At 56.4% G+C, this 225,928-nt stretch overlaps 12 protein-coding genes and 1 long non-coding RNA gene across 22 annotated transcripts; 6 read left to right on the top strand and 7 right to left on the bottom strand.

The window, feature by feature from the left end:
* Positions 1–21,031: 21,031 nt before the first annotated feature.
* On the bottom strand, positions 21,032–23,885 carry EBI3 (Epstein-Barr virus induced 3). The gene is made up of 7 exons (XM_064396474.1): positions 23,747–23,885; positions 23,072–23,202; positions 22,496–22,711; positions 22,271–22,388; positions 22,042–22,202; positions 21,372–21,535; positions 21,032–21,295 (listed from the first exon to the last, which is right to left on the bottom strand). Exons 2-7 carry the CDS (start codon positions 23,169–23,171, stop codon positions 21,143–21,145), a joined length of 912 nt encoding a protein of 303 aa, XP_064252544.1. The 5' UTR covers positions 23,172–23,202; positions 23,747–23,885; the 3' UTR covers positions 21,032–21,142.
* A 180-nt stretch (positions 23,886–24,065) lies between these two features.
* On the bottom strand, positions 24,066–31,384 carry ANKRD24 (ankyrin repeat domain 24). Its single transcript, XM_064396473.1, has 19 exons — positions 31,196–31,384; positions 30,096–30,226; positions 29,931–30,019; positions 29,575–29,639; positions 29,186–29,243; positions 28,377–28,447; positions 27,858–27,964; positions 27,597–27,784; positions 27,355–27,383; positions 27,166–27,258; positions 26,886–26,990; positions 26,729–26,773; positions 26,511–26,609; positions 26,364–26,436; positions 26,161–26,282; positions 24,939–26,081; positions 24,566–24,703; positions 24,428–24,493; positions 24,066–24,275 (listed from the first exon to the last, which is right to left on the bottom strand). The coding sequence occupies exons 1-19, from the start codon at positions 31,265–31,267 to the stop codon at positions 24,198–24,200; spliced, it is 2,772 nt and encodes a 923-aa protein (XP_064252543.1). The 5' UTR covers positions 31,268–31,384; the 3' UTR covers positions 24,066–24,197.
* Positions 31,385–34,442: 3,058 nt separating this feature from the next.
* Positions 34,443–39,558, top strand: SIRT6 (sirtuin 6). Of its 2 annotated transcripts, XM_064396469.1 has the most exons (9): positions 34,443–34,601; positions 35,629–35,756; positions 36,007–36,189; positions 37,391–37,450; positions 37,872–37,967; positions 38,193–38,273; positions 38,352–38,475; positions 38,574–38,661; positions 38,738–39,143. In XM_064396469.1, exons 1-9 carry the CDS (start codon positions 34,536–34,538, stop codon positions 38,809–38,811), a joined length of 900 nt encoding a protein of 299 aa, XP_064252539.1. In that variant the 5' UTR covers positions 34,443–34,535; the 3' UTR covers positions 38,812–39,143. The 2 variants fall into 2 exon arrangements, with proteins under 2 accessions (XP_064252539.1, XP_064252538.1); XM_064396468.1 differs by lacking the exons at positions 38,574–38,661; positions 38,738–39,143 and adding an exon at positions 39,157–39,558.
* A 487-nt stretch (positions 39,559–40,045) lies between these two features.
* CREB3L3 (cAMP responsive element binding protein 3 like 3) lies at positions 40,046–46,068 on the bottom strand. Of its 5 annotated transcripts, none has more exons than XM_064396466.1 (11): positions 45,663–46,068; positions 44,917–45,026; positions 43,939–44,063; positions 43,581–43,836; positions 43,096–43,211; positions 42,723–42,854; positions 42,537–42,643; positions 42,369–42,437; positions 42,202–42,286; positions 41,057–41,153; positions 40,046–40,768 (listed from the first exon to the last, which is right to left on the bottom strand). In XM_064396466.1, exons 2-11 carry the CDS (start codon positions 44,930–44,932, stop codon positions 40,422–40,424), a joined length of 1,350 nt encoding a protein of 449 aa, XP_064252536.1. In that variant the 5' UTR covers positions 44,933–45,026; positions 45,663–46,068; the 3' UTR covers positions 40,046–40,421. The 5 variants fall into 5 exon arrangements, with proteins under 5 accessions (XP_064252536.1, XP_064252537.1, XP_064252535.1 ...); XM_064396467.1 differs by having other exon boundaries at positions 45,675–46,068; XM_064396465.1 differs by lacking the exon at positions 45,663–46,068 and adding an exon at positions 45,303–45,620.
* A 307-nt stretch (positions 46,069–46,375) lies between these two features.
* On the top strand, positions 46,376–58,282 carry MAP2K2 (mitogen-activated protein kinase kinase 2). The gene is made up of 11 exons (XM_064396407.1): positions 46,376–46,527; positions 47,653–47,863; positions 49,134–49,280; positions 49,777–49,854; positions 50,429–50,480; positions 50,568–50,692; positions 52,431–52,644; positions 53,367–53,431; positions 54,112–54,173; positions 54,710–54,755; positions 56,388–58,282. The coding sequence occupies exons 1-11, from the start codon at positions 46,442–46,444 to the stop codon at positions 56,496–56,498; spliced, it is 1,197 nt and encodes a 398-aa protein (XP_064252477.1). The 5' UTR covers positions 46,376–46,441; the 3' UTR covers positions 56,499–58,282.
* Positions 58,283–61,169: 2,887 nt separating this feature from the next.
* On the top strand, positions 61,170–82,340 carry ZBTB7A (zinc finger and BTB domain containing 7A). Its single transcript, XM_064396178.1, has 3 exons — positions 61,170–61,328; positions 74,501–75,708; positions 80,275–82,340. The coding sequence occupies exons 2-3, from the start codon at positions 74,516–74,518 to the stop codon at positions 80,717–80,719; spliced, it is 1,638 nt and encodes a 545-aa protein (XP_064252248.1). The 5' UTR covers positions 61,170–61,328; positions 74,501–74,515; the 3' UTR covers positions 80,720–82,340.
* An 8,550-nt stretch (positions 82,341–90,890) lies between these two features.
* Positions 90,891–108,900, bottom strand: PIAS4 (protein inhibitor of activated STAT 4). The gene is made up of 11 exons (XM_064396324.1): positions 108,794–108,900; positions 105,295–105,718; positions 101,742–101,826; positions 100,598–100,639; positions 100,225–100,315; positions 99,797–99,925; positions 99,612–99,717; positions 97,158–97,231; positions 96,360–96,520; positions 94,610–94,740; positions 90,891–94,171 (listed from the first exon to the last, which is right to left on the bottom strand). Exons 1-11 carry the CDS (start codon positions 108,818–108,820, stop codon positions 93,966–93,968), a joined length of 1,476 nt encoding a protein of 491 aa, XP_064252394.1. The 5' UTR covers positions 108,821–108,900; the 3' UTR covers positions 90,891–93,965.
* Positions 108,901–111,943: 3,043 nt separating this feature from the next.
* Positions 111,944–120,407, top strand: EEF2 (eukaryotic translation elongation factor 2). Of its 2 annotated transcripts, XM_064396327.1 has the most exons (15): positions 111,944–112,073; positions 112,679–112,893; positions 113,551–113,732; positions 113,816–114,027; positions 114,663–114,841; positions 115,117–115,222; positions 115,483–115,596; positions 115,744–115,882; positions 116,506–116,701; positions 116,832–117,090; positions 117,311–117,418; positions 117,498–117,851; positions 118,723–118,905; positions 118,981–119,113; positions 119,758–120,407. In XM_064396327.1, the coding sequence occupies exons 1-15, from the start codon at positions 112,071–112,073 to the stop codon at positions 119,949–119,951; spliced, it is 2,577 nt and encodes an 858-aa protein (XP_064252397.1). In that variant the 5' UTR covers positions 111,944–112,070; the 3' UTR covers positions 119,952–120,407. The 2 variants fall into 2 exon arrangements, with proteins under 2 accessions (XP_064252397.1, XP_064252398.1); XM_064396328.1 differs by lacking the exons at positions 118,723–118,905; positions 118,981–119,113; positions 119,758–120,407 and adding an exon at positions 118,519–118,686.
* Positions 120,408–120,709: 302 nt separating this feature from the next.
* Positions 120,710–129,128, top strand: DAPK3 (death associated protein kinase 3). The gene is made up of 9 exons (XM_064396344.1): positions 120,710–120,865; positions 122,016–122,160; positions 123,363–123,723; positions 124,074–124,203; positions 124,356–124,404; positions 124,527–124,553; positions 124,653–124,805; positions 125,229–125,274; positions 125,415–129,128. Exons 1-9 carry the CDS (start codon positions 120,799–120,801, stop codon positions 125,955–125,957), a joined length of 1,521 nt encoding a protein of 506 aa, XP_064252414.1. The 5' UTR covers positions 120,710–120,798; the 3' UTR covers positions 125,958–129,128.
* NMRK2 (nicotinamide riboside kinase 2) lies at positions 128,337–134,662 on the bottom strand. The gene is made up of 8 exons (XM_064396346.1): positions 134,454–134,662; positions 132,426–132,516; positions 131,250–131,298; positions 130,874–131,045; positions 129,954–130,025; positions 129,345–129,451; positions 128,851–128,936; positions 128,337–128,765 (listed from the first exon to the last, which is right to left on the bottom strand). The coding sequence occupies exons 1-7, from the start codon at positions 134,645–134,647 to the stop codon at positions 128,854–128,856; spliced, it is 768 nt and encodes a 255-aa protein (XP_064252416.1). The 5' UTR covers positions 134,648–134,662; the 3' UTR covers positions 128,337–128,765; positions 128,851–128,853.
* Positions 134,663–134,949: 287 nt separating this feature from the next.
* Positions 134,950–137,274, top strand: LOC135284779 (uncharacterized). The gene is made up of 2 exons (XR_010349932.1): positions 134,950–136,590; positions 137,193–137,274. It is a non-coding gene; the product is annotated as an uncharacterized LOC135284779 (long non-coding RNA).
* Positions 137,275–146,321: 9,047 nt separating this feature from the next.
* On the bottom strand, positions 146,322–163,285 carry ATCAY (ATCAY kinesin light chain interacting caytaxin). 2 transcript variants are annotated; one of them, XM_064396310.1, is made up of 13 exons: positions 162,932–163,285; positions 160,521–160,647; positions 156,418–156,482; positions 155,466–155,687; positions 154,847–155,032; positions 154,170–154,272; positions 152,933–153,064; positions 152,411–152,497; positions 151,441–151,539; positions 151,194–151,229; positions 151,044–151,079; positions 150,371–150,406; positions 146,322–150,113 (listed from the first exon to the last, which is right to left on the bottom strand). In XM_064396310.1, the coding sequence occupies exons 2-13, from the start codon at positions 160,595–160,597 to the stop codon at positions 150,104–150,106; spliced, it is 1,089 nt and encodes a 362-aa protein (XP_064252380.1). In that variant the 5' UTR covers positions 160,598–160,647; positions 162,932–163,285; the 3' UTR covers positions 146,322–150,103. The 2 variants fall into 2 exon arrangements, with proteins under 2 accessions (XP_064252380.1, XP_064252381.1); XM_064396311.1 differs by lacking the exons at positions 160,521–160,647; positions 162,932–163,285 and adding an exon at positions 158,130–160,464.
* Positions 163,286–178,402: 15,117 nt separating this feature from the next.
* NRTN (neurturin) lies at positions 178,403–197,943 on the bottom strand. Of its 3 annotated transcripts, none has more exons than XM_064396180.1 (3): positions 197,638–197,943; positions 184,814–185,087; positions 178,403–183,395 (listed from the first exon to the last, which is right to left on the bottom strand). In XM_064396180.1, exons 2-3 carry the CDS (start codon positions 185,058–185,060, stop codon positions 182,947–182,949), a joined length of 696 nt encoding a protein of 231 aa, XP_064252250.1. In that variant the 5' UTR covers positions 185,061–185,087; positions 197,638–197,943; the 3' UTR covers positions 178,403–182,946. The 3 variants fall into 3 exon arrangements, with proteins under 3 accessions (XP_064252250.1, XP_064252251.1, XP_064252249.1); XM_064396181.1 differs by having other exon boundaries at positions 184,814–184,996; XM_064396179.1 differs by lacking the exon at positions 197,638–197,943 and adding an exon at positions 190,804–190,930.
* Positions 197,944–225,928: the final 27,985 nt, after the last annotated feature.

Raw genomic sequence — 225,928 nt, 5'->3', positions numbered from 1 at the left:
AACTGGGAAATCAGGAATTGGGATATCAGGAATTGGGAAATCAGGAACTGGGATATCAGGAACTGGGAAATCAGGAATTGGGATATCAGGAATTGGGAAATCAGGAACTGGGAAATCAGGAATTGGGAAATCAGGAATTGGGATATTGGGAATTGGGAAATCAGGAACTGGGATATCAGGAATTGGGAAATCAGGAACTGGGATATCAGGAATTGGGAAATCAGGAATTGGGATATCAGGAACTGGGAAATCAGGAACTGGGATATCAGGAACTGGGATATCAGGAACTGGGATATCAGGAATTGGGAAATCAGGAATTGGGATATCAGGAACTGGGAAATCAGGAACTGGGATATCAGGAACTGGGAATCCCCAGTGGAACTGGGATTTGCCCCTGGCTCCCTGGATGCCCAAGGCCAGGCTGCAGCCCCGGGCACTCTGGGAGGTGTCCCTGCCATGGAAGGGGAGGGTGGGGTGAGATTTAAGCTCCCTTCCAACCCAAATCATTCCAGGATTCTTTGATCTCCCAAGCCTGACGAGAGCTGGGAATTTGGGTGCCAGCCCTGATTCCTTCACCTCCTCCCTTCATTTCTGCATCAAAGCTGAGCTGGTTCAGCCCCGTCAGGGCCTGTCAGGAGCCCCAGCAACGCTGCCTGAGAGCCCCTTGAACTCTTCCATCCCTGCCTTTATTAAAAGTGTCACCTAAAAAACTGCCTGGGCTAAAATTAGCCCGTGCTGCTTCTGCCAGGGTGACACGAGTGCTGTCAGGGCAGCAACAGCTCTGCACCGTGATGTCATCTCAGAAAAAATCAGGGAAAATAAAAGCAAAAAGCAAATGCAGGCTCTTGTGGAGCAGTCCTTGCAGAGAGCGGGGTCAGGGAACGTGGGATGGACGCTGCTGGGCAGCCCATGCTGCTCACAGAGCAGGGAATGAGGGATTTATTCATGGGATGGGCTGAAAGGGGCTGAAAGGGGCTGAAAGGGGCTGAGGGGATGGGGACAGGCTGGACCTGCACTGCTCAGGATTCCCAGAACACCCCCCCCAAATGGAATTTCAGAAGGAATTGGAGATCAAAAGTGGCAGCACATGAGGCACAGAGAGGCACTCAGGAACCAGCCCAGACAAAGCTTTCCTCAGGGAAATTGTTCCACAGCGTTAACTCCTTCCCTGGCTTCCCAGCCCCACACACAGCCAGCAGGGGTTGGCCCCAGATCAGGCTGGTTTCTCCTCATCCCTGGCATGAAATCAGGAATCAGCTTGGAGCACCTTCCTGCCTCACCTCTGGCTCAGCCCCGTGACCCCTGTTTGCCAAAAACACATTTAAAAGGTGCTGTGTGGACACGAGGGCTCCTGAAAACTTCCCAAGCCAGGGAATTCAGAGGATGAGCCCAAGGATGTGAATGATCCCCTCTCCTGGAATACCAGGCAGTGCCTGGGATGATCCACTCAAATCTGCTCCTGCACCTTGTCCAGATGCCCTCAAAATGTAAAAAAAAAAAATCCTGAGCGTAAAAAAACATCCCAAGGGATCCCTGTGGCAGGAATCCATTCCAGCACTCAGTGCCCTCCCAGCGAGGAATTCCTGCCCCTGCATTCCCTGGGCATTCACTGGCATGAGTCTGTGCCCACCCCAAGACGTTGGGTTTGGACAGGACCAGCTCGGACCTCGGGGAGCTCTGAGTGACCTCAAAGAGCCAAGAGAATTCCCTGAATCCCCACGCCCTCCTGCCATTCCCAGGGCTGGAGAAACTCCCGAATTTTCCACACCCCTGGGAGGAATTGGGGATTCCAGGGATGCGGGGCTGGGCCCCAGGTGCCACCAGCCCTGTGTTAACATTTCCAGCCTCCGAGCTTGTGACCAGGCTTGCAACATTCCTTTTGTTTTCTAGGAATTCGACTCCACCAAGGAGGGAAACCACAGGGAAATTGTTTCAGTGTGTGCTCTGGATTTGGGAGAGGAGGGATGGATGGGGCCGAGGGATGATGTATCACACGGGGCTCCACAGCCAAGAGCTTTAGAAAAACACCCTTTGCTTTAAACCCGAGCAAAGGGACTTTTTCCCTCTTTGGCTTGGCAGGGGCTGAGCCCAGGCAAGGGGAGATCAAAGCCAGGCGAGGCTGCTGCGAAAAATCAAGCCCTGGACATTTATTAAGATTTTATTCATAAAAAGCCCTGCTCGGAGTGCAGTGGGATTTCGCTGTGGAACTTTTGACACGGGAGCTGCCTGATTTAGAAGGAAAATTGCCTCTTTCTCCTGCCAGGAGTAAGGCGATCCCTCCATTTCCTGTGAAATTCCAAGCAGGGACACAAACACCTTTCTTGTGGCCCTCAGGTGGGCTGGAGGCACATCCAGCCCTTGTTCCTGGGGTCTGGAGTGTCCCCAGCATCTCCCCAGGCAGATGTGACCCTCCCCACCACATCTGGCTGCTGCAGCCCCACCTCGCTGCCTCTGCCCTCGGTTGAATTCCGAGTTTTCCAACCTTTTTTCGCGGCTCTTTTCTCCCTTTGTGCGATCTGCAGCACAGGAGTTTAGCTTGGCAGCGGGGCTGGAGCAGATGGAGAGCCCTGGCCCAGCTCCCCAGATCCCAGGAACTCCTGCTCGGTGCCGTGGGCAGCATTTGCAGCCACTCACTGCCTGGATCTGCCAAAAAATAAACACTTAGAGCCTAAAAAAACAAACACTTTCAGATAGAGGAGCTGGAATTTTCTTTAGGACAAGTGACCACACGAGCAGCCTCCCCCCGAGGAAGGTGAGAATTCCACACGAGCTGATTTCAAGGGGAAACAAGAGGGTGATTCCAGGGAAAGCTGGAATACTGATATCCCTTGCTACAGCTCCATTTGGAGAAACCCTGGGATGGTGAATCCATTCTGGATTCTCCTGAAGGTGAGCACGGGACAGAGCTCTGCATTTTTCTTCCAAGGCATGAGCAGGCACAGGCTGGAGCCATTCCTCGTGGAAAAGATCCTTCTTTTGTCTCCCAGAACCAAGAGATGAGGAAAAGCCACGTCCAAGCCCAGGAATGTGGTGCCCAATCCTGCCCTGAGCATCAGCTGGCACAAGGAGGAGCAAAGGAATGAATGCACAGGGATTGGAGAGGTCCAGGAGGGGAGCAGAGGGCGAGGATGGCACCCCAGGGCTACTCAGGAGTCTCTCCCCATCGCCCTCAGCTGAGCAGGGCTCCGTGGTGAAGCAAAAATGGGAAAAGAAAGGAAAAGTGTTGGAGAAAAATACCCAAAATATCCTCCCTGTTTGGTGTGTGGAGAGCCCTTCCTTTGAAAGGCAGGTGGGCTCACAGCTCAGGAATTCAGGCAGGAAGGAGAACATGGAAACAGAGAGACAAGAGGTGCTGGATCCTGCACGGAAAAGCTGCTGGGATTTCAGCAGGATGGGAGAACAGCTGTGAGTAAGGCTGAGGAGCTGCTGGCAGGGGAAGATGCAGTGAAAATCTGTGTCCTGCCAGGGTTCCTGAGGCCTGGATCAGCCTGAATCCCCAGCTTTCCTCACAGGAGAGGGGCTCCATCCCTCTGGCCATGGTGGCCACACGGAGCTGAAGGTGTCCCACGGCAGGGATTGCACTGGAGGAGCTTTGATTAAACCCCAAACCCCTTTAATTCCAGCTTAAAGGGGCCATTAAATTCAGGGTTGGTCCTTGGGGGTCGCTTCCAGCCTGGAATATTCTGATTCCCTGGCTCACCAGCCAGGCCGAGCATCGGGCTGGGTGCATCCTTTAACTCCAAGTGTGGATTTGCTCCTGCTCCAAGGACACCCAGAGGGTTTGATCTGCTCCTCGTGCTGCCTCAGCTGGTAAATGCAAACCCTCTGAGCTCTCCTCCTGCTGGGACACCCTCCCTTCCCTCCCTGAGCCGGGATTCTCCCCTCAGAAGGGGCTGCACAGGAGTGGCAGGAGCTCCGGAGCTGCCAGACCACCCAGGCAAGGCTGGAGCTGCCCCAGCTCAGCCCGAGTGGAGCAGCTTGGCCATGGCACAGCTGCAGCCCAGGGCCACAAAAACACTGCAAATCCAGCCCTGTGATCATCCCAAATGCTGGAGCAGAGCCCCACTCTGCCACTCAAAGGAAGAAGGGAGCAAATTTCATCCAAACGGAGCCAAGGACAGCTGTCCTGCCCTGCAAACATCACCCCAGGGGTGATATCCAGGTGCCAAACTCCCCTCCTGCCCCAGGTGGGCCATGGCCTCACTTCTCCTGAGCAGGCCATGGAGAACTGCTCCAAACCTGGCTTCCAGAGGCTTCTATCAGTTTATCCCAAACCTGAGGGTCCGACTGCTCTAGGAAGAATCCAAAACCTTCAGGACACATTTGAAAGGAATTTCTGGAAAACACAGCAAGACCTGAAAGGGATGGGAAGAAATTTGTGTGCATCAAAACCTGGGATCCGCCGGCCGCTTCCTGCACCAGGATGGAGGGGTTGGGTTTGATCCTCGAGGTCCCTTCCAAGCCAAATCGCTCTGGGAGTCTGGGATTCCACGATTCCTGTCATTCCAGGAGCTCTGTGCAGCCTCCTCGCAGGAAGCACACACAGCACAGCCTTTGTGTCTGAGCTGCTTGGCAAAGACCCCTCCACGTCCCCGGGGGAGTTGCATCATTATTTTGTTGCCTTGCAGGCATTATTAATATTCCAAGGTCTGGGGAAGGAGATTTTCCCCTGGAATCCTCTGGCTCTGCCCGTCAGGGTCGTGTGCGAGCTGGACTCAGCCCCTCAGTGATGTCACCCTTGGCCAGGACACCCCAGTGTCCCCAGTCTGTCCTGCAGGGTCCCCTTCCCAGCTCGGGGTAATGAGAACACAAACCCAGAGCCAGCAGAAATTCTGTTTCCTGTGAATATTTACAGATTGGAGGGAACAGTTCAGCTCTGCCTTCCCTGGAGCTGCAAACTCCTTTTCTGCTGCTCCCCCTGCCCGCTGCCAGCCGGGCCCAGCAGCAGGAGCAGCATTCCCGGGGTGCCAGCAGCTCCAGGAGTCATTCCTGGCAAAGGCCACTCCTGGCTGGCAGCTGCCACGAGCAGGAGGTGGATTTGGCCTCTCAGGGCTGGCGGGGAGCAGGAATTCTGCCAGGAAAGGTGCTGGTGTTTGTTGGCTCCGCTCCCACTAATCCTTATTTTTGGGATGTGTTCAAGGCGTTCACCAGGAGAGGAATTAAAAGGCTGAAGGAACAGTGACCACCAAATCCCACTGAGTATCCCACTGTGCTGTTCTGAACTGTCCTGGAGGGACAGGACACAGGGAATGGCTTCACACGGACAGAGGTGGGATTTGGGGAGGAATTGTTCCCTGTGAGGGTGGGGAGGCCCTGGAATGGAATTCCAGAGAAGCTGTGGCTGCCCCAACCCTTGGAACAACACAGCAAAAATTATCCAGGTACTGCTGCGAAGACTTTCAGACCCCAAACTGGAGAGGTTTTCCACAGGGATAAGGACAGGGCCATCAAAGGGAATGAGCTGAGGCCCATGCTGTAAAACAGCTCCAAAAGGGATCAAAGGCCTGCAGAAAGTCCCTGGTCCCAGGGCTGGCAAAGATGAGGGAGCCACTTTATCACTGAAGGAATAATTAGAGGGATAACTTGATTGCCAGGCGTGGATATCACTGGAGCAGGAGAATGTGGGGATAGAGAAAAACCTCTTATCACTGGGGGAAAAAAAATATCATCAGCTGGATGCCAAGGGCAAGGGCTCCAAAAGAGAAATGAGGAGGGAAGTTTTAACAGCACCTGGTCTGTGGAAGGTGTCCCTGTCCAGGGAATGGGAACAGCTTTGGGGGCACTTCCAACCTGAACCAGCCTGGGATTTGCAGCCAGGAATTCATGGGTGCCCAGTCCTTGGTGTCCTGCAGGAGGAGAAGCACTGCTCCGAGGGAGGGAATGGGCTCGGGACCAGGAAAATGGGTGAAATTCCACAATCTCTGGGATCTCTGAGGTCACTCTCCATGATGTCATGTCCCTTCTGCGAAGCTCTGTCACCACACAGGTGTCACCACACCTGCTCACTGGACAGGGGATGATTCCCAGTGTTCACCCACGTGGAAACAACAACCACAGCTCTGCCAATTCCAACTAAAAATATCCCATTACCCATTTCCCCCGGGACTCCTCCTCTGAGCCTTCTTCCCGGGGCATTCCTGCCCAAATCTGAATTCAAACGTCACCACCCAGCTCCCCACGGACCCTGTGGCCTCTCCTGTGCCCAAATGGCTCCAGCCAGGCCAAGGGCTCCTGGCAAATCCCTTCTCCTTTCTTGGGAAGTCTCCACACTCGTTTCCAGGATAATCTCCTCATTTGAGGAGTGCCTGGTGGGTGCTGGAGACCCCAGAAGAGGAGGGGGGTGTTTAAACCCCTCTGAGCCTCCCTGGGTGGGGCAGGATCACTCCAGGCCCTCAGGAACATCCAGGGAATATCCTCAATCCACGCTTTCCACAATGAGCCACGTGGGACAACTTTCTCCTCTTTTTCCACTCTGGAATCTCCCTTTTTCCCTTTTCCTTTCTCCTTTTTTTCCCTGCCTCTCCCCTCCCCAGTCTCCCCGGCCGTTCCCGCAGGGTTTGTGCCTCTCCTCCCGGTGTGTGCAGGTTTCCTGGTGCAGCTCACAGGAGACATGAGTTCATCCAGGCTCCCTCCTAATCATTCCCAGGCATGGAAAAAACCCCCTCACACCCCCGAGGAGAACATAAACATGGACGGGATGTGCACAGCTTATGGAGACGGGACTATGGGAAACACATGGTTCCAGTTTAATAAAACTCTTACATTTCCAGGGCCTTTTTTTTTTTTTTTTTTGCCTTTCTCCCCCCCATTTTATGGCTTGTTACAGAGCTGGGAATAGCAGGGCTTGTTTTGTTGTTCTTGTTGTGTTTTATGAGGACAATGCCTTGTCCAGAGCTCCAGACATCAGATTTTTTTGGGGGGAAGATAAAGCTTCCGGCAAAAGCTCTTGGCTCCCGCCCAGCTCTCCCTTAACTCCTTCTGGGAATGCTCAGGGTCTGACAGCCAGGGATGGGGTGGTCAAGAAGCCCCAGATGCTCGGAAATATTTGATCTAATCTTGCTCCTTAACCGGTTTCAGCCCTCAGTCACATTCTTCCATTCCCTCTTTGTGTTTTTTTGGGGTGCAGGGAAGGAGTTTGCCTGGCTGGGGCAGAGGAAGGGGATGTGGGGCATAAAGGCACATTTGGGTCACAAATCACAGGATGCCAGGATGGTTTGGGTGGGAAGGACCTTAAGGATTATCCAGTCCCACCCTGGAGATTCCTGAGCATCTCTTTCCATGCCTTGCTCACAGCCGGGTGCTGGATTCCAGCTGTTGGTGAAGTGAATGAGAGAAGGAAGGAGGAAAATGCAAGCAAGATCCAATCCCAGGGCTTTGGGACTGCCAGGGCTCTGGAGGGGATCACAAGTTCCTCCCATCAGCAAAGGCTGGATCCACTTTTCCAACCGTTCACTTGGTGTGTGTGATTCCCCAGGGAAAGGAATCAAATCAGGCTCAAAGTCAACACAGCCCCAGGGTCTGAATCCCTCCCAGAGGGAGGGTGGAACCTGCAAAATCCTTGGAGATTTCTGCTCGCTGCCATTCCAGGGAGGCAACTTCTGCAAGACCTTTGGTCCCCACCAAGGGCTGTTTTTTCTGATCCATTTTTTTTTCCTGCTACAAGGAGTGGGGAAGTGACTCTGCTCATGTTTTCCCCATCACTACAAAGAAGAGCCCTGGAACAAACCCCAAACGCTCAGCACTGCCTGGGAAAAGGGAGAGAAATCCCACAAGGAACAATCCTAAGGCTGCAGGAGCTGGAAAAGGACTCAGATCCCATCCCAGCTCTGCTGATTCCCTCAGGATTTTCCTGTCCTGCAGCACCTCCAGCTCTCTGGGATGTACAGTCCTGTGCTCCTTGTCCATCTCAGGCGTGGCTCTCCCCTTTGCCTCTCCCCTCCTGTGCTGGACACTGCAGCGTTTATTTTGTTATTAACCAGAAAATCCCATTTTCTGCTGCCTGCAGGGGAAAGGTTTGGTGGGATGAGAGGGAAGGGGATAAAGGGAGGGAAGAATTGGGGGGAAATGGGGGAGCTCCAAACACCACCCAGACACCGAGGGCTGCCGTGCCCCAGCAGCATCCTGAGAGACCAAAGTGCAGGGAAATGGGGCTGCTGCCCTCCCCACAGCAGGAGCTCCTGCCCAGGGAAATGGGGCTGCTGCTGCTCTCCCCACAGCAGGAGCTCCTGCCCAGGGAAATGGGGCTGCTGCTGCCCACAGCAGGAGCTCCTGCCCAGGGAAATGGGGCTGCTCCTGCCCTCCCCACAGCAGGAGCTCCTGCCCAGGGAAATGGGGCTGCTGCCCTCCCCACAGCAGGACTCCTGCCCAGGGAAATGGGGCTGCCCTCCCCACAGCAGGAGCTCCTGCCCAGGGAAATGGGGCTGCTCCTGCCCAGGGAAATGGGGCTGCTGCTCTCCCCACAGCAGGAGCTCCTGCCCAGGGAAATGGGGCTGCTCCTGCCCAGGGAAATGGGGCTGTTGCTGCCCACAGCAGGAGCTCCTGCCCAGGGAAATGGGGCTGTTGCTGCTCTCCCCACAGCAGGAGCTCCTGCCCAGGGAAATGGGGCTGCTGCCCTCCCCACAGCAGGAGCTCCTGCCCAGGGAAATGGGGCTGCTGCTCTCCCCACACCAGGACTCCTGCCCAGGGAAATGGGGCTCCTGCCCTCCCCACAGCAGGAGCTCCTGCCCAGGGAAATGGGGCTGCTCTCCCCACAGCAGGAGCTCCTGCCCAGGGAAATGGGGCTGCTCTCCCCACAGCAGGAGCTCCTGCCCAGGGAAATGGGGCTGCTCTCCCCACAGCAGGAGCTCCTGCCCACTTCCTAGAACATTCCTGGAACTGAGGAGCGCAGAGGTGCCGCGCTCCGACGCCGTCACGTTCCATGTGCGGAGCTGCCCCGGCGCTGAGCTCAGGCTCTGCTCTGCTCCCAGCCAGGATGGATTCCAGCCTTGGCTGCTTCCCCACCTCTGGAAGGGCTGGAGCCGGGCTCAGCTCTGCTCCCTCCGTGCCTGGGGCTGAGCACAGCAATGCTGCTGCTCTTCCAGCAGGAGAGGCACGGAGGGACTGGGGGCAGGACACAGGGAATGGCTCCACACCGACTGCGGGCAGGGTGGGAGCTTGGGGAGGAATTCCGGGCTGGGAGGGTGGAGAGGGAATGGGAGGGAATTCCCAGAGCAGCTGGGGCTGGCCCTGGATCCCTGGAAGTGTCCAAGGAGCTGGAGCAGCCTGGGACAGTGGAAGGTGTCCTTGCCCATGGCAGGGCTGGCACTGGATGATCCTTCAGGATCCTTCCAACCCAACCCATTCCATGATAAATCGGGAATGTGAAAAATACGACAAATACAAACCACAGCCTGACACAAAGAGATTGTGAAAGGATCACTGGGAGGGAGCTGGGACAACCAAAGTGCTGCAGGGATCAGAGCAGCTCCAGATTTCAGGTTCACAGGCAATAGAGCAATCAAAATCCAGTTGGGTTCAGTGACTGCCTTGGAAACCTCCCAGGAATCTCTGGTTTCAGGCAAGTTGGAAATAAAACAAACTATTCTGATGGTATTCAGCCTCTGTGTTCAGACAAAACTCAGCAGCCAGGGAGCCTGAACTTGCTGGTTTTGCAGCAGTTTTTCACAGCCCAAGGATGCTGTGTTCCTGGTCAAAGCTGATCCCAGTTTTTGAACTATTCTGATATAAATTATCCATGCCAGCTACCGAGGCTGGCATCAGGCTCTGGGGATGGTACTGAGGACACAAACACTGAGGCCCCACTGAGGGCAGCAGGGAAATGGGGGAATCTGGAGGCCAGGAGCACTGGGAAGGTCCTGCCCACTGCCAGGAACAGCCCACGAGGCTGAACCATGCCCTGATGTGCACCCAAGCCCTGACACAGCTCCAGCCCTTCCCTGGGTCCTGCCCTGTCCCACGGGGCAGAGATCAGTGCCTTTCTCAGGAGGAAGGGAATGCTGTTAAACCCCCCTTGGCTGAGGTCCAAGCCACCCCTTCAGCTGCTGCCACTGTCCCTCTGTCCCCAGACAGGACTCTGGGAATGCTCCCAATCCTTTGCCTTTCCCAGCCCAGAGCACTGCCCGAAGTTGCTTTAATTAACCAGAGTTGTGTTTAATTCAGGAACAGCTCAGCACCTGCCAGGGCTGCCCCATGCAACCTCTGGCTCCAGCTCCTCCTCCTCCTCCTCACATTCCAGGGGTCACTTGTCCCCTCAGGAGCCATTCCTGGCCTGAGACAGCCCGGGACAGGGACAGGGTGGTGACGTGTCCAGCCAGTGCAGACAGACGTGGAAATGGTGCTCCCAAGAGGCTCGGAGGAGACACGCCTTGAGAATGTGCCTGAGCAAGGCTGAGGCTGGGATAAATCAGGAAAAATTGGGATAAATTAGGCACCTTAGCAAAAGGCTGATGGAGGGAATTCTTGGCTCACACTTCAGGAGTTTTTTCCACAGTTTGTCGCTGGTACCATCAACACGTGGAGGGTGGAAAATGCGTCCAATATCTAAAACAAATCTGCATTGTTGTTACATGGTTCTGCTGTGGAGGAATCCTTAAATCACCTCCAGTGAGAGAGGCTTGAATTCAGCTTCTTTATCCAGCTTCCCTCATCCATGGAGAGCTCCTCCGAGTGGGGTCCGGATCCGTCAGGAGGAAGAACTCACACTGGAGGAAGTTGTTTGGAAAAAAACATAAGAGCTATAACAGTCCTGGAAATTCTGAAATGCAACCACCACCCACACATGCACAGATGGACACACACTGAGAACCTCCAATGCAGAGGAAAATCGAGATATTTCAGAAATAGCACTGACATTTAGAATCCCAGAATGATTTGGGTTGGAAAGACCTTCAAGATTATCCCATTCTAGCCCCCACCAGGGGCAGGGACACCTTCCACTCTCCCAGGTTGTTCCAAGCCCTGTCCAGCCTTGGACACTTGCAGGATGGGGCAGCCACAGCTTCTCTGAGCAACTTCCTCCAGTGTCTTCAGCAGAACCAGGGTTTTGTTTGAACCTGGTAGAAAAGAAGAGAAGAAATCAAAAGGAGAGGTGTGAAAAGCCAAAGTTACAGGTGGACAAAAGTGATGAGACAGAAATCCACCGAGATCCTCCCACTGATGGGGAACAGATGCCACAGAGAAAGTGCAGTCAGAGGGATGGAAAAGGATGTTTCCCGAGTGCCTCATCCCCTCCAGCTCCAGGAGGAGTTAAATCCATTCATGGACTCTTGGAATGGGTTCCACTCTTCCGTCACAAAATGAGACCCAGCCTCATCCCATGGCCCAGTCATTTTTCACCTCTAAACTGACTGAGATGCCATCAAAAACCACTCCAAAGTTATTTTCCAAGCTCTCAGCTCAGGGATGTTGAGTTTCTCTTCACTAACGATGGAAAGAAACTCCACAGAAATTCCTGACTGGCACCACTCCAAATTCAGCCAGATCCAAACTCGGACATTGAAGGTTATAAACCCCCAAAAAATCCCATCTCCAGGAGATTCTAAATTAAAGAAATTTCAGGATTCCTCCTGCATGTCCCTGCTGCAAGAGGAACATCTGTTTCCTATGGAGTGGGGAGATATCCTCTGATTGAATCAGGCTGGGGAGATTAGAAGGATAATGGGAGCCATTTGCAAATTCCCAGTTCCCTAAAAGTTCTCATTTTCATTTCAGGAAGCCTGAAGGGAAAGGGTTGAGTGTGTGCTGCAGTAAAAGTGGGCTGAACAAAGCTCATTAGGCATGACAGGAAAGCAGGGATAATTTACATATCTCTTATCAGCTGGAAAACACTGCAAAATCCAGGCCTTTGACACCACCCTGAGCTTTGATCCAGAGCTCCTGCACAAGGAGAGGTGAGCTCAGGTGTCACTCCAAGCCTTGGGTGAGCTCTGAGACACGGAGGGAAGAGCCAAAGGTGGGAGACTTGTCCCAGATTTGTGCAACTTCCAGCAGAAACAACCACAGGTTCCAGGAGGAACAACCACAGGTTCCAGCAGGAACATCCACAGCTTCCAGGAGGAACATCCACAGCTTCCAGCAGGAATAATCCACAGCTTCCAGCAGGAACATCCACAGCTTCCAGCAGGAAATATCCACAGCTTCCAGCAGGAACATCCACAGCTTCCAGCAGGAATAATCCACAGCTTCCAGCAGGAAATATCCACAGCTTCCAGCAGGAACATCCACAGCTTCCAGCAGGAACAACCACAGCTTCCAGCAGGAATAATCCACAGCTTCCAGCAGGAAACATCCACAGCTTCCAGCAGGAACATCCACAGCTTCCAGCAGGAACATCCACAGCTTCCAGCAGGAACAACCACAGCTTCCAGCAGGAATAATCCACAGCTTCCAGCAGGAACAACCACAGCTTCCAGCAGGAATAATCCACAGCTTCCAGCAGGAAACATCCACAGCTTCCAGCAGGAACATCCACAGCTTCCAGCAGGAACATCCACAGCTTCCAGCAGGAACATCCACAGCTTCCAGCAGGAAATAACCACAGCTTCCAGCAGGAACATCCACAGCTTCCAGCAGGAATAATCCACAGGTTCCAGCAGGAACATCCACAGCTTCCAGCAGGAACATCCACAGGTTCTAACAGGAAACAACCACAGCTTCCAGCAGGAACAACCACAGCTTCCAGCAGGAATCCAGGCTCCATTTGGAACGATCTGCCCAGACTGGAGCTGGGTGTTGTAAACTCTTTTTCTCCCTTTCCAGAGACCTCCCCGCAGGTGAAGAGGCTCCTGAAGAGTTGTTAGCTCTGGTTATTCCCTGGGGGAACGTTCTGTGTCCTTCCCATCCATCTTCCCTATTTTTCCCTGTCTTCCCAAGTCAGTGAGGTAATTCTGCATGAGAAGGAGAAGCCTGGGTGGAAACCTCTGGGATGTGGCATCACTCCCACTGCTGCTGGACACTGGTGGGATCTCCTGGAGCTGTCCATGTGGTGGGGAAGACAGTGGTTGTGTGTTCTAATTCAGCCTAAATATCCAAACCAGGATAAACCAGACCCGTGGCTCCATAAACCTCATCTGGAGAGTTCTGGTGCCTCAAGCGAGGGGCTCCAGGTGGGACAAGCTGCCCAAAACACCTCAAAATGAACCAAACCCCAAAATACCCATCCCCATTGAGGCTGGGGCAAAGTCCCCTGATGGATCAATGTTCTGGCTTCCATTCCAAAAGGAAAATATGGCCCTAAAGCCACCCAGCCCTTCTGCTCCTCTTGGGCCTGACCCAAATCTGCACCTCCCCTCCCCCTGCATTTCCCCCCGACACACCTTTCCTTCCACTGGAACATAACCCCAAATAAGATGTTGGCCTGACATGAAAGGAAAATGTATAAATATTTTTAAAAAGAGAAGAATTCCTGCCTCTCCACCAGTTTGCTCCAACTAATAGGTTTCAGATGTCTCACATACTTCATTCATTCAGCCCCATTCAGTCTCCTAGGAGCCCCCACTGTATTTATTAAACACAGCAATTGTGGAATGTTCAGCACTTACAGAATCAAACACACCATTTTTTTTTTCTTTTTTTTCCCCCCAAAAAGCATAATTAGAAAGCTTTGTGAGTGACCTAAAACCATCGCCCTGGTTCCAATCCCAGTGCCCACTCCAGCATCCTGCAGCTGTCCCAAACCCCTTGCCATGGTTTAACCCTTCCTGCGTGCCCAAGAACATTTTTTGGGGGGAGTTTTATCCTCAGCAGGATGATTTCCCTGCCGTGCTGGAGCACCTCCTGCTCACTGTGCTGTTCCTGAACGTGTTCTTTTGGACACTTGGCTCTCACATCCAGCTTGTCTCCGCAGTCTCGGCAGCTCTTCCCACTCCTGGAGGCGCGAGGCGAGGCTGGAATCCTGCACGATGCCAGCGCTAATTTCAGCAGCACGGAGCTGGAGAACACGAGCTCTTTCCTAGAGGGATTCGAGTGGAAGCAGACAGAAGAGCAGAGCCATTTCTCATTCCAGAGCTGGCAGGGAGAGCCGAGGAGGATGTCTGGGCTGCAGAGGCAGGACATGGGGTTGGTTCCAGCACCGGTGACCTGCCAGAGCTGGGGGACTGCTCCGAAGGGTTTGCTGGAGTCTGGCACTGGCCCAGGCCTTTTTTTGGGGAGAGACACATGAAAAGCAGAGCTGAGAGGGGACGTGAGGCCCTGAGCCTGGGCTGGGACCATCTGGCAGGAGCCAGCGGCGGAGAAATGGCCTTTGCTTGAGGCCACAACCAGTTCATGCAGCTGCTGAGTTCTGTCCGTCTGGAGTGCTCCAACAGGAGGTCACGGCCCCCAGCCAGCCTCCCTTGGACCAGCAGCTCCATCCCAGCCTCCCTTGGACCAGCAGCTCCATCCCAGCCTCCCCTGTGCTTCAAACTCCATCCCAACCTCCCCTAGGCCAGCAGCTCCATCCCCCGAACCAGCAGCTCCATTCCCTGGGCCAGCAGCTCCATCCCAGCCTCCCATGAACCAGCAGCTCCATCCCTTGGACCAGCAGCTCCATCCCAGCCTCCCTTGGACCTCAAACTCCAACCCAACCTCCCTTGGACCACAAAGTCCACCCCAGCCTCTGCTGGACCAGGAGCTCCATCCCCTGGACCAGCAGCTCCATGCCCTGGGCCAGCAGCTCCATGCCAGGAAGGGAACACAGCCCAGCCCTGCACACCCATCCCATCCTGGGCACACCGAGCTCTTCCCAAAGGTGCAGTGGTTCCTTTTCCCCCCTTTTTGGGCTGCAGAGCCCCTGCCCCCATGGCAGAGCCCTGGCTGGTGGGAACGGTGCTGCTGTCACTGTTTCCACATTACTGCCCACTTCAAAGAGCCCGCGGTGAGCCTTGTCCCAGACATTCCCAGGGGAGCCGTGGGTTTCCAGGCAGGATCCCTGGTTATTGGTCCCACTGCAGGAGGCTGTACGGGAAGGGATGAATCCCCGTGGCTGTAAAACACCAAATGTGCTGAGAGCCACTCCAGAGCCTCCCAAAGGCTCATTACAGCACTGGGTAATTAAAGTCCAGCTGTCACAGCCTGTGCCTGGGCACAAGGGCAGCTCCTTGCTCTGACCACTTCCAGGGGTTCCCAGTTTTCCTTTGCTTTTGCCATCTCATTGTACAAGGAAAAACACCTCTGCAAACTCTGGTTCCTGGAATTTGCAAGTGCTCTGGCCAGGGAATGGTCACGTCCCCAAGGCTGCCAGAGCTCCAGGAGTGTTTGGGCAATGCCTGAGGCACAGGGTGGGATTGTTGGGGTGTCTGTGCAGGGCCAGGAACTGGACTCTGAGCCTTGTGGATCCCTCCCAGCTCAGGACATTCCATGGTTCTACAATTCCGTGACTAATTAGCAATCCAGGTTAATTGTCTGGTGGGGACAGACCCTTCTAGAAGGACCATTTCTACTTGAGCAGTGTCTCCACACCCCCAGGAGCACGGCTGGGACTGGGATATCCCAGGCAGTGCCAGGTATCCCTCTCTTCCATCATCATCCTCACCCCCAGCAGATCCCATCTCTTCAGGGCTTTGCCGACTTGCAGGAACTCCCAGGTGAAACCCAAGGCAACTCCTGCAGCTCTGAGGGAGTGCAGCACCTCACATCCAGCTCATCCCAAGCTTTAGGAAACGCCAGCTACCTCAGGGATCTGAGCCTGGACTCAAGGATCTGGGACAGGAACCCATGGAGCAGCCCGACCTTGCAGCTTCTCATTTCAGAGTTGCTCCATCTCTGGTTGTTCCCGGATATTCCAGTGTCACTCAGCTGTGTGCCGGTGGCACAATTCCAGATTTCTGCAGAGAGATGCCCAAGTCATGAGCACAAACCCCAGTCTGACCATGTATTGGAAAAACCCCTAAGGAAGATTCCTGCCCATTCCTGAAAGTTGGTGCCTCTGGGCCAGCGATTCCTCCCCATTCACCCCGGGTTTCCAGCCTTTTTTGTGAGGTTGGCTGAGCATCTGCTGGTGATTAAGGGTTTTGTCATCTGGAAAGAGCTGACAATTACCTCCAATTATTCCAACTAGGTCAGGTTCTTCAGCACGAGTTTATGTGATGACTCTTGGCTGGAATTGAGGATTTCAAACTCCAGTGGAGAGCAGAATCCACCTCTCCTCTCTCACATTCAGGAAAAAATTCCTTCCATAAATAACAGCTCCCTGTCCCACAGGACCTGACCTGAGTGTCCCCGACCTCCTGTTGTTTCAGGACAACACCCCAGGAACTGCACAACAGGCCTGGTTCTCCAGAAGTGGAAAAGGGAGTGAAGGGAATTTCAGGATGCCCCAGCAATTTCAAGAAGGGATTTCTCATCAAACTTTCCATGTCCAAACTCTCACCTTCCTTGGAAGTGTCCTTTGGGGCCTCAGGTGCCAGGTGAGAGACTGGGGACTGAGGTTTAGACTCGGTGTGGGCAAAGGATGCCTCGTTCCTTTTCCTGGGATCTCCTGTCCTGGACAGACTCTAACTTCCCACTGGGAACTTCTCATTGTGTGAGCAGCGACCACTTAACAGGGGCTGCACTAAATTTCTTTAAAGATTCCTGCCAATCCCAACTATTCCAGGCTTTTTGAACAGTTGAACTTCTCCAGTCCCACAGCAGATTGGGGCTGTCCCCCTTCTCCAGGGAAGGGCTTTTCCAGGCGTCCCTCAAAAGCTCCCAGTTCCCATTCAAGGCTCAACGTGCCTGAAAATCCTCCTCAGGAATCTCCTGCAGAGCAGGAAAAGTGGAGAGAACTGAGCACCCAAAATCCCATTTGTGGCTCTGCCCGTGCCAGGTTGTGTCCTTGTCACCCTGCCACCCTGCCCAGCACAGGTAGCTCGTGTTCTGCAGGTTTCTGGCAGTGCTTCCCACCAAGATTCCCTTGGGGACAGGAGCGTGTCCCACAAACCCCAGCTCGGAGCACACCCCAGGACTGAGATGGTCCAAATGGGACAAACACAACTGGAAAATGTGCTGCACTGCAAGGCCAGGAGATTCCAACTCCTTCTCCCTAATTACATGTGATTGCTTCTTGGCAAGAGCTCAACCTGCCAGAGCAGTGAGGTTTTACAAACATTCACACAGGCATTAGATCATTGTTTGAAGCAGTTATTGGCAGCCCAAATCCGAAGTAAAAACAGAGTTTAAAGCAGACCATATTGACCAGGGTGAAGCTGGCTGCTTTCATGTCTCCTGCTCGTCTCTGGACACCCAGGACCCCATTCATTTCCTGTCACTCCCATCACCATGGCATTCCTGGGGCTGGATGTCACCATCTTGGGGGGTTCTGACTTTGGGGGGTTCTGTCCTTGTTAGGAACACAGGTTTATAGGATCAAGAATCCCAGGATGGTTTGGATTGGGAGGGACCTTAAATCCCATCCGGTGCCACCCCTGCCGTGGACAGGAACACCTTCCCCAGTCCCAGACTCCAAACCTCATCCAGCCTGGCCTTGGGCACTGCCAGGGATCCAGGGCAGCCAGAGCTGCTCTGGGCACCCTGCACCACGGCCTGCCCACCCTCAGAGAGAGGAATTCCACCCCAATATCCCATCCATCCCTGCCCTCTGGCACTGCAAAGCCATTCCCTGTGTCCTGGCACTCCAGGCCCTTGTCCAAAGTCCCTCTCCAATATTTATTTCTCTATATCCGAAAAACACCTTCCCACGTCCACACACACATTGGGAACAAGGCCTTTTCCCTTTGTATTTCAACAGAATCTTTCTGCTCTGCTCTCGTGGATTCATCCTTGTCTGTGCTGGGCCAGTTTGCCATCATGGGATGAGCTCTGGAGAGCTCTGCCATCCTCTCCCAAAACCTTTGGAAAAGCAGGTGGCAGCTCAAGCCCATGGCAAAGGACAAATGGGAATTGCCACAGAATCTTTGTACCAGTCCCTGGGAGAACAAAGGCCAGCTGCAGAGGTGAGTCTGTCCTGCACCAGGCTCAGGTGGGGCCGGGAGCCTCTGGCAGCTTGGATATGGATAAAAATACTCCAGGCTCTGGCAGCCAAGCAGGCTGGAGCTCCTCACGGAGCAGCTCCCAGCCCGGAGCCCTGGAGGACACCCTGGCCTTCCACGTGTTCCTAAATTAGATCTCCTGAGACCAGCACTGGCTTTTAAGAGGGAGGTGAGCTTGTTAGTGCCCAGCATTATCCCTTAAATGGGAATCAGCGGATTTACTGCGCCTGGAGGGGCTGTAAAAGGAAGGAGGGAAGCAGCAGAGCCCCTCTGCCTGGCACGGAGGGGCCACTCAGGAGCTCTGTAATTGTGAATTTACCAGCGCTGAGGTAGAACAAGCCCCAGACTAAACCCAGCAGCCTTGGGAAGGTGCAAGAAGATGCAGAGAAGGTTTTAGGGGCAGTTCCCCAGCAGGCCCCTTCTCCTGAGGCCAAAGCTCCGGGCTGGAAAGGGTCTGAGTGAGGATTGCCAAGCTCTCCACCCATGAAAGCCAGGGTGTGCAGGCTCCTTTCTTCCCAAATCATGGCTTGACTTACACACCCCTGTGCTGCTGGCACAGGAAACCCAGGGAAGTCACATTACAGGAGTAAAAAAAGCTCCAGTGCTGTCAGATTCCCTTCCCAGCCTGCCCAGGGATCAGGGATAGCGGCTGGAAAAGGCTCTCGTGACACTGCTCCAGGGTTGAGAGGATTTGGGGTGTAGTTGTGTCTGTTCCCACCTTCCCAGAGAGCTCCCGTCTTGTCCTGGAGATACAAATTAATAAGGAAATAAATTAATCAAAAGTGGTGTCTTTGGGTTACAGAGACAGCCCCAAAATCTGAACACAAATGATGGAGAAACATCTGTGAGACCTGAGAGCTGCCAGGCACCAGCTAAACCTGTCCTGCCAAGGCCATTTTGGAATCAGAACCCAAAATCAAAAGGACAAAACAAACACGAAGGACACAGGAATAATCCTGGAAAAGCCCTCAGGAATCTGCCATCGTGTTATAGAAAGAATGTGGAATTTCTGCTGCTTTAAACTGATTTTACAGTGCAAACCTGGTGCTGCAGTAGCGGCTTTAGGAAAATCTGAACCAACAAAAAGCTTAAACACCTTTTTTAATATTAACCAGTCCCACTCCCTGGAAGGGTTCAGTGATTATTGTCACCCTAAAATATGGGAATTTTGCAGGAGAGCTGACGTCCTTCCTAAGGTCAGATGTGACGAGATGGAGCCAGGAAAAAAAATAATTGGTCCTGGTTTTAAGTGTTAAGCAATTCTGCCTCCCTGAAATAAGCAGTATAATTTATTGTTTTTTCTTGCTCACACAGCAAAATCCACAAACTACCGAGACAACCAGGAGGGGAAATTTGTCCCCTCACTTAAACCCATTTTTGCCTTGTAAAGCGGCATTCCCGAGCCAGCAGCTGCTCCAAAGGGCTGATCCCAGACCCCCATTCCACTCCAGACACCCCCAGGCTGGAAAGGTCTGTTTGGGTTAGAGGATCACCCCAGGACAGCCCAGGTGTGCCGGCCAGCTGGTTTGGGACCACGGAAAGGACACACCAGAGCCGGCTGCCAGCGTGAGGCCGAAGGCAGCCGCCACTTTCCCAGGGATTCTCCCTTTGCTGTGTGTTTGGAAGGTCACACAGCTGTAAGGCAGGCACAGGAGGAGCTGGAAGCCTGCAGGGATCATTGCCTCCATCCCACATGTCCCATGGAAGGAAGCTCTCCCGTGGACTGACATCCCATTAACTCCTGCTGGTGGGAGCCTATTCCTGGAGCTGGAAATCCTTTGGAAGCTCCAACTGCCAGCTGCTCATCCCGCAGATAACTCCGGTCCCATCCCTGACCTGGTGACTCGTATTTATTTTCTCATTTTATAAGAACCAGGTTCTTCCCTGCTCTCATTCCTGGTGGGAACGAGTGCTCGGGCGTGAGGCTGCTCCGTCTCCGATTCCCGAGATGGAAAACTGGGATCTTGTCCAACAGGCTGTCTGCCTTCCTGGGAAAAACCTCGGCTCCACACGCTCCCAATCCTGCCATCAGCTGGAGCGAGGTGGAACTTCACAGCATGGGACAAACCGGCTCTTTTTCCAAAATGACTGTGAGGACACAAAGTGCTTCCAGAGCCCAGGAGAGCTCGGAGAGGAAAATCTGGAGGGCACAAAGCCTGGCAAAGCTTGGGAAAGGGCTCGGCGCTCTCTGGGAGGTGGCGGATCTCTGCCTAGGTCCCCATTAAATAAAACAGATGCAATACTGGGAAGGAATTCTTCCCTGTGTGGGTGGGCAGGGCCTGGCACAGGGTGCCCACAGCAGCTGTGGCTGCCCCTGGATCCCTGGCAGTGCCCGAGGCCAGGCTGGACGGGGCTTGGAGCAGCCTGGGACAGGGGAAGGAGTCCCTGCCCATGGCAGGGGTGGCCCAGGATGATCTTTAGGGTCTCTTTTCCACCCAAACCCCTCCATATCCGCCCCCGTTTCCCGCCATCGCCCCAGCCCTGAGGGGACTGAGCGCCGGGGTCTCCCGGTCCCGCACGCAGGGGCTGCGAGCGGCGGGACGCGCCGGGACCAGGAGGGGGCGCCACCGCCCGCTAGCCCCGCTGCGCATGCGCACGCGCACGGCTCCCCCTTCCCCCGGGCGGAGCGCGGGAAGGCAGCGACGGGCCGGACCATCAGGGGGCACGGCGCGGGGGGGGGTCTGTAACGGCCACGGGGCTCCGGTGTGAGGTCTGGAACCCTCCGGGGCTCCGGTGTGAGGCCTGTGAGCCCCGGGATCCCGCTCCGCGGCCGCCTCAGCCCGGGGAACGCCGTGCAGGGAGCAGGCGCCCCTCGTTAATCACGGCGCTCCCCCCTCATTCCGTGTCCGACATGGCCGCCCACCCCTCAAGGGTGACAGCCCCGCCCCGGTGGGCGCTGAGGGCCGGGGTGGGGCGCGGGCGAGGGGACGGTCCTGGGGCGGAAAAGGGACCGACCCCAAGGGCGAAAAAGGGTCAAACGCAGGAAAACCACGAGATTGTTCTGGAACAGCAAAGGGACTGCCCCTGAGGGCACTGAAGGGACCGACCCAGGGGCAGCTCAGCCATCACAAACACCCCAGTTAGAACAGGGACGGAGCTCAAGCCCTTTTATTGCCCATTCCTGGTGGCTCTGCGCTGCTGGGGTGGCACAAGGGACGGGAGCAGGCCGGGATGGGGACAGCGGCCCTGCCTGGCTGTCACAGCCCCACCCAGGGTGTCCCCGAGGCCGGCGGGCTCCAGGCGCTGGATTCCCCGGAATCCGTGATGTCCTCGGCGGCCACCTGGATGTGGTGGAGGCTGCCGGGCTCCAGCTCCGTCAGGGTGTGGGATGTCAGCTCGTAGGGCCCCACCTGGGGACAGCGGGGTCAGGGACACGCCGGGCACGGCCACAGCTGTGCCTCAGTTTACCCAGGGGGGTGGCGGTACCGTGGTGGGGACGGAGTCGTTGTCCCGGGAGTAGCGGATGCGGTAGTGGAGAGGGAAATACTCCGGGAATGGCCAGGATGATGGAGGGCTCCACTCCAGCAGCAGCTTCTGGGGCTCCCCAGGGATGGGGGAGACCCGCAGGCCCTCGGGGGGGTCCGGCTTTACTGGGGAGACAAGGAAGGAGAGAATTCCAGGATGGTTTGGGTGGGAAGGGACATTGAGGATCATCTCATCCCACCAGGGACACCTTCCACTATCCCAGGTTGCTCCAAGCCCCATCCAGCCTGGCCTTGGGCAGTCCCAGGGACCCAGAGGCAGCCACAGCTTCTCTGGGAATCCCATTGCAGGGCCTCACCACCTTCACAGCTAAGAATTCTTTCCAATATCCCATTTACATTCTCCTTTAGATTAAAACCAACCCTCTTGTCCCACGACTGCGTGGGAAAAGTCACTTTCCTTCATTTTTAGACGAAGAGAGGATGTCCTGGGTGCGGGATCCAGCATGGGATTGTTGGGGACAGGGCCCTCACGTCCCCCTGTGAGCTGTGCAGGGACAGCCTGAGCCCCAGCAAATCGTTGCACTGATGATCCCAAGCAGGGGAAAGCCCCAAAGGGTGAGGCAGGAGGGTCCTGCAGGGGACCGCGGTGTCCCCCACGCCGCAGCACTCACTGATGTTCTCCAGCAGGAAGGGCAGGGCTCCGGAGGCAGCTCCCAGGGCGTTCCGGGCTGTCACGTTGAGCTCGTAGGGAGTGAGAGAAAACACCTGCAGCTCCCCGAAGGAGCAGCTCCGCGGGCCCGTGGGGGTGCACTCACCCGTGTCCGTGCCGTGCCTGGGGACACAGGGACAGCTGCCACGGGCTGGGTGACACGGCAAGAGGCTTTGGGGACCCCCACTGACCTGTAGGTGGCCATGAAGTCGGTGTCCAGCAGGGGCTCGGGGCTCAGCCCCCAGGAGCAGTTCACAGCCTGGGGGTAGCTGGTGGCCCAGCACTCGATGGCCGGTGGCGGGGGCGGGTCTGGGACAGGGGACAGAGGGACAGGGGGACAGGGGTCACCCCACTGCCAGCACCCCCAGGGACCCCCGGCCAGCAGCGGGGTCACAGCAGGGCTGGGGGGCACTCACAGCCCAGCCGCAGGCAGATGGTGGCCCAGGTCTCGCCGGTGACAGGGTGGTGGCAGCTGTAGTGGCCCTCGTGGGCCAGGCTGGCGTTGGGCAGGGCCAGCCCCGGGGCTGGGGACGTGCCCAGGACCGTGTCCCCCCTGCGCCACTCGGCCTCGCCCCCCGGGCACAGCAGCAGCACCTCAGTGCCCAGGGAGCCGTGCTGAGGGGTGCAGGGGCCTGGGGGACACGGCAGGGGCAGGGACACTGCATCAGGAAGGGTCTTGGCCTCCCTGGGCCACCCAATGCCATTCCCAGTGTCCCCAGACCCCCACCTCTGCCCCTGGTCCCCCCGTGTCCCCAGACCCCCAGGCACCATCCATCCCTCCATGCCCATCCCAATGCCCCCAGTCTCTCCAGTGTCCCCACACTTCTGTCCCTAGAGACCCTGTCATTGTCCCCTGTCCCCTCGCTGTCCCCAATCCCCTCCATCCCTTCTCCCTCCATCTCCAACCCAGTGTTCCCAGTCTGCCCAGTCCTGCTGTATCCAGGATTCCCAGACCCCCCAGCCTCCATCCCAGTCCCCCCAGTCCCCTGTACCTCTGTCCCCATTGTCCCCATCCCCAGTGCTCCCCGCCGTGCCGTTGTAGGGGACAGTGCAGGCGGGTGCCACCAAAGCCACGACCCAAAGCCACCTCATGCCAGGAGACTCAGCAGGGCTGCCCAGGCACCTGTGGGGACAGGCAGGACGGTCAAACCCCAGCACTGGGGACAGCACAGACACCACATGTCCCCTGGGGGCCAGGGACATCACCCTGGAGCCACCCCACACTGCTGTGCCTCAGTTTCCCCCCCGGCCCTGCCACACACCCTGCAGAGGGACGGGTTCCAAAGGGGTCAGACCCTGCAGCCAGGAAAGAGAGGGGGTAAAATTAAATTCCCGCTGTTCCTGCTGTTTCCCAGGGGGACGTGCAGCCACCCCTGCTGTCCCACACCTGGACTTAGGGGTTTGTATCCCTCGGGGGGTCCCCACCTCCATCCCGGGCAGGACTGTCCCTCACAGAGACCCCCAAAGCCCAGCCTGGGGGCCGAGCTGAGCTCCTTGCTTTCCCCAAGCCCAGCACTACAGGGACAGGTCCTGCCCTTGTCACCTCCCGCCACAGCTGGCTCACCCCCAGAGGGGACACGCTCCGCTTTCCCTGGATTTGGGGGTGCCCCAGACCTCCGACACCCCCCGCACTGCCCATGGGGATCCCAGTGCCCCCAAACGCTCACCGCAGCAGGGCCAGCTGGGACCGCAGTGTCCCCGCCGGATCCCGGCGCTTCCCAGCCCATTTCCTCGCAGGAAGTGCCGTTCCCGTGGGGACGGAGCCGCTTCCCAGCCTGCTGCCCCCACACCCCGCGCCCCTGGGAAAGGGATTCCAGCCCTGGCCAAGAGCTCCGACCTCGCCCCGGCCACCACTCCCTTCCTTCACGGTCACCTTTCCCCTCAAGGGACGGCAGGGCTGGAGATGGTGGCACCGATCCCCTGCTGTCCCCATGTCCCCACAGCCCCCCGTGGCCACCCCGGTGCCCCCAGAGAGGAGCCACCCCATTAGTGTGACTATAAATAACTTTATTGCTGCTGTGCTGGGGGTGGGCTGGGTGCCCTGAGAAGCGAAGGGACACACAGGGTGCTGTGACAGACCTGTCCCCCCGTCCCTGTGCCACCCGTGCTGGCAGGGGCTCATCTGCCCTGCTCCTGCAGCCGCTGCATCCTCAGGATCTGGCACAGGAGTCTCTGCACGTCCTCGTCCATGTGGCCCTGGGTGGAGGGGACATTGGTGGGGACATCAGGGAGGCTCCGTGCGTGTCCCTGGGCTGGCACCTGGCTCAGTCCCTCTGTTGCCTCCTGTGGATGGCCTAGTCCCCCCCCCCCGGTGTCCCCAGCTGTCCCCAGCCCTGTCCCCAGCTCACCTGCACAGCATAGAGCAGGTGGCTCCGGTAGAGCGTCACCACCTTGCTGTGCCTCGTCTCTGTCTCCTGCAGCACAGGGAGGGGTTTGGCCACGGGGCTGGGGGCTCGGGGGAGCCCCGAACCCACCAGGTGACCCACCTCCAGCTTCTCCTCCAGCGCCCGGATCCGCGCCTGGAGCGCGGCCGTGTTGGGTGGGGATTGTGGGGGCCCCCCCGACTCGGGGAGGGCGTTCAGGGCTTCCTTCAGCCTGAAAACCTCCTTGGAGAGCTCCGTGATCTGCACAGGGCACAGGGGTTACGGGTGGGGCTGCCCCATCCCTGGTAGTGTCCGAGGCCAGGCTGGGCAGGGCTTGGAGCAGCCTGGGATGGTGCCAGGTGTCCTTGCCCATGGCAGGGGGTGGAATGGGGTGAGCTTTAAGGTCCCTTCCAACCCAAATTCTGTGACTCTACAAATGCGGCTCCAAGGCCACCATTCCCCTCCGAGCAGCCCCTCCTGATTTCCCGTCCCCTACCTTCCTGTCCCTGTCCCTGACCAGCCGTGCTGCATCCTCGGCGTGGCCGTGGAGCTCCCGCAGCCGCCGCGCCTCGTCCTGGGCCTGCTCCAGCTGCTTCTGCGCAGCGCCCAGCCTGTCCTCGGCCGCCTGCCGCTCGCTCTTCATGAACAGCGCCTGCCGCTGCACGCGGAACACCTCCTCGCACGTCTTCTCGTGCCGCCGCTCCAGCTCCTGCAGCCGCTGCGCCAGCGCCGCCGCCTCCGCCCGCAGCCCGGCCTCGGCCGCCTCGTGCTGCGCCCGCGGCACGGCCGCCGCCAGCTCTGCCTGCAGCCGGGCGGCCTCGCGGGCCTTGGCGTCGGCCGCGGCCTCCAGCTGCGCCAGGCGCTCCCGCAGGGCCCGCGCCTGCTCCTGCAGCGCCGCCGTGGCGCGGGCGTGCTCGTCCCGGGGCACCCAGCCCTCGGCCCGCGCCCGCTGCAGCCACGCCGGCGCCTCCTCCTCGTGCTCCCGCAGCCGCTGCCGCAGCACGCCCAGCTCGGCCTCCCTGCGCGCCAGCGCGGCCCGGAGCTCTGCCAGCTGCGCCTCGGCCTCCGCCGGCTGCCGCGCCGGCTCCGCAGCTCTCGGCGCGTCCCGCGGCCTCGCCTCCAGCTCCCGCCGCAGCGCCTCGGCCTCGGCCTCGGCGCGCCCGCAGCGCTCCAGCAGTGCTTCCTTCTCCCGCGACGCCTCCTCCGCAGAGGCTCCCGGCGAGGCCGCGGCCTCCGCAGCCTCCAGCCGGGCCTGCAGCTCCTTCAGCCGCCGCTCCCGCTCCTCCAGCTCGGTCTGTGCCCGCTTCAGGGCCGCCCGCGCCTCCGCCAGCTCCGCGCCCGGCTCCCGCTCGCCGGAGGGTGAGGAGGAGGAGGATGGCTGCACCCCCAGCTCGCCCAGCGCCGCCTTGCACTCAGCCCAGGCCCAGGCCGGCTCCTCGGCGGGACGCGGCCCCGCGGCTCCCTCCGGGATGGGCTCCGAGGCCGCGCGCTGCCCGTCCCCCCCGGCCCGCGCCGCGGCCTCCCTGCCCTGCGCCCGCAGCCGCTCCAGCTCCCGCTGCAGGGCCTGGTACAGACTGGCGGGCACCACGTCCCCCTGGGCAGGGGGGCTGCTCTCGTCCCGCTCGAAGTTCTCCAGCACCTGCCGAGAGACCGTGAGGCCACCATGGGCCAGGGGACAAGGAACAGTGGGACAGACGGACGGACAGAGGGGGGCGTGCCTGGATTTTCTCCCTCAGCTCCTTGTTCTGCACGGTCAGGGATTGCACCTGCCCCTGGAGTGTGGCCAGCAGCTCCTCGGCCGAGGGGCTCAACGTCTTCTTGGATAGCAGCATCTCTGCTCCTGCAGGGCACAGGGACCTGGGGCTGTGCCCACCTGTGCCCCCACTGCCCAGTGCCCCCTTGGGAGGCTGGCAAAACCTACCTGGGAACTCAAGCGGGTCTCCCTCCTCGTCCTGCAGCGTCTCAATGTCATAGCTCGTGTTCTCCTTCTCATTCTGGGGGTGCAGGGTGGAGGTGACACCTCTGTCCCAGCCCTGGGCACTGCCAGCTGTGTCCTGCCCACACCCACCTCCATCGAGGACAGGCGGCTCCGCAGAGCCTCCACCTCCTTGCCCAGCTTCTCCTTCTCCCCGTCCCGTGCCACCAGCCGCTCCTCCAGCTCCTGGATCTGCAGGGCAGGACATGGAAGTTGTGTCCCTTTGGCTCCTGGCAGAGTCCTGGTGGCATTCCCAGCACCAGGACCCCTCGCAGAGCTGAGGTCACCTCCAGGCTCTTCCCTGGCCTCACCCGTTTCTCCATGGAGCGCAGGGAGGCCTCATCCAGCTCCGCCCGCTGGCAGGACCCAGGGAGAGAACAGGGAGGGATGAGTGCTGTCCCCATCTCCCCTGTCCCCTCTGCTCCCCGGGGACACGGTGGCATGTCCCCAGGGCCCTGCAGCCGGTACCTCCTGTCTCTGCTTCTCCTGCTGCTCCAAGCCCCGGATCTTCTGCAGGAACTGGGCCCTCTCCTGCCGCAGCCGCACGATCTCCTCGTAGGCATCCCGGTCCTCCTGCAGGGAACCACGGAAAGTGTTGAGCCCAGCTCCTGGAAACCCCAAAAATCCCACTGTGTGCCCGAGGGGGCTTTTTGGCACTGACCCCCCAGTGAGGGGACCCCTCATCAAGGTGTTTTGGGCTGCTCTGCACCTGCCACGCCAGGTGAGGACCTGGGGACCCATTTCTCACCTGGCTGGGGGTGCCCAGGGGAGGCAGAGGGGCCTTCCTCTTCCTCGGGGTGCTGCTCTTCTCCCTGACAGATGACTGGCTGGGCGAAGATGTCTGTGGACACCCCAGGGCAGAGGGGACGTCACACCCACAGTGCCCTCCCTGTTCCTGGGCCAGGGGACCCTCCAGGGACGGGCAGCAGCCCCTCACCTGCGACGCCTGCTCAGTTGACTCCTCTTCTGTGGGGCAGAGCGGGAGGGAAGAGAAATTGAGGAGATTTAGGGGTTCAGATCTCCGAGCAGAGCCACCTCAGCTGGGGACAGCACAAGCAAAGGCAGCCCCAAACACCCAGGAAAAGGCGACACATCCCCACAGGCTCTGCCAGCCCTGCCCGGCCGGTGACAACCCCCCAGGGATGGTGACAGGGAGCCCGGGGTGCCCCCCAGCCTCACCGCTGGCCCAGGAGCGGCGCTGGGCCGCCTCCTGCAGCAGGTGCTGGATGAGGGCATTGCCCGTGGCCAGCCCGTAGTGCGCGGCGTCGTGGCCGGTGGCGTCCACCACGGCCACGCGGGCACCGGCGCTGACCAGCACCTCCACGGTGTCCACGCTGCCGCTCTCGCAGGCCAGCATCAGGGCTGTCCTGGGCACGGGGAGAGCGCGGGTGAGGGGACAGGCCCCGCGGGCGCTGCCGGCCCCCAGCGCTGCGGCCCCACCTGCCCTGCAGGTCCCGGCAGTTCACGGCGGCGCCGCGGTGCAGCAGGTACCGGCACAGCTCCGAGTGGCTCATCTTGGCAGCCAGGATCAGCGGCGTGGAGCCGTCCTGGGCTCGGCAGGCAGGCAGGAGGGGAGCAGAGGAGGCTCAGATCCCCCCACGGGGCAGCCTGCTCCCGATATCACCCCACTTTCCACATCCCACCTCAATTTCCACGTCCCACCCCAATTTCCATGTCCCATCCCAATTTCCACGTCCCACCCCAATTTCCATGTCCCACCCCAATTTCCACGTCCCATCCCAATTTCCATGTCCCACCCCAATTTCCACGTCCCACCCCAATTTCCACGTCCCATCCCAATTTCCATGTCCCACCCCAATTTCCGTGTTTCACCCCACTTTCCACGTCCCATCCCAATTTCCATGTCCCACCCCAATTTCCATGTCCCACCCCAAGCTGTGCTGTGTTTTGGGACAGCCCCAGGCTGGCAAAGCAGGACCAGGAGCAGATGGACCCCACCTTGTCCTTGCTGTTCAAGGGAGCCTTGAAGTCACAGAGGATCTCGGAGCAGGAGATGCAGCCGCTGGCAGCTGCGGACAAGGACAGAGCTGAGCACTGCCCCACGGGAACAGGAGCAGGACAGAGCTGGCACTGTCCCCACGGGGACAGGAGCAGGACAGGGCTGGCACTGTCCCCACGAGGACAGGAGCAGGACAGGGCTGGCACTGCCCCACAGGGACAGGAGCAGGATGGGGCTGAGCACTGTCCCCACGGGGACAGGAGCAGGACAGAGCTGGCACTGCCCCACGGGGACAGGAGCAGGACAGAGCTGGCACTGCCCCACGGGAACAGGAGCAGGACAGGGCTGGCACTGTCCCCACGGGGACAGGAGCAGGACAGGGCTGGCACTGCCCCACGGGGACAGGAGCAGGACAGGGCTGGCACTGCCCCACAGGGACAGGAGCAGGATGGGGCTGAGCACTGTCCCCACGGGGACAGGAGCAGGACAGAGCTGGCACTGTCCCCACGGGGACAGGAGCAGGACAGGGCTGGCACTGTCCCCACGGGGACAGGAGCAGGACAGGGCTGGCACTGTCCCCGCGGGGACAGGAGCAGGACAGGGCTGGCACTGCCCCACGGGGGGACAGGAGCAGGACAGGGCTGGCACTGCCCCACGGGGACAGGAGCAGGACAGGGCTGGCACTGTCCCCACGGGGACAGGAGCAGGACAGGGCTGGCACTGTCCCCGCGGGGACAGGAGCAGGACAGGGCTGGCACTGACCCCACGGGGACAGGAGCAGGACAGGGCTGGCACTGTCCCCACTCACCCGCCAGGTGCAGCGCGGTCCGGCCACTGCCATCGGCCACGTCCACGGGGCAGGAGGCCTGGGGGGAGAGCCTGGGTCACAGGAGGAGGGGGACAGAGGGACAGACTGCTCGAGTGGCTCTGTGGCACGGTGAGGGACAGGGGACTGACAGACTCTGCGGGGTGGTGAAGGAGGGGGACAGACAGACAAACCCCCTCTGGCCCCACGCTGTGGTGAAGGACAAGGGACTGACCCCTGTGGCTCCCTGGTGCCAGGCAGCAGCACACAGAGCTGGGAGCCACCATGCCAAGGCACTGGTGAGGGAAGGGGGTTCAAGGACAGGGAGGACACTCCGCTGGCACAGCACCTCCCTCCCTCCCCCCCGCTGTCCCTCCTCCCTCTCCCTGTACCTGCAGCAGTTTGCTGACACACTGAGGGTGGCCGTGCTTGGAGGCCAAGTGCAGGGCAGTGTAACCTGGGAAGGGACAAACAGGTCAGAGCACGGCCAGCAGGGCTGTGCCAGAGGGGACAGCTTGGGGACAGAGACAGGAACAAAGGAGGATCTGCTGGAACGGGGCTGAACAGGAAGGGGACAACCCCAGGAGCTCATGAGCCACTGCTTGAGCTCCTTTACGAAACTGGGACAATTTACAGCCCCCAGGTGTGGCCACCACCTCTGTCCCCTGAGCCTCAACACCTGGGGATGACCAGCGGCCCTGCGTGACCCATGGCATTAGGCAGGGCCACGTGGTGGCCATGGCCTCACCCGAGCTGTCCTTGGTCATGGCATCCACGCCGTGGGCCAGCATTGCTTCCAGGCAGTCCACGTTGCCCCGCGTGGCAGCCAGGTGGAACCTGCAGCGAGACCAGGGGCCGTGGGACTCGTGTCCCCTGTCCCCAGCCGTGTCCCCAGGGCAGGGCTGGCACTCACGCGGATTTGCCCTCCGAGTCCAGCTTGGTGGGCACCAGGCCCTTGCGGAGCAGGAGCGACGTGACCCGCCCGGCATCGTTGTAGTCCACGGCCTGCAGCAGCTTCTCGTCGTTCTTGGTCCAGTCCTGGCTCTGCAGCAGAGCCCAGAGGAGGCTGTGACAGCGTCAGCTGTGACAGTGCTGTCCCCAGGGCGGGCAGGGCTGGGCTGGGCTGCCTGTCCTTGTCCCCAGCCCTGTCCCTGGGGGTGGCCGTGTCTCACCCCCAGGTATGGAGAGTTCAGCAGGGATTGGGATGAAAATCCCCTCCAGCCCCCCCAGTTTGCAGCTCACAGAGCAGGGGATTTACAGACACAGCCCCGTTTAGCTGTGCCAGGCTAGGATTTGGGAGCGAGCCCAGCTGCCCCAGGGTTTGCCCCTGCCACCCTGAAATCCCACGACTAAACCCAGGCAGCACCCACGGGAGCCCCAACCCTGCCCGTTCCCCCCGCTGATCCCATTCCCAGCCCTGCTTTGCTCCCGGAGGAGGAAGGATCAAAGCAGGGCGAGCACAGCTGGCAGCGATCCCCGGGGATGCTCCAGCCGCCCGGGATCACGGGGCACAGCGCTGTCCCCCCCAGAACAGGACCGCGCCTGCTTGGGGTTTGCTCTCCCGGTGCTCCCGCACATCCCGGAGGAGCCACCCGCAGCGGGACGGGACCAGGACAGGCACCGCAAGTCCTGGCTTCACCCCGCAGCCCGTGACGACAAAGCGGTGCTGGCTGCGCTGGCGGCGGCAGGAAATGGATGTCACCTTTCGGGAGCCGCTGGCACCTGTCCCAAACCCGCCCGTGCCCGCCGGGTGCCCCCCGAGCCCCCCCAGCCCAGTGCGACCAGGGACAGCGAACAAACCAGTCTCCCGGGGCTCCTGGGCAAACTGGGAGGGTGGTGCCCGCTCCCCCCGCTCCCTGGTCAGGCAAGGACAGAGCAGGGTGGGGAGGACACGGGGGAGCCCCGGGATGGGGATGGGGATGGGGGTGCAGGTGGGGCGGGGGGGACGCGGCTCAGCCCGCAGGACGCGACCGGAGGGGAGCGGGAGGGGAGCGGGAGGGGAGCGGGACGTACCGCGAAGGAGGCGGCGGCACAAAGGCAGATCTGCTTCATGGTGCTGAGCAGGAGGCGGCGGGAGGACGCCATGCGCCCCTCGCCCCCCGCCCCGGCCAGCACGGGCACCCCCGAGCCCGGAGCGCTCCGGCATCGCCGCCCGGGCGGGGGCCGGGGCTGCGGCAGCGGGAGCCGGACCCGCCTCCTCCACCCCCGGCCCTCCCTCCTTCCCTCCCTCCCTCCCTCCCTCCCTCCCTCCCTCCTCAGCGCATCCCTGAATCCCCGCATCCCTGTTCCCAGGCTCCCTGGTCCCAGTTAAAGCGGGAGAGGTTACGGGGGGGCGGCTGTCCCACCTCAAAAGCACCCCCAGACCAGGGCTGAGCGTCCTCCTGGCCCCCGAGGAGGGGGACTGGGAACCCCGCCCCACTCTGGAGCCAAGGGAGGGGGTGGAATCCCCCCAAACACCCCTCAGGGGGGAACCCTGAAACGCAGAGGGTCCCCAGGCGCTGTCCTGGCAGTCCCGGTGGCAGCAGGACATCGGGAGCCTCTCGGGGACGTACCCAGGGCAGCCTGGGGAAACTGAGGCACGGAGCGCCCCGAGCAGGATGGCGTCCCAGACTCCAGGTGCGGGGCCTCAAGCTGTGTCCCCACGTCCCCGGCTGTGTCCCTCCCAGTGCACTGGGGACAGCGCTGTCCCCCTCTGCCCTCTGCGGCCCCGTGCCAGGCTGGCTGCTGAATAATTGAGGAGCATCGACAGGCTGGTTCCACAGGCTGTGGCAGCTGGCAAAGCGGCACTTGTCCCCAGGAAGGGGACAGGGAGGGGACCTGGCACCCGCTTCCCTGCCCTTTGCTCTGCCCCGCTCCCAGCGATGGCTCTGGGACCACCGGGGGTGCCCTGGGGGCTCCATCCCACCAGCCAGGGTGGCAGTGCCAGCCTCCGTGGGGCTGCTGTCCCCGTTGTGAGCGACCACCCCGTGTCCCAGGGCAGGGGTGACACTGCCCCTGTGACGTTGGGGGCATCCTGGGGGAAATCCCCAGCTCCTCACGTCCCAGGGAACATCCCAGAGCAGATCCCAGTGTCCCCACGGACATGCTGGGGCAGATCCCCGTGTCCCCACGGACATCCTGGGGCAGATCTCAGTGTCCCCATGGACATCCTGGGGCAGATCCCCGTGTCCCCAGGGACATGCTGGGGCAGATCCCAGTGTCCCCACGGACATCCTGGGGCAGATCCCAGTGTCCCCATGGACATCCCGGGGCAGATCCCAGTGTCCCCATGGACATCCCAGAGCAGATCCCCGTGTCCCCACGGACATCCTGGGGCAGATCCCCGTGTCCCCACGGACATCCTGGAGCAGATCCCAGTGTCCCCACGGACATCCTGGAGCAGATCCCAGTGTCCCCATGGACATCCTGGGGCAGATCCCCGTGTCCCCATGGACATCCTGGAGCAGATCCCCGTGTCCCCATGGACATCCTGGAGCAGATCCCAGTGTCCCCACGGACATGCTGGGGCAGATCCCCGTGTCCCCACGGACATGCTGGGGCAGGTCCCCGTGTCCCCGTGTCCCCAGGGGTGGCACTCACATCTGCCTTCCTGAACCTGGCCTTCAGGCTCTTCATGGTGGCTCAGCCTCAGCCCTGCGGCAGCTGCTGGGGGGGATGGCCGCGCTCCAGGAGGGTCTGTCCCTGCCTGGGGACAGCTCGGCGTCCCCGCTCCCGCTGCTCCCAGCCCGTCCTGCCGCTCCCAGCGCAGCGCCCGCAGCCGGGAACCGGAGCCGGGGATTGTGTTACGGCCGCGGCTGCGGTTACAGCCCCGGGCAGCCGGGGGGGCCGGGCCGGGCTGTGTTTGGGGACAGGGGACACGGCCGGGGGTGCTGGGGGTGCCTGGGGAGGGCTGGGCCCTGAGGGTTGGCACCCCTTGCCCATCCCAAACACCCCCTGCCCTTGGTGGCACCCCTTGTGCTGAGCAGACATCTGCTTCCCTGCCCTGGCAGCCCCTGGCTCTGCCAGTGCCTCCTGTTCTTGTCAGCATCTCCTGTCCCTCCCTGGCACCCCTGTCCCTCCCTAGCACCCCTGTCCCTTCCTGGTACCCCTGTCCCTTCCTGGCACCCCTGTCCCCGCCCTGGCACCCCTGTCCCTCCCTGGCACCCCTGCCTTTGTCAGCACGCCCTGTCCTTCCCTGGTAGCCACCGCTCTGCCCTTCACCCCCGTCCTTGCCCGCACTCCCTGTCCCTCCCTCCTTCCTTGGCACCCCCTGGTTTTGCCAGCACCCCCTGCTCTCCCTGGCACCCCTTGCCCTTGGTGGCACCTCTTGTCCATCCCTGGCACCCCTGTCCTTGCCGGCACCCCTTGCCCATCTCTGGCACTGCCTGCCCGTCCCTATTCCCGCCTGGACCAGGGGGGCAGTGTCAGGGCAGTGTCGGGGCAGTATTGGGACACTCTCGGGCTCGGGGCAGTGCCAGGGCAGTGCCGGGGCAGTGCCGGGGCAGTGTTGGAGCAGTGTCAGGCTCAGGGCAGTGTCGGGGCAGTGTTGGGGCAGTGTCGGGGCAGTAATGGGACACTCTCGGGCTGCGGGCAGTGTCAGGGCAATGCCGGAGCAGTGTCAGTGCAGTGTCCCGGCGGTGTCGCGTCAGTATTGAGCAGTTTTGGGACACTCTCGGGGCAGTGTCCCGGCGGTGTCGGGGCAGTATCCGGACAGTATCGGGACACTCTCGGGGCAGTGTCGGGGCACTACTGAGCAGTGTTGGGACACTCTCAGGGCAGTGTCGGGGCACTATTGAGCAGTGTCGGTACACTCTCGGGGCAGTGTCAGGGCACTATTGAGCAGTGTCGGGACACTCTCGGGGCAGTGTCAGGGCACTATTGAGCAGTGTCGGGACACTCTCGGGGCAGTGTCAGGGCACTATTGAGCAGTGTCGGGACACTCTCGGGGCAGTGTCAGGGCACTATTGAGCACTGTCGGGACACTCTCGGGGCACTGTCGGGGCAGTATTGAGCAGTGTCGGGACACTCTCGGGGCAGTGTCGGGGCACTATTGAGCAGTGTCGGGACACTCTCGGGGCAGTGTCAGGGCACTACTGAGCAGTTTCGGGACACTCTCGGGGCAGTGTCAGGGCACTACTGAGCAGTGTCGGGACACTCTGGGGCAGTGTCAGGGCACTATTGAGCAGTTTCGGGACACTCTCGGGGCACTGTCAGGGCACTATTGAGCAGTTTCGGTACACTCTGGGGCTCGGGCAGGGCCGGGCCCGGCTGAGGGCAGCCCCGCCTTGCCCGGCTCCAAGATGGCGGCGGCGGCCCCGGGGCGGTCCCGCGGCCCGGCCCCGCCCGGCTCTTCCGCCGCGCCGCGGCCGCGCCGATGGCGGTGAATTACGCGGCCGGGCTGTCCCCGTACTCGGACAAGGGCAAGTGCGGCCTCCCCGAGGTGAGCGCGGCGCCGCCGGGTGAACCCCCGCCCGCCCGGCGGAGCCTCGGCCCGCCCGGGCCTCCCGCGGGCGCTGCCGCGGCCCGGCGCGTTCCCATGGCAACCGCGGCCTCGGCCCCGCGCCCGGAGCCACCGGGCCCTTTGTGTGTCCGCGGCTCCCTCCGTGTCCCCCTTCCGTGGGTGCCTGTCCCCAGACACCCCATGGCTCCCTCGTGCCCCCCCAGGCCGCCCCCGGCTCCCTCCGTGCCCCCTTCCATGGCCTGATCCCTCCTTCTCCCCCCATGGCTCCGGCCGTGTCCCCCCTGAGCCCCAGCAGCTCTTGGGAAGCTTAAAACGGGGTTTGGGGACATTCAGGAGCCTGTCCTGGTGAGGGGACAGGGACACGCAGGCTCCTGTCCCTGTCCCCAGGAGATGGGGCTGGAGAAGTATCTCAGGAATTAAATCTACTCCCCAAACCAGCGTCTGCTGCCCGCACCTCCACGGCTCCCGTGTCCCTCGCTGTCCCTCAGCCCTGCCCTGTCCCCTGAGCTGGTGGCACTGCTGGTGACACTGGGGCTGAGCACACCTGGGGTGGCCCTGGGTCGCTCCTGGAGCCCAGCCTGGGCCAGCTGCCTGTCAGAGCAGCAGCCTCCCTGCTGGTGTTGGGTGTTCCCAGCCCTGTCCCTGCACAGGGATGCTCCAGACAACGCTGAGTCTCTCCTATTTAATGTTTCTATCATTAAGGAATGCAAAATCCTTCATGGATAAGGAAGAATTGTGGGTTACTGGGGCTCTAGAATCATGGAATCCCGGAATGGTTTGGGTTGAAGGGACCTGAAGGATCATTCAGTCCCAACCCTGCCATGGCAGGGACACTTCCACTATTCCAGGCTGCTCCAAGCCCTGTGCAGCCTGGCTTGGACATTCCAGGGATCCAGGGGCAGCTCTGGGAAATCCATTCCAGGGCCTCTCCACCCTCCCAGGGAAGGATTCCTTCCCCATATAACCCCCATCTCTCCACCCCACGCTGGTTTTTGTGTTTGCCCAGATTTTTGACCCTCCGGAGGAGCTGGAGCGGAAGGTGCAGGAGCTGGCAGAGCTGATCCGGAGCTCCTCCCATGTGGTGTTCCACACGGGGGCAGGGATCAGCACGGCCTCGGGCATCCCTGACTTCAGGTGAGTCCAGGGCTGCGAGGGTGGCACCTCCTCCCAGTCCATTTCCTCTGTGGAAGGCTCTGATTTAACCCAGACCTGCTGTCCATCCTGGATCCAGCTGCAAACACCATTTTTCCTCTTGCCCAGCTCATCTGCTGCCACGGAATCCCCACATTGCTTGTATCAGCCCCCAGATTCCTGCTGATCCATGAGCTCTGCTCCCGTGGTTGGGGCACCTGGAGCCTGAGCTCTCCCTTCCTGCCTTTTCCAGGGGCCCCAATGGTGTCTGGACTATGGAAGAGAAAGGGCTCTCCCCAAAATTCGACACCACCTTCGAGAATGCCAGGCCCTCCAAGACCCACATGGCGCTGCTGGGGCTGCAGAGGGTGGGAATCCTGAAATTCCTGGTCAGCCAGAACGTGGACGGCCTGCACGTGCGCTCAGGATTCCCACGGTATTTCCCAGCCCCTCACAGAGGGTTTCATTCCCAGGCAATCTCTGCCCTGTCTGGTACGAGGAGGGGAAGCTGGAAGGGGCTAAGCCAGCTGGAATTTAGAGGGGAGATGTTCTGGTTCTGCTGCAGAGGGTCGTGGAATGAAATGAATTGGTTGTTGCTGTCTAGAAATGCTTCCAGGTGCTGTTTGTGCACAGGAAAAACAGATTATGGAATCATGGAATCCCAGAATGGTTTGGGCTGGGAGGGACCTTAAAGCCCATCTCATTCCCCTGTGCAGGGCCAGGGTTTGAATTCAGTGATCCCTGTGGATCCCTTCCAGCTCAGGATATTCTGTGATCCCTGGGAACAGTCAGGGCCAGGCTGGATGGGGCTTGGAGCAGCCTGGGACAGTGGGAAGTGTCCCTGCCCATGGCAGGGATTTGATCTTTTAAGGTCCTTTCCAGCCCAACCCATTCTGTGATCCCATGAGTCAGGATGTGACTGAGGAGCATCCATGTGTCCTTGGAGAAGGTGCCTCTCTCAAACTCCTTCAGCCAGAGCTGCCTCCAGGGCATTTCCTGTCATTTCCCCAAGTCCTGGGTGCTGCTCCCAGCCCCGTGTTTGTCTGTTCAATCTAAACAACCATGGGAAAAGCAGTAGGGAATGATGACAGAATTCCATGGGGCTCCCACAGCCTGGAGCCACTGGCTCCTGTTCAGTTCAGCCCAGCTCTGCCTCCCAAATGAAGCCTGTGCTTGAGTAAGCTGAACTGGGGCCAAACTGGGGGAAATCAAGTCAGTCCTGTCTCACGCAGCCTGGAGGAAGTTCCCAGTGGGGCTCTGAGGAAAACAGGGAGGGCACGGCCGTGTTTTCCTCTGGCTTCTGCTCTGAGCCTGGGGGGAATTTTAGGAAAAACAGGTGTCAGAGGGCTGGAACAGCACAGGGGCAGACAGGAATGTTGGGTGCTGGAAAAGCAAAGGTCTGGATGCTCCCAGGAGCAGAGATTTGAGTGGATCAGGAGCTGCAATCGGTGCTGCAGATGGAAACATTAACATTAAAAGGCCAGGATCTGCTGTCCCTTCCTCAGTCCCTGTTGGGGGGTGAACCCATCACCTGGCAGGGCTGGAATGCAGGGAAGCCCTTGAGGTTCCTGGGGAGGGGTAGGGTTCCCCCAGGGCTCCCCACCCTTCCCCAGCTCACCTGTGCCTTTCTCCCACAGGGACAAGTTGGCCGAGCTCCACGGGAACATGTTTGTGGAAGAGTGTGTGAAATGTGGGAAGTACGTGAGCCCTGGGGGGGCTGGGCTGAGATCCCCATCCTGGGGGGAACTGGGATCCCAATCCCAGGGGAAACTGGGATCCCCACCCTGGGAAAGGGGGATCCCCATCCCGGGGAAACTGGGATCCCAATCCCAGGGGGAGTCTGGGCTGGGATCCCAATCCCAGGGGGAGTCTGGGCTGAGATCCCCATCCCGGGGGAAACTGGGATCCCCACCCTGGGAAAGGGGGATCCCCATCCCGGGGAAACTGGGATCCCAATCCCAGGGGGAGTCTGGGCTGGGATCCCCAGCCCCGGGGAAGCTGGGCTCCCCATCCCCGGGGGAAGCTGGGCTGGGATCCCCATCCCCAGGGAAGCTGGGATCCCCATCCCAGGCTGTGCTGGGCACGCAGCCCCGGGCTGAGCAGCTCTGTGTCCCACAGGCAGTACGTGCGCGACGCCGTCGTGGGCAGCATGGGGCTCAAGCCCACGGGCCGCCTCTGCAGCGTCACCAAGGCCCGGGGGCTGCGGGCCTGCAGGTAGGGACCCCTCCTGGGCTGTGGGCTGGGGAACGACCCAACAGCCCCTCAGGTTTGGGAGAAGCAGCACAAGGTGATCTCTCTGGGTGCTCTCCATCCCTTCACAGTGTGGGGACAGGGAGGGTGGGACAGGCTCTGGTCATTGTCCCCTTTGCCAGGGCAGCTCTGCTGCCTGTTCTCCTGCCTTTTCCAGGGAAAACCATGGTCCCTGTGTGTGTTTTCCAGAGGGAAGTTACGAGACACTATTCTGGATTGGGAAGATTCCCTGCCTGACCGTGACCTGACGCTGGCAGATGAAGCCTGCAGGTACTGCCTGCTCAGGAGGGGAACAGCCCCTTCCCACCCATCCACGCCCTGAGTCTGGATTTCTGCTCCTCCCTGCAGGAAAGCCGATCTCTCTGTCACCCTGGGGACCTCTCTGCAGATCAAACCCAGTGGGAACCTCCCGCTGATCACCAAGAAGAGAGGAGGGAAGTTGGTCATTGTCAACCTCCAAGCAACCAAACACGTGAGTGAGCATCCTACAGCGCTGCACTGCTCCTCTCCCCTCCTGTCCCCTCCTCCAGGCCCAGCCCATGTTTGTCCCTGCACGTTGTCCCCTCCCAGGTGGCCTCTCTTAGCAGGCAAACAGGCTGGGAGTCCTGGGTTGGAGGGTTTAAACCTGCAGCTCCTGCTAAACACGTAGAGATGGCAGGTAAATATTAGAACCATGGAAAGGGCTGGGTTGGAAGGAGCCTTGAAGCTCATCCTGTTCCCTCTCCCCTGGGCAGGGACACCTTCAGCTATCCCAGGCTGCTCCAAGCCCTGTCCAGCCTTATCCAAGCAAGTCTTAGGAGCAGAGTAAAAGCTCAGCCTGGAGCCTGCTGTGTCCTCTCGGGGTTTACAGCCCGATGGAAGGGTCAGACACACGGAGCCTGTGGAGGGCCTGCTCAGTTCCTGCTCAGGTGTTGGTGCTCCAATTGTCCAAAGTCTTTAATACCCAGAGCTGGGGGTTCCTGGGATGTCACCAGAGCTCCCTTGTGCCTGTCACACTCTGTCCCTGCATCCCCGTCCCCAGACGTGGCTCAGCTCACACCCCAGCAGAGCCCCGGGGCCAGCTCATGTCCCACTGGCAATGACACACAGGGGGGACATGGCCGTGTCCCTGGGAGGGGCCGTTTGTCCCCTGAGCCGTGTCCCCGCCGTCCAGGACCGCCAGGCCGACCTGCGCATCCACGGCTACGTGGACGAGGTGATGACCAAGCTGATGAAGCACCTGGGGCTGGAGGTGCCCGAGTGGACGGGGCCGGTGGTGGTGGAGAGCGCCGAGCTGGCCAAGGGCGAGCAGCTGCCGGGGCGGCTGAAGGAGGAGCCCCTGGGCCAGCACAACGGCACCGGGAACGCGCCGCGCGAGCACCGGGACGCGCTCAGGCAGGAGCGCCCCAGCCCCGACACGGGGCCAACGCCCGCGAAGAAGGTGAAGGTGGAGCCTCTCCTCACCTGACCTGGACTGTCCCTGTCTCACCTGGGCTGCTTTTCCTACCGACTTTTTTTTATTCCCTTAAATATTGTCCCTTTTTTTATGTCAGTATTAAACATTACTTGAATTGTGGCTCGCGGAGCAGATGCACCCACGGGCCTGAGGAGGGCCTTGCATAGAGAAATTCTTCCCTGTGAGGGTGGTGAGGCCCTGGAATGGAATTCCCAGAGAAGCTGTGGCTGCCCTTGGATCCCTGGAAGTGCCCAAGGCCAGGATGGATGGGATTTGGAGCACCTTGGGACAGTGGAAGCTGTCCCTGCCCATGGCAGGGGTGGCACTGGATGAGCTTTAAGGTCCCTTACAACCCAAACCATTCCATGACTCTGTAATTCCACGCCACTTGGTCATGGAGGGAGACTGGTGCTGGCTGGATCCCAGTTGGACTCAGGGCTGGGAGCTGTGGGAGCTGTGGGAGGGTGCCCTGGCCCCAGCTCCAGGTGGGGCATGGCCGTGTGTCCCCCCCATTTCTGGGCCCCTCATGGCAGATGGGCTTGAGGTCCCCCTGGCCCAGGGCTCCTTGAAACCTCTTGCATCACCCTCTCTTAAACTACAGCAGGTGTATTTTTTCCAAAATATCTTATATTTAGAGATGAAAATAAAATTCTAAAACCAAAACCGAAAACAAAACAAAGAGCAAAACCAACCAGTTGCACCATCAGTAGCCAACCAGGCCAGGGCTCCTCCTGCTTCCTCAGCCCCATCCTGAGTGACCTCAGGTCCTTTCCACAACTCCCACTGTGCCAGGGGGGCAGGAGCAGCCCCTTCCTCCCAGTAAGGCCAGTGGGAACCGTTCTCCTCTTCCCAGTTCACAGAATCCAAGCAAAGCCAAGCAGGTCCAGCATCCGGAGGCAGATCCCGGAGGGGTCCCCCGAGGGCGTGTCCTGTAGGGGGTGAGGTGCTGTCACCCCATGGCACCCCCGTGCTCCCTGCTGTGCCTAAAGCTCCTCCACCGGCTCCAGCACCGCGGGCCGGCCGTGCCCAGGCTTGGACCATGCCAGGGATGCCAGCCCCGGGTGTGGCACGGAGCCATCCCCTGGCACAGCATCGCCGTGGTCGCCGTCCTCATGGCTCAGCCCCTCGGTGGCCGATGCCCGTGTGTCGTTCTGGAGGGTGCCTTTGTCTGGAAGTGCTGGGAATGTGCCCTGGAAAGCCTCGTGCAGGGTCTCGGGGGTCTCCTGCAGGGGCTCCGACCACAGCGGCTCCGGGGGCTTCTCCTCCCCGGCCTGGGGCTGGGTGTGAACCACGCGGGAGGCGGCGGCGTTGTGCAGGGACCTGGAGAAAACTGAGCCCCACGGAGGGTCAGGGCCCGAGGGTCTGGCACAGCCCAGCCCAGCCCTGGCACAGCCCAGCACAGCACAGCCCTGGCACAGCCCAGCCCTGGCACAGCCCAGCCCAGCACAGCCCTGGCACAGCCCAGCCCAGCCCAGGCACAGCCCTGGCACAGCCCAGCACAGCCCTGTCACTGCCCAGCACAGCCCTGGCACAGCCCAGCCCAGCACAGCCCTGGCACAGCCCAGCACAGCCCAGCACAGCCCAGCACAGCCCAGCACAGCCCTGGCACAGCCCTCACCTCGCACGGGCCTGAAGTCGCCGTTTGCCTCGGCCTTGCTGGGGGCGAAGGGGCTGATGGAGGGGAAGACAATGAGGGTGAAGGAGAGCAGCAGGACCTGGGGACAGAGGGGACATCACTGAGCACAGCAGGGGAGAGGAACCAGGATCTGGCTCACAGCTGGTGGCAGACCCAGGAGTGCATCTATTCCGCCATCCCTCCCTTCTGGTTCATGTCCTACCAGTGCACCTCCATCCATCATCCATCCATCCATCCATCATCCATCCACCCATCCATCATCCATCCATCATCCATCCATCCATCCATCATCCACCCATCCATCACCCACCCATCCATCATCCACCCATCCATCCATCCATCCATCCATCATCCATCCATCCATCCATCCATCCATCCATCATCCATCCATCATCCATCCATCCATCCACCCATCCATCCATCCATCCATCCACCCATCCATCCTCCATCCACCCATCCATCCATCCATCCACCCATCCATCCTCCATCCACCCATCCATCCATCCATCATCCATCCATCCGTCCATCATCCATCCATCCATCCATCCATCCATCCATCATCCATCCATCCATCCATCCATCATCCATCCATCCATCCATCCATCCATCCATCATCCATCCATCCATCATCCATCCATCCATCCATCCATCCATCCATCCATCATCCATCCATCCGTCCATCATCCATCCATCCATCATCCATCCATCATCCATCCATCATCCATCCATCCGTCCATCATCCATCCATCATCCATCCACCCATCCATCATCCATCCATCATCCATCCATCCATCCATCCATCCATCCATCATCCATCCATCCATCCATCCATCCATCATCCATCCATCCATCATCCATCCATCCATCCATCCATCCATCATCCATCCATCCATCCACCCATCCATCCATCCATCCATCCATCCATCATCCATCCATCCACCATCCACCCATCCATCATCCATCCATCCATCATCCATCCATCCATCATCCATCATCCATCCATCCACCATCCACCCATCCATCATCCATCCATCCATCCATCCATCCATCCATCCATCCATCATCCATCATCCATCCATCCCTCCCTGCCCATCTCCAGGCTCCCAGGCCTTGGAGGCCCCACGCACCGCCAGGCAGGTCCCTGTCTGTGCTGCCTTGTTGCTCGACTGAACCACCATGGCCTGGAGCTTCTTCAGCTGCTCCAGGAGGGATCTGGGAACAGGGAGAGCCCATGAGCCTCCATGCCAACATTTCCCACCCCACCTTGTCCCCATCCCAGCCAAGGAACACCTACGAGTTCTGCTTCTCCAGGTGCAGGACTTTCCTCTGCAGCTCCTGGTTCTGAGCCGTGCACGCCGACATCCTGGGACAGGGAGAGCAGCGTGGGGTCAGGGGACAGGGCTGGCAAGGAGCAGAGTGCCCAGGGTGCCACCGTGCCCAGGGGAGGGGCTGGGCTCTGTACCTGCTCTCCAGCCCATCGATGTATTCCTTCTTCTTCTTGCGGCTCTCCTGAGCCGACTGCTTGTTGCGGATCTTCCTCCGGATCTTCTTCAGCACCCGCTCCTCGTACTGGGGGAGACACGGGGGGTCAGGGCCACCAGGGCTGGGACCCCCCCTCCACACCCCTGCCAGGTGTCCTGGCACCCACCTTGGTGAGGGGCAGCTGCGTGGGCAGGGTCACCCCCTCCTTCAACAGCAGCTTCTTCTCATCTTCCGTCAGCACCAGCTCCTGGAAGTGGCCCTGGCTCGGCCGGAGCAGGGAGCCAGGAGCCTGTGGCTGCTGTGGGGACGTGGAATGGTGACACCATGGAATGGTGACACCTTTGGGTGGGGTCACCCCCCGCCTGGCCCCAGGGACCCTGGCTGGGACCATGGTGAAGGTGCCAGGAAGGGACAGGGATCATAGACAAGGACCAGGAAGGGAAAGGGAAAGGATGGGGAGGGATAGGGATGGGAATGGGGGATGCTCAGGGTCCAGGCTGGGGACAGGGAGTGTTGGGGACACAGGGACAGGGACTCACGTTGTCAGAGCTGCCCGAGAGCAGCAGGTCCTTGACGGTGAGGGCACAGGATGCGGGCGGGGGGACCGCGGGCAGGTCCTGGCTCTCCTCCAGGAAGAACCCAGGGTGCCACATGTCTGGAGGAGGGCAGAGCAGGGCTGTCTACAGAGCTGTGTCCCCACTGTCCCCAGCGTCCCCACTGCAGGACCCTCCCCCTGGGGTGGCCCCAGCACCAGGGTGACTTGTGCCCAGTCCAGTGCCCCTGACTCTGTCCCCCCAGACTGTCCCCCTGGTCCTGCCCTAGTCCCCCCCACAAGTCTGCCCAGTTTCCCCCAGTTCCCAATCTCTCCACACTCTCCCTATCTCCTCCCTAGCCCACCAGACCTCCCAGTTCTTTCCAGTTTCCCCCAGCTCCCTTAATTTCCTCACAGTCCCCCCCTCCCCACTGCTCTCAGCTCCCCAGTCCCCCCAGTGCCCCCAGCTGGTCCTTCCCCAGTGTGGCTCACCCAGGTCGATGGAGACCTCGGGCTGCAGGACCCCAGCCCCCGCCGGGAGGGGCTGGGCCCGGCAGGGCTCGGTGTAGGGGTACAGGACCTCTCGGGGACCCCCGTCACAGCTCCGGGGGGGGCTGTCGTGCTGGTCAGAGGGGGGGTCCTCGGACACCCCGCTGTCACTGGTGGCCGGGGACCAGCTGGGCGAGTCCGACACCGAGTCCCCGGAGCCCAGCACGGAGCTCAGCAAGTCCTTGCTGTCCGGGGCACGCTGTGGGGACACGGCAGCGTCAGCGGGAGCGCCCGTGGCCCGGGCTGTGACACGGCAGGGCTGTCACCCAGCAGGGCCCAGGCGGGGAGGGGCCGGGCTCACCCTGTCCTGGGGCCAGGCGCCCGGCGGCGTCCCCAGCTCCACCTCGCGCAGGATCCCGTCCTGGAGGTCGAAGAGGAGATCCAGCAGGTCCAGGCTCTCGAGGCTGCCCGTGCTGGAGGCCATGGCTGTGGGATGGCAGGGTCACTGCCCAGCCCAGGCCCCTGGTACCCCCCAGAGCCACCCCCACACGAGCTGCACGGCCCCGGGGACACCCCGAGTCCTGGGGCAGCTCAGAGGGGGCAGGAGCATGTTGGGATTCACCTGGAAAAGCCCTACAGGGGTGGGACAGGATGTGGGGGCTCCAGGCATGGCAGTGCCCCCCCCTCCTCCCAGCAGCTGAAGTTCCCAAATCCTCCAGTTTTCCACCCAGAGCTGCCCAGGCAGGGGGTTCCCTCCTGGAGGTGGCCGTGCTGCAAGGGCTGGTTAATCATTCTGGGTGGCAAGTGGAGGGGAGGGCACTGCGGCCACTGGTCACCCCAGGGAGGGGACTCAGTCCCTCCCTGCCACCCCAGGCACTGCTTGAGACCCTGGCCTCAGAGCCACTGGGCCAGCTGACCACAGCCCACCTGGCCAATGAGCCAGCTGACATCCCAGCTGCCCGAGCAGCTGACCCACTGACCAGCTGGTTGACCAGTCAGTGAACTGATCAAGAGACAAACCAAATGGTCAGCCTGTTGGCCAAATGACCAATGGATGGACTGCCCCAACGACCAGCCCACTGACCAATGGACTGACCACTCAACTCTCTGCCTGACTGACCAACCGACCAACCAACCAACCAACCAACCAACCAACCCACCACCCACCCAACTGACTCAAATGTCCTCCAAGCCAGCTGGGGACAGTTGTCATTCCTTGACATTTGGCTGGCCAAGGTGGACACGGGGCTTTATTGCACCCTGTCCTTCACCCTCAGTCCTCTCAGAGCATCCTGACGGCCCCACGGGATCTCGCTGAGCGGTGGCAGCCAGGACATACCTGAGGGAGATGCCATCGCTTGTCCTCTCAGCCCTCTCTGAGCACAGGGAGCGCGGTGGACAACAAGCCCGGCCTTCACCTTCCTCCTCTTCCTCCTCCTTTGTGATTCCCTGAACCGAATGGCAAAGTTTAAACTCCAACTGCACAGAAATAATATCCCAGATTGCAAAATGCCCCAGCCCTGATTGGGGCCGTCAGAGTGAGATGGCAGGGCCACCCCGGGGCTGGACCCGTAACTCATTAGCCAAATGTTTTTGTGCTCCTCTGCCAAGCGGGGCAGGAGGGGCCGGGGCTGCCGGGCGAAGTCCAGGTGCTATAATTGTCCATGAACCTTCACCCACTTTTGGGGACAGTTTCCCTTTTTCAGACGTCTCGGTGTTAATTACATTGTCCGGGGACGTTCGCTTGGCCTGTGCCGCTCACGGCTGATCCAAAACCACCTCGGTGCCCTGTGGTTCCCCCTGGAGAGAGACCGCTGAGAAGGGATGGAGGGACAGCGCACAGGGGATGGCTGTCCAGGGACAGGGGGAGGGATGGATGGGGAATTGGGATGGGGAATTGGGGATTAGGAATTGTTCCTGTGAGGGTGGGCAGTCCAGATCCCAGAGCAGCCGTGGCAGTGCCCAGGCTGGACACTGGGGCTCGGAGCAGCCTGGGACAGCGGGAGGTGTCCCTGTGGAAAGGATTGTTTAAAACCCATCCCAACCCAGCCCGCCGAGTCCCTCAGGGCTGTTTCGGGCTCGTACCCCGTGCCGAACCTTCATCCCCCTGCAGCGAGGGGCACCGGCACAGCCCCAGCCCGCCTCCCCTCGGTGAGTCCCAGCACAGGGAGGGGACACAGCTGACTAAGGCTCCGTGTGGCCCAGGCGTGGCGCGGGGACAAGGCCACGGCCCCTTATCGGCCGCCCCACGGCCTCTGCCCGGCTGCTCCCTGCTTTATGGCCCCGCCGGAGCGGGCAAAGGGCGCCCGCCCGGGGCCGCCACCCGGGGCCGCTCCTCAGGAACCGCGGCGGTCCCGGGGCTTGGCATCGGGCATGGAACGGGGTGAGCGGAGCAGGCAGGGGCTGAGGGGCTGCTGTCGCTAATTAGCGATTATTTAATTTATTTAATTAACGCTCCGTCCGCACAGCCCACGCCCCTCAGGCGGGGAAGCTCCGCCCCCTCCTTCTCCCCCTCAGCGACATCTCGCGAGACTTCGCCCCGCCGCGCGCCCTTAGGCCCCGCCCCCCCGGGGCCGTCTGTCCCCGCCCCCAGGAGCTCCCGGTCCCGCCCCGCCTCCCGGAGCTCCCGGTCCCGCCCCTCGGAGCTCCCGGTCCCGCCCCTCGGAGCTCCCGGTCCCGCCTCCACAGCCCCGGCCGTGGCCCCGCCCCGGTTCCGGCCCCCGCCCCGGTACCGGCGCTAGCCCCGCCCCCAGGCTCGGTCCCGCCCCCGATTGGCCCGCGCTGGCCCCGCCCCGGCCCCGCCCCCGCGCGCCCCCGCGGCCGGCCGCGCCCCCCCGGCCCCGCAGGCGCGGCCCGGCCCGGCCATGCCGGCCAAGAGGAAGCCGGTGCTGCCCGCCCTCAACATCGCCCCCAGCGCCGCCGAGGGGCCCAGCCCCGACGGCTCCGCAGAGTGAGTCAGGCCCGGCCGGGCACCGGGCCTGGGGGGGGACACCGGGCCCGGGCAGAGCGGGCAGCGGGCCTGGGGGGTCGGGGCACGGCGGGCGCGGGGAGGGCCGGGGAAGGCCTGGAGGAGCCGGGACAGGTCTGGGGAGGCCTGGGAAGGTCTGAGGGGGGACCTGGGGCGGGCTCGGGGGGACCGGGGAAGGCCTGGGGGAGCGGGGCCCGGCCCGGGGGAGCGGGGCCCGGCCCGGGGGAGCGGGAACGGGCCCGGGGGCTGGACGGGCCCGGTCTGGGGCTGTGGGGCAGGTGAGGCTCAGGGAGGCAGAGCTGGAGGAGAAGGCCGAGGGCTGGGAGGGCAGGGATGGGCAGGGGGAGGCTGCTCTGGCCCCCCCGGTTTGCAGGGGGCAGCTCAGGCCTGGGGGGTGCCGGGCCAGGCCTGGAGCCCCCGGTTGGAGCTGGGATGGGGGTCTGGGGGGCACCTGGGGCAGCAGGGGGGGCTCAGCAATGGGATATGTGGGGTGGGAGGTGGCGAGGGGGGTACTGGGGTGCTGGGTGAGACCCTCCCGACGTGTCCCAGTGTGGGTGAGGAGGGACAGGGGGGTGGCAGCAGCTGGCATGAGCAGCTGGAGCTGGCGCGGGCGGCGGGGGCTCGGCAGCTGCTGCTGGGGCAGCACAGACCCCCCTTTGTGCTCGGGATTTGGGGTGGGGGTGTCACGGAGCTGCTGGACCCCGTGGAAAGCCCTTCTCGTGTTACACACCACAGCCAAGTGTGGCTCCCCAGGACAGGGAGCAGCGTCTGCTGCTGCCTCTGTGAGGGCCAAAGGATTTTTCCTGTTCCTTGGCCCTCCCAAAACACCTGGCTGCTCCCAAGCTCCTCTCCAGAGGGGCTCTGTGGGTTGGGCAGGGGCTTCTCCAGGTCTCCCTGTCCAGGTGATCCCGTTGTGGCGGGCTCAGGACGTGTCAGGGGATGATTTTTGGGCTCTGTGGGTTGGGCAGGGGCTTCTCCAGGTCTCCCTGTCCCGGTGATCCCGTTGTGGGGGGCTCAGGACGTGTCAGGGGATGATTTTCCATCGTTTCCTGAGGACTGCACCCTCCTTTTTTCCCTGCTGCTGCCCATCTCCTCCTCCCCTCTCAGGGCTAACCTGGTGGACCTGCAGAAGAAGCTGGAGGAGCTGGAGCTGGATGAGCAGCAGAAGAAGCGCCTGGAAGCTTTCCTGACCCAGAAAGCCAAAGTGGGGGAGCTGAAGGACGACGACTTCGAGAGGATCTCCGAGCTGGGCGCTGGCAATGGCGGGGTGGTCACCAAAGTGCAGCACAAACCCTCAGGGCTCGTTATGGCACGGAAGGTAACGAGGGGCTGGGCGTGCTGGGGAGCACCTGGAGCTCTGCCTGCTCAGGGAGGGCTGGGTTTGCCTGGATTCTCTCCATTTGCACCTTCACCAGCTCGCCGTGGCCAGGAGCAGAGCTCCCAGATGGAGCTGTCTCCTCTGGGAGAGGCTGCGCTCCCCGGGACAGATCCCTGGGCTCTGGAAAACAAGAGTTTGATTTTTTTCCCAGTTCTGATGGGCAAAGTGACTGGAATTGGATCTCCTGAGGACTGTAGGTCGTGGCAGTGGGGAGGATGGGTTTGGCACACACATCCCTCAGCCCCATTTAACACATCCCAAGGTCATTCCAAGCAGGGACAGAGGTTCCTCCCAGGCTTGGCTTCACTGGGAACATCTCCTGTGGTGCCACGGAGCAGAAAACCAGGAGCTGCTTCATCTGCCTGCTGGGAGAGGCTGTGCTTGGCAGGAGCAGCACAAGCACTGCTCTGCCTCCTCCAGAGTCCCTCCTCCCTCCTGCTGTTGGGATCAGGGAATCCTGGAGTGGTTTGGGGTGGAAGGGGCCCTGCAGCTCACCCAGCTCCCAGGGCAGGGCCTCTTTCACCAGCCCAGGCTGTTTCTCCCCTGCTCTGCTCTGCCCCACGTGTGCCCCAAAAGCCGCTGCTCGTTCTTGTGCAGAACCTTCACAGGGGCTTTTTCTTTTCTGTGGTTTCCTTGATCTGGGAGCACCTTCTTACAACACCTCCAGAGCTTGTGAAAATGCTCCTGGCTGCTGACTCAGAGGGGCTGAGATCAAGCTCCTGACTCGTCTTTCCACCCGTGTCCGGTGCAATCCCGGCGCCTTCCGTGGCCGAGGCAGCACAGAGCTCTCCCTGTGCCTGCAGCATGGAATTCCCACGGGATGGGGTTGGAGAGACCTTCAGTCCCACCCAGTGCCACCCTTCCCATGGTCGGGACACCTTCCACTGTGCCAGGCTGCTCCAAGCCACGTCCAGCCTGGCCCTGGGCACTGCCAGGGGCAGCCACAGCTGCTCTGGGAATTCCATTGCAGGGCCTCACCTCCCTTCCATGATTTATTCCCAATATCCCACCCATCCCTGCCCTTTGGCAGTGGGAAACCATTCCCTGTGTCCTGGCACTTCATCCTTAATATCAGTCTGAAAATGGGAAAAATTCTGCTCCAGAGCAGCGCCTCCCTTGAAGAGCTGATTTCTTCCCAGCACTCAGGGCTGCTGCCTGTCAGCTCTGTCCCTCCCAGGAGTCACACCTTGCCTGTTTCCTCTCTTGGCAGCTGATCCACTTGGAAATCAAACCAGCCATCAGGAACCAGATCATCCGGGAGCTGCAGGTGCTGCACGAGTGCAACTCCCCCTACATCGTGGGCTTTTATGGAGCCTTCTACAGCGACGGGGAGATCTCCATCTGCATGGAGCACATGGTGAGCCCTGCCCTGCCAGCTCGCTGCCTTGGGGCACTGCAGCTCCTTGCTCTGGCCACTCTGCTCCTGGTGGGAGCCACACATTCCTGCCCAGGCCCCGGGATCAGGGAGACGGCGACTTTTGGGAAGAGGAAGCAGAGGTTTGGGGCTTGGCCAAACGGAAATGTTGCCAACCTGCTGCTCTGCAGAGAGGCTCAGTGAACATATTCTCTTGTTTCTGGTGGAGAACTGTGTTATTTCTGCTCCAAATCAGCACCATCTTGGCATTTCCACTGATGGAAGGAAGCAAAGAACCAACAGCAAGGAGCAGAGCTGCTAAAAAACCAGTTTTCAGTGATGAACCTGAGCTCAGATCACCAGATCTTTTATTTCTTTTGGGCTGAAAAAGGAGTGTGCTCAATGCTGGCCACCCACCATCTGCTCCCCTGTACATCCAGCTGCTCTGTTTTCCTGCTGGGGATTGCTGTGTTGGTCATTCCCATGCTCTTTATTTCAGGATGGTGGCTCTTTGGATCAAGTGCTGAAAGAAGCCAAAAGAATTCCTGAGGAAATCCTGGGCAAAGTCAGTATAGCGGTGAGTGATGGGGCTGCTCAGGCTTCCAGGCAGGATTTGCTGGGCAGGGATTGGGAATAATTCCTGGGATCCCAAGTAGCTGGGAATGCTGCTGAGCTGGGAGTGTGGATTAGATGCTCCAAGTGCTTTTTGTCTGCACATCGTTCTTCTTTTCCATCCCCTTTGCACATGATCCTTCTGGGACTGTCCTTTCCCTGGAGAGCTGCCATGGAGAGGCCTTTGGGATATTACAGAATTCCAGGCAGGGCAGCCCTGGGAATAATCCCTGGGCTGCCCTGGGAATCTTTCTGTGTTTCCCAGTCCTGGGGACTGCACTTTCCTGGGCCAAGAGGCCAGAGCAGAGGGGAATATTCCCAAGCCCTTTCCCCACCTCCAGCCCCTCTGGATAATGTTGCCTTCACTTCGAGGAGGTTTGGGAGAAGCTTTTTTGGGGTGGTTCACCCAAAATCTCTGATGGAATTGGGGACAAATTGCACACCCTGAGGGACATGGGCACCACGGGGCAGCTCTCCCTGGGCTGAGGGCAGAGCTGTTCCCTGAGCTCTGCTCTCATCCAGCCTTGGGTTCCTCCCAGGTTCTGCGGGGCCTGGCCTATCTGCGGGAGAAGCACCAAATCATGCACAGAGGTGAGAGCAGCACCCTGAAAACCCCAGCCTGCAGTGCCAGGTGTCACCCAGAGCCACCTTCTCACTCCCCTCTCTCGCTGTTCCCAGATGTGAAACCCTCCAACATCCTGGTGAATTCCAGAGGGGAGATTAAGCTCTGTGATTTCGGGGTCAGCGGGCAGCTCATTGACTCCATGGCCAACTCCTTTGTGGGAACTCGGTCCTACATGTCTGTAAGTTCCTTCCAGCTGGGGTTTTTGGGTCGTTTGGGTTCATCTCAGCTGTTTCCATCCCCATCCTGTGCACAGGGACTCTCTTTCCACTGTCCCAGCTTGTTCCAAGCCCTGTCCAGCCTGGCCTTGGACACTTCCAGGGATCCAGGGGCAGCCCCAGCTTCTCTGGGATCCTGTGCCAGGGCCTGCCCACCCTCCCAGGGAAGGATCCTGAGGTCTGAGCTGCTCCTGTATTTTGGGAATGGTTATTCAAGTGCAGTTATAGTTAGACAGGGGCTATTTAAAAATCCTGTCCCCTCTGCTCCCAGGCCCTGGCTCCAGGCTGCCTCAGAGCTGCCAGTGGGGATGACTTGCATGGATTGATTTATTTCTAATTTTTTCTTTTAATGGCCATAACCTCAAGTGGATTTTCTGCTCCTCTGGTTCCTCTTGGGTGTTAACAGCAGAGAGCAGGAAAATACATTTTTATGGATAAGTTGAGTTCCTTAGATTTCAGCACACGGAGAAATAGATTCCTGCTGGGTGTTCCAGCTCCCAAACACAAGTAGCTGGGAATGCTGCTCAGCTGGGAGTGTGGATTAGATGCTCCAAGTGCTTTTTGTCTGCACATCATTCTTCTTTTCCATCCCCTTTGCACATGATCCTTCTGGGACTGTCCTTTCCCTGGAGAGCTGCCATGGAGAGGCCTTTGGGATATTACAGAATTCCAGAACGGGTTGGGTTGGGTTGGAAGGACCTTAAAGCCCATCCAGTCCCACTCCTGCCATGGCAGGGACACCTTGCACTGTCCCAGGCTGCTCCAACCTGGCCTTGGACATTCCAGGGATCCAGGGCAGCCCCAGCTGCTCTGGGCACCTGTGCCAGGGCCTGCCCATCCTCCCAGGGCAGAATTCCTTCCCAATATCCCATCTGTCCCTGCCTCTGTCCGTGTGAAGCCATTCCCTGTGTCCTGTCCCTTGTCCAAAGTCCTTCTCCAGTTCCCTTGGAGCCCCTTTAGGCACTGGAGTGAGTCTGATCCCTACAGGATATTTGAGTTTGGTGTCACTGTCCCACGTTACCCCATGTTCCTGTGTCCTGGGGGTCCTTATCCCATGTCACTGGGTGTTCCTGTGCTCTGGGGACCAGCATTCCATGTCACCCCCATTCCCTGTGCCCTGGGTGCCTTTATCCCCATTCCCAGTGCCATTATCCCCATTCCCGGTGCCATTGTCCCCTTTCCCAGTGCCATTATCCCCTCCCACCCCTGAGCCCTGTGCTCTCCCTGTTATCACTGTCCCCATTCCCATTCTCCCCATTCCCATTCTCCCCATTCCCATTCTCCCACTCTGAGGCCGTGCTCTCCCTGTTATCCCCATTCCCATTCCCATTATCCCCATTCCCAGTGCCATTATCCCCATCCCCATTCCCATTCTCCCCATCCCCATTCTCCCACCCTGAGGCCGTGCTCTCCCTGTTACCCCCATTCCCATTCCCATTCTCCCCATTCCCATTCCCATTCTCCCCACTCCCATTCTCCCCATCCCCACTCTCCCAGCTGAGGCCGTGCTCTCCCTGTTACCCCCATTCCCATTCCCATTATCCCCATTCCCATTGTCCCCACTCCCACTCTCCCCGCTGAGGCCGCGCTCTCCCCGTTACCCCCATTCCCATTACCCCCATTCCCATTCCCATTATTCCCATTCCCATTCCCATTCTCCCCACTCCCACTCTCCCCGCTGAGGCCGCGCTCTCCCCGCAGCCCGAGCGCCTGCAGGGCACGCACTACTCGGTGCAGTCGGACATCTGGAGCATGGGGCTGTCCCTAGTGGAGCTGTCGATCGGAAGGTACCCAATCCCCCCGCCAGACTCCAAGGAACTGGAAGCAATTTTTGGCCGTCCTGTGGTGGACGGGGCGGAGGGAGAGTCCCCCAGCATCTCGCCGCGGGCCCGGCCCCCAGGACGCCCCGTCAGTGGTAGGGGCTGTGGTGTGCATGGGCAGCAACGCTTCCATGGGGGATGAGGGGTTGGGATCCGCCTGGGGCGGCCGGGGGAGCTGCCCTGCACCAGGCTCTGCTGGGAATCTTGGCAGGGAAATCAGCATTGGCTCCAGCACGGCCCACCCCGCCTCAGCTTGGTGGAGTCGAGGTGGGAGCGTGGGGAGGATGGATTTGGGAGCTGTCCGTGGGTTCCTGTGTCCCACAAAGATGTGATCCCTGTTCTCAGCCCCTCGCCGTGCTGTGGGTGCAGCTGGAATGTGGCTCCCGTGGAGAGAATGTCCCTCAAACCGTTGTCACAGCCCCTTGTGCTCCTCAGGCCGTGCCAGCAGCTTCTTCTGAGGCGTCGGGCAGCTTTTTGGGGAGAGCTGTGCTGGCAGCTCTCACAGGAGCACCAAACAGCACCAGGATTCCAGGGAGGCTCTGCTGGAGCCGTTTCCTTGGGAGCAGAAGGCTCTGGAAGTGCTGCCAGCCAGCCAGAGTAGATTTTCTGGTGCTGTCCAAACATAAATAAATCTGGGCTGGTCTGGTGAAAGAAATCCAAATTCTGGGAGTGGCCTTGGTCTCTCTTTAACCACGACTCAATTCCCCTGGGAGTTTCCTCAGCCTCTCCCAGCAGAGCTCCCCCAAAGTCGTGTTTTTCACCCCAAACTGAGCCCTGAGCAGCCTCTGAGCACCGTTTGTGTCGTGTCACCCCCCAGGGCACGGGATGGACTCCAGGCCTGCCATGGCCATCTTCGAGCTGCTGGATTACATCGTTAACGAGGTGGGTGTTTGTTTGCCCAGAGGCTCCACAGGGATGTTCTGCTCTGCTGAGTCAGGGTGGCATCTGGAGTGTTTGGTCACTCATGGAATCCCAGGATGGTTTGGCTTGGGAGGAACTTGAAGCTTATCCAGTGCCACCCTTGCCATGGTAGGGACACTTCCCACTGTCCCAGGCTGCTCCAGCCTGGCCTGGGCACTGCCAGGGATCCAGGGGCAGCCCCAGCTGCTCTGGGAAATCCATCCCAGGGCCTCCCCACCCTCACAGGGAGAAATTTCCTTCCCAAAATCCCATCTAAACCTTCCCTTCTTCAGCTTAAGGCCATCCCCCGTGTCCTACCCAACTTGCAAGCACAGCTCTCACAAACAGGGTGGTGGAAAATTCTCATTTTGGGATTGTTTCATCAGCCGTAGGCACGGCCAGAGCTGGGATTTGTGAGGCTGGATTTAGGGTTGGGATGCTTGGTGATTTCCCAGCTTTGGCTGGGGTTCAGTGTGGGGTCCCCCGGGTGCAGGGGGAGCTGGAGCAGCAGGGGAAGGAGTGGCAGGGAAGGGTTTTCCTGGCTGGAAAAGCAGTGAGGATGAGGAGGATGAGAGTGGCTGTAGAGCACAGCTCCCTGACACTGCAGCTGACACTGATTTTTGGCACAGTAACACAGGAACCCCTTTTCCTTCTCTCCACAGCCACCTCCCAAGCTGCCAAGTGGGGTCTTCACGCAAGATTTCCAGGAGTTTGTAAATAAATGGTGAGGATTTAATCTCCTGGCTGAAGGTGGAGGCTTGGACGTGCTCCTTGACAGCTCTGCAGCTCCACCCTCTGTGTTCTGCCTGATCTCTCTCTCCCTGCCTGATCCCACGTTGTGCTGGGAGCTCCTGCCTTGGGAAGGGTTGGAATAAAAGCAGTTTATTTGTGGGGCTGCTGAGCAGGATCCCAGCTCCTTCTAAATCTGAGCCTGGCAAGGGGGGTGGTGGAGCAGATCCCGGGGCTGAGTCACCCCGTGGGCACAGGGACACCTGAAGGTGCTGCCAGAGCTCCCAGTGAAGCAGGGATTGGATATTAAATCCCAGATTGCTGCCAAGCTTTAGGGCCTTTTCTCCATTTGCAGGGCACAATTTGTCCCCACAGTCTGGAAGAGATGGATCCTGCAGCTCTCCCTGGCAGCTGAGCTGGCAGGGATCCCTCTCCTGGGATCCTGAGGGGTTTTGGGGGAAGCTGCAGCTTCTCCAGCCTGATCCCCACAAGGAATCTCACCTTGGCTTCCCTCTCTTGTTCTCATTTCAGCTTAATTAAAAACCCAGCAGAGCGAGCAGACCTGAAGATGCTGATGGTGAGTGGGGAGAGGATTTTTCTGCTGCACTGGGGTGGCACCAGCTCTGCCCCATCCCTCCTGCTCCAAAGGCTGGGGACTGCCAGGCTGGCTCAGGGTGGGGCAGAGGGAGGGACTGACCCCCTGTGTCCAGTGCTGGATCTCTGCTGGGAGCCCTGGGAGGTGCTGGGACAGCCCTGGCTCCTCAGCTGGGCACTGGGGGCTGACACTGAGGTGGCACTGGGGGCTGGCACTGAGGTGGCACTGGGGGCTGGCACTGAGGTGGCACTGAGGTGGCACTGAGGTGGCACGGGGGCTGGACCCCAGCTGTGCTCTGATCCCAGAGCTCCAGCAGAGTCCTGGGCAGCAGGGAAAGGGGGAATTCAGGTGAGACCCCACCTGCAGAGCTGCCTCCAGCTCTGGTCCAGCAGCAGGAGCTGCTGGAGAGAGTCCAGAGGAGACCCCAGAGCTGCTGCAGGGCTGGAGCCCCTCTGGAGCTCCGGGAGAGCTGGGGGTGCTCACCTGGACAGGAGAAGGCTCCAGGGAGAGCTCAGAGCCCTTCCAGGGCCTGAAGGGGCTCCAGGGAGAGCTCAGAGCCCTTCCAGGGCTTGAAGGGGCTCCAGGAGAGCTCAGAGCCCCTTCCAGGGCCTGAAGGGGCTCCAGGGAGAGCTCAGAGCCCTTCCAGGGCCTGAAGGGGCTCCAGGGAGAGCTCAGAGCCCTTCCAGGGGCTGAAGGGGCTCCAGGAGAGCTCAGAGCCCTGCCAGGGCCTGAAGGGGCTCCAGGGAGAGCTCAGAGCCCTTCCAGGGCCTGAAGGGGCTCCAGGAGAGCTCAGAGCCCTTCCAGGGCCTGAAGCGGCTCCAGGGAGAGCTCAGAGCCCTTCCAGGGCCTGAAGGGGCTCCAGGAGAGCTCAGAGCCCTGCCAGGGCCTGAAGGGGCTCCAGGGAGAGCTCAGAGCCCTTCCAGGGCCTGAAGGGGCTCCAGGAGAGCTGCAGAGCCCTTCCAGAGCCTGAAGGGGCTCCAGGGAGAGCTCAGAGCCCTTCCAGGGCCTGAAGGGGCTCCAGGAGAGCTCAGAGCCCTGCCAGGGCCTGAAGGGGCTCCAGGGAGAGCTCAGAGCCCTTCCAGGGCCTGAAGGGGCTCCAGGGAGAGCTCAGAGCCCTTCCAGGGCCTGAAGGGGCTCCAGGCAGAGCTCAGAGCCCTGCCAGGGCCTGAAGGGGCTCCAGGCAGAGCTCAGAGCCCTGCCAGGGCCTGAAGGGGCTCCAGGCAGAGCTCAGAGCCCTGCCAGGGCCTGAAGGGGCTCCAGGAGAGCTCAGAGCCCTGCCAGGGCCTGAAGGGGCTCCAGGGAGAGCTCAGAGCCCTGCCAGGGCCTGAAGGGGCTCCAGGAGAGCTGCAGAGGGACTGGGGACAAGGCTGGAGGGACAGGACCCAGGGAATGGCTCCCAGTGCCAGAGGGCAGCGCTGGGTGGGAGATTGGGAAGGAATTCCTCCGTGTGATGGTGGGAGGAATGTTCTCCCCAAATCCTCTTTCCCTGCCTCAGCTGTGGCACCAGCATCTTCCCCCCTCTGCAGGGCACATCCCACAGCACAGGGCTGGCTTTTTGGGGTCTGGGGTGCTCCTCTGGGCTGTTCCTGAGCGTGTTTTCCCCTGTGCTTGCAGAGCCACACGTTCATCAAGCGCTCCGAGGTGGAGGAGGTGGATTTCGCGGGCTGGCTGTGCCGGACGCTGCGGCTGAACCAGCCCAGCACTCCCACCCGAGCTGCCATGTGAGCCCGGCCTGGCACTCCTGCCTCTGGCACTCCTGCCTCTGGCACTCCTGCCTCTGGCACCGCTTCCTCTCCTCCCTGCAGGGCACAGCTGCCCCTCCTTCCTCCCTCCCAGCGCCAAAGCTCCGGCCCCGGGGCAGCTCCAGGCTCCCCTCGGAGCTGGGGGTGTTCCAGGCCTCTGCTCCAGCTCTGGAGCTCCTGACACTTGGGAATTGTGGTGCTGCTTATGTTGGTTTTTCTTTATTTTGGGTTTATTTTTGGGGTTTTTTTGGGGTTTTTTTGGAAGTGTGTTCACTCGGGTTAGGGGGGATGTGAGGTGGTGCGGGGATGAGGGGCAGCTGCTGCTTCCCCTCAGCCCTGGTTTCCTCTGTGGGATCAGGAATGGAGAAACCCTGCCCGGGGTGGCCCGGAGCACTGTCACTGTCCTGCCTGGGGGCAGAGCACACATCCTCTTTGCTTGGTTTAAAACGGTTCCTTTGAAGCCTGCCTTGTCCCAGCTGGGTGTTCAGGGAGGGGCTGGATCCATGGGGATGGGAGGAATAGGAATGGGAATGGGGATGGGATTGGGATTGGGATGGGGATGGGGATGGCTCCCACTTCTCCATGCCCACCTGAGTGTGGGTTTTGGGTTTTCCTTGCCTGGAGAGGTGCAGGCAGAGCCCGGCTGTGCCCGGGCTTGGGGTCCCTCTCCTGATGCCATCGGCGCTGGCACAGGGAACCCTCCAGGCTGCATTTTCCCCCCGCAGCTGCCTCCAGCCCATCCCAGGGCTGGCCTCAGCCACTGTGGATGTGGCAGAGCTCCAGGATTCCCTGTCAGAGCCCCCCGGCCAGGGATGACCCCACCCCGAGCCCACATTGTCCCTGGATTGTCCCTCCCACCGAGGGACAGCCCCCAGGCCCGACCCCCTCCCTTCCCACCACGTGGATTTTGGGGTGAATTATTCCCCGTGTGGGCTTGACAACCCCTGAGGCCCCCCCAGGAGGATTTGGGAAGTTTAGTGGGAAGTTTTTGGTGTTTTCCTTATTTTTTTTGGCTGTTTTTCACCCAGTCAGGCTGGCAGCTGCCATCCCCCTGCCTGCCCTGGGTCCCCACCATGGCAGCCCCCCCAAAAATTAACTACCAGGGCTGGGTTACCCCAAATCCCTCATCCCTTTTCCTTTCCTATTTTCCAGCACAGCACAGAGGCACCGCCCTGCCTGGGGCCAACCCACAGGGCAACCACGTCCCCAAAGGGGGGAGACCCCAATTTTTTGGGGGGCAACACCCCAATTTTGGGGGGCAACACCCCAATTTTGGGGGGGAACACCCCAGATTTGAGGGGTCTGTGCTTGCTGGCTCAGCTCATGCCCAGCCAAGCCACCCTGGAGCTGTGGGGTGCTCCATGTGGTGGATTTTGCCTCTTACTTAATGTGGGAAGCAGGGAAGATTCCTCGAGTTTTGGGCTGTTTTCCATCGGTTTTGGTGCTGGGTTTTGGAGGAGGAAAAGGAGGAGGAAGAGGAGGAAAAGGAGGAGGAGGAGGAGAGCGTGGATGGAGCAGTTTGGTGGTGCAATTAATTTTTTTTTTTTTAAACTCGATATTTTCATCATGGATGGGGAGGGTGGGGGAAATAATAAATAAACGGCACTTTACATTTGCAGGTGGTTTCTCTCCTCGCTGGGTTTAACCCTTTCGGAGCCGGAATTCCGGCCGGGAGCGCTGCCTCTGGCAGCTCTGGGAGGTGCCGCGGCTCTCCTGGGATGTGCTGCCTCCAGTGGGAGCCGGAGCCACCGATTATCCCGGAGTTATCCCGGCACGGGCTGCATGTGGAATCCAAGGACCTAAATCCCACTGGAAATATTTGGGGGGTGAAAAACATTTAGGAGTGTTCGATATTTGGGGTGAGCAGGAGCTGGGTGAAGCTGAAAAAAAAAAAAGAAAAAAAAAACCAACAAATTGGGCCCCAAAATGGGAAAATATTTTGCAGTTTTTGTGCTGTGAACGATGCTGGGGCTCAGGGGGTGACACCAGCACGGTGCCAGCCCCAGTTCCAGGCTCCTTCTGGGACATTTTTTTAGGGTTCCATGGTGCCAACCCTAATTCCAACCTCCTTCTGGGTCATTTTTGGGGTTCCCTGGTGCCAACCCTCATTCCAGGCTCCTTCTGGGACATTTTTTGGGGTTCCATGGTGCCAACCCCAATTCCAGCCTCCTTCTGGGACATTTTTTGGGGTTCCAGCCCTAATTCCAGGCTCCTTCTGGGACATTTTTTGGGGTTCCAGCCCTAATTCCAGGCTCCTTCTGGGACATTTTTGGGGTCCCATCCTTAATTCCAGGCTCCTTCTGGGACATTTTTGGGATCCCACCCCTAATTCCAGGCTCCTTCTGGGACATTTTTGGGGTGCCATGCAGTGGTCCCTGACTCCAGGCTGTTTTGGGGGGTCCTGCTTTGTTTTTTCCCGGTCCCCCCTGGCTCTGGGGTGCCCTGCAGAGCCTGGCATGGCCCCACTGCCCCCCTGGGAGCCGTGCCAGCTTCTGCTGGTGCCAGCTGGGAATTGGGGGGGGGTCCCCAGGGTGGGGGTGACCACAACCCCCGTGGGGTTTTGGGGGTGCAGGGAGGATTTGGGGGTGCCCAGCCAAGGGGATCCCCACCCCTGTTCATTTTATAGGGGGGGATTTGGGGTTCTGCCCCCACCCAGCCTCACGGGGGGGTTCCCACGGCTGATTTTGGGGGGGGTCTCGCTGCGGGGGAGGGGGGTTCATATTTTTGGGGGGCACCCCGGGCGTGCAGGGGGAAAGTGAAAGCACTCGGGAGCTGCGGCTGCCGGGGCTCGGCGGGGACGGGCCGGGGGTGCAGCCCCCCACCCCAAAACCCCCCCCTCGCTCTGTTTGGGGGCTCAGGGACCCCTCACTCCCCACCCCCAGCCGTGCTTCCCCGTCCTGCCTCAGTTTCCCCACCTGCTCCGTGCGGTTAATGACCCAAAACCGCCCCGAAACCCCCCCGGGGGGCGGGGGGAGGGCGAGGGGCGGGCGAGGAGCCGAGCCGGGGTTATTTAAGGCAAAAAAAAAGGGGAAAAAAGGGAAAATCCCCGCGCTGCAGCGAGGAACGCGACCCCCGAGGGGGGGCTTTGCTCAAAGCTTTGCTTTCCTTGATTAAAAATTCCAAATCCCCCCGAAAATGTGGCTTTTCCACGCGGAATTCCGGCAGCCGGCCGCGTGCCGGGGGTGGCCCTGCCCCGCCCGGGTGGGGACAGCCGTGTCCCCGTGTCCCCAGTGTCCCCAGTGTCCCCGTGTCCCCCCCGGGCCCGCAGCCTCGTGCTGTCCTTGCCGGGCTGGCTCGGAGCCCACCGTGACCTTGGGCTCCGTGTCCCCTTCCCGGAGCGGGGGGGGGGACACGAGTGGCCGCGGGGACATTGGGGACACGGCGGGTGGCACGTGGTGGCCCGGGGAGGTGACCCGGGAGGGTGACGCCGGTGGGGCTGGGGGCGTGGGGAGGTGACACCCGCGTGGGGGGACACGAGTGGGTTTGGGGGGGACAGGGAGGTGACCTGGGGGCACGGGGAGGGGGTGGCACGTGGGGGGGTGGCCCAGAGGAGGCCGGAGAGGTGACACGAGGGGTGACACGAGTGGCTTTGGGGGGGTGGCACGTAAGGGATGACCCAGAGGGCGTGAGGGAGATGCCCCGTGGGGTGACACCCGTGGGTCTGGGGGCACAGAGGGGTGACACGTGGGCAGGGTGACACAGAAGGGACCTGTGGGGTGACACCCGTGGGTCTGGGGGCACAGAGGTGGCCCAGGGGGTGACACATGGGCGGGGTGACCCCGAGGGGCTCAAAGAGACACCAGGGTGGGGACACGAGTGGGTTTGGGGCAGGGGAAGGTGACCCGGGGGGTGACAGCAGGGGGTCTGGGGGACACCGGGGTCACCCGTGGGGTGGCCCGTGGGGAGGGTGGCACAGACGGGAGCTGGGGGCTGCCCAGTGGGGACACGAGTGGGGCTGGGGTCCTGTGACAGTGACAGGGGGAGTGACACTGTGTCACACGCGTGGGTCTGGAGTCTGTGTGTGTGACACTCTGGGGGGGAGATGACACGCGTGGGTCTGGGGTCCATGTGACAATCCCGGGGGGAGGTGACACGCGTGGGTCTGGGGTCCGTGTGACAGTGAGGGGGGCACGGGGACACGCGCGAGTCTGGGGTCCGTGTGACAATCCCGAGAGGGGGGATGACACCGTGTCACACGCGTGAGTCTGGGGTCCGTGTGTGTGACACTCCCGGGGGGGAGGTGACACTCCTGGGTCTGGGGTCCGTGTGACGCTCCCGGGGACACGGGGACACGCGCGGCTCTGGGGTCCGTGTGGCACTGCCGGGGGGGAGGTGACACTCCTGGGTCTGGGGTCCGTGTGACACTCCCGGGGACACGGGGACACGCGCGGCTCTGGGGTCCGTGTGGCACTGCCGGGGAGGTGACACCGTGTCACACGCGCGAGCCTGGGGTCCGTGTGTGTGACACTCCCGGGGGGGAGGCGACACGGTGTCCCACGCGTGTCTCGGGGTCTCCGCGGTCCCTGCCGGGGTCCCCCGGCCGCGCCCCCCCGAGCCCCCCTGCGCCCCCCCCCCGCTGCGCCCCCCCCCGGCCGGAGGCGGCTGCGCCCCGCGGGGGGGTGGGGGGGGCGGCGCGCGGCCCCTTTAAGAGCGGGGCGGCCCCGGCCGGAGCAGGAAGGAGCCGCATACGGGCCTCGGCGAGCAGCTCCCGCGGGGCGGCCAGAGCCTGCTCCGCCCGCCCGCACGGCCCGGCCCGCCCGCCTCGGCACGGCGCGGCCCGCTCCGCTCGCCCGGACCGCTCGGCCCCCGCCCGGTACGGAACTGAGGGGGGGGCGCGGGGTTGGGGGGGGGGGGTCGCGCATGGTGGGGGAGGGGGGGTTGGGGCCTGACCCTCCCCCCCCTCCCCTCAGCGGGGGTGTGGGGGGGGGGAGGGGGGGTGGGGAGGGGTCGGTTGGGTCCGTTGCGGGGGGGGTGGGGGCTGCCCCCCCCCCCTCGCCCCCCCCCCCCCCGTATACGTTGTACTTGGCCGGGCCGTGCTGGGGGGGTCGCGGAGGGGGGGGGGAAGGGTTGGGAGCGGGGAGGAGTGGGGCGGGGGGGGAGCGCGGCGCGGGTGCTGCCGGGAGTTGTAGTCCCTCGGCGGCGCCTCGCCGCAGGTGCCGGGTGGGCGAGCGGACTGCGCTTCCCGGCGCCCCCCGCGCGCGCGGCGAGCGGGAGGCGTGTTGATGGGCAGCGGGCGGGGCCAATCGGGGCGCGCCCTCCGCCCCGCGAGCCCGCCCCGCCCGCCGCCGCCCGGCCCAATGGCGGGCGCCGCGCGGGGTGGCCGGGGACGGGCGCGGCGGGGCCTGCGCGGCCCCCCCCGCCCGAGCCCGCGACCCCCGCCCGGGCCCGGCCCCGCCGCGACCCCCGCCCGCCCCGCCGCCCCCGCGGGGCCGCCACCCGCCCCTCACCCACCCCCCACCACCTCCTCCTCCTCCTCCCCCCGGCGCCCCCCGCCTCCCCCCGGCCTCCATTGCGGCGCCCGCCCGGGGGAAGGGGTGGGGTCGTGGCGCCCGGCCAAGGCTCCCTGTGGGCCCCGCGGGGGGGGCGGCCCGGGCCGGCGGAGGGGGGAGCCCGGTGCTGGGTGGGGTCCCCCGGGGCCGCCCCGCGCGGGGGCGTCGGGCCGGGCCGTCCCCGCGCACCCCAAGGTCGTTGGCGGCCGAGGGGCCGGCGCTGCCCGCCCCGCCGCGGCCCTGCCCGCCCGGCGTTGTTTTTACCCCCCTCGGGCGGCCCTTATCTCCCCCCGGCCGGCTGCGGGCAGGGGGGGGCCGCGGTGATAATCCCCCCGCGGGGCCGGGGCGCTGCTGCCCGCGGCAGCCCGGCGGGATAAGCCGCTCCCCGCGCGGGGTGCGCAGCGGCCGGGGCTCGGCGTGAGGGGCGGCAGGGCCCGGGGCGGCCGGAGCGCTCCCCGCCTGCCCGGGGACCCGCCTGGGGCTCGGGCTGGGACCTGCTGGTTCCGGTCAGGTGCCCCAAAGTGCCGTGCCGTGCCGTGCCGTGCCGTGACACAGGCAAAGGTCCCTGGCCTCGTCCCCTCGGAGCGGTGCTGGAGTCGGGACAGAGTCACGGACACATCGCTGGGAGCCTGGGCAGGCAGCTGGGCGCTGCCAGGCCAAGGGTTCCTTGGCTGTGTTGTTGCAGGAGTGTGGGAAAAGTTGGTCTGTGAAGCTGTGTCAGGAGAGGCTGAGGCTGGGTACCAGGAAAAGGTTCTTTTTCCGGAGCGTGGTGGGGTGCTGGACAGGTTCCCCAGGGCATGGTCCCAGCCCCGAGGCTGCCACAGCTCCAGGAGGGTCTGGCCAGCACTGCCAGGGGTGCTCAGGGTGGGATTATTGTGGTGTCAGCGCTGGGCTGGGCGATCCCTGTGGGTCCCTTCCCGCTGAGGTGATTCCAGGGGAAGCCCTGGGACTCCGGCAGCAGCCCCAGAACGTGTCAGTCCCGGCGTTGCTCCGCCGAAAGCGACAGTTCCTGTTGTGCGAGCCCAGGCGACGTGACTGCCCAGCCCCTGCCTGGCTCTGCGTGTTCCCTGAGCTCCTGCAGACCCCCGGCTGCAGAGCAGGATGGCTTTGGGCAGCCAAAGTTCCTGTGGGCTCAAGGACTCTGGGTAAGAGTTTGCTGCCAGTCCCCGTTCAAGAGCAGCCACGGTCCCAGGGCTGCTCCTTGTCCTGGCTATCAAAACCATAACTTATATAATAACTGGTTTATGGACACGGGGAGAGAAAGGTTCTGCCTGGAAGAATTTACAACCTAATGAGGGTTGAAGTTGTGCTCAGCGTAGCAACGGAGCTAAAAGGTCATCCTGAAGCTTTCCAAAAGTGTTTTGGGGTGGTTGTTGGTGGTGTTTTCCACGGAATTGTGTGATTCCTCAAGGATTCTGCCCGTCCTGGTTGGAAATTGCAGCGTGTGGGCCCTTCTGGAGGCTGAGCAGGAAGAGCTGGGCTGGCTTGAATTCTGATGGTTTTGCTGGAGTTGTTGGATTTCAACTACTTTAAAAAAAAATACAAAAGAGACCGAGAGAAACGGAGGAGTTTATTAGAGAGGAGCCTTTCTTGTTTAATATTCATTCTGGCCCCTGTTTAGGCTTGTTCTGGTGAAAGAGGGAGTGAAGAGGCGCAACCCAAACACGGGTGAGATGGTGGGATTTTTCCACCAAGCCTTAATTGCTTCAGTAACTCCAGGGAGGGTTTTGCAAGGCAGGAGCTCTTCATAAATGTGGTGGTGAATGAAAGTAGTTCCTCACTTTGCTGCTCTGCAACTCTTCCTCTGCGTTTTTTTTGTTTTTTTTAATTATTAATCGTTTTTCACTCGTATTTCATCTCGTGGCCGTGGGTCTGGTGAGGATCTTTAGCTGTGGCTCCATGAGGAGCTCTGCTCTGTGGAGGAGCTGGGTGGAATTAATTTGGCACGGTGAGGGCGGCCGGGTTCCCTTCGTGTTTGGTGACTTTTGGAAGCAGAATTAAAAATTCCAGTTGTTCTCCTGGCGTGGGAATTTGGATGTGGGCACGGGACGCAAATGAGGGGTGAAATTTATGCTGCCATCGAGGCTCTGTGGTGGTTTGGGTGCTCCTGTCTCCCTTCAAGACTTTATTTTGGGATCAGGTGCTGGGGTTTAACTGCAGGATCGAGTCCCATGCAATGGGGAAAACTGAAATCCCGGGTCTGCCTTTGAGACAGAGTCTAAACGCTTGGGAACTGTGGTTTAATCTTGATTAAAACTGACACTTGAGGGTTTCTCCCCATCTCGGGATGCTGAGTTTTTTGGAAGACGAGCTTGTGTGGCGAACAATTAGAACCCGCCTCCTTATCTCTCCTAGTCCAGGCAATAAACAGTTGCTTTAACTACACTCTCAACCAGCCTTAACCTCAAACTTGAGCAGCCCGGTGCCAGTCTGTAATTAAAAGCCTTTTGACGAGCAGAGCTCGGGGAAAGGGAGGAAGCCGGGCAGTGTCTGGGCTGGGGGGAGCGTTCATCCCCAGCCCCTTTGATGGGAGCGGGGCCGTGTCTGTCCCTGTCCCTGTGTCCGCAGCGTCCCGGAGGGGCTCTGCAGGACGTCACGGGAGTAAACGAGGTCAGGCGAGGCTGGGATCCTGTGCCACAGCCGGGGACGATTGTTCCTCGCCCGGCCCTGCCCGTATCGCCTTCCCTGCGCTCAGTTTCAGTTTCCCAGCGGCTCCGGTGGCACAGCCTGCAGTCCGGCTGGGGCTCGTTGTCCCGGAGCCCCGGCAGGCTGAGCGGGCCGGGGATGTCCCGTGCCACTCCCGGGCTGGAAGGGAGCTGTAGGGCTCGGCTTAATGCGACGAGGTGCGAGAAACTGGAAACGGCCGCGAGCTGCCCCGGGGCGGCCGGTGGGAGCCAAGGGCACGGGGTGGGATGAGCCGCAGATCCCCTGGCAGTCAGCGCCTTCCCCGCAGCCTGGCTGCGCCTGGCCCGGGAGAAATGTGTGGCCAGAGAGCCGGGAGCGTGACCTGCCAGCGCTGGCCTGGCTGCCTGCAACGCTGGCATCCTCCTGGGCACGAACTCCCGGCACCCTCGGGGTTGTTCTGCTGCTGCTGCCCACCCTGAGCCCACCCCTGACCCTCTCAGTGCCTGGGCTCTCCACAGCACAGGATGCTCCCAGCGCTGGGGTTTAACTCCCTCCTCCCCACCCTTCACTCCTGCACCCGTTTCCTTCCTGCTCCGTGCACCTCCTTCTTTCCCACCGGCACGCTGGGAACCAGTGAGTAAATAAATGAGTTTTTTCCCCGTTGTTTGCCGGGGCTGGGAAGGTGCCGGAGGTGGGCTTGTAGCTACAGGTTGCTGCTGTGCAGTTGCTGGGAGCCTCCTGCCCCGACAGGCAGGGCAGAGGGATCAGCATTCCCCCCGTGCATCCCAGCAGGGCAGCCAGGAGGGAGCTCCGTGGCAGGGATGAAGCCCGGCTTGCTCCGGGGATTCGCTTTTGCTCGTCATCACCCGGAGCCGGGAATGGCGGGACGAGCTGGCTGTTAATCCACAAACTGGGAATTACATAAGGGTCTGCCCTGCCCTGCTCTCTCACCAAACTCCAGGCTTATTCTTCTCTTTATTTTCCCTTTTTTTTTTTTTTTTTGCCCCCTCCTTTCCCGGTGTGGAAAAGAACAACAGGTCTGTGAGGTGTCATTTGAGGCAATTAGATTAATGCCAGAGCCTCGGGCAGGGAATGTCAGGAGTGGCAGGGGGGACACGGGGCTGCAGAGGGAATCCAGGGACAGGGGACAGGGGTGGGTGCTTGGGGGGCTCCTGCAGCAAAGGGGGGATTTGGGGGTTGAGCAGTTTTTAGCACTCTCTTATTTAGGATTCAGGAGAGATGTGACAGGGCTGGGCAACGTGGAGTGAAGGGTGAATGCTGTCTGGGACCTGTGGGATGGGGGGATTTGGGATTTGAGCAGTTTTTATGGTTCTCTCAGTTCAGGAGGCCACGAGAGCTGTGACAGGAAAGGGGAAATGTGGGGTGAAGGGGCACATGGGCTTGGTTTTTCTCAAGGAAACACTGGAGTAACTTTGGGGGGATTTTGGCTGGAGTGGGGACAGGCTTTGGCCTCTGAAGGGGAGGGGGTGTCCAAGCATGACCTGCTCTGATTTTGCTCCAACCTGGAGCAGCTGGGCCGTGCTGGGGGTTAAAGCTCCGAGTCCTCAATTGCTCCCTTGCAAAGGGGTCCCACGTTGCCTTTTTGGAAAGCAGTTCCTTCTTCCTGCCTGGATCCTGGTGCCTCCAGGCTCCCGGGGCTCCCAGGTTGGGAAAGAACTCTCCTGGGAGAGAGCTGCTCCTGCAGCACCCAGCCTCGAGCTTTGTGCTCTTCTTCCCCTTTTTCTGTGCAACTCCTGAGACTTTCTGAAGTATTTTGGAGAACTGTGGCTGGCTCAGCCACGGCCTGGTGCTGTCCAGAACCTCCCAAAACGGGGGAGCTTTCCCACAGGAGCCACGTGGGAGAGAACCTGTTGGGGGGCCAGGACTGCAGCAGAGTGGGCACGTCTGTCTCAGTGGAAAGGGTTTTTTGAGCAGCAAAACAGAATTTCCTTGAGTTCCAGGGTATCCAGCTTTCCTGGGCTCTAGGCTGAGCTTAGATGGACTCAGCTTAGCCTGAGGATTGAGGGAGTTGCTGGAACAGAGGTGGGTTTGGGGCAGGGATTGAGGGTCTTTGAGCAGCTCTCAGCAGTTTGAGGTTTGTTTTGTGTCAGAGAAGTTCCTGTTGGTGCTGTTGGGGAGATCCCAGCACACAGAGTTGGTGCTGTGGAGTTTTGTGTTGAGGCAGAGTGACAGTGCTGGGGATGGAGGAGCTTCTCTTCTCACCCCAAAATAACCCTCACACAGAGCTCGGGTGGGAGACTCCCCGGGCTCAAACCAAGGCACATTCCTGCCAGATTAAATCCGGCCTCTGATGACAAAGGAGAAAATTGGCCAGGAGGGCTGGGTGGAGGAACCAGTTCAGGCTCACCTTGCAACATGAGAGCAGTTTGGTGCTGTCAGGGCTGAGGCTGGCAGCTCAGGGAGGCTCTGTGCCTCAGCTGCAGCTTTGGGATCCTCTGGAGCAGCACCAGTGTTTGGCCACTTGACCACTGTCCATCGTGGTCCACGTGCTGCCTTTGGCCAGCAGCTGGAAATTGAAGTTTCCCAGGAGCTGTGCTTGCCCTGCAAGGAAATCCCATCCCAGCTACATCCCAGGGAGTGTGCAGGGTGGCATTGGGTCATCCCATCTGCCTGGGCTGTGGAGGTGAATCCCTGGAGGGGGAGCTGTCTCTGGGAGCACCTCCAGCTTTCCTGGGAGATGCAGAGTCCTGCCCAGGCCTTTGGGATGGCTCAGAGTGAGCCTGTTCTTGGTGACACTGGAACAATTCCACAGCTGGCTTGTCTGGGCCAGCATGTGAAAACCACTGCAGTGCAGGCACTTTGGGAAAACCAAGAAGAACACATCCCTTTTTTTCTGGTGGCTCCACAGCAGCATTCCCAACAATTCCCTGTCGGTGATGAGGAATCCCAGACCTCCAGCCCGACCATGATTCCTGCTTTAATGGGTCTTTATTCCATCAAAGTTCCTGGGATGCCCGTGGGGGGTCTGTGGGATGTTCAGATCCAGTGCTCCATCCAGGTTTCAGTGGGAGCAGTTGCTTTTCCTGCCAGAAGCTGCAGGATGTGGGATTCTCCTTTCCTGCCCGAGCCCCCTGGTGTGTCCTGGCTGTTCCTGCCAGCTGCTTTAGGTGCTTCTTCCCTGGGCATCAATGACTCTTGGAGAGCTTTGGCTCTTCCCTTCACAAGGGCCTGGAGTGCCAGGGGAAGGGGAATGGCTTCAAAACGAGGGCAGGGATGGATGGGATATCAGGAAGGAATTCCTCTCTGGGAGGGTGGGGGGACCCTGAGATGGAATTCCCAGAGAAGCTGTGTTTGCCCCATCCCTGGAAGTGTCCAGGGCCAGGCTGGAGCACCCTGGGATACTGCAGGGTGTCCCTGCCCATGGGATGGAGCAGGAGGAGCTTCAAGGTCCCTCCAACCCACGCCAGCCTGGATTCTGGGATTTCAGGGATGTGTCAATCCAGGATCTGCAGGTTTGGGGCAGATTCCCTTTCCTTGGAGCAGCTGCTCGGTGTGAAAGGGCTGTGAGAGGGGGGTGGCTGTGCTGGAGCTTCCTGGGCAGCCCAGGAGCTCTCAGAGCATCCCAGGTGTTCCTCCACTTCACCTTGAGTTTGAGTCTTTGACTCATCACAGAATGGTTTGGGTGGAAGGGACCTTAAAGCCCACCCAGTGCCACCCCTGCCATGGCAGGGTCACCTTCACTGTCCCATGTCCAGCCTGGCCCTGGGCACTGCCAGGGATGGAGCAGCCCCAGCTGCTCTTGGAACTCCATTCCAGTCCCTCCCCACCCTCACAGGGGAGAATTCCTTCCCAACATCCCATGGAAACCTGCTCTGTTTGAATCCATCCCCCTTGTCCTGTCACTCCATGTCCCTCCCCGTCTCTCTTGGAGCCCCTTGAGGCGCTGGAAGCTCTCCAGAGCTCTTGCAGCAGCATTCCAGCATCCAAAGGACCTACAAGGGGTGGGATGCTCTGATCTTTGGAAGGACCAGAACAATGCAACCCCTCTGAGGAGCCCCTGCAGCAGGGTTTGGTCAGGGCTGTGATCTGGAGCCTCTTTGGGATCCAGCTGAACCCTCCTGATGTGGTTCAGTCTCATTCCTCATTCCTCCCATCCCAAATCCAGAGCTGTGGTTGCTTTTCCCTGTTAAGAGCTGGGCAGGGGCTGGAGGGGATGGATGCCCATGCTTGGAGAACAGAGCCAGATTGTCCAAAGCAGCCCACAGATATTTGCAGGGCGCTGGTTCTGCTCCAGTCTCTTCACTTCAAGAGCTGCATGATCTTGGTCATGTTACCCCAGATGGGATGTCCAGGCAGGACAGAAGAAAGCTGGAATTCACTCTTTGCCATTGCCTTCTCAAGACCAAGGATTTCTTCCCACTGCAGCACTGAAAATGTAGTTTTATTTAAGATAAAAGCAGACTGAGGGGTTTTTTTAATCTTGATTTTTCCCACAGTGCAATTCCTTCTGTTGATGTTCAGGGTCTTCCTCTCAGGAACATCCAGCTGGTTCTCCATGTCCAAATAACTGGGATAGCTTGGCCCTAAAGCCCTGGCAGCCCATTTCCTTGTTGGGAGCAGTTGAGTTTCCATGGCTCAGTGGGGTGTTTGGAGCTGACTTCTCCCAGGCAGGCAGAGCAGCTCCTTCCTCCTCGCTGCCTGCCGTGCTCCCCGTGCAAGGTGTGTGTCCCGAGGCCCTGGCGCAGTTTCGGGTGGATCCTGGGCAGAGGGAGACCTGCTGGGGCCTGTCCTGGGCTCTGTCAGCACAGGCACTGCCTGCTGCTCCCCTGGCCACGGAGCTGCCTGCAGCCAGGCTGGCAGAGCTGTCCTGCAGCTGGGACAGGGACAGGGCCACGGGCATGTCTGTCCCTAAATGTGAGCTGGCAGAGCTGTCCTGCAGCTGGGACAGGGCCACGGGCATGTCTGTCCCTAAATGTGAGCTGGCAGAGCTGTCCTGCAGCTGGGACAGGGCCACGGGGATGTCTGTCCCTAAATGTGAGCTGGGAGAGCTGTCCTGCAGCTGGGACAGGGCCACGGGGATGTCTGTCCCTAAATGTGAGCTGGAAGAGCTGTCCTGCAGCTGGGACAGGGCCACGGGCATGTCTGTCCCTAAATGTGAGCTGGGAGAGCTGTCCTGCAGCTGGGACAGGGCCACGGGCATGTCTGTCCCTAAATGTGAGCTGGGAGAGCTGTCCTGCAGCTGGGACAGGGCCACGGGCATGTCTGTCCCTAAATGTGAGCTGGGAGAGCTGTCCTGCAGCTGGGACAGGGCCACGGGCATGTCTGTCCCTAAATGTGAGCAGGGGTGTGAGCTGTTCCGAGGGGAAAGTGCCTCTTTCTGCAGCTGGTGGTGGGGGAGTGCTGGGATCCTGTCTGGGCCTTGGGCAGCAGCCCCTGGGGTGGTTTTTTTTTTTTTGTGTAAAGCACCATTATTTTAATAATTCCTCCCTGGTGCCTTGCCTTGGTTGTGTTTGCTCCAAGAAATCCCAGAGCAGCTTGGGATCCTTGGGCACCTTGAGCAAGGGGCTGAGTATCCCAAATTCCAGAATGGTTTGGGTTGGATGGACCTTAAATATTCCTGCCATGGGCAGGGCCATCCTCCAGGATCCCAGGCTGCTCCAGCCTGGTCTTGGACACTTCCAAGGATCCAGGGGCAGCCACAGCTGCTCTGGGAATTCCTTCCCAATATCCCATCTCACCCTGCCCTGCCAGTTTGAATCCATTCCCTCCTCCCTGTCACTCCATCCTCGTGCCCAAAGTCCCTGTCCATCCTGCAGGCTCGACATGCACAGGCTCAGCTCTTCCCAGGAAATGTTGCTCTGCGGATCACGGAATTCCCTGCAGCCGCTTTGCCTCGTGCTCCATGGGAAGGGTGATGCTGATTTCTCCCTTCCTGCCCCGAGCAGGTGCCAGGTGTTGCTCAAGTTCTCACCTGAGCTGCTGCAGAGGGCGGCACCCCTGCCTTTGGAAAGGTTTTGGGATCTTTTCCGGATTAGAGCACGTAAAGAGCATTGGCTGTTCCCTGTTCCTCAGGGGTGACCAAGCTCTTCCACCTGTGTATTCCTGAGCCCTCCCAAACTGCTCAGCTTCCTCTAAATTTTAAGGCAAAGCAGTGAAGGGAAAAGGAAAAAAAAACCCACTGAGGTTCTGTGGAAAACTGGTAATTAAAGAGATGTTTTGTCAGCACTTTTGGTTGGGATCCCATCTTGATGTGGTCGTCTCATTTGAATGTAAATGTCAAATTCCAGAGCTCCTGGAGGAGAGGGATTGGGTGACATCCTGCTGAGGGAAGCACAAGCTCAGGGGTTCCCGTGAGCTCTGGGTGCTGCTGGGGTCTGGGAGGAGAGAGGTGAGAAACTGAGTTTAAAAAAAGAAAATAAAATCGCAGTGCTGAGGTCAGAGCTCGGGTGCTGTGTCCTGGTCTGGCCCCTCACTGGGAGAAGGACACAGGGGCTGGAGTGAGCCCAGAGAAGGGAATGGAGCTGGGAAGAGTCTGGAAAACATCTGAGGGAGCTGAGGAGGCTCAGGAGTGACCTTCTGGCTCTGCACAGCTCCCTGGCTGGGGGGCAGCCAGGGGGGGTCAGGTTCTGCTCCCAGGGGACAGCAGGACAGGACAGGAGGGAACAGCCTTGAGCTGCACCAGGGCGGGTTCAGGTTGGATATTGGGACAATTTCTGCATGGAAAGAATGATTAAACATTGGCAGGGGCTGCCCAGGGAGTCCCATCCCTGGAGGTGTCCAAGGACAGGCTGGAGGTGGCACTGGGCTGGGGACAAGGCGGGCATTGGGCACGGCTGGGACTCAGTGATCCTGGAGGCTTTTCCAACCTCAGGAATTCCATTTCAGCGTGGAGGAGCAGCATCCCAAGGCGATGGGGAATCGGCTGGATGTGGAACATCAGCTCAGGGAGGTGGAGAGCTTCCCTCACCCCGTTCACCACCCAAGAAATGACATTTTTCCTGCCTGTGTGTGCACACTGACCTGTGGAGCTGGAATAGCCACAGCTCCGTTGTGTTGGGATTTTGGAAGCACTGAGGGGGCCGAGAGCGGGGTTGGGGCTGCACAGGGTGTCCCACCAGGGCTGTCAATAATGTTCCTAAATCACCTGGAGGTTCTGCTGTTGCTCCAACCCCTCTTCCTCACGGGCTGTATTTCACCTCTGTGGTTCCCTCTCAGTTGTCTGCGAGGCCCATTCCCAAACCTCTCCCCCACAGCCACTTTTGGGGTGAAATGTGGCACCTCTGAGCCCTTGGGACAGGGACCTGGAACTCCTGGGCAGGCAGGGAGAGAATGGGAAATTCAAGCTCCCCCTTGGTGGCCCGTTGAGACCTTTCCTTGCCAGGGAGGGACGAGCTGTGCTTGTGCCAGTGCCTTTTGTCACTTGTCACCTGGCTTCAGCACATTCCCAGGTGGATTTTGCCTATTCCACCGTGGCCTTGAGCCCTGGTGCCATGAGCAAGCAGTGGATTTGGGGTGCTTGGAACTTCTTTTGAGTCACCCACTTTACGAAGACTCAAGAAGTTCCCAAAACCCCAAATCCGGACTTCGGAATGCTCCATTTCCCGTTGGCAATTCCTAACTGTCCATCCCTTTGGAAAGGGAATGGGGTGATGCTTTAAGGACTCAGTCTCTGGATGTGGCTGGAGCACCCAGGCCCTGAATGCACTGCTGGGGGGCTCCCTTGCCCCCGCTGGCCCCGGCCACGCGGCCGTGGCGCACAAAGGCCGTGTTGTGTGCGGGGTGGCCGAGTTGGAGCGGCCTCCAGGCCTCCCTCGGCAGTCCCATGACCCTGCAGCCATTCCCACACTGGCGGGAGGATTGTCCCGGCCCCCGGGCTGGGGGGGCACCTTGTCTGGGTGCTCTGGCTGCTCCCCAGAGCTGGGGGTGTGGGGGACACAGGCAGCTCCCTCAGGACGCCTGCCCGGAGCTTCCAAACTCTGCATGCAGCTCCAGTTCATTGGTTTTGGGAGAAAAAAAAACTTGTAAAGCATCTCTGGTAGAGAGGAAGGAGAGGGGGAAGCTGCAGCACTGGTTTTGGGGCTGGCAGGGATGTGGGATCTGCTTTCCTGTGTGTGGTGGCCCCAGTCAGGTTTTGGGGAGCCCTGGAGGGAATGGGACACGCGGTGCTGAGGCAGCAAAGCCTCCCTGGAATCCCAGCTCAGGATTCCCTGGGATCCTCTGGGGATGCTGGCATGGGGTGACCTTGCCCAAGGTCACACCTGGAGCTGGGCAGTGCCACCGAGCAGCCCTTTCCTCCCTGATGTAAAAAACCCATGAAATGAGGGTTTAAAGGTCAAACCCTGGAGCTCAGGAGGTGGCTCTGGAGCTGATCCCGGGTGTCTCAGGAAGCCACCTGGCTTCCCAAAGTCTGGTCTTGGTGGCAGGACTGGTGCCTGCCCTGCTCATCCAGCCCCCCTGGGTCCTCCCTCCTCCTCACCCCCACCTCGTTCCTGCTGGGAGCTGAATGCTGCTGTGCTCCTGCTGTTGGTGATCCAGGGGTTTGCTCCAGATCCCTTTTCCACAGCCTCAGACCTGCCTTCTCCTGCCTTTTCTCTCTATAAAACAGGGAGGTGCCAAAGTTAAACTTATTTTCTGGGCTTAACAAAACTTTTCAAAAATAAGTAAATATGGAAAACTACTGAGGAGGCCGGGGGTGGGTGGGGGAAGCCAGAGTTGTGCAACCTGGGCTCCTGCTCCGTGCTGGGACCCGGGGCTGGGAGTTGCTTCCTGAATAATTATTCCTGTTCTGGATCCATCCTGACTCATCCATCCCCCCATGGCATAGGACAGCCCACGTCCCGCCGTGCCTCAGTTTCCCCGTCTGGAAATGAGGATCTTGGATACCCCAGCCTTGTGCCTGGGTGATTTTTGGACTGGTTTGTGTGTGGATTTCTTGGCTCTGCTGATCCCAGTGCTTTGGGGGGGAATTACATTGATTTTCCAGCAAAGGCATCGCTGCTTCAAGGAGCATGTGGATTTGCTGTGTGAGATGGACAGGAGGGAAATGTTATTCCTAATTTTTGGGATCAGAAAACTGGGATTGTGGGAGAATTAGGGGCTGCTCAGGCTTGCAGTCAGGCCCCAGTGCCCATTTCCCAGCAAAGGCTGGGTTTTTCCAGCCTTTGGAGTCAAGTGGATATGTCAGGAGTGACTTTATTTATTTATCTTGTCCCAAACAAACCCTTGGCATTGGGAAGAGCTGCTGCTTCTGCTGGAACCTGTCCAGGATCCGGGTCTGGTGCTGGCACTTGGTGATCCCAGTGTCCTTTTTCCTCTCTCCTGCTCCCAGGAAGGAGCAGGAGCTGCCTCAGCCTCCAGGGATCAGCTCTGCTCTGTCAAACACCTGCAGCAGCAGCTTGGGGAGGCTGGGGCTCCCCTTCCCTGCCCTTCCCAGAGGATTTTCCCTGCCCACATCTCCCCAGGTGTGCTGGCACCCGGGGATGAGGGATGGCAGTGGTGTTCCCGGGGGTGACCTCAAAGTGTTGGCTGCTCCTGGCGAGCTGGGGACCTTCCCAGCAGGAATGGGAATGGGAGATGCTCCCAGAGGTGGACGGGGAGGCACTGGGGAGGCACTGGGGAGGCTGGGCACAGCCGTGCCCGCTCCAGGTGCTGCCTGGCTGGGTGATGCCAGCTCCCTGCCAAGGCTTGCTGCTCTGGCCCGGATCCGCGCTAATTCAGCTGTTCTCACTCGAGAGCATCTGGGCTCTGCTCCTCCTCCTCCTCCTCCTCCCCAGGTAAGCAGAGGCCGGGCAGGAGGATGGGAGAGGCGCGGGGGACACGCGCGCCGCTGCCGGGCGCGTCCCTCAGGAATTCGGGGATTCTCCCGATGTCTCCGAGCTCTGACTCACGGCCTTCCCCTCCTTCCCCGCAGCCTTCAGCGTGGAAGATGGCGGGTGGCGTGGACGGCCCCATAGGGATCCCGTTCCCGGATCACAGCAGCGACATCCTCAGCAGCCTGAACGAGCAGAGGAACAACGGGCTGCTGTGCGACGTGGTCATCCTGGTGGAAGGCCAGGAGTTCCCCACCCACCGCTCCGTCCTGGCAGCGTGCAGCCAGTACTTCAAGAAGCTCTTCACCTCAGGGTTAGTGGTGGACCAGCAGAACGTGTATGAGATAGACTTTGTGAGTGCGGACGCCCTGTCGGCGCTGCTGGAGTTCGCCTACACCGCGACCCTCACCGTCAGCACTTCCAACGTCAACGACATCCTCAACGCCGCCACGCTGCTGGAGATCCCGGCCGTCAGGGATGTCTGCACGGATCTCCTGGAGAGGAAGATTCTGGCCAAAAATGACCAGATGGATACAGTAGATCAAATTGATCAGAGGAACCATCTCAGAGCAAAAGAGTACCTGGAGTTCTTCCAGAGCAACCCCGTGAACGGCCACCAAGGCAACTTTCCGTGGACCAACCCAGAGTTGAGAGACCTTCAGAGACTGAACTTCCGAGGCCAAGAGGAGGAGGAGGAGTCGAACTGCAATGGCCTGGACTTCTACTCGCAAGCCACCCCAACCGAAAGACCAAAGGCAAGTGACTGTGACCCCGACAGCAACCCGGCCATGTGGCTGGACCGCGAGGACGAGGAGCCGGTCAGCGGCGGGATGTTCTCCCCTTCCCAGAACGGACATTACAGCAGCCGTGGCTTGGCCACCCCGGGAGAAGAGGAGGGGGGCACCCCCAGGGGCCCTCTGGACCCGCAGGAGGCCGGGGACTCGCCCAGCTTCCTGCCCACGGGCACGGAGACGGAGGACGATGCCAGGGAGGTGGATGACCTGGCCGCCAGCGCCCTGCTCCAGCAGATGATCAACTCGGTGGGGCGGCAGCAGCTCGGCGACGACGACCGCAAGGACGAGGACGGGGTCATGGATTATTACTTGAAATATTTCGGCAGTTCCAGCGAGGGCGACGTGTACCCGTCCTGGTCCCAGAAGGTGGAGAAGAAGATCAGGGCGAAAGCATTCCAGAAGTGCCCCATCTGCGAGAAGGTGATCCAGGGCGCCGGGAAGCTGCCGCGCCACATCCGCACCCACACCGGGGAGAAGCCCTACGAGTGCAACATCTGCAACGTCCGATTCACCAGGTACGGGCTGGGCACAGACCTGGGGCTGGGCACAAACCTGGGGCTGTACCAAACCCGGGGGCTGTACCAGACCTGGGGCTGCACACAAACCAGGGCACTGCACACAAACCCGGCCCACCCCTCACCCTGGGAGCCAGCACAGGTCTGCTCCTGGGTGACTTTATCTCTCATTTCCATCCTAACTGGCGAGTTGGGGCTGGAGGCCAGATTTTTCCAGGGAGCAGTTTGGGGATGTGACACTTGAGCTATCTCAAGGGGCCTGGCTCGGTGGCCAGTGCCACCATCCTGCTGTCCTGACTTGCTGAGTGCTGCTGGAGCCCTGACGTGAGGAGGAAACAGAGCTGCAGCTCTTGGTGCAGGAGCAGGGGAACCCTTTGGGCATGGCCCCGTGGCACGGCTGAGGTGGCGGTGCTTGGCTTGGAAGGAGCTTGGAGCCCACTCGTGTCCTTGGCAGAGCGAGCTCTGCAGCCCCGGTGCAGCCCCCGGGGGCGTTTGCCACGGCCCTGTCCCTAATCAGGGCTCCTCTGCTCCTTGCTGGGCCCCGGCAGCACCAAAGAAAGGGGATATTGTTTGGGCTGCTCGGTTCACTCCAGTCCGCGGCCGGGCGCCGCCTCCTCTCCCCGGGCACTGCCAGGGCCGGGCCGGGGGTCCCGGCCTGGAGCATCCCCGGCCCTGCCGAGGGGCAGCGAGGGCTGCCCGGGCCTGGGGGCTGCTCCCCGCCCTTGCCCTGCTCCCTTTCCCTGCTTCTTCCCTTTCCTTTCCTTACCCTGCTCCCCTTCCCTTCTCTTTTCCTTTCCCTGCCTGTTCCCTGCCTGCTTTGTGCTGGGCCTGGGGGCTGCTCCCCTCCCTCGCCCTGCTCCTTTTCCATTCTCTTTCTCTTTCCCTGCTCCCTTTCCTTTTCCCTGCTTGCTCCCTTCCCTTTCCCTGCTCCCTTTCCCTGCTTCTTCCCTACTCCCTTTCCCTGCTCCATTTCACTTCCCTTTCCCTGCTCATTTTCCCTCACCTTTCCCTGCTCTCTTCCCTTTCCCTTACCTTTTCCTTCTCTCTGTTCCTTTTCCCTTCCCTTTCCCCGTTCCTTTTCCCTTTCCCTGCCTGCCCAGATGTTTCCCCTGTGCCACTTCCCACAGCCCAGGCCGGCCCTTCCAGGCCCCTCGTGCTTTGGGGGTTCCATCCCGTGGGGCTGCTCCGTGTGGGCTCCATTTGGGATCCCTGTGGGCTCCATGAGGGCTCCGTGTGGGATCTCTGTGGGCTCTGTGTGGGATTTGAGTGGGATCCATGTAGGATCCCTGTGGGCTCCATTTGGGATCCATGTGGGATTTGAGTGCGCTCCATTTGGGATCCCTGTGGGCTCCGTGTGGGATTTGGGTGGGATCCCTGTGGGCTCCGTGTGGGCTGCCTGGGACAGGGGTGCAGCCGGAGGGGCAGGAGGCCGTGTCCTGCCCCTTCCCCTGGTCCGGGCCGCGCCCAGCCCACGTTGGAGAGCTGAGGAATGCAGATAATGGCAGGGGCAGGGTGCCAGCCCTCCCTCCCTGCTCCCCCGGCCCTGCCACGCGGCACCTCCCTGCTCTGGGGCCGGGGCTGATCCCGCAGGGATCCCACAGGGATCCAATAATGATCCCACAGGGATCCCACAGCGATCCCACAGCGATCCCACAGTGATCCCGCAGGGATCCCACCCCGGTGCACCATCCAGGGCACTGCAGGACCTGGACATGCCACAGGGTCCCCGGCAGCTGCTGGCACTGCCAGATGAGGGGAAGCACAGGGATTTTGGGGAGGGGGAGTTGGTGGGGCAGTGCCACCTCATCCTTTTCCATCCTGCTCCCATTCCCTGGGATGAGGACCCTGCTCCCATTCCTTGGGATGAGAACCTGCTCCCATTCCCTGGGATGAGGACCTGCTTCCTGCTGGCTCCCAGGCCACCTGTAAAAAAGCTGCTTTTCTAAACCACCAGATTCCAGCCAAAATCCATCCTCCTGCTTCTTCCCACAGCAGGTCCGGGCTGGAGCAGCCTGGACAGGGGCAGGGAGCTGTCCCTGCCATCGCTGTTCCCCTGGACAGGGGCAGGGAGCTGTCCCTGCCATCGCTGTTCCCCTGGACAGGGGCAGGGAGCTGTCCTTGCCATCCTGTTCCCCTGGACAGGGGCAGGGAGCTGTCCCTGCCATCGCTGTTCCCCTGGACAGGGGCAGGGAGCTGTCCCTGCCATCGCTGTTCCCCTGGACAGGGGCAGGGAGCTGTCCCTGCCATCGCTGTTCCCATGGACAGGGGCAGGGAGCTGTCCTTGCCATCCTGTTCCCCTGGACAGGGGCAGGGAGCTGTCCCTGCCATCGCTGTTCCCATGCCCTGAGCTGCATTCCCCGGTTTCATTGTTCCTGTTCTTCCCTTCCCCATGCAGGTCCCACGCTGGGAGCAGATCCTTCCCCGTTCTGGGGGCTGGGATGGGCCCAGGGAGGGGGTTTGGGGTGTGGCAGGAGGAGCAGCGGGGCTGTTCCAGCCCGGTGTTCTCCAGCCCAGCCCTGCTCAGGGATTTTTTGCTCCCTGGCGTTTCCTGGTTCCTCTGCGGTCGCAGGGGGAGGAGCAGATAAAAAAAAAAAAAAAAGAAAAGAGAGAATTAGGGGGTTATAAAATGCCAAATATGAATTTCACAAGGCACTTTGTGTGTCACTCAGAGCTGGGCACGACCTTGGGGCTTTGATCCTTCCCTGGAGCTTTAGGATTTCTGGGATCCTGTGGGTATGGGGGGAGTGTTCAGGGCTGGGATCCGAGTGATCCGTGCAGGAATGGGGTGGGGGTGCTCGGGAAGGCTCGGGCAGGAGGGGCTCCCCTGCTCCCCTGCTCCCCTGCCTGGCCCGTGCTCGGGGCTGCCTTTGCCTGCAGGAAGCAGCGATGGCTGCGGCTCACGGGGCCCTGGCCCGGCCTGCACCCCGGCCCCAAAGCGCCACGTGGGACCCCACAGCTGAGCTCAGCCCTGGGCTGGGCAGGGTGGGACCCCACAACCCTGCTCAGACCCCATGTGGGGCACTGTGTGACCCCATAACCCTGCTCAGACCCTGTATGGGGCAATGTGGGACCCCATAACCCTGCTCAGACCCCATGTGGGGCAATGTGTGACCCCACAACCCTGCTCAGACCCCATATGGGGCAATGTGGGACCCCATAACCCTCAATGTGTGACCCCATAACCCTGCTCAGACCCTGTATGGAGGCCATACTGTGGGACCCTATAACACTGCTCAAATCCCATATGGAGCACTGTGTGACCCCACAACCCTGCTCAGACCCTGTATGGGGCAATGTGGGACCCCATAACCCTGCTCAGACCCCATATGGGGCAATGTGGGACCCTATAACCCTCAATGTGTGACCCCATAACCCTGCTCAGACCCCATATGGAGCACTGTGGGACCCCATAACCCTGCTCAGACCCCATGTGGGGCAATGTGGGACCCCATAACCCTGCTCAGACCCTGTATGGGGCACTGTGTGACCCCATAACTCTGCCCAGACCCCACATGTGGCAAACTGGGACCCCACAGCCACACTCAGTCCTCTGTATGAGGCAGTGTGTGACCCCATATGTGCCAGTGTGTGACCCTACCCACACACCCTGCACTGGGTGATGCTCAGCCCCAGACCAGGAGCTGCCCAGCCCCACTCTCAGCCCTGTGCCAGTGTCCATCCCAGGAGCTGCTCATCCCTGTGCCAGTGTCCATCCCCACACCAGGAGCTGCCCAGCCCCACTCTCAGCCCTGTGCCAGTGCTCAGCCCCACACCAGGAGCTGCTCAGCCCCATTCTCATCCCTGTGCCAGTGTCCATCCCCACACCAGGAGCTGCTCCAGCCCTGTGCCAGCTCGGCCCCACACCAGGAGCTGCTCATCCCTGTGCCAGTGCCCATCCCCACACCAGGAGCTGCTCAGCCCCACACCAGGAGCTGCTCATCCCTGTACCAGCTCGGCCCCACACCAGGAGCTGCCCAGCCCTGTGCCAGTGCCCATCCCCACACCAGGAGCTGCCCAGCCCCACTCTCAGCCCTGTGCCAGTGTCCATCCCAGGAGCTGCTCATCCCTGTGCCAGTGTCCATCCCCACACCAGGAGCTGCTCATCCCTGTGCCAGTGCCCATCCCCACACCAGGAGCTGCTCAGCCCCACACCAGGAGCTGCTCATCCCTGTACCAGCTCGGCCCCACACCAGGAGCTGCTCATCCCTGTGCCAGTGCCCATCCCCACACCAGGAGCTGCTCATCCCTGTGCCAGTGCCCATCCCCACACCAGGAGCTGCTCAGCCCCACACCAGGAGCTGCTCATCCCTGTACCAGCTCGGCCCCACACCAGGAGCTGCCCAGCCCTGTGCCAATGCCCATCCCAGGAGATGCTTTGCCCTGTACCAGCTCAGCCCCACACCAGGAGCTGCCCAGCCCTGTGCCAGTGCCCATCCCCACACCAGGAGCTGCCCAGCCCCACTCTCAGCCCTGCACTGCCCCCCATCACCCCTGCCCATCCCCACCCCGGTGCCACCCCACCCTCCTCACACCCCCAGCCCCCTGACGCGCCCCTCTGTCCCGCAGGCAGGACAAGCTGAAGGTGCACATGCGGAAGCACACGGGGGAGAAGCCCTACCTGTGCCAGCAGTGCGGCGCCGCCTTCGCCCACAACTACGACTTGAAGAACCACATGCGGGTGCACACGGGGCTGCGGCCGTACCAGTGCGACAGCTGCTGCAAGACTTTCGTGCGCTCCGACCACCTGCACAGGCACCTTAAAAAGGATGGATGCAACGGGATCCCGTCGCGGAGGGGCCGCAAGCCGCGGGTCCGGGAGGCGGGCGCCATGCCCCCCACGCCCACGGGCAGCGCCGAGGACGGCGGCGGCGCGGCCGAGCCCGAGGACACGGCGCAGGGCGGCGAGGAGCAGCAGCAGGAGCAGCACTTTGAGGAGAATTCCAATAACGAAGCGCCGGGATTGAATGTAGCAGGAGGGTCGGATGAGGGTAACGCGCAAGGACTCTCCTAAACCAAAAAAAAAAAACAAAACAAAGCAAACCCCGACCGATGAAACGATGAAAGAACCACCTGAAAAACAAAGTCACAAAATCTAGTTAGTACTTTTCCTCCGATTTTTCTCTTTAAAAGATGTTTCTCTCCCTTTTTTTTAAGGAAAAAAAAAAAAAAGCGACAAAAAAAAGAAAAAAAAAAAAAAGAGAGATATTATATTAACGTTTTCCAATCTTCCCATCGTAAGCGGGGCTCTCCCCCGAGGATCCCTCATAGCCAAGGACCTTTTCTTGGAAAGGCAAGGACGCTAGGGAAGCACCAGGTGGGGATGGAAAGTGGCTCTGTCGCATGGAAAAGAGCTTCCATGTAAATCCAAAGCTTTATTTTGTGTCCAAACACATGTTTAAAAAAAAAAAAGAAAAGAAAAAAAAACTTATTTCAGAGAGAGATCTATTTAAGAAAAAAAAAAGGAAAAAATAGAAAAAAAAAAAAGGAGTGGTAGGAGTTGGAAGGGCTGTGGCAGGGCGGGGTGTGGGATTTGGGGGCCGGGGGCTCCTTCCCAGGAGATGGGGGTCAGCATTTGGGGTCTGTCCCCCCCAGCCCCTGCGAGGCTCAGTCGGGCAGCGAGGGCTCGGGGTGGGGAAAAAAATTGCTGGAAATTGCTGGAAAAATTGCCTAAAAAAACAAAACAAAAATCATGTGAGAGAGGGCAGCAAGTTCGGCAGGGTTTGTGTCGGGCACCCGGGGCTGGGGACACGAGGTGGGGACACGAGGTGGGACAGCAGGGGTGGATTCTGTGTCCACCCCTCTGTCCACCCCTCTGTCCCTCTGTCCCTCCCCATGTCCCCACATCCGTCCCCACCCCGCGGTGCCCAGGAAGTGCCTGAGTCAGCCCAGCCCCCGCTGCCGGCAGAATTTGGGGCTGGGGGGTCCCAAATCCTCCCCCTCCCCCCCCAGGGAATTTTTCTTTCCCTCCCCCCCACCAGGGAATTTTTTCCCCCCACCCCCCAGGGAGTTTTGCCCTCCCGCTGCCCCAAAAACGCCTCCCAATCCCTCTGGCAGAAATGTTCTTTGGGGTCTCCCCTAAAGGAGCAGGAGGCCTCGGCCCCCCCAGCCCCATTCCCAAAAAGAAAAGAGAAGAAAATCTATATATAAATATATATCTAGAGATGCTCTATGGCTGGAGAGGCGGGTCCCGACCCTCGGGGGGAAAAGGCACCTTTGAGTTGGTCACCTGTTTTCTAAATGCACATTTTTAAATGCTAAAAAAAAGAAAAAAAAAGAAAAAAAAAGAGTAAAAAACCAGAGAGATTTTAAGCCCTTTTATTTTCAAAGCACTTTTTAGATTCTCTTCCTTTTATTTTAATTTTTTTGTTGGTTTTTTTGGGTTTTTTTCCTTTTTTTTTTTTTTTTTTTCTTTTGGTGTTTTTACTTTCAAAAGAAAAAAGCAAAGAGCAGGTTTTGGCCGAATGTATTTTGGAGAGGGAGTGAGAGGGGAGTGTGTGCTGGGGGTGGGGTGAGTGGTGGGGCTGGGGGAAGAGATGGATGTTTATTTAATGCAGAAAAACAAAAAAAAGCAATAAAAAATTCCAAAAAAAAGCTTAAAAATAATAATAAAAAAAAAAAAAGAAAACAAAGAAGTCTTAGCACTTTGCGATGGAACGGGTACTTTGAGCTCACTTTATCTTAATTTAAAAAAAAGCAAGATTCAAGATGTTTACAAGTCAAAAAAAAACTTTAAAAAAAAAGACTTCTACGGAGAAAAAAAATATTATTAAAAAAAAGCCTAAATTTATTTTTGTAAGAAAAAAAATGTGTATATATATATATATATTTAACAAAAAAACCTAGAAAAAAATACAAATAGAGGCAGAATCCAAGTGAGATTGGAGGATGGGAGGAAGATGCTAATTAGGTTCTGTGACATGCCCTGACCCTCGGGAATTTTAAATAGAAAAAAAACCCATGGAAGCTTGAATTTCAGGCAGGAATCCTGGGGGTTGTGGCTCGCTCGCTGCTCCCCACGGCCTTGAGGAGGTTGGTTGTTTGTTTGGGGTTGGTTTTTTTTTTATTATTATTATTTTTTTGTAGAAATAATTTTATTTTTTCGATGTTTTTTTTTTTTAGCCAGTGCCAGCACAGAGGTGTTGGGATCCCTGTGGATTTGGAAAAATCCCACCTGGAGCAGGGGAATTGGGATTGGAGCTTGGAAATTGGGATTTGAGTTGGGAATTGGGATCTGGATAGGGAAATTGGGATTTGAGCTGGGAATTGGGATTGGAGCTTGGAAATTGGGATTTGAGCAGGGAAATTGGGATTTGAGCAGGGAAATTGGGATTTGAGTTGGGAAATTGGGATTGGAGCTTGGAAATTGGGATCTGGATAGGGAAATTGGGATTTGAGCAGGGAAATTGGGATTTGAGCAGGGAAATTGGGATCTGGATAGGGAAATTGGGATTTGAGTTAGCGAATTGGGATCTGGGCTGGGAATTTGGGATTTGAGTTGGGAAATTGGGATTTGAGTTGGGAAATTGGGATCTAGGATGGGAAATTAGGATTTGACCTGGGAAATTGGGATTTGAGCAGGGAATTTGGGATCTGGACAGGGAAATTGGGATTTGAATTAGGAAATTGGGATCTGGATAGGGAAATTGGGATTTGAGTTTGGAAATTGGGATTTGAGCAGAGAAATTGGGATCTGAGCTGGGAATTTGGGGTCTGAGCTGGGGATTTGGGGTCTGGGCAGGGATTTAGGGTCTGGGCAGGGATTTGGGGTCTGGGCAGGGATGGAGCCCCCGGGAAGGAGCTGCAGGGTCCCAGGGCCAGGCTGGGCTGGGGCTCGGGGTCCCTCCAGGGCTGAGGTTTCCCGGGAAGGATCCGGGGGATCCCCAGTCCCAGGGATTTGTGTCCCCCCCGCCCCCCTTGGGCAGGAAATTGGGGATCCCAGCTCCCTGTGCCTCACATCCCCCCTGAGCAGGGATTTGGGGTCTGGGCTGGGAACCCCACCGGGAAGGGGCCAAATCCCAGCTGGAATTGGGGGCTCGGGCAGCGCTGGCTGAGCTTTTTTGGGAATATGCAAAGAAAATTCCGGGGGGATTTGGAAATAGAGACTCGGGGAGGGTCCCTGCTGTGCTCGGGGTGGTGGTGGCTCCTCTTGTCCCGTTTTGTTTTTATTTTTTCCCTTGGGATTTTCCCACCCTCGCTGCTGCTTTTCCTTCCCCAATCCCGAAGGAATTTTCCCCAATCCCAAAGGAATTTTGGGGGTTTTGGGAAAGCAGCACCGGGAGGGGGTGAAGAGGGTGGGATCATCCAGGTGTGCAGGAAAGGGGGGAAAATGTGGGGGAAAAAAAGGGGGAATGATTAAAAAAAAAAGAAGGAAAAAAGGGGGAGAAAAGGAAATTGGAGGGGAGAAATAAAAGAGGGAAAATAAGGGAAAGAAAAGGGGGGGGAAGAAGGAAAAATGAGAAATGAAAGAAGGAAAAAAAAGGGGGAAAATGAGAAAAGAAGGAATAAATTGGGGAGGGGGGCAAGGGGAGAAAAATAGGGAAGGAAAGAAGGAAAAAAGGAAAAAATGCAAAGGAAAAAGAGCACAAAGGAGGAGGAGGAGAGAGGAGCAGACTCAGGATTCCCCCAGCGATGTCCCCGTGTCCCCCCCGTCCCCCCCACTGGCAACACTTTAGCACAAGGTGAAGTTTGCACTAAAAATAAATCAAGAAAAAGCAAAAAAAAATCAAGTTCCAAACCCCCCGGGATTGTCCCTGTCCCGTCGCCTTAAACCCCCACCCCAAAATCCCCCCCGTAGCTCAGCATGGAGATTTTTGGTTTTTATTCTGATTCATTTTAATTTAATTTGAGTTGGTTTTCTTTTTATTTTTTTATTTTTTTGAATCCAGGTTGGGATGAAAGTGTTGCCAAAGAAAGTGCTGAGTTACGGTGGGAAGAGAGAGAGGGAGAGAGAGGAATAATAATACATTTTATTATTAATAATAAATAATAATAATAAATGATGAAATAATAAAATTTGGATCGAAGCCAAGCAGGGGCAAGGGGAAACAGGGAGGGGAGAAAAAACAAAAAAGGATTTTTTATTTTAAAGAGGAAGAAATTTGTGAGTTCCCCCCCCTTTCCTCCCCCCATCCACCTCCCCTTGGGGGCTCAGCCCGGGTTTGGGGGGTTAATCCAGGTTTTGGGGGGCTCAGCCCAATTTTGGGGGATTAATCCAGTTTTGGGGGGGCTCAGCCCAATTTTGGGGGGGCTCAGCCCAGGTTTTGGGGGTTTAATCAAGGTTTTGGGGGTTTAGCCCAATTTTGGGGGATTAATCAAGGTTTTGGGGGGGCTCAGCCCAGTTTTGGGGGGGCTCAGCCCAATTTTGGGGGATTGATCTGGGTTGGGGGGGCTCAGCTCAATTTTTGGGGGTCAATCTGAGTTTTGGGGGGGCTCAGCCCAGGTTTTGGGGGGTTAATTCAGGTTTTGGGGGGCTCAGCCCAATTTTGGGGGGACTCAGCCCAATTTTGAGGGATTAATCCAGGTTTTGAGGGTCTCAGCCCGATTTTGGGGGTTTAATCCAGGTTTGGGGTCTGGGGGTGCCAAGGGAGGGCTGCCCCCCCTGCTGGGTTGGGGAGGGATAAATTTGGGGTTTTTTCCCCCAAAATGGGCTCGGGGGGTCCTGCCCCCCCAGACTGAGCAGGAGGGGTTTCATTTCTCGTTTTTCACCAGGAAAGGGCTGATTCCCCCTCCCCACCCCAAAATTCTCCTTCATCCCCCCCCTTTAGGGCCCCCCAACCCTTCAGAGCCTCCCCAGCCCCAATCCCCCCCCCCAAATTTAACTATTTAATATTTTAATAATCAATCAAGACAAAACCCCCTGAATTTCTCTCTCTAAATTTTCTAAATTTTTTTTTTTTTTTTGGATTCACGACAAGAAAAAAAAAAAAAATTTAATTTCAATCAAGAGAAACAAAAAAGAGCAAAACGGGATGGAAATTTTGGGGCGGGGAGGGGGCAAAATGCTGCATTAAATTGTGTTTTATATAATAAAATTATCTATCTATCTATCTATCTCTATATATATATATATATATATACACAGCAAGAGCTGAAATGTCCCCAGGGACGGGGGGGACACCGAGCTCGGCCCGGGGACCCCAAAGGATGCTCGAGGTGGGGCCACTTTATTATAAATATTAATTTTATTTTCATTTTTTTTCCCTTTTTTTTTGTTTTGGTTTTTTTTTTTTTGGTTTTTTTTTCCTGCGTCTTTCTATATAATCTATTAAAGAGATTCTTTATCTTCAAGCACTCGCAAAGGTTGCAGCGGTTTTTATGTGTTTTTTCCAATTTTTTTTTGTTGTTTTGGTGAGGTTTTTCTCGGGGGTGGGTGGGGGGGAGGAAAAGGAGCGAGGAAAGGAGAGAGAGAGAGAAAAAAAATATAAAGAAATATATTAAAAAAAATAAATAAAGCACAGAAAAGACATTCCATAGATTGTAACTTTGATAGTTCTTTATAAAGTGGGGGGAGATGAGGAAAAAAAAATAAAAACTATGACAAAAAACGACAAAAAAAAAATTTAAAATAATAAAAATTGCACTTTGGGGGGGGGCTTTAAAATAAAATTTAAAAAAAAGAGAGAAATAAACTATATATTAAAAATAGACCCGGAGCCACTGGATTTCTTGGGGAGGAGAGGACGGGGGGCACTGGCTCTTTTTTGGGGTGTTCCCCTCATTTTTTGGGAGGGTTTTGGTTTGGTTTTAATGATTTTGGGGTTTTTTTTTCTGGTTTTGGGGCTGGGGAGCCCCGGTGGGGGCAGCAGGGCAGGGGCTGGAGCTTCCCTGGGGTTTGGGGGGTCCAGGGGCTGGGGGTGGGGGGATTTGGGGGGGATTTCCTCTGTTTTGGGGATGTCCAGGGCTGCATAGGGGATTTTTGGGGAGTTCCCCTGTTTTTGGGGTTTCCAGGGTTGTGGGGGGTTGTTTTGGGGGATTTTCCCTATTTTGGGGACTCCAGAACTGCACAGGGGATTTTTAGGGGGGATTTCCCCCATTTCGGGGGGTCCACGACTGTAGGGTTTTTTTTGGGGGGGGATTTTCCCTATTTTGGGGGCTCCAGAACTGCACAGGGGATCTTTTGGGGGGGTGTTCCCCTCATTTTGGGGTGCTGTGGGGAGGGGGCTCTGTCTCATCCTGTGGCCGTGCCTCAGTTTCCCCCAAGGGAACAAAGCCCCCCCTCCCTTACAGAATCAGAGCAAAAGGGGGGGGTCCCAATTCGGGGGGGGTCCCACCCCTCCCAGTCTGCCCAGCGCCCCCCCAGCACCCCCGGCCCCATTAATCTGCTCAGGGGGGGCTCAGGGGGGGTCAGGGGACCCTAATCGCGTTTGGGGACAGATGGCCGCGGTTTAAGGACACGTTTGGGGTGTCCCCCCCCCTCCCCAAACCCCCCCCAGCCCCATGTGCCCACCTCAAACCCGGGCAGGGCAGGGCACGGGTGACCCCACACCCCAAAAACCCCCTAAAAATGCCCCAAAAATCCCCCAAAATGCCCCAAATCCCGAGGTGGCCGCGGGACAGGAGCCAGCGCGGCCCCCCCAGAGGGCACGGCCGAGGGGGGGGATTAATTTGTGTCATAATCTGCCTTGTTCGGGGCTTTGGGGCTTTATCCCGGGATTTATGGCCGAGCCGCCTTTCTTAGCGAGACGCCCTAATGCCACTTAACACCTGGGAGCCGCGATTTTCATTAGGGGCGTCAGGGACAATTAGTGAAGGAATAATTAGGGCAGGGACAGCCGCCGCAGGGTTTAAGCCCCATATGTGCCTGGGTGTGTGGGGAGGGGGATTGGGGCACCCCCGGTTTGGGGGGGGGATCAGTCCAAATTCGGGCCGTGCCTCAGTTTCCCCCCATGGGAAAGCTCTGTTAGGTGGTGAAGGCGAAGGGTGGGGGTCCCTGGTGTCCCCTCCCAGTGGGGGGACAGCGGGTGCCATCGTGGGGTGACAACACGGGGGGGACACGGGACGGGGACCCCGGGAGTGAGCCCAGTCCTGGTGACACGCACAGGGACAGGGGGGACACCCAGAGCTGCTGTCCCCATTTGGGGTCACAGGAAGGGGCCCCGGGGCAGCGGGAGCCGCCCCCAGCCCCAGCGCGGCCGCTCGGGCAGGGGGCAGCGGGGGGGGGACCCCGGGCAGGGCCAGGGGGGGGCCCGGGGGGGCCCGGGGGGCAGCAGGGGCAGCAGCAGCCCAGGCCGTACAGGGCGTAGGGCTGCAGGTAGCCGACGTTCACCCTGCGAGGGGAAACGGAGCCGGGGTCAGCGCCGAGACACAAACCCGGAGACCCCCGGAGACCCCCAGAGACCCCCGGAGCCCCCTGGGCCCCTCAGAGCCCCTCAGAGCCCCCTTGAGCCACTCAGAGCTGCCCTGAGCCCTTCAGAGCCCCCTGGGCCCCTCAGAGCCCATCAGAGCAGCCCTGAGCTCCCCAGAGTCCCCCGGAGACCCTCAGAGCCCCTCAGAGCCACCCTGAGCCCCCTGGAGCCCCCTGGAGCCCTCAGAGCCCCCCAGAGCCCCTCAGAGCTGCCCTGAGGCCCCCAGAGCCCCTCAGAGCCCCCCAGAGCCCCTCAGAGCCCCCCGGAGACCCCTGGAACCCTTCACAGCCCCCTGGAGCCCCCCAGAGCCCCTCAGAGCCCCCTGGAGCCCTCAGAGCTGTCCTGAGCCCCCCAGAGCCCCTCAGAGCCCCCCAGAGCCCCTCGGAGCCCCTCAGAGCCCCCCAGAGCCCCTCAGAGCCCCCCGGAGCCCCTCGGAGCCCCCCAGAGCCCCTCAGAGCTGCCGTGAGCCCCCCAGAGCCTCCCAGGCCCCTCAGAGCCCCTCAGAGCCCCCCAGAGCCCCTCAGAGCCCCCCGGAGCCCCCGGAGACCCCTGGAGACCCCTGGAACCCTTCACAGCCCCCCTGAGCCCCCCGGAGCCCCTCAGAGCCCCCCAGAGCCCCTCAGAGCTGCCCTGAGCCCCCCAGAGCCCCTCAGAGCCCCCCGGAGCCCCCCAGAGCCCCTCAGAGCCCTCAGAGCCCCCCGGAGCCCCACAGAGCCCCTCAAAACCCCCCAGAGCCCCTCAGAGCCCCCCGGAGCCCCTCAGAGCCCCTCAGAGCTGCCCTGAGCCCCTCAGAGCCCCCCGGAGCCCCTCAGAGCCCCCCGGAGCCCCTCAGAGCCCCTCAGAGCCCCTCAGAGCTGCCCTGAGCCCCTCAGAGCCCTCAGAGCCCCCCGGAGCCCCTCAGAGCTGCCCTGAGCCCCCCGGAGCCCCCGACCTGCGGACGCGGCGCCGGGCCCGCCGCCGGTGGTAGTCGCCCTTGGCGAAGTCCTCCAGGTTGGCGGGGTGGATGGCCCAGAAGTGGCCCTTGCCGTTGTCGCTGCGGCCGGCCTTGACGAAGCACTCGTTAAGGGACAGGTTGTGGCGGACGCTGTTGCGCCAGCTCTTCTCCTGCGGCCAGAGGGGTCACTCAGGCCCACGGGGGTCAGTGAGGCCCAGAGGGGTCACTCAGGCAGGCCCAAAAGGGTCACTCATGTCCAGAGGGGTCACTCAGGCCTGGAGGGGTCACTCAGGCCTGGAGGGGTCACTCAGGCAGGCCCAAAAGGGTCACTCATGTTCAGAGGGGTCACTCAGGCCTGGAGGGGTCACTCAGGTGTCACTGAGGCCCAGAGGGGTTACTCAGGCCCAAAAGGGTCACTCAGTCAGGCCCAGGGGTCATTCATGTCCAGAGGGGTCACTCAGGTGTAACTCAGGCCCACAGGGGTCACTCAAGCCCACAGGAGTCACTCAAGCCCAAAAGGGTCACTCATGTCCAGAGGTGTCACTCAGGTGTAACTCAGGCCCACAGGAATCACTCAGTCAGGTCCAGAGGGGTCACTCATGTCCAGAGGGGTCACTGAGGCCCAAAAGGGTCACTCATGTCCAGAGGGGTCACTCAGGCTGACCCCCGGCCCCACCGTGCCCACCCCAGTCCCTGCCCGGGCTCCGGCCGCCGGCACGGCCGCTCTCCTGGGGGATCGGGGGCACCAGCCGGCTCCGGAACGAGCCCGGCCAGCCCCGAGCTCCGGACACCCCGGCCCGGCCAGCCCTGAACCCCGGACACCCCCGAGCCCGGACACCCCGATGGATTTCCCGACGGATTTCCGAGCCGGGCCAGCTCCCCAGCCCAGTCCCCACCCCACAGCAAAATCCGGAAATCGGGGGAAATTCCCAGGAATCGCCCCCGGCCCCACCACCTGCCACCCCTCACCTTGTTCTTGAAGTAGGGGTAGTTGTCCATGATCCACTGGTAGATGTCGGACAGCAGCAGCTTCTTCTCGGGGGACGAGAGGATGGCGGTGGAGATGAGGGCGATGTAGGACTGGGCGGGTTTGTCCCCGGGCTCGGCCCGGGGGGCTCCCGGGGGGCTGCGGGCGGGGGGCTCGGGGCTGGGGGCTGCCCGGTGCCCCCCGCCCGACAGCAGGTACTCGATGGTGAAGGAGGCTCCGGGCGGGCGCCGGGCTGCGCCTGCTGTGTCCCCGCTGTCCCCGCCGGTGTCCCCCGTGTCCCCCGTGTCCCCCATGGTGCGGGTGCTGCCGGCGAGTGCCGGCGCTCATGGCCCGGTAATTAGTGCAGATTACAGGGTTTGCTAATTGTGTTTTCACAAACGCGCTACCCCCAAAGCGGGCTGTTTATCTGGCAAAGCCCCGGCTTTAACGGGATTTGGGCCCTTAAGCCTCATAAATAAAATGATTAATCCGCTGGAGGTGGAGGAATTCGAAGTGGCACCGAGGAGGTGCCCGTGGGGAGGGGGCCGGGGGGTGCCCGGGGGTCCGGCTGCCCCCCAAAACCCGGGGGGGAACCTGGAGGGGGTGGGGGGTTGCCCCAGAACCTTCCAGGCTCTGTTTGGGGTGAGAGATTTCCCTGGGAAATCCTGGGATTGCCCCAGGACCCTCCTGCCATGCATGAAAAGCCCCAGGTGTCATTTTGGGGTGAGCTGGGAGCGATGCTGGGGACCCTCTGGAGAGCTCAGGAGCCTGGGGGGGATCCTGGGGAAACTCCTGGTGACCCCAGGAAGGCTGGGGAGGCCCTGTGGGAAGATTTTCCCTGGGAAGATCCTTGGGACCCCCTGGAAGAAGATCCTGGGGAATCCTGCAGACCCCAGGGAGACCCCAGGGTGAGAAATCCCAACAAGCCAACACAGAATTAAATGTAAATCTTTCATTTTATTTAACAAACACTATAATTTGAAGAATGTGTACTGAGGGAAAGAAAAATAATTTTCTTTTTTTTTTGTTTGTTTTGTTTTTTTTTTTTTTTTCTCTTCTCTTTACAAAACAAAGAAGAAAAAAAACAGGATATAAGAAAAAAAAATAAAACCAACATATGTACAGGAAGAGCTGGCCAACTCCAACAGAAAGCACTAAAACAAGCATGGTGTTTCCAAACAGTTGCTTGGCCTGGAAAATTTAAAAGCAATTAAATTAGAATAAAAATATTAGGAAAACAACTGGACTCTAAAGCTACTGTGCAGCCAGGGCCGCGAGCACAGAACTTTGTACAGTAAAATCCATTTGGGAGCTCTACCCGGGTTTTTGTCAGTTGTTTTCATCCCCCTTTTCCCACCCCCACCCCCGTTTCAACCTGAAAACATATTGCTTACAGCCAGGAGAGAGAGGGGAGCCAAGGCTGGGAGTGCAGGTGGCCCTGCCGAGGGACCAGGAGAGCCCCCAGACCCGGGGAAAGGGGGGCTCCTCCCCACCCCTTCACACTCCTGCAGGCAGAACCCAGCCAGGCAGGAGGGCAGAATCCCCCTCCCCAGGGGCTCGGGGACCCCCACCCCGCTGGGGGTTTGGGAGAGGAGCCCCCAGGCTGGCAGGGGACCCCTCCTCTCTGGGGAGAGGGGTCTTTGCTTTTGGGCGAGTGGCCAACGAGGATTTAGGGCAGCTCTGGCTGGACCTCGGGGGCTTTTCCCTCCAGGTGGGGTTGGCCACGTGTGGAATTTTCTGGAGCGAGGGGGAAGTGCTGGGAAAGGCACCAAGACCCCCCCCTCTGTGCCCCCCTGGCTGCTGGGGTGAGGGATGGAGGGTTTGGGGTGCCCAGAGCAGGGGAAGGATGGAAGGTTTGGGGTACCCTGAAGGCAGGGATAAAGGGAGGATGGAGGGTTTGGGGTGCCCAGAGTAGGGATAAAAGAAGGATGGAGGGTTTGGGGTACCCTCAAGGGAGGGATAAAGGGAGGATGGAGCGTTTGGGGTGCCCAGAGCAGGGATAAAGGAAGAATAAAAGGTTTGGGGTACCCTGAAGGAAGGGATAAGGGAGGAATAAAGGGTTTGGGGTACCCTGAGGGAAGGGATAAAGGGAGAATAAAAAGTTTGGGGTACCCTGAGGGGAGGGTTAAAAGGAGAATAAAGGGTTTGGGGTACTCTGAAGGGAGGGTTAAAAGGAGAATAAAGGGTTTGGGGTACCCTGAAGGGAGGGTTAAAAGGAGAATAAAGGGTTTGGGGTACCCTGAAGGGAGGGTTAAAAGGAGAATAAAGGGTTTGGGGTACCCTGAGGGAAGGGATAAGGGAGGATGGAGGGTTTGGGGTCCGGCAGTGCCCAGCAACACCAAGACCCTCGGGGGTCTCAGGCCAGCTCCGGGCACAGGGACGTGCCCCCTGCCCCTCACCCAGCCCAGGGGCAGGGCCAGCTCCCTCCCGGGTCGTCCTGAGCTCCAGGGGGAAAAGCCAGCGAGGTGCAGAGCAAAGCAGAGCCCGTGGGAACAGCAGAGCTGACGCAGAGGCCGGGACAGAAACTCTCCAAGACAAAGTCAAAAAGGTGACGCTTGGCAAACTCAAAAGCAACAACGTTTTGCCACCAAAGAGCACAGGAGGAGCTTTGGCTCTGGGGCCAAAGGCTGGGACAGAGAAGTGGAGGGGCCGGGGCGGCCGGGCCCCGCCCTCGCGCCCGCCCGGACGGGCTCGGGGCTCAAAGAAACCTGAATTGGAGTTACCGAGGTAGTTGGCTAAAAACTGAGATTCCCCCACCCGGCATTTTCTGGAAGGACACCCTTGCCCTGCTCCTGCTCGTGGTGCCAGGTGTGCCCAGGTGTGGGGGTGGCCTGCAGGTCACTGTCCCCATCCCCAGGTCAGTGGGGGTGACCTGCAGGTCCCTGTCCCCAGGTCTGGGTATGGGGATGGCCTGCAGATCATTGTCCCCAGGCCTGGGGTGACCTGCACGTCACTGTCCCCATCCCCAGGTCAGTGGGGGTGACCTGCAGGTCACTGTCCCCATCCCTGGGGTGCCTGCAGGTCCCTGTCCCCAGGCCTGGGGTGGCCTGCAGGTCCCTGTCCCCATCCCTGGGATGGCCTGCAGGTCCCTGTCCCCATCCCTGGGGTGCCTGCAGGTCCCTGTCCCCATCCCTGGGGTGCCTGCAGGTCACGGCCGCCTCCAGAACCAACCTCAACGAAAAGGGAATGCGCAGCCCTTGTCAGTCTTCAAAAACACCAAAGTTATTGCACTTCAAAAATACAACAGATCTGTGGTTCGAGCCCTCCCCTCCCACCCCCCAACCCCCCCCATGGCTTCTGCTCAACTAAAACGAGTCACTACTGCACAAATCTCTACACTTCCCTTGGGATTAGGTTAAAATTCCAACCGTGTCTCTTTACATGAGGTGCAGAGCTGCTGGAGCTCTGAGCTAGACCAGTGCCACTTCCAAGAGGACATCTCACCCCCGGCACCCCATGCCCCCAGTCCCACCCCTAGAAACCCCCCTCTATCCTCTCTGGGTCACACAACCCCCCCCAGAGCCCTCCCCGCTCCCCCCTCCCGCCCCGCCCCGGACTCACACGTCCAGCAAAACCTTTAGATTAATTAAGGAATGGTTAATTAACAAGAGGATCGAACTGCACACGGCTTTGGAGATGCAGGGGTGGGTGTCCTGGAGGTGTGCAGGGAGCTCCCCCGATCCCGGATCCAGCTGAGGGAGGATCCTGCCTGGCTTAAGACACTTTCTTTACTTCAGGCTCCAGTTCAGGGTCAGGCTCTGAGTGGGGTCGTTTTCCAACCAAGAAGCAGCTCAATGGTTTTTTGTTTTTTTTTTTTGTTTTGTTTGTGTCGTTTTGTGTTTTTTTTTTTCTTTTCTTTTTTTTCTCTCGTTTTAATGAGTAATTTGGAATAGGAAAGTCACGGGAGATGAGGGAGGGAGGGAGATGAGGTGGGAGAGGACGTTCTCCCCCTCCTCCAGTTTAATAAGCACCAGAGTATTCAAGTCTGTCCGTCGGGAATTGCGAGCTGCAGTCAGCAGGCAGAGACTAAACCTTTCTCGTAAGAGCAGCGTCGTTTGGGCTGGGGTCCCTCATCATCATCATCCTCCTCCTCATCCTCCTCCTCGTCCTCCTCGGAGGATGAGCTGTCCAGTGTTAAATCCACAACGTCCGCCGGGGCTTTGCCGTTCTCGCCGGTGCCGTTGGCAGGGGCCAGGAGCCCGTTCACGTCCGAGGAGCCTGGCAGGGCAGGAGGAGCACGTCAGGCCACCCTGCCAGCTCAGGGACTGAGCAACACTCCTGCCTGGGCAAGGCAGGGCTCCAGGGAGAGCTCAGAGCCACTGCCAGAGCCTAAAGGGGCTCCAGGAGAGCTGGGGAGGGATTTGGGACAAGGGATGGAGGGATGGGACACAGGGAATGGCTCCCACGGCCAGAGGGAATATTGGGGAGAAATATTTCCTTGTGAGGGTGGCAGGCCCTGGCACAGGGTGCCCAGAGCAGCTGTGGCTGCCCCTGGATCCCTGGCAGTGCCCAAGGCCAGGCTGGACAGGGTTTGGAGCAACCTGGGACAGTGGGAGGTGTCCCTGCCATGGCAGGGGTGGCACTGGGTGACCCTGCAGGTCCCTTCCAAGCCAAGCCATTCTGGAATTGTGTGTGATTTCCCCCAGGGAGGCTCACCTAGAACCAGGATTGGACACTGAGGGCTGCAGCTCCGCTCCTTCTCGGCTCGGATGGGGCACCAGGAGCCATCCACCAGGTACTCGATCTCATCTGCATCTTCACATTCTGTCAGGATCTTGGACAGGAGCCTGCAGAGGGGACAGCAGGAGCTGTCACAGCCTGGCAGTCAGCAGGGTGTGTGCAGTGACCCTGCAGCCAGGAGGAACCTGAGCTGAGAGCCCTTGGAGTCACGGACTTTATTCCCCATAAAACCAGCGCGGGTTCTGACAGTGCAACTCCATCCCAGCCCTTCCTGTCCATGCACCCCAATCATCAACTACCAGCTTCATTAGCTGCAATTAAAGACAGTTTTGCCTCCTCACCCAGTTTCCCAGGCACTGCTTCCCATGCCATGGGACATTCCCAGGGACATTCCCACAAGGCTTTAGCAAAAGGTGAGATCTCCTTTGGCATTAGGAACTCAGCAATCCCACAAGCAGCACTTCCCTTCCTTCCTAGTTTTATTTCCCAAATCTCCACAACAGCCACCAGAACAACATTCCCGCATCAGGAACACCATGAAAATACACCTGGAATGAGGCCCTGATTCCAGAGGAACTGGGGACTTGCTTTATTCCCTGTGTCCCACTGTTAGCCTGGGATGTTTATTTGGAAATGCTGCTCTGCCAGGCCTCACTCCCTCCTGCACTTGAGCACTGTTCTTCAGGAGGAAGCAGAACTCCTAGTGGAAAGACTTCCAAGGTCAGGAAAACTTTGTGGAACCCCAGTGGGAGAGTTTCAGCTTTCCCCAGCTCCTGTAGGAACTGTTCCCACAGCCAATCCCATCACCAGCACAGCAAGCACCAAGCTGCAGCTCCCAAAAAGCTGACAAGGCCCTGAGGATCCCAGACCTGACCAACCACCTCCCTCCCTGCCCGGGAGCCTCCGGCTCTTTCCTGACTCCCAGCACCCAGCTGAGTGCCAGCTTCCCTCTCTCACTTCCAGGGAATCTGGGAAGGACTTCACCCAGCAGAACTGGCATCAAACCCAGCCCTGAGCAGGGACAAAAGTCTCCAGGGACATCCTGCTGCTCCTCGTGCAGGACACGGGCATGGCTGACCCGTGTGGGCTCCACAATCCCACCCCTCACAGCTTCCCCTTCATCTCCCCCTGTCAGAGATCTCCAAGGAACTGGATTTTCCTGTCAGGGCTGGCCAGGGGACAAAGCAAACAGGTTATCTGTGCTGGGGCTGCTCCAGGCTGCCTGGAAAGCCACAGCTCCTGGATCTGCCCAGGGCCCACAGAGGCACCCTCGGTGAGGCTGGGAACAGACTGGTCTGCTCACTTCCCTGTGCCAGGGGAGCTGGAGCCACCCCAAACAGCACCCCAAACGCTCCCTGCTCTTGAGGGAACCTGCAGTGGAGGCCAATCACACAGCCAGGAGGGTGGGGATCACTTCCCAGCAGGCAGGAACCACGTGTGCTGTTCCACCAGTCCTTGGCCAGCACCACGAGGATCTCAGTGGTCCCAGTCTACAGAAGGATTCCAGAATTTGGGGGCACAAAACTGCTTCCAAACTCACCCCAAAAATGCTGCACCACAAGCCTGCTCCCTCCCAGCTTGCTCTAACACACCAAAACACTGAAACCAGAATATTCTGCACCAGCAGAACAAACTTCCAACAGTTTCAGAGTGAACTCCAACCAAGAGCTGGGTGCTGCACCCACCCAGTGGGGAAGGGGAAAGGGCAGAGAGGTGCAAAACTCACCCATCAATGATGAGCTGGTCGTAGGGGGCAGGTTTGTCACACACGGGGCACATCCATGTGGGCTTTTTCTCATTCATCTGTAGGTAGAAGACGGCATCAAAGCACTGCAGGTGTGCACAGGTCTCGGCCCGGCACGGCACCGACAGGCGCATCTTCACCAGCTGTGGGAGCAGAGAGCAGAGCATCAGCCTGGACACCTGGCAGGGAGCCCCAATCCCCTCAGAAGGAAAAACATCTGCGAGTTTGCAAAGCTGGTCTGAGAGTATGGCTTGGGTTCTTGGCAAAAACCAGACTAAAACAGACTAAAACCAGACTAAAACAGACATAAACCAGACTAAAACCAGACTAAAACCAGACTAAAACCAGACTAAAACCAGACTAAAACCAGACTAAAACCAGACTAAAACCAGACTAAAACCAGACTAAAACCAGACTAAGACAACAGAGCTCCTTGGTTCTGGATTAGGCTGGGAGAGCTGAGGTTCCAGTGCCTGAAGGGGCTCCAAGGGAGCTGGAAAGGGACTGGGGACAAAAGATGGAGGGACAGGACATAGGGAATGGCTTCCCAGTGCCAGAGGGAATATTGGGAAGGAATTCCTGGCTGGGAGGGTGGGCAGGCCCTGGGATGGAATTCCCAGAGCAGCTGGGGCTGCCCCTGGATCCCTGGCAGTGCCAAGGCCAGGCCGGAGCAGCCTGGGGCAGTGGAGGTGTCCCTGCCATGGCAGGGGTGGCACTGGGTGGCTTTAAGCTCCCTCCCAACCCGAAGTGCAGTTCCACGAGAAGCCTGCAGGGTCTCACCGGACAGATGAGGGACACTCGCACCCCGGTGGTGGCGATTTCACTGTCAGGGTCCAGGCGTAGCTTCTCTTTCACTGCAGGGAGAGCAGAGGACACGACATTTAACAAAACTCAGCCCTTGGCAGCGCTGGGCAGCACAGGGGAAGCAGCTCAGCCCAGCCCTGGGGTGTGTGTGCATCACTTTCCCTGCCGGGGAGGGAATGAACACCTGGATTCAGCTCCAGCCTGGGCACGGTGGGGTTAATTCCCTCCTGAGCTCTGTGGCAGCAGGATGGGGGGAAATGTCTCCCCCCAGCACTTCCAGCTCACAGCAAGTCCCCCCACAAGTGAGCAAACAGACTGGGAAAACACATCCCATCCTTCTGCCATCAGGTTACCAAGCCTCCTCTCAGCACTGCCTTCACTCCCTGGCCTCTCTGCTGGCCACCTCCTTCATTCCAGAACATTCCACAGGAAGCACAGACAGGCCCAGAGGTACCAGGCAGACAGCTCAGAGCAAGGCAGCCATGCAAAACCAGGCACAGCAGCCACCCAGCACAGAGCTGGAAGAATCAGATGTCAGGAAAGGAGGAATCCTGCCCCTGCTGCTGCAGCCTGAAAGGAAAACCCAGAGGAGCAGCAGGGAAATCAAAGCAAGCAGCAGATGGGCAGGTCCCTCGTGTGCAGGTCCCACACCAAGGTGCAAAAATCAACAAAACGAGCTTTGAACTGCTCCCCAAGTCCTGAGGAGGAGCTGCTGCTCCCACTGCTCTCTGCAACTGCCTCTTCCATCACCGGTTTTCTTTGGAGCAAGTCAACCATTTCTTTTGACCTTTTCAGATCATAACAAGATGTCTCCAGACAATGAGGCTACATGCAGCTCTGCAACACCCAGCTTTAATTAGAGAGTGACTTCTCAGATGTGAAATTCCCAGGAGATTACAAGATTTGGGCTTGTTTTCCTCACATTAGGAGCCTTTTCATCCAAGCTTAATTTTTTATGAAGTTCTTTGTAAGATCTTTCTCTGTGCATCAATTGCTGGGAGACCTGGGAAGGAGAATTTTCCAGGATCTCCAGATCAGGATTTTGGATCCAAAGCCATGATCTGTTCTCAGACAATGTTCCTGTATTAAGTTCCACAGAATTTTATGCAAAGCAAGATGAGTCAGCAGTGAGATGTGACTGAAGCCAAAGGGCAGCTTCAGTGACAGGGAATTATTTGCAGAGCAGACCAGAGCTAGAAAAGCAAAGTTGAGGATCTCCTCAGGTCGGCCAGGTCTGGATATCCAAACAACTTCCAAGCACAAAAACAAGAAAGAGCTGAAATTAGACATTGCTCTTATTTGGTTTTATTTCAAGCCACCAAATACAACTGATCCCTGCCCAGGTGTCTGCAGGCTGGATACTCCTGGAATCACCTTCCTGTGAACTACATCCACCTCCAAGACTGGCAGGCTGAGGAAGTTCAGCCTGGAGAAGAGAAGGGTGAGTGGAGACCTCCCAGCAGCATTCCAGTCCCTAAGGGGCTCCAGGGATGCTGGAAGGGGGCTCTTCATTAGGAACTGTAGTGACAGGACAAGGGGGAATGGCTTGAGGAGGGGAAATTTGGGTTAAGATGTGCAGGAGAGTTCCTCCCTGTGGGCAGGCCTGGCACAGGGTGCCCAGAGCAGCTGGGGCTGCCCCTGGATCCCTGAAGTGCCCAAAACCAGGCTGGACAGGGCTTGGAGCAGCCTGGACAGTGGGAGGTGTCCCTGCCATGGCAGGGGTGGCACTGGATGGGCTTTAAGGTCCTTCCAACCCAAACCATCCTGGGCTTCCCTGACAGTTTCTTATCCTTGGGAGCTGTTTTCCAGGATCTGGAGAGTTCTAAAGATCATCAGGATCACGGGGTCAGTTCTCCCACGCCGAATGAAACAGTGAGAAGGTTTTGTCCAGCAACATGAAAAATTGGGCATCTTCCACACTCGTGAGCTCCAAGTCAGAGTCCACCTTGGAAAAGTAATTTCCCCTCATTTCCAGTAATGTTTTACACGAGCCTCATACCAGGAGGATTTACCTGAGTGGTTTGGGATAACATCTCTGGGGACCATCTCTTCTCTGAAGCTCTCAAGGCATATCAAAGTGCTGCTGGTGACATCTCACTGCCACCCCAAGGAGTCCCAGGACATTGTCACCAGGATCCCTCGCTCCAGAAATCTCCTTTGGAAATCCTGAGGGTCAGTGCTGCTCACACTGACTCAGCTGAAGGCATGAAGCCCCTGCAGTCACAACGACACCGGCACAAATCCTACAGCCAACTACAGAGCTGAGCCACCAGAACCACGGCTTTGGGGTGACCTCCCACGGCTCACACACAGCTCAGCAAGTCTGTTCAGATAAAAAGTGGGGTTTACACAGCTGGGGGGGAGCAGAGGTGGGAAAGGTGGTGGTTATTCCCCAGCAGGCTGCACACAGGCCCTCCCTGAGCCACTCACCCAGCGCTTTGCAGAGCTCCGGGTGTTTGATGCCGATGGTTTTCAACCTCTGCAGCAGCTCTGCTGAGGTCATCTGCCGCACCAGGTACAGCCCCACCGAGTAGCTCTGGGGAGAGAGGCAGGAGAGGATGAGGAGGCTGCTCTGCAGGGCTGCCTGGCAGCTCTGGGGGTGCCCGGGCTCTCACCTTGCCGTAGTTGCCCCAGGTGACCGTGATGCGGTTGGTGGCCGCGGACAGGTACATGAGGTGGGTGAGGTTGATGGGCCTGCAGGGCCTCTTGGGTTCCACCCCGGGTTTGTTTGAGGGGTAGTAGCCCTAGAGCAGCAAGATTAAATACAGAGATTTGTTTTTTTACTCGAGGTGCATCTGTTGATCAGCTCCATTCAATTCCACTCAGGCCCAGTCTCAGGGATGGGGGGAAGGAGCTGAATACAGCACAAAGCAAACAGGACTGAGCTTTACACAGAACAGCTCTTTAACAACATGGCTAACCCATTAAAAATTAGCTTTAAACCAAGCAGTGCACTTTTATAATGTGGCATTCATCAGGAAAGCCATTTCCTTGCACAGTCCATAAACTCTCCCCCAGTTCCCCTCCCAGCCCCAGTCCTCACCGGCACGGAGCAGTAGCTGTGGTTCACCTTGACGGCGATGTTGGGAGGGTACTGATCCTCCTGAGGGGAGCTGGTGTCTGTGTAGCAGATTCTGGGCAGAAACAACACATCCCATAATATCCCCACACTCTGCACATCCCCAGCTCCCACAGGCCCCATCCCCATCCCCATCCATGCTCCCTCAGCAGGGCCCATCCAGGTGGGACTCTGCTGTTTCTGCTCGAGGTTCCAAAGTGGAGTTTAAGATGCTGCTGTGAGGCCCAAGAACAAAAAGTTCACTGGAAATTCTCTCTGGAGCCATGAAATCCATGCTGGAACATTCCCTCCTCCCCTGCTCTGCCCCTGATGTTCAATGAGCCCAGCCCAGACCTACCTGAGCACCACCTGAACCGATTTCACACCGGGCTGCAACTCCCTGATAAAAGAAAGAACAGAAAACTTCCAATTAATTATGTAAAGGAAATCTCTATCCCCAAAAAATCACCCAAACCAGCTGCCAGACTCAAGAACTTTAGTTGTTCCTAATTTTTTAAAATAGAACTTCAGAAAATTACCTCCCAGAACTTTATTTAAATTGTACAATTCCCCCTGCAAATATCAATGATCCTGTAATTATTTTTTTTTCCTGATGCACTAATCCACAGCTTTTCTCTGGGTTTTTAAAACTGTTCAGGTGCCTTCTGGTGATTTGTGAGAATTTCTAAAAACTGGGTTTTAAGGTCAGGTTTACCTGACAGTGTTCAAGACTCTCTGTGTTTAATTATTCAGCTGAAGCTGTTCATGCAAACCAAGGGACTGAATATTAAGGCCCCACTGTGAATATTGCAATTTCCATCAGGGCTATTGCTGACAGGATTTTAACTGGAAATTTTAACTGGAATCAGGAAAGAAACAGAAGACACAACAAGGATATTTTATCAGGAGGCAAAACAACCAAACTATTCTTTCTCCAGCTCTTTAATTTATGACAAAGAGAAACATTCAAAGGTTTTATGTTGAATTTTTGGAGGAATTCTTCTGCATGACGGGAGCAGGTCAGCCAAGAGGAAACCTCCCTGCCTGCACTGCCACCTCTGAGGAGAGTCTTTGTTTGACTCAAAAGTTGCAGCTGACAGAGGTCAGGGTAAATCCTAATCCCAGATGTTTCCCCGGGCAGCTCCTGCAGCCTCCTCCCCACCAAGGAAGTTCCTTTCAGATGCAAACAGCCTCACACTCTGCCTTTTGAACCTGCAGACACTCACCCCAGCAGCTCAGCAGAGAATTTAGGTCATCCACGATTCCATCCCCATTTTCCTGCCCCAATGCACCATTCCAGAGGGAGATTAGAGCAGCACAAGTGAAACTTCAGGACCTGCATGGGGGAATTTGCAGCTCCCACCCCCCCAAGCTCTCTGCTGTACACGAGGAGCAGCCTGATGTCCTCACACAAATCCTGCTCCCTTGCAGGGAACAAAAGCTCCCACAGGCAGGGAACTTGGAATGATGGAATTATGCAGCTGCATTTTCTTAAACTGTACCTGGAGTTTCTGATCAGCTCCACTTGTCTTGGTGTTAATGCAAAAATGCACGGACTTTCCTGAAGCTTCTCATTATTCTGTGGAACTGAGGAGGGAAGAAAAGTGTCCATCAAACTGAGCACAGCAGCTCTGAGCACGAGGTGATGGTTATGCTCTGTTTATCTCCAAGTCTTGTTTTCTCCCACACCCCACAATTGCAGTTTTCACCTGTTTTGGTAATTCTGCTTTGATTAGAGTTTTGCTCATTTATTGCTCACTGCTCAATACAACCAGCACAGGCTTTGGAGTTGATTTTTCTCTTTTTAAAATTATTTTTCCTCCCCTCAAATAATTCAAGAGCCATCAGCTCACCACATCAGTGGTGTCACAGTGTGACCACATCCTCAAGAAGCCCAAGAGGAGACCTGAGCCTGACACAAAAGCCCAAAACCAACCAGACTGAGCAGGCAAGTTCTGGAAAAGAAAGAAAACAACCCCAGCAACAAAAAAGATTAGCTCAGATAATAAAAAAGCAACACAAAAAGCAGCTGGAAGAGACAAAACACGATTTCAAACCCCCTGACCTTGAGGGTGGGACAGCAGCTCACCCTCAGAGAGGCTTGAGAGAGCCCAGCATTAACTGGGGGCTTTTGCACACTGAGAATTTTAAGATCAAGTGCATTTAATGTGAGGAAGATGAAGCTTGAGACGTGGGGAACTTTTGTTGCACCCTGTACTTCAATCCAAACACGTTTTATTTTCAGTTTTGTGGCTCTAAGCAAAGTTCAGACCCTGAGCTGCTGAAAGTCACGGGAGGAACACAAAGAGGAAGTGCTAAACCAGCTTTTTAAAAATTATTTAAAACAGCAAGAATTGGGTTCTTGCTTTGCCTCACTTCCATTGCTTGGTTATTCAAAGCCACCAGGATTTCAGAAGGAGGAAAATGCACTTTTGTATGAAGAAGAGGAGATGAAGGAAGGGTAAAACCTCAGCAGCTCTTGGAAGACCTGGTGACAACTTGAGTCCCTGCAGGTGCTTCCCCTCTGGTCCCTTTTCTGCTTTAAAAATGCAAATGGAACTTGCAAAAATAAATTTCAGAAGTAAGAATTAAGATATCTTTGTGGGACTTTGTGTTTAATTCCAGTTTCCGCCCAAATACCTCCTGACAAAAACAACCAGCAGAAAGTAAAGCATTTTATGAGGTATTTTTAGCAAGTGATGATTGACAAGGACAATAACAAAAAAGTAATTTTAATGCTTCAGATTAAGAAACTGCCAATAAACTGAGCCCTGCTGCTTGTTCAGCCACACAAAGACAAAGCAAACCTGATTAGGAAAAATGAGAAGCTGCTCATGGTTTATTTTGCATTTCCACCAGCTCACTCTTATACAAAAATTAAATTGCTGCTGGAATAGAAGCCCAAAATCTGGGAGGTGCAGCCTGGTCAGGTGTGAGACCTGAAACATGAGAAGCTGCTCATGGTTTATTTTGCATTTCCATCAGTTCACTTTTCCTTCATACAAAAATTAAATTGCTGCTGGAATAGAAGCCCAAAATGTGGGAGGTGCAGCCTGCTCAGGTGTGAGACCTGAGCATGCCGAGGTGCCCAGCTGCTGCTGGCTCCACAGCACCTCTGCCCCAGCAGGGAAATCAGGCAGAGCCCTGCAGGGAGCTCTGGCCCAGGGGAGGTGGCACCTGCCAGGGCACAGAATGCATTTAATGAGCCCTGGGCTGGTGCAGGGGACATTTCATGGCAAGCTGGAACAGAACCTGGCAATCCCAGGGAGTGCACCCAGCCTCGCCTGTCTCTGGATGCTTCCACCTCTTGGAAATTTGTTTTCCTTCAGAATCCCATCTTGGAATTGCTGACTAACACACATTTAACACTAACAAACCATTCCCCACACAATTATCATCTTGGAGCTTACTCTGTCACCACTCAGCTGTTTTGTCACAGCATTAACGCCTTCAAATGAAGAAGAAATTACATAAAATCTGACTAATTAGACCTTTATCTTTTTGTTTCTGCACAATCAAATCTTTATTTTTTCCCCCAAGCCACAACAAATGTATTTTCAGCAGAGCCAGACCAGCTCAAGTTGTAGAATCATTTGGTAGAGAATTCTGACATTACCACATGAATTTATGAGACAGTCAGCAGAACTCAACTCTGGACATGCTGAATTTGCTACCAGAATATTCTATTTAACAAAAGTTAACAGCATTCTTTGTTTCTCCAAACGAAAATAATGAAAAATCAGTCTCCACACCCCAGGGAAAAAGCTCTTCTTCCAGTTTTACTGGTTACCCCTCAAAACACACAGCACCACACACAAATAACTGTGACAAGCACAAAAAAAAGTCAAAAATACAGTTTGGGGTGTTGCCACCCTCTTTTATCCCCAGGATGCTTCAGGTCAGGGATTTCCAGTGCTGAAAACCAGCCTTAGTGTAGAATGTGGCTCCACAACCCACAGGAACCAAACCAGGAGGGATTCCAAGTCACATCCCAAAGTGAGAACACTCCAGGTCTGAGGAAAATCCAGGATTTGGACTGGGAAGGACCTGAAGGATCATCCCAGTCCACCCCACAGGCAGGGACACCTTCCACTGTCCCAGGGTGCTCCAACCCGGCCTTGGACACCTCCAGGGCAGCCACAGCTCCTCCTTCCCTGTGCCAGGGCCTCCTCACCCTCAGAGGGAAGAACTGCTCCCCAATGTTCCATCTAAACCTCTCCTCTTTTAGTTTGAAACCACTCCCCCTCCCCAGCACTCTCCCTCTCTGTAAAAAGCTGCTCTCCATCTTTTACCAGCCATGTTTTAGCAATGGCAAGCTAAAGAGATAAATATTGCTCTGTAAATTCTGAGCATGGGGGAAGAGAGAGAGGAAAGAGAGGGGTGGGAAAGAGAGAGAGAAGGGGGGAAAGAGAGAGAGAGAGAAGGGGGGAAAGAGAGAGAGAGAAGGGGGGAAAGAGAGAGAGGGGGAAAGGGGGGAAAAGAGAGAGGGGGAAAGGGGGGAAAAGAGAGAGGGGGAAAGGGGGGAAAAGAGAGAGGGGGAAAGGGGGGAAAAGAGAGAGGGGGAAAGGGGGGAAAAGAGAGAGGGGGAAAGGGGGAAAAGAGAGAGGGGGAAAGGGGGAAAAGAGAGAGGGGGAAAGGGGGAAAAGAGAGAGGGAGAAAGGGGAAAAAGAGAGAGGGAGAAAGGGGAAAAAGAGAGAGAGAGAAAAGAGAGAGAAGGGGAGGGAAAGAGAGACAGAAGGGGGGAAAAGAGAGAGAGAGAAAGGGGGAAAGAGAGAGATGGAAGGGGGGAAAGAGAGAGACAGAAGGGGAGGAAAAGAGAGAGAGACAGAAGGGGGAAAGGAGAGAGGAAAGGGGGGAAAAGAGAGAGAGAGAAAAGAGAGAGGAAAGGGTGGAAAAGAGAGGGGGAAAAGAGAGAGGGGGAGAAAAAAAGAGAGGTGGGGGAAGAAAGCGACCTCAGCACCCCAAGCACCAGCCTCTCCTGCCACACAACTCCAGCAATCCCTCCAAACCACCGCTCCTTCAGCAACACCAACACCCCCCAGGCCCCGACCTCACCTAACTCCGTGGGCTTCAGCAGCTCGTCCAGCGTGGTGTAAAAGGGCAGCTTGACCAAGCGCACCTCGGGCTTGGCCACCTTGGGGGGCAGCCTGCCCAGTCCGTTCAGGTATTTGCCATAGAGGGCAGGGTAGTCGAGGCTGGCGGCGGGCAGGGCGCGGGGCACGGCGCTGCCGCGCTCCAGGGACGGCGAGTGCAGGGCCAGGCCCTCGGCGCGCGCCGGCGCCGCCGGCACCTCCGAGCCCTTCTTGTTGTAGCGAGTCTCGTAGAGCTCCTTGATCTTCTTGAACACCTCGGGGCTGCAGTCAAACTGGACCAGCTGCAAAGCTCGGGTCACTAGTTCGTGTTTTAGTCCGCTTTTACTCCTGCCAACAAAACCCAGCAACATCTGAAGATCTGAGACTCGGAAACTCATCACCATGTTCTGGGGGATAAAAAATTAAAAGATGTTCTCATAGTTATAGAAGGCAAAGGTTTAGTTGTTACTTTATAGCTACAAGGTAAGATATTCAAAATTTCCCCTCAAAGAAAGAGCCCGAACCTGTCCAAACCCGCTGCTGGCACCTGGGTTTGGTTCCCATTTCTTGTGTGAGCAACACGAACGCAGAGATCACCCACTGAAACATCACCTGAAGGGCACAGCCAGCAAACGACTCAAAAAGCACTGGGACAGATGCTGAGCATCCTCAGGACAGCTCAAGTGACCTCAAAGATGTAAAGCAAGAGGCCTCACTTGAGGAAGAGCTCATGGACTCCTTCAGAGCCTGAGGCACCCGGAATTCCCAGAGGAACATGGAAAACTTCATCCCAAATGGTGCCAGTGCAAGGCACAGGAAGAAAAAATGAGTTAGGTGAGGCTGAGGTGAACTGGGGCCACCAATCCTGGATTTCTGGATGGGAAAACCTCTCCAGAATCCTCCCCACATCCACTGGATCTTTTAAAAATCACATTTTTAGAGCATGGAAGGATCCCGGGATTACTGGGGAGAGCAGTGTGCTCCCAGGAGAACAATGCCAACTTCCCTGTGACCCCAGCCAGGAGCTGCCTTGCAGTCACAATTATCAATTTCAGTGTCTGATGAGCAGCAAAACCCAGCTCAGGATTCCAAAATCCCCTCCCTGTGGCAGCTCAGGCCTGTATCTGTCAGCAGAGCCAAAGGCCACAAGGCAACTTCCCATCAAAAACCAGGAATTGTTCCTGTTGAACCCTGGCATTTCAATTCCCCAAACACAAACAGCCTTAAAATGGCAAAAAAGCAGCTTATAAAGTACATGGGTTGGAAAATTCAAGTTGCCCTGGAAATAAACTTGGTAGATATCCACACATGTTCACTCCACATCCTTCCTGGTTTGTGGGGATAGGGAAATTCGAGAAGAAACCCCCCAAAAAAAATCCAGCAGCAAAGATCCAGCAGATCTTCCCCAACCTCTACCCCACTCTTGAATTAATAATTAAAAAGAAAGCATGGAAGATAATCTAACAATCTTACCATTTCCTGGAATAAACCAGCTACAGATTTTTATTTTTTTTTAAATTAAGAAATCTACAACTGTTTCCAGAAACATTTCACAGCCACTTTCGGGTGTGTGGGAATTACATGAGAGAGAAAATGCCATTTGATTTTCTGCTTTTCCCTTGCATATGTCATTTAATCTGAAAACCCAAGAGCTGTTATGTCACTGTCTGCAGTTAGAACTTCTGGGAGTCGTGATGAGTCCCAAAATATCCCTGATGAGGGGAAAAAAAGGACTGATGACTAAAGAGGAGAGAAAAGATGTTTAACTGCCAGAAAGTCAGAATTTCAGAGCCCTGGATTCATGGTGCTGCTCCCCCAGACACCACCTGTGAAATCCTGGGAAAAATCTACTTTGTGCCTCAGTTTTCTACAACTCCAAAACAGAACCAGGATCATTAAGGTTGGAAAAGCCCTCCAAGATCACCAAGCCTGATGAAATCCCACCAGGACCATTAAAGTGTGTTAGGAAATGGGGAGAGCGTTGCTGTCCCCGAGGGATTTGAGGGTAAAAGGTGTATTTGGGAAGACAAATTCATCAAGACACAGCAGCAGGGGCATCCCCGGAGCACAGGAATTCCTCCTGAGGGAATTGCTCCCAGCCAGGACTCCTGGTGTGGAAAGTGGAGCTGGAGCCCGGAGTTTCCATTTTGAAGGAATGATGAGACACTGGAGGACGCTGAGATCCGAGCAACAACACAACAACAAACCCCGGACAAGGCGGAGCGAGGGCTCGAGCAGGGAGAGCACATGGAGCGCCAGCACTCCCGGGGGCTCCTCCTCTCGGGAACCCTCGTGTGGGACGGCTCAGACCCCACCAAAACCCCCTGCGGCCACCGCGGTGCCTGGGGGGCGAGCTGCCCGCTCTGGAGCCCCCCAAAAAGCCTCTGCCTCGGGATGGCTGCGGCCATCCAGCCCCATCCCGGCCGGGGAGCGCTTCCTTGGGAGCCCTTCCTTGGGAGCCCTTCCTTGGGAGCCCCTCCAGGGAGCCCCTCCTTGGGAGCCTTTCCAGGGAGCCCTTCCCGGGACCCCTTCCCGGGAGCCCTTCCAGGGACCCCTTCCCGGGAGCCCTTCCAGGGAGCGCTTCCCGGGGAGCCCTTCCTTGGGAGCCTTTCCTTGGGAGCCCTTCCTTGGGAGCCCTTCCTTGGGAGCCCTTCCCGGGAGCCGTTCCAGGGAGCCCTTCCTTGGGAGCCCTTCCTTGGGAGCCTTTCCAGGGAGCCTTTCCTTGGGAGCCCTTCCTTGGGAGCCTTTCCAGGGAGCCTTTCCTTGGGAGCCCTTCCTTGGGAGCCTTTCCTTGGGAGCCCTTCCAGGGAGCCCTTCCTTGGGAGCCTTTCCTTGGGAGCCCTTCCTTGGGAGCCCTTCCTTGGGAGCCCTTCCTTGGGAGCCTTTCCAGGGAGCCTTTCCTTGGGAGCCCTTCCAGGGAGCCTTTCCTTGGGAGCCCCTCCAGGGAGCGCTCCCCGGCCGCTGCTCCTCAACCGCCCCCAGCACCGGCTGCCACGGGACCGGGATCCCGAGGGGAACGGGAAACGCTCCCGAGGCACAAACCGCCTTGGAAACACAACTCCGAGCACGGATCCGCCTCACGCCGTCCCCGCGGGGCGCTGCGGCCGCCGCTGCCCCCGGCAGAGCCCGTCCCGCCGGCCCCGCGACCCCCGCCCGCCGGACAGCTCCGCTGCGAGCCGCTCCGGGCAGCGGCACCGGGCCGGGGGCGGCACCAGCGCCGCCTAACCCGGCAGCGAGCGGGGCAGCGCAGCCCCGAGCAGAGCGGGCAGCACCGCGGGCCGGCCCGGCGCCGGGAGCTCCGGCGGGGGCTGCGGCCCTCAGGCCGGGGCGGGGCAGTCTCTGAGGGGAAAAAGGCGAGGGGGAGGCCCCGGAGCGCCGCCCCCGCGGCTGGCGGCGCCGCCCTCCCGCCGTGCCGCGGCGCCGGGAGCCGCTCGGTGCCGGCCGGGCCCCGCGGGCGGGGCGGCGGCGCCGCTTCCCCTCACCTTCGCCTCCACCAGCTCCGCCGCCATCTTGGGCCTCCAGCGTCCACCGCGCCGGGCGCCGCCGCCGCCGCGTCACGTGACGCCCTCGCGCCGCGGTGAGGGGTGGGGAGGAGGGGGAGGGAGGGCGGGGCCGCGCGGGGAGCGCCGCCCAATCGGCGCGCGCGCCGCTCGCTGCTCCGGCCACGCCCTCAGGGACACGCCCCGCCAGGCCACGCCCACGGCGGGAGTCTTAAAGGGGCCGCGCGCCGTTAAACCGGGGGAGCGGCGGCGGGGGAAACGGCGGCGGGAGCGGGGAGGGGAGCGGTGGGGGAGGGGATGGGGCGGCCCCGCGGGCGCTGCGGGAGGAGGAGGGGGCGGGCAGGCGGTGGGGGATGCCCCCAAGATGGCGGCAGGTGGGTGCCCCGGGGCAGGGCAGGGCCCGGTGCGCTCGAACCGAGGAGGGGAGGGGATGGGGAAGGGTCCCGGTGCCCGGGGAACGGAGGGTGGGCAGGGGGGTCTCCTGGCCAAAATCTGCAGCATGGCAGCGACGCCCCAGAGACCCCCGAGTGTTCCTTGTGCCCCTTCTGCAACTTCACCCCTCGCTAATTAAAAATACCTTCCTAATAATAATAATAATTTTAAAAAAATAATAAATATAACAATAATAGTAATAATAATAAATATAACAATAATAGTAATAATAATAAATATAACAATAATAGTAGTAGTAGCCATAATTATAATAATTATAATAATGATAATAATAATGATAACAATAATAATAAAGGTAATAATAATAAATAATAATAAATATAACAATAATAGTAACAGTAATAATTAATATAACAATAATAGTAATAATAGCAATAATTATAATAATTATAATAATGATAATAATAATGATGACAATAATAATGGTAATAATGATAATAATAATAATAAAAATAATAAATATAACAATAATAGTAATAATAGCAATAATTATAATAATGATAATAATAATGATAACGATAATAATAATGGTAATAATGATAATAATAATAAAATAAATATAACAATATTAGTAATAATAGCAATAATTATAATAATGATAATAATAATGATAACGATAATAATAATGGTAATAATGATAATAATAATAAAATAAATATAACAATAATAGTAATAAAAATATCAAATATAACAATAATAGTAATAATGGCACTGATTATAATAATGATAATAATAACAACAATAATAATAAATTGTAGTTTGCATCTTTCTCCCGACAGGCAGCTGCGATCTCTGCCCCGGGAGCAGGGGCAGGAGCCAGGGGAGGGCTGGAGCTGGGGCCAGACACCCAGCCCTGGATGATTTCAGGGCACCTCCAGTGTTGGGGTGAAACGCTGCACGGGTGAGGTTTTCCAGCACTGTCCTCTCCTTGCTGCCGACCCCATGTACTAATTAAACAAAAAGGCAATTAACAGTTTATTGGGGAGAGCAGGATGGAAATGAGCTTTGCCAGTTTTCCCTCCTGGGCTGGCAAAAGCCGTGGTTGGTGCCCAGGTGGGAGAGCCGGAAAAAGCCTGTCCTGGGTGTCACTGCAGGGCCTGTCCTGCCTGTCCCGGGTCTGTCCCTGCCTGTCCCGGGCCAAACCTGTCCTGGGTGTCACTGCAGGGCCTGGCCCGGGCCAAACCTGTCCTGGGTGTCACTGCAGGGCCTGGCCCGGCCTGGCATGGGTCTGTCCCGGGCCAAACCTGTCCTGGGTGTCACTGCAGGGCCTGGCCCGGCCTGGCATGGGTCTGTCCCGGGCCAAACCTGTCCTGGGTGTCACTGCAGGGCCTGGCCCGGGCCAAACCCGCCCTGGGTGTCACTGCAGGGCCTGGCCCGGGCCAAACCCGCCCTGGGTGTCACTGCAGGGCCTGTCCCGGGCCAAACCTGTCCTGGGTGTCACTGCAGGGCCTGTCCCGGCCTGGCACGGGTCTGTCCCGGGCCAAACCTGTCCTGGGTGTCACTGTAGGGCCTGGCCCTGCCTGTCCCGGGCCAAACCCGTCCTGGGTGTCACTGCAGGGCCTGGCCCGGGCCAAACCTGCCTTGGGTGTCACTGCATGGCCTGGCATGTGCCAAACCTGTCCCGGGTGTCACTGCAGGGCCTGGCCCAGCCTGGCACGGGCCTGTCTCGGCCTGGCACGGCAGCCTGGGCTCTGCTGGGAATTTGGGAGCTGCCAGGGATGGAACTGGGCCTGCCCAGCCTGGGTGAGCCCACGGTGGCCTTCAGGAGCTGCAGGGACCCAGCGAGGGACACGGAGAGAGATTTTGGATAAGGGTGGAGGGACAGGACACAGGGAAAGGCTGCACTGCCACGGGGCGGGGTGGTGGGGTGGAATCCCTGCCCGGGGTGTTGGAGGGAGTTCCTGCCTGGGATTTTGGGATGAATTCCTGTCCGGGATGCTGGGATGGAGTTCCCAGCGCAGCCGTGGCTGCCCCGGAGCCTGGCAGTGCCCAAGGCCAGGCTGGAGCGGCCTGGGGCGATGGACGGCGTCCCTCCCGTGGCACTGCGTGTTCCTCCACGTCCCGAACCGCTCACTCCATGACTTCTGCCAGCTCCAAGGCGCACGGGGGCGGTTCTGTGACCCCAGGCCCGGCGGTTCCGTGACACCGAGCCCGGCGGTTCCGTGACCCCGAACCCGGCGGTTCCGCGGCCCCGGGCCCGGCCGGTGCTGCCCCCGCGCTCCTCCCCGCCAGCAGGGGGCGCTGCAGCCCCGGCCCGCGCCGAGCATGCGCACTGCGGCCACCCTGCGGGACCGGGGCGGGCCCACCGCTACCCGGGGCCGCTGCCTGACACCGGGCTCGGCCCTACCGCCTGCTCCTAGCGGCCGAGCCCCCGTGCTCGGCTGCCGCTCGGTGATACCGCTCCGAGTTCGGCCTCGCCGACCCCGGTGCAGCGGGTCGGTTCTTACACCGGCAGCAGGAGGGGTGGGCTTTCAACCCGCCGCAGCCCGGGCGGGGCGGGGCTGTCGCTGCCGGTCGCTGTTCCCCCGGTGTGGCCTCGCTGCAGCCCCGGTGCGGCCGCGGTGACACCCACGTGGTGCCGGCGAGGCGGAACAGCCTCCCGACCATAGAGTCCGCGGGATAGAGCGGCGCGGCCGCGCACGCGCTCTGCGCAGGCCCCGCCCCTCGGCGACGCCGCCCTATAAGAGGGCGCCGGCTGACGTCAGCGCTCTCTTCCGCCCGCTCTGCGCTCGCCAGCGAGACAGGGCCGAGCCGCCGCCATTGCCGTGACCCCCCCGCCCCGCAGCATCCGCCGCCATCCGCCACCATGGTGAGCCCCCGCCGCCCGCCGCCGCTCCCGGCGGGACGAGCGCCCACCGCGCTTCCCCTATCGCCGGGGATGGCGGCTCCGCGAGCGCCGCGGGTCGCACGGCGGCGGCTGCGGCCTGTGCCGCCGGGCTGGGCCGCGGCTGCGGGCAGAGGGTGGGGCGGCGAGAGGGGGCCGGTCCGGGCGGCCGTGACAGCCCCGGAGCCGGCAGGAGCCGCCGGTGCCGGGGCTGCCGTTGCCCCCGGGCTCGGGAGCGGCCGCGCTGATGTGGCAGCGCGGTGGCGGCGCCGGGGACGGGGCGCTGCGGTGCCGCTCGTGCCTTATGTAACGCTGCGGTCCGGGCTGGCAGCGGCACCGGTACCGGCCCGGGCTCGGCTTTGGGGGCGTTTTGCGCCCTGCACCCGCTGACACCGCGGCTTGAGGGACGCGGGGCAGGGAGGGGTCGGTGCTGCAGCCCCGCTGCGGTGCCCTGGCTGCGGGTTGTGTTGTCACCCGCGCAGAGGTGGTGCCACCCTGACCATGGCAGCTACTTATGGGAGCTTCGGCTTCCTTGGAGTCACCCGAGCCGGTTTCGTACGCGCTGAGTCCCCCTTGTCCCTTCCCTCAAGGTGAACTTCACAGTAGACCAGATACGGGCCATCATGGACAAAAAGGCCAACATCAGGAACATGTCCGTGATCGCCCACGTGGACCACGGCAAGTCCACGCTGACGGATTCCCTGGTGTGCAAGGCCGGCATCATTGCCTCGGCGCGGGCCGGTGAGACGCGCTTCACCGACACCCGCAAGGACGAGCAGGAGCGGTGCATCACCATCAAATCCACGTGAGTGCCCTCCCTCGGGCTGCTGCTGCTCCCCGCGCTCCTCCAGGAGCTGGAAGGAAATGGTGTCGGGCTTTGGTCGAGTCCAGAAGTTCATCTCGTGCTCTTGAGGGTCTTGAATGGTGGAGCAAGTGTTGGTTGGCTTGTGCTCAGTTGTTGAGCAGAGCTTCATCCTCCCAGCTGAGCACCAGGAGTGTTGGGTGTCCCGTGGATGTGGTGTGGAGACTCCTGGGAGCATCTCTGGGGATGTTCCTGGTGGCTGTGCTGCCACAGGGAGTGTGAGGACTCTGAAGGGCTTGAAAAGGGGTGGAGAACATGGTTTGGATGGGTAGGAAAAGCTTAAATCCATGATTTGGGGATGGAGCCCTTTATGGGTGCAGGGAGTTGGAGGAAGTTCACATGGAGGTTGGCACTCTGGAGGGTGTTGTGGTTTAGGAAGGACAGGTTGTAGCTGTGCTGCTGTTATCTCACACGCTGACCTCCGTGGAGCACACTTGAGGAAATCCTGGAGCCCAGCATTTAGGTTGGAAAGATCTCCAAGGTCACCAGCTCCAACCCAGAGCAGAACACTGGCTGCCACCTCCAGTGGTGGCAAAACATTCCTAAACTTTGGAGAAGAATAACACAGATCATCATTTTAATAGCCTCTCTTTCTTTCAGAGCCATTTCTCTGTTTTATGAGCTCTCTGAGAATGACTTGGCCTTCATCAAGCAGAGCAAGGATGGTTCTGGATTCTTGATCAACCTCATTGACTCCCCTGGGCACGTGGACTTCTCCTCCGAGGTCACTGCAGCTCTGCGCGTCACTGACGGTGCCCTGGTGGTCGTGGACTGTGTCTCTGGTGAGGTTTTCTGCAGCTGGAGGGCATTTTGGGGGGTTTGGAGGTGGGGACAGCTCATGCCTGACTGCTGGAGTGTTTGGCAGGGGTGTGTGTGCAGACAGAGACCGTGCTGCGCCAGGCCATCGCCGAGAGGATCAAGCCCGTGCTGATGATGAACAAGATGGACCGAGCGCTGCTGGAGCTGCAGCTGGAGCCAGAGGAGCTGTACCAGACCTTCCAGCGCATCGTGGAGAACGTCAACGTCATCATCTCCACCTACGGGGAGGGAGAGAGCGGCCCCATGGGCAACATCATGGTGAGGGAGGCTCTGGGTGCTGGGGTGGAGCTCCCTCCTCACGGAGAATTCCCCGTGCCAGGGGGAGCTTGAGGGTGCCTGAACTCCCAGGATTGGGGCTCTTGCTGGCTCCCCTCCCAAATTTCCTGTTCAAGGCCTGAGCAAATAAAGGCTGGGATTGTTGCCCAGAGCAGCCGTGGCTGCCCAGTCCCTGGAAGTGTCCAAGGCCAGGCTGGATGGGGCTTGGAGCAGCCTGGGATCATGGAAGGTGTTCCTGCCCATGGCACGGGTGGAATGGGATAGTCTTTAGCGTGTCCTTCCCACCTGCTCTGCTGCTGGCTTCCTGGGAAGGGAGCAGGGCTGTGGGTGTCAGCTTCTGAGGAGAAGCTGGAGCTGTCCATGCCTTCCTGATCCTCCTGGGGAGGATGGCAGCTCTACCTGCACGAGAACCTGAGCACACACCTGCTGGGAGTGGAGAAAAACCAACCCAGTTCTGTGCTGCAAACCTAAAATGGTGCCTGTCCTACACCTCAGAGGTCAGTGGGACAGAATATTTACACTCTCAGTGTCCTGAAGGCCCATTTTGTACTGGGGTGTTCTGGGATGGGGTGGGCTGAGGGCTGCTCCCCTGACCCAGCTCTGCTCTTCCCTCTCAGATTGACCCGGTGCTCGGGACCGTGGGCTTTGGCTCGGGCCTGCACGGCTGGGCCTTCACCCTGAAGCAGTTTGCTGAGATGTACGTGGCAAAGTTTGCTGCCAAGGGAGATGCCCAGCTCAGCCCAGCCGAGCGTGCCAAGAAGGTCGAGGACATGATGAAGAAGCTGTGGGGAGACAGGTGAGGAGGGAATGGTGGCGAGTGGAATTCCAGATCAGCTCTGCACGGCTGCAGCCTGACACTGCAGAGGATGGGTAAAGGGGGGAGGGCGTGGTTGTGCCTGGTTTAACAGGAGTTAATTATATTTTGGTGAGTGCTGGAAAGCTGAAAGAGAGGGAAGACAGGAAATGGCTCTTCCTCAGCAGCCCTTGGCTCTGCCCTGAGCAGGCAGAACCAGCTGTGTGTCTGTAGCTGACCTGGGCGTGGACATTTGTCTGATTTCCTTCTCTCTGCAGATACTTTGACCCTGCTACTGGCAAGTTCAGCAAATCTGCCACCAGCCCTGATGGAAAGAAACTGCCCAGGACCTTCTGCCAGCTCATCCTTGACCCCATCTTCAAGGTGAGTTCCTCAGGGTTGCTCCTTGGCCGGCACCTCCCGCTCTGCGCTTCCGTTCCGTGCGTGATGATGGAAAATTTCTTCACTTTGACCTGACTCGTTTGATTGAAGAAATTGAGCTGTCTGACACACCTGGGGCACATGGGCTGTGTCTCTGGGGGGAGGCTGGGTGCTGAGGAGGAGCAGGAATCCTCTGCAGGTGCAGTGGTGCAGCTGCTCCAATCTGGGTCACGGCAGTGCTCCAATGGCTGCTCCTGTCGCAGGTTTTCGATGCAATCATGAACTTCAAGAAAGAAGAGGCTGCTAAACTGATTGAGAAACTGGACATCAAGCTGGACAGTGAGGACAAGGACAAGGAAGGCAAACCCCTGCTGAAGGTGAGGCTGCTCTGAGTCCTCTGGGGAGCAGCTGAGCAGTTGTGCTGCTCCAGCTGTATAAACACCATCCTGGTGGGGAGGTGGGGCAAGAGGGGGAGGTGAGCCCCGGTTGTGAACACTCTGACTGGGTCCTGCTGCTCTGCCCAGGCCGTGATGAGGCGGTGGCTGCCAGCTGGAGATGCCCTGCTGCAGATGATCACCATCCACCTGCCTTCCCCCGTCACAGCCCAGAAGTACCGCTGCGAGCTGCTCTACGAGGGCCCCCCTGACGATGAGGCTGCCATAGGTAGGAGGAGCTGCTGCTTTGCTGCCAGGCCTCAGCTGCAGCACGCCTGTAACCAGTTTGTTCTCCATGGGCACGGCCCAGGAGTGCCTGGAATTGAGTTTGTAGCTTTTCTAGCATGGATCAAACAGGTTCAGTGGCTCACAGCTTGGTGCTGGAGCACTGAGCTGACTGAGTAATCTCAGAGTAGGCAGAGGGTCCATCTGAGCCTGGATTTGTTGAAGACGTTTCTTGGTGATGTCATCTTCTGTGGAATCTCAGGATAGATTGAGTTGGAAGAGATCTTGAAAGTCAGCCCCATCTCCTGCCATGGCAGGGACACCTCCCACTGTCCCAGGCTCCTCCAAGCCCTGTCCAGCCTGGCCTTGGACACTTCCAGGGATCCAGGAGCAGCCCCAGCTCCTCTGGGCACCCTGTGCCAGAGCCTCACCTCCCAGGGAAGAATCCCTTCCCAATATCCCATCTATCCCTGCCCTCTGGTATTGGGAAGCCATTCTCCATTTCCTCTTGTCCAGACAAAAGCCCTTGGCTGGGACAGTGGGTGTAGGTCTTGGATTGGGGTTTTGGGCTGGGTGCCAGATACATCAGTACCTCTGGGCTAAGCTGGTCTCTCTCCCCCTTCCCAGGCATTAAGAACTGTGACCCCAAAGGCCCCCTGATGATGTACATCTCCAAAATGGTGCCAACCTCTGACAAGGGACGTTTCTACGCTTTTGGCCGTGTCTTCTCTGGTCTCGTCTCAACTGGCTTGAAAGTCAGAATCATGGGACCAAACTACACACCTGGCAAGAAGGAGGATCTGTACCTGAAGCCAATTCAAAGGTGTGTCCTGGCTGGTGTGTTGAGAAGTTCTGGAGCTGTCTCAGGTCTCTTCTTGTGTCTGAGGGCTGTCGAGGTGCTTGGCTGAGTTGGGATCTCCTCCCCAACCTCGCTAACCCAACTTTCCCTTCAGGACCATTCTCATGATGGGCCGCTACGTGGAGCCCATCGAGGACGTGCCTTGTGGAAACATCGTGGGGCTGGTGGGCGTGGACCAGTTCCTGGTGAAGACTGGAACCATCACCACCTTCGAGCACGCCCACAACATGAGGGTCATGAAGTTCAGCGTGAGCCCCGTGGTGCGCGTGGCCGTGGAGGCCAAGAACCCGGCCGACCTGCCCAAGCTGGTGGAGGGGCTGAAGCGCCTGGCCAAGTCTGACCCCATGGTGCAGGTGAGTGGGTGGTGCAGGAGTGGATCCAGGGATGCTGCCCCCAGTCCTGGGAAAGCATTGAGTGCTGGTCTCTGGCTTGGTGCTGTGACAGCACCAGGTCAGTGGGGAGAACATCTGGAAGAAGCTCTGTGTGTCAAACACAAAAAACACGTAGAGAGCTGCTGGTGTTTGTGGCTGTGGCTGGTTCTGAAGCTTCACCTGCTGTTCCTGGTGTTGCCAGTGCATCATCGAGGAGTCTGGGGAGCACATCATCGCTGGCGCTGGGGAGCTGCACCTGGAGATCTGCCTGAAGGACCTGGAGGAGGACCACGCCTGCATCCCCATTAAGGTAGAGAGGCCGCGTGCTGGCTGAGCTCGGGGTGGGCTTTGGCCAGCTCTGGTGCCTCACCCCCACCATGTCCCTGCAGAAATCAGATCCCGTGGTGTCCTACCGCGAGACGGTGAGCGAGGAGTCCAACGTGATGTGCCTTTCCAAGTCCCCCAACAAACACAACCGGCTGTACATGAAGGCGCGGCCCTTCCCCGACGGCCTGGCCGAGGACATCGACAAGGGCGAGGTGTCGGCCCGGCAGGAGCTGAAGCAGAGGGCACGCTACCTGGCCGAGAAGTACGAGTGGGACGTCACCGAGGCCAGGAAGATCTGGTGCTTCGGGCCCGATGGCACCGGCCCCAACATCCTCACTGACATCACCAAGGGAGTGCAGTACCTCAACGAGATCAAGGACAGCGTGGTGGCCGGCTTCCAGTGGGCCACCAAGGAGGTGAGGGCTGGTGTCTTGCTCTGGGTGGCATCCTTATATTTTTTTATGCTTCTCGTGGAGCAAAATGTAATATCTGGGCAGTCCAGTGAATAACACAGCTGGCTTCAGGAGGAAAGGTGCTCTGAGGGTCTTGACAGGGATCTGGCCTTATCTGGCAATTATTTTCAGGATTAGACAGGGGAGGACTGCAGGGTAAGTTGACAGACTGGGAACAGCAACAGGAAGGATCCATTTTCCTGTATACCTTTCACTTTGAGGGAGATTCCAAGCCAGCAACTTTGGTGACATTACTGAAACCAAAAAAACCCCATTTCCCTTGGCCAAGTACTTGGGTTTCAGCACCATAAATGTGTGACAGCTCTTGTGGCTTGAACCTCAGAGCTGAGAATGCTGCAGTGGCGACACAGGGCTGGGAGCTGCTGCTCCACAGACCCCTTAAGCTGGGAAAGACCTCCCAGACTCCAACCTTTGTAGGTTTAAAGCTTCATCCCTCAGCAAGGAGGTCGAGTGACTCTTGTGGGGGGCTTACTGCTCAAGGAGCCACTTCCACAGAGAGCAGCACCCTGTTGGGGGACACCCCGGGGTGGTGCCGTGACCCCTGGGGACACCCTGGGGTGGTGCCATGACCCCTGGGGACACCCTGGGGTGGTGCTGTGCCCCCTGGCAGGGCGTGCTGTGCAAGGGAGCAGCACCCCGTGTGGGGGACACCCCGGGGCAGTGCTGTGACCCCTGGAGACACCCCGGGGGTGCTGCTGTGACCCCTGGGGACACCCCGGGGTGCTGCTGTGACCCCTGGGGACACCCCGGGGCGGTGCTGTGACCCCTGGAAACCCCCCGGGGCGCTGCCATGACCCCGCTGTGCCCCTGGCAGGGCGTGCTGTGCGAGGAGAACATGCGCGCCGTGCGCTTCGACGTGCACGACGTGACCCTGCACGCCGACGCCATCCACCGCGGCGGCGGCCAGATCATCCCCACGGCGCGGCGCTGCCTCTACGCCTGCGTGCTCACCGCCCAGCCGCGCCTCATGGAGCCCATCTACCTGGTGGAGATCCAGGTGAGCAGCCCCTGCCGGCCCTCGGGGGAAGGGGGTGGCGGCTGGGCACGGTCCTGACCCCGTTGTGTCCTGCAGTGCCCGGAGCAGGTGGTGGGAGGCATCTACGGCGTGCTGAACAGGAAGCGTGGCCACGTCTTTGAGGAGACCCAGGTGGCCGGGACCCCCATGTTCGTGGTCAAGGCCTACCTGCCTGTCAACGAGTCCTTTGGTGAGTCCTGGAGCCATGCTGGGAGGGAGATGCTGGAGTTGAGCTGTTCACCCAGCGCTGAACGTGTCCCCAAGTGCCACATCCGCTCAGCTTTGAGAGCCCCCAAGGGCTGGGGACTCCAGCATGGCAGGGCTTGAGCATCCTTCTGGAGCTAGAAATCTCCAGCCCTCCCTTGGTACAGCTTAGGGGTGTCCCCTCTCCTACGAGAAGAGACAAAGGTTGCAGAGTGTTCTGGGGTGGAAGGGGCATTTTAAGGTCTTCCAGTGCCACCCCTGCCATGGGCAGGGGCACCTTCCACTGTCCCTGGCCTTGGACATTGCCAGGGATGCAGGGGCAGCCACAGCTGCTCTGGGAATTCCATCCCAGCCAGGAATTCCTTCCCAATATCCCATCTATCCCTGCCTGCTGTTGGTGTGAAGCCATTCCCTGTCTCCCCTCCCTCCATGTGTTTGTCCAAAGTTCCCTCTCCAGTTTCAGGCATTAAAAGGGTCTCTAAGTTCCCCCTGGAGCCTTTTTTCCATTCCCACCTCACACTGGTTGTGCTCTCAGGAATCTTTTGAGAGCTGCTCTGGGTTCCTCCATGGAAGCAAAATTAAACTACAGCCCCTGCTGCCCCACCTCACCTTTTGCCTTGTCCCTTGCAGGTTTCACAGCAGATTTGAGGTCCAACACGGGGGGCCAGGCCTTCCCCCAGTGTGTCTTTGACCACTGGCAGATCCTGCCCGGGGACCCCTTCGACAGTGCCAGCCGGCCGTGCCAGGTGGTGGCCGAGACCCGCAAGCGCAAAGGGCTGAAGGAGGGAATCCCTGCCCTCGACAACTTCCTGGACAAACTCTAATGACACTCATGGAACTCTGGGAGAGCAGGAAAAATTTAATTAATTAGCGTTATCACCCATACCGCCAGGGGCTAGACGCCTGTGACCACCATCTTGTTAATTAAATGGGTTTCATAGCGATTTTGAGAACTTCAAATGAGGAAAACAAAACAAAAAGAAAAAAAAAAAAGCCTTATAGGTTTCTGTGTTGCACATGACTCATCTTTGCCATTGTAACTAAAACATTTCCACTAGATCTGCCCAATTCTGTATTTATTTGACTCAAAAAAACCGAAAAAATACTGCTGCAGAAGGGCCTGGAGGGGAGTGGGGCGTGCTTAAAGAGGTCAAGGAAAACGGGGGGAAAGAGAGAGGGGGTTGAGGATGCCTTATCTGCAGCGTGACTGTCCGTCGTGCCCATCGCCGCCTGTAATAGTGCCACTGGAATTAATAAAATTGGATAAATGGTGACGAAAAGTGAAATTTTGGGGTGTTTTTAAGGGTGAGGGTGGCGCCGCCTGGTGGCGGTGAAGAGGTGGTGCCACCTTTGGCCCCGCCCACCCGCGAGCAGAGGGGCGGAGCCTCTGGGGGCGGTGCCTGTGTCGGGGGGTGGGCGGGGCTTGAGTGTAGGGGCCACAGGACCCCGGACACGAGCGCCGGCCCTTTTCTCTGGGAAACAAAACCCACCAAGGCCGGTTCCTGCTGTCAGTTTGCAGGAGGCGCTTGGCGCTGCCAAACCAGCCACAGCTGCCGGTGGTGGCTCTTTGGGTTTGCAGGGATCCTGCGGCGCTCGCAATGGCCGCCGGCAGCCGGCCAGGCGCAGGCTGCGTGCGGTGGGCGGGGCCTATTGCGGAGATGGGCGTGGTTAATGCCAGAGGGGGCGGGGTCTGCTGTGGTGGAATGTGGCGGCGGCGACGCGGGCGGCGGCGGCCCAGGTTGGGGAGCGGGGGCCGGGGCTAATGAGGGGTTTGTGAGGGGCGGTGTGGGGCCGGGAGGGCGGGCGAGCGGCTGTGGGGTGGCAGAGCGGTGATGGAGGGAGGCTGCGTGCGCTGGGGAGGGAGGGATGGCGCGGGGAGCGGCGTGGGGGGTTCGGGGCCTGTGGGGTGGGGTGGGGAAGGAAAGGGAGGAACGGGAGGGCCGTGGGTGTGGGACCTGTGGGGCCGGGAGGTGCTGTGGGTGTGGGACCTGTGGGGCGGGGAGGTGCTGTGGGCCGGGAAAGGGGTGGGGGTGTGGGGGCTGTGGGATAGGGAGCGGCAGTGGGGATCGGGGGGGGCTGGAAAAGGAGGGGTTGGGATTAGGATGGGGAGGGATTGGGGGGGCTGTGGGTGTGAGAGGGGCTCGGGGGAATTGGGGTGGGGAGGGGCAGGAAGGGGATGTGCAGGGACGGGGAGCAGAGTGGGTGTGGGGCTGTGGGGGATTGGGGGGCTGTGAGGGATTGAGGGGGGCTGTGGGGCTGGAAGGGGATGTGCAGGGGTTGGATGTGAGGCTGTGGGGGATTGAGGGGGCTGTGGGGGGTTTGGAGGGGGCTGTGGGGCTGGAAGGGGATGTGCAGGAGTGGGGTGTGGGGCTGTGGAGGATTTGGAGGGGGCTGTGAGGGATTTGGAGGGGGCTGTGGGGGGTTTGGAGGGGGCTGTGTGGCTGGAAGGGAATGTGCAGGGGTTGGATGTGAGGCTGTGGGGGATTGAGGGGGCTGTGGGGGGTTTGGAGGGGGCTGTGTGGCTGGAAGGGAATGTGCAGGGGTTGGGTGTGGGGGCTGTGGGGGATTGAGGGGGCTGTGGGGGGTTTGGAGGGGGCTGTGGGGCAGGGAGGGTCCGTGGAGGGTTGGGATGGAAGGGGAAGTGGGCCAGGAAAGGGATGAGGAGGATTGGTGGGTGGACAGCGGGTGTGGGGCCTGCGGAGCAGGGAGGGGCTGTGCCCCCTTCCCTTCCCTTCCCTTCTCTCTCCCCTGGGTTTTGGGGTGTGGTGAGACCGGGGGGCATCCCCGGCCCCCAGCCGGGGGCTGTGCGTCCCCCGGGGACTCGGGGTGCCTGCTCTGGGTGCCGGTGTGAGCTCCCGGGACACAGCCCCCCCTTCCCGGTGCCGCAGGTGCTGATCCCCGGCTGCTCCCCGCTCCTGACACCCAGCGCTGGCAGCGGCGGGGCGGCTCCCGCTGCAGCGGCCCCGCAGCCATGTCCACCTTCCGCCAGGAGAGCGTGGAGGACTTCTATGAGATGGGGGAGGAGCTGGGCAGGTGAGGGACGACATCCCGCTGCCTTCAGGGGGGGCTGCCAGGCTGCACCCCCTGCCAGGAGCTTCACTGGACCCGCTGCTGCATCCCCGTGCTGTCCCTGTGCCCCTCTGTGGGCAGCGGGGCCGGGGCAGTGCAGGGCCAGGCACCTCTGGCAGATGGAGATTTTTTAAAAAGAGTTAATTAGCGTTGTTCCCGGCGGAGCTCCCGTCCGGGGCTGGCGGCTTCCGGCCCTCCGCGGTGCCTGCGCCTGGCCCGGCGCCTGGGGGAGGATCCAGGGTGACTCAGAGCCCGCAGATGGGATTTAACCAGCCGGGATGCGGAGGCGGCGCTGGGGGAGCTGCCTCGGGATCCTCCGGCGCCGGGAGGAGCCTCGGGATCCTCCAGCCAGCCCCACGCCGAGGCTCCTCCTCGGGCACTTGGGCAGCAAAAGCGTTTTGGGTCACTTAAGTGTTGTTTTTTTTTTTCAAAGCAGAGGAACTTCCAGGAGTTGCTCCAGGTTCTTTTGCCTCTCTGTGGCTGTGGTTGTTTGCGAGCCATGGGGAGGGATGTAGTGCCCGTGGCAGGACCCCCCTCTGCCCCCCAGGGCTGTGCATGTCCCTGGCCATGATCCAGGGCTGTGTAAAGGTGTAAAGGAGTCTCCCTGGCCATGATTCAGGGATGTATAAAGGATTCTCCCTGGCCATGATTCAGGGTGTATAAAGGTGTAAAGGAGGCTCAGGTCCAGGTGCAGTCGCTCTGATTTCAGGCCTTTCCCCTCCACCTGCCTTCTCCAGCAGGGCTTTAGGGTCTCCCACAACCACTGGGCTCTGGGATTTGCTCCTGGGGGCTCCTGGCTGGGAAGTGGGGGCTGATGGGGGCATCTCCCAGCCTGGGTGGTCACAGCAGCACCTGAACAGCGCGGGGAGGATCTGCAGCTGCCACATTCCGGGGGGGAATTCCCTTCCTCCTGGGAGGAAATCCCTTCCTCCCGGGAGGAAATCCTTTCCTCCTGGGAGTAATTCCTTTCCTCCTGAGAGTAATTCCTTTCCTCCTGGGAGGAATTCCCTTCCTCCTGGGAGGAAATCCCTGGTGCCAGGGTGTGCAAAGCCCGGGAGCGGGCGGCCATCCCCAGATCCCACTCGCGGCATTCCTGGGGGGCAAACCTGCATCCTGCCGGAGCTGCTCCCAGCCAGGACACCCTCTCCTCCTCCCTCACCCCTCAGCGGGCAGTTCGCCATCGTCAGGAAGTGCCGGGAGAGGAAGACGGGCCTGGAGTACGCGGCCAAGTTCATCAAGAAGCGGCGGCTGTCGTCCAGCCGCCGGGGCGTGAGCCGCGAGGAGATCGAGCGCGAGGTGGACATCCTGCGCGAGATCCAGCACCCCAACATCATCACCCTGCACGACATCTTCGAGAACAAGACCGACGTGGTGCTCATCCTGGAGCTGGTGTCCGGAGGGGAGCTCTTCGATTTCCTGGCCGAGAAGGAGTCCCTGACGGAGGAGGAGGCCACGCAGTTCCTCAAGCAGATCCTGGACGGGGTGCACTACCTGCACTCCAAGCGCATCGCCCACTTCGACTTGAAGGTGGGCTCTGGGGGCTGCAGAAACTCTGTGTTCAGCTCTGGGAGCAGGGGTGAGCCCCCAGGTGGGCTCTGGGGGCTGCAGAAACTCTGTGTTCAGCTCTGGGAGCAGGGATGAGCCCCCAGGTGGGCTCTGGGGGCTGCAGACACCCTGTGTTCAGCTCTGGGAGCAGGGATAAACTCCCAGGTGGGCTCTGGGAGCTGCAGACTCTCTGTGTTCAGCACTGGAAGTGGGGATAAACTCCCAGGTGGGGTCTAAATCAACGCTGAGGAGTGGGGGTCAGTGCACTCCTGCAGAGCAGTGGGGCTGGTGCTTGGGATCTCTCCAAATCCACTCATCCTGTCCCCCCACAGCCAGAGAACATCATGCTGCTGGACAAGAACGTGCCAAACCCTCGCATCAAACTCATCGACTTTGGGATCGCCCACAAGATCGAGGCTGGGAATGAGTTCAAGAATATCTTTGGGACCCCAGAGTTTGTAGGTGAGCATTCCTGGGGGCTCCTCGGGGTTCTCAAAGCTTTGGATTAATCCTGGAGAGACACCCAGCACTCGGGTGCTGCTGCCAGGCTGTGCCCATGGGGCCAGGCTTCCTTCCCCCACAATAAATCCATTTTCTCCCCTTTCCTCCTAAAGCCCCAGAAATTGTGAACTACGAGCCCCTGGGGCTGGAGGCTGACATGTGGTGAGTGATTCCCCTCCCAGGCCCCTTGCCATGGCTCCAGCAGCCAATTCCTCGTGCTGGTGCATCTCCCCTCGTGCCAAAAGCTCTGTGTGACTTCATCCTCCTCTCCCTCTCTCTTCCAGGAGCATCGGGGTCATCACCTACATCCTGTGAGTATAAGGCAGCTCTGGAGGGGACAGGGCTGCAGGATGAGCCCCCCACCTCGGCCTGGAGCCTTTTTGGGGTGCCCCAACCCAGTCTCTCCTCAGGCTGAGCGGAGCCTCCCCGTTCCTGGGGGAGACAAAGCAGGAGACACTGACCAACATCTCTGCTGTCAACTACGACTTCGATGAGGAGTATTTCAGCAACACCAGCGAGCTGGCCAAGGACTTCATCCGCCGCCTGCTCGTCAAGGACCCCAAGTGAGGGACAGGGGGAGAGCTGGGGGTTCCTCTGGGAGAGGGGACAGTCCCCCCTGCCCACCCTGCTGTGCACAGGAGAGGGGGACAGAATTCCCCCTCTCCTGCCTGCGCCAGGGTGGGGTGAATTCTGGGATCACCCCAAGGGTGCAGTAGCTCCACTGGGGTTTGGGAGGGTTTGAGCTGGGCCCCAAGGGCTCAGGGTTTGGGAAGGAGCAGTGGTGTCAGGAGGTTCCCACAGGATCCTCTGCCCGTGTTTCTCTTGAGGAGCTGGATACAGCTCCTGCCTGGGGGGCCCTGAGTGCAGTGAGTTTGCCCAGGCTCAGACCCCAAAGGCAATCACAGGATCCAAGCTGCTTTTGCAGGGCTTTAACAGGGAGAGAGGAGCAAAGCCTCTGCCCTGATGCCAGCCTTATGTGTTTGCAGGAAGCGAATGACCATCGCCCAGAGCCTGGAGCACCCTTGGATTAAGGTGAGAAGTTAAAGAATCGGCACTTTTTGGGTGCCTGACCCCCCGAGGCCGGCGCTCTGCTGCTCCCCCAGCCCTGTGGGGGCCGGTTTGCTGTCACTGCCTGTGGGTGGGTGCTGCAGCCACAACTGTCCCTGCCACAGGTGATCAAGAGGAGGAACGTCCGCAACGAGGACAGCTGCAAGAAGCCCGAGCGGCGCCGGCTGAAGACCACGCGCCTGAAGGAGTACACCATCAAATCCCACTCCAGCATGCCCCCCAACAACACCTACATCAACTTCGAGCGCTTCTCCAAGGTCATGGAGGAGGTGGCTGCGGCCGAGGAGAGCCTCCGAGAGCTGGAGAGGAACAAGAAGTCCTTCCAGGAGGACATCGAGGCGCTGCTGTCCATCTACGAGGAGAAGGAGTCGTGGTACAAAGAGGAGAACGAGAGCATCAGCCAGGACCTGCGGCAGATCCGGCAGGAGCTGCAGAAGACGGAGGCGCTGAAGAAGCAGGCGCAGGAGGAGGCCAGGAGCGTGGTGCAGGCTGCCAACGGGCTCAAGCGGCGCTACCGCAAGCTGGAGAACCACTACGAGGCCCTGGCCAAGCAGGTGGCCTCGGAGATGAAGTTTGTGCAGGAGCTGGTGTGGTCCATCGAGCGGGAGAAGCTGCAGAGCAGCGAGGGCGACGGCAGCATCCGCTAACCCGGCCGGCCCGGGGGCTCCGCTGCTGCCGGTGCCCTGCTCGCCCCCGGGCAGTGCCCCCAGCCTGCCCCTGTGCCTCCCTGGAGCCCCCACTCGGGGGGCTGGGGCTGTGCCACCCCGGGGCTCGGCTTCCCGCGTGCAGCTCCTGCCTGGCTCGTGTCCCCGCGCTCCCCGTCACCGCTGCCGTGCTCCGGGACGTTTGTCCCCCCCTGTCACCCGTGTCCCCGAGCTGCCCCTGTGCCCCCTGTGGGGGGTTGGTGGGCACAGCTCCCCTCTACACTGCAGCAGCAGCCACGCGTGGGCTGGGACCAAGGAGTGATCCCTGTGTGGCCTCACACTCTGCAGCCCCCCGGAGGCCCCTGCACCCCACACTGCCCCCGGGTGCTGCACCCCGTGTCCCCCTGGCCCAGCCCTGGCTCCCCCTTTTCCCAGAATAAAAGTTTCTGTCTAGTGGGGTGGCTGCCTCAGCTCCTGCCGTGGCGGGACAGGGCTTGGGAGGGAGATGAGGATGTGCCCCACTGTGCTCCTCTCCCAGAAGGATTTAATTTGCGTGGAAAAATGTTTTATTTTTCCTTATGAGACCCAGTGCTGGTGGATGAGCTCTCTGTGGGCATGGAGGGAGGTCAGGGGTGGTTTGTGGGGTGTTCCCAGGCTGGGGGAGCCCCCGGCTCCTCTTGCCTGAGATCCCTCACTGCTGGGGACAGGGGGAGCCAGGTCCCAAAGCGCCACATTCCAGAGAACACCAGAGCAGGGAGCACGTTTCCCCTGGGAGCACCGCGGGCTCTCCGACTGCCTGTGGCCCCCTGGAGCCAAGACCCAGCAGAATTTGATCCGGGGGAATCACCAGCCAAATGCCAGGGCATGGCAGGCGTGCCCCTGGCTGCCCAGGGCGGGTTCAGCTCCAGGCCCAGGGGATTTGCTCCGTTTGGGATTTATTTGTCACTCTTCTGTGGCTCCCTGGGGATCAGGGGGGCTGTGCCCCGTGTCCCTGTCCCTGCTGACGTTCCAGCAGGTGTAGGTTTCACCCCCATGCATGGGACACGTGTGGCTGTGAGAATTTGATCTGCCCTGGTGTTCCCTGCCAAGGGAGGTGGCGTGACTGGGGCTGTCCCAGTGTCCAGCACGGGCTCTGGCCACGTGAGGGGACACCTGGGGGCCCGGAGCCCTCAGGGTGCCCCATCCCAGCTCTGTGGGTGGATCTGGTGCAGCCCCAGCTCAGCTGGCACAGGCAGTGGGTGAAAGGATGTATGGAAATCCTATAGGCCCGGCTGTTCCCAAAGGTCACATAGTGAGAAACCTTTCCTGGATTCTCCTCCTGCCGAGGGTTTGGGTTTCACGCTCCCAAAAGGCTCTTGGAAGTCACTGGTCATTCACCCCAGCCTCAGAGCAGCAGGGGATCTCACGTGGATGCACGAAATGCCACCAAAGGAGCTCTAAAAAAGCAGAATTTGGGGTGTGATTGATGATTTCATGAGTCTCCTAATCCTGAAGCTGTAGGAACTCGTGTTGGGAGGAAGGGCTGTGCTGCCCGGGGGTTCCAGTGCTCTGAGGTCAGCAGGATGTTCTGCTCCAGCCCCTCTTGCCCGTGACAAGAGACACCAAAATGCCTTTTTTAGGCTCCCATTTCTGCTTCCCAGAGTTTGGCAGGAGGGGGGAGCCAGGGCTTTTCCCTTATAAGTCTTCCCAAACCCCAGAGGCTTCTGCACAGCTTCAACCAAGCCGTGCAGGCACAGGGAAACGCCAGGGCTGCACCCTGGGAGCTGCTGTTCCTGCCAGAGCTGGGCTGGGGGCAGTGCTCCCCAGGGTGACGGCTCACAGCAGGGTGGCCCTGCCATCAGAGAGGGCTGGGTGTCCCCAGAGCTCTTCCTGGCCATGGCATCCCTGCCCAGCACAACTGGGGAATCATCAGCACAAGGAGATGGATCTGGCTCCCCTCAGGCTGCTGCAAGCCCCCCCTCGGTGGGTTTTTGGGTGACTCCTCATTTACTAAAATTAAATTAATTAATTAAAAGCAGCTGCTTTTCCAGAGCAGTTTCTAATTCAGGCCCCAAAATCTTGGGATAGAACCCCCCCAGCCAAATTATTTCAGTGCCTGAGAGCTGCCAGTGCTCATGCCCAGGTTTTGGATGGGCAGCACTCAGGGATGGCACTGCTCTCAGGCTGAAATTTGGATGCAGTTTCAGCTTTAATGCCTGAAATGGTTCCTAAGGAAGCAGAGTTCTCATTTCTCATTCCCTGAGAAATCCCCCCAGTTCACCCCATGGATCTGAATTCACAAACTGAGCCTGTGGGAGCACCCAGAGCCAAGCAGTGCCACGTGGAGGGAGCTTCGAGGCCCCCCAGGGCTGCAGTTCCAAACACCCAGCACAAAGAGGCTGCTGTTGCTTTTGGATGAGCTTCATACCCATTTTTATTGCAATAAAGCTGAGTGATGGATTACATCAGGACCTCAGAAGGAGACTGAAGTGGATTTTTACTGAGTTGGTGATGTTACCAACAAGCCTTGCACAAAAAGCCTTTCTGTCTGCAGGAGCTCTCTGGTTTTCCCAGCACAGCTCTACTTGCTCTGCTATAAAAATGCTGTTTCCAGCTTCTCTGTAAGCCAGTGGAATATAAAATAATTAAAAAATAAACCCCACCGAGGCGATCCTGTCCACGTGGTGGGAATAAGTTATCCTCAGTTTTCAATTATATACAGAAGGGACTTGCCAAAGGGCAGTGGGAGAGGAGTTCACACCAATTCCCACTCCCACTCCCAAGTATTATTTACATCGCGCTGTACACGGATCTCTGGGATCCTCCCAGACCCTGGAAAGGAAAAAAGGTTAAAAGGATGAGCTCCAAGCTGTTGCCAGCACAATCCCTCTCCTTCCACCCTCTGGAGATTAGTTACCTATCAGCAATTTAGGAGCTTGTTGTGGATATCTTCAAAGACTTGGTTGTAGAGGTCGTCCCTGGACTTGAGGCCATCTAAATAAACTGGGAGAGAAAAGGGGGAGTCAGGCTGGGCTTCCCAGCACAATAAGATTTTGGGAGATTAGTTTTAAAGTATTTCATTTTTTATTGACCCAAAGGACAACTTGTTTTTCTATTGGAAAAACAGAACCATCCTGAAAATACAATGGCCTGTGAAATCCTTGTCCATTATAAATCCTTTCTTTTTATTTTGAACTTTTTTGTCCCCTCTGAGTCCTTAAGAGTACAAAGCAAAAGGGAATAAATTCTTAGCTCTAAAACTGCCAGTATTTATCCAAAGTAGGCCAGGATTACAACTTGGGAGTAAAAATATCACCCTGCATCATCACAGTGGAAGCTTCCCCGAATGAAATCACCCAATTCCTGAAATTCCAAGGCTGCAGGATTTGTGCTTGGGGAAGGAAGACTCACCCACATCCACGCCAGAATCCTCCATCTCCTTCCTGTGCTTGAGGTACATGGGCCAGACGTGGCCGTCGAAGAGGCCGGGGGGGTCGGGCACGGTGTAATTCCGGGTACTGCAGTAACAGCATGGACAAGGAATGTCAGGGGCTGAGGTTCAGGCTGGGTGTTGGGAAGGAAATTCTCATGGAAAGGATTGTGAAGGATCAGCACAGGCTGCCCAGGGCAGTGGTGGATCCCCATGGCTGTGTTTGGAAGGGGTGGATGTGGCACTGGGGACGTGGTCAGGGCTGAAGGGTTCATGGCTGGACTCCATCTCAGAGATCTTCTCCAACCCCAGCCTGTCATTCCAAGCTGACCACACCAAACCCTCTTCCTCCCCTTCTGGTCAAATTCCCCACTCTAATCCAACTCATCCCAGACCCTGTGAATGTCCATCCCTGGCAGAGCCCACGGCCAGGGGTGTGGAAGGCGTCCCTGCCATGGCAGGGCTGGGATGAGATGACCTTTAAGGACCTTTAAGGTCCTTCCAGCCCCAAGCCCTCCATGGTTCCATGACTAAGAGCAGTGTGAAGGACAGGAGGGAAGGACTGGAGGCACAGCCAGGAATGTTCTCACCTCCTCCTCCTCTTGCACTCGTGGTAGGGCACTGCCAGGTAGTAGCGAAGGTCAAAGAGCTCGATCAGAGGTCTGGGGAGGGGACAAGGACACAACGTGGAGATGTCACTTTTAATGACAGCAAAAAGCATGAAATCACCCCAGACACCACAGAAATCTCTCTGCCTCTATGGGATTTGTGTCTGTTGAAGACAACCCACGGGTAAGTGCTTCCCTCACGGGTTTGTTAACTCAAAACCAGGGAAAGCTTTATTCAGAAGGTCAGAATGGCCCAAGCAGGGATTGTCCCACCCAAAACCTGCCACTGCTCCTGAGGGGGATCAGAGGGGATCCTGTGGAGGATCAGGCACTGGGCTGGGAGCCCTGGCTCTTTCTAGAGCATTCCAAAATCAGTTTGCAGCAAAATCTGGGGCAGGGCAACTCCTCAGCTCAGGTTCGTGGAAGTCCCCAAGGCCAGGCTGGATGGGCTTTAGGGTCCCTTCCAAACCACTCTGGGATTCCATGGTCCTCCACAAAAACCCAGGAGTTTCTCTGCCACAGCTTGCTCCTCTCACTAAGCTCAGTGCTAAGCAAGCACGGGAGAGAACTGTTCCTCAATTCCAGGAGAGATTCCAGGCAGTGAATGGATTATTGCTTTCTCACCAAGGAGGGGAGATGAGGGGAAGCCTGCACCCCTCTGCCAGCAAAAATCCTGCTCTGAAACTCCCCTGGAGTGCAAGGCTGGGCCCTAAATCAGAACCTTAAATTCACCTCACTTCTACATTTAGGAGTTAATTTTACATTTTCCAGCAGGAAACTCTCCGGGGTGAGAATTCACAGCAAGGCAGGAAGGGGAAATTAGTAAAAAGGAGATTTTAGCTCTGGCACGAGGGATTTAAGGATCTTCCCTGGCAAACCATGAAGAGTTCTCCAAACCTTACTTGTAATTATAAAGCAGGAAGCCTTCAATGACCAATATATGGATATCTTGGGAGGCTGGCTCTCTAGAGCCAGGTGTGACGTTCACCCCGTGCGAACGGGCAAACTTCACTGGGTTCTCAATCCAGGCCCGCACTGTGCTCACCATTGCCTCCATATCCAGGGAATCCAACACTAGTCAGGAGAAAGGGGGTGGGTGGGAAAAAGGGACACCATCAACCACCAGCAAACACCACGGGCTCCAAAGTGTAAAATAGATCGAGCTTGGTAAAGTTACGATTACGGAAATTTACTGTTAAAGCTTTTAATAACGAAAAAAAGAAATACTTAGGAAAAAGAATATACATTACTGCATCCTATAGGGAACACTGCTCTTACCATCCCATTGCTTAAAGCCGTCTTCCCCGACTTCTATTTGATCTTGTGGCTGAAATATAGTGAGCAATAAAACATTGCTGCAACCTCAGCGGGATCAGTTCCCTCCGATGCCGCCAGCGCCTGGCCACCACTGCACCACGCTCCACCCCTGGGCACTGCACCAGCCCCGCCTGGGCTGCAGGACCTTCACTCTCCCGGCCTGCCCCAGCCCCAGCAGCTCTGGGAAGCTCCCTTGGCTCACTCAAACCGCTCTGGATAAAGGTTTTTATGTTAATCACTCGATAAGTTGGTTGTTAGTTGGTGAAATGCTACAGGGTGTGGTTTGTAAATTGACATATAGGGGTTTTAAAGTGTGGATGCAGTCAAATAAGTGCTAGAATGTGGGTTTTTTATATAATAGGTATTTGAACTCCTCTAATAAAAATGCAGGTGGGTATAGCAGCACTTTGGTTGCTCAGTTACTGCTTTCCTCATGTGGGCATTCACTCAAAAGAGAAGTCACAGATTTTTATGGACAATCAAACAATGCCTCCCCAAGGGCTCCTAAGTGATCAAAGACTGAGCACACCATGCTGGGGCTGGAGCACTTCATGTTCTGGGGATGACCCCCAACTGCTCCAGGTCCATTCCTGCATCTCTTGGACTTCCACGTGTGGTGGGGCCCAGGGATATCATCATTCCCATGAGATGTGCAGGGTTTAGGAACACTGCACTCCCAGGCAGAAGGCACTGAAAGTGTTCTGCATTCATCTCTGCAATATTTTAACTGGGTTCTCATACAGATCTATCTGTAAAGTTCCCCCATAAAACCCCCCTTCCATATTTAAGCCAGCATAGAGGTGCTTAAATCCCAAAGCATCATTTAGCAGTCTCATTCTTAATTTAATAAAATAACGTGGGAAATCCCAATATGGAGAAAATCATTCATGCAGAGCAGAGTAAATAACCTCTGCCTGAAATCAGTACTAAATTTAAATCTGTTGTTAACACTTAAAGGCTCCTGTGGCATTTGTAAAGGTCAGGAACTTCCCACCTGCCCAGTCATTTAAAAATCAAATACATATATATATATATATATAAAAAGCCCCACAAACCCATAAAGCTTGTGGCTCCTAAGCTGCCAAAACTGCATTGCCCTGCATGTACAATGAACACTGCAAGGAAGAGGAGACTCACCTTGAAGAAATCATCCTGATGGACCACGCAGCAGTTGGGGAGCGCCTTGACGAGCCTGTTGGTCAGGGTGGTTTTGCCACCATTGGTGACCCTGCACGGAGCGGGGCGAGACAAAGGGGTGGAAAAATCGCATCAGAACCGGTCTGGGAGCCACGGGGAGCGGGGCAGGACAGACACCGCGGAGGGAGCCGAGCCCTGAGGGAGCCGAGCCCTGAGGGAGCCGAGCCCTGAGGGGACCCGGGCACGGACCCTGAGGGATCCGAACCCGGTAGCGGGAGCCCCTGAGGGAACCCCGACATTGACCCTGAGGGATCCGAGCTCCTCAGGGGACCCCGACATTGACCCTGAGGGATCCGAGCCCCTGAGGGGACCCCGACATTGACCCTGAGGGAACCCCGACATTGACCCTGAGGGATCGGAGCCCCTGAGGGGACCCCGACATTGACCCTGAGGGAGCCGAGGTCCTCAGGGGACCCCGACATTGACCCTGAGGGGACCCGAGCCCCTGAGGGGACCCCGACATTGACCCTGAGGGACCCGAGCCCCTGAGGGAACACCGACATTGACCCTGAGGGACCCGACCCCGCCCGCGCCCCCCCCCGTTTGAATTTCCCGCCCCTTCCAGCGCCGCTCTCCGATTGGCTGCGACCACACCCCAGCCCCGCCTTCTCCCCGGCTGGCGATTGGCTGTCACCGCCCCCCCCTCCCGGCTCCGCCCCTCTTCCAGCGCCCCGCGCGCGCGCTTCGGCAGGCGCGTAACGGCCCGCGCCGATTCCCGCGCGCGCGCAACGGCGGCGCTGAGGGGAGCGCGCGCGCGCGCGCGGGGCCGCCATGGCCGGTCCCTCACAGCCCGGGCGCCTGAGGGGAGCGGGGCCGCCATGGCCGGTCCCTCACAGCCCGGGATCCCTGAGGGGGAGCGGGGCCGCCATGGCCGGTCCCTCACAGCCCGGGCTCCTGAGGGAGCGAGGGGCAGCCATGGCCGGTCCCTCACAGCGGCGGGGCTGCCATGGCCGGTCCCTCACAGCCCGGGCTCCTGAGGGGAGCGGGGCCGCCATGGCCGGTCCCTCACGGCCCGGGATCCTGAGGGAGCGAGGGGCAGCCATGGCCGGTCCCTCACAGCCCGGGCTCCCTGAGGGGAGCGGGGCCGCCATGGCCGGTCCCTCACAGCCCCGGCCCCGCTGCTCAAGATGGAGCGGCCGAGGTGCCCTCACTCCCTCATACGCCCCACAACCTGTTCAGTGTAAAAGCCCTGAATAACTTAACTCTTCCTCCTTTTTATTTTAAATCCCGTGGCTGTACAAATCCCTCGGTCGCATATTGTTAATACATTATCATTCTAATAACTCATATTACCCTTCACCGTTCTATTTCTGGAACTCTCCCGTTGCACTCTCATCCCGTCCCAGCACGAGCACAACTTAAATCCTGCTTTTTAAAATTAAAAGTAATGCCCTTTATACACCAGCACTCCATTTTAATAGAAACGGGATTTTCCCGCTCTTCGTTTTTCAGAGAAAACTTTAAAATCATTTTCTTGGTCTATCTGGCCTCTAAATTTACTTGAGAGAGTGTTTTTTGCCATCTCAGCATCCCTCCTCTTAAAACTATAAAAGGATATAAATCTGTGGATAAAAGTATCTCTACAAATATATAAACGTGTAAATATAGAATTTGCGTATATAAATATGTATATAACACAAATAAGTATATAAAATGTAAAATGTACATAGATAAGTCTGTATGAAAGGATGTGCTGCCCTGCAAAACTCCGTTGAAGCAGCATCCACCCTTTAAATCCTATTAAAGATATAAAAGGATATATCAAGTAAAAGGACATCTAAAAGTATATATTAAGATATATATTAAAGAATATATAAAAGTGGATGTCACCCTGCGTATTTAAGCATCACGAATTAACACCCATCAAGTTGCATCATCTCGCAAATCCTATATCCCGAATATTATTTTATAACCATATAAACCAGGAAAAAACCCCATAAAATAAGCCAGATTTTAGCAGGGACTTACCCTCCGATGCCTATAATATATTTCATTTTGCCGAGTCGCCTCTTGAGCCGGAATGTGGCGAGGGAGGGGTGACAAAAAAACAACAAAAAACCCCAAAAAAAAACCCAAAAAAAAGCACTTTGAGCGGAACAAAAACCCCGCTGTCCCTGTTCCCTTTCTCCCCTGGCTCTGCTCTGCCTCCCCGAGCCTTTCATTGAGGAAAAGGCGCTTTTGGGGCGGATTTATAGGGCCGAGTCCCCGCCCCGAGAGCCCTGTGACCGTCATGAGCCGCGATGTCACGTTCGGGGCAGGGCGGCCAAGCCGCAATGTCACTTTTGGGGGGGTTCGAACCCTCAATGTCACTTTTTGGGGGGGTTCGAACCCTCAATGTCACTTTTTGGGGGGTTCAACCCCTCAATGTCACTTTTTGGGGGGGTTCAACCCTCAATGTCACTTTTGGGGGGGTTCAACCCCTCAATGTCACTTTTGGGGGGGTTCGAACCCTCAATGTCACTTTTGGGGGGGTTCAACCCCTCAATGTCACTTTTTGGGGGCGTTCGAACCCTCAATGTCACTTTTTGGGGGGGTTCGAACCCTCAATGTCACTTTTTGGGGGGGTTTGAACCCCTCAATGTCACTTTTTGGGGGCGTTCGAACCCTCAATGTCACTTTTTGGGGGGGGTTCGAACCCTCAATGTCACTTTTTGGGGGGATTCAGCCCCTCAATGTCACTTTTTGGGGGGGTTCAGCCCCTCAATGTCACTTTTTGGGGGGGGTTCGAACCCTCAATGTCACTTTTTGGGGGGTTCAGCCCCACAATGTCACTTTTTGGGGGGGTTTAACCTTTCAATGTCACTTTTTGGGGGGGTTGAACCTTTCAATGTCATTTTTTGGGGGGGTTCAACCCCTCAATGTCACTTTTTGGGGGGGTTCGAACCCTCAATGTCACTTTTTGGGGGGGTTGAAACCCTCAGTGTCACATTTTCGACCGTTTCAACTCAATATTGTCGCTTTTTTGGGGGGTTCAGCCCCTCAATGTCACTTTCTGGGGGGGTTTGTACCCTCAATGTCACTTTCGGGGGGGGGTTCAGCCCCTCAATGTCACTTTTTGGGGGGGGTTGAACCCTCAATGTCACTTTTTGGACCATTTCAACTCAATACTGTTACTTTTTGGGGGGGTTCGAACCCTCAATGTCACATTTTGGGGGGATTCAGCCCCTCAATGTCACTTTTTTGGGGGTATTTAAACCCTTCAATGTCACTTTTTGGGGTGGTTCAACACCTCAATGTCACTTTTGGGGGGAGTTAAACCCTCAATGTCACATTTTGGGGGAGTTCAACCCCACGGTGTCACATTTTGGACACTTTCAGCTCAATATTGTCACATTTTAGGGCAGTTTTACCCCCCCCAATATCACATTTTGGGGGGGTTTCAGCCCACCCTTCAGTGTCCCATTTTTGGGGGGTCCAACCCCACAAACCCCAATTTAGGATCCTTTCACCCAACCCTCCAAGTCCCACTTTGTGCTGCCCCAACCCTCTAATTCCACATAATTTGGGGTGGAACAGACTCCTCAACCCCCCCAAAAATCCCATTTTTGTTGGAATTCCACCCCCACAAGGTCCCATTTGAGGGGATTTCATCCCCCCCTGCCAGCTCCCGTTTTTGGGGGGCTCATCCCCCCCATGTCACACTCTGGCCCTGCACCTGTCCCTCTCCCTCGCTGGCCCCATCACCAAAAATAACTTTTTGGCCGGCTCTTCCTTTTCCTAAATTAGTCATGAGGCAGGTGGAAATGTCACCCTGCCGCCATCCCGCGAGCCACAGAGGAAATCATCAAGTCGGGACTTTTTCCTTCTTTATTCCCCAATTCCCGCTCTAAAAAAATCTGATTATTTAAAACTCATCCAGTGAAGGAATTTTTCTCTAAACTCTAAAAAAAAAGGGGGATTAAATTTTAATTCTTTTAATTTTTTTTCCTTTTCAGTCAAGCTGTTCAGAGGAAGGAATGAGGAGTGAATCGTCCCGGAATGTCTCTTTACAAGGAATTTTTGGAACAGTTTATTTTTTGTAAATAGACACAAATTCCTGAACTATTATCTCTGCAGAGCCTCCTCCTCCTCCCCAGCTAACTCCCAGAAAATGAGGCTTTTTAAGGTAAGTTAACTCTACACCTTGTGAAACCTGGGCTGTAATTTGAATTATTCCAGATGTTTCTTCATTGGGGTTCTGGGAGCAATGTCAGGCTTTTCAACAATATTTTTTATGTTTATAATGTGCATTTTTAAATAATATCTTGCCTTGTGCTTCCTTTTATAAAACCACAGTGTGGCAGGATTAAAAGGTTAAAAGTATCAAAGGTTCCCAGAGTTGTAAAGGGATGGTGAAAAATCAGGAACAGCAAATTTGGGTATTTGGGGTCCTGATTGACATTTTACCTTGGGGTCTTCAGCTTTTACTGTGTAAAATCCAAATATCCAGGATTCCAAGGGGAGTTTTGGAAGAAATATACATATTTTATATATATATATATAAATAATATATGTGTGTATATATATATATATATATATAATATATATATATATGTATTTTTTTAAATCTCCTTTGCCTCATTACACCCCATGGCACCATCCCACTCCTTATTCATATCCCCATTATTTTCATCATTTTCATTATTTCCCTCAAATTATGTTTGGCACCATTAACTTTCATTCAGAGCTGCTCCTGAGCTGTGTTTAATTTGAATTTCTCTCTTTCAGGCCTGAAGAAGTTTGTGGTCTCAAACCTCCTTTGTCTCAGCTCAGCTGTGTCCGTTGAGCTAAAATAAAAATAAAAATAAAAATGTTGTTTTTCTCCTCAGAGCCGTTTCTGCTCCTCAGCCACAAGGCCAAGTGCTAAAATGAGCTGCTCATGAATAAACATAAACTACAAATTAGGGAAATTTTAACTGGCAGAGGTCAAGATCTGGAGGTTTTGCAGGGAAGAAATTAAAGGCAAGAAAAGAAATCCAGAATTTATGGGTGGGAATGCAGCAAATGAGTTCTCCAGTCTTAATTCCAGTGTTCCCAATGTTCTTATTGTGAGGGGAAATATTAATAAATAAAAAATAATATTATTAAAGAATATGACATCATTATAGAACAAAATAGAACAATATAATATAATATAGTACATTATAGATAATATATTATATAATATATTATAATGATAATATACATAATATATAATATATAATATATAATATATAATATATAATATATAATATATAATATATAATATATAATATATAATATGTAATATGTAATATGTAATATAGAATACATAATATATAATTTATAATGTATAATACGTAATATATAATATATAAGATAGATATTGGATATTATAGATTATATAAATAATATCATATAATACATAACTTTATAGTATAAAATAATATAGTATATAATGTATAATAATATATGCTATATTATTATACAGCATATATCATAAACATGATAATAATATTGTTAAATAATAAATATGAATAAATAATTGGGTTGCTCCTTGCACTTTCACCCTCAATTCCAAGGTAAAATGACAATTCCAGAGAGCCCTGGAGCTCGGATTCCTGAGTTTGAGCAAAGCCAGGGACGCTGAATTTCCACCCCCTCTGACTGAGGTAAAAAAAGACAAATTGTCCTCAAATGAGCGCCCACTCCAAATGGTTGTGCCTTTTATTGCTCTCCTCACCCATCCCTGAACCAGGGAATTGTCAGGGGGGGTTTTACTGCATTTGGCCTCACCAGAAGGGAAAAAGAACCCAAAAATCTCCCAAATGGTCAAAGTTCCGAGGGGACACCGGACCCGGCCAGCTCTGCTCCAGCTCTGCTCCCTCTGCTGATCCAGATGTTTCTGGAAAATTCCACTGAGGGAAGTTTGTGTTTTGCCCAGTTGGATTTGCCTGCAGGGATGTGGCTGGTGAGGATTTTACCCTTGGAAAAAAAAAATAGATTTTGGCCAAAGTTGTATGTAAAGAAAAATAAATTTTAAAATTATATATATTTATGTTTATGTTTATGTTTATGTTTATGTTTATAAATTTAAAAATAATAGATTTTAAATATATAATATATATTTATATATATAAATTTCAAAAATATATAATATATTTTAAATATATTATATATTTTCTATATATATATCAAAAGAAACAATGAATTTTTAAAATATTATATATATACAGAAATTTAAAATATATATATAACATATTTTAAATATATAATATATTTTAAATATATATATTTAAAATTATATATATAAGTATATCAAAAGAATGAATTTTTAAATTTTATATATATATATACACAAAAATTTTAAAATATATAACATATTTAAAATATATAATATATTTTAAGTATATATATATTTAAAATTATATATATATATAAGTATATCAAAAGAAACAGTGAATTTTTCGTGTTGGAGGCAGACAAGTGGGAGCAGCAGGATTGGATTGTTTGGGATCAGGGAATCACAGCAGTGTCCCGTTATCTCCACAAGGAATTTCAACATTTCTGTTTCTTCTGGGAACGGGAGCTTGAAGGACACCGGAACCAGCTGGGGCTGCTTTGGCGTTTTTGAAGCTCAAACCCCATTCCAAACCCCAAAATTCATTTCTTCTCAGTGGAAAAGCTCCTTTAAAAGCTCCTTTCCCTCACTGTACAAGCTCTTTTCTCCTTGGTGTAAAATCTCCTTTCCCTTAGTGTAAAAGCTCATTTAAATCTCCTTTTCCTCACAGTAAAAGCTCCTCCTTTCCTTTCCTTTCCTTTCCTTTCCTTTCCTTTCCTTTCCTTTCCTTTCCTTTCCTTTCCTTTCCTTTCCTTTCCTTTCCTTTCCTTTCCTTTCCTTTCCTTTCCTTTCCTTTCCTTTCCTTTCCTTTCCTTTCCTTTCCTTTCCTTTCCTTTCCTTTCCTTTCCTTTCCTTTCCTTTCCTTTCCTTTCCTTTCCTTTCCTTTCCTTTCCTTTCCTTTCCTTTCCTTTCCTTTCCTTTCCTTTCCTTTCCTTTCCTTTCCTTTCCTTTCCTTTCCTTTCCTTTCCTTTCCTTTCCTTTCCTTTCCTTTCCTTTCCTTTCCTTTCCTTTCCTTTCCTTTCCCACAAACCTGGGCACCCTCCAGCTGTGCCCAGCTGCAGCTCAACCTCCCCCAAACCACAAAAATACAAAATAAAACGCTGATTTATGCAAATGGCAGTGCTCAGAAAGGCTTTTTTTAGCCCCCCTCTCTGGCTGCTGCTCGCGCCTCCCCTGAAACTTCCTTTTTTTGGGGTTTCTCTGTGGCACAGATAAGTTATCTGCCCGACACTTTGCTCACCCCAATGCCATTCAGCAGGGAGCCTGAATCAAAGGCAGGCAATGTTCCCTCTCCCAGTGGTATTTTTGGAATACTAATGTTTACTGAAAGCTCGCATTCATGTTCTTTGTTCAAACTTGGCTAAATTTAGCAGGAGGCAGTTCGGTAATGCTGGAGCCATCATTCCCCTGGGACTGCCGAGCTGCTGGGTGCCTGCTGCAGAGCGTGACTCATGTCTTCTGCAGCTTTAATTCACGATTTTAATCCTCCCCTCATCACAGGACGTTGTTTATGGCACGAGCAAGGTGACACCAAGGTTCCTCCCGCCCCAAGGGGACGTCAGAGGCGAGAAATGGGAATAATTTCCATTGGGATTGTTGAGATTTGGGGTTATTTGTTTCTCTCTGGGGGAGCTGGGGGGCTCAGAGTCCTTCTCCAAGGCTGGGGAGCTCCCGAAGCCTCGTGAGAAGAGGGAAACAAAACCAAACCACCAAGGGAGGAGAATTGACCTGAACCCCAGGGACTGCAGCGGCCCAGGACGGGGCAAACGAGGGGATGGGGGAGCAGAGTTAATTAGTGAGAGGGTTAAGTGGCTGCCACCTCCTCCTGGCGGCTGCCAGCCAGGAGCTGCCAGCCAGGGTGACATTCCCAGGGACATTCCCGGTGACATTCCCGGTGACATTCCCGGGGACAGCAGCTCCCGGAGATGTCACATGGGGAGTTTGGACAGGCAGCTGTGCCCATGGGGGGAAACAAGCGGGGTGGCACGGCCTTGGCAGGGGGATCTGCTGGGAAAGGGTCCTGGAGGGCAGAGGGGCCTCACAGAGCCCAGGAGGGGCTGGGGCTGGGCCAGGGCGTGGGATGGATCCCAAAAAATCCATCAGGGAGAGCAGGAAAGGTTCAGGGGTTTGGGGTGGATCCCAGGAAATCCATCAGGGAGATCAGGGAAAGGCTGAGGGAACTGGGATGGACAGCAGGGAAAGGTTGTGGGGTTTGGGATGGATCAGGGAAGGGTTCAGGGGTTTGGGATGGAGATCTGGGAAAGGTTCTGGGATTTGGGATGGATCCCAGGAAAGGTTCAGGGGTTTGGGATGGATCAGGGAAGGGTTCAGGGGTTTGGGATGGAGATCTGGGAAAGGTTCTGGGATTTGGGATGGATCCCAGGAAAGGTTCAGGGATTGGGATGGATCCCAGGAAAGGTTCTGGGGTTTGGGATGGATCCCAGGGAAGGTTCTGGGTTTGGGATGGATCCCAGGGAAGGTTCAGGGGTCTGGGATGGATCAAGGAAAGGTTCAGGGGTTTGGGATGGATCAGGGAAAGGTTCAGGGGTTTGGGATGGATCCCAGGGAAGGTTCTGGGTCTGGGATGGATCCCAGGGAAGGTTCAGGGGTTTGGGATGGATCCCAGGGAAGGTTCTGGGTTTGGGATGGATCCCAGGGAAGGTTCAGGGGTCTGGGATGGATCAAGGAAAGGTTCAGGGGTTTGGGATGGATCAGGGAAAGGTTCAGGGGTTTGGGATGGATCCCAGGGAAGGTTCTGGGTCTGGGATGGATCCCAGGGAAGGTTCTGGGTTTGGGATGGATCCCAGGGAAGGTTCAGGGGTCTGGGATGGATCAAGGAAAGGTTCAGGGGTTTGGGATGGATCAGGGAAAGGTTCAGGGGTTTGGGATGGATCCCAGGGAAGGTTCTGGGTCTGGGATGGATCCCAGGGAAGGTTCAGGGGTTTGGGATGGATCCCAGGGAAGGTTCTGGGTCTGGGATGGATCCCAGGGAAGGTTCTGGGTCTGGGATGGATCCCAGGGAAGGTTCTGGGTTTGGGATGGATCCCAGGGAAGGTTCTGGGGTTTGGGATGGATCCCAGGGAAGGTTCAGAGGTCTGGGATGGATCCCAGGGAAGGTTCAGGGGTTTGGGATGGATCCCAGGGAAGGTTCTGGGTTTGGGATGGATCCCAGGGAAGGTTCAGGGGTCTGGGATGGATCAAGGAAAGGTTCAGGGGTTTGGGATGGATCAGGGAAAGGTTCAGGGGTTTGGGATGGATCCCAGGGAAGGTTCTGGGTCTGGGATGGATCCCAGGGAAGGTTCAGGGGTTTGGGATGGATCCCAGGGAAGGTTCTGGGTTTGGGATGGATCCCAGGGAAGGTTCAGGGGTCTGGGATGGATCAAGGAAAGGTTCAGGGGTTTGGGATGGATCAGGGAAAGGTTCAGGGGTTTGGGATGGATCCCAGGGAAGGTTCTGGGTCTGGGATGGATCCCAGGGAAGGTTCTGGGTTTGGGATGGATCCCAGGGAAGGTTCTGGGGTTTGGGATGGATCCCAGGGAAGGTTCAGAGGTCTGGGATGGATCCCAGGGAAGGTTCAGGGGTTTGGGATGGATCCCAGGGAAGGTTCTGGGGTTTGGGATGGATCAGGGAAGGTTCAGGGGTTTGGGATGGATCCCAGGGAAGGTTCTGGGTTTGGGATGGATCCCAGGGAAGGTTCTGGGTTTGGGATGGATCCCAGGGAAGGTTCAGGGGTCTGGGATGGATCCCAGGGAAGGTTCAGGGGTCTGGGATGGATCCCAGGGAAGGTTCAGGGGTTTGGGATGGATCCCAGGGAAGGTTCTGGGTTTGGGATGGATCAGGGAAAGGTTCTGGGATTGGGATGGATCCCAGGGAAGGTTCAGGGGTTTGGGATGGATCCCAGGGAAGGTTCTGGGTTTGGGATGGATCCCAGGGAAGGTTCTGGGTTTGGGATGGATCCCAGGGAAGGTTCTGGGGTTTGGGATGGATCCCAGGGAAGGTTCAGGGTCTGGGATGGATCCCAGGGAAGGTTCAGGGGTCTGGGATGGATCAAGGAAAGGTTCAGGGGTTTGGGATGGATCAGGGAAAGGTTCAGGGGTTTGGGATGGATCCCAGGGAAGGTTCTGGGTCTGGGATGGATCCCAGGGAAGGTTCAGGGGTTTGGGATGGATCCCAGGGAAGGTTCTGGGTTTGGGATGGATCCCAGGGAAGGTTCAGGGGTCTGGGATGGATCAAGGAAAGGTTCAGGGGTTTGGGATGGATCAGGGAAAGGTTCAGGGGTTTGGGATGGATCCCAGGGAAGGTTCTGGGTCTGGGATGGATCCCAGGGAAGGTTCTGGGTTTGGGATGGATCCCAGGGAAGGTTCAGGGGTCTGGGATGGATCAAGGAAAGGTTCAGGGGTTTGGGATGGATCAGGGAAAGGTTCAGGGGTTTGGGATGGATCCCAGGGAAGGTTCTGGGTCTGGGATGGATCCCAGGGAAGGTTCAGGGGTTTGGGATGGATCCCAGGGAAGGTTCTGGGTCTGGGATGGATCCCAGGGAAGGTTCTGGGTCTGGGATGGATCCCAGGGAAGGTTCTGGGTTTGGGATGGATCCCAGGGAAGGTTCTGGGGTTTGGGATGGATCCCAGGGAAGGTTCAGGGGTTTGGGATGGATCCCAGGGAAGGTTCAGAGGTCTGGGATGGATCCCAGGGAAGGTTCAGGGGTTTGGGATGGATCCCAGGGAAGGTTCTGGGTTTGGGATGGATCCCAGGGAAGGTTCAGGGGTCTGGGATGGATCAAGGAAAGGTTCAGGGGTTTGGGATGGATCAGGGAAAGGTTCAGGGGTTTGGGATGGATCCCAGGGAAGGTTCTGGGTCTGGGATGGATCCCAGGGAAGGTTCAGGGGTTTGGGATGGATCCCAGGGAAGGTTCTGGGTTTGGGATGGATCCCAGGGAAGGTTCAGGGGTCTGGGATGGATCAAGGAAAGGTTCAGTGGTTTGGGATGGATCAGGGAAAGGTTCAGGGGTTTGGGATGGATCCCAGGGAAGGTTCTGGGTCTGGGATGGATCCCAGGGAAGGTTCTGGGTTTGGGATGGATCCCAGGGAAGGTTCTGGGGTTTGGGATGGATCCCAGGGAAGGTTCAGAGGTCTGGGATGGATCCCAGGGAAGGTTCAGGGGTTTGGGATGGATCCCAGGGAAGGTTCTGGGGTTTGGGATGGATCAGGGAAGGTTCAGGGGTTTGGGATGGATCCCAGGGAAGGTTCTGGGTTTGGGATGGATCCCAGGGAAGGTTCTGGGTTTGGGATGGATCCCAGGGAAGGTTCAGGGGTCTGGGATGGATCCCAGGGAAGGTTCAGGGGTCTGGGATGGATCCCAGGGAAGGTTCAGGGGTTTGGGATGGATCCCAGGGAAGGTTCTGGGTTTGGGATGGATCAGGGAAAGGTTCTGGGATTGGGATGGATCCCAGGGAAGGTTCAGGGGTTTGGGATGGATCCCAGGGAAGGTTCTGGGTTTGGGATGGATCCCAGGGAAGGTTCTGGGTTTGGGATGGATCCCAGGGAAGGTTCTGGGGTTTGGGATGGATCCCAGGGAAGGTTCAGGGTCTGGGATGGATCCCAGGGAAGGTTCTGGGTTTGGGATGGATCCCAGGGAAGGTTCAGGGATTTGGGATGGATCCCAGGGAAGGTTCTGGGTTTGGGATGGATCCCAGGGAAGGTTCTGGGTTTGGGATGGATCCCAGGGAAGGTCCTTCCCCCAAGGGTGCTGGGCCTGCCCGGGCTCCCCAGGGAATGGTGCCAGCCCAGCCCTGCCCGGGCTCCCGGAGCCTTTGGAAAACCCTCTGGGATCTCTGGAGCTCTGGATGGGGCTGCATGGCTGGACAGAAGGTGGGGCCAACCAAAAGCCACAAACACGCCCAGAGCTTCACCCGGGTGGGATCCGAGCGTGCGGGGAGGGAGGGAGGGAGGGAATGTTCCAGCCCTTCCCCTTCTCCTCCCCATGCTCCCTTTCTTTTCCTCCCCTGGCTGTGATTCATTGACTCCCGAAGGATGAGAGCAGTGTAAAAATGGATATTTCCCGATTTATTTGATTTCTTCAGTGCAGACAGGAGCCCTCAGCCCCAGGAGGTGAAACCATCCCAGGAGATCACCCGGAGGGAAACTGAAACCACAAAACTCAACTTTGAACCGGGCCAGGCTGAGCCTCGTTTGGGGAGAAATCCTCGTTATCCTCATTATCCTCATCATCCTCATCTGGGAGCGCGGAGCTGTGTCTGGAGAGCGCCAGGGTGGGAAGGCTCCCTGTGGAATGAGCTTTTCCTGGAGATTCCTGCACTCAGGAGCCCCAGGGAGGAGCAGCAGTGGGAGGGGAGGTTCCAGCACTGGGAGGTGGCAAAATGTGATTTTCACTGCACTGCAAAAGTCAGACTGAAGTTGGAAAGGATTTTTTTTTTAATTCCACACAGAGCTGGATTTAAATTCCATGGTGGTTTTTTTTCTTTCTTTTTTTTTTTTTTTTTTTTTTTTAATTTTAGTTCCACACAGGGCTGAATTTAAATTTAAAGTTCTTTGTGGTTTTTTTTTTGTTTGTTTGTTTGTTTTGGTTTTTTTTTGGTTTGTGTTTTTTTTTTTTTTTTTTAATTCCACACAGGGCTGAATTTAAATTCAGTTTTTGAGTTTGTTTGGGTTTTTTTTAATTTTTTTTTTTTTTTTAAATCCACACAGGGACAAATTAAAATTCCAAGTTTTTTTTTTTCCTCCCCCTTTTTTTTTTTTTAATTCCACACAGGGCTGAATTTAAATTCAGTTTTTGGGGGGGTTTTTTGCTGTTTTTTTGTGGCTTTTTTTTTTTTTTTAATTCCACCCAGGGACCAATTCCTTCCCCAAATCCCAGCCGTCCCTGCCCTCGCTGTGTCCTGTCCCTCCGTCCCTCATCCCAAATCCCTCCCAGCTCTCCTGGAGCCCCCTCAGGCCCTGCAAAGCCCAATTTGGTCACCCCAAAGCTCCCACGTGGTTGTTGATGCCATAAATTGAATATTTGAGCTACAAAATTGCAACCCCAAAAAGATTTTCTATAGAAATTAAACAAAAAAAGCAGAGGATGAGCAGAAAAAAAATTGGTATTGATCCTGATAGGATTTTGTTTTTTGGGAGAAAATAAAATCAGGGCAAAAAATCTGCTTTGTACAAATTTACAGGCCTAATTTAAAATTAATTTCAATTAATATGCACTTCCTGAAAGAATTCACAGCATGACTACAGCAGTGCTTGTTAGAGGATTAGACTTGTGTATATTTCTATTTCCAGTTCATTAATTATGTTAATGATTTGTCTAAACCCACTCAAATTAGACAACTCACTGTAAATAATTGGGGTTTAAATATGAAATAATATTAACTATTAATAATATTAATATTACAAATAAAAAAGGGGTTCCTGGGGTTTGGGTATTTTCCCATTTAAGTGGCTTTGGGTTGTTTTTTTTTAATAATTCAATTTCCAGTCATGGTATGAATTGGATTATAAAAAGATGTGTAAAAATAATGTGAGATTAAACAGCCTGAGATGAGCAGAAACCCAAAGAAAGGCAATTTTTCCATGGCTCTTTCCTAAAGCTGAGGGAAACTGGGAAAGAATCCTCCAGAGCAGGAGTTATTTCAGTAAAACCCTTGGAATTGTGCAGTGTCAGAATTTCCTCGGAATGCCTTTCTCCCAGGAACAACCTCCACACAACGAATTTCCCTCATATTTTCCACATGAAGCCAAATCCTAAATAAAATCTACTGAGAGAAGGGAGGCTTGGCTGAAGGATGAGTCTGGTTTTAATAGAATATCCACAGATTTGATGGAAATAACACAAAGCAAAACTCGGGGCTAGCACAAACCTCATTACAACCACTGCAGAAAATGACATTTCACACGTTTGGCAGGTGGGGCTGGGCTGCAAAGGAACAAAAAAAAGGAAAAAAAAACCCAAAACCTGTGGTTTATTGTCGTGGTGAGCTCTGAATTCCACTTTACCAAAACCCGCTGCGCTTCTGGCTGCCAGGAAGGAGGGAAATAAAAAAGAGAAAAATGTGCTTTTTGTGGGTTTTTGTCCCTTTCTCCTGCTCCAGGCCCAGCTCATCACCACCAGCCTGCCTTGACTCCTGACTTTGGAAATCCTCTAAAAAAGAGGATTTGCTGCCTTTGAAACCTTTTCTGCCCCTCTGTGGGGGATAAAGATGGAGAAATCACCACGAGGGAAGCTCTAAATATCCACTGACATTACACAGCGCTGGGCAGAAGGAACTGGGGTGAATTCCTGCCCCGGAATCCTCAGCAGGATCCCAGCTGTGGCTCCTGGGCCTTCCTTGGGAACCACAGCAACAATTCCTGTCCCAAATCTGGCTGGAAAACCCAGAAAAGTTGGAGTTTCTGGAGCTGGGGATGAATCCTCCCAGAGAGGGGAAGGGAATTCCTGCTCTGAACAGGAAAAAATTGGATTTTTCAGCTGATTGAGGTCCTGCAATCAAACACACAACGAGTGAAAACACCAGGATTTGGGGGCATAAAAGAACTTTTTCTGCAGCTAAAATGTGACTTCCCACGGATTCACCGGGAAGAAAAAATCTCAGGAAAAGTCAAATCAGACCAGAAAGTGCTCAGGATAATCCAGGGAACTCGGAAATGGAGATCTTGGGTGGTTTTCTGCACGTTTGGGGCACCGAGCAGTCCAGCAGTATTGCTAAAGGGATGAAGTTTCTTTCATTTTCTTCTTTAAACATATTTATATATTTATATACTGGTCACAGTCCCGCTGGGAATGCACTTCCAGCAGCAGCAGTGCAGATTTCTCCCCATCCAGCTGAGATTTGTCACTCCACCTTTGGGACAGGGACATTTTTTTTTGGATGTTTTTCCAAGAATTTGTAACTTCTTGTTTTACAATCAACACCTAAAATCACTGGTTGAAATAATGAATGATAATTAATTTCTTTTTTTTCTGCTAGGTTGAAATAATTAATGACAATTAATTTTTTTTCTTCTATAAAATGCACTTTTGACGTTTCTAATTTCTCCTTGATGGGGCTGCAGGTTCTTCTCTGTGTTAAAAGACATAAAAACTTTATCCATGTGTCCATCCATCCATCCATGAAGATAAACTTTACATGCTTAAAAACTGAAAAATTAAAATCTAGTGCACTCCACGTGGGGTGCTCCATCACAAAGTGCACTTTTTGAAACAAAACAAACCAAAAAATCGCTTCCAAGACGTTAAAAATTGATTTTTTTTTATGGAAACATCTGCCCACCTCCATCTCGTGAAGGGAAACTTGGGATCTGTCCTTTTCCCAGTTGAAATTCCCTTGCTCTGAAGGAATTTCTTGGAAAAAGGTGAAGTTTCATTGTCAGAGCTGCTCATTCTGTATTTTTTATTTTTTCCTGAAGGTGCAGAGTGGTTTTGGGAAGGAATGAACCAAAAAAGCAAATTCCATTCTGGTGTGGATCCAGAGCTGCCTCACGAAAGGAGATTTGCATTCCTTGTCTCCCACATCCATCTTTTCCATCACAGCAGCATTTTTGAACGTTTTTTGATGCACAAAACCCTTCCTAGAGCTGGATTCTGACCCCGTAATTCCACATTTTATCCACTTGATTGTTGTACAATTACAAACTTCCCCTGCAGTGCCAGCGTGGGTCACTGATGGTGGAAAGGACCTTAAATCCCACCCAGGGTGCTCCAAGCCCCTTCCAACTTGGAATATTTTGTCAATAATTGGTTTATAATGAGCTTGTTTGGTGCTTTTAATCTTTTTTTTTAGATGGAATGTGGAATTGTTTTTTTTTTTTCCCATCTTCAGCCTCTGGGTTGGTGCTGTGGGCGCAGTGCTCTGCTTTCCATCCGTGGCTGGAGTGTGTGAGGAGAAGGTCCCAAATGAGAATTAAGGTTAAAAAGCACTTCTGGTGCCTCCTTGGAGCACCCGGGGGAAGGAGGATCTCATCCAGAGTGGATTTGGTCACTGCAAGGAGGAGAAAAGCAGCGTTGTGTGCCCAGAGGAGCCGTCCCCACCTTCAGGAAAAACCCTGCTTTGCCAGAATTCTCCTTGAGGTGAAGAAACGGGCAGGGAATTCCTCAGCTGAAGAATGAAAGGGGCGATGAAGTGAAGAAACAGGCAGGGAATTCTTCATCCGCAGCTGTTTGAGAAGGGTTTGGCCTGATTATGGAATCAGGGAAGGCTGGAATGATCTGGAGGGAGCTGAAACCCCCCCAGTGCCACCCTGTCTGACACCCCCACTGTCCCAGGCTGGCCTTGAGCCCTTCCAGGGATCCACCCAAGCCACGCGAGCTGGCTGTGCCTCAGAAATCAGGAATTCCCAAAGAACTTTGTCCAGAATTTGTTCCTTCATTCCTTTCCGCCCTCCTTTGCTCACGGAATCCTCACGAGCCCCAGTCCCGAATCCCGAGGGTCCAAGTCCCACCTGCACCTCTGGGCAGCCAGCCCGGTGTCCTGCCCTCTCCGGGGGGACATTCCAGGCTGGAACGCTGCTGGATGAGCATTTCCCTCCCGAGGGAACCTCCCAAAATTCCAGCAGCCCCTGGGAGGGGTCAGCAGCGAGCGATTGTCCGGCGGCGCGACGTCGAGACGGAGACGGGGCTGGGAAACTTCCCCGTGCTGGAAATCTCCTTCCAAACCCCTCGGGGGTGGGTGCCCTCACGAGAAGGTTCTGTGGGATCCCTTCAGAGCGCCTCACGCGCCTGGATGGGATAAACCAGGAAAAAACATGGGGAAAACGTGGAAAAACCATGGAAAAACCATGGAAAAACCATGGAAAAACCGTGGAGAAACCGTGGAGAAACCGTGGAAAAAACGTGGAAAATCCGTGGAAAAACCATGGAAAAACTGTGGAAAAACCATGGAAAAAAACATGGAAAAACTGGAAAAACATGGAAAAACCGTGGAAAACCCCTGGGATTTCCTGCTGGCATGAGTTCCAGAGCGGTGCTGGGAGCTGGCAGTGCTGCCTGGGCTGTGGGCACCTGGAACCTTCAGGAGGAAACTCACGGGCTGGAAAAAGGAGGGAAAAGCCCTTCCCATTGCCTGGGTGGTTATTCCGGGGGTGGCAGCTCTTGGGGGGTCCTGGAGGAACTGGGGGTGCAGCTCAAACAAGAGGGCTCCGTGCTGGCCAGCAGCGAGCGAAGGGTTTATAACTGAAACCAAAAATAAATTCTCTTCCTGGGCTGGAGATCCACGGACTGGAGGATGCTCTTGCCTTACTCCGAGGATACACAGTGAGTGTTTGCCCTGTGCCAACGCTCTCCACAGATATTCCCACAACACACCAGAACCTGTCCTGTAAAGTGCTGCTCTTGCTTCGATTTCTGGGGGGTTTGGTTGGTTTTTGTTCTTATTTTTTTCTTTTTTTTTTTTTTTAAGGAAAGTGATTCCCAAAAGGTGAAAGGACTTTGCGTCTGGAGGCAGAGGAGGCAGGCTCCAGGGCTGGCAGGACGTGGAAGGAGGTGGTGGCAAGCTCTGGTCCCCGCTGAGGTGGGTGACTGCCAGGCTGCTCCTTCTGCTCACTCCTCGTGCTGCTCCCACTCAGGACATGCTGGGCAGGGAAAAGAGACAGGAGGGGTTTTCAGGCAGCAAACTGAGGCAGAAAATGTGATTACTGCCACCACACCAACAAAAGAAATGGGTGAATTTGGTGAAAGGGGTCACAGGAGTGTGCTGGGGACACCGAGGGTGGCAGAGGGGACAATGTGACACCAGGCTGGGGGATCCTGGGCCTAAGCCAGCCTTGGCTTTCCTGGTCATGGATCAAAATGGCACAGGATGTGTGCCAGCCACACAAAGAGCTCAAACCTGGTCTCCTGGTCCTCTGCTGGGGGCACGGGCCTGCTGCAGAGAGAAAATAAAAATAAATAAATCTCCAGCGCATAAAATTAATAAATCTCCAGCACAAATCAATCCCCCCTCTCTGCCCTGAGCTCCTGGACATTTCTTGGGATATTTCAGCTCATCCAGGGGATCTTTCCCTGTTCCCCATCAGGAATCAGAATAAGAGAGGCTGCATCCCTCTGGTCAGGGCCACGTTATCCTGCTGAAGGATTTTATCTTCCAAACCCCTCCAGAATTTCCTTTCCCCACAGTTCCAGCCCTTATCAGCTCCTGAGCACTCTGGGAATGTCCTGGTGGATCCCAGGGGTGCTCCCAAGCCGTGGGGCTGTTCTTAACCCCAAAGGCTCCTCAAGGGAAGGGCGAACCAGGGGGAAGGGAAATCAGAGGAAAGATAAATCAGAGGGAAGGGTAAATCAGAGGGAAGGGAAATCAGAGGGAAGATAAATCAGAGGGAAGATAAATCAGAGGGAAGGGAAATCAGAGGGAAGGGAAATCAGAGGGAAGATAAATCAGAGGGAAGGGAAATCAGAGGGAAGATAAATCAGAGGAAAGATAAATCAGAGGGAAGGGAAATCAGAGGGAAGGGTAAATCAGAAGAAAGGATAAATCAGAGGAAAGGGTAAATCAGAGTCCTTACCTTTCCCTCTCAGCCATGTCTTGCTTCTCCTCTGCCCTGTAAACACAAACCCCATGGGAACCCATCCCCAGTGGGAAGGAGGAACACCCCAGTGCCTTTCTGGGGCCTTGGAGAGGAGCCACTCTCCATCCCTCCCCAAATCCATCTCACCTTTCTTTCCTGGCCTTGATCCTCTCTTCTTCATATCTGCAACAAAGACAAAACATCTTTTAACTCCCTTTGAGTCCCGTTTGGTGTTTGCTGGGGTGGCAGAAGCTCCGAGCTGCCACAGCCTGGGCTCTGCCTTGGCTGAGCCCGGCTTTGCCCAGGCTCTGCCTCCCCAAGGCACGGATTTGGGCTCAGCCTGGCAGGGTTTGGTGCTGGCCCTCCCCAGAGCCCCGGCCCCTGTGGCACTCACTGCAGGACACAGTCTGGGATCTGCACGTGCTCCATGGGGATGAGCTGCTCCAGCTCCTCCAGGCTGTGCACGTACTGGATCTTACTGATGAACTTCACACTGCACAGAGAGACACAGAGAGAAGTGACAGCCCAGCGGCTCCTGGGGCACCTCTGGAGGTGGCACTGCGGGGATCCAGGGGTGCAGGAAAAGTGACAGCCTCACCCTGCTCACCCCTGGCTGAGGGGGAGCTTCAAATCTGATTTGTGAGATTAAACCCCAGGGAATGGCTGGGGCTGGGCCAGGGGCTGGGATGGATCCCAGGAAAGGTTCAGGGGTTTGGGATGGATCCCAGGGAAGGTTCAGGGATTTGGGATGGATCAGGGAAAGGTTCAGGGGTTTGGGATGGATCCCAGGAAAGGTTCAGGGATTTGGGATGGATCCCAGGAAAGGTTCTGGGGTTTGGGATGGATCCCAGGAAAGGTTCAGGGGTTTGGGATGGATCCCAGGAAAGGTTCAGGGATTTGGGATGGATCCCAGGAAAGGTTCTGGGGTTTGGGATGGATCCCAGGAAAGGTTCAGGGGTTTGGGATGGATCCCAGGAAAGGTTCTGGGGTTTGGGATGGATCCTAGGAAAGGTTCAGGGGTTTGGGATGGATCCCAGGGAAGGTTCTGGGATTTGGGATCTCAGGAAAGGTTCAGGGGTGTGGGATGGATCCCAGGGAAGGTTCTGGGATTTGGGATGGATCCCAGGGAAGGTTCTTCCCCCAGAGGGAGCTGGGCACTGCATTCCCCAGGGAATGGTGCCAGCCCAGCCCTGCCAGGGCTGCAGGAGCGCTGGGACCGCTCTGGGATGGGCTGGCATTGTTGGGGTGCCTGTGCAGGGGCTGGGGCTGGCCTGGGTGGTCCCTGTGGATCCCTCCAAACTGAGGATGAGGATGTTCCATCACCCTGCGGTTCCAAACCCCCAGCCCGAGCCCGCTGTGCTCACCTGATGAAGGGTCTGGAGATGGCCAGCACGGTCCGGATGAACCACGAGGGGTGCACGATGATCAGGGCCTTGAGGTTCTTCCTCAGCCTGGGGACAGGTCAGGGGACAGAGTCACACTCCAAGGACATTCCTGAACTGCCCTGAGCTGTGCTGGGCCCTGGCAGGTGCTGCCCAGCCTCAGCTGGCTCTGTCCAGCTAAAACCCCTTGGGAAGCCCATCCCAGCCCGGCAGGATATGGAGCACTGCTCTGCTCTGCTCTCTAGAATATCATTTATAATGATGTTATAACATCATTATAAATCAAAATATTCCTGGATGGGGCTTGGAGCAGCCTGGGCCAGTGGGAGGTGTCCCTGTCCCTGGCAGGGGAGTGCAAGGAGGTGACTTTGAGGTAAATTCCAGCAGCTGGGATGGAGTGGAAAGTGGGACTGGCTCCGACTCATTCCTGTTGAAGAGCAGCGTCTGATTTTCCTTTGAAGAGGCCCGGGAGTGCTGGAGGGGCCCCCCCAGCAGGATTCTCACCTCCTGTCTATCATCTGGTAGCACTTCTTGAGCCAGCCCAGGCCCGGCATCCTGCGGCGCGGCGTGGCCCCGTTCAGGTACACGATCATGTAATCCTCAGCCACCAGCAGCTCCAGGCTGCTGATCACGTACCTGCGGAGCCAAGCACCCGTCAGACCCACCAACCTCCTCTGGGCTCCCTCAAGGGCTCTGCGACGGCTCCAGGCCCTGTCCCGGCAGGCTGGGAAGGGGTTTGGTCCCGGGGTGTCCCTCGGGGATCAGCGCTTTGTGCCCTGCTCCGCTCCCTGCCCGGCAGCTCCAGCCTGGGTCTGATTCCATCCCGGCCGTAATTAACGGAGTGTCTGATTGCCTGGGTGCCACCAGCACATTTCCTGAAAAATCCTCTCTGCCCAGCATTCTGGGAGGCTGAGAAGCCTCAGAGAAAAATAAAACCAGTAATTATCTCGTTGCTTCTCCCGTGTTTTGCTGCTTTGGAATGTGGTTGGAGGTTGTTTATCCAACACGTGAATTGTTTTAATTTAACGACCACTCACAGCCAGGCTGTGCTGGGACTCTGGAAGAGACAGTCAGGAGTTTTCATTATTAGCTTTTAGCCTTCTGTCTGTGTCCTTTCTCTGTGCTTTAGTATAGTTTAGTGCAGCATAGTATAATATAATAAATAAAATTAATATAGTATAATATAATATAGTATAATATGATATTATATGATATCATTGATATGATATTATTATATTGTACTATAATATGATATGGTATAATATAATATAGTATAATATAGTATGGAATAATATAATATAATATAATGTGATGTAATATAATATAATATCACATCATATAATATCATATCATATCATATCATGTAATGTAATGTAATATAATATGTAATAAGATATGTAATATAATATGATATAATATAATATAATATGATATAATATAATATAATATAATATAATATAATATAATATAATATGTCATATCAATCACATAAATCATACAATAAGATAACAAATTAACCTTCTAAAACCATGGAATCAGACTCATTCCTTGCTGCCACAGGGGACCCCAGAAAATGCCACATTGGCCTTGCTGGACTCAGACCTGGCCCCAGTGTCCCCCCAGTGCCAGCAGCTGCAGCTGAGCTGGCCTGGCAGTGCTGGGCTGGCACCAGCCCGTTCCCAGCTGAGGTTCCCGCTGTGCCCAGCACCGGGAGCTGCTGTGGGGCTCCCCCGGCACTCACAGGAACAGGTTCTCCATGATGTAGTGGTAATCAGCCAGGTTGCTGTCCGGGAGGTAGCAGGCAGCAAAGACGATGATGGCATTCAGACCTTCCCCGTAGTACCCTGAAAAAAACCCAGAAGTGACAATTCCCAGGGGAAATGGCACAGCCGAGGGGAAAATGGCACTGCCAAGGGGAAAATGGCACTGCCAAGGGGAAAATGGCACAGCCGAGGGGAAAATGGCACAGCCGAGGGGAAAGGGCACTGCCAAGGGGAAAGGGCACTGAAATTTGGCCCTGGCGTGGTTTTTGTGTCCCTGCTCAGCTCCAAGAGGGAGTTTCTCTGTTCACACATTTTTCACTGTGAGATTTCCTCCTGGGTTTGGTTGTAATGACCCAGAGAAGGATTTGGGGGTTTTAAAGCTGGGTTGTTCCTTGGCTTTGCTTGGATTTTGGAAGCACACCTGTGGGCCCTGGAGCACCTCAGGGACTGGCACAGCCCCTCCAGATGGTAATCCTCCAATCACTAAATATTTTATCACCATCTGAGCACTTCTGTGCTTCTCTGCCGCGCGCAGCTACCAAAAACCCCAAACATTTCCCCCAAAGATGATTTCCCCCCTCAACAGCGTCCCGCCAGCCTTGGTGTCCCCTCCAGCGTGACCCAGAGGGACAAAGCCCCCGGGGAGCGGGCTCACCTCCGTGTGTCACCACCCTCATGTAGGGTTTGATCATCTGCAGGTCGATCCTGTGCTCCTGCTCGCCGATGATGACGGTTCTCCAGAGGCGGCCGTTGGTGGCACTGCCATCCTCTGTGCCCCCGTCCCCAAAGAGGTCTGCGCTGTCCCCGGGCATGTTCTTGGCCGTGGCCACCGGGGTGTCGTCTGGGAAAGGGACAAGGAGTTCTGCCTCGAGGAGGAATTGGGAGGAGCTTTGGGGGGACCCCAGGGACGATGCTCTGGTGGGGCTTCGCCTCCAGCCTTGCTCTGGGCCAATTTATTCATCAATTTTCTTTTGGTAACACATAAAAATAGTTGTGATAACTTTGAAAAATACAGTATAAATTGTATAAATTTGTATAAACCTGTCTAACCATTTTCTACCCCTTTGAATAAATTTCTCTAACCATTCAGAAAAGGGTACAATCCATCAGGTTTTCATCTTGCTCTGCTGCCCAAATATTATACAAACAACTTTAAAATCTCTCTCTGCTTATCAGTCCTCAGCTGCTGGTGGTGAATTGTGTCAAAAATCTTTAAAACGAGGCAAAAAACCACCCCAACCCCTGGAAAAGTTCACCCAGCAGCAGCTTTTTACCTTCCCACTCCAGCTCATTGCCGTTGCCCAGGAATTCCAGGGAATCCGTCTCATCAGGAGTCTCGATGTCATCCACATTGATGTCCAGGTCATCTGGGGTGTCCAGGAAGTCGTCGGAGAGGATGGAGCCCTCGCTCTGGTCCAGGGAAATGTTGATTTCAGGTGCAACCAGGGTCTTCCTCTTCCGATGGGCCCCGTTAAAGTTCAGAGTGTTGGGGGGAGCTGCAGTTCAAAGGAAAAGAAAACTGCCAGGGTGTGTGTAGTTTGGACAGAGTTGTGTGGTCTCACAAGGTAAAAAAATTTAGATTTGAGGTTTTAGTGTACAGTAATATATAGAAGCCAAGATAGAGAATTTTGGGTGTAGGTTATTTGTCTTTTTTACACTTTCTTTTTCCTTCTTCTTCAGTTTTCTCTGATTAGGTAAAAGATGTCTGTGCTGCAGGTTTCAAGTAATCATAATTGAGTTAGGAGCATAAATAATATAGGTATCAACTGTTTATTAAATAATTAATACTTAATAGCCTTGAATAAATTTTAGCTCATATTCTAGACTGGTTAGAGACAGCTCACATCTCACAGCTTTGCAATAAATAAAGATAATAAACTTCAAAACAAATGTCTCCTGAGTTTTATTCACCCTGACCTTAGAACAAAAAAGAGCCTGGCATTCCAAGACGTGGTGCTGCTCCTGGAGTTACAGAGCAAGGATTCCACCTGGATAATTCCTGGTGGAACACGGACCTGGAGCCCTCGGGGTGGTGGGTCAGACTGGGAGCACTGGGATGGAAGTGCCCCAACCCCTGAAATCCCAATTTCCTCCCCCAGCTTCTCAGGAGAGATGAACGACTTCAAATCCCTGCTGGTTTCCTCTCCCACGTCAGAATTTTTATTTTTCTTGTGGGGAATGCCAGGTTTTCTCCCTGCCCTGGGTTCTGCAGAAGTTGGCACTTACAGGACGTGGTCTCGTCCTCCGTGGGGCTTCCCAGTGACTCCATCCCTGTCTCTTCTGGGAGAGGCCTGCAGGACAGCAGGGACAAAAACACAGCAGAGAGCAGGGGAAATGTAGGGGGAAATCATCCTGAGGGAATGGGGACAGCAGGGAAAAAACCCAACCCCGCCTGTGCTCTGCCCTTTCCCTTCTCTCACCTGAAGATTCCCTCAGGAATGTGCCCAGGACCTGGCTTGGTGTGCTCTGCAATCCCCTCCAGACTATCCCAAGGGATGAAATCCCAGCCAGGGAACAAATCCTGACCCCCGTGACCTTGGCAGCATCCTCCTCCTCTGTGTTATCCCCATTTTCCCTCTGTAGGAACTCTGAGGGGCAGTGCCAGGCCCTGGGGCTCCTCATTAGGGCACCCCCTGTGCCCAGGGCTTTATCCCTGTCCCTGGCAGAGCTCTGGGATGGGCACAAGTGAAATCTGGGATGATTTCACCCCAGTCCAGCACAACTTTATCCACAGCTCCACAGCTTCCCCAGGAAGCTCCTGCTGCTGGCTCTGCTTGGGACCATGACCCCAAATTGTCACCTCAGCCCCCCCGGGTGACTCCCAGCCCCTGCTGAGGGTTGGAACTGGGTTCATTCCGTGCTAAAATCCAGGCATCAGCATGCAATCCCTATTTTTTGGAGCCACCCTTCCTTTGCTGGGGTTTGCAGCCCCTCGTGCTCAGCTCCTGCAGCCTCCTGGTCAGATCTTGGAGGCATCCACGAATTGAGAAGTTTTCCTTGCTGAAATCAACCCCCAGGGCATGGCTGGCACCCTCTGGCACTGCTGGAGCTGCTCCTGCCCCACACTGGGCTGAGAAAAGTGGGAATTTGGATTTGCTGTGCCTGAGCCTCCCCCTGGGCACTCCCGGGTGCTTTTCCCTTTAACTGGAGCTGGGACTTGCTCTGCCTGCTGGAATTATCTGTGTTTGACAATTCTTCACCAAACCCCACCAACTCCACCCGTCCACGCTGTCAAATCTCTGCTCAGGACCCCTCAGCTCCCCCGGCCAGGGAGGAGCTGTCAAATCCTGCTGGGACAAACCGGGAATGTGCAGGGTGAGGGATGAGGATGAGGATGAGGATCAGGATGAGGATGAGGATGAGGACGAGGATGAGAATGAGAATGAGGATGAGGATGAGAACGAGGATGAGGATGAGGATGAAGAAGAGGATGAGGATGAGGACGAGGATGAGGATGAGGATGAGGATGAGGATGAGGACGAGGACGAGGTTGAGGATGAAGATGAGGATGAGGACGAGGACGAGGACGAGGATGAGGATGAGGATGAGGATGAGGATGAAGATGAGGATGAGGGCGCTGTCCAGCAGCCTGACGTCCCCGCCACACAGGAAGGGAGGGAGGTGACAACGGGGACAGGACCCAGCCCCGCTCCTCTCCCCGCCGCCAGCGGACAAATTAAACCCTATGAATATGTAGATTAGGGGATAATCCTCCACTGCTGCTCGCTGCATATTGATGAGAGCTCAGCACCGATCAAGGCACCTGCGGGACCCTCCGGAGCAGGGGAACCCCCCGTGCCCCCTCAGCTCGCGCTGTCCCGTGCCCACCCGGGCTGGCGCCTGGCACGCTTTGGTGGCACGGCACCCAGCTGGGCAGCAGGGGGGCACTGGGCCGGGTACGTGCTGCTGAGCCCGGGTGAAGGGAAAGCCTGGCTTACCTTCCCCGAGGCTGCTGCGCTGGCACCGCTGCCCTCCTGCCCCCGGCCCCCCGCGCCCGGCTCGGGGGGAGCAGCGCTGCCGAGAGCCGGGGCTTTGCCCCCTGCCCGTGCCCGTGCCCGTGCCCCGTGCCAGCCCTGCTGGCAGCGATGGAGCGGGCACGGCGGGGAGGGAGGCGGGAGGGAGGCGGGGATGGATGCAGGGATGGATTCTGGGTTGGATAAGGGATGGATGCAGGAAGGATGCAGGAACGGATGCAGGGATGGATTCTGGGTTGGATTCTGGGTTGGATTCTGGGTTGGATGCAGGAATGGATACAGGAACAGATGCAGGAATGGATGCAGGAATGGATGCAGGAATGGATGCAGGAGGGATGCAGCGCTGGACGCAGTGATGGATGCAGGAAGGGATGCAGGGACGGATGCAGGGAAGGATGCAGCGATGGATGCAGGGATGGCTGCAGGAGTGAGCATGCTCCCGCTCCGCGCCGCCCGCTCCTCGCTTACGGCATCCCCGCCCCGGGCCGAGCCGGGCCGGGCCGGGCCGGGCCGGGATCAAAGCGGGGCAGCGGCCCCGGCTCCTCCCGGAGCTGCTGCCAGGAAATGCCGGGAATGTCGCCCCGTGCCCCCAGGGAGCGCCTGGGTTCTGGTTTTTTTTCTGTTTTCCCGGCCCAGATCTCTGTCGAGGATGTGGCTTTTCCTTTTTTTTTTTTTTTCCCCCTGCTTTTCGGGGCAAGATTGGCTAATGGCAGGCAGGCAAAAATAGCTCTGCAGCAAATCAGCTGCTGGAGAGCGGCTGTCCCACATGCAGCAGCTTCTGCCCTATTATTCCAATGCTTCCAGCGGGGAAGCGGCAGCAAAAGGACAATTTATTTATTTTTATTGCGAGCAGAACCCAGCTGGCTTTCCCTCGTTTGCCTGGGGGCTGTTTGGGCTCCGTCTCGCATCGTTCCTGCTCCGATCCCTCCGGAGGAGGCTCCTCCCAAGGGCTCGGCCTCATCCCGCCCCGCTCGCATCCCTCTGCCTCTTCCCGGTGCTCATTCCCAGGGCATCTTCCCTGGAAAAACCCCTTTCCCAGGGGTTTGGTGGTGCTGGGGGCTTTCCAGGAGGATTTTCCCTGGAAGGCTGGGCCGTGGTTTGCTGCTGGCACGGGCGGTGTGGGACAGAGCTCGCAGTGATGCCTGGCGTGCTGCCGAGGTGTCCCAGAGCCAGACCAGCTTTATCCCGGATTTTCTGGGGAGCTCTGGGACAATATTTTCCTCCCTACACCCTGATTTCCTGTCTGTTCTCTGGTCTGCTGGAAGGAACCCCCACTTTGGAAGGGAGATGAGTCCTGAGGCCGCTTCCAGCCCAAACCATTCCACGATTCCCATCCATCCCTTTCTTTCCCACACTCCTCTCTCCTTTTCCCCACCACAAACCCGGCTGGCAGCGCTCCAGCAGCGCTGCCCTCAGAGGGAATTTCACCCCCCCGGGAAGGGCTGAGCCCCCGGGAGGCAGAGGAAGGACAAACCCCGTGCTGTGGGCTCAGCACAGAGGGGCTCACACAGCGGGGACGCAGCTGGGGCCGGGATGAACAGAGCCAGGCTCATCCCGGGGGAACAGGAGCCCCTTTCTCTGAGCCTGGCAGTGCTGGGGCTCTGCGGCTGCAGCTGGGCCAGCCCTGAGAGCCCCCGGGCACCTGCAGGATCCAGAGCCAGCTCCCAGCCTTGGAAGGGAGCTGAAATCCCCCCCTGAGCCACCCCGGTGCTGCCAGGCAGGGACCCCCGGAGCAGGGATGAGCCCAGCCGGGTTTGGGATGAGAGGGAGAATCCACACCCGAGTGGGAACGAGCTGGGAATGGGGTGGGAATTCACTGGGGAGGGGGTTTGGCACCGCTGTGCAGCTGCTGAAGTGGATCTGAAGGGGGAAGGTGCCACTTTGGCACCTCCTGTGAGCCCCACGGGGCTGGCACCCACCGGGAGCCGCTGCGGGGAATTTCCAGGTGGGAAATTCCTGGCACAGCAGCACTGCTCTGTCTGGGACTCTGCTGGATCCAGGGCCTGGGAAGGAGTCCACAAATCCATAAATCCCACGTGCATCCATCCACCCTCCATCCCTCTGTCCACCCTGATCTCCCTGCTTCTCCTTTCCCTGCTTCCCGTGCCCACGCAGGGCTGCCAAAAACAAACGTGCCAAAAACAAACGTGCCAAAAACAAACGTGCCAAAAACACCCCCAAATTCTTGATGCACTCAGAGCAGCTCCAAAAAATTCAGAACCCCTGTTGGAGTTCAGGCTCCTGTTGCTTCTAAGGATTTGGGATGGACGTTCCCATTTTGATGGTCTCTCACAGGAAAAAAAATAAATAAATAAAATTCTCCCGGTTTTGTTTTGGTTTTTTTGGGGCACACACCTGGGGAAGTCCTCGTCCTGCCACTCTTCCTTCACATCCACGTTCTCCATCCGCAGCGTGGCCTCCGTGGTGCCCATGGCTCGTGGGGAGGGGCTGGGGGCAGCAGATCCCCCCAGGAAGGGCTGGGCTGGAAAGGGGAGGCACAGAGGTTGGCACGGAGCATCCCCAGCCGGGAGCAGCCCCACTCCTTGGGAAAGCAGCCTGAGAGTGGGCTTGTTGGCAAAAAAGAGTGAAATTCTGCGTTCTTGACTCATTTTGGGCCAGAAGGAGGAGGTGAGAGCTGTGGGTCTGGTTGGAGCCAGCCGCTCACCCACACGTTTTCCCCTTCTTGTTTCAATCCCCTCACCAACCCTTCTCTGCTGAGGGAAAGGGGACGTGGCTGGGAGGGCAGGGCACTGTCACCCTGATTTTTTAAGTTTTTCTGAACTTTCTGATGTTTACATTCTTATAACGAGCTTTCTCACACACTTTGTATCAATAACTTATTGTTTTGCATTCTTTTATAGAAGAAAAAAAAAATTTAAGAAGCTGTTAGTTTGTCCAGTGTCAGTGGAGAGGTGGCACTGTCACCCTCCAATCCACTGTCACTTTTAGAAATCCATAAATGTTAAAGTCAACAATTAAAAAGTCCCTTTTTACCTCAAAAAAGCAGTGTTGTGTTATTCCGTGTCCTGCAGTGACAGAGCAGGGCCAGCTGCCCTGGGGCATTCCCAAATCCACATTTCTGGGTGGGATGGAAGGCACCAGCCCTGCTGCGTGTCCCTGTCCCAGGGATGTCCTTTTTTATGGGGACCCCAGTCCTCCTGCTCCAGCTGATCCAAACCCCTGGAGCAGCTCAGCCAAAGGCTGGGGCTGTGTTCCAGTCTGGCCTTGCTTGGGAACGAGCTCAGATCCAAAAATCCTGGTTTCACCCCCACTGCACCCCAGGGGCCTTTAGAACCATATATAAAAATAATTTTTATACATTTTTGCTGTACAGACAGAGCAATTCTAACCTTTGTACCCAACTCCTTGGGCCTGCAGCTCCCAGCAAAGCCAGCTCAGGATTTTCCCAGTCCAGGGAGAGCAGATCCCCATTCCCAGCTGGATCCTGCCCGAGGGAGCAAGGCCAGCCTGGATCTGCCCTGGAACACCCTAAGGGGAATCAGCTCCTGTGCTGGCCCCGCTGCAGGCAGGGCTGGGATGCTCCTGAGCTCACTCTGGGATCATTCCCAGCACTGGGAACATTTAGGAATATTTTTTTTTTGTTGAGGATGAGGGTCTGGGGTGGTTCCTGGGGCTGCTCTGTCCATCCCCAAGAGCAGAGTGTGCCCACGGCTCTTCCCAGGGTTTTTCCTGCTGGGCAGGACCTGGAGGAGACAAATCCGGGAGTGTTTGCCTTGAGGGGAGGAACCTGTGCTCAGGATGAGCCTGGGCCCGAGCAAATCCAGCATGGTCTGAATTCCAGGGGCTGGGATCAGCAGAGCCGGCTGCCAGCACTGCAGGGCTCCCTCCCTGCTGGCATTCCCAGAGTGGCATTGACATTCCCAGGCCTGGCATTCCCAGGCCTGGCATTATCAGGATTATTGGCATTCCTGGGATTGGCATTCCCAGCACTGCCATTCCCAGGATTATTGCCATTCCCAGGATTATTGCCATTCCCAGGATTATTGCCATTCCCAGACTGACATTCCCAGATTGCCATTCCCAGAATTATTGCCATTCCCAGGCCTGACATTCCCAGGCCTGCCATTCCCAGATTGCCATCCCCAGGATCATTGCCATCCCCAGGATCATTGCCATTCCCAGAATTATTGCTATTCCCAGGATTATTGCTATTCCCAGGATTATTGCCATTCCCAGGATTGCCATTCCCGGGCCTGCCATTCCCAGGATTATTGCCATTCCCAAGCCTGCCATTCCCAGATTGCCATTCCCAAATTGTCATTCCCAGACTGCCATTCCCAGGATTATTTCCATTCCCGGGCCTGACATTCCCAGGATTATTGCCATTCCCAGACTGCCATTCCCAGGATTATTGCCATTCCCAGGATTATTGCCATTCCCAGGATTGCCATTCCCGGGCCTGCCATTCCCAGGATTATTGCCATTCCCAAGCCTGCCATTCCCAGATTGCCATTCCCAAATTGTCATTCCCAGACTGCCATTCCCAGGATTATTTCCATTCCCGGGCCTGACATTCCCAGGATTATTGCCATTCCCAGACAGTCCCAAGGAGCCCCCTCTCCCTCCCTTCCTGCCTTCCCTTCCCTTCCCCACGCACCCCAGGCTCAGGAAAATCCCCCCTTCCCCTTCCCCTTCCCCTTCCCCTTCCCCTTCCCCTTCCCCTTCCCCTGCCCCTTCCCCTTCCCCTCCATCATGGAGGGAGCAGAAGGAGCCGAGCGCGGGGTCCCGCCCAGCCCCGCACTCACCGCTCACAGCGGAACAAAGGCGAGCCTTCCTCCCCGGCCGCTCCGCATTCCTCCTCCTCCTCCTCCTCCTCCTCCTGGCTGCGGCTCAGCAGGTGCGGCCCCCGCGCGGCGCCGGCGATGAGGATGAGGATGAGGATGAGGATGAGGATGAGGATGAGGATGAGGATGAGGATGAGGATGGAGGAGCGTGGGGAGGCATCCAGGCCGGCTGTGCCCGCCGCAGCCGCTGCTCCGCGGCTCGCTGGGCAGCGGGGCCGGGCTCAGGGCGGCTCTCGTGCCCCTCCGTGCTTCTGCCGCTCCCTCGGCGATGGCTGCGCTCCCAAATCCGCTCGGAGGGGGGGTCTGCAGGCGGGGAGGGGCGGCACCGGAGCCCTCCCTGTGCCAGCGCGGCGCCAATCGCGTGCCAGGCTCCAGATCCGTGCCCGGCCGGGGATGGAGCTGCCGGGGATGGGCGCAGCCTCTGCCCGCAGCGGCCGCGGAGTCCGCGGTGCCCGCGGGGCGGAGGAGGGCACCGGGGGGTCGGGGGCATCGGTCCCGAGACGGGGAAAGGGATGGGGGATTTGGGATCTGGGGGCATCATTCCCTGAGAGAGGGAAAGGTGCCAGGAATGTGGGATTTGGGATTTGGGGGGCATTATTCCCTGAGAAAAGGGAAAGGTGCCTGGGATGGGGGATGTGGGATTTGAGTGCATCATTGCCTAAGAACCTGAAAGGTGACTGGGATGTGGGATTTGGGATTTGGGTGTATCATTCCCGAGAGAGGGAAAGGTGCCTGGGATGTGGGATTTGGGATTTGGGTGTATCATTCCCGAGACTGGGAAAGGTGCCGGGAATGTGGGATATGGGGTTTGGGGTTTGGGGTTTGGGTGTATTATTCCCTGAGAACCTGAAAGGTGTTTGGGATGTGGGGTTTGGGATTTGGGGGCATCATTCCCGAGAGAGTGAGAGGTGCCTCCCTGCGGTCCCGGGGAGTTCACCGAGCCCGCTCTGCCTCAGCCCAGCTCCTCTGGCCAGGGAAAATGTTCTTTTTGGGCTCCCTCCCTGCCATGGATCCATCCCAGCAGATCCATCCCAGAGGATCCATCCCTGCCATGGATCCATCCCTGCCATGGATCCATCCCAGCAGATCCATCGCCACGGATCCATCCCAGCAGATCTATCGCTGCCATGGCTCCATCCCAGCATGGTTCCATCCCAGGGATCCCTCCCAGCAGATCCATCCCTGCCATGGATCCATCTCTGTGGCTCCATTGCAGCAGATCCATCCCAGAGGATCCCTCCCAGCAGATCTATCACTGCTGTGGATCGATCCCTGCCATGAATCCATCCCAGCCATGGATCCATCCATCCTTGTGGCTCCATCCCAGCTATGGATCCCTCCCAGCAGATCCATCCATGACATGGATCCCTCCCTGCCGTGGATCCATCCCAGCCATGGTTCCATCCCAATAGATCCATCCTAGCAGATCCCTCCCAGCAGATCCATCCGTGCCATGGATCCCTCCCTGCCGTGGATCCATCCCTGCCATGGATCCATCCCTGTGGCTCCATCACAGCAGATCCACCCCAGAGGATCCCTCCCAGCAGATCTATCACTGCTGTGGATCGATCCCTGCCATGAATCCATCCCAGCCATGGATCCATCCCAATGGATCCATCCCAGCCATGGATCCATCCATCCCTGCCGTGGTTCCATCCCAGCAGATCCATCCCAGCCATGGATCCATCCCAGCCGTGGTTCCATCCCAATGGATCCATCCCAGCAGATCCATCCCTGCCATGGCTCTATTCCAGCAGATCTATCCCAGCCGCGGATCCATCCCTGTGGATCCCTCCCAGCAGATCCCTCCCCTGTCTCCCTCCCTCCCTCCCGGCGCGGGCGATGCGCGGCTCGGGCTGCAGAGGTCCCCGCGCACCAGGAGATGGAGGCCGAGAAAAAAAAATAATAATAATTTAAAAAAATCCCTCGGGATTTCTCCAAGGGAAAAGCAGGAATTGTGAATTTACCCAGAACCTAACTCTGGGAATTCCATCGCAGCCTAGTTTTTTTAAAAATTTCTAGTTTTATAATAATTCTATTTTTTAATATATATTTCTATGTTTAGATTTCTTGTTTTATAATAATTCTATTTTTTATTATATATGTCTATATTTCGATTTCTAGTTTTATAATAAATCTATTTTCATGATGAAAAAGCTGCCTCTAACCAAATTAAAAAAGCCTTTATTTTTAACCATATTAAAATATTTTAATATTTATACTTTTCATATTTATATTCGATTTACATTCCTGCTTTGTTAGATAGCATCTTATAATCTATTGATGTACTATATTTATAGATTTATTATGTATTACAGGTAATATATTGCAATATAATATGATGTATACAGTACTGTATATATATAATATATAATATATAATATATAATATATAATATATAATATATAATATATAATATATAATATATAATATATAATATATAATATATATTATATATTATATAATATATAATATATAATTTATAATTTATAATATATAATTTATTATATGTAGTATATTAAAACAAAATAGAAATAAAATAAAAATTAAAATTAAAATTAAAATAAATATAAATAAATATTTTTTTATATGTCAGTATTGTGCTGGGCTGTCCTGGCTGAGCCTGGCTCAGGGATTTTGGGGTGTCCAGCTCACCCTGCTGAGGAGGATCCTGGTCCTGCCTCACCTGCTCAGGTGGGGCTGTCTGTGCAGGCTGCAGAGTGTGAAAAATGTGGATTTTATGATTGGCTTTTCACAAATATTAGGATGAATATTTGTTAGAAAGTTATGCTGTATGAATTTCCTCAAGCAGTGTGTTAAATATACGTTCAGGTTATAACATAATGTTAAAATAGGAACTGTGTATGTGGGATTTGTTTTAAATTCCACTCCAAATATTCCCTCGGAGCTTTTCCCTCCCTGCTCTTCTGCTCCTCCCCTTCCTCTGCTCTGAGCATCCTCCTCATCCTCCGTGGGAGGCAGCTCCCAGCTCCTTCCAGACCCATTTTGTCCCCACATTTTTCCAGTTCCCGCAGTTGTGCAGGGAGGGAAATGGAATCAAATGGGCCGTGAGAAGCCCCAGCAGGCAGGAACGCAGCTGTCCCTGCTGGAACGGGCGAGTTCCTGCAGGAGCAGGGCCAGGAAGGGTCTCCCCTCTGCTTTAGGATGTAAAGTTGGGGTTTTTTATAAATTTGGGTTTTCTGTGCTGCATTAAGTTTGATTGAGGGATTGCTCTGCAGTGATGGGTGAGGCAGAGAGAGCAAAGCTCCCCTGACGGGTTTGGGGAGCATTCCCGTGGATTCCCCTGGGATTGCTGCACCTCGGGGCTCCCCGCTCTGTCCTGGCTCTGCTTTAAGCCAGGTTTAGCTGGGCTCCTCCTGGAGGCAGCTCAGGCTGGGCTTTATCTGGGCTGAGACCCACAAGGAGCAGCAGCTCCGACTCCTGGACCAGTCTGGGGTCAGTTCCTTCCCTGGAGGAGGGGACGGGAGCCTTGTGGCAGTTTGGGGGCAGCCAGGGGGCTGGGGAGGGGCTGGGGTGGGAGGGGTTGGGGGCTCGGTGCCTTCGCAGGGGCTGGGGCTGTTTGGTCTTTGTGGGGTTTGTGAAATCCACGGAATCAGGGCACTGCTAAGGCTGGAAAAGCCCTCTGAGATCATGGACCCCAACCATCAACCCAGCAGTGCCAAGGCCACCTCTGACCCGTGTCCCCAAGTGCCACATCCACGTTTTTGGAGGATTCCAGGGATGGGGGCTCCACCACCACCATTTTTTGATGAAAATCTTTCTCCCAATATCCAATCTAATGACGACATTTTTCCTCATCCCCCACCTCCTGCAATGATCCAACCCTTCCACCCAAAACCAGGCGGTGCAGAGTGGATCCTGTGCCTTGAGGAGAGGCTCCAGCTCCTCCTGGGTGCTGCCAGAGCCCGGACAGGAGCGGATTTTGTGGTTTTAAACATTTCTCCCTGCTGCTCTTCCCCCTGTGGGGACAAATCCTGCTGGCCCCGAGCAGGGAGGGCCATTCCTGGCTTTGGGGTGGCCAGGCTGCTGGCAGGTGACACAGGCTGCCCCGGCGACCTTGGCCTTGATTGGGAAGGGTTAATTAGGGCTCTGCTCTGCCTCCCTGCTCCCTGATTAATTCCAGCCAGGTGTCCACGGTTCAGGTCTTAAAACAACAACTGCTCCAGAGTCTGGCAACACTTAGCCAGGCCTCAGGCTGCAATTCCAAGTATGGATAAATATTTGCACCTCCGTGGCTGGGAGACACCTCGGAGATAGGAAGGAGATTGCTGGGGGAGTTTTTTTTCCAAGGGAAAAGATGGATTTCCTGGGGAGCAGTGGTGCTCCACAGTGGGCAGGGCTCCTGGGCTCCCTGTGCAGCCCTGCCTGGGTGGTCCTGGGGAAGATCCCGGGGTTTGGGGGGCTGGAGGGGGGTGGGTGCCATCCCACAGCCCCTCCTGGGCAATCCAAACACGCTCCCACTGATGTTTGGCCTGGCAGCTCCCGTGGCTGCCCCCAGTGATGGATTGACACGGGAGAGTGAGGAGGAGAAGTGCAGAATCCAGGGAATGTGCAAAGCCCCTTGCTTGGGATATCCTGTGGAAAAAGCAGAAATTCTCTTTGCTTGGGACACCCTGTGGAAAAAGCAGAAATTCCCTTTGCTTGGGATACCCTGTGGAAAAAGCAGAAATTCTCTTCCCTGGGATACCCTGAGGAAAAAGCAGAAATTCCCTTTGCTTGGGATACCCTGAGGAAAAAGCAGAAATTCCCTTCCCTGGGATACCCTGAGGAAAAAGCAGAAATTCCCTTCCCTGGGATACCCTGAGGAAAAAGCAGAAATCCATTTCATCCCCTGAGCTCTGCTCCCAGCTCAGTGTGGTTTGAGGCTCCCAGGTTCTCCCTTTCCCTGAAACACTCTGGAGGTTTCCAGCTCTGCCTTTCAGCCCTGTCAGTGAATTTCTGCCTTGCAGCAGCGTGTGGTGAGTGCCAGGAGGACAGAAAAGTTGTGTTTGCTTTCAGAGCAGGGCAAGCCAGGTTCTCCAGGCCTCCTTCATCCCTGGGAATTCCAAGGAATTCCAAACCTGCTCTTCTCCTCCTTTTCTCACAGAATCAGGTTGGAAAAGACCTCCAAGATCACCCAATCCAACAATCCAATGGCCCTGCTGGTGCTCCCCTGACCATTTTTTATTTTTTAAAATATTTTTTAGCCTTTTTTTTCCTGTGTTTAGGTCTGAAGATCTCATGGGGACCTGCAGACCTGACCCTCATCTCACTCTGGCCAGCGACAGCAAAACTGAAACCCAGCCCAGGGTTGGGTTTGACGGGGTTCAGGGGTGTCTGGGCTGCAGAATTCCGATTATTTGGGCAAATGAAGAGCCTCACAAGAGGGCTCTTCCCTCTGGAGTGTGCTGGAGTTGTTCTGCCCCTCTGGGGAGTCTGTGCTGCATTAAAACTCTCGTAAGAACTTCACAGGCATTTCCACATTCAAGTGATCATAATAATGCTCATAAAGCACACTCCAGAATGAAGTATTTATGAATTATTTTACTTGAAGTAGGGGGGAAATAAAAAAATTAAAGCAAAAAAAAAAAAAAGGAGAAGAAGAAGAAAAGACCTGGGTTGAATTAATAGCTCTGGGAGAACCATAAATTGAGAGGAATCATATTGCAGAGGGTAATTTTGCGTGTGCAATAAAAACAACGTTTATGGCTCCGCTGCCTAAATTCGCTCGGGCTGTTTTTGAAGCGAAGAGCTTTGAAATAACTTATAATTTCTCTCCTTTCATTTTGATGTTGCCTGGAAGAGAAACACCAGGCACGGCCGCGTCGGGCGTGGAGTGAGGGACCAGGTGGAGCTGGGAATTGGGCTGGAGCAGGTGAGGAGGAAGAGGAGGAGGAAGCTCGGGGGGCCCGGGGGAGAAGCTCAGAGCCCACCCCAGGGTGTGGTGGCCACGTGGCTCCCGTTCCCCACCAGGAGGATAAAGGGTGGGGGTCCCAAATGGCTGCTGGGGGAGCCGGGGCTGGGAGGTTCCTCTGCCTCCTTTGCCGGACTCAGGGGATGCTTTTCCTTACCTGAAAATCATCCTGGGGACACCTGGGGCAGGCTGGGCTCATCCCACCTCCCTTCAGGCCGGATGAGAAAGAGGGAAAAGGGCTGGGGAGGAAAAGGGATGGGGAGGAAAAAGATTGGGAAAGAAAATAATTGGGAAGGAAAAGGGTTGGGAAGGAAAAGGATTGGGGAGAAAAAGGGATGGGAGGAAAAGGGCTGGGGAGGAAAAGGGATGGGAGGAAAAGGGTTGGGGAGGAAAAGATTGGGAAAGAAAAGGATTGGGGAGGAAAAAGATTGAGAAAGAAAATAATTGGGAAGGAAAAGGATCGGGGAGGAAAAGGGCTGGGAGGGAAAAGGGTTGGGGAGGAAAAGGGTTAGGAAAGAAAATAACTGGGAAGGAAAAGGGTTGGGAAGGAAAAGGACTGGGAGGACTCTGCCCTTCAGCAAACTGGGACAAAACTTCCACCACATCCCTAAAAACTGCTCCCGAGTGATGGGGAAGAGTTTCCAGCCCTGAGGAAGAGCAGAGGGAGTGTGGAGCTGGGTGAGGATGTGGCTCAGGAGTGGCAGGGGGTGACCCAGAGCTGGTTGGGGATGAGGCTCAGGGGTGGCAGGGGGTGACCCAGAGCTGGTTGGGGATGTGGCTCAGGGGTGGCAGGGGGTGACCCAGAGCTGGTTGGGGATGTGGCTCAGGGGTGGCAGGGGGTGACCCCCTCAGCGCAGCCACTGCTGCACCTTCCCCGAGTCCCTGCAGCTGGGGAGGGCCTGGACCTGCCAGGAAAGCGCTGTGATTCAGGCAGCAGGAATGCAGACACCATCCCTCCTTGTTTTGGGGTTTGCTTTTTGGGGTTTTTTTTGCTCCTTTCCTACATACCACGATCAGGCAGATCAACCCAAAGCGAAGCCCCGGCTCGTAAATCCTCAGCGCTGCCAGGACCCGCAGGGATTTCTCCCCTCTGTCAAACCCAGCCATCAAATCCTTCCCAACAGGTTTTTAACGGGGATCTGGAGGCTCTGATGTTCCCTCTGGGCATCCCTGGGATGGTCCCACCTGGGAGCACCTGGGGGTTTTGGCTCCCTCGGGAGCTGCTGAAGATTTGCCCCATTCCCCACTGAGGAGTCACAGGCAGGGAGTGAGTAATGGCTGAGGAGAAACCACAGGAATTCCCGGAAAAGCGCTGGGAAAATCAGCTGGGGGTGGAGGCACGTCGGTCTCCTGGCTGTGAAACTTTCAGGTGGTGAATTCGGCACCTGAGGTGGGGATTTTACCTCGTGGGCTGGAGGATTTCCAAAAATATCACTGCAGGAGACAAGGACAAGGGCATCACCACCACCACCACCATCGTCATCATCATCATCATCATCATCATCATCATCATCATCATCATCATGATGGAACCTCCTGAGCTGGAAGGGATCCAGAGGGATCCACGTGGCTCTTCATGTTTAGTGGGAGCGGGACACTCAGGCATGGGCTGGGTTTGATCTTGCAGCACTTTTCCAACCCTAATGATCCCACGATTCTGTGATTTTCAATCCTCTCCAGGCCCTGGTTCCAGAAACCAGATTAAATATGAAACCAGATTAAACATGAAACCAAATTAAACACAAAACCAAATTAAACACGAAACCAGATTAAACACGAAACCATATTAAACACGAAACCAGATTAAACATGAAACCAGATTAAACCTTGCACTGAAGATGTGAAGTTGGGATAACACAAAGCTGGACCCCCAACCCAGGCTAGGATCCTCATTAATGGTTTCATTAATGAGAGGAACCAAAAATTAACACCGGGCAAGTTGATTTCTCCTGGCTGCTGCTGGATAAAGTTCAGCTTGGGGGACTTTTTAACCTTAAACCAGACATTTTCACGTCTGGCTTAAATTACTCCTCCACAGGCTGTCATTAGAGAATAAAAGGAGCAGGTAATTTTAACATTTTTGAACAATTGCCCAGATTATTTTTTTTTAAAAAGAAGAAAAGCTCTGTGAGCATTCATGGACGCAGAGAGGAGGCAGGGCTGGAATGCTTTGATTTATGAGAGGGGCTGGGGATGCCCGGGCGGGAGCAGCTCCTTGGACAGCGGCCACACGAGCCCGGCAGCCTTGAAAGCCCTGCCGAAATCTTTGTGGTCAGAGGCTTCCACGCTGCTCTGATCCCTCTCTGCTTATCAAGCAGGGCCCAAATTCCTTCCCGATGACACGGAGGAGGGAATGGATACCCGAGAAGCCAGCTGATGGGTTCAGGGTGAGAGGGAGGTGGCTCGGGGGTCCTTTGGTTTCTGGGGGAGGAATTGCGTGCTGGGGTGACTCATGGAGCCTGCAGAGCTCAGGATGTTGTTTTATTCTCTTTTTATTCTCTTTTTATTCTGTCGACGTGGCCATTGAACCACAGGATCCCAGAACGGGATCTTAAATTTCATCTCATTCCACCCCCATGGACAGGGACACCTTCCACTACCCCAGGATCCTCCAGGCTCCATCCAGCCTGGCCTTGAAGGCATTTTTAAGGGCTAAAACAACTTCCTCGCCCCTGACACATTGTGCAGAGCAGCTGCATCCCCCAAACTGAAAGAGAAAACCCCAAACAGCAGCACAGTGTGAAGCCAGGGCTGTTTGGACCTCTCTCTTTTACATTTTGCAGGAGGGAATAAAGCGGGAAATGAGACACATCGCATGCCGTGCTCTGCCCTGAATCCCCCAAACCTTTACAAAGCAGGGAAAAAAACCCAAAAAAAACCCCTTGAGAGGCTGAGCCCACCCAGCAGTGGGGGGAGGCAGCAGGAGGAGCACCTTGACCCCGTTTGGGGGGTGAAGAGCAGCAGGAGGGTCCTGGGGACAGGGGGGCTGTGGGCCACCCCCAGCCCTGAGCGAGCGCAGCTGACAGCCCAGAACACGTTCCCCCCTCTGAGGAGGTTTTGTTCTCTCCGTGGCATTCACATTCTCTGTAAAATCCCCTCACCCAGGGTTTTGCTCCTGGGAAGCTGAGAAGCCTCAGAGGAAAAGGGAAACAATAATTATCTCATTTGCTTCTGCTGTGTTTTGCTGCTTTGGAATGTGGTTGGAGGTTGTTTGCCCACAGGTGATTGTTTCATGTTATTATGACTATATTATTATTATTTTGACTCTTTGGCCAACTGGGGCCAAGCTGTGTCAGACTCTGGAGACAATCACGAGTTTTCATTATTATTTTTTAGCCTTCTGTGAGTAACCTTTCTGTATTCTTTAGTATAGTAGAGCATTCTTTAATATAAAATATATCATAAAATAATAAATTAGCCTTCTGAGAACACGGAGCCAGATTTATCATTCCTCCCTTTGTGTGGGGGGCGACACAAACTCAGCCCAGCTCTGCCTCGCTGCAGCGCCAGGGGAGGATGTGCTGGGCAGGGTCTGGGCTTGGCAGCTCCTCCCAGGAGTGGTGCAGAGCACCTCCAGCACTACAGCGAGGGCTTGGCAGAGCCAGGATCACAAAATCGTGGTGTGGTTTGGGTTGGAAGGACCCTAAAGCTCATCCAGGGACACCTTCCACCGGGGCAGGCTCTGGTTGCTGCTCTCATTTCTGCTGGGTCCCTTTCCAAGCAGGAGTTTGGGGCTGTGCCAGCCCCTGCAAGGAGCTGCCCTGAATCAAATCTCTGGGCAGACAGAGTCTGGTGGGGTTTGCAAAACACTGAGCACCTTCTTGGCAGAGCTGCAGTAAATAAGAGTGAGTAAAAAAAAAAAATAATAAAAAAGATTGGCCTGGTCTCCTGGGAAAGGAGGAGCTCCTGGCCCAGCTCATTCCCAGCCCTGCTGCAGCAGCCCTGTGGAAAAGGGATCATGGCTGGACTGGAAATCCTCAATTCAATGAAGTTTGATTGATGAAATAAAGGAAAAACGAGGAGGGTGGGCCCAGAGGGCGTTTCTGTGCACTGGGATTTCACCTGGATGTGTCACTGACACCTTCCCCTGTCCCAGGCTGCTCCGTGGGCACTGCCAGGGACCCAGGGCTGCTCTGGGCACCTGTGCCAGGGCCTGCCCACCCTCCCAGCCAGGAATTCCTTCCCAAAATCCCACCCACCCCTGCCCTGTGGCTGTGGGAAGCCATTCCCTGTGTCCTGCCCTCCACCCCTTGTCCAGCTGGGGACAGCAGCTCCAGGCTCCTCCGGGGTCCTCTCCAGCTTCCGTGGAACACAAAAACCAGGTGGCCACTTGGGTTTTTAGGGCTGCTGAGGGAACCTGTGCCTTGCTCACTGCAGAGCCTCAGCCCTTCAAACCCCAAGGCCAGCTGTGGTTTTACCTGCTGAGTGTTTTTCAGCCTTTGGCCACTTTTTGGTTGGGTTTTTTTTTTTTTTTTTTTTTTTTTTTTTTTTTTTTTTTTGGTGGAGACCCAGGGCAGACAACTGACAAATCACCCTTAATCCAGCTGAGCTGTTAAACCTCCTGGTAATCCCTCCCCAGCGCTGCTGCCCTCCAGCAGCCCCTCTTGGGTCCATCAATCAGCTCCTGGGTGTCCACCCCTCCCTGGGGAAACCTGGGGACCTCCCACAGCTTCCCCCTGAACCCAGGCAGGGGTCAGAGCCCTGAGTAAACTCTGGGGAGGGCAGCTCCTCGTATTTATATGGAAACCCATTAGTGGGAATGTTTTCTCTCCCCCCAGGTTGGAAGCAGAGGCCATGGGAGGGTTCTGGAGCTGCCTCTGAAGTGCCCAGGTTTGCCCTCCAGGCTCGTGGCTGTGTCATCCAGCACGTTCCCAATGCCACGGAGTGAGAAACGTGGGTGCTGAAGGTGTTCAGAGAGGAGAAAAGGAGCTGGGAGCCTTCCCTGCTGGATTTCAAAGCCAAGCAAAAGCTTCCAAAGCGAGGTGGATGCTCCTGGGCCGGTCCCTCTGGGGGTGGTGTCCCTCTCCAGGCCCAGCACGGGCTTTGGAGATGTTGCTATTTTCAAGCCAACCCTGACAGCATCACATGGCAATTACTAAATCCTGAGAAATGTGGGATCTTGGCTCTTGAGCTGGGAATTTGATGATTTCAAGGAATGGGCAGGACAGGGAGAGTCAGGGGAGCAGGGAAGGGAGCGTGAGCTGTCCCAGGGAACAGAGTTTCTGTTGAATTTACAAATGGATTTGGGCATGCTGGAGACACGCAGCCCTCCCTGATTCCCAAAAAAGTGTGTGTGATTCCTCCCTGGGAGAGCTCCACGAGGAGCTGGGATCCTGGGAAATGCACGGGGTCTGGGATCTAATAAAGGACCTGGGATCTAACAAAGGATCTGGGATCTAATAAAGGACCTGAGATTTAATAAATGATTTGGGATCTAATAAAAGATCTGGGATCTAAGAAAGGATCTGGGATCTAATAAAGTATTTGGGATTTAATAAATTACCTGAGATTTAATAAAGGATTTGGGATCTAATAAAGGATCTGGGATCTACCAAAGGGTCTGGGATCTAATAGAGGATGTGGTACCTAACAAAGAGCACAGCCACGGGGCAGCCTGGGGAGGGACAGTGGGATGAGCTCTGGGCCGCTCCAGCAGCCTGAGGGGATGCAGATTTTGGGGGATTTCTGGTGCTCAGGGCTGGTTGCCAACCCCAGGCTCCCATCCCAATCTCCGTGCCGACATCAAAGGGCTCTGGGTCAGGCGTTGATAAATTTGGTCTAAATGTTTTTTTTCTTTTTGATCTGCTGTGCCACGAGCCTGGAAGAGCAGGAGCTCGTCTCTGGATGCCAACCAGGGCTTGGGACCTGTTGCTGTTGTGGGGTTGGGCCTCTCCCTGACCCCTGATCCCTCTCCCTAACGCTGGAAACCCAGAGATGAAATCCAGCAGGGTGAGAGTTGATATTAATAAATATTAACATTTATTTTCTGTCTGCAGGGAGAAAGGCTGAGGGTGGTGAGGGGCATCCTGTTTGGACAAGCCCATCCCAGTTCTACCCAGTTCAGGGCTCCCACTGGATCTGCCTATCGGTGATCATCTCCCAAAACATCTTTGCTCTTGGAAAGCCTCAGCAAAACATTCTGAGGAGCCCGAGCAGGGAGAGCACAGCTGTGAGTGTCCAGGCAGAGCTCCCTGGTGAGTCTTCACAAAGGAATTCTGCATTCCTCCCACTGCTTTGCCCTCCCCAGAGCGATTGGGGCAGGGAAAAGGAGAATTATTCAATTATTCCCAGGCAGACCCTGCAGAAGCTTTTTAAAGGAGTTGGAGGAACTCTTCCAGTTAATTTTAGTGCAAACACTGAAATCCTTGATACCAGCAGAGATCTCTGGGGCTGAGCTGTGTTCCTGCTCCTTTGGAGTTTCTCTTTTCCTGGGACAGGGTGATGAGATCAATCCTAGCCCTGGGTTAGGGATTTTCAGGATCCCTGAGTTATGGATTTTCAGGAGCCCTGGGCTATGGATTTATGGGAGCCCTGGGTTATGGATTTATGGGAGTCCTGGGTTATGGATTCAGGAGCCCTGAGTTATGGATTTTCAGGAGCCCTGGGCTGTGGATTTTCTTGCCATGCTCCACATGCAGTGGAGAAAGGAACAGAACCAGAACAAGGCTGTGAAACCTTCCCATTCCCATCTGCCAGTGCCAAACAATGCCCTTCAAAGAGCACCTGATGGCCCAGGGGGGGCCCAGCAGGGCAGAGCCTGCTCCCAGCAGAAAGCCTGGGTGCTGCAGGAGCCAGGGCTGGAGGAGGGAGCCAGGCTGGGTCACTCCAGGGACAACAAGGAGTCAAAGTCCATGAATGCAGGGTGTTTGCAGATCCATCACTGTGGGTTGGGGACCTCCTGTGTCTCACCTGTCCAGCTGCTCAGAGAATCCCGGAATTCCTGAGGTTGGAAAAAGCCTCCAGGGTCACCGAGCCCAACCTGTGACCAATCCCCACCTCGTCATTAGGTGAATTCTGTGAATTCTGTGATTTTTGTGAATTCTGCTAAATCGGTGATTTCTGAGATTTCTGTGAATTCCGTTATTCCTGTGATTTCTGTGATTTCATTGATTTCTGTGATTTCTGTGGTTGAGTTCTGTGATTTCTGTGAATTCTGTGAACCCTGTGATTTCTCTGATTTCTGTGATTTCTGTGATTTCTATGATTTCGGCAAACCCTGTGATTTCTCTGATTTATGTGATTTCTGTGAATTCCGTTATTCCCGTGATTTCTGTGATTACTCTGATTTCTGTGATTTCTGTGATTTCTCTGTTTTCTGTGATTTCTGTGATTTCTTTCATTTCTCTGAACTCTCTGAGCTCACCCCTCGCTCCTCCCCGAGCTCACCTCGCGGGAGAGCTCAGCCTCCGAGCCCGCAGGGTCAGGAAGGGCAGGAACCAGGAAGCTCCTCCAAAACACAGCTCTGCTTGTCCTCAGCCGTGGGGATTAGTGAGAGCATTCCCCAGAAAACAAAAACTCCCGTGCCACCCTGCCAGGCTCTTTGTGCTCTGCCTGCCCCAGCCTCGCCCCCAGCCCTGAGCCATCCCTCCCCTCACGTCTCTGAGGAGCAATCCTCACCCCACAGCTCTGGGACAGCTTTCCTCCACTTCCCCATGCTTGCTCGTCTGTTTAATTTGTGTTAATTAACACAATTAATTATCTCTGCTGAGCGCGAGCTCCTCGTGGTTTTAGGGGTACAAAAGTCTCGAATTTTCCACCTGCCTGAGGTTTCTTCTCTGCTGCTCCAGGGTTCTGCCACTTGAGGCTTCCCCTGGGGCTGGAAACTCAGATTTTTAGGCCATTTGTAGTGGGGAAAGGGCAGGAAGTTTCTTAAGGATGGGATTTTTAGGCTGAGTGTTGAACCTCTGGTTCCTTCTCATGGCCAGGTGAGACCTCAGGCTGGTCAGATCCGCTCGGGGTGAGCAAACCATGAGTTACAACCCCATCCCTCAGGCCGTGGGGTGTTTTTTGTTCCCAAAAAATGAGTGTTCCCAAGCAAATGAGTGCTTGAGAGACACCTGGACAGGGGTGACCCCCAGGAAACACCGAGGGCCTGGAGTGCAAGATCTTCCACGCCGTGTTGGAATTTGCATTTCTCGCCCATCCAAACCACTCAAACCTGTCCCAACGTTCCCTCTGTGACTTTAATTCCAGACCAACCCTCCGTGCTTACAGCTGGAGCTAATTAAGCCTGGTAATTACACACAAATTTGGTTTGCATCAGTGCAGGATCCATGCACTGTGGCCACGGCAGAGAACCAAGCCGTCCCTGTCCCCCCGTGGTGCTCGAGGCCTCTTCACCTGTCCTGGGAGGAGTTTGGGGTGGGATATGGGGAAAAATCCTTCCCTGCGAGGGTGGGGAGGCCCTGCCAGAGAATCTCTGGCTGCTCCGTTAGCACAGATGAGCTGCTTTGAAATATTCGATGAGGTCACCAACGGGGAGAGAAGGAAACGCCCGTGGCACGTTGTAATAACATATATAATATATATCATATAAAACTTGCCACTTACACCATGGAAGTTGACAGCACACACCTCATTTCCCAGGAATTACACCCAAAACCATCCCTGATCCCAGCACTTCCCAACTTCACATTTTTTTTCCCCCCATGACTGCTGTTTTCCTCCTGAATTTCTTTTTTATATTCTTTTTTTTTTTTTTGCTTTTGGAGGAGTCAGATTTTCCCAGCGGCCCTCTCCCACTGGATCATTAACCTTTAATTCCTCCATTTTTTATGTTTATTGATTTGATTCTGGACGGGCTGGCAGCGGGATTTGGGTTTTCCTTGGTTTTTCTGGAGCGCTCACGCGCCGTGCACGCGCACGGGGGAGATTTATGGCTCTCCAAAGATTCTTCCTAAAATATTTACAGAGTGGAGCTCGGAGCGGGAATGTTTGACTCGGCCATGGCTGTCAGGCCTCTGGGTGGCATGAGGGGGGAATATAAACAGACCTTTTTTTCCATTCCCAAAAAAAATCCTATAAACCTTTTATCCTTTTTTTTTCCTTCCCCCCTCCCATTGTTCTCCGTTTTCCGGTGCCAGGTTTGAGCCTATTTTGGAGTGAAAATCCAAATAAATTCTGTTTTTCTGGACAGACTGGGCTAGGACTGCTGGTGTTAAAGGACAGAGATTATTCTCTTTTTCCCTTTCCCTTCTACTTCCCATTTCCTTTCCCATTTCATGTGATTTCCTCAGAATTTTCACATTTTTGAGCCAACTCAGTTGGAAGCTCCTTTTCCAGAAGGGCCAAAGCTGATTATTTCTGGGTCTTTCCCTCCAAAAACCCAAATTCCCCTTTTCCTTGGCCATCCCCATTCCCATGGTGGGGACTGACCATCACTCAACCATTGTGACAGAGGAGAAATCCATAAAAATCCTTCACTTTATTCCCACTTTTCCACGAGGATGGAACAGATCACACCCAAATTCAGCTTTGTTTAAAAAAAATAATATCAAACAGCTTTTTATTTCATTTTTATTTTATCTCCTTTTATTTTCCCCCCCTCAAGGTTCAGGATAAATGGTACAAATGTAATAAATGTAAACTGCACTTGGCACCGTCAGGGTCAATAAATAACATAAAAAAGGGAGCGAGCGTGGGAGGCGTTTGGGAGGCGGCGCTTTGGGATCTAAATAAATAACATAAGTTACTTCCAATAAATAGCAGTATCCAAAATACAGATGCATTGCATCCACTTCTGCAGCCGGGCCCGGGCCCGGCGATTCCGGAGGGGAACAGCAAAATCCGGCTGGTGCTGGAACAGGAATCCCTTTTCCCCCTTTCCCATTTCCTACCTTTTTTTTTCCTTTTCCCCCTTTTTTTCTTTTTCTCCTTTTTCCTTTTCCCCATTTTTTATTTCCCCCCTTTTTTATTTTTCCTTTTTTTGCCTTTTTTCTCCTTTTTCTCCTTTTTTCCCCTTTTCCCTTTTCCCCTTTTCTCTTCAGCCTCTTTCCCCTTCTTTTATTTTTGTTTCCTTTTTGCCCTTCCCCCTTTTTTCCTTTATTATTTTTCCCTTTTTGACCTTTTTCTCTTTTTTCCTCTTTCCCTTTTTACCTTCTCTTCTTTCCCCGATTTTCACCTTTTCATTTTATTTCTTTTTTCCCTTCCCTTCCCTCCCTTTTTTTCCTTTTTCCCCTTTCCCTTTTTTTCTCCTTTATCATTTTTCCCTCTTTTACTTTTTTCTCCTCCCTCCTTTTTCCTTCCTCCCTTTTTTCCTTTTTCCTTTTCCCCCTTTTTTTCTTTTCCCCCTTTTTTTCTTTTTCCCATTTTTTTCTTTTTTCTCCCCCCGCTTTTCCTCCTTTTCCTTTTATTTCCTTTTCCCCTTTTCTCCCCCTTTCTCTCGAGCCTCCCCTTCGAGGCCACGCTTTGTTCAGCCCATAAGGAAAACACGTGGCAGCCCCGTTCCCAATTTACCGCGGGCTCTGGATCCCACCAAAATACCATTTCTCTTGATAAATTGGGAAAATCCTTCCTCCCAGCAGGATCCTGGAGCTGTTTAAACCCAGAGCATCCCCTGTGCCAGCGCTCTCATCGAGTGGGAACGACGTCGGACCCGATTTCCCCTCCTGGATCCCAAATTGGGAGCGAGACCCTGGGAGCGAACGGGATCCCGAGAGATTTGTGGGATGTGTGGATCTGATGGAAAAGGCACTGGAAACCCCAGAACTCACCGTGCCAGGCCTGGGAGAGCACAGCCCTGGGATTTTGTGCTGTCACAGCCACCAGGATAAATTTAAACACCTCCTCGTGTTTCCAAACCTGCTCTCCAAACCCTCCTCTCCTTGAGAGAGGAGCTCCCTGGGAGGAGCTGCAGCCCCAGACAAACCAAAACCCAACCCCAAAATCCCTTCAACAGCTGTTGCACACTGGTTATTATTATTATTATTAATATTAATATTAACCAGCACATGGGATGCTGAGGAAGGAGCCAGATGAGATTCTGCTGTGGCTTTGAGGAGGGAATTTTCCACTTTTTTTTTTTGCATTGTAGACATTCTTCCGGACAACTCCAGCTCCTATTACAGCAGAAGGGGCTGGAGAAATGGAAAGCATTAGGGAAACCTCAGCCTTTCTATTGGAACCACATTTCCAGCGCCGCCTGGCAGCGGGATGGCACCGGGACAGCTGGAGGAGCTCCACGAGGAGGAGGAGCCCTGAAAAAGGGGTGGAAGTAAAATCCATGCTTTTGGCCACACCACGATTCCCCAGCTCACCCCATCAGGGAGTTTGTGGCTGCAAATCTCAGCTGTTCCCAAAAAAAAACCCAGCAGGAGCAGCGTGAGGCAGATGGGGAACACCCCCTCCACACGGGCTGGAGCTGCCAGCAGGGGGAAATTAAAAACAAAAAAAAAAACAAAAAAAAAAAAGCAAAAAATGATGGATTGGAGCTATTCCTGCTGGGTTTAACGCACCACTGCATTGAGTCAGGTTTTCCTCCCAGTTTTGGGGCTCCAAGCTGGATCTGCACTGGGAATGGGGGATTTTGGCAGCTGGGAGATGTCCCAGCACGAGCTGCTGCTCCCTTGTCCCCTCGTCTTCCTGCTGCTCCCACCACCACTCTGGAGAGAGCAGGGTCCCTTGGGCTGGGTGCCCGCCATCAAGGCACCCTAAATCCCTGGATTCTGCCAAAAAATACCCCAAAGCAGAGTGCAAACACTGAGCAGAGGCAGCTCCTGCTCCAGACCCTCCTCTGCAGCGCCAGGCCCTGCACAGCTTCCACACCACCTCCCCTGCCTTCCCTGCTCTGCTTCCATTCCTTTTTTCTTACTGCAACAAAACTAATTTTAGTTTTATAGCAGCGAGACCTGGAAAGCACCCAAGCCCTTGAGAGAACAGTTGTTATTATTATTATCATTATTATTATTAGATTTGGGTGCTTTTTTTTTTTCTTAAACTCAAGCAAGCCGCTTGTCCACTGCGAGCCCAGCGCAGCTCCCGCTGCCCATCTGCCATTCCCCTCCTCCAGCTGATTCTTTTGGGCCACTTTTCCCATTTCCAGCCAAAACCAGGCTGCAAACTCACACCTTGCTTCGGGAGCTGCACCTGGAGCGTGGAGTTTATCCTCTCTCAGTTCCCATTTCCCGGGTGCAGTTTCACATCCCGCACCCGCGGCCGCCTCCTGCCTTTCCCAAAATCCAGGGAAAACTCCGTGTTACAGAGTCCAGGCTGCCTTCCCGGGCCGCCAGCCCTGCTGAAGGATGGTGTTTATATTCCTCCTCTACACCCTGGCTCTGCTCAGCCAAGAGCTGCGTTTGGATAAAAAGGAAGGGAAAAAAAAAATCCCCACCAGCCTGGGCCTGTGTGGAGGTCGGGAATGTGGCTGGTCCAACACTGGAGATGCTGCTCCCCGCCTAAGGGATGCCATCCTGCTTCCCCAAAATCCTGCAGCACCATCCCTGAGCTGGGATCACCACAGCAGCCCTCCTCCTCCTCCTGGGGATGAAGGCACGAGGGATTTTTCCCGCTGTTTGTCCGGAGAGAGGAGCCAGGACGCCGGGGGGTGGCACACGGAGTGTTTTCCCTCACGTTGGTTAATGCCCAGGACATGACACCAATATTCTCCTTCTGTTTATGATTTGCTTTTTCTGGGAAGGGAGCCAAGGGGAGAAAACCCATCAATCCCAGGCAACAGCTCGAGCCTGCCCAGGGAATGTGAGAGTCTGCGGGCTCATTTATTTCCCCGCAGAGTAAACAGCAGTGACACTGCTGTAAATGTGAGCGGAGCCAAAGCCAGGCTGAGTCCCCTCTCCCGCAGGATTCCAGCCCCGAGCAGAGCTCGGGGGATGCTCCCGGGGCGATTTTGGGAGATGCCAAACCAGGGATGCTCCTGCCCACGCCGCCGAGTGCCGGCTCTGCTGGTGGCCCTGGGGAGGTTCTGTCACCTCCCTGGTGGTGGCAGGGCTCTGGCCCAGCTGCCCGTGGCAGGGGCACAGGAGGTTAATCCAGTTACTTCAGATTATCCCGAGTTTTAAGAAGAAAAGCCCCAGGGCTGCAGGAATGAGACGATGGCAAAGGGGGCACAAGGCAGAGGGAGTCAGAGCCACACGCAAAGCACTGTTGTCATTGCTGTGTCCCCAGACACCGGGATCTGGGGCGCCTGGACCTCCCCCAGCAGCTCAGGGTGGTCACAAAACCCCAAAGCTACAGAGAGAAGGACTCAGCTCCCACCCTGGGGCAGCACAGGGCACCTGATGCACCCCAAACCTGTAACACACCCTAAAACATGCCCCAGGTGTGCAGCACCTCCAAAACACACCCAGAGTGTGCAGCACACCCCAAAACACACCCACAGTGTGCAGCACACCCCAAAACACATCCCAGGTGTGCAACACACCCCAAAACACGCCCCAGGTGTGCAGCACACCCCAAAACACACCCAGAGTGTGCAGCACACCCCAAAACACACCCAGAGTGAGCAGCACACCCCAAAACACATCCCAGGTGTGCAACACACCCCAAAACATGCCCCAGGTGTGCAGCACACCCCAAAACACACCCAGAGTGTGCAACACACCCCAAAACACATCCCAGGTGTGCAGCACACCCCAAAACACACCCCAGGTGTGCAGCACACCCTGTCCAGTACCACACAGCACCAGCACTGCCCACAACACCCCCTGCACATGCCACACCCCTGTGCCACACCCCTGTGCCACACCCTGACACAGAACCCCTGGCACGTGTGTGTCCCCCATGCCAGAGACACCTGCGCTGCACCACCCCCTCTGCAGGTAGCGTAGCCTGTGACACACGTGACACGCGTGACACATGTGACACGCAGTGCACGCCGAGGGCTGGACACGCCCCGTGCATGCTGCACACCCACTGTCACCTCAGCAGGGACCTCTGGGCCACCCGCAGAGGGGACAACATCCTCAAGCCGCCGCCACCGCTCCGACCGCCTGCGCCGCGGCGGCGGCCACGTCTCTAGTCCTGCCACCGAGGGACGCGCCAGCGGCTCAGTCTCTCCTCCTCCGGCCGCTCCAGCCTCCATGCCGGCCCCTGTGCCCGGGTGGGCCCGTCACACGCAGCCGCACTCCTTGGCCGACAGCTCGTTGACGGTGTAGTAGCGGTTGTAGGCGTCCAGGAAGGACACGTCGTCGTCGTAGGCCAGCGGCCTGCAGCACGGCCGCGCCCGCACCTTCTCCTTCCGGATCTTTCTGCGGCTCCTCATGCTCTTGAGGGAGAGGTCGTAGCTGCGCACGGCGGCCTCGCAGGTGCCGCTGCAGTAGCGGAACAGGACGGTCTCGTCCGACTCGTAGCCCAGGCCCAGCTCGCTGACGCTGACCTCCAGCTGGCGCAGCTCGCAGGGTTTGTGGCGGGCGCGGGCGCGCTTGCGGCGGCTGCCGGCGCGCGGGAACAGCGGCAGCTCGTGCCCGCCCGAGTTCATGGCCTGGCGGTAGCGCTCCACCAGCGCCGAGATCAGCTGGCGGATCTCGCCCTCCGTGTAGCTCTCCAGCAAGGCGCTGTCTGCAAGAGGAGGGGACGCGGTTAGAGGGGGGCCCCAGGGTGTGGGGGGGTTGCTGGGGTGGGTGGGGGTGGCCTGAGATGGGAGATCTGCCATGGATGAGAATCTGGGGATCCTCCAGGATTGAGGCACCCTTGGGTGGGTGGATAACCTCAGGATGGAGGTGCCCTTGGGTGGGTGGATAACCTCAGGATGGAAATTCCCTGGCGTGGTTGGATAAGCTCAGGATGGAGATCACCTGGAGTTGGTGGACAAACTCAGGTTGGAGGTGCCTTGGGTGGGTGGACATCCCCAGGATGGAGATTGCCTGGGGTGGGTGGATAACCTCAGGATGGAAATTCCCTGGAGTTGGTGGACATCCCCCAGGATGGAGGTGGCTTGAGGTGGGTGGATAACCTCAGGATGGAAATTCCCTGGGGTGGGTGGACATCCCCAGGATGGAGATTCCCTGGGGTGGTAAGTTACATCCCCCAGGAAGAAGGTTCCTTGGGGTGCATGACTCCCAGGATGGAGATTCCCAGGGTGGCCTAACATCCACCTGGATGGAGGAGGTCACCTGAGATGGGAGATCCTCCATGGATAAGAACCTCAGGATCCTCCAGGATGGAGGTGCCTTAGGGTGGATGGATGATCCCCAGGATGGAAATTCCCTGAGGGGGGAGGACATTCCCCAGAATGAAAATTCCCTGAAGTGGGTGAACATCCCCTAAGATGGAGGTCCCTCAGGGCAGGTGGATTTGGGGAGAAGCCTCAAAAAATTTCTTATTCGCACCGTTTCACTGTGGTCTGGGAGCCCCAAGACCCCGGGGGCTGCCCCTGAGACCCCAGGGCCAGCAGCCAAGACCCAAACTGTGCCCAGCTACTGCTGGCAACACCCACATCCCTTCGTCCCAGCCCTAAACCCAGGGTTATTCCAGCTCAGCTCCGCAGGAGGCACAGGAAAGACAGAGGAAAGCGTGGTTTGACAGCTTGTCATCGATTTCCAAATTTCCACCCAAAAAAAGCAGTTCCTCTGGTTTGGAATCAAAACAAACACGTGGGGATTTCCAGCCCTCAGGGAGCACCGAGGGGTGAGCAGGGGGAGCTGCTGCCGTGCCCTCATCCTCAGCTCCTGTTTGACATTTTCCATTTGTAAAAAATAGCACGGAACAAAAAAAAAAAAATTACCAAAAAAAGAGCCATTTGGAAGGGAATAAAAGCAGCTTCTTTGCAGGGACTGAGCTGTTTGAGTTCCCCTCTGTGGAGAGCTGCCGCGTTCACACCAAAGTTTGGTGCCTCCTGCTCGCCCCAAGTTCTTGTTTAACCCTCCTGAAGGGGATGTTTGGGTGCAGGAGGGGGCAGGGAATGACCCCACAGGGGTTTGGGGGATCTGTGGGGCCGGGGGAGGACGATGACCCCGGGATGAGGAGCAGGAGCTTACACTGGGCCAGCAGAGAGCCGTGGCGTTGCAGGGCCCGTGGGGATCTCCGCGGAGCCGCCGGCAGCGAGGAGGAGGAGGAGGAGGAGGAGGAAGAAGAGGAGGAGGAGGAGGAATCCCGTGAGGAAGACGACGAGGAAGGCAAGGGGCTGAATTCCCGGCTTCCGCTGAACATGTCTCTACAAACTAAAATGGATAACACGGAACTGAGGAGCATCGATGCAATGGCTGCACGCTTCCATACCTTCATCTTAGAGCAAGTCAGAACATTGAAGCTCTGCAAAACAGGCAAAACAAACATCCTTAATGCGCGCCCCGAGCCCCGCAGCCCCTTCCTCCCTCCCTGAGCTGGGGTGGGGATCCTTCCCCTGGGATCCCCTTGGCTCCAGCACGGGGCTGAGATGGGGAAACTGAGGCACGAGGGGCTGGGCTGGGAGAGCGGCCGTGGGAAGGGTGGCTTGGGGCTGGCGGTGGCACTGGGGACGAGGTGGCAGCCATGGGGACACGGCAGCAGCCATGGGGATGAGGTGGCAGCAGGAGGAACCCCTGGCTCTGGTGGGTTGGATGTCCCTGTCCTTCCACCTCCTGGTTCCTGTATTTATTTCAGCTCCTTGCACACACCAAATATTTTTTCCTTTTTAAATAAATTTTCCGGGGGGGTATTAAAAAAAACAAAAAACAAAAAACAAAAAACAAACAAACAAACAAACAAACAAAAAAAAAAAAAAAAACAAACAAAACAAAACAAAACAAAAAAAAAAAAAAAACAACAAAAAAAAAGGTCGAAAAAACGAGAAAAGGAAAAACCCAACCTTAATTTCATAATATTAACCACATAGAATTTACTGTGGTAAATATTTATTTACCAAGGGGGGCAATGTTTATTTTCAATTGGAATTTGACAGGTTTGATTTTATTTTTATTGTAGAAAACACCATGCAGGGCTGTGACCTCCCCTCCTCACCACATCCCCCGATTTTACGGGATGCAGATAATTCCCTGTCCCATCAGGAATGAGATGCCCTGGGGGTTACAGGATCTTTGCAGGACCCAGCCAGAGCCTAAATATTTTCAAGGGGGTATAAACAATGCCAAGATGGAAAAAGAATCGTTTGGCCTTATAAGGAGGGAAGGGGATGGAAAACCAGCGGGGCTGGAGCGGCAGCAGTGGCCTGGATACTGGGAATGGGAGCACTGGGAGAGCACTGGGAGCACTGGGAGCACTGGGAGCACTGGGAGCACTGGGAGAGCACTGGGAGCACTGGGAGAGCACTGGGAGAGCACTGGGAGCACTGGGAGCACTGGGAGCACTGGGAGAACTGGGAGAACTGGAGGGCGTGGTGCCAGCCCTGTCTGCTAGCAGGACTCATCCCATCAAGCCAAGGGAGAGCTGGAGGAGAGTGATGGAGGAGGATGGAGGATGCTCTGGGATGGAGGAGGAGGAGGATGGAGGAGGATGGAGGAAGGTGGAGGATGATGAAGAAAGATGGAGGACAATGGAGGAGGATGGAGGAAGGTGGAGGATTATAGAGGAAGGTGGAGGATGGAGGATGGAAGATGATGGAGGAGGATGGAGGAGGATGGAGAATGGAGGAGGATGGAGGAGGATGCTCTAGGATGAAGGAGGATGATGGAAGAGGATGGATGATGATGGAGGAAGATGGAGGAAGATGGAGGAGGATGATCAAGGATGATTCAGGAATGTGGTGGATGATGGAGAGGGCCAGGTGTGTTCACCATCCCGACACTGGGAATGGTGATGGGACACGGGGAATGGCTCCCAGTGCCACAGGGCAGGGGTGGGTGGGATGTGGGGATGGAATTCCTGCCTGGGAGGGTGGGGGAGCCCTAGATGAATTTCCCAGAGCGGCTGGGGCTGCCCTGGATCCCTGGCAGTGCCCAAGGCCAGCCTGGATGGGGCTTGGAGCAGCCCGGGACAGTGGAAGCTGTCCCTGCCCACGGGACTGGATATTTAACTTCCCATTCTGGAATTCCATGACACTCAGGTGCCTTCAGCTCAGATTTCACCCTGGAAACAAGAGCAGGAGCAGGGAGCAGGCACTGAAAATTCCTGGCACCCCAACCCTTCCAGCAAGGCAGCAGGGTCGGTGTTCAGTGGTGCAGGACCAAAAAACCCAATTTGCTCCTGGGCAAAATCGGTGGAAATGAAGGATTTGTGAAGAACCAGCAGCCCCAGGGGAGGGAAAGGACGCTTTGTTCTGCTCTCCAGGAGGACAAACAGCTTTTAGCAGCTGATGTTGGGTATTTTGGGAGATGAATTCCAGGAGCAGTGGGATCACACTGAGCTGAGCCCCCATCACCCAGGGGGGCTCAGCCCCCTTTGTCCTGCCCGGCGAGGAAAAGGCTGGGCCAGAGCCGGGCTGTGACACTCGATCCCCCCACCTGGGAAAGGGCCTCTGGCTTCTTGCAGGCCCATAAAATTTTAGGAGAGCGGTTCCAGCCTCGCTGCACGTCCCATAAAACAGCCTCCCATTCCGGCAGCCAGAAATCCTGGCCCCCACCCACTCGCCTGTGACCTTTCAAAAGACTCAAAGCCCAGCTCCAAAAAGTGCAAAACAATAACAACAAAGTTATTCCAGGCTTTGCCCTTGGTTTCTTTCGCTCTGAAAAGCCCCAGACCAGCCCTGTCCAACCTGGCCTTGGACACATCCAGGGATGACGGTGTTTCCACTTGTTTTTCCTGATAAATCAAAATCCAGCAACTCCGTCCCCACAGGCGTTTTTTTGCCCACAAAAAGTGGAGCGTTTGGGGTTCTCTGGTGTCCCTCATTTTTCACACTCTCACTTTTTCCCGTCGCTCTTGTTTTTCAACCCCACTCCCAGTTTTTCCAGCAGACTCTTGGGATTTGTCTCCGACATCCACGGACTCCTTAAAGCTCACAGAATCATGAGGTGAGGGAGAAAAGCGATTTTTTTTTCCCCCCTTAAATCCTCCTTGCTGAAGGGTTGAAAGAAGGAGATGCCAAAACTTTCAGCGCTGATGCTTCAAAGCAGAGGACCCAAAAGACATTATATTCTAAGTGTGCCATAAATTTTCCGTCGATTCATGTTTCCGGGCATTGATTCATTATTTTCCAGAGCCCAGCCTCAAGAATGGATGAAGCCACGGTGTGGCCGAAGGATTTTTGGCAACACGAAGCACTTGGAAAGACAGAGGCCTTGATGGGACATCAGAGAGAGCTTCCACCTGCCACACACTGTTTATTTGAGTGCCTTACATGGGAGCCAAGCTGCTTTGAAATCCCGGCTCCTCATGACTCATCCCGCAGGAATTAAACAATTTCCATGGGCAGCAGCTCCAGGGGCTGCTCCTCCAGCAGCAGCTCCGGCTCGCAGGATGGGGCTGGGCTGTCCTGCAGAGGATGAGCGTGGTGGAGGGACAGACTGTTCCCAAGACTGCCTCAGGTCTTCTCCAAAACTGCCTCAGATTTTCTCCAAAACTCCCTCAGACCATAAGAAAAACTCCCTCAGATTTTCCCCAAAAACTTCTTCAGATTGTCCCCAAAACTCCTTCAGATTTTCCCCAAAAACTCCTCCAGATTTTCCCCAAAACTTCTTCAGATTTTCCCCAAAAACTTCTTTAGGTTGTCCCCAAAACTTCTTCAGATTTTCCCCAAAACTCCTTCAGATTTTCCCCAAAACTCCTTCAGATTTTCCCCAAAACTTCAGATTGTCCCTAAAAACTTCTTCAGGTTGTCCCCAAAACTCCCTCAGATTTTCCCCAAAACTTCTTCAGACCATGCCAAAATTGCACCAGACCCTCCCCAAAACTTCCCACAAGCTCCCAAAATACTTTCTTGGGGATTGGAGCTCCCCCAACAGCACCGGGGTGTCCAACACTCCTGGCCAGGGCAGGACTGGAGCCTGCAGTGCCCCTGGACCAAACTGGCCTCAAAATGCCAAAACTGGCCCCAAAACGGGGAGAATTGAAAGGGGAAAAAAACCCCAAACTGATCTGGGTGGAGCTGTTGGATTTTCCTGCTCTTCTGACAGCAGGAAGGTGCACAAAGGAGGGGGAAATGTCGCTGTCCCCATCCCCAGCTCTGCTCCGGGGACAGGGAGTGCCACCCCCTCCTTGGCAGGGGACAGGGGACGCCTCACCCCGGCTGGCAGCGCTGCCAGCCCGGCATGGCACAGCCTGAGCTCTGGATCCTGACCCTGCTGGTGGCCACGAGGCATCCTCAGCTCATCCCTCTTCTCCTCCTGCTGCAGCCCTTCCCGCTCCCCCCGAGCAGGGCAGGGCGCAGTGTGGCACACATGGTTCTGCTTTCCGCGGTGAAATCCAGCCCGGCAGCTCAGGAGCTCCCCCCCGGAGCCCCCCGAGGGCCGACCACAAACCAGGCACAGCCTCAGCCCCGCGACGCAGCCCTGCTGCTCTGGGAGAGCTCTGGGGGAAGGGTGACCCCAGCGGGGGAACGGGGGCTGGGCCCGACCCACGGGAGGGGAGAGGAGATGGGGTGGGGAGAGGGAGATGGGGTGGGAGAGAGGGAGATGGGATGGGGAGAGGGAATGGGGTGGGGGAGAGAGAAATGGGGTGGGGAGAGGGAGATGGGGTGAGGAAGGTGGGATGGGGGAGAAGGAGATGGGGCAGAGGAGAGGGAGGTGGGATGGGGGAGAGGGACATGGGGTGGGGGAGAGGGAGGTCAGATGGTGGAGAAGGAGGTGGGATGGTAGAGGAGGAGATAGGGTGGAGAAGAGGGAGGTGGGATGGTGGAGAGGAAAATGGGATGGGGATAGGGAGGTGGGATGGTGTGGGGCAGGAGGAGCTCAGCACTCCCAGAGCCCCGGGCTGAACACGCCAAGCGCCCTCGTTCCCACGCTGCCATGACATTTACGTTCGGGCTGAATTACAGCGGGTTTGGTTTACATCTCCCCAAACAGCTGGAGAGCAGCAAACCCACCCTCAACACGGTGGAAATAATAAGGAAAAGCCTCCCCCACCGAGCCTGTGGGATGGGGATGGATGGGCCAGGACACCCCGTGGTGCCGGGAGCGCTGCCGGGGGTGGTGGCCAAGTCCTGGCTGGAGAAGGAAGCCTGGGGAGCTTCCACCCAACAGAGCAGCTCCTGCTGTGGCCACATCCAAATCCCCAACATTCCACAGAATCACAGAGTCCCAGCTTGGTTTGGGTTGTGAGGGACCTTAAAGCCCATCCAGTGGCACCCCTGCCACGGGCAGGGACACCTTCCACACCTTCCACACCTTCCACACCTTCCACACCTTCCACACCTTCCACACCTTCCACACCTTCCACACCATCTTCCACACCTTCCACACCTTCCACCCCTTCCACACCTTCCACACTTTCCTTTATCCCAGGCTGTTCCAAGTCCCACCCAACCCGGTTTGAAATGTTCCCTCATTTTGGATTTGGCAGAGCCAAACCAGCTCAGAGGAGGAGGCACCAGGACGAGGCAGGGCCTTGGGGACACTGACCATCCATATCCTCATCCCTGACACCAAAGGGCATCATCTTTGGGAACGAGCAGGCGCAGGACCCCCAGAGCCCCCCAGCACTGAGGAGGAGATGCCCCATCCCAAATCCCCAAACCCCACGGTGCCAAGGGGAACAGCACAAATCCCACCAGAGAGGGGGCCGGGAGCTCTTCCAGGAGGGAAAGGAGCACGGGGGAGGAAAATCCCATTTGTGCCAGGGCCAAGGGGCACCTTGAGCCATCCCTGCAAGGCAGGGACAGCGTCCTGTGCCCGAGCCGAGCCTGGGGCACCTTGAGCCATCCCTGCAAGGCAGGGACAGCGTCCTGTGCCCGAGCCGAGCCGGGTTGTACTGGCAAATCCCCCGGGATGGAAATCCCGGCAGGAGCCCAGCTCCGGTGGCCCCAAACCAGAGACCCCGCGGCCACGACCCCCGTGCCTCTCCCCACCCCCAGGAGCTCCACCCAGAGCCATTTCGGGGCTGGATTTGTGCTCGGGAGCCTCGGGGCAGACCCCGGGGCGGTGCTGACCCCTCTCACCGTGTCCCGCGGGGTCCCCGTCCCCTCCACCCGCCACGGCGCGGGGCTGCGGGGGAGCTGCGGGCCCGCAGGGGTGGATCCATGCCCGGGGAAGCTGCGGCGGAGCCTTTGATTCCTTCCCCGGAGGTCTCGCGTGGGCTTTCATCTCATTAATTAACGGGATCCGCAGCGGGGATCTCCGCCGCGTCCCCCTGCTGGGACCAGTCTGGGACCAGTCTGGGACCAGTTCAGTCCCAGTTCAGTCCCAGTTCAGCCCCGGCTGGGCTCGGCTCGTCCCTGCAGGGGCAGATAATGATGCTGCTTGCCCTCCAGCCTCGGCTTCCCTGGGTTCCCCCGCAGCCGGCACTCGCCGGGACACGCCGGGGGCTGGGAATGCAGCTGCAATATAAATCAGCAGCAGAGAAAAGCTGGTTTGATGCAGCACAGCTCCCCGCAGTGTCACCCAGCCCGGCTCGGGGACACCTGGGGGTGCCTGTGCAGGGCCTGGGGGGACACCTGGCCGAGATCTGCCCCCCGACACCCCCCGGCTGTGACAAACATCATTAAACCCTGCGCATTTTCGGGGATATTTATTCCCTTTCCAGCTAAAAAGCAGCCAGAGCATTCAAAAGTCATTTTGGGGTGGGCTTGGGAGGTCTGGTCCCAGTTTGTGCTCCCAGTTTGAGCTCCCAGTTTGTGCTCCCAGCCCAGTGTCCCCACTGACCCCACAAGGTGTCACAGCCCCGCCAAGGTCACCACGGCTGCAGCAGCCCAAACCCTCCCTAAGCCGATTCCGTCAGGTCTAAGCAGCAGCAAGAGCCGCCCTTCACGGGAAGAGGTGAGTAATCAGAGATTAATTACTGATAAAATCCCTCGGGCTGCTGCCCAGGGCTGCAGCAGGAGCAGAGCGTGGCTGGAGGTGAATAACACCTCAACTGAGTGGGGATATGTGCAGGAAAACTCCCTGCAGACAGATCCCTTTTGCCAAAGGGCAGAGAAAATCAAATTATGTCGCTTGAAATCCCACCAAAACCAGAATGGTTGATGTGGCCACGGAGGAAATCAGGGATAACACCAGCCAAGGACCCCCCACCCACTGCTGGGCGCCTTTGGGTGCTGCCGTGCCAATCTCCTGCACGCCTCATGCTGCTTTTCCAGCCCAAATTTTCCCTCTCGTGCCAAAACCTGGACTCTGAATGTCAATTATTTTTGGATCCGGAGCGATGCTCCCCCCTGCCCGGAATTAATAAACCTCCCGATGCCAAAAAGGGGCGGTTTGTCAGAGGAAACTAATTACTGTGGCTTGTTTGAACAATCCCAGTGCCTGGGGAAAGAGGGTTAAAAGCTTAAATTTTGGCAGCGAGACGGAGCCCAGGCCCCAGATGTGCTTTGCTCTGGGCCCGTTTCGACACCGCTGGTATCTGAGAGCTGCCACGGCTGCGCTGGGGGCAAAAATCTCCTTTTTCCCAAGAAAGGAAAAGCCCTCGGTGGGATCAAGGAGGGGGAAATGGGCCGGAGGAAGCAGGGCTGCCACCACAGGGTCACCCCCCACAGCACAGCTTGGCCACTTTCCCCTTCCCTGTTTTGTTTCCTCCGTTGTGGATTCCCCAAATCCCTTGGTGGGGTGTCATGGTGCCTCAGTTTCCCCCTTGGAAAAACACCTTGAAGGACTCCAGGTATTAATTCCCGATTTTCCCAGGGTTCCACCTCTGCCTTTTCCACGTGTGTGCTGGCCCGATCCCTTCAGCTCCCACCTGAATAATCCCCAATCTCATCCCTGCCCCGAGCCAGTGCTCCTGCGGGATGCGCTGGGGGAGCCGCATCCCCGCATCCCCCCGCATCCCCCCGCATCCCCCCGCATCCCCCCGCATCCCCGCATCCCCCCGCATCCCCCCGCATCCCCCCGCATCCCCCCGCATCCCCCCGCATCCCCCCGCATCCCCCGCATCCCCCCGCATCCCTCCCGAGCAGGCAGCGCAGGTGATGCCGACGCCGAGCCGGGAATCCCCCCGTGCTCCCCTCTCCCCTCCCGGGTTCCCGGCTGCCCAGGAGGAGCCGGCTCGTCCCGGGGATTAGAGCGCTCTGCCGAGGGCACCGAGCCCCAGCGAGCTCTGAAATCCAATTTGCGCTAAAGCCCCGCCGCGGGTTTTGGCCGCAGCAGGGACTGGGATCCCATTTAGGATTTGCTGTCCGACTCCAGCAACTGCCAACACATTGAAGCACTTAGCGCTGCTGCAGAGCGAGCGGAGCAGGAATTCCGCCCGGGACGGCAGCGGCAGCGAGCTGGGAACGGGGATTCCAGCCAGAGGGGCTCCAGAAGTGCGAGATGCCTGCGGGAAATGGGGCTGGAGGCGGTGGGAAGGGCTGGAGGGTCCCCAAAGGGCAGCGAGATGGACACGTGCCTGAGCTCGCTGTCACCGCAGGGAAAAGCTGCTGGGATCCCTCGGGGATGAGGGGTTTTCCACCGGGAAGAGCCTCGTGGTTTCCTAAAAAGCAAAGTTTTCCCTCTGCTCCCACCCTGGGGGCAGAGCTGTGGCCTCTCTGCCCTTCCCACCCCGCTGGCCTCGCCCATGGCTCCAGCTCAGACCCAACTGAGCTGTGGGTGAAAGATTGGGATGGTTTCTCCTGCTGCCATAAAAACACCGATTACAACTGGAGCAGGGCCACCCAAACCCTGCCCTGCCACCAGCAGCCAGGGGAGGGGCGGGTGACACAGCCAGGGACAATCTGCACCTTTGCAGGCCCATTTTCCACCTTTGCCAGACCAGAGGCTGCTCAGAGCAGCAAGAAATTCAGGAAAATGCTGTTGGAAGATCATGGCAGGGCCAAAGAACTCCAGCAAAACGTGGATTGGGGCATTTCTCCGTCACTGCCCGTGGGAATGGTCAGTGCTGGTCCTGCTGCAGCTCCCGTGCTGGTGGTCAGGGACAGAAAACACCAACCATCCTCAAATTCACTGCCCAGAGCAGCCGGGGCTGCCCCATCCCTGGGAGTGTCCAAGGCCAGGGCTTGGAACAACCTGGGAGGGTGGGAGGTGTCCCTGCCCAAGGTCCTTTCCAACCCAAACCATTCCCTGATCCCATGACCTGCTCCTGGAGACAGGTGGGGGGCCAGACCCCCCTCTCCTCCCCATCCCTCCTCTGCCAGGGAGATCCCACCACGAGCCATGCTGTGCCAGGACACAGCTCTGTCCATGCTCAGAGGGCTCACACCCCCCAGATCCTGCCTGGATCCCTCCAGCCTCTCCTTTTCCCTCCCTGAACTTCTCTTGGACACCAAGCAGGTGGGGTTTTGCCCCAGTTCAGGGTGCCCAGCCCAGCTCAGAGCTTTGCTCCTCCTGTGTCCTCCCCCAGCACTGGCACATCCCTCCCAGACGGCTCCGAGGAGCTGCTAAGCCTCAAAAATATGCTTTTAATTAGCCAACACCACTTAATGAAGACAGCAGCTGCCCTGCTAAATGAGAGGCCAGCCTCTGGGGAGGACGGGATGGGTGTTCCTGCAGTGGTGGAGGTGCTGTGGTTCACACCCCAGGTTTGGGCTGCCCTTGGTGTCCCCCTGTGCTGCACCAGGACGCAGAGTTGGGAAGGCAGCAGAGAGGAAAAAACCCAGGGAAAACCAAAAAAATCCACCCCAGCACCTTGCTGGGAGCATTCCCTGTTCTCCCAGCGCAGTTTGGGGAACACAGCCGCTGGAATGGACCCGGCAAGGATTTGGGATTTTGGTTTGCAGACCCTGCTCTGCTCCAGGGCAGCAGGACTGGGGGGTCTACCCTGTGTCACCGCGCCATCAGCCACCAGATGCCACCAGCAAATCCCACAGCCCTGGCGGGAGTGACAACAGCAGCAATAAACACACCCCGGGCTCCCAGGCAGCTCCTTCAGCCAAAACCAACATTTTTAAAGGCAAAAAGGTCCCCACAAGCCACGGGGCTTGGCCAGTTCTGCATCGCTGCCATCGCCAGCAAGACCCAGACGTGACAACCATGGAGCAACGTTGGTGTTCTCACTGGGAAGGACCAGGGCTGGGTTTACAACCACCTCAAAACCAGGCCAGGATTTAATTAAGGGACTCCCCAAAGCCTGGAGCCACAACCCCAGGACCCTGCTCCTGAATTAGCTCCATCCTCAGAGCCCGGGAGAGCTCCAGGATGGGATTCAGCACCCTGCCCAAGCACCACTGGTCCCTGTGCTGCAAAAAAAAGCTGCTGAAACAGAGAAGAACACAACTCCTGCTTTGGATGATCGCAGCTTGGGAGCGACGCCGGAGGAGGAACTTCCCCTCCTGGGGCATCTCCTGCCACCAACCCCTTGGAGCTGCCCTCCAGCGCTGCAAAGGGACCCTCTGGTGTGGGAAAAGGAATTAAAGGTGGTTCCATGTGGATGAAAACAGCCCAGAAAGCCGCGCCGAGGCGAGCACTGCCGCGGCCTCTGAGCCATGGCGGGAGGAAACGCTTTCGGTGGCAAAGGGATTGTTTCAATCTAGCTCTGGGATGCTGGGCCGTGAAGTGGGCCAGTTTGGGGTTTTGTGAGGGAGAAGAGATGGGAATGGGGCTGCTCGTGGTGTGTCCCTTCCCAGGCTTCGCCCCGACGGGCACGAGGGCAGCGCTGTGCCGCGCCTGGCACAGCCGGGGGGAGCTGCTCTTCCTCTTCCTCTTCTCCAGGTTTCCCAGGGAAATGCTGCTCCAGCCTGGCCAGATCCCAGCAGAACCCGAGCTGGGTGGGATTTCTCCAGTCCAAGCCATTAATGGTGGTGCTGGAGGTGGCTCACCTTGACCAAGGGACTGGGCTGCCAAGTGATCCCAGTGAAACAACCCCACACCAGTGACACAACCCCACACCAGTGACACAAACCCACACCAGGAACACAAACCCACACCAGTGACACAAACCCACACCAGTGACACAAACCCACACCAGTGACACAACCCCACACCAGTGACACAAACCCACACCAGTGACACAGACCCACACCAGTGACACAAACCCACACCAGGAACACAAACCCACACCAGTAAAGCCCTCACCAGCTCTGTACTCCCTCACCTCCAGATGAGAACCCACCTCCTCCTGTCCCCTCAGCATCCCCCTGGCCCTGCTGGGCACCCTGAGCAGCTCCATGGGCAGGGGTGACATCGAGAGGCAGCTGCCAGCTCTTTGTGCCCCCCAAGCCCAGCCTGGTGAGGGCATGGCCTGGCTCAGCACGACAGGGTGGGGACAAGACAGGGCTCTGAATGCACTGGGGACAGCCAAGGTGACACCTGCTCTGGCCACACGATTGGCTGGGCTGTTTTTAGGGCTCATGAGAGGCACCCTGACCCCAAAAAGGGGATCTTGCACATCTTACATGCATCCCTGCAGACCCCCAAAGGTGCACATCCACCCCTAAGCGCATCCTGGAGCCCCCACACCCTGCACGGCCCAAGGGGGCTGCGGGAGGGAGGTGGCCGAGCACGATGTGACCCATGGCAGTGCCGTGGGAGGGCACCCGGTGCCACCCGCCCTTGGCACGGCCACCCGGGGGTGCCCAGCCCCTGTCCCTGCGCGTCCCCCGGGCTGTGCCACGCAAACCGCGGCAGCTCCGAGGCCTGGGAGGCGCCGGGCTCTGCCCTTGCGAGGGCTCTGCCCCGTGCCGCATCCTGCCGGGGCAGCGGGAGGGCACCCGGCGCTCCCGGGATGCGCCACCCCTCCCGTGCGCCTTCCTCCGGGCGGAACCGAGCCGGGCAGAACCGAGCCGGCCCTCCGACACCCAGCCCTGCTCAAAAACCCGGGCTGTAGGAACTCTCATCCTTCCCCCAGCCCCGGAGCCGCTGGGATGGAGGCGCAGGACGAGCGCGGGTGACACCGCGGGCGGTCACACCGGGGCACTGCCACCACAGCGCAGCATCTGCAGCCGCCGCAGCGGCAGATTTGGGTCGGAACCAAAGGGTGAAAGGCAAACCCAAGCGCTCCCACACCCTAAAATTCGGCTCAGAGACGCCCCTTCCCTTCTCGGTTTCTCTGCCCTATGCCAGGCAGAGCGCTACACCCGGGAGCACCCACGGCCACGAGAGGATGGATTTGGGATCCGCTGGGATCCTGCCTTTAGATCCGGGATCTCGGCACGCATCCAGGACTCACACGGCGCCTCCAACAGGCACCAGCCCCTTCTCCCGCTGGGATAAACCGTGCCCTTCACCCGGCGCCTGATTGCGGATCGGCTCCCGGAGCGAGGATGGGATTTAAATCAGTGCTGGCTACAAGCTACCATATATGTGCAATAGAGACACCCGAGGTCTGCCTTGTTTTGTTAAAGCCTTCGGAGACACGGCGGCGAGAGGGGGAAATTCCCTCCCTGGAGGATGGGGGGAATTCACGCCCCAGCCCCAGCCGGTCTGGACTCGGTCAGCACCGCGGCCGGGGCTGGGAGGAGGTGACGGGGCCGGCGATGCCGGCTGCAGATCCTTCCGTTCCTTAAACTAATATTTAGACAGGAGCCATCTCCTCCCCCCCGCGCTGCCGGAGCCGTCCCGCGCCGTGTTTGTGTTCCTGCGTGGCGGGACGGGCTCCAAGTACGAAGCAAAGTCCCGCGGCGGCCGCACGGCCCCGGCGGACCCCGGCACGGCGCTGGCTCTCCCCGCTCCCCCATCCCGGGTACCCCGAAAGGCTCCGCTTCTGCCCCGCTCGGCGCTGCCAGCATCCGACCGCGGGGCGCGGGCGGCGGGGGATGAACAGCGGCGAAGCCCCGGGGCTGAGACCGAGGGGAAGGGGCTTCCCCGGGACCCCCGAGCCGCCCCCGGTGCCGCGGGGCAGGAGCGTCCCGGGCCGGGCAGGTGCCCGGGGCCGGCGCTGCCGAGCCGGGGCCGCCCGCGGCGCTTACCTGGACGCCGGGCCGGTGCCGGTGCCGGTGCGCAGCGCTCAGCGGCGGCTCCGCGCCGGGGCCGGGGCACGCGTGGGGCCGGGGGTCGCCATGGGCGGGGGGCGCGGGGCTGGCGCGGGGCTGGCTCGGCTGGAGCGCGGCGGGGGGGCTCGGCCACCGCCTCCTCCCGCGCCGGGGGGCGGGTTTGGAGCCGGCCGGTTCCCCCGCCCCGCCCGGTCCCGAGCCGGGCTGCGCTCCGGTGCCGGTGCCCGTCTCGCCCCGGTGCGTCCCGGTGCCGCTGCCGCTGCCGCCCCGCAGCCAGACGAGTCCGCGGCTCCCCCGGAGGAGGCACCGGCTGCTTCTCGCAGCGGAGCCGACGGGGCCGCCCCGCCCCGCCCCGGTCCCTCCCGGTGCCGCCCCGGTCCCTCCCGGTGCCGGTCCCGCCCCGCCCGGGCTCAGCCGGGCGCGCCGACACCGCCCCGGTGCTGCCAGCCCCGAGCTCCGGTTCTGCCCCGTTGCCCCGGCTCGCCACCCTTGCACCCCTCGGCGCTGCCCCCGGACCCGGTGCAAGGAGCAGTCCGGGCCCGGTGCCCAAATGTCCCCTCGCCGCGGCACCGAACGCCCCCGGCCACGGGCGCATCCCTCCCTGGGTAATTGGGGGCGTTCTGGAGCCGGACTGGGCAGGGCACGGCGGGGCTGCCAGCAGCTTTGGGGCACGGTCACCCCTGGGGCTCCACCGGGGCTTTCCCCACCCGGTTTCACAGAGGGAGGGCGGCGGGGTCGCTGCTTGGCACGGGGCAGGCTGGAGGTCGGTGCCAGCCGGGCCAGGCTGATGAGTGCCGGGGAGATGAGCAGTGATTTTGTGCTTTCTGTGCGAGCACCAAACTGCTTGGTTGGATTCGTGAGGTCACTGAGTTGCCTAAGCTGGAAAAGTCCTCTCAGATCATCAGGTTCAGCCATTCCTCCACCCCTGTCCCCTCTTCTGCACATCCCTTACATCCCTCCGTGGTGACTCCACCATGGACAGCCCTTCCAGTGAAGAAATGGCCTTCAAGGCCCCTTCCAACCCAACCTTCCAAGTCCAAGCATTCCAGGATCCCATGGGAAGGGCTGAGGAGAGGCAGCAGACCGGGATGTTCATCGAGCTGCTGCATCTCCTGTGGCCATGCCACATCTCCCGTGGCTTTGGCTCCTCTCTCTGCAATCCCACCTGGAAATCAGGAGCGTGCTTTGCAATGTGAGCGCTGGAGATGCTGAAGAGACCCCAAAAAAAGGTAAATCTGGCTTTGAGAGGGGTGCAGGTGCCCCTTGGAAGGAAGGGCCCGTTTCCAGAGGCTGCCCCTGGCACGGGATGCTCAGGGAGTCAATGGCTGTAGGAAACAGAGGGATGAGAGTTTAGAGAAGAGAGACTTAACGCTCCCTAAATGCCTGGCTCCTTCCTTCTCCCATCTCCCGTGTTTGTTTTTGCAAGTATTAATACGCTGGGACTGTTTCCTTTAGCACACGCCGGGGCTGCAGGGGTTCACCGAGGGCTCTGGGATCCGGCTGACCTTGGCCCACCAGGACACCTTCCCAGGAGTGATCCAAGGGGCCTGACCCACGGCTGCTCCAGCTCCCCACGGCCCCGGCAGGAGCCAAAGACCCCTGGCAGGATCCAAAGACCCCTGGCCCCAGCTCAGGGTGCTGCTGGGGCGTGGGCACCACGCTGGGTGCCGTGGCTCTGCTCTCTGGCACCAGGAGGGTTCACCTGGACGCGTCCAGCTGCTCTGGGACAGCACTGCAGGACCCCCTCCTGCTCCACAACCCTCGGGAGGCAGCGGTTGTCCTGCCAAAAACCCCAGTAGCTGCTAAACAAACAACTTAATGCAAAGCAGCCTCGGCGGAGAGGAGCGAACGTGCCCAAGGAAGCGTCGAAGCCATTACGGAGCCGCAGCAAAGGCAGCACAGCCTGGTACAATTTGCAACTTTTGTTTTAATTAACGTTTTGCTAATGATGTGTGTAACACGGCTGGTGATAGGCAGCTTCCATCGATCCCCCGGTGCTTGCTCGGAGCCCAGAATGTCAGCCTGCCTGCTGGGATTGTTGGGATCGTCCTGGCTCCATGATCCCTGTGGGATCTGGGGGATATTCCATGATCCCCACACCTCACCCTGCTGTTTCCAACTGGGATGGTATCGGCACCGAAATCACGAAATCCAGAGTGCAACTGGGGGCCTCTGGCTGGTGGAGGAGCTTTGGGAGCCGCTCCTGTTTGGCTTGGCTGCCTCTCCTTGACCAGTCAAGCCACCCTTGATCCAGCGGGATTTGGAGCGTCTCCCAGCTGGATGTTTGCAGGCTGATCCTGGAGATTCCCCTCTGCTCTCAGCCCGGCCACCAGACACCGCAGGGACACCTCGGGCACGTTCCTGGTGCAGAAAGCCCTGAGGAGGCCTGGACTGCTGCTCCTGGCACGGGGAGGGATGGGCTCCAGGCTGCTGGCACCCAAGGCGAGGGGGATCGGACACGGATCCAGAGGAGATGTTGTGAACCATGGAATGGAGTGAGGAACTGGAACCAGGAGGGAAAGCTGCAGTATGGAATGTCACACACAAAACCCACGAGGAACAAGTGTCCGTAAACACCGAGGGGGAAAATCCAAGCAATTAAGTCATTTGAAATGTCAAATAGCCCATGGACCCCACATTTGGACATGACAGATGAACAAAAACATAGACATTAAAAATTCCTGAAAACTAACAAAGCAACTATGATTAATTTCCCTCTGTTCCAGGGCAATCGCATTATATACACACAAAGGAGTCATAAAAATTCCAGGATGACGGAACAAAATCCTTCCAGAGCTCCACAGATAAAATACAACCATACTGGAGGGAGCTGGAATGGTCCAGGGAAGGAGCATGCCTGGGGTGGCTCCCACAGATCCCTTGGGATAAAAGACCTTTCCCAAAGGATGCAGCGACGAGGTGACACCTGCTGAAAGTGCTGCTGGACAGGGATGTCCTGCCCCAGCTGGGTGTGGGACAAATCCCTGGTGACAGCAGCAGGTCCCTCGAGGTCCCTGCAAGGAGCCACACGTGGCGTGTGCCGGGGTCGGCTGCCAGTGGTCTCTGCCCCAGCACGGGAAAAAGTGGTTCTGGGTAGGCCGCGCTCTCAAAGAAGGAGTCTGGACTCTTGCTTTCGGTCTTCAGTCGAGTTTATTATTTCTTATCTACAAAGATTTTCTGTCTGTCCAGCCGAGGTCTGACCAGCAAGACAGCCAAAGGCACTCTCTCCCGCCCACGAGGCGGTTGTCTCTTTTATAATGAAAATTACGTATTCGATATTTACCTTTACTTCCCAATACTTTCTGCCCTTGTTGGCAAGTGTACTCTTTCTATGAACCAATCCACACATGCCAACATCATCCTGAACATGGATGCCAAGGAGAAGAAAGAAGAAGGACAGGGCACGCCCAAATTCCTCCATCTTGGGACTCCTGATCCATGTACAGAATTCTAGACCCCCCTGTACAATACATAAAACCCCCCTGTACAGTGCATTCTAACTTAAGTTCTAACAAGTGAATAACATCCCCTCACCATTTAGACATGAAATTCTCTCATCTCCTCACCTTCAGGTGTCATTTCTTTAAAAGGATCAAAGTCAAGCCACCAGGTACTTTTGGCAACATTCCAGGGCCTCCGAGCCCCCCAAGGGTTGTCTCGGTAGCTCTGGACATCCGGAGTGATGTACTGAGCTCCCACAGCGTGAGCCAGGCTTTGTGAAATCCCAAGGAATTTGGGATGCAGATGCATCAGCGGTGGCACAAACAAGGATGGTGCAAGAACGGGCAGGAAGGAGGCAGGGAAAGGAATGGGGTCAACTCCCTCCCGTGCCACGGCCAACTCCAAACTCCTGTCGAGTCCCAGGTGTCGGAACTGAGCGTTTAGGAAGGAGAGAAAATGAAGGGATAAAGTCAAATCCTTGCAGCCCAAGAGGCAGGCGGCTTCCTTCAGTTCAGAGGGAGATATTCCAAACCAAAACCACAAAGAAAATATCATTAGAAGAGGCCGCAGTGTTGCTCGCTGACTTGTTCATTGGCTTTTTGTGGGATGTTTTTCATCAAATCCGGCTGTGGAGTCTGCAAAATTAATTAAGGAGGGGGCTGAGCGGTGCCAGGGGCTGAGGGGGGGTTTAGGGAGGAGAAAAACCCCCTGAGAGCAGCAAAGCCCAGCTCTGCAGGGAGGGTCCCCTGGGACGGGCAGCAAGCAGGGATCGGGGTGGCAGCATCCCAACATCCCAGTATCCCAACATCCCAACATCCCAGCATCCCAGCACCCCAGCATCCCAACACCCCAACACCCCAACACCCCAACATCCCAACATCCCAACATCCCAACATCCCAACATCCCAGCACCCCAGCATCCCAACACCCCAACACCCCAACACCCCAACATCCCAACATCCCAGCATCCCAACATCCCAACATCCCAACACCCCAACACCCCAACATCCCAACATCCCAGCATCCCAACAGCCCAACATCCCAACATCCCAGCATCCCAACACCCCAACACCCCAACATCCCAGCATCCCAGCATCCCAACATCCCAACATCCCAGCATCCCAACACCCCAACATCCCAACACCCCAGCATCCCAACATCCCAACATCCCAACATCCCAGCATCCCAACACCCCAACATCCCAACACCCCAGCATCCCAACATCCCAACATCCCAACATCCCAGCATCCCAACACCCCAACATCCCAACATCCCAACATCCCAGCACCACAACATCCCAACATCCCAGCACCACAACATCCCAACACCCCAACATCCCAACACCCCAACACCCCAACATCCCAACATCCCAACACCCCAACATCCCAACATCCCAGCACCCCAACCTCCCAACATCCCAGCATCCCAACACCCCAACATCCCAACATCCCAGCATCCCAACACCCCAACATCCCAACATCCCAGCATCCCAACATCCCAGCATCCCAACACCCCAACATCCCAACACCCCAACATCCCAACACCCCAGCATCCCAACATCCCAACACCCCAGCATCCCAACATCCCAACATCCCAGCATCCCAGCATCCCAACACCCCAACATCCCAGCATCCCAACACCCCAACATCCCAACATCCCAACATCCCAACACCCCAGAATCCCAACATCCCAACACCCCAACATCCCAACATCCCAACATCCCAACATCCCAACACCCCAACATCCCAGCATCCCAGAATCCCAACATCCCAACATCCCAACACCCTAACACCCCAACACCCCAACATCCCAACACCCCAACACCCCAACATCCCAACATCCCAGCACCCCAACATCCCAACACCCCAACATCTCAACATCCCAACATCCCAGCACCCCAACACCCCAACATCCCAACATCCCAACATCCCAACACCCCAACATCCCAGAATCCCAACATCCCAGCACCCCAACATCCCAACACCCCAACATCCCAACATCCCAACATCCCAGCACCCCAACATCCCAGAATCCCAACATCCCAGCACCCCAACATCCCAACACCCCAACATCCCAGCATCCCAACACCCCAACATCCCAACACCCCAACACCCCAACATCCCAACATCCCAACACCCCAACATCCCAACATCCCAGCACCCCAACCTCCCAGCATCCCAACATCCCAACACCCCAACACCCCAACACCCCAACATCCCAACACCCCAACACCCCAACACCCCAACATCCCAACACCCCAACACCCCAACATCCCAGCATCCCAACATCCCAACATTCCAACACCCCAACACCCCAACACCCCAACACCCCAGCATCCCCAGGATCGCTGCCTCCCAGCGATCCCATCCCCGCCGGGAGCTGCAGCCCGCCCGGGCTCTTCATCATTCACTGGTGACGCGGCCGTGGGGACTCATTCCCGATCCTAATGGGCCGTGAAAGTCCGGCACGTGACACCCTGCCTGGGAAAAACGGGAGAAAAATAGTAATAATAGTAATAGTAATAATAATAAATAATAATAACCACAACAATAATGATAATAATGATAATGATGATAGTAATAATGATGATAATAATAGTAATAATAATAATAACAACAATAACAATAATGATGATGATAATAATGATGATAATAATGATAATGGTAATAATAATAATTATATGATAATAATAGTAATAGTAATAATGATGATGATAATAATAGTAATAATAATAAAAAACTTAAAATAAAATAAAATAAAATAAAATAAAATAAAATAAAATAAATAATAATGATGATAATAATAGTAATAATAATTATAATTATTATAATAATTATTAATATTATTAATATTATTAATATTATTATTATTTTAAAAGCGGGGATTGTGACAAAATAGTGCAAAATACCGAAAAAGCAAAGCGAGGCTGAGACAGGGCACTGCCGGGTGTCCCCGGGCTGTCCCCGTGTCCCCGCCTGGCCCCGCAGGTGACGGCAGCAGCCCTGCCTCGCGCTTTCCCCATCCCAAACCCCGATTTTCCAGCCAGGAGAGGTGTGCCGGCCGAGAGCCATGGCAACTCTTACACAGAGCGTCAACAAAAATCAGCTAAAGAATGACTTCTCCTTGAAATCCCCGGGGCATGGGGAGGCTCCGGGCCATAAAAAAGGCTTTAAAATGTTTTCAGTGGAAGCTGAAGAGGAGCTCAGGGGAGACCCCGCTCCAGCTCAGCCACATCCCAGCCCGCGGGAGCGAGAGCAGAGCTCGGATATCCGGGCCAAACAAGCCATGGATGTCCCAATCCCTGCCCTGGAGCTGCCTCACCCCCTCTGCGCCAGCCAAAAAGCGCTGCATCCTGGAATCCAGCCTGGATAGGTGGGACACCTCGGAGTAATCCTATTTTTTTTTTCGTTTTGCGTATGTCTTGAAAAAATAATTTTATTTTCAACCCAAATTCAGTGGTGTCCAAATTTTTTTTTCTTTTTTTCTTTTTTTTTTTTCTTTTTTTTTTTCTTTGATAATGGAAAAATCCAGCTCGGAGGCAGCTTTTGGAGCTGGATGGGAAACTCTCCTGTGGGGAGCAGTCCTCCACCTTCCTCGCAGCAAAGACAACCCTCCCGCCTCGCCGCTCAGCAGGGACTCAATTACACTGATGAGGCTGACCCAGCTGAAAGAAGACTTTGACACAAAATTGGGAACCTGCCAAAAAAATAAAAAATTCCTAATTGAAAGTGGTTCCTGCAGTGGGGTCTGTGCACGGCGACCCCTCCTCTGGCACTGTGAGTTACGAGCTCTCTCCATCCTGTTTTTATGGTTCCCTTTTCCTCCAGCTCCTGGGATGCAGAGAGCCGTGGCTCTGCCTTTTTTTTCCCAGATCCATCTCTTTCCTTGGAGCCACACTCTGGATTAGGAACAGATTAAAAGTTCAAGCTCTAATAAACCGAGTCCCCAAAAGCAAAGTTTAGGCAGGGGAACAGATGGGGTTTGCAGGATCGTGGTGTCCTGCACCTCCTCCGTGTCCCCGTCCTGTGGGATGTCTGGAAGGGATGGGGACACGGAGATTTTGGGGGTACAAAAGCCTCAGATGTTCCCCATCAGCAGCAGATCCAAGGACGTTTTACACCGGATTTCAGCACCCAAATCACCCTCGTTTTCTCGGATGCTTGTCCTGGCCGGGGAAGGGATGAACGCTGATGCTCACGGAGCGGGATCCACGGGATCCAGAGCAGAGCCTGCCTTCCTCAGGTCTTTTCCAAAATAAATGCTGGCTCTGACCCCCTTCCTCAGGTCTTTTCCAGGTCTCTGACCCCCAGCACAGACACCCAAACCGCTTCCCCTGCCCGTCCGGGCAGAGCAGGGCTGCTCAGAGCCCTCTCGATTCCTCAGGGAATGTTCCAGATGCACGAGGGCTCCTTTTGGAGCAGGGACAATCCTTGTTCTGCCTCCCCCCAGCACGGGCAGCCCCCAGGATCTGCTCTTCCAGCTCCATCCCCGTGCTGCGAGAGGGGCAGGATGGATCTGTGACCCACAGGGACATCCAGGGGAGAAGAACCTCAGGTGACATCCCGGGGAATTGATGCCATTGCTCCTGGCAAGGCAGGACGGGAGCACTCGCTGCCCCTGGGGGCTCGGAGGGCTCAGACGGGCTCCATCACATTCCAGACAGGTAAAATCCTTCCAAAAGCTGGGCTCTGAGCGGGGCCACCCCACATTATGGAGGCATCCCGTGGAGCTCCAGCTCCAGCTGAAGGTTTGGAGCTGGAGCTGCCAGGCCAGCCCCGCTGCCAGCGCTGGGAGAGCGGCTGGGGCTCCACTTCAAAGCTTCCATAAAAGCCTCTGCCACGGAAATGGGGATGCCTGGAACTTCCAGATGCCTGGCAGGGCTGCAGATAAAACATTTGGATGGTTTGGCTGGCTGGGGGTGTGGGGGAAGTATGGAAATTATGGCAACATATGGAAGCATCAGCGCGGAGCAGAGCCTTGCACAGGGGCAGGTTCTGCACCCCAGGGATGGGGAGGAGCTGCAGAGAAGGACCTGGAGCATCGGGATAGAGGAATCAGGGACATCTCCCACTGTCCCAGGGTGCTCCAAGCCCCTCCAGCCTGGCCTTGGACACTTCCAGGGATGGGACAGCTTCTCTGGGCACCCTGTGCCTGGGCCTCCCCACCCTCACTGTGCCAAACCCAATCCCAGTGGAGCCTCCTTTGGATCCTCTGCCCTTGGAGGCACAGGAATGGGCAGCTCCCCGCCAACAGAAACGCAAAACACAACGGAATCCCTTAAATCCCTGACGGGAGCGCAGCCAAAGCCACCTGCCCGCAGGGCAGGAGCAGCAGGAGCTGTTGTCTCCCTCCTGAATGCGCCTCTGTTCCCGGCGCTGCCTCCCCTGGGACGGCACAGCCAGGGACAGCACAGCCAGGGACAAAAAAGTCAAACCTTCCCTGGGACAGAACAGCCAGGGACAGCACAGCCACCCCTGCTCAGGGACAGCACTGGGAATGGGGTGCAGAACACTGGGAATGGGGTGCAGAACACTGGGAATGGGGTGTAACACACTGGGAATGGGGTGTAACACACTGGGAATGGGGTGCAGAACACTGTGAATGGGGTGTAACACACTGGGAATGGGGTGCAGCACACTGGGAATGGGGTGCAGAACACTGGGAATGGGGTGTAACACACTGAGAATGGGGTGCAGCACACAGGGAATGGGGTACAGCACACTGGGAATGTTGGTGCTGGGCTGGGACAGGTGAGCATCCCCAGGGTCACCTTTGGAGGGGACATGACAAATTTTAATCCAGATATTTGTATTAAAAAGGATCCACCCAGAGTGGCAACTGAACCAGCAGGGAAAGTGGTTTGGGTTTGGGGTTTTTTTTCTTTCTTTTTTTTTTTTTTTCATATTTACACCTCAAAAATTAAAAAAAAAAAAAAATTAAAAAAAAAAGAGGGATTTAAGATCCAGCCTTTTCTACCCCGCTGGCATCCACCTCCCTCTCCTGCCAGGCAGCCCTGCACACCAACTCCCCAGCCAATAAATCCTCCTCCTCATTAAACATCTCGGGTCTCAATTAATTAAATGAGCACAACAACCACAGTCCCTTCAGCAATTAGAGAAGTGGCTGAGTAATTAGATGGAATGTTAATTCAATTTCCAGGATGGGGCGGGGGGAAGAAAAAGAAAGAAAAGGGAAAGGAGAAGGAGCAAATGAGATTACGTTTGATGAGAGGGAAATCAAAAGTCACTTAATCATGGGGCAATTAAAGTTCTCCAAATTATGCAGCTGGAAAATAAACTCGGGAAGGACAGGACCACCGGTGTGTGCTGGGAATGATCCTCACCCAGGCCAAACTCCAGCTGAGTCCGTGTGCAGATGGATTTGTGCAACCCCAGCCTGGCCTGGCCTGGCCTCTTCCCTTCTTTAGGAGCGAGGAGAAGGATTTTGCCTCACCAGCAGCAGCTCCATCCTGCCTGCAGCTCCAGATAATGCTCTTATCAGCCTCCCTCAGCCCAGGGATGAGGCTGGAGGAGCAGCCAGGGCAGCTCTGAGCTCAGAGCCTGGGCACTGCAGGGCACTCAGCAGTGCCAGGCTGCCAGCAGCACACCCGTGCCCTCCCGGAGGGTGTCTCCTCTCTGAGGGGTTTCTTGGCATCCCTTTTGGGGTTAAATGTGGCTCTCCAGGTGTCTGGAGCATCAACAGGTGCCGGGATTCATGCAGGACCCTCCCATGGATGGGATGGTCAGAGCCCCCCCAAGGGAGTGCTCCTGAGATCGGGAAAATGATCCCGATCTTCCCTGATAAAATCCCAGTGGGCATAAAACAGGGGCAAGGGGGGATTTCCTCTTCATCCCCTCCACACTGGGGGAAATTACTCTTCATCCTCAATCCCTCCACACTGGGGGAATTTCCTCTTCATCCCCAATCCCTCCACACTGGGGGAATTTACTCTTCATCCTCAATCCCTCCACACTGGGGGAATTTACTCTTCATCCTCTCCACACTGGGGGAATTTCCTCTTCGTCCTCAATCCCTCCACACTGGGGGAATTTCTTCTTCATCCTCTCCACACTGGGGGGAATTTGCTCTTCATCCGCTCCACACTGGGGGGAATTTACTCCTCATCCCCAATCCCTCCACACTGGGGGAATTTCCTCTTCATCCTCAATCCCTCCACACTGGGGGAATTTACTCTTCATCCTCTCCACACTGGGGGAATTTCCTCTTCATCCTCAATCCCTCCACACTGGGGGAATTTACTCTTCATCCTCTCCACACTGGGGGAATTTCCTCTTCATCCTCTCCACACTGGGGGGACACCCAGCACCAAACCTGCCTGAGAGCTGCCAGCCCCCCCAAGATCTGGTGTCACCCCAGCTGCCAGACCCCCCCTTTCCCTTTCCCTTCCCAGAGCTGCCTTTCGGGGCGTGGGACCCCCATTCCCAGCCCCTCTCCGTGCTCAGGGTGGGTGCCAGGCTCTTGGGCACGCTGAATTCAGCTGGCGGTGGCCTCCTGCCTTATCCCAGCCCGCGGCAGGGTTTGGAGATAAAGGTAGGTTTTGTTGGGATTAATTAGCGCTGGCGTGGCAGAGCTGCCGCCTGCCAAGGCCTGACAGGCAGTTTAATTAATCCTCTCACCGCTGTCACTTGGAGACGGCTCCGCAGCGGGGAAAAGCAGGGGGGGAAGCCTGGAGAGGAGCGGGGAGCCTCGGCAGCGCGGAAAAGCCGGTGGGGAGAGGGGATGGAGGGAGGGCTTCGCTCCCCGATGATGTTTTTTCCACTTTTTCCCCCTTCCTGCCATCAAATCTCCTCCTGCTCCGGAGCTACGCCGATCTTCAAACGGGAGAATTGTGGAGCTGCGGGACCCGAACCCCTCCGGGGTGGAAACCTCGGGGTCGTGGCGGGGTTTGGGAGGGTGGAACAAGGAGCCGGTGCCCCGCAGCCCTTGGGGAAGCAGCAGAAGCTTTGCCAGCGCCACAAACCCGATTTTATGGCAGCCAGGGCGTGTGAAATAAAGCAGAGCAGGAGCCTGGTGCGAGCAGAAAAACCCCAAAGAATTCCACTCCCCTCACCCCCAACGAATTCCACTACCCACACCCCCAAAAAATTCCACTCCCCACAACCCCAAAGAATTCCACTCCCCACAATCCCAAAGAATTCCACTCCCCACAACCCCAAAAAATTCCACTCCCCACAACCCCAACGAATTCCACTCCCCACAATCCCAAAGAATTCCACTCCCCACAACCCCAAGGAATTCCACACCCCCAACGAATTCCACTCCCCACAACCCCAACAAATTCCACTCCCCACACCTCGCTGGTTTTTAATTAGGATGTTCTGCCCCCCCAGCAATCCAGGAGCGGGGGAATATCCCGATTTCCCACCAAACAGCTGGGCTGGAATGTCCTGAGGCTGGGAGCAGGCAGTGAGGGGAGCACTGGGCTGTCAGTTAGGGACAGTGGGATGTTCCCAGATGTTCCCAGATGTTCCCAGATGTTCCCAGCACGGGCAGGGCTGGCAGCTCCGGTGCCCCCCGTGCCAGAGGGGACAGGTGTGCAGGAAGGATTGCTGCCTCTGGCAGGCACGGGCTTGCTCAGGGAGAAAAGAGCATCGGGAGAGCTGGGACTGAGCCTGGCGAGGCTCAGGGGAGCAGCAGCAGTCCAGAAAAACAAGGAGAAGCTGGGATGGAGGAGAGAAACTGGGAATCAGCTGGAGAACGGGCTGGGCTTTGAGCCTGGACAGCAGCAAGGAGTGAGGAGGTGGATGGAGCCCTTCCCATCCCTTGCTGGCTCCACAAATCCCAGCCTGGGGGCAGCCACAGCCAGAACTCCGTCCCTGCACCCCCAGGTCTCCCACCCCACAGCCAGGTGCAAAAATCCCCCCTGGATTTGGGGGATTGCAGCAAGGAGCCTCGAGGAGGAGGGTGTCTCTGCAAGAGGGAGTTCCAGACACTCCCAAAAGCCGGCTTCGCTGGGTGCTGCCCAAATTTAAAGCTCTCCAATAAAAACAGGGATGAAGAACACGAGCCGACATAATGTCAGGGATGAGGAGGCTTAATTAAAATGAAGTGAATAAGTGGATGAGCTGTGGATCTCCCAAGCGAGGCTTGGGCGGCCTCCAGGCTGGGCTGCTCCTGCCTGGGCAGATCCCTCGTGCAGGGCACAGGTGAGGGGCCAGGCCCTGGCCTGAATCCTGCCGTGGGCTGTCCAGCAGTGGGATCACCCCAGGAACCCCAGGGAGGAGGTGACCGTGGGATCAGGAGCTCAGGATGAACCCCAGGAAGAGGTGACCATGGGATGAGGAGCTCCATGGGATGAGGAGTTCAGGATGGAACTCCAGGAAGAGGTGAGTCATGGGTGAGGAGCTTCATGGGATCAGGAGCTCAGGATGAACCCCAGGGAGGAGGTGACCATGGGATGAGGAGCACCATGGGATGAGGAGCTCCATGGGATCAGGAGCTCAGGATGAACCCCAGGAAGAGGTGACCATGGCTTCCTGCCCCATGGGATCAGGAGTTCAGGAGGAACCCAAGGAAGAGGTGACCATTGTTTCCTGCCCCATGGGATGAGGAGTTCAGGATGGAACCCCAGGAAGAGGTGAGTCATGGGTGAGGAGCTTCATGGGATCAGGAGCTCAGGATGAACCCCAGGGAGGAGGTGACCATGGGATGAGGAGCACCATGGGATGAGGAGCTCCATGGGATCAGGAGCTCAGGATGAACCCCAGGAAGAGGTGACCATGGCTTCCTGCCCCATGGGATGAGGAGCTCAGGATGGACCCCAGGAGGAGGTGAGCCACAGGTGAGGAGCTCCATGGGATCAGAAGCTCAGGATGGAACTCTAGGGATGAGGTGAGCCATGGGATGAGGAGCTCCATGGGATCAGGAGGAACCCCAGGAAGAGGTGACCATTGTTTCCTGCCCCATGGGATCAGGAGCCCAGGAGCCCTGGGAGCACCCAAGGCCACGTGGAGCACCCTGGCACAGTGGGAGCTGTCCCTGCCCACGGCAGGGGTGGCACTGGGTGTTCCCACGTCCCTTCCCACCCAAACCACCCCGTGCTCCCCTGGTATTCCACAAAAGTCCCTCGGAGACCCTCCCAGCAGACCCACTGTCACTGTCACTACGGGACACGACGTGACACGCTGCTCTTTTCAAGGTAACAAAGAGAATTTTAAATTTCTGACTCCAAGGTTTATAGATTTCCAAAAGCGACAGTGGATTGGAGGGTGACAGTGCCACCTCTCCAACGACACTGGACAAACCAAGCACCCATCAAATTTCTCCTTTCCATCAAATTTCTCCTCCTCCACAAAAGAATGCAAACCAATAAATTATTTACATGAAGAGTGTGCGAAAGTTCATTACAAGAATGAAGGCTCAGAAAAAAACTTAAAAAATCAGGGCGACAGATCCACTTGGATCCAAACACCCCAAAAAAGGAGCAAAGAGGATTTTTGTGCAGAAGGCTGTGCAGAACACCCACAGAGATCCCAACTCCCTTCTCCGCGGGCTGCTCCGGTGTCCCGGGGTAAAATCCATCCTTTTCCAAGGCCGCCCATCCCGGGGGACGCTCGGGATGCGCTCCCGGGGGCTCTGCAGAGGTTTCATAATCCCCGCGTGCCCCGGGGATGCTGCTGCCCTCCTTTGTTTATTTGCTTAGCAGCAATTAGAGCAGCGTAATTACAATCAGCGCCGCGTTTACATAAAGAATCATTTCTTGCTTGGCTTCTGGGCGCCCCTGCTCCGCCAGCCACGCGCCAAGACAAACCTCGGAGAGAACTTGGGAGGGCAAAAAACTCCAAGTGACACAGGGGATGGAAAATTGTGCCTGTGATGCTTATACTAAAAATCCCTTCGCTTTTTTTTTTTTAAATGAAAAAATCCCTTTTTCTCCCGAGAAGCTCCAGGAAAGAAATGTAAACAACATTTATCCGCTGCTGTGGAATGTGGCAGGTGCATTTTGCTCGGTTCCGTGTGAATTGTGCTGGACTTGATGGCCAGTCCCAGTCCAGCCGTGTCACAGATTTTTATTATTCATTCCTTTCCAGCCTTCTGATGTATTCCTATAGTAAACCAGAGAGAGAAACTAAAGCTATAGAGAGACTAAGAGCTGTAAAAAGCTCTTTAGCTTTTTTTAAAAGAGCTGTAAAAGCTATAGAGAAACTGAAACTATAGGGAGAAAATATAGCTATGCACAATTTTAACATAGCATAATATAATCTGATATCTAATATATAATGTAATCTAATATAGCATCTAAAATATAATATAATATAATATAATATAATATAATATAATATAATATAATATAATATAATATATATTATATTATGTAATATAATATATAAATATAATACAGTATGTATTATATAATATATTATATGATGTATAGTATAATTTAATATAGTATAATATAATATAGTATAATATAGTATAATATAATATAGTATGATATGATGTAATATAGTATATAAATTCAATATATTATATTATATTATATTATACTATATTATATTATATATGATATTATGTATAATATAATATAATATATAATAGAGTAGAATGTAATATATATTATATAAAATATAATATGTAATATATTATGTAATGTAATGTAATATATAAATATAATTAATAAAATATAATATATTAATAGAATATTATATATTATATATTATATTCTATATAATAGAATAGAATGTAATATAATATAATATAATATGATATAATATAATATAATATAATATAATATGATATGATATGATATGATATGATATGATATAATATAATGCAATACGATATAATATAATATAATACAGTACAATACAATATAATATCAGCCTTCTAAGAAACACGGAGCCAGATTCATCTCTCCCCTCGCGCTGGGACGGGCAGGAGCCAGCAGGGAATCCCCGGGACGGGCTCACAGCCGCTGCCACGGCCACACCGCGGCTTTAATTGCAATTAAGAGGCAGGGTTGGCACACGCGGGAATGCTGCAGTTCCTCCGTGCTGCCCCCCGTGCGGGAGAGGCTTTGGGCAGGGGCACGCTGGATTTTGGGAGGTGCTGCAGCATCCAGGCGTTGGTTGAGGACGGGTTCAAAACAAGGCAGAGGCAGCAGAGCATCCCCAGCTTCCCTCGTTCCCTGCAGCGGCCGGGCTTGGCTCGGCTCCCGAGGAATCAAAGCAAAGGCTGGAAGTATTAGGTTGATTTTCTAAACAATTCCCCTCTGAGCTTTTAAATGAGACCCAGGTTTTTGAGGAAGTGCAGTGCAGCAAGGGGGAAAAAAAAAAAAAAAACCACCACAAAATAACTGGGATGAAAATATTTACATTTTCTTCCTCAGTGTTTTCAAGGCTTGGGTAAAAAAAATTTAAAAAATAAAGTTTTTCCTTTTGGAAAGCAGCTTCTCTGCAATTTTAGGGGGGAGAAAAACAAAACAAAACTCAGCTGACCCTTTCCAAAATTCAGTAGGTGAAATGAGGCCAGGAATTTAAAAAAAAAAAAAAATCTTGTTTTAAAAATCAGGTGCTTTGAGAAGCATTTGGGGAGAAAAGCAGCTGTACCCAGAGGTTTTTCACTGCACACCCTCATCCCAGCCAGGTCTTGGCTGCAGATGAAAAACCAACCTGATTTTTTTTTTTTTTTGGCAGATCTATGAATGTCAGGAGCACATGGACTAATTATTATTTGGGCTAATTACTATTATTATTACTCCCTCTTTAATCCTCTCTCTTCTTCCTTTCCCTCAGCATTCTCAAATTAAGTGTTTCCCTACTTTATTGCACAGGGAGGAATTCCTTCCCAAAATCCCAAAATCCAAATCCCATCCAGCCCTGCCCTCTCCACCCTCCTCAAAGGGAGGAATTCCATCCCAAAATCCCAAAATCCCATCCAGCCCTGCCCTCTGGGAATTCCATCCCAGCCCCTCACCTCCCTCACAGGGAGGAATTCCCTCCCAAAACCCCAAAATCCCAAAATCCCACCCAGCCCTGCCCCTGGCAGTGGGAAGCCATCCCCCTTGTCCTGGCACTCCACGCTGTTGTAAAAAATCCCTCAGATTTTGTGTGGAAGTCACGGAATTCGCGTTTTAAGGGAAGACATTCCCAAATCCAGTCATTTTCCAGCACTTGGGAAAGGGCTGGGGAAGGGCAAGGAGGAAAAGTGGGGGCTCTGGGAGGGCCTGGCACAGATTGTCCCTGGAAACTGTGGCTGCCCCGTCCCTGGAAGTGTCCAAGGAGCCCAGATGGGCTGGAGCAGCCCGGGACAGGGGAAGGTGTCCCTGCCCACGGCAGGGGATGGAACGAGATGAGCTTTAAGGCCCCTTCCCACCCCAGCCAGCCTGGGATTCTGGCATTCCACGATTCCCAAAAGCCCTGCACCCCCCAGACACGCCGGGGGTTTTGGTGGCCCCACCTGCAGCATCAGGGAGTCCTTTCCACCCCGGGAGTTTGACCCCTGGACCAGCCACGGCCATGCAGGGCTAATGAATTAAAATAATGGGATTTTAAATTAACATCTGCCCAGCTCCGAGGCAGCAGCTCATCCCTGGGGATGTCACCCTGGGCTGTCCCAGGCAGGGGACAGTGCCAGGACATTCCCATCCCTTCCTCGCTGTCCCAGCTCGGATCCCTCCCTCGGGCCGCCAGCCAGAGCTCATCTCCGCAGGATACATTTTCAGACAGTTTACAGAATCCGCCTTCCTGCTCTGGAATATCTGGGGTCCTTTTGTTTCCCGTCACCTGCGAGGGACTCGGTGTCCCCGTGTGACTCCGGGGGGGTGCAAACCCCCGAACTGGGAAGGGCACCAAGCCATCCCAGCCCTGTTTTGTGGCGGGGGGCACAAAGAGACACAAACAGGAGGAACAAACCCGGCAGGGACCCGCTGTGACATCCCGGGATGTCCCCAGGGCCAGGGGGGACACAACGCGGGCTCGGTGTCACATCGGGCACCTGGGGCACCTGCAGGGGGACCCGGCTGCCTCCAGGAAGGAGGCACAGGGGTCTGGCCGCGTTTGGTTTCTTTTCCAAAATCTGGGAGGTGACCCCGTGCCTGGACTGTCCCCTGCTTGTTCCTCTCTTCAGAGCTGCAGCGAGTTGTTGTGGTTTTCCTGACTGTAGCAACTGGTGCTTACTGGAGCAGGAAAAAACACCAAAAAACAGCATTATTTTAAAGCAAATATCCTATTAAACTTTTTAGAAATGTGTCTTCTCTGTGTAGAGGTGCCAGCCAGCACGGGGATCTCCAACCTGGAACTCAGAAACGCCCCCCAGGCTGGCACACGGCTCTTTGGGCACACCCAGCCCAGCCAAGGCGGCTAAACCCCCAAATCCTGGGGTGCCCCAGGCCCCTCGCAGCCCTTGGAGCAGGGGGTGCCCCTTTCTGGGGTCACAGAGCTGTGGGAACAAGGGACAGCAGCCCTGGGACCGAGGGGAACCCCTCTCCTCCAGCCCAGCAGCAGCTCCCGCGCCACCAAGGGTTAAACAGGGACTAAAGCCAAGCTCAAAGCTTGGGGACAAAAGCCATTCAGACCCTTGGATGTGTGAGAAGGTGCCTGAGCACCTCTGGGCTGGGACCCTGGCACCTCTGGGTGCCCTGGGTGGCTCCAGAGCCGGGCTCAGGAGTCCTGGCAGGAAGCCAAAGACATTTGGGATCTTGATTTTAACCCATGGAGCAAACGACCAACCTTGTATGAAGAATGACGAGTCACAGAAGTTTAAGTAGAGTGATAATGAATTAATTACCGGGTGAAAAGGGGAGTTTTGGGGGTTTTATTATAGGGGGTCTAGGAGGTAAGATGGAGGGATTTGGGCATTGTTCTGTCCCTCTTCCTTCCATCTTCTGGGTGAGGTGGCACATTTAGACTGGCCTAAAGTAGAAGCAGACAGTCTAACATGGGTGATAGGTATTGGAAAATAATGATAAATAAAATACATGTAACTCGTAGTATAAAATGTGACACCAGCCCAGGGGTGGGCAGTGTGCCCTTGCCAGAGCTGCAGATCAGACCTCTGTGGGTCTGAGAGAAAATATTTCAGATAATCGACAATAAACAACCTTGTGAACACGAGCTGAAGAATCCCGACTCTTTCTTCATCCGGCGGGCTGGAAAAAAGGGACTTTTGGGTCATCCCAAAAGCAGAAAACCCAAGCCAGGAGGAGCCCAGCGCTGGCCCGAGGCACGGAGCTGCATCCTGGCCCTTTGTTCTGCACAGGGAGCGTGCAGGCTCTTGGGTGCCAGCCACAGAGCTTGTGCTGTGCCCGCTTCCTCCCTTGGCACGCAGCGGGGCCGGGCGCCTCTGGCCAACTGCGGCTTGCGTAAACACCCAGCGAGGAAGATTAATGAGGCTGAGCGGCAGGGGAGGCTGCCAGGCAGCCCTTTCCTGGGAATCAGGGAGTGCTGCAGGGCTCCAGGGCTGTGCTCTGGCTCAGGGAGTGCAGCATCCCGTGAGACGCCTCAGTCTGGCTCCCTCAAATCACTGCTGCTGCTGGAGTCTGGGGTTAAAGGGGATTTTCGGACTGGAGAAGGAGTTCAGTCTTGGTCCGACTCGTCCTGGAGAAGAGGACACTGAGGGAAGATCTCAGGGTGATCTGCAGCTTCCTGGTGATGGGAAGGGGAGAGGCAGCCTGGATCTCTGCTCCCTGTCACCCAGGGAAGGCTGGGGCTGCTCTGGGAGCCTCAGCTTGGATCAGGAAAGGCTCTTCCCCCAGGCTGCTGGGCACTGAGGCTCCCCAGGGAATGGAAACATTCCCAGCCCTGCCAGAGCTCCAGGACAGGGCTGTGGGATGGGCTGGGGGTGTTGGGGTGTCTGTCAGGGCTGGGATCTGTGATCCCTGTGGGTCCTTTCCAGCTCGGGGTCTTTCTGTGCCCTCCTTGATCCCACCCTGGCAGTGCTGGGGCTTCCCACCCATGCAGAGCCTCGAGTGCTGCCCCAGCCCTGGGTTCTCTTTTTGAGTTGCAGCTCCTGAGGGATACAAGGGGTTAAAACGAACCCCCCAGCCCTGGGTTCTGTGTGTGAGCTGCAGCTTCTGGGGGATACAAGGGGTTAAAATGAACCCCCCAGCCCTGGGTTCTCTGAGCTGCAGCTCCTGAGGGACACAAGAGGTTAAAATGAACCCCCGGGATACAAGAGGTTAAAATGAGCCCCCCAGCCCCAGCCCTGGGTTCTGTGTGTGAGCTGCAGCTTCTGGGGGATACAAGGGGTTAAAATGAACCCCCGGGATACAAGAGGTTAAAATGAACCCCCGGGATACAAGAGGTTAAAATGAACCCCCCAGCCCTGGGTTCTGTGTGTGAGCTGCAGCTTCTGGGGGATACAAGGGGTTAAAATGAACCCCCCTGCCCTGGGTTCTGTGTGTGAGCTGCAGCTCCTGAGGGATACAAGGGGTTAAAATGAGCCCCCTGCCCTGAGCCCTGCTAATGCCTGTGCAGGAGGGAGAGCCCCTGCCAAGAGCTTATCTGAGGCTCTTTGTGAACAAAGTGAACCCTGCAAGGTGCCGAGGCTGTGACAGGGAGCAGGGGTGCCAGCCAAGATCCTGCCTCTGGCCAGAGGAGAAATTTCCATCTCAGAGAGGAGCCACCCTCTGTGATAACCCTGCTGGGGGGGGACCAGGGATTTCTCTCACGGCCGTGGCTGCACAGATGGAAACCTTGGCTAAAAAACATCTGAGGCAGGTGTCCATCCCCCTGTTAGTACTGCAGTTAAGTTTAAAGTTACTAAAAGGTTCTACCACCAATAGGGTTCTAATAATCCGTTTTTTCTCCAAATAAAACCTCCAGGGTTTCACACCTACTCTCCTACAGAATATTCCTCAGGGGCCAACAAATTGGTAGGAAGTGGGAGGAAAGAGAAGACCCTGCTGCCCATCCTAAGGGAGAAAGTTCCCCAATCCTGCACCCCCAGCTCTGCCTTTCTGCTGGCTCCTGCACCTTCTAAACCAGGACAGAAAAAACCCCTTTTCCCCAGGGTTTAACCCTGCAGGGGCACGGAGAACCCAGGAATCACCAGACAGACACAGTGAGCTTTTCAGCCCTTAAAACCTCTGGAAAAAAAAAATTCTCCAATGAGCTGTAGGTCTAATGAAAATGTGGGAAAATCTCCGAGCAGCCAGAATTTCACAGAGGCCCCAGCTCGAACTTTCTGCTTCCCAAATCCTCCCGAGATTGGGAACCCAGAGTGACTCCAACCCAGCACTCTTTCCATCCCAAGGCCCAGCCAGGCCAGATAAAAATCAGCTGGGGCCCAGCACGCCCATCCACAGCTCTGTGTTTATTTTTAATTGGGTGGCTCAAAACTGAGTTGGGCCCCAGCAGTTCCTGGAAATTTAATCCCCAGACCCTTCTCTGGAGCTACCGTGCAGCAGCTCCCTGACCCCACAGTCGGAGCCCTCTCGGTGCAGCTGGGACACAGCCTCAGGGTTTGCTGCCTCTGCAGCTGCAAAACCTGCAAAATCTGAGGGAAACTCTCTGCCCTGGCCAGGGAAAGGCAGGAAAAGCACTCCCAGGGTAGAGATGCTGGGGAAGCACCACTGGGATGGACTGGAGAGGTGGGAGCTGCATCCCGCTGCTCCAGGGGAAGGCAGAGCCCTTCTGAGGGTCCAGGTGAGCTCTGAGATGCTCCCAGGGACTCCTCCTCTCCATGGGAACTGGGACTCGCTGTCCCAGGGTGGCTTTTCCCTCTGAAATCAGTGTGGGAGGCTCGTGACTCGTGTTTGGTGCTCCCCGGGGCACAAGGGGAGGAACAGCTCCGTGTGTTCCTGGAGAGACTCCAGCAGAGGGGAGCTGAGAAGATCCCAATTATTCCTGGCAGGCAGCACGAGCAAAACTTCCTCCCGTGCTCGTGCCCTGCCACAGGCAGAGCTCTCCTGCTGATCCTCTGCTTTAATCCCACGGAGATGGATCTAAAACCTGTCCATGCCCCTCTCAGGTGGTGGCTTGGCTACTTCTTCCTCCTGTCCTCCACCCCTTTTGGCCCCTTTTTGGGATGCCAGGAGGTGCCAGGATGCCCTGTCAGGGAGTTCAATGCTCTGTGGGGATGAGAGGGGCAAAAACAAAGCCCTGGGCAGGTGGGGGTGAGCCACAGGTCAGGATTTGTCCAGCCTGGAGATGCCACAACTCCCCCTGAGGTGGGAGATGCTCCCCAAATCCCACAGCAGCTCCTGGAGCACTGCTTGGCTCCCTCAAAGGATTCGCCATTAGGGATGGATTTATCTCGGGTTTTATTTGGATTTTCCTTCCCTTCCTTTGCAAAAACCCCGTTTGGCCAAGGCACAGCAAGATCCTCGCTCAGCACAGACAGGAATTGCAGCAGCAAATGCTTCCCTGCTGCCCTGGCCAGGGAAAAGAGCCCAAAACCTCCCCCAGACCCCCGAGGACTCCCAGTGACCCTGGGAGCGGGGCCAAGGCAGGGATGTGGCATCCCCAGCCCCACCACAGCTGGCTCCAGCACACAGCCCGGGCACACGTGGCCGTGGCAGTGCCAGGCCAAGCCTGCCAGCGTGCCCAGCCCGCTGTGGTGCAGCTCTCCCTGGCTGACCCTCCTCGGGAAGCGCTGCCGGGATCGCGGTCCTGTCTGGAGGCTGCATCCAAACCGCTCGCTGCACTCTCTGTTTTCCTGCAGCCCCGGCCAGACCCTGGGAATATTTATCCTATTTCTCTTGGCTGCGGAGCTCCCGCCCCTCTCGGAGCAGCAGGAGCTGGAAACCACAGGGATTTGTTAATAGGAACCAAAGCAGGCACCAGCAGCGAGCCCCAGGCCCAGGGCCCTGCGTTTGGTGTCAGTCCAGGCTCTGGGTTTGGTGTCATCTGCCAGGACCTGCTGCTCCCAGGGCTCGGGGTCTCTGTCACCTCCAGCCCTGGGGCTGTTCCCCTGCTCCTGCCCTGCAGGAATGGGGCTGGAGCCAGCCCAGCACAGGGAGAGCTCCTCTGTGCCCGCTCCTGCCCAGGCTCTGCTCTCCCAGCTGAAATCAAAGCACCCAACGCAACCCCGCGTGGGGATTTCACCCCAAAACGTCAGCCCAGGCTGATGTTGAGCAGCTCAAACACCGATGTTCCCTTTCTCCCTCGAGGAGACTCTCAGGCCACGTCTCCAGGACAGATTTCACACAGCTTTTCCTCATCCTCTTGGACTTGGACCCAGCTGAGACCATCTGGTGTCGAAGGAGGCTGCACCGAGGTTCCTGTTTGAGCTGAAACCAGATCTGAGCTTCGTCAGCCCCAGCAAACAGCCTGCAGACACTAAACCCCAAACCAAGGGCAGGCTGGGGCTGCACCGTGGGGTTTGGCCCTCCAGAGCCCAGTGCTGCTCGTGGGCAGGGACAGGGAGCCGAGCTGTGCTGGTTCTCTCCACTGAGGGCTGGGCTTTGTTACCCAGCCGAGATCAGGGGCTGCTCCCTGGAATTCCAGCCTGGCTTGGGTGGGAAAGGACCTTAAAGTTCATCCAGTTCTGCCTCAGTTATGGGCAGGGACAGCTCCCACTGTCCCGGGTGGCTCCAGGCTGGCCTTGGGAATTGGGCTCCAGCTGCTCTGGGAATTCCATCCCAGGGTCTCCCCACCCTCCCAGGGAGGAATTCTGTCCTAAAATCCCATCCAGCCCTGCCATTTCCTCTTGTCCCATGTCCCTTTCCTTACCCTGCATCCCCTGACCAGCTCCCCTGCCCTTCTCCCCTCTCCAGAATCCACAGATCCCCATCTCAGCGGGTTCCAGGAGCAAGCACAGCCCAGCTGTCCCCTGAGCAGCCAGGTGAGCTGGAGACCTCCCTGCAGACCCTGCACAATTCCGATCTCCCAGCAGGGCGAGGATGTGACATTCATTCCCCAGGAGCAGAGGAGATCTGCCTTGAATTTAAACGCAATCATCTCAGCCCAACCCCACAAACCACAATTGGAACTCTGCAGTGAAAGCCAGCGTGGTTTGAATAATGAATCCCTGAAGGTTTCCCAGTCCAGAACATTCCCCAGCCAGTGCAAAAGGCAGAGGGATCCGTGAGAGGGGAGCACTGGGGAAGAGCTGGGGCTGTTTCTTGCTTGGAGGCGGGCTGGGATCCCTGCAGATCCCTGGAAGGGGCTCCAGCTCTTTCATCCTTTCCCAGGACAGCAGCTGAGACCCTCAGCAGGTGGAGCCCCCTTGGAGTCACGGAATCACTCAGGCTGGAAAAGCCCTGGGAGATCATCCCCAAGCCCAGTCATTAATGCAGCACTGCCAAGGCTGCCATTAAGGGCCAAATTCACACTTTTTTAACATTTCCAGGGGTGGTGAGTCCAAAGCTTTTCCCTGAAGGAATTTTCCTAAAATCCAATCTAACTCTCCAGGGAAAATATATTATATTATATTATATTATATTATATTATATTATATTATATTATATTATATTATATTATATTATATTATATTATAAGATTAATTATATATAATACATATTATATTTCATATATTTTATATTATTTATATATTTATATATGTATATATTTATTTATACAATATATACTTTAAATATATTATATATAATATATAATAATATATATTATATTATATTATATTATATTATATTATATTATATTATATTATATTATGTTATATCTGAATGACCCTCCTGTTATCCTCCTAATAACCCTCCTGGGAAATCCTTATTTATTCCAGCCATTCCTACCTTTCCCCCCAGGTTTTTCCCACTTCTGCCCATCAGCCAGGATGAATTTTTCCTCAAATGTGGAGCGAAACGGAGGAACTGTGCTGGATTTTCAGGAAAAAGGCAGAAGGAATGCACAAAGAGAAGCAGAGAGCTCAGCACAGGCACCTCAGAGACCCTGCCATGCTCAAACTCAGCCCAGCACCCAGGAAAACACCTCTGGGCTGGCTGAGAAACAGCTCTGTTGCCTTTGAATTACCTTTTGGATCATTTTATCCATTAAAAAATTCCTCCTGCTGCGCTGGGGCTCAGTACAAAATGTTTTTCTCCCGTGAACTGAAGCACCAGAGCAAGGTGAAACCTCTCCGTGGCTGGAGGGGTCCCTGAGGTGCTCAGCACCTCATCTGGGCATCCCCATCCCAATCCCTGCTGGAAAGTGGCACCCAGGAATTCTGGAGCTTCCCAGCAGGGATGGAAGCTGGTGCCTGTCACCCTGAAGCTCTCACAAGTGACATCATTTTATTTCCTGAGCGAGAGTGGCCAAAGCCACTCTCCACCCTGCAGCAGCTCACAAACACCAATTTAATTAAATTTTTTTTTAATTCAAAATATAAGTCAGAGCTCATATCTGGCATGAAATATACTCCAAAGAGAATGTGCAGATCCCAGCCCTGGGCAATGGAATAGGAGTTAATTTCCTTTTAGTCTCCACACACATGTTCACATATACATCAAATGTAAATATACAGATGTAGTCACACATATTCTTACACACGAGAGCTTCTCCAAACCTGCTCAGACTCCTCAGACATCCAAAAGTCACCAGGAGAGCAGGAATTCATGGGAAAATAAAAAAGAAAAATCTCACTTCAGCAATACTCAGAGCTTCAAGAAGCTCCAAGGGGAAGCCCCTGGTGTTTGCCAGCCCCGCTGGAGAGAAGGGGCGAGGACATCAATCCTCATCCCAATTAGTGCTGGAAAAAATGTCCTAAGTGCATTTCTGGTGGGGAGCAGCATCTCACAAGTTACGGGTTGTTTCCTCGGCCGTAAATCTGTCAGCACCCGCCGCCCTATCTGGGATGCTGGGCTTTCCTGAGCCGTGCTTAACTGAGGTTTCTGCAAGGCCAGGCTTGGTTAATCCAAACACAGGGGCTTTCCCTTGCTGCAGCCAGGGCTGGGAGCACATTTCAGCCCCCTGAAAGGGTTTTCAGCCCCCTGAAGGGGTTTTCAGCCTCCTGAAGGGGTGGAGGGAAGGAGAAAATCAACACAAAGTGTGATGGAGAGGAGATTGAACCCTGCAGAGGCTGCAGCAGGGTGCTGAGCCCTCTCCTTCCCCCTGGGGAGGCAGGGATCGAGGGGTGCCACAGGCAGGGCTGGCAGGGGACACGCTGGTGCCAGGGGCACCCTGCCCTGCCCAGTCCCTGCCCCACAAACCCTCTCCCACGCCAGGACAGGGTTGTTTCACACGATGGGACAGCCCCGCTCCCAGCCCCAGCAGAGCTGTGAGCACGCTCTGCCCCTCAGCTCATTAAGAACATGACATTTCTGGCTGAAAAAAAAAATAAAAAATCAAAATAATAATTCAGGGCTTGTTCCTAACCCTGGGTGGCTTCACTTTCTGCTTTTGCCATTCTCTTAACGACTCCCAGCGCTGGGATGGCAGGGGAAGGATTGATATCCACACTGCTTCGCTCAGGGACACTGGGCTGATTTTTTTATTGGAGCCAAGAGTAAAGACTTCTGTTTTTCCAAAGCATGTTCAGGCTGATAAATACCTGTCAGCAAAAGCCATTAGCTGATGGAGTGAACTAGAAGGGGAAAATAAAGGACAACAAAGCCCTGCCATTCCCAGTGGAACAGCTCAATGGCCTTTTCTTCCATGCAGCATTTTTAATGGATTTCTTGGAGTGTTTGCTGCACGTGGTCTGTTAAATTATGGACCATCAGAACTTCATCCTAATGAACCTGATCTGAAGGAGCTTCCCAGCAGCAGCTTCTCCTTTTGGTTCTTCCTAGCACTGAGACTGGGATCAGCAGCATGAGGAGCTGTCAGCATCCTGTCCAGCACAGGCAGAGCAGGGCAAAACACCCCAGAAATCCCAGAAATCCTCACTTCCAGCAGTAAGGATCACACTTTGTGCCTCAGCTTCTTCCTCTCTAAGATATGACCACGACAACTCTGTCCCAAGCATCATCTGAGTGAGGGAAGGTCTCTTTAGCCGCTCCCACGAATTTTAGTGCCAATCTCAAAACTTCCACTCCAAAGTGGTCACACACCTCTTGGGGTCAGAGAAAAACCTCCAAAACCCCACCCCAAAACGCCAAGAACTTAGAAACCAGCCCCGTGGGAAAGGCAGTTTGTTATTTCCTCCTCAGCCTGGTTGGTTTTGCAGGCAGTGGAGCAGTTTATGGCAGGCCAGGGACACGTGGTGGTTTATCACCCCGAAATAATTGGGGTCAGCAGCTCTGCACGGGAAACGCCGGCTCCGCCGCCTCTCCTCCCTGCCTGGCTGGCAGCAGTGAAAAATGTGATTTACTGCAGCAGCAGAGGTTTGTGTCTAATCCTTTCTGTAATCCCTCACTCCAGGAAACTGCAGGATCCGAGGGCTGGGAGCTGGCTCCACCTGAACCTCGGGAATCGCTGGAGAGCAACAGGTTCCAGCAGGATGGATCCTCCAGGGATGTGGATCCGGCTCCTGCAGGGTCACACCTGGACTGGATTCTCTGAGGAAACGTGGATGCAAAGCTGGGCTCCTGCTTCCCTCCCTCCTCCCCAGCCCAGCGCAGCCCAGCCGTGCCACCTTCCATGAGAAAAGCCAGGATGTCATAAAACCGAGAACTAATTGCCCCCAGATGGCTCATTAAGGCCACGAGAAAATTCTTCCAGGGTCAGGAAAGCACTTGTGGAAAGCACCAGGAGGTCACGCTGCCAAGGCTGCCCCGGGGCCACAGCTTGGTGACACCTGAGCCCAGAACGGGTCCTGGAGGCAGCAGCAGCTGTTTGCTTCCTGCAGGAATCGATTTATTTCCACAGAAAATCACAATTCATCCATAGCTCGGGACGTTCCTGCTGGCTTTTGCACTGCTGGAAGCAGGGCAGGTATTCCCTGTCATCATTCCAACAGCTTCAAATCCCTGCTGGCACCAAACCCAGGCCTCTCGATATCCCCCACCCCACGACATTCCCCAAATATTGCTGCTAAACCAGAGGCTGCTGTCACCCCACAGTGACCAATACCCCACGGGACAATGGCCCCGGGTCCACAGGAAACCTTGGAGCTGCTCCATCTGCAACTCATCCCGTGCCAGAACGGCAGCAGGGAGATAAGGAGTCTCCGAGGTCCCATGGAAAACTCTGACAAGAAAAGCTATTTTCAGCCGGCCTGGCTCGCTGCTCCTGCCAGACGTGTCCCTGCTTCTCTGGAGGACAGGAGAAGGGACAGAGCTGTCCCCTGCGAAGGGAGGGCACTGGGGGCAGCAGCAGTGGGCTCTGCTGTCCGTGGGAACGTTCCCATCATGGAAAAGGATCCTGAGCTGGGGAGCACCACAGGTTATGGGGAGCTCCGGGCTCCCACTGCAATGGCCAGAGGGAAAGATTGAAAGACTTCAAATGGTGCCGTGTGCTGGGCTCCATCTGCAGAATTATTTCAGTGCAGATGCTTTGCCCGGGGAAGGGGAGGAGGAGGAGTGAGCCAGGGGCAGGAAAAGTGCAGCAGTGAGGAAATTTCAGCTCAGGAAAATGAAACTCTGGGTGTTCCTCTCCGCAGGGCCTGAGCTCACCCTGCCCACGCTCCGGCTCAGTGGCAGAGCTGTGGCTCTGTCCCCACAGCACCAGGGGACACAATTTGCTCTGCCTCAGCCCAAAGCTTCCCACATCTCATGCCACATCCTCATCCCACTTGTTTTCTGCTCACTGGTTCTGCCCAGTCGCTCTCCAACCTTTCCAGTCCCCCCTGGCTCACGGCGTCACTTCTCTCTCGCTGGGGCACAAAAAGTGACTTGAAAATTCAGTTCAGTCAAAAACAACCCAAAGAAAATTCTACCAAAAAGCCCCGCCCTGGTCCAGGAGCTGCTGGAGGGGAACAGAGCTGGGATGCAGCCAGCAGTTGCTCCTCACCACACCCCTGGCGGGATGGGAACCGCGGCGTTTGTGCCTCAGACCTATTTTGGGAAGAGTGAAGGGAAACCGTGAGC

The sequence above is a fragment of the Passer domesticus genome, chromosome 21 (assembly GCF_036417665.1).
Source record: "Passer domesticus isolate bPasDom1 chromosome 21, bPasDom1.hap1, whole genome shotgun sequence".
Lineage (NCBI taxonomy): Eukaryota > Metazoa > Chordata > Aves > Passeriformes > Passeridae > Passer > Passer domesticus.
Note: the sequence above shows the minus strand (reverse complement) of the source record. Positions and strands in the feature narration are given on the sequence as shown.

Coding starts and splice junctions, on each gene's coding strand:
- MAP2K2 (XM_064396407.1), top strand. CDS start 46,442: ATGCCGGCCAAGAGGAAGCCGGTGCTGCCCGCCCTCAACATCGCCCCC. Junction 53,432..54,111: donor TGGATTACATCGTTAACGAG/GTGGGTGTTTGT, acceptor TTCTCTCCACAG/CCACCTCCCAAGCTGCCAAG. Junction 54,174..54,709: donor CAGGAGTTTGTAAATAAATG/GTGAGGATTTAA, acceptor TTCTCATTTCAG/CTTAATTAAAAACCCAGCAG.
- EBI3 (XM_064396474.1), bottom strand. CDS start 23,171: ATGAGGTGGCTTTGGGTCGTGGCTTTGGTGGCACCCGCCTGCACTGTC. Junction 22,712..23,071: donor TGGGGACAATGGGGACAGAG/GTACAGGGGACT, acceptor CGTGTCCCCCAG/GCCCCTGCACCCCTCAGCAC. Junction 22,203..22,270: donor GACTTCATGGCCACCTACAG/GTCAGTGGGGGT, acceptor CTGTGTCCCCAG/GCACGGCACGGACACGGGTG.
- CREB3L3 (XM_064396463.1), bottom strand. CDS start 45,157: ATGAGTTACGGGTCCAGCCCCGGGGTGGCCCTGCCATCTCACTCTGAC. Junction 42,644..42,722: donor CGCAGCTGCCCCTCACCAAG/GTGGGTGCCAGG, acceptor TGTCTCCCCCAG/TACGAGGAGCGGGTGCTGAA. Junction 42,287..42,368: donor CACCTGGAGAAGCAGAACTC/GTAGGTGTTCCT, acceptor CCCTGTTCCCAG/ATCCCTCCTGGAGCAGCTGA.
- PIAS4 (XM_064396324.1), bottom strand. CDS start 108,820: ATGGCGGCGGAGCTGGTGGAGGCGAAG. Junction 105,719..108,793: donor CGGAGCTGGTGGAGGCGAAG/GTGAGGGGAAGC, acceptor TTTATCCCCCAG/AACATGGTGATGAGTTTCCG. Junction 97,232..99,611: donor GGAGCTCTGCAAAGCGCTGG/GTGAGTGGCTCA, acceptor CTCTCCCTGCAG/TGAAAGAGAAGCTACGCCTG.
- EEF2 (XM_064396327.1), top strand. Junction 114,028..114,662: donor GCCCCATGGGCAACATCATG/GTGAGGGAGGCT, acceptor CTTCCCTCTCAG/ATTGACCCGGTGCTCGGGAC. Junction 115,223..115,482: donor TCCTTGACCCCATCTTCAAG/GTGAGTTCCTCA, acceptor CTCCTGTCGCAG/GTTTTCGATGCAATCATGAA.
- ATCAY (XM_064396310.1), bottom strand. CDS start 160,597: ATGGGCACCACGGAGGCCACGCTGCGGATGGAGAACGTGGATGTGAAG. Junction 156,483..160,520: donor CAGGACGAGGACTTCCCCAG/GTGTGTGCCCCA, acceptor GCTGTCCTGCAG/GCCTCTCCCAGAAGAGACAG. Junction 151,230..151,440: donor ATCCCAGACTGTGTCCTGCA/GTGAGTGCCACA, acceptor TCTTTGTTGCAG/ATATGAAGAAGAGAGGATCA.
- ANKRD24 (XM_064396473.1), bottom strand. CDS start 31,267: ATGGCGTCCTCCCGCCGCCTCCTGCTCAGCACCATGAAGCAGATCTGC. Junction 28,448..29,185: donor GACCGCGCTGCACCTGGCGG/GTGAGTGGGGAC, acceptor CCTTGTCCGCAG/CTGCCAGCGGCTGCATCTCC. Junction 27,259..27,354: donor CAACTGAGCAGGCGTCGCAG/GTGAGGGGCTGC, acceptor GGGTGTCCACAG/ACATCTTCGCCCAGCCAGTC.
- DAPK3 (XM_064396344.1), top strand. CDS start 120,799: ATGCCAGAGGGGGCGGGGTCTGCTGTGGTGGAATGTGGCGGCGGCGAC. Junction 120,866..122,015: donor CGCGGGCGGCGGCGGCCCAG/GTTGGGGAGCGG, acceptor CCGGTGCCGCAG/GTGCTGATCCCCGGCTGCTC. Junction 124,204..124,355: donor TGGGACCCCAGAGTTTGTAG/GTGAGCATTCCT, acceptor TTCCTCCTAAAG/CCCCAGAAATTGTGAACTAC.
- ZBTB7A (XM_064396178.1), top strand. CDS start 74,516: ATGGCGGGTGGCGTGGACGGCCCCATAGGGATCCCGTTCCCGGATCAC. Junction 75,709..80,274: donor TGCAACGTCCGATTCACCAG/GTACGGGCTGGG, acceptor TCTGTCCCGCAG/GCAGGACAAGCTGAAGGTGC.
- NRTN (XM_064396180.1), bottom strand. CDS start 185,060: ATGAAGGTATGGAAGCGTGCAGCCATTGCATCGATGCTCCTCAGTTCC. Junction 183,396..184,813: donor CGGCTCTCTGCTGGCCCAGT/GTAAGCTCCTGC, acceptor CTCCTCTTGCAG/ACAGCGCCTTGCTGGAGAGC.
- SIRT6 (XM_064396468.1), top strand. CDS start 34,536: ATGGCGGTGAATTACGCGGCCGGGCTGTCCCCGTACTCGGACAAGGGC. Junction 34,602..35,628: donor GCAAGTGCGGCCTCCCCGAG/GTGAGCGCGGCG, acceptor GTGTTTGCCCAG/ATTTTTGACCCTCCGGAGGA. Junction 36,190..37,390: donor GTGCGCTCAGGATTCCCACG/GTATTTCCCAGC, acceptor TTTCTCCCACAG/GGACAAGTTGGCCGAGCTCC.
- NMRK2 (XM_064396346.1), bottom strand. CDS start 134,647: ATGAAAGGCTCGGGGAGGCAGAGCAGAGCCAGGGGAGAAAGGGAACAG. Junction 131,046..131,249: donor CGGCTTTAAGCAATGGGATG/GTAAGAGCAGTG, acceptor TCTCCTGACTAG/TGTTGGATTCCCTGGATATG. Junction 130,026..130,873: donor TTCCTGCTTTATAATTACAA/GTAAGGTTTGGA, acceptor TCCCCTCCCCAG/ACCTCTGATCGAGCTCTTTG.